Below are 249,393 nucleotides of genomic sequence, written 5' to 3'. Positions count from 1 at the left end.
CAGTGCAGCCATGCCCTATCCCCTACTACCCATGGCAACACGTGTTCACGACGGCACACGTGTTTTTTTTTCGTTTGCGGCTTGTGTCGTGGCAGTGTTTTCCTTGGCTGCCTCGCGTGCTTCTGATACTCGATCCAGCATGACCCACAGGGTTACTGGCAGAGAAGGCCTGTTCCTTCCGGAGGCCAGACCCACTTAGACATCAATAGGGGGTTCACTTTCCCGGCCATACATCAAGAAAACGGCAAATCCCATGGAGGCATGAGCTATCCTACATGCCGCCAGGACCCCAGGGATATGTAGGTCCCAATTTGCCTGCACCTCATCGACTCCTTGGTAAAGCATTGACGTCAGGGTTTTGTGGAGGCGTTCAACCATACCCTCTGTCTGAGGATGGTAAGGCGACGTCCGAATCTTCTTCATGCCTAACATGTCACATACCTCGCGTAACCGGGATCGCAACTCAGCCCGTTGCACCCGGGAAAACTTAGGGTTCTCCTCACCCAACTTATCCATCCATGCTTCGTCAGCTTCCACAGCATGCATCACCCCTCCTACCACCATCTCTGCGGTGGAGCCGAATGCGTCGCTCGCTGCTAAAATAGCATGGGCTAGCACCGTTTCCGCCTGAACCACCCTGGTTCCACACCCACATTAAGGACTCGCAGGAACGGTTCCTGATCTCCCCTCAACAGTGTAAGTGCACCGACCAGTGTGAGCCCACGGGTTACTGCTTTAGACGGGGTAAGGGGGACCCCTGCCTCCGGGTCTGCTAGGTCAAATTGTTGCGGTAACGCAACGGGACCAATGCCTGCGTGCCGGGCGGGATCTCTCGAGATTCCTTTACCAGAGCCTGAACCGAATTCTCTGCTCTGCACATCAATGCGGGGAGTCCAAGATAAACATTCGTGGCCCCGATGGCATCTAAACACGACCCCGGTCGGTAAAAAATTTCAGGGGCATCCTCAAAAAATTCCATGCCCAAGAGGCAGGGCATAGCCAGCATCTTTGAAATCAACACTGGCCCTGATATCTCAATCTCCACCAATCTGATGCGGGCTGCTACCTGCCCTACAATTCCCACCGTTTACCGCCACGCACGCATTCACCACTGGTGTATCAACGATTTTTAAAGGGTAACGTATAAAAATCACTTGAGATATAATAGTAGCCGAGGCACCCATGTCCTCCAACACACAAACTTCCACCCCTTGTACAAACCTGACTATCACCGATGAGCCAGCCGCCACTGCTACTGCTCGGCATGCCAGCTTTCGCCACTGCATGCCCGAGTTTGGCCACCCATATTTTGATCGTGATAGTCGGCCGTCTACTCTGACAAGAGAATGGGGGGGGGTAAAAATGGCCTATGTGACACCCGATGGCCCTGATGCGTGATGTGGTTTTAGCGGTCGGGTGTCTGGTGCATCGCGACTTGCCGTGGGGGGGCTGGGCCGAGGCGGTGGATGCAAGGGACTCCAGCGATGTCTGAGCGATGTCTTGGCATCCCCGCGCGAAGTGTCGAAGCTGGCCGGAGTGGAAGCAGGCGAGCCTGGGTGCTCGCGGCGAAGGTGCTGCTTCGGCCCGGGATCGCCACTCCCGGTTCCGTCGCAGCGTTTCTCCTCGCTGCCGGTCCCATCCGTGAACCACTGCTGTCACCTCCCCCGTAGATTCCGTTTCTTCCTCCGTCGGCTACTCGATAACTTTTGCTGGTCGGCCGGTCGAATCGTCCCCAGTCCAAGACTTCCCAGTCCATGCAGCCACCTGAGTCCATTTTCGCAGGGTTTCGTGCACTTGCAGCCACCATGCGTGGCAGATGGTGAGTCATATACTGCAGCCATCTCCCTGTAGGCATCCTGAAGAGTAGCCCTTTTCTCTTCGGGGATGGCCCAGAACGCTGCGTGGCCATCGTCAAGAGCCATAGGTAAAGTTTACAACGCTTCCTCCTATGTCCAGTCGATGGACAGGTACTCTGCTCCAAACCGGCGGGTGAAGACACTCCAATCCCCCTCTCCCGCCGCCGTAAATTCTTTAACCGAAGGCAATCTTCCTGGTCGATCGGCGGCACTCCGCCTCGCCCCCGGAGTTGACACCGCCTCTGCTGCTTCCCGCGCAGGCTGCAAAATGGCGGCCGTCGGTCGTGTTTCCTCCCGCGAAATGGCGGCCCCAGACAGGTCCCCAGCGTGGGAGCCCCAACCGCAGGCGGCCGCTCCACCATCCCTGCGCGACTTTGCGGCTCATCCCTGGCTGCATCAGCCCACGATGTCGCCGCTCCCATCGTCGCCACCAATTGAGCGACGGTCGAGCGGAGCAGATCCACCTCTGCCACTAGCTTCCACCATCCCTCCATCGAGTGTTGCTGGGGAGAAGCGGCCCCCCCTCCCCCAGTTGCAACGGCTGCAACTCACTGATAATTTAACGCGTAACCGCGAGCTGACTATATACCACTGGGTAACTAATGTGACTATGCGATGCTCCCCATATAGTTGGCTGGCTACACAGGAGCGGACGCGTAGTAGTCACGGAGACAATATTAACTCTCGCCTTCCAAGACTACAAGGTGCCCGATCCAAGATGATGAAGACGATCCGCTCCAAGACGACGACGGCGATGACAATTTCTTGGTTCCCCCACAGCAGCCCAGAGCCCTGTTCCACACCGGCTTTTATCCACTCCACGACCTGGCCACACCCATTTTCCAGAACACTAACCTCATCTGGGCCTGTCTGTCCCTGTCTCAATTATTATTTACGACCACTTAGGTCCCGTGCTATCCTTACGCAACCCTGTCAGTGCCAGTCGCGTTGATTAGTAACCATGGCCACGAGGAGCCGTACTGTCCTTACACATGCATGAATTCTGTTTTGAAATGAATTTGGGACTTAAAAAAACATCTGTAGCATACATTAGAGAATTCAACTTGTGCGTCTTTAATCGAGAGAGAACAATCACCAAGTTTTAATGTCACCTGAAAATTTAGAAAAATAAATAATGACTAGATAAAATATTAACTTAAAATATGCCCGTGTTAAAATATAAGAAATAACCAAATGTGTCCTAACTTTTGGGCCACCCTGTTTGAAAGGGGTTTGACGTGTGCTCTGGGCTCTTGGATAGATGGCTTCCTACGAGTGCGCATGTGTTTAAGTGAGAGATGTTTAAGTAAAAGCCCTCACCTGAAGATTGCATTGTGTGGACTCCCGTTCAATAATCCAGTCATAGAATAACGTGCCCCTGGCGAGGTCGAAGGGACCTATAAATAACATTTTACAGGGCTTGTATAGAGATCATCTATGTTTTAGAGGTGCTTCCTTTGTAAAAATACAGAACCTTTATCTCATCCGACAAAAAACACTCGTCTCATTAAGATGCAGAAGCCTCATCTCATCCGAAAATCCTCTTCTCATCCGACACTGAACCCTCTCATCTGTTTTTCACAAGCCGATCTTGACACCGCTGGTATCAGTCATTGGCAAGTCCACTCAGCTCCACATCCTTTTGTACCCCATTAGTCCATCTCCTCTCGCCCGTGCTGCACCCCTTTAGCCCCCTCTATCCAGCCAAACAAGCTGCAACAACATTTAATTGTTAAAATGTTCTTGGAAAGATTTTGGTTTACTTTTTATTATTAATAATTATCCGTTTATCCACCTCTGCCCAAAAATAAGCTGATTGGCCATGTGGGTGGATGGGCACGACGTGCCCACACCAAATGCTGCACCCAGCAGGTAAATTATTGAATAACTAGCGCGGCTTGGCTATTTGCTCGGTTTATAACTAAAGTGAATTGTAAGCAATATCGATTTCTTAGTATTCTTTTCCAGTGACGTTTTCGGATGACTTCTTAAAATCTAATATTTTACCTGAAGCCATAATTTCGCGGTACACAATAGTGGCGAAAGAACGATCTATATTTCATCATGACTTTTAAGCTCCTCCAGTACAAGATCAACCAAGATTGGACTTCAATAAATTACCCATTGCAGTCTGTTGAAGGCTAAAGTGGCGAACTCGATTCATAATTGCACAATAAGAACGTCATTAACCGTTAGTGTTGAGAAAAGTTTCCATGAACCACTTTAAGTTAATGTGTACTTCTTACGACAAATTTGTAGAATTAGTAAACAGTCTGGTAACATCCGGCCTACATGCTTTAAATATTTGGGCTCTTAACAATTTTCCATAAATGCAACGTTATTTAATGCAGAATATTTGTTCCTGCTTTGTAGTTTGTCCATAAGTAGCAATCATTTTGATAATTTTGTAGACAGGAGAAGTATATTTTGTCACAGTCTCATGGGAATATTGGTTTTTATGAATTTCGGGTAATCGCATAAAATCTTGGACAAACGCCATTGTTGCTGTAAATAAGATAGCCACACTTAGTATTCTGCATCTTTAAGTTCCTGAATGTATTCGTTCCGGGTTTTTCCCTAGTTTTGAGTTGAATGATTAAAGCATTTCATAAGTGTCTTCATCAGTCAACAGTTGCTATCTGTTTTTGGTGGTTAGTTTGTTGTCCTTCACCCCCCTCCCCAAACTCCGATTCGCACGGTTGGCTACGTATGGTTGAAAGAAGTTAAACATACATAGTGTTCTTATCGATAAGGTGATATAAGGTGTTAATATCATAATTCTTCAAGTAATGAAGCGTTTTAAGCAATATACAAATTTGAGATCACATTCAACAACCTACACGCCTGTTTAATCCTTACCCTGTTCGCCAATAACAATGCCTTTATCGCATTCCATCAGCCATTCACTGCAGAATGAAAATCCCCAGTAAACATGGGCGAAAGTTGGTCCCAATGGCTCTAACCACACGCCAACGTGCGCTTAACGTTGGCGTGTTCACTGGGATCTCCCCCACACTCGCCATTCTTCACGGTGCGAACGATGCCCCCATGCTCTCGCGGCACGTGAGAGGGCTTCATCATCAGCACCACCACTCCATCTCGCTCAAGCCCCCCACGCTACCGCCAATCGGAGGAGCCACCGACGGCCCCCTCGAACCCGCCACTGCTCTCTCGCCCATGCCTTCCCCTCTCTCTCTTTAGTGTCATTCCACCTTCCAAATGCGTTCGTCTCTCCGTGCTTCTTTGCACACTTTACAACTTTTTCATAATAATGCGCATGCATAATGTACGTTGACTCAGTTAACCCCCCCCCCCATCATTGTGCAAGAGCGCAGAAGAGTGGTCAACAGATTACGCCTCTGTATAAGGAACACAACGGTAAGTCTTGTCCACAAATCTGGCTGTCGCCTGATGAAGCTAGTTGTAATTACTGGCGAAACGTCGTACTCAGATTGTAAATGTTGTGGCTTGGCTCTCCAGCACAGCGGTTAGTGCTGTACTAGTACACTACACAATATATACTACACTATACAGTATACACTACTATACACTACACTATATACTAGTGCTGTACTAGTACACTACACTATACACTACTATACACTACACAACTATACACTACACTATACCACTACACTACTATACACTACACTACACAACTATACACTAGTGCTGTACTAGTGACAAATTGGCCACGTTGTTTACGTGACAACCCTTACTAGTTGGCTGTGTCGGGTGGTGGCGGGTTTTAACGACACAACATTTATATATTTACGCGATATAACCCAACAAACCTCTATTATGGATGATATTGGTCGCGAAAGCCTACGTGTTAAACTTTACAACTTTGTTTAGTTTTTTGGATGGGGGCGTTAGCGACCCATGAGTGATTTTCCTGACAAGTCACGACAAATGTACTGAAACTTTTATCGCGCCGAGCAAGAAGGGTCATTGCCCGAAACGTCGACTTCCGTCTACAGTATTTTGTTGTTGAATGCCGCGAGTGGCGCGCCGGTCCACAGCGACAAATCTGTGAATCGCGTGACGACAGCGAGAATAACAAATTGTTAATACATCAGTTGTTAATACATCAGTTAGATTTTACTCAAGCATCGAAGTACCAGCGCGCCGTGTACGCGACGATGTAGTCCGGTATGTAGCTTGAAGTGTACACGTAGTTTGAAGTACACACGTAGTTTGAGTGTACACGTAGCTTGTAGTGTATAACGTATCGTGGTGTTGCAGTGATAGTAGTTTGAGTGATAGTAGTTTGAGAAGGCGGAGGGCGCAGGCGGCCGCCGTGGCCGCCTCAGCCGCGGGGCGCCGAAGGACCCCGAAAAAAGGCGCGAAACTCGCGACGGCGACGAAGACGGCGCCCGGCTCCGGTACAGATGTTAGACACAGCACAAATGTTAGACACAGCACAGATGTTAGACACAGCACAGATGTTAGACACAGCACAGATGTTAGTGACACACACAGATGTTAGTGACACACACGTCGTTAGTTATATAGCTTTCAATAAAAAAAAATAGCAAGTACTGTACCTGCTTGACATGTTACAGGATTGGGGAACTGGTCAAAAACGGGAAAAAAACATGACTATTGTACATTGTTTTATGAACAAAAATAAAGGAACGAATTATTTTTTTATTGAACAGTGTGGAACCATGTTCTATTTACCGGAGGGTTTTCCCACTCAAAAGCTCTTACGTGTGCCACGTTTAACAACCCTGTGCAGCATAGGTGGAGAAGCCATCGAGAATGGCTGCCTCGAAGGGAAAGGCGACTGCTGCTGCTGCAACTCGACCTGCCCGAGACGCCTTCCTGCAGAGTCTCAAGGAGGAGTCGCCGTCACGGCTGCTGGAGATCGTAGAGCGACACGTGAGGGCTCTCCTCTGCCAACATGTCGCGTCCCTGTCACTCACTAGCGACGGACACTGCAGTAGATTCGTACGGTTTGCTTGTTGCCAGAAAGTCAGTGGAACGTGGGACGTTGTGATGTCACGGAAGAAAATAACGATGGTTACATTTAGGTGTTTATTTAAGGATGATGCGAACAGAACACGCTTTTTGTGTGTAACGTGATTATTGTAAGTTTATACTTCGCATATATTAAAAAAAATATCAATTTATAAGGCGTATTCCTCCTGCAAGATTCCTATGTGCCCCGTGTATCGAAAGTAGGATATAAACAGAACCAGGGTAAATGCCCATAACTAGGGGGTGAAGGACAATTTAAAGAGGTGAGTTTTCAAAACAGACTTAAATCTATACATAACGACTCTGATCGTCTCATTGCCAATGGCAAAGCTTTCCATAGTCTGGGAGCTGCACTGGCAAAAGCCCAATCACCCCAGGAAATGAGCCTTGACCTCGGAGGACTTAGAAGAAGGCGATTTGAAGATCTCAGGGACCTCGTTGGAGTGTAAACATGGATCCATTCCTGCAAATATTGTGGGGCTAACCCAGAGATTTGGTCAGCAGCAGGGTCTTTTCATCCGCTTGATACTTGACTGGTAGCCAGTGTAAACACAAGAAAGCAGGTGTGTGATGTGCTCGCGAAATGGTGTGTGCGTACGGACTCTAGCAGCAGCATTCTAAAGAAGCTGTCGTCTACCCAGAACCTTACTTGGAATCCTGAACACGAATACATGCATCAATTCAGTGAAATGTTACAATTTTACCTTGATATTCGATATTATTTCATATTTTGGTAAATATAATGCCTCTAGTGACTGCACAGATCACATGAAACCATTCTAAAACATACAATAATGATCGCACAAATGATGTTGTACATATACCATTAGCGTTAGAATTCGTTTCATTCTATTCAATACATCGTTACTTGCTCAGTGAATGCAGCCGAACAGTTAAATGTCATATATTCACGGTGTTTCTTGTAGAAAAGCCGCACAGACCCATTCTGCTTGAAGGAAGTGCTGGAGGAGTTGCCACTGCGCGCTCTGAAGGATGCACTTGAGAGTATCGGCAAGATACTCACTGAGAGCCTGCTGCGTTGCCCCGCTGAGCAATGGAACCCTGACCCACCGCAACACGACGACATGGAGACAGAAGCCACGGGATCGGTACTATACATCTAAATTCTGTCCTTTTACTCTTTCATGGTACATTTTAATGTGATTCATCGAATGCCTATCAACCAAATAGCTCAGTATGATTGTTAACAGAAAATTACACACATTGGTGGTCTGACTGAGATCATTAAGGCTTCTTATACTTGCAAGCCTTATTTTATCTTGGACCTGAATCAAGAATCTCAGCTTTGCTGGCTCATTGTTTTGTCAATTTTACTGCATCAGCCCATGAGCTACCAGACAATAAAAAATTCTGTATTCGTCTGATTTACCTGTATTAATATACCCAAAACATTTAATTAAATTATAGTTGCATGTCATATATTCTGAGTACTGTAGATAAAAACACGTTTTAAAGAGTATGAATGATTTTGGTAAGCATGCAAAGACATGAAAAAATTTTCAACTGGTTTTATACACGTTCACTAAAAATACTGTGATATATTAACTCTGACAATGGATGTCACTTGTTATTTGATTGTTGATGTTAGGAGTTGTGTGGTTAAAATGTGACACCTGCTCCCATCATTATGTGTTTGCATCCAGGAGTCAACTGTAGCTGTTGTGACGGCTGTAGCCACAGTGCTATCTTTGGCTGTGAAAACTGTCAGTGCGGAGGTGATAGAATACATTTTGGAGTCGGCTATCATTCTACATGGTAAAGAGGCAGGGTGACGTCTATGAATAATTGATACAAATTGATAAATTATTGACTATATCTGTTTCCACGACTTCTCAGTTTTTTTATAATTGGAAAGAGTAAAAGTTCGTGAGTATGTATAGTAGGAGAATGAGACCAAAAAGTTAATAAGTATCTGCTGAAAATCTCATTCAAGATACATAAAGTAGTTCTTTGCCACATTTCTCTGACTTGGATAATTTATAACAGTTCACTGTTTAGAGCTGCATATCCCAATGAACACTATTGCAGTATGTTCATCTCATTAATATCTGCAAAATAAAATACTTCTTGATGTTGCACTGGGAAATGTTATGCATGCGCACTGGATGATATATTGATTTCAAGTACTGTATAGGGTAGATTACCAAAATATTGGCAATAGTTTATTTAATAATTGAGCCTACAAGTTATTGTTATGCTGAATATACAGGGTGGCCCATAGGTCAAGACTGAATGGGTTATCTTTTTTTAACAATTTTCAAACTGACTTCCATTAACATGAATGTATACATGAATTCTCTGTATAAGTTGTTTTTGGACTTTTTTTAGATTCACGTGTAATCTTTGACCATTCCTAAATTATGTTTTGTCTAAATTCATTCAGGGTTCTTGGTCGAATTTTGTAAACAACGGGATTGTGGTGAGCCCACAGGAAGAATACAAATAGATATGAATAATGATAATAGATAAATATTAACTTAAAGAATAAACTGTTTAAATGTTTTAATGCCAGTGCTAAAATAAATTAAATAACCCTATTTGTCCAGACTTTTTTGTCACCCTGTATAAAAAATGCATTCCAGGTGGTTACAGCAGGCAACAATACAAGATATGTATGTTCCTGTGGTGATAATTAGTTCCAATCTACTCTACCGTTTTTCTCACCCTGTTGACAGCCCTGTTGCCACTTTTCACCGATTCTCACCCTAACCTAAGAAACACGGTCATAAACCTGTGCGAGTCTTGGTGGGAGAGAGACCTACCTGGGAAAGAGGAGCTTGGAAAGAATATGATCCTCACAATTCTGCGGTGCAATTTAATACAGCAGAGCAAAACCTTGGTATGTAGCAATGCCTTGAATTGCAATTTATAATTTGTTGTTTTTTATGACAGTGACTTTCATTCTTGTGATTTTTTTTACTGCAATCAGTGCGTTTCTAAAGATTATTATTTAGCTTTGAATGTAATGATACATCGCTTAAAATCGATTATTAAACTCACATTATGCATCAAATTGTCCGTATTGCAATCAACAATGTATGTGAATCGTATGCAAATTATATGGTAATGTTACATTGAATCTAATGGAGCGAACAAAACAGTACAAACAAGAAACAATGCAAATGAGATTATGAAACTTAGATAGTTGAATTTAGAAAAAAATCACTTCAGTCATTACAGATACAATTTCTGTGGGGGTAAATTGTTGCACATCTACATTTAGTTCTTGTCACGATAATATGAAGTATTTGTGTGTACTTCTAACACATAGTTGCTTGTGTTGATGTAGCTACACAGCCATTGTATTATAAATTGTCAAGTGGGACTTGGTGCTTGCAAGCCAGATAAAATGTGCCCGCGCTGAAATTGTTCTAATGCAGGGTGCAGGGATAAAGCGGTTGTGGAGCCTGCGTGAGAGCTTCCGGCTGTTTGACTTCCTGGGCAACCCACCCGAGACTGAAGAGTTGAAGGAGCTGCTGCTGCAGGGATGCATAGTGACAAATATCTACCTAAAAACCGAGGAGGTGAGAGCAGCTGACTCAAAGGCAGCAGCATCAAAGTGGTGTTCTCGTACCGTTTTTTGAAAAACCTAAGCGGAGACAGTTTAAGGACTAAATGTAAAACAAGCGAGCATTAAAGCATTGTGTTGTTACTTTTACTGGATATTTATATTGGTCATTTACAGAATCTTTGTGTATGCTGTTCAGCAATATCTATTGAAATAAATGTCTTGGATGAATCTTGCTGTGATTGAATAATTGTTTGTCTGATTGCGTGTAATTTACGTTTTTCAGAGTCGTCGATTCTTGTCCTTCCTTTTCGGTTTAAATGTGGATTTTATCAAGTCGATTCATGCCGTTCTTAAGAAGCACCTTCCTTCTTTGACTAAGTGAGGCCATTTTTCTTTGTGCATTTTCTGTATACTTGCAGATGTTTGCTTCGATGCTAAATGGTATTTTTTATAACCAATAAGCATATATTTTGGTTATTGATTACATGCCAAAAGCTAATATGCTACAATTGTTTACGTTTTTACAATTAATAATGTCCAGGTAGTTTTGACATTTGGTAAATATACTCGCACATTTTTAAAATTTCCATTACTATTTCATGAACATTACTGGTGGATTTACTTATTTGCTGCAGAAATGACATGCTTTCCTCTGCTTGTCTGCCAGTATAGTCCTCAAAGTTGAACTTCATGAAATTAAGTGTAAAACTAATATGAAGTTTTATATATATATAGTGTATCTGGTGAACATGTTTGTATAATTAAACTTACAGAAAACTTGGTTTTATCATTGATAGTTCAAAATTTTAACTCAGGCACGCTGGCAAGCATGAGTAGTGCTTTTTTCATCACTTTCACATTGACACAGCCTCATCACCATCTAAAGTAAACGTATTGAATACCCAGTCAGAACTATTTTTTAAATATAATGTTTACATATATTTGGCTGGTTATGTGATGTCTCCCACAGAGTGCAAGTGGGCTACTATGCTGACATTTATTTTCAAGCCTGGAAAAAGGCCACAGGCCCTTACCTGAAGGTTAGTGCTCAATTAATTAGAACACTTGTCAAAGAAAGCATGATTGCGTGAGAATATTCTGAGACTTATTTTCATATACAGAATTAGAATACTAGTTTGCAAGAATAGTTTCATAGGTGTAAATTTCCAATGGCTGCCTAATAATTGATGGAAAAGCCAACGTTTACATTATTTGTGGTCATTGTTTCCAAACTGTCAAATAAATATAAAAGCCCAAAATATTTTGAGCATAAGGCCATTGCCTGAATTCCTGGCTTGTATTATACTGTATAATTAAACTTACAATTAATTGTAAAGAGGAATTAATTTTAAAGCACCTGCCACACCTCAAAAAGTCTGTCTTGAATAAAAATTATACAAATATTCTATGGCTATTTCGGTAAAGTCACGTAGATAGAAAAATAATAACATAATAAAAATGAAAATAAAGTGAATAAAAAATAATAAAAATATCACGACGCTTCGATTGCAACACAAGCAATCATCTATCTACGTCTCTTGAATAAAGGTTATACAAATATTATATGGTTCTTTCGGTAAAGTCACGTAGATATAAAAAAAATAACAAAATAAAAAAAATCACGACGTTTCGATCGAAACACAATTGTCTATCTACGTGACTTTACCGAAAGAACCATAGAATATGAATTCCTGCAGTCACGAAAGTTTTAGGTCATACAAATGTTTATTACGTGGAGAAATCCCCATGTCTGTCACCACGTTTTGCAATGACAAATGGTCTATTTCAATTTTCAGGTCTTTATAAGTACCATTTTATCATTGCAGGTGATGGAGGAACACTGCATCCAGAACCTGATGGAGCACGGCGTGTACCTGCCTTACAGCTCTCCATTGAACTCCAAAGTGCGGCAGGCAAGAAAACTCTCTCCATATCTCCAACTGCAGCACAGGAGCTTTTTTAAGTGAAGTGCCTACATATGCCAGGTTCCTGTGTGGTTATTTTAACCACAGTTTATATTAACATAAATTGAAATTCAACTAAATGACCTTCTAAACCTTGGGAGAACCCACTGAGACATTGTTTATTTTGAATGAGAGGTAAGTGTATACAAGAAAATAACCATTGTTATATTAAATAATTTTAGTCGGAGGTAATTTTTAGATTTGTCATGTTGGGCTATAACACCAATACACTACAGCCCACCCTCGTTGCGGGATTTTAAATGGACCTCGCTGAAGTGCTATATTCTGCCTTTATAATAATATATGCCTTTCTGCTGAATGAATGGAATATAACTCTTGACGATTTAAACCCTAGCACATTGTCCAGTGTACTGAATACACGACTGCCTAGCCTGTATGGAATGAATATTGTAATTTGTTAATACTGAGTTCTCCCTATTCCAAATGGATGTTTTATGGGCAGGTTTTAAATCCACAGCATAGTGGAATGTAAAAAAAATATACTTATGAAAATGCATATTCAATCACTGCAGTCAATAAGTTCTAGCTGGTGTATTGATATATATTTGAATTTGAATATTTGTAAATAAAATATGTACACATTTGAAAAATAATTCCTACTTATATTTGATATTTCAGACACATAACTATGAGTGGTTGTGTGAACACCAGTATGACAGTTTTACAAGTTATCTAAAAGGTATTGACTTTATAACACTTACCAGCTTAGTCCAGCAAGTGGCAGTATTATCACTGAACTGAATATATATCATTTGATTCGGATAAGGCTGATAAGCCGTGATTGTCTGAGTAGACGGTTAGATTGGTGGGCGCTGTTGACTTTAATAATATTTGAACCGATATAAATTACAATGAGTCACATACAGGTGGAAATGCTTTGCAGGCGATAACACAGAGTGCTGTGCTTGACTCATGATTGCTTCATTATATCTCAGATGTTGAGTTACTTCCACGCTCAGAAGGTCCGCCAGGGTGTGGACGAGATGCTGCACCGACTGTACGAGCCAATCCTGTGGAGGGCGCTAAAGGCAAGTATTGGTCCTCACTCATTTGGCCAGCAGTACAGGCAGTCCCCGGGTCACGAAAGGGTTAGGGCTCCGAAAACGATCCGTAACCCGAATTTTCTGTATGTCGGAAACAACAATTTTCCCCGAAAAACAAGATAAAATCCCATAGCCGGAAATAGTTGTGCCTCCCCTACCCAATTACTAGTTCGATTTCTCTCATTACTGTTTCGCGCTGTCGTCCGTTTTGCTATCGCTACCTGTATCGTATATCGCTGTACATACTCTCTGCACTTCCTATGATTGTTTCATTTAATCGAATATCTACTCTAACACTACCCATAATTTAACTAATGGAACAACTGTTTATGAATACCACAAAACATTTAAATATTAATTGTTAACAGAAAGCAGTCACTTCCGAATGTCCGTTTACCATGCATTAGGCTAGGCCTAAACTTCTCCGATCGCTGTTGGCTGAGACCATAAGCAATCGAAGTGTAATTGTGTTAAATAAAGTACATGCAGTAAATAACTCATGAAATAAACTTAAAATAAATAAATGTACCAATATAAACATGGGAAAAAAGAGTTATAAGCATAGAAAACAAACAATTACGTGATACTACGAAATAAAAGCTCGGGCTCGGTGAAGTGGGCGTTTTAGTGGAGCGAGGCTTAAGGCGGCCCGGTAAAGTGCTATAGAAAGGATTTTTGGAGCATGTTACTCGAACACATGCTCACTAGTCCACGGCAAGGTAAGGTAAAAGGTAAAAACAACAAGCCTACCTTTACCCTACCTTTTACCTAACCACAATACAATCACTCTACCCTTACCTTTTACCCTTTAGCAAGGTAAGGTAAAAGTTAAAAAGCAACGAGCCTACCTTTACCCTACCTTTTACCCTTACTCCATACAAATTACCCGATTACAGGGTAATTACCGGGGTATTACATATGAAAAAGGTTTCTAACAGGTAAATGCGAGGTAGAGCGCTTTATTCGTATAGAATACTCTCAAATTGGGCATTGAGGCTGTCGACGACACCGTCCTCCATAACCTCCTCATCCTAGTCGTCTTGGTCGATGACGATCTCATCAACAGCCTGATCAAGTTCGTCATTGCCATTGTCCTCGGACGAACGACGATCCTGCGCTTCTCCGGCCCGGTTAGACGGGACCTTCAGGCAGCCGGCTGCGATCCAAGACCCCAAGCACATGGACTGGATGAAGAGCGTCGATGACAGCGACTGGCGAAAGCATGTGAACTCCCGCCCGGCTCCGCTATTCGCACGTTCTCAGGGAGTTGACGTCGTCGGCGTTCCCAAGTAGCCGCAGGCCATCTTGTAGTGGGCGGGGAGCAGCTCTTTACGTTAATGAAGGCGCTGGCGGTCGTGACGCCCATGCTCAGAAAACTATCGACTTCATCACCGTCGTCGATAGAGCTGCTGACATTGCTGAATAGGGTGCTAAACAGCGACTCCTCCATATGGGCAGCGACTGCCGTCAGCGGAATCGCGAGCATGTCCGAGTAGCGATGCTGCAGGACAGAGCGGATTGTGGCCTTTAGTGTAGCCAGCTTGTCTTGGCCTGTCGTTTTCGGCAGCTGTGGATTCAAGTAGGATACCACAATGGCGGGTTTCTGAAGCAGAAAGTCGCGGTACTGCACCAGCTCAGCCTTCATCCCCGTCGCGGTCAAGGACTCATCGATCGCTCTAAGAGCGCCTTCGCCGCGATCGCAATGACGGATCAGGTGCTCCATCATCACTGGCACGAGATCCAATGTTTACTTGCGGTCCGCCGACAACGAGGTCATGACTTGGTGCAGCATTCGCAGGAATGCTTTCACGCGCTCGATGTTTGCCCACTGCAGTTCAGTGAAAGCACCGACGCCGATCACATCCTGGAAGCGCCCCATGATAATGTCCAATAGGACACGCTTCTTGATGGCGTCATCGCCCATGTCAAACGTCGAATTCCACCTGGTCGGCGAGTCCTGGTACGTCAGCTCCTTGCTGGCAAACTTGGCGATCTCGGCCTCCCAACGGTACGACTGCCGGACGACCTTGCTGCGCCTGATATTGACGAGCACCTCGTCGACTTGATCAGTTTGAGAACTTGGACGACGCCGATCTGGACCGAATGATCTGGGCAGCGAATATGGTGGCAAGTCCGCAACTGCTCATATCTGGCATCCGCGCTGACCAGGGCGAACAACGTCTTGACAGCACTGATCGCATCGGAGCCATTGTCGCTGGTGACAGCGAGCAGCTTGGTCGAGACATTGTGCCCGATGCTTTGGAGGTGCTCAAACAGATTGGTGCCAATGCGCTTGCCGACACCCCTTCCAGACTGCCCATCGAGGATCGTCAGCAGCATGGATTTCGACGCACCAGATTTGGTGTCGATCCAGTGCACCGTGACCATCCAAAATCCCTTCAGGTTGCGGTTCGACCACCCGTCAATGGTGAGCGAGATGGCGACGTCAAAGTTGGAGAAGAACGTCCTGACGAAGGGCAGCATGATGGCGTGAAGTTCGACAATCCTGCGAATGACGGTGTGGGTCGACGGGTCCTCGTATCCCTGCGTCAATGTGTGGACCAAGGTCTTCAACTTATCGCTGCCGGCGGCTCGCAAAGAGATTGCACCTTGGATAACAAAATAAACCACCGCGTTCTCAAACTTTACCAGAAGGCGATCCGGGATTGTTGGCCAGCTCAGCGTTTGCTGCATTAGGCGGCTCGCCGACGCCGACGTCCACGTCCCGACCGCGCTGCCTGGGGCGAGCACGTTGTGCTTCTTGAGGTGGGATTTCCACCCCGACGCGTTCGTGTGGGAGGAAAACCACTTGCGGCAGTGCACTGCCGCTTTCCTTGCTGCACACGAGGATCACCCTCCATACAATCGTGAGTGTGCTCCCACGGGAACGCATGCCGCTGCCTTTTTCGATTGCTGTTCGCAGCGACCCCGGAAATGCCATTGCTGGCATCCTCGACCTCATCCTCTACCTCAAGAACGTGGTCCGTCTCCATCTGGTCCGACATCGATGATTCCAATTTAAAATGGAGGCCACGGACTGCGCCACGGAGCGATTAGCGAGCGGTGAATAGGGTATTTACCGGGTAATACTTTGCGCTACTTTTACCCTACCGGGTAATTCTTCCGTGCTACCTTTACCCTACCCTTTACCTTACCCCTTGGCGTGGTCGACACCTTTACCCTTTTACCCGGTAAAAATGGTAAATTACCTTACCTTGCCGAGGCCTAATGCTCACTCCTATGTACATCCTATTTGACGTATTATTGTAAATTGGTAAATATCAGACTGGTGAACTGAAAGTAAATACATCTGTGCATTATTTACTAATTTTTGCACTTGCATCTTAAGCAGGCCAGTTTCAAATATGGGTTAAAAATGTAATTCCTCTTGTTCAAATATTTAAATGTTTAGTCAGTAGTGCGATTATCTGAGTGCGTTGAGCCTGTCATTGGAAACAGTTCATTCCACAATTTGTAACACTTATATTGAATCCAAAAGTGTTAATTCTTCAAAAATACATAATGATTGCTTCACAAGTTTTTATGCACATTTAACAATTACGCCGAAAAGTTGCTTCAACAATGTGAATTTGCCCTCTTTTCTCATATATGCAATTACTCTTCAAACAGGTTTAACTGAATTGTAAAATAGGACAAAATTGCACATCATGCAATTTTGTCCTATTTTACAAAAGAAACTGTTTCCAAAAGATATTCTCCCCATGTAGTGCTCATGCTGAGGGTGTTTGCCTTTGTTTCAGGCCAGCAATAGCGAGATACGGGCCAACGCCACCCTGCTGTTCACGGACGCTTTCCCACTGCAGGACCCTGCATTTGGGAGGGAGGAGGCAGATGCGGATCTGCAGAGGCAGTTTGAGGAGCTCTTTGTGAGTGTCATGTGCATCGATCAATGCTTTTTTTGTTGTTGGTAGAGTTGGGGATATTTACCACTATATATTGTGCTAGCAGTGCCATGTAGATCGTGAGAGCAGCTCCATTCATTAGCCTTTGCACACACTGGGGTTGATAGTCTCAACAAGGAACAGCCTCAGGAAGGCATTGGCTAGCTCTTGGCCACTTTTACCTATCTCTTACCCATTGATGAAGTAGTAGAGCCGGGCAGATGAATATGTGGGCTCTCACCCGATGGGTGATTTTTTTCTTCTACGAAAGGGACTTTTGACTGACACCGTTAGATTTGCCGTACATGTGAGCCAGTTAACCACGAGCAGTGACCTGGGCCTTGAACTCAGAATCTCAGAGGAGATGGCCGAGTGTCTCAACATTGGCAATCGGATTTCTAAGCCATTCGTTTGCAATACACATCCATCATTGCCGACAGTGACAGATAATGAGCAAGCTACAGAATTTTGCTGAGTGAATTGTTTTAGGTGAAGAATAAGTCCAAAATAAATATTTGTCGTTATTATAGTATATATATTTTCAGAATCTTTATTTAGACCAGAAGAATCTGATTTTACACTAAATTAAAATTTTAATTTTATTATGTTTTATTTTTATTATTTTATTATGTTTCATTTTTATTATTTTATTACTTCCCTTCTACGTGACTTTACCGAAAGAACCAAGAAAATTAAAACCTATTTAATATATAAAGTAATGCATGTTTTTTCATAACTATTCTATGCACATTGCATGACGGTACAATTTGAACTTAATAACGTTCATGTATGCGAATGTATATATGTACTGTCTGTACATGTTATTAAATAGTACTGTATATTAAAGCAGTCTTGCAATGGACTGTACTCTTTACTGCAATGCAACACTTTTGAGTATGGCCACATAAATACATACCCACTAATAAACACACGGTAGTTTAATCAAGCTGAATACGCTTGTTGGCAAGCAGTTGCCATTTTCATTGCATTGATATTAATTACAAGTGATTTATTTGACTAGGATCCTGGCACACTGAGCTGCATTTACCAGCAATATTTAGGTAATATTAATTGCTGCATACAGATCATCTGGTCAGTAGAGTTAATGTCTTCTCCAAGAGCAAGCTGTTTGATTGGTACTTGTATTGCTCACAATATGCTATAGCACAACACTAAATTAGTAGAAATGGGCCCTTGAACATGCAAACCTTTAACATGAAGCACAGATTCCCCGATAGCCTGCCTAATATTATGTTAGAATGAGAAAAAATGTTGTTGTCGAATTCAGTATGTTAATGCTGTATTGCAGAGATGACGGCAATGTTCGATGACTGTAAAGTAGCAGCGAATGTCTGACCATGATCTTGTACCATATAAATTGAACAGACTGAACTATAGGTTATGCAGTGTGATTGTACGTACTGTATATTTTTCTCTCATCAAACCCCTTGTGTTTGCTTGTGCGTGCGTACACGCGCAGCGTGTGTTGGATGACCCGTGCCCTCGAGTGCGCTCGAGCGCGGTGCTAGGAGTGTGCCGCCTCACCTCGCGCTACTGGGAGATGATCCCCGGACGCCCGCTCTCCGAGCTACTCACAAAGCTTGTCTCCAGCCTCGCATTCGATGCCTCCTCGGCTGATGTGCGCTGTGCCGTCTACAAGGTCCCCATCTCCATCATGATTGTCATCATCACTACCACCACCATATACATTGTTTAAGGAAGGTGATGATCTGACTGGTTAGTCGTTTTTTTATCCAGGAAAGAATGTTAATTATTTGTCTAGTAAAGCCTCACTGAATCTGAGGATTAATGAGTGTTTTTAACCAGCGTACCCAAGGAAAACCTATACGTATGAAGGGATAACACTCAAAGCTTTACACAGATGGTTAATCATTTATTTTGTTCTGCTATCTTGGATATCTCACAACCCAGCAGGTTTTGGAGTCCCACAAATCTCTGTGCACTTGTGTCGTAAGTGTGGACATTCATTTTACTATGGTAACAGGGACAGCATTAAAACACTGTGCTCGTCCACTGGACCCTCTGTACAAGCAGTAGACAGTTTCATTCCTATTGTAGCCCAGGAATTTCTGCATGGAATTAGCAAACAATGGCATCTGATAAAGAGTGCACCCTAAATATTTTACAACCTCATTTGCAATAAGATCATTGTGGGACCCTGTCTTTGCCCATATCCCCAATTGTGAATCCTACTCAAAATGTATTATGAATAAATAATACATTTATATTTCCTCAAATCTCCCTTAGAAAATATATGTTTTCAGTGAGGTTCCAATGTTTAACCAATTTTGCAATGTATTTTTTACATAATGTATATAAATGTCCTTATACACTGGCATTATATTTGCATGGTGCGGATTATTGTTACTTGTGTGACTGAAAGGAATATTGTCACCTTGATTTTTGAGGGTTGTGGCAGATAATGGTCTTAGCTGTAGCATATTCCATGCAAAAATAAAATTGTTCAGTTGTGTTGTTTTATAATTGTTATTTAGACAAGCACAGTCTATTATGTAACCACAACAGCTGCAGTTTTGTCACAGTAACATTTCTTTCCAGTGGTCTGCAGGGAATACTAACCATGCCTGTCAAGTCTCCATGCTCAAATAACCCAGGAACTCCTTAGCAAGAGTGTTTAGTTATTTGCTGGTGATGGTAACCACATTAAAAAAAAATCGTAATCTGTACACAAAGGTAACATATCCTATTTACAACCTTGTAAACATGTAACAAGCTTAGGGTGACAAAACTAAGACATTGAATTCAGATTATTTTTTTTTGTAAGTGTTATCCTGTGTTTAATGTTAAAGAACTGCCTTTGACAGAAAGCGCATTACATTTTCCTCGGCCACTTGGTCTTAAGCATACTGGCCAAGTAAATAATGTGCATGTGATATGTTCCACGATTGAGTCAGAGGTACAGGTACCCCAAATATCACGAGCCTCTATCTACACATACCTCAAGATTTACCAGCATTATTTCAGACATTTAAGGCCATAAAGGCCTTGTTTGTGTCACCATACAAAGCAGGATAGATCCCTAAATTAAAATTTCTTGTGTGTTTATGACTTAATTTGTGCTTGTGTGTGTGAGATTGCCTATATGGGTGTATGCACATGTGTTCGGGGATGAGTCATGTGCTCATCACGCTATGCTAGTGAACACGGTGTGATACCTATACGCGTATATGAATAGCAGTTGGAATCTTATGTGGTCTGTGTCAAGAATTACTCATAATAGTGACAGCCGAGAGACAGTCAGCCAAATGTAGTGCTTACCTCTTCACTGATTCATGTTGTGAGTTTTTATGTCTGCAAATAGCAATTGTTTCGTCAGTCATGATTTTATGTTTGTGGGTGCATGGTGTTCTCTTTCACAGTCCCTGCCAATTGTTCTCGACAACAAATTGAGTCACCCGTTAATGGAGAAGCTTCTTCCAGAAGCCAGGAATGGGCTACACGATGTAACTGAGAGGGTGCGTGTGGCTTTTGTCGACATGCTGCTTAAGGTCAAGGCTGTGCGAGCGGCTAAGGTATAATGCAGTTTCCTCATGCATTTTCACTTTTATCAACCTCTGTAGTGCTGCTACTCGTATCCATTAGCTGTCTTTGCAAGTATACCGACGAAAACCTTGTTGCTTGTTATCATACTCTTTGGTTTTTTCGGTAAAGTCGCGTAGGTAAAAAATTAAAATAAATGAAAGCACACACTTAAGCGGTGTGCTTTCGCTAAGTGATCCCCACCTGAAGAAGGATGCTTGTGTTGCGCCCGAAACGTCGTGATTTAATTAATATAATTTTTTTTACCTACGTGACTTTACCGAAAAAACCAAAGAGTATGAATCCTTCCAGTCACGAAAACTTCAAATCTAGAATGCTTGTTATCTTTCGTGAATAAATGTTCCATCCACACTGGCAAGCAGACTGGTTGCTAAGAACAAATAGCTCTCTTTCACTTAATTATTAAACCCATTTTGTTCGATATGATGCAATTTTATTTCAAGTTACTGTGATAAAGAGAAACTTGATGAAATAATGCTAAAAGTAATTAAATTGTTCCCCAATTTATCCATTTCACATTTGTAATTTTAATGTGTCCTGGGTCCATTGTGAAATAGTTAGGAGGAAAAGGTTTTTTCAAGTGGTAATTAAAGTGACTAAAGTGTGAAAAGTCCATTCAACTTTCAATGCAGACATTATTGTCATATCTAGCTTTTAGCATGTATTAGGGACATTACGATTATCATAACTTTTTTTCATCCACAATCACATTCACGAAACAATACATCAAACCATAGTGACAAAAATATAATGATTATTTCCAGTTCGCAGAATTATAATCATAGTAGAAATATTACTTTTTATGGTTTTGACCACACTGGTGAGTGGCCAGAACCAATTCAGATATCACTCACTATGGGTGTTAGCCATTGTCAAAAATCTAAATCAGTCCATTGGGTTCATAGCGCAGCGCGCGATAGCACCATGGCTCCGCCTCTAGAAGGATTATAGCTAATAAATAGACAACAGTCTGTCTATCCACGTAACATTTTTGTTCCATTAACCCATAGGCCTTTTGGATCAAATTGTCTAGCAGCATACATTTTAAGTAGGAATACAAGTCATGATAAAAAAAAGAACAACAGAATAATGAGTCTACTTATATAATAAGTATGCTGAAATGTTAGTGTAAAGCATTCTGGGAGATGAGTTACGTAATTCAACGGGGGGGGGCAGGTCTCACTTTACCTCATTTTCTTCTTGTTAAATTTCCATCCCGTTTGCCCCATTAACCTTTCTGTGACCCGCAGTACTGGAAGATCTGTCCGATGGAGCACCTGTTGGCGCGTCTGGCGATGGACAGCCCCGTAGTGACGCGCCGGCTGGTGCAGCTTCTGGCCAGCTCCTTCCTGCCGGTTGAGCAGCCCGAGGAGACGTGGAGTGAGCGCTGCATCACCCTTGTGCAGATGAACCCCACTGCCACCCGCTGTTTCTATCAACACTTACACAAGTTCGTGTCGCCGACGAATATCGGTAAGGTCTGATGTATTTGCACTATCGTCCACGGTACACGAATTGGTAAAATAAAAAAAATTATATACCAATAATTTGCAAATACTCGATTGTAAAAGTAAAATACTGTAATATAATTTTTAAGCAGGTGCTACTGGTTTAATCTACTGAGTTCCTCACTTGACTTAGATCCAGGTTGTCCAAATGTGTTTCTCTCAGTTCTTATGAGCATTCAATCTCTATGTGATTTGTTACAAAATTATTACCCATAGAGCATCGTGTTTTTGCTCATTGATGCTGCTGGCTGTTGGCTTCCCTGACCCTGTCATCTCAGTCGGCTGCAGTGTGTGCTCCTGAAGGCATGTTAAGTATGAGAGCTGTAATGGAAATGTGATGATTGATGTTGACGGCCTTTTGAGTAAACTAGTGGTGAAGTAAAGTTCTGTATATTTGATGTGGTCCTAAAGTGAGTTGAAATTTAAGTAGGGATTTTTAATGTAATTATCTGCAGTGGCAGTGCAGTTCATGATTTGCTTGTGTGTGCATCCTCCCGCAGCCAAACTGATTTTGCAGCTGTATCACTGCCTGAACACGTGTCTGCCAAAACACAAAGGCCAGAATGAAGAGAAAGAAGCTGAGGGAGATGAGAAAGAAAATGAGAGTGTAAGATAAGTGCTGATATGTCCTTTGAAGACTTATAACGATTAAATTAGTCATAATTCGAGGTAATTGTGGAAAAATAGTCCTATTGTGGAAATTATAGTACGTTTTGTAGCTGCATAGGTCGCATGAACCGATTTCATGCAAATATATTGATTCTCACGCAAACTAATTATTGCATGCATATCAGAGAGTAATAAATCAATTTTAGTTGATCATTTCATTCATCCTTACACTCCTACTAGTCCTTCCTGAATTGTAATTTTTAAGCCAAATTATTGTGTTCACCTGTTAATTCTGTCATATTACCACACTGTTGTCACGTGGCTCACTCGGCTTTAGTGCTGTAAGTGTTCAGGTAATGTGGGAATCGCGCATCAACACCTGCATCAGCGCAGTCTGCACGTGAGCGTCGCATGCTGAACCCTCGAGCATGTGCCTTCCAGCAGGAAGATGATGATGATGATGAGGACGTACCTCTCGCCAAGGACCTGACGACAGTGGGCAGCTTGCTAGAGGTGGTGGTCATCCTGTGGAGCAGCATTCGCAAAGTGTTACTGGGAAACCCGCGCGTGTATCAGCAGCTCGTGATTAAGTTTTCCGACGTGGTGCCCGGTTACTTCAGAACGTTCAAGGTGATTATGCTGGGCGACATCTTTGAATACAAATTGTAATTAGAATTGAGCATGCCAGTCCTTATTCAGATGTCTGCTTTGTCAAGTAGGCTTAAAGGGATAAAACATGGTTACGTTTTTATATTTACCGAGTATATATATAAAAGTTATTTTTCATTTACATATGTACATATACATATTCTTTCATCAGAATGACACTGTGTGTTGCCTTCTCCGAGTACTTCAGTGTCAAAAATATTGCATGTCTCGTGGGTTGAACAACTTGGCTGCTACACTGTTTTCTTCCATAAAATAGAACGAGCGCTGTTACCAGGCACTGGTCATTCTTGCTTCCTACATGCCTCCCAACACCATCCCTACTTTCAGGTGAGGGCTGGTGAAATACTTTAATACTTTTTTTTCCAGTTACTTCTCACAGAATACCTCACCAGTTTCAAGCTTTGTGTATGCTCACGGTTCCATCAATCGCTGATTTATCGTTTTTTTGCCTGTGTGGTTGGTGGCGGTGGCAGTGGCAGCGTGTTGTCACGGCTACGTGCCTTTGAACTGGGTGTGGATGACATGGATTTCACACCGTTGCTGGACTGCATGTGCTGCTGGGGCCAGGCGGGTCACATTTTGGAGCTCATTACAGAATGGCTGTCTGCCAATCTGGGCCAAAAATCTCCACAGGTTAGTCTGAGAGATAAAAAGGGGGCAAAGATAGAATAACCTTTCAATTGACATTACTTAACAATAAATATTTGTCATGATTATTTTCAACGACTTTTTATTTCAATATTTTTACCATTAGCATTTACAGATACTATTTCATTGACTAAATAGTGTATGTACCCGTCTTTCAAGGATGGTCCCCTCCCACCCCCAATATCCCCCCACCTCCCCACCACTGGGTGTCCCCCCTTGCGTGTGACAATCCCCAGCACCTGCCCTCGCCGCAGCCCCCCCCTCCTACTTAGCCCCCTCTCCGCACAAATGCCCCCCGCCCTCGACGCCGCCCCACTCATGCAACGTAATGGGTAAGCGTGGCCATTAGCTAATCAAAAGGCGCGCTGAGCAGTGAGTTGACGGCAGCCAATCGGAACGCAAAGACCAAGGAACTATACAGAGCCATGAGTACTTATATAAAATATATTATTGCTCAATGAAAAGTTATACCACCTCTTTCCATCAGTGTTCTTATTTATGAGTATGACCATCGCAAAAAGTGCTGCTCATGTTTCAACTATTACTGCTTCAATCACGAATCTTTCTAACAAAATTCGCAGGTGTAAAAATTGCTTGTGGGATTTAGACTCGCACTGAAATGTTTCATTGTCCGAACTTGACCTGTTCCTATCTGCAACTGTCACCCATCAGACAAGAGTCAACCGAGTGCGGATAAGTGTACCCATGTTGCCAAAGCCCGACCTGGCACTGCAGTACACAGAGTACATGCTCCGCTCACCTGTGTGCTGCGCTTCTGTGCTGGATTCTGGTCACAAGCTGAATGCTCTCGCTGAGCTACTGGCCACCTCAAAGGTGCTTATGTGACTCGAACATTCGCACAAACAAACGGGGTAGTACAACGGAATGGGGTTGTATTTCTGTGAATGTCTGCTTTTGATTTATATAACAATTTACAACATTTGGTATTTGTGCCATTCTTATGGGGCAAGCCTATCATGAAGGCACTTTGTTTCACAGACTGACATAGTTTGCCAAGAGGGAATGATAGTGCCTTGTTTTACCACAAGTAATTTAGGTGTAGTTTTTTTATTTGTACCAAGATGCAGGCTTATATGGCTGCTATTTTGAATTATGCCATGGGATCTTTAACATTCACTGCGGAGTAAACGGTGCATACACCCGCAGTATTGAACATGGCAGTCACAAAACACTAACCTCTGAAAAAAGCGGCAAATGCGCTACTGCTTGGCCATGTCACCTCTATTTAAGCACTGTAAGGCAACAGAGAGAGACGGCAAAGCTTTGCGACGCTTATAAGTACAAAGAGCGAGCAAGTGGTTTAATTTGCTGATAATCTCTCCCTGCACTCTTATACAGGACACTCTGCGAGCCTTCCTTAAAAACCCGAAGACGCTCGGCGTGGACACTGCGAGTGCGATGGCCTTACGTGCATTCCGGCTGCACTGTCTACTACAGATCCTCATTCACCATAAGGTCAGCATCCCTGTAGAGAAGAGCCTGGGACAAACAGGCGATCCCAATTCCAGCCCATGGTGCATGTCTTCATTTATCAAAGCAGCGTCAATATGGGATACCACTTAAAAATTGTATTCATCAACCATTTAAATGAATATTAATATATAAATAAATGCCCTGATTGCTGTGGCCTATTTTAGCGGTGTAATAATTATATTGCCATACTGCACAATAACTTCAATATAAGTCAATGTATAAGCGGTACTTCCACAGTATTGTAATGTAGGCAATTCAAAAGCATTGCATTCACTGAATGACCAGGTAATTTTAAGTAATTACATTGATAGTACCTGAATGGTAATACCTATCTCGTAATGCCACCCATGATATGATGGACACGATAAATGCAGGTACTTCCCTGCCCTGCTTTGGTGTTGTCAAGTCATGGGTATCATATTGTTTAGAGTGATGAAATGATGATGATGGCCAGTGCGACACAGCACCCAGTCCGATGACAGGGATTTTGCGAGCAATAACTAGTATGGCTGTGTACTTATGTATTGTGTGTGTGTAAGCAGTGTGTAACCCAAAAACCTCTATTATAGTGTGTACATATGTTTGTTTGTATTTGGCAGCACAATGGGGAAGGCCGCGCGATTCAGGCCTCATTTGAGAGCACAAGCAGCTGGGTGGTGCAGTACGTGCTGTGCGCACTCCAGGCTCCACACGACACTGCTAGCAACAAGGCTGAGGCTCAAGCGAGCTTCGCACTCGACATTGCAACAGTGAGGAATGCTTAATGAGAATCTGTAGTTTCATTGTTCTTTTTGGTTACAAGTCATTCAGTTTCTTTTGCAGTCGCTTCTGTCGGAATTACATTTATCACCAACTGCCATGTTCAAGCCACTGCCAGATGATAGCTTTTTTGTGTTGGCTTTGCTGTCTCAGGGCCTGTTCAGCTCCAATTAATTATATATCTCAATTTCTGCATCTTTTTTGATGCATCATTAAAGTTCTAAGGACTGCTTAAGCAGTGCATTAAATTGCGTGTGATTGTTATGGATTTTAAACAATTACATATGGAGATTACATTTCTTGGTAACTAGTTGCATATCAGCCCATCAGTGGTTTTTACAAAACAATCATTGATTGAAGGGTTATTTTTGTAAACATTGCATGGCTGTTTGTGTATAGAATTTTATGCTTAATTTCATATACATTGTTACACTTACACAGTTTGGCAAAACAAATTAAACCCAAGGACATATATATATATCCACATACCGTGTAAACATAAAAAAAACATTTGTTGTCTCATGTGCACACAATGAAGTACGTTTGTTCTTTATTAAATGAATGGCTGCTATATCCGTGAGCTGCCCAGACAGGCACTTTCAGCAGCTATGCATTGCCGTTTATTGCAGGATGTGGACAAGATCGCAATGCGTAATGAATTCCACTATTTTTTGTATTTAAGAAGTGCATCGGTTTTGATGTTTGTTTAGCTTGGTAGCATTGGATAAATGATATTAGTTAGCACCAATTTAGGCCCCTATTGTGTAGAACATGAGAAAGTGGTGGGGACAGTCCAATGCCCTATCACCTTTGTCTTATCACATCAAAACATTGCATAGATGCTAATATCTGACTGTGTTACATAAGCAATGCCCAGTCCTTGCCACTTCTCTGCATACCCACAAATCAAACCTGGATTGTCAAAATGTTAGCGCAATGAGCTATCCACTGCACTTGCACTCCCCATATGAAGTGTACATACCTACACACGTATATATACACACCCATGGCAAGTGACTTGTGCAGCGAAGTGGCAGTGTTTCACTCATGAGCACACTTCACAGCCACAGCATTCAACATGAATAACACAGGAAAATATACTGAATGAATAAACTATGCATTGTTGACACCAGTGTGTGCCTAATGAGCCAGACATCAAAGAAAGCATGTTCCTGTAAGCAACTCGTGTGTTGGCAATAATGAGTCAAGTTTCCTGAGAATTACATGCCGCATGAATGCTGTGTCCTGCATGCTAAGTGTTTTGTCTACTGTATCGCCGTAAAATAATTTCAGCAGCATCGTACAACATTTGTCCCGTGCCCATTCCAACCTCCAACTTCTACTCTTTAAAGCTTTGACCACTGAATCCTGATGTTGTCTTTCACAGGTGTATCTGAAGGCCTGTAAGGACATAGTGCTTGTGGGGCTTGCAGACCCTGACTTTATTGGACATTGCCTGGAATTCACCATCAGTGTGGTGGAAACAGGCAAGAGAGCTCAATAATATTTTATAGCACACAATTCACTCCTTTCGTAAATTATCATACATCATGAGGCACCGAAAAAGTATATTGCAACAGTGGCTTCATTGTTTTATAATTTATAGTTTTTATTCTCTGAACACCATACATCTGCACTTATTTTCTGGCACCCATTTTCATAGTTATGTGCCATTGGCATCATGTAATGAGACTAATACATATTCACTTTGAATATTTAGCGAGGAGTGGACGACCCTGTATCAGAGAATGGCTCTTTTAGATATAATAAAATAGCTTCTGAAGTATAAACGTGACACATTAATTAAAATGAACCCTTTTTAATGATTATCTTGACGTGGCCGAATGGCCTTCTTCAGAAAAGTTCACTGAAGCAGCAACTTGATAACTTACTTCTGAGTCTTGAACAGGCTTCTGATTGTGCTTTCATGAAGTGATTCTGTTTTCATTAATTAATCTTTCGAACAGTTCCTTGTACACCTTGAACACAACAATAATGATCACAACTGTTTAATTCCCACGATGGCTCTCAGATAAAGGAGTGCAGTGCCTGCCACTGGGTTTGCAACTTCTGCAGAGCGTGCTGAGGCACTGCCTGTGCCAGGACCATGAGGACGCGACCGAGGTGCCCGGAGCGAGCACCGTCGGCAAGAACGCAAAGGCCAGAGTGACACGTGCCCGGAGCAGGGCAGAACCTGTCGTTGATGCTGCCGCACGTAGCGCCATCGCCGCCTCGCAGGAGAAGCTCAGAGAACTCGTGCAGGTTGCTCCGACCGTGTTCCAAAAGCTCCTGCAAATGATGGGCCGCTGTACCCGCAAGCAGGCGGATGTCGCGCAACAGGTATCCCCCTTAACCACAGGGTCAATGTAGTTTTTAATCTCTCGATTAACATTTCTGGCTGTTTGCTGATGATGCGTATTATCTGTGGATGTATGTGCTGTGTGTGGTATATATGTGTATGTAGGGAGTGGTAGTTTAGCGGTTAGTGTGCTGCGCTACAAACCCGGCGACCCAAAATTCGATTCCTGCCCACGATCAACACCAGTGGTAATTATTTGAACCGGTTTAGGGCCTCCCCTAGGTCGACTCAGCCTCCAATGGGTACCTAGTGCATTGTGTAAACATCGCCACGAGGGAGACAGGCGGCCTAGTGTGCTCGCTAACAGCACTTGCCCCAACAGTCTGTTAAAGTTATTCGGGGGATCTATGTCTTTGTATATGTGTATATATTGGAAAAAAAATGGGAATTGAATAGCAAGTGTTGTGTAGGAGGTGACACTCTTGTTAGTACAGTGTTCATTTGAGTTGTGAAGGGATGTGGAAGGCAATTCATATTTGTTTAGTGACATCGCGGGATGTCACTGTGTGAAGCCGGGCAGTGAGAGGAACGGCGTGCGATGTAATGACATCGCTGACACCACTGGAATGTGGATGCAGTACCGGCCCTAAGCGGGGCTCGGTGAGCGCTAATTGACAGCGACGGATGGCACCACGCGCTGCGTGCAGTGCCAGCCCCTAGAGGATAGGGTGCGAGGGTGCCGGCCACGGAACGGGGTTGCAAAGGGGCCATGGCACTCTGGTTGACCCCGGAGGACACGTGACCGGAGGTGCCTACCCGGGGACCCCCAAAGGGCGGCTGAGGGGATCACGTGTCCAGTTGGAGATGCTCCTCGAGGATCCGAGAAGGTGGTCGTGGCTAGGGGCGGAGCGAGCCCCGCCACACAGGATATAGGCCGAGCCCCCAGTGGGACCGGCTGCTGTTGTCATCCTGAAGACTCGACGTTCTATGCCCTACGTCCAAAGACAAGTCACCAACACGGGGACCTGGACCCAAGCTGGGGTCCCGTCCATCGTAGCTACTGCCAGTGCAGTTAGTGTAGTTAGCCTGGTGGACCACCACCATAGGTTGTTGTCTGGTGAAGGGGCATTTACCCCTTTGTGTTAGTGTGTTGGTATTAATAAATGTCTTGCCTCCAGGAGTATGGCTGAGTCTCCATCTGTTACTCGTTGAGCTAAGACTAGTGAAACACACTTGTAATTCAGAATTTTGGAGGGAAGAGTTGGTTCATTTCGAAATCATTGAGTGCATGAGAGGCTACTAGGTGGCTAGTAAATGCAAGTAGGCTGCTGGCCTATTTGTCCAGATTTTTTAAATCGTTATTCTCTAATGAGTGGGATTGTTTTTCAGTTCTGTGGTTTCCCTTCACATGTATATATTACTAATGAAGACCATAATAAAGGTTTTTGGGGTTAGATTGCGTAAATATATAAATGTATCGTTAAATGAAGAATTGGTGTAGCAGCTTAAAGCAGTACCCTCATGACATGGGTCTCAGTACTTCCCGAATAAATTAAAAACTAGTGGTATGCATAGTATTCAAGTCGGTTGTCCAGTTTACCACCTTTACCCACATGGGGATGTGTTGGTGTTACAGGTGCTGCTGGAGCTTGGTCCTGCACTTGCAGGATTATTGGCCATCGTATGTCAGTGGAGAGCCTTCCAAGAGAGCCTCTTCCATGACATTGTCTCAATCACAATGGTCGCTGTGGTTGCTGAAACTAAGAACATCGTGCAAAAGGTATGAGGGATGAAAGGCTGGAGTTGCTCCTTAGGAAGAGTGGCGGACTGAGAGATTGTGTTTATGGACTTTGTCGCTGATTTCTATTAGGTATAGGAGTGTGCGTATACCTAATACGTGCGATGAGCAGAGTGCCGCTTTAGTCAGGCGCTGTGGCTCGCTGCTAATTATTGTTGAGAACAGCTGATTGGTAATGCTCACAAATTTTATCATTAGCTGAAAGTTTGGTACTGTTGATGTCTTGGAAGAATTTGATTTTAAAAAATCCATTATAGTGGATGGCTATATTAGAGACCATAAGTGGAATTTCTCTTAGTTTTCAATTTCAGGTTTTAATGGACAATCACTTGAGATGTTTAATGCAAACAGCTAAAGATAATCAATTCAGGTAATGCTAGCCATACACTGTATGACTTTGTGTACATGTGGGGATATGCTGCTTACTATATTTACGGTCTGAGTGTGAGCGTAAACTTTAGTAGAATGCAGGTGCTTATGTACCTTGACATTGTTTCTTTCTCGCTGTGGCATGAGCTTTTTAAATGATCGTTCGACAGGTGAGCATACTGCAGATGTGCACAGGGTGAGACTGGTGATCTCCAAGGCATACGGATTCCCAAACACTGTTGAGCAGCTCACGTTGTGTGTTGTACTTCAGAACATGGCGGAGAGCACCCCCGTGCTCCTGGAGAAGTTGTCCAACACGCCCCCCCTTTCTGCCTGCATCCTGGCGACTGTGCTTCGTAACGATAAAATTACCAGGTGCGCAAAAAGAGACCGTCTGTTAACAGTGTCTAGTAGACACATAACAATGTATCCATTGATTATTTATATGTTTTACATTCAAGGTAAATGTGAAATTAATTATTTTAGTTTCTTATTTACTGCGTGTAACTGGTTTACATGCTTCTTGCAGCCAAGAGGGGCACTACATTTATCACAATTGCAATAAAATACTTTCATCCTGAATCTGATTGCACTGATGGGGGGCAAATCATTACATGCATTCACTGGCGAGGTTTAGTTCCTACTTGGAATTGTATTAATAGCGGTGACTTGTGTATATGATGAAGTAGATTCGGCATTTCAGGAAGCAGGGTTTGGGAAGCAGACCTACTTATTGCAGTGAGGATGGATTGCCTGCACACATTTGATTTGGCTTAAAAAAATTTTTTAAGAGTATTACTGTTAGATGTTGACTTTAACCTATATCCCACACTTGATTATTCATAGTGTTCAGTCTTGAATTTAAGATCACATTTAGGCTATGTAAAGAATGTAAAATTAACTAGACGTACACTGGGAGTAGCTACAACGGACAGGACTCCAGCTTGGGTCCAGGTCCACATGTTGGGGACTCGACACGGACGTCGAATGTAGATCTTCAGATGACAACGGCAACGCTGAACCCCGGCCCCTCTGGGGACCCGGCTTATATCCTCACTGGTCGTGGCTGGCTCCGCCCTTGGCCACGACCACCTTCTCGAATCCTCCAGCAGGATCTCGCCCCGACACGTGACCACTTCTAGCCCCCACTTGAGGCCCCTGTGTAGACTTTACCAGTCACGTGTCCTCCGGGGTCAACCAGAGTGCCATGGCCTAACCCCATTCCATGGCTGACACACTCACACCCCATCCTGTAGGGGTCGTCACTGCACGCCGAGCGTGGTGCCACTCAGTGCTATGTCTCAGCGCTCGCTCACTGAGCCTTTCTAGGGCCGGTACTACACCCACATATACGGGGTGTCCGCGATGTGAGTACATCGTACACCGTACCTCTCCAGGGCCGGCATTACACGGTGACATCCGCGATGTCACTACACATAATGTGCAATTAACTTTAAGCACATAGTCTATTCTATGGATTCATGAAGATGGTACTTAAGAATCAAGCAGTGCAGGTAAGTGTGAGTTTTTATCCTATCCGAATCTTTTGTTACATAAGTGTGTAACTGGCACTCGTTGTGGTAAGGTTTCTTCCTGAAGTATATTTATGCCTGCAATAGTACAGACACATGGTATGTCACTCGTACTTTTGTAGGGGTGTTACGGAGGGGCTGTTATACAATGGGATCAGATGGGAAAGAAACACAGTGGGCGTGGCTATGTCGGTGCACGGGAAGGTGCTCCCAGCGACGTCCGCATCGGGCAGCCTGGGGGGCTGACTCGGAGCTGGGATCCCCCGGGGCCCCACCCCTCAGCGGGGGGTTTGGTATAAAAGGGGATGAGCCGGAGGGCTCAGAGAGAGATGTTGAAGCTAACCAGTGAAGGCTGAAGATCGTCGTAGATAGAGCCCTGGACTCCCCTGGATCGCCGCCCTTATCAGGGCCGAACAGGATCGAGCCAGCGGCGTGGTCCTGTGAGCCAGAGCCGGTGCTCTTGTAAGAGCTGGTCTGGGACTCCGAGTACCGTGAGCCCGACTTACCAGTGTCGGGCTAGCTAGCCTCCCCTAGCCCGTTAGTGGAGGACCCAGAGGTAGGCTAGGCGTAGCTAGAGAGTGTATCCCCAGTTAGACGGGTGAGGGGGCCGATACCCCCTCTAGTGTTGTATGTCAGTGTTGTGCTGTACCGACACGGAATAATTACGTGTGCCTCCAACCCCGGCGTCCAAGTCTCCTGGAACACTATTACACTTTTAGCAGAAACACCTGCATGATTGGTCGTACTTACAAAAACACCAAAGCAGAGTGGTTATTGAAAAAAACATTCTCACTAGATATGTTCCCAACTCTGGCTATTGTATACCATTAAGGTTAATACATCAATGCATTTATTTTGTACAGAGCACAACATGTTTTTAATAATCTTCAGTAGATATTGTCTTAATATTCTAATACTGACTTCCATGCAGACCATTATGTATACAACACTGAAAGGCACGTAGGTTCACCACTCCTCTGTGCTGCTCATTGTTATGCATGTTTTCTATCTATTTCATATTTATGTATGTGCGCATGCATGTGCATGTTTGCAATAATCTGTGTTGATTTCCTAATGACAAATTTACAGTGCCCAAAATATTTAAATAAACATTTCTACATAATTGATGGTATCCCAGCCCATGTTTACTAATGGGATGAAAAGGTCAAACCCACATTGATCCTTTATTTTTCATGTACATCTTCTAAAATGAATTTTACCATTATAGTACTTGGCTAAAAAACTACTTTTTACAATTGTGCCCTTGAGTGCAGTGCAGAAAAAAAGGAATGAAAATAGAATTACGATGGGAACATTAAATATATTTTGGTTTCGTGTGGATGAATAAATAAACAGATTGTTTTCATATAATTTTATTATATAGAATGATAAAAAAAAATTGCATGTGCATTAACGCTATGTAGCTTGAACTGTTAATGTTTAAGTGTGCTTACATCAATTTGATTGTGCATGATTGCTGAGTGACAAGCACAAAGCCAATTTCATGTTCTATATTTACCAGCAATAAAAAAAAATTCTCCAAAGAGAAAATTCAAGAAGTGTTGAGATCTGTCACCTGTTATGAATTGTAGTGTCCCTCTTCAAACTGTAATGTTAGGCTCGCATAGAATACTGTGTATTGGCCAAAACCAAGCAATGACATAAGGTCATTAAATTATTCCACATTAAGGGTTCTTTTCCTTCATTCCATACAATCTGAATGCTTCTAACATTGTTACTTAATTTGCTCTCTACTCCACTTCGTTATTCCTCGCTTAATCAGTTGTATAAAAAATCCTGTATTAAGAGCCTAGCAAACATAAATTGGATGCTATATTTGGCTTCACAGATGTCGGTAAATACCAATTCCTCACTCCATTTTAAAATTTACACTTTTCCAGTGTTTTTCAGACTTGTCTCCCTTTTTTTATCACATTTTCCATGGCGTTAAAACTTTTGTATTCCAATGTAGATGGTGTCCTTACTATGCACATTTAATTAGCAAAAAGTTTCGTGTTTGTTTTTGTGTCTATGTATTTTTGTATGTGCATATATTCTTATTTACCAACGATCAAATCTGCCCTCATTTCCCTTTACGCTGGTATCTGCCCCCTTGGAATAATTTGCGATTCACCTCTTTGAACTGTCACAGTTGTATGCCCTTAAACATCTTCGACCCCAACTGTGCACATTCAGGTCATTTCTGTCTGAATTGGAGGAGTTCGTGCATTCGGACGAGCTTCAAAGCCTCGTGGACATCACGTCTGTGTTACATATCATCCACACCATCTTCAAGGGTAAGGGCAGCTATGTGTAATTGGTGCAGCCTTGCACTCCTCCGTCTGCCATGTGAATGGGCACAGGTGTGTATAACAAGTCCGTTGATTAAGTTCAACACAATCCGTGAGCTCGGAGAAGAGCAAGTCTGGTGGGACCAGACCCCTTAAACCAGCACTGCCTCGTTGATGAGGTGATGTGGAAATTGGGACATTGTGTTGGTGGTGGTGGCGATGTTGGGGTGGAAGGTGATGTGGTAAACTAAACTGTCGACAAGTTGTCACACCCCCATTATCATCTGTGCCATGTGTGTGTGCATACCTCTCAAATGGCCTATGTCCAACAGTGTAATGAGTACCAACTGGCTGGGTGCCAACAAGTGTCTATGGGAAGGGTTGGCAGTGACCTGTCTCTTGCCAGCCTGATTTCTGACCTGCTTTGGGGGACCACCCTTGTAAGCTTTCAACTAATTTGCCTTTCATGTTTACATTTTAAATTTCTGCTTGACAGTGGAGAGAGAGCCAATTGGCAGTGCATTTTTTACTTTCCCTTTTCTGAATGGCTTTGAAATGGTAATTTCTAATACTTTAAGTAAATATAATAAATATACAATACCATTATCTGCAAAGGAATATTATTATTCTGTCTCCATAATTTAAAAGTGCCCTAAAAAATAAGCATTTAAAAAAAATTCTGCTATACATATTCAGCGCCTGCTGAATATTTATTGGATTTGTATTGCCCAGTGTGAGAGGCAGGCAGTTGACAGTGGCCCACGAGGTGTGCGAGACAAGAGGTGTCAGCACTGCATGTGGCCCGACAGCTGCGATACTCCTAATTACTTTGCTGTTGCGTCTCCTTGGTCTACCTCCAAGTCACGCACAAGACTGTCATCTGCTTGCCTTCACATGCCAAAACTGTCTAATACAATTCCAAGTACGCGCATGAGCATTTGCTCCCTTGCATACGTGACCAGAGTGCTAGAGGATGATGGAGCAAAGACGGGTACGCATGGGGAAGGCTTCCTTCCCTTGTTGGAGAAGAGTGTGTGTGCATTTGGCATCTTGTCTTCGATTCAACACCATTGATCACGGCTGTCTCGCTTGAGTGCACACCGAGGCAGGGGCCTCGGTTTGATGGGATTGTGTGCGGCGAAGGGTTGACACAACTCCTCCTGCACCTACCTCCCTCTCTCCCCTTCAGCCAAAGGGCGAGGTAGAGATATCGGCTCCGTGGCCAAGGCCATCCAGAATCAGCTGGACATTAACGCCACCTCCATGATGGACGAATCCAGCACAGTTAACAGGTACGTTGTTTGGAAGTAAACTTCCAAGGCATGCAGTGTGGAAGTACCACCGGGACTTCTCAGAGCCTCACTGCTGTACTTTGAGATTCAGTCTTGTTTAATTGGCCATTCCAATTTGACAGTGAGGTTTAGTGTATTTTTCCACGAAAACTTTTGGATATTGTGTTATTGTTGGACAAATTGTGTGTGCACGTTGGGGAAAATGGACAGGCTTATTTCATGGTGTGTAGGTGTAAATGCGAGATCGGGTTAGTCTGTATCCATTTAATTAGTGTCCAGATAACACCGCAGTTATGCAAATGTCTTGGTGCATTATATCGAGAGTCATCCTTCTGATTCCTATTGTTTTCACATAAATTGTTGCAATTGTTTATACGAGTTATGTTTGTCATGGTTTTGTTTGCACAGGCTGGCTCACTGTGCTCTCTATCTCTCAGGGTTTTGTATGAAGAGGACCGACGAATCCTGTCAATACTTTTGCCATCCCAACCCTTAGCTGCTCACACACAAGGCTGAAGAGCTGCATATGCATGCAAAGTTTTTCTTCATAGTGCATATAAAATGTAAAATTTTTTGTAAATCAAATGGTCCTGTAGTGCCATATTTATGGCATTTAGCAGATGCTTATATGAATTATATTGCTGTATCCATAACATTGTTATATAGTAAATGGCATTCACTTATTTTGCTTTCACCTGCACATTAAACACATTTTCCTTTCATCTTAATTTCCCACTTTAAAAGCCTACCTTCTTTATCCCGTTTTCACTTTTCATTTGTCCTCTGCTGCTTATTCGCACCTCTGATTAGCACGGTGGCTACGTACGGTAAGAAAGATGTTCAACGCACATATGGTCAATTCCTTTCCCTCACAGTCAACATTTTCATCTCTTGCCCGCTGTGCATCTAAATGTTTTTGTTGATCACGTTGTCCCGTGACTTGTGATGAGCATCCCTTCACTCGATTTGTCATACATTTTAGGTGATATAAAACACCATGTTTTCTATTTGTGTATTTTTGTGCTTATATTACCGGATATGTTTTGATGGGTATCCGCTGTGAATAACGGCCGTTATAGGCTGCAGAGTTGCATTGTGGGCAGTGCAGCAACATCCATTGTTATACTCTACGCCTATGCTCCCTGACTTCACTTGTAAATATTTATCAACGTGGTGACGTGTGGTCAAATAACCCCTACAACTTGAGAATGAGGGATGCCCATGAGAGGGAGATGGGGGAGTGCAGCCATTTGAGGCTGTCACTGGGAGAAGGGAATGAAATGTGGTCATGGTTGAAACAATTAAAATGAGACACACCACACGTGTGCTGTGGTTTTTGGTGTAATTTGTGGTATTTTGCTTGTGCCGTCTCCATGATCGATTTTTGGGTTAGGCCATGTCAAGATCTCTCCAAATATGACATTGGGAGCTCGACACAGCCAAACACATTGTAACGTGTACATGCGTTTAACTCCCCAATTTACTATTGTATGAGCTTACCAATAAGTTGAAAAATACAAATGTATCAATTATATACGTTTAGTTTGAAGCTACATCGAGCATGAGGACAACGATACAGGAAGTCGGAATGGATTCTGATTCCTGTATTATTACTCTGCCTTTGTGGTTCTTGTTCTGATGTTTGATGCAATTTCAAACGGAAAGTTAACTCTAATTGCCCCCCCCCCCCCCCCGTGGCCAAAGCTACGAGTTGGGGCTTCCTTGACAATCACCATGAGATGTTAGTTTAACACGTAGGCTTTCGCGACCAGTATCCATAATAAAGGGGTTTTTTTTGTTAGATCGCGTATATAAATGTATAACTGTCGTTAAACCCGCCACCACCCGACACAGCCAACTAGTAAGGGTTGTCACGTAAACAGAACATGCCAATTCGTCACTAGTACAGCACCGGTGTGTTGGAGAGCCATTTAGTTGTAAGCTAGTTAATTACTGGCAAAACGTCGTACTCAGTTTGTAAATGTTGTGGCGTGGCTCTCCAACGCACCGGTTAGTGCTGTACTAGTACACTACACTATATACTACACTACACACTAGTGCTGTACTAGTGACGAATTGGCCACGTTCTGTTTACGTGACAACCCTTACTAGTTGGCTGTGTCGGGTGGTGGCAGGTTTAACGACAATATTTACGCAATCTAACCCAAAATAAAAACTTGTATTGTGGATGAGATACTTTTTAACAGTGTAAAAGAACAAAAGCTTATTTAAAACGGAGCGCCCCTGCAGCGTTAAATGTTGGAGACCGTGAGCGTAATCGTGTGGTTAGGGAAGATGAGCCGCGACCTATGGTCCTATAGGTGCGACCGTGCGAGGCGAATCAAATATTGGGGCTCCACCTGACCGAATGCCGTACCCCCTGAGGTGATGTCGTTACTACGCCACTGATTGTTACATATCGTTGTGAGGATTGTTCTTCACCTTACAGGTGAGCTGAAACGATAACAATTGGCGCGTTGTGCTCACGTGAAAATTGTTTCGCTGGATCGGGTGGTGGAGGGCTCCTTACCCCGCACCTCCGATTAGCACGGTTAGATACATACGGTACGAACTAAGTTCAACATTCACTCAATCGCATAGATTTGCTCAGATCATTAAGTGGTGTGACCCAACAATCAACCGAGTCATTCACTGCAAAACCTACGTGCTAAGTGAACCGTCTTCGTTATGTAACAGTGTATAGCACAAATACGTGAATAAGTGTGTTGGTAATGAGTAATGAAGGCTACAACATCCCTCAAAGCGGCGGTGTTTGTGAGGCCGCGTGAGGCCAGCGTGGTCGCCTCCACACGGCGCGTGTGGCGCTCGCGGAGACAATGCAGTGCCCGTCTGTACATTTGGCATATATATATGTGTGTGTGTCGTGATACGCTGGTGGTTATTATGTCGGCATCTGTTCGCTGCTCAAAGGCGAATAATTTAAGCCGCGACCTTAAGCGATTCGCGTCATGATGATGCTCGTGAGCGGGCACCGTGAGCGAGCCGAGCGAACATTGTCAATGAACGGTGACGTCACTGCTCACGAGCGATTCCTTCTTTCGCCGTTTCTCTCCACCGCAGCACTCATCCCCCCCACCACCTCCACCCGGCTCCCCTCTCCCCCTCGCCGAGGGAGAGCCACAGCGATCGCCGTCCCGCCGCCCGCGCCGCTCGCTCTCCACGCCTTGTATCGTTCTATTGATAAGAATTAGGCATCATCGACATTATTATCAAAAACATCACCATCATTACCATCGTGTGTCCCTGACGCTTCGGGGTCGGAGCGACCGTCATGTGCAAGCGGCTCGGGCCGTGAGCGCGCTGCTGCTGGTGCCGGGATGGGGACAGGCAGGAACACACGGCTCTTCCTGCCCTACATTCTGCTGCTGCTGCTGATGTCTCCACGCGGCCAGCAAGCACGACTGCTGGGTTCTGACTCTGGACACGGTCAGTGATGCTGGCTGTGGTGTTTTTTTAATATATAATGGGGGGATAATCGCACCTCACCCAATGCCTCCTCACCCTAACCTCGACTCATCAGCACCGCAAGTCGAGTCAAAGCGTTGGCGGTCTCTGCCATGACAGGAGCATCTGCTGCTACAGAATTGGGTTGATCGGGTCTGTGTGCCGCGCGTATTAGTGAGCCGTTTGTATTGACTGTACATGCATTAGTTATAGCGGCTGTGTGTGTGTGTGTACGGAGCGTTGTGTTTCATCAGCGGTGCGTTCTTTGCATCAGCTGTTTGCGTAGCGCACGGTGTGTGTGTGTGTTTTATCAGGTTTTTGTGCGTGGTATCTCAGCGGGGTTAAATCAGCCGTGTGCGTGTTTGGCAACTCCGCAGTGAGGAGGTGGCTATCAAAGCTCATTAAAACAAACCCACCGATATTTAATCGAGAGGACGATTATTACACGTGTGCAGTGTGAGTTTGAGAGGCGGGGCCCTAATTGACAAAAACCACACGGGAAAGCCAGATGTGCTCCCTCGCCCAAGACATGCACACGCACGAGCAGCATTGCGGCGAGCTAACTAATTATGCTAATTGGCATTAACCATTAAGTGCAGCAGTAAAAAAACTGCTCGGTTTGTGCTTGGCCCAGTCATCAGCACCGTGTACGTCTCTCCCGAGATTAGCGTGAAGGCCATCGCATTGTCATTTGAAAGGTTTATATTTGAACATGTATTGTAGACAAACCGAACGATATATAAGCAGCAGTGTCAAGTGAGCCCGTTATTAAACCCGGTATTTTAAAAATCTCAGACGAAAGTCGGCCTGTACACTTTGCTCTGTCAAAGTCAAACTATCCCCTCGTTTCTCACTTGGCGTTACTATCGCAACAGTGGCAATTCCACATTTCTCTGACCGGGCCATGTTCACCATCGAAACGACATCCGTTCATTTGCCACAATGTTATAGCAACTCATTGTTATCAGCTCCGTAAAGATGATAGGGCCAGCCACGGTGACATCTGGTCGGATGTGTTCATGGTCTTGGTTATGGTTGAAAATGTGCCCCAGTGGGCTCTCTCTAGTGCTTGCAAATTAGTATCCACTCTTGCTGTGTGTTTATTCCTTGGTTTAACAGGTAGTGGGCTATGCCTCCCTGAATGTTGGCTTCACCATCACACTGCACTGGAGGCGAATTTAGTTAAGGGGCTTTCAGTAATGTTTAACTTCGCACTGCACCTGCCCTATTTGTGAACTCAATCAGCCTCCACAAAATAATTTTGCCAAACCAAATTCGAACAATGTTTTTCAATGTTTGTGTTTGACAGCAGCCATAGACTCGACGCCTCTCTCTGTACCAGCCCTCCATGGCATTACTCGAGTTTGCAGGTGGCACTCAGTCACCGATGGTCTTACATTTACAAGTTCAGTCGGCCACCGCAACAGCCTCAAAGCGCATGGACTCGACCGAGGGACAGATCGTTCACACGGGCACTTATCGCGACAACAACGCGCCCGGCTGCTGCTGCTGCTGCTCTGTTGACACAGGGTAACGCGTGTGGGTTGATTTATTTGGCGACTCCGCGAGAGGGGGGCGGTTGCAATGTAGCCCTTCCTCTCTCGGCCACCCCACACGCCGCCCGTGCTTGTTTGCCGTCTCCAAGACTACCACCCTACATATTGCATTACCAACTTGGCGTAATCAGCAATTAGTGCGGCTAAGTGCAGAGGCGGCCGTGCCGATTGAGCCAGGCGTTGTGTTCACGGTGGTCGTTGGCGCGAGTACGCGTTGCTCTGATGTGTCTCAAGTTGTTAATTGCACTGTATAAGCGGCGTCCCGTGGTTGCCAATATGGGGCCATGGGCCCTGGTGCAGGGAATGAAAATGGGGTCGCCCCCCTGTCCTATCCCCCCCCCACCATCCTCTTCGTAGCCCGGCGCCTGGGCCCCGGTGCAGTTGCACTGCCTGCACACTCGACAGGCACGCCACTGCACTGTGTGGAGTGGTAGTGCATGATGTGGCGATGTCGCTGCTCCTGCTGCGTTGGCAGTGGTGCATGAGCACAACAAGAGTAACAAATACTCTCTGGTTCTTTCGGTAAAGTCACGTAGATAGAATAAAAAATAATAAAAGAACACGACGTTTCGGTCGCAACACAAGCATCCGTCATCAGGTGAGTTCAAATCAAGATGGAAGAATAACAAACAAAAAACCTCAACACATTCATCGATACCACTGTGGCCTAAAAGGAAACGTTTATAACAGGTGAGGACTATAAAGTTAATAATTAGAGATGCTGGAGAGATCGTAGATAATAGCTCGAGACTGAACTTTACTCCACGGGCCCTGGTAAGAATCACAAAACAAAAAAACATTTCCTGATGTAAATAGTTTTTACGCAGTCGTATGCATAGTGGCATATACATGGTGGTAGTGCTCCAGTGATGGTAAGATGTAGGCGTGTTCGTGTCCAGCATTGAGTGTCTCGCGCTCACAGTGCGCGTACAATTGCGAGTGTGTGAAAATGTTTCATTTTGGATGCATGCGAAATTCAAGTTTCTCCTTCGAGCTCAAATAAGGAATCCGTCAAAACTAAAAAGTATAAACGAGACGACAAGAGAAGGCCAGGTTGGCTTTGCAAGCAATAGGGACGAGACAACAAAATAAAACAAACTAATCTTGACATCTAAGTCACCCACAATGTTTACAGTTAATATAATAGTGAGATATCTAGTTACATATCAAGTAGGTTGGCGTGTAACGAGGCATCGAATAATCAATTTAAAAATCTATGATCACAATACCGATACACTTTCAAATAGTGTGTGAGAATAGATTATTTGAGATTAATGAAAATTACATTTAAATACTCAAGTTACGATTCAGCTCATGATCAAATAGAACTGTAGAGCAAGAAACACTACAAACGAGAGAGTAAAGCAGTGAACTATTTGTCTTTTGTCAACGTGACACTTTTTTTTACTGATTGGCCGTGTCGGGTGGTGGAGGGTTACGACACATTTATAAATAACGCGATCTAAACCCAAAAATCGTTGATTATAAACAATAGATTGTTGAATGGCATCATAGTGACCTTGAATAGTTTAAATTCATTGGTTCTCGGCGTGAGTGAATCGTTTATATTCAAACTTGCAAGGCTCGCCATGTAGTCCATGAGCCAGAGCAGACATTGGTCCCATCGAAGGTGGCAAAACTACAGTAACTATTTTTTGATATGACTGAGAGTGAATTAATTGATAATTATTTGATAATTCACTCATTTGTGCAAAATTCAGTTATTGGCCACAAACAGAAATCAGAGCTACTCAAGTAAGGCTTCTTCAGGCCTAACGGGATTTGCACTTTCAGCACCACCTGCTAACGGACAGCGACCAATAACGGTGCTGCCATTACAGCAGCAGGTGGGGCCAACCTTCTGCTCCCAGCTACGCTCTTCTGGCCTCCGTGACTTCATAGCTCTGTTAGTATTCATTGTGACATTTTAATTTGACAAAAAATTGGTTCCTGAAAAAGAAAAAGTCAACTTTTCGTGTGAACCAAGTACTGTATTACAAATGGGGAAGACGTATTATGCAGATGGCCTTGTTAGTGTCATGCTAGATGGGACAGATTGTTATATTTTAGCCTTGAGAGCTGATTGACAACGTCTATTAATTTTCATACATTTTGTGTTCCTCAGAGGTCTAAAATCGATCAGGCCGTGTTAATCTCTCCATGATGCTCTGATTGTCATCTTGGTTGTTATGAAATGTTTTCACATAATTCTAGATTTGAAGCTTTCGTGACTGCAAGGAATCATCTTCTTAGGTTTTTTCGGTAAAGTCACGTAGAAAGTAAAATAAAATAAAAACAAAAATCACGACGTTTCGGAGGCAACACAAGCCTCCGTCATCAGGTGGGACCGTCACAGCCAGATTAGCTGTATCAAGTGAGGCAATGATTCAAGATGTAATCCCTTAAAAGCGAGTTGAGGGGGGAGGGAGAGGGAGGGGGGAGCTCATCAGACTATGGTAGCCAATGAAAGGAACGTATCGGGAGGGAGGGGGGGCGAGGCCAAAAGGGTGGGCGATGGACGTGGAAGCGCTTGTGCGCAAGCGGCCAATTACTGCACACGCCAACACAATGGAGCGATTGTGCGCAAGCGGCCAGCCACTGCACCCGCCAACACAATGGGCAGAGAGGAGGAGGGGAGGTCTAATACATCTTCTTAGGTTTTTTCGGTAAAGTCACGTAGAAAGTAAAATAAAATAAAATACACATGATAGACAAAAGAACGAAAATGATGATGGGTACAAACTTAGGGGGAGCTCATCAGACTATGGTAGCCAATGAATGGAACGTATCGGGAGGGAGGGGGGGGCGGGGGGGGGCGAGGCCAAAAGGGTGGGCGACGGACGTGGAAGCGCTTGTGCGCAAGCGGCCAATTACTGCATACGCCAACACAATGGAGAGAGAGGGGGAGGGGGGGTCTGATACACATGATAGACAAAAGAACGAAAATGCCCATGTTTATACCAATGCTGGCTGAACAATGAAGAGAGTACTGTTAAAATAACTGGGGATGTTAACACTCGGTAAAGTACAGTAAAATAGTGCCTGTCAGATAAGATGGTCCAAAAAATTTGTGATTAAGTCTTTTTTGCGTGGTTGATAACATCTTTCCAATGATTACTAAGTTTGTACCCATCATCACGGTTGAAATTATGTCTGTGTTTGTATATTTGTATGGCTTCGTGTACAAACCTTTGATGGTAGCCGGGAGGTTTGCAGAGAACCTTGGTCTCGGAAAAGACAATTTCATGAGAGCCCACCGAGTTGTAGCAATGATCGGCCACGGCAGAAGAATCAGTTCTGCCGTGTTTCAGATCTGACTTGTGCTCGCGGACACGATCAGAAACATGACGTTTCGTTTCTCCAATGTAGCAATCACCACAAATGCAACTCAATTTGTAGACTCCAGGATACTGTAAGTCAGGAACGACATCCTTCACAGATGGAATCAGATCACGGATTTTATGCACTGTACTGAATCGGACTTGGATCTTATGTTTGTTTAGAATTTTGGAGATCTTTTTGGTCACGCCAGCTATGTATGGTAACGTGATGGTTTTGGTCGGAGTTTCATGTGGCTGTTTCTGTGTGGTGGGAGAGACAGCTTGGCGGATAGTACGGTCAGAGTATCCGTTCATCCTGAGGGCCCGATGTACATGTCTCAATTCACCGGTCAGGTGGTGTTTGTCAGAAATGCCATGTGCTCTGTGGTATAGCGTTTTGATGAGAGAGTTCTTTTGAGATGGGTGGTGGTGGGAATCCGGTTTCAAGTAGGAGTCTGTGTGGGTGGCTTTTCTGTAGACAGAATGTCCCAAGGAACCGTCAGGACTCCTCTCAAACAGAATGTCCAAGAATGGTAGTTTACCGTCTTTCTCCACTTCCATGGTGAATCTGATGGATGGGTGTCTAGAATTGATGTGGTCCAAGAAGTGGTTCAATGCTGGGAGGCCATGTGGCCAGATGACGAAAGTGTCATCCACATATCTCTTCCACAGGGAAGGACGCAGGGTGGATGTCTGGATGGCGTCTGATTCAAACTTTTCCATGAATATGTTGGCTATAACTGGTGACAAAGGGGAGCCCATAGGGGTACCCTCATTCTGTTTGTAGAAGGTGCCATTCCAGGTAAAATAGGTGTTGGTGAGGCAATGCCTAACCAGCGCAGGTGCATCAGAATTCAATCCATGTTGGACTAAGTCCTCAATTATTGTTAGGGTGTCCGGTACTGGGACTTTGGTAAACAAAGATACTACATCAAAGCTGACGAGGATGTCATCAGGAGATAGTACCATGTCCTTAACCATAGAGACTAATTGGGTTGAGTTGAGTACTGCTGAAGAGGTCTTGCCTGTGAAAGGGAGCAGAGTATCTGATAGAAAACGGGCTAGTTTGTACGTAGGAGAGTTTATCGTCGACACAATGGGTCGTAGCGGGGTGCCTTCCTTATGGATTTTGGGAAGACCATAGAGTCTGGGAGGTCTTGCCGCCGATGGTTTTAGAGAGGGACGTTTGCTTGGTTCGATTAGGGAAGTCGAACTCGTGATGATACTGTTGGTTTTCGTCGTTAGGCTTTTAGTGGGATCGTTTTTAATTTTGGAGTAACTCCCATCATTAAGAAGGTCCAGGATTTTGTTGTTGTATGAATCTTTATCCATGATGACCGTGGCATTGCCCTTGTCTGCCGAGAGGATGACTATATCATCTCTTTTTTTTTCACATACATGTATGTTTTCACATACATGTAAACGGAATACCACAATTCTACCTAAAGAAAATGCAGTGCTTGCCCCATTGGTGGAACCTCATTTGTCACTTTTCGCTAATTTTTTAAGGATGGAAGCTTCATACAGATGCACATAAACACATGCTATACCCTTGCACAGTCTTTTTAAAATAGCTCAGTGCCTGGCTAGCAAAGCCCCAGCCCTTCTGCCATGCCACAGTCGGCCTGGTCACCTTTTTTACCATTATTAATTAAATCGCGCATCAGATCTTTGCATGCATCCTGATAAATTGTTGAACACGGAACATTCACCAGGGTGGGTTGCAAGAACGATCAATGGTGCGAGGCTGGTGTAATGAGATTTTAACCGATGCCCTTAACATGCTGATTAGAAAAGGGAAAAGGCTTTTTCCTTTCTCATTCGTGTTTTTGTTATTTCAGTATTTATTTGGTATCATTCATGGGAAAGTTCAAAAGTGGTAAAGTGGCGTTGGCGTCATGCTGGGTTGGAGTAAACAACTTGGGAAAATAAGTAGTTAATGTAGTTTTATCTAAACAATATTCATCAAAATATCCTAAACAATATCTTAAAAAAAATAATAATAATGAAATAATATTTCCTCTCTGCTAAGTTCCCTCTGCGCATGTCTCCATATTTGTAGGGCATCGTGACATGCAATGTCATTGAGATGCTTCATTAATCCACACTGCATTGTCTTTGAGTACACCGACGACAGCACTAATCGCGCCGCTGCTCATTGTGAAAGGAAAGAGTATATTTTCTCGAGCAGAGCGCGTATTTAAGTAGAGTCTCGGCAGTTATTAAATATAAGTGTGGGCACCCATAACAGGTCTCTCCAATTGCCCCCAATTGGACGTGCCGTTCGTGCGTGGTGGTAATTTTCACACGAACAAAAAAATCGGACAGAACATGGCTCCTTAATGAAGAACCACGAACAAGGCCGAATGGCAACAATGGTGGATGCTTTTGGGGCAAGTGCTCCAAGTGCTGTTAGCGAGCACCTATGAAGGCCGGCACAGCACGCGAGATGGACGGTGGCCAGCACCACTCCCGCCCACATTTGTCTCTTTAGTGGCGATGTTCACACACTGCACCAGGTGCTCATTTGAGGCTGAGTGGACCTAGGGGAGGTCCAGGACCGATCCAGATAATCGCCACTGGTATCGACCGTGAGTGGGGATCGAACCCAGGTCGCCGGGTTCATCGCGCAGCCTGCTACCCGCTACGCCACCAATTCCCACAATCACACACACACATAGACACACGCACACACTGTGTCTCTAAATTAACATCGACCGCCTTCGTCCAAAGCTGCTAAGGCTGGATGATGCCGGGGATCAACGCGCCAGAGTGTGCTGCCCGTGTGCGCAGTTGTTGCAAACCCGCGTCACCGGCTCCAGCGGGATGATGAATGCCCCACGATTAGGAGGCAGAGACGCTCTCTGGTAATTGCTGAAGAATAAAGCACCAGCGGCCTGTGGCCAAATCACCCGGAATGCACCCGATACCATCCGATTTCGGAAACGGAGCAGGTATTGAACCAGGACAGCGCTTGGATGGGCGATCGTGCACGCGCAGGTGTCACGGGCAATTGCGGGCTGGCGCTGTGTCGTCGCAGGGGAGTGCGGTGCAGAAAAAGTCATCGTCGTTCTCTACTTCTACGCTTTCACGTCGACGCTCGCCGCTTCACAAATCCACACTGATCGGTTATTTGACCGTAGCTCACTTCGAAGTGCGGTCAACGAAACCCCCGTGGGCCGTACGGCATGCAGAGGAGGCTCTCATCCAGCAGTGGGTTGACAGGAGGGCGGTGGATGTGCGCTGGTGCAGGCGCAGGCCACGGGAAACCTCCCTCCAGCGTCCCCGTCAACCCTGCCCACGTGCTACTCGACCTTAGTCCGCGTCATGAAAGAGGTCACGGTAGTTTTAGACTTCGTGGGACGTCAATTACAATCGCGTGAACGCTCACTTACACGAGCGTTGATACCCGGTGTCATTTGTAAGCGAGTCAAAGGTGAAAGAGACTAAAGTGTCTGTCAGCTCGAGTGTCCTCTGAGCCCACGCTCGGTTTCTGTTCACAGTGGTGGGTGGACGTTTCGCATCGCTAAATATATTTTTAAAAAATCCACATTTTAAAAATATTCTGTAAATTAATCCACGTCCATAGAAATCGTGGGCACCACCACCCCTTTCTGAAATAACTTGGCAGGATCCTCCTGAGAAACGGTCATGAGACTCGTTGAGGCTTTTCTGGGAAAAACAAGCGGTGTAGTAATATTAAGAAGCAGATAAAGCAGTAATAATTATATGATGGGAGCGAGTATTTCCACGGGACATGCGATGGTGACTTGGGAGTGAGATCAATGAGATAGTTGAAGATGTAAGCTACAAGAAAAGGAACCAGGGAATGAAGTCGGTGCAATCGAAACCGCACTCGGAACATGAGTATCGAGCAATACAAAATCGCAATCTATTAAAATATATCTACAATAAAAATGAATTACGAAAAGGCAACAAACCCGCACATCACGGCCTGGAGAGGCCTTCATCCAACAATGACTCGACAGATGTGTGCGTGTCCTAATTCTCTTCCATTTAACTGCCCTGTATTGGACTGATTGCTGAGCCCTCGGCTGCAGACGAGTGAAATGTGGCATTCCATTGACCCGGGTTGCAGCAGGCTAATGCGTTGCTGCATTCACCAGGGGTGTAATCCACCAGTGGATAATCAGATTAGGAAAAATTACGTCATCATATATTTGTCCAGGAAAGCCTCGCCGAGTATCGAGACTTTGTCAGGAATATTCTGCATCGTGATGCTTGGACAACCAAATATGAAGGAGTGATTGCTCATTGTGAGAGGAAAACAAGACTGTCCGGAGAAGGCCCACTAGTATGAGAGGGTACAAATTTAAGTTCTGCTCCATTGGATTGAAAATTATAATTTATGTATTCCCAGGCAGCGTCTCGTGCGAGAAAGTGCTAACCAGGCGACATACGGTGCATTCAGGGTGATTTGGGTGGAGACAAATCAAAATCTTCGACGGTAGTTTGACTGGCCGGAAAAACGGAGGATCTCTGCTGTCTGTCTGGGGCGCACGAGCGCGTGTGTGCGTCGCATCACAACATATTCCACCAACACACTTCTATTCTGGGCCGTGCACATCAATGAAAATTGATATCCGCAGGGCCGTCCTATTGCAGCTAATCTGCCCGTGAATCTCCATGAGAGCGAATGGCAAAACTGCCACGGCTGTATCGGCAGAAATCACCAGAGCCTTGTACCGTGCCCCCCCAAATTAATAGGTGCTCGCTAAAAGCACTTTTTGCTTGAGCAGCCTAACTGGGCTAAAAGGTCTCGGCGTGTAATATAAATGTAAATCATTTGTTGCTGCTTTAGAAGCCGTATGTAGGTCAGTGAAATAACCCAGGTTTGGTGGTGGGGTGGGGGGGAGATGCATCACTGTAAGAAGGAGGTTATTTTTTAAAATTATTTTAGGGAAATATTCGTGATGTCATCTTTAAATGCCTACATTTTCCTTTGCTATTTCTAGCAGCAGGATAACTAACTCGCACAAAATTCCCTTAATCAGTTTCGTTACTGAAATGTTTTAGGCCGGAATTGAGTCTGACATGGCGGCGCTCCAAGTTGGGGGCGCTTGGCCATGAGTCGAAACGCCGCGAGTTAAAATTGGAGCAGACGGGACGACTCGGCCCATCGTGCTTCGTGCTCGCTCTACAGAGGCACACCGGCCCCTGCTGTGGGAGTGGCGACTTGACGTCACGTGCTTGACAAGTTGAGTCTGATTAGCGACATTCAAGCTCTTGTGGACAGCGGAGCACTTTTGACTTTTGACGTTTGGACTCCGAGTCGCTCGGGGGGAGGGTCGACCGGGAACTGGAGCTGTGAGCTGGGAGGAGATTCAGACAATCTTCATGTGAGCCGCCAACCCCCCCCCCGCCCCTCCCCAACAACAAATCGTCTCCATTGCCTCAACACGCCATCCACACGTCCAGTTGTCAGCGTGTTGAAAAAAATGCACACGCTCATGCGTGCATATATATTTAAAGCTCCGAGATTCGGCTTGTTATGTTTAATTTATATCTTCTTGATGAAGCCACCGTTATTCTTGATGGTCTTTAAATAAAAAGACGCACTGCATGAGAAAACCAATTTTCTTGGCAGACCAAAATTATTTCCTTATTTATTTTGAATTAGATTTATTCAATCGTGTACAATACTCTCTCTATATATACATATATGTGACATTTAATCTGTAGTCACATGCTCAAATTTTCATTTGGCAATGCTCATCCCCGATGGCAGTCTTGAGTCAGTTGTGGAAATTCCACATTTGTATGACGAGGACCAATCCATCAATAGGGCAACCACTGCTGACCGAGTGGTTCTCAAGATAGTTCTCACTTTACCACCCATGCGAATGATGATGATGGTGATGATGTATCACTGATCATGGTCATGTACGCGCACAACTATTTTGACAATCCATTGCTGCTGGATGAAGGCCTTCCCGCACCGTGTGGCAAGGAGCATAGCAGTGGGGGACCTTAGAATGACTGCACAACAATGGATGTGGCCGCACTGCTTCACAGCTCTGACAGTCACCCATCCAAGCACGACGTGGAATCTCCCGTGATTGGTTTCTGGGTGATGTGGTCATGATGATGATAATGATGATATATTATTCTTGGTTAGGATGAATTCATGATACTCTTTTTGGGATTTGAACTGCTCTAAGAGCTGAACTATATTTCATCCATAACAGTCATTCATGCAGCATCCGATTGTATATGTAGTGGGTTCGAATTAGGTGCACACACACGCAGCTTGGAGGCAACACTATTTATTAAACGGTAAGTAATATAACACTGTACATGAGGTGGTGACCACCTTCCTCAACTCACTAACACTCTGGAACGCGACACAGACTGGACCAGGCAGGCAACGGCCTGCCTGGCCCAGGACGACGACTCGGGACTTGACGACCGATGATGTCTTCACTTCGGAGTACAATACAACAGCCTCGCTCTGCGTTCACACCACGCTTATATCTGCTTTGGCGTGGCCTGCTCCGCCCCGGTGTGGCTGGCTCTGTCCAGGCCACGCCTCCCTTCCCAGGCCACGCCTCCCTTCTCCCACCTCTGGGAAGGTCCGGATCCCTCCACCACATGACCCCCCAGGCACCCCCTTGGGGCCCCCAGCTCTCGTACGGGCCGACACAGTAGTGACCGTTCCATGTCACTACATATATAATAATGTATCAGATATAACTTTAATGGGTTTTTAAATAATACAAATATGCACTCTTTGGACTTGCCCTGATAAATACGAAAAGATTAATTGGAGGAGAATAAAAACATAGCTATCTAGGTCCTAGTTTAACACGTAGGCTTTCGCGACCAATATTATTCATAATTAAGGTATTATTAAGTAATACATCTTACACTTTTAATTCCTTATAGAGAAAACGCATACTAATTAACTCCTAACCTATTATATAATTACTAGCCTTTTGCCCGTCTAAGGACGGGTGTATTGCAGTAAATATGAAACTTGCAAGCGAAAAGCAGCCCGCGACGTGATATTCACTGCATCAATTCGTGTGCAATTTGTAAGGACGCAGTGACACAGACCTATTGCATGTAAAGGTTATAATCCCTTGTTCATCACGACGTCCTTTTTACTTTGATGTCTCAACAGCGTTACTAAGATCGCGTGACGTGAGGGTTCTGCCTTTGTAGTGAGGGTTGTGAGTTGACGTTGAGGAGGGGGGAGGAGGCGCCTCGCCCCCCCCCCCCCATGTGGAGTGACGTCAGCCGCTAATTATTATTAATGGGGGGGGGTGTCCATTTGGAGGACGTCACCTCATAATGATTATTAATGATTATTAATGAGAGGGGCTGTTCGATGTGGAGTGACGTCACCTGCTTATGATTATTAATGAGGGGGGAGGTTGCTCCATGTGGAGTGACGTCACCTATTCATGATTATTAATGAGGGGAGGTTGCTCCATGTGGAGTGACGTAGCCTGTTAATGATTATTAATGTGGGGAGTTGGTCGACGTGGAGTGACGTCACGAGCGTTGCACACAGACATTCTTGGCTCATTATAGTATGTAATCATAATGAGGGGGGGTGTTCATTTGGAGGACGTCACCTGCTCATGAATATTAATGAGGGGGGCTGGTCGATGTGGAATGATGTCACGAGCGTTAAGGACAGACATCTTCCGCCTCTGATCTCTGCACCTGATTGGGTTCAGGTGATGACGTCATCCTGCTGCTGCTCTATTTAATACCGGAAGCAGGCGGATGGCTTCACTATTCTGGCAAATCGCCCGATGATGCTGGTTGATGTCATTACCAACGAGACGTCACGGTACTCATTGTAAATGTTGTGCATTTACTCTCCAACACGCCGGTGGGCTGAAGTAGTCACTAATTGGCGCTTTGTTTACGTGACAAACCCCTTACTGGTTGGCTGTGTCGGGTGGTGGAGGGTTACGACACATTGAACCTAAAAACCTTCATGATGAATATCTACGTCCTAAACTATTTAACAACCCTGGAGGTTGGCTTGATTGGCAGAGGCGGCTTCACTGCCAGCTGCTTGTGGCCGGTGCCTGGGCTGTGGGAAGGCCGTCTCGGAGCCAGCCGCCGGCCTCGCCCTCGACCGGGCCGGGCACCCCGGGCACCCTGGGCACGGCGGGCACGGCGGAGCGCCATGGAGCGTCTCGTGGGGACTTGTGGAGCGAGTGGCCCCACGGTGCCGTGAACGTGCCCCCCCCCCTTCCACCTCACGCACTCGCCAGGCAAAACGTTCCGAATATCGCGTTGCAAGTTCCGTTCCGGGGATGTTGCACTTTTCAATAATCTAGATTGAAAACTAATTTATTTTAGAACTGCTTTTATTGTGTTTCGTTTGGTGTCTTTCCCCCGTATCTCCGATTAGCATGGTTGGTTACGTACGGTGCGAAAAAATCCAGCATCATACATACAACATACATACAACATACATACAACATACACACAACATACATACAACATACATTAATTGCACTTGGTAAAGAGTGTGACCAGTGCCTGAGATGGGGGAGCACGAACCCGTCGGGTCACATCGGGTGAATTATCGAGGCCGGGAATATCGATCCATGAGCCTGCGACGAGAGTGGGGATCTCATGGGAGAGAGCGAAGATCCCATGGGGAGAGAGAAAATCCCATTGAGGGAAAGAAGATCTCATGGGGAGAGAGGGGATCTCATGGGAGAGAGAGATCCCATTGGGAGAGAGCGAATCCCATGGGGAGAGAGGATCCCATTGAGAGAGAGATTCCATTGAGAGAGATCCCATTGAGAGAGAGGGGATCTCATGGGGAGAGAGAGATCCCATTGGGAGAGAGAGAATCCTATTGAGAGAGAGGGGATCTCATGGGGAGAGAGAGATCCATGCTGTTACCTCCTTTTTGTGGAACCTCGTGTTGCCCTACCCACTCTTAGACAGCACGCGCGTGCGTGTTTCTGTGCAGGCTTTCATAACAATTTATTTTTGGGTCTCGCTTTACCGTGATTCATTTAGCGGATTGCAACAAGAGGCTAAAATATGGTCTCACCTTTACAAAGATATGTTTTTCTGAAACTGTAGGACATTATGCCCACACTGCCATACATACTGATTGGAGATACACAATGCAAAACGTGTAATTTAACATGTGATTCGGTGCTTCTTTGGGTAACGAAAGCAATTACTTTAGCAGCAAGCTCTGTAATGTGTTAGAGTATGAAGGGTTTTTTTTACTCTTGGCAGGTGGGCTGGGTGGTGTCTGAATGAATATTTAATTGAGGGACCGATATTTCCCCATTACCAAAAGCGCAGCACAGCTGACTGCAAACACGGGGTGGGGGGGTGGGACGATGCTTTGTGCTGTGACTTGCACTTTCCCCGTCGATTCATTTATATTTAAAAATCCATCCGGTGGCTTCATTCATTTTCGATTGCAGCAGAGCGCCTGCGTGGGACGTGCGCGTTGCCTCTCCTGAGACACGTGGCGTTCTCCCGTAAGGGGCATTGCGATTCCCCGGCCCTAGATTTCTACACATAATGAATACAACAACGTACTGGACACTTCCAGGTGCCATGGGTTCACTGACTGAGATGACTGACAGATGCACCAACTGTGCTCCCTCTTGTGCCAACTCGCGGCGTTTTAACCACCTGGCGCTCCGCTCGTTGTTGTGAGCGTCGCTCCTCCATCCTGTTGTTTTTGGAGGACGACTGCCTCCAACTGTCCAGCAGCGTCCTTCACGAGCCTCCTCCACAGAGGCCGATCTTGACACCGCTGGTACCCGTTACCGTCAAGTCCACTCAGCTCCACGTCCTCCTGTACCACATCAGCTCCATCTTCTCTAACCCGTGCCGCGCCCCTTTAGCCTCCTCTATCCGGCCTTGCAGAAGCTGCAACAATTGTAAAGTTTTTGGTTTACTTTTTTGTTAATGATCCAAACAACACGGCGGGATTTATTTAATTAAATTGTTGTATGTGCTGTAATTAAAACCTAACTGGAGTTCAACGGCGGCTTGACTCGTTGTGGAGAGCCGAGAGCGGCTCTCTTTCTCGTGACTCTCTCTCGCGACTCTCTCGCGACTCTCTCTGTCTCGTGTGACGACGCAGTGGGCTGTGTGGAGGAGCCGTCGAGCTGTTTGGGTTTCACCCCCTCTGCTGTGGCGGGTTGCGGGAGCTAACGAAGCGGGAGATTGTTTTTTGCGGATAAAATCGCACGTGAACGTTGACAAATTGCAGCTCCACACACTGAAGGGCTCTCTCTCTCTCACTCGCTACACGCCCCATTATAATAATCCAGGCATCGTGTCAGAGGTCACTCTGCAGATAACGGGAGACGAGGATCCGAGCCCTTGGCTGCTATGGAGACCTGGCGTTGCTATTGGCCGTGGCGAGAAGAGTGGGAGGACCTCGGCTTCGTGGCTCTGTCACCGCTTTGCTTTGCTGCGAGTTCCGAAGGCGAAGCAAGCAGCCATCCCAGGGCCGGCCGAGGGTGTCCCGACCCCCACTCCCGCGCCCTTCACCCGCCGCTTGGGAGCACGCGCTGCCTGGTGGCATCAACGGCGGGTGGCGTTGTGGAGTCGGCGTCTTCGCTGTGACGTCACGCGTGACGTGACGTGACGCGTGACGTGACGCATGTCTTTGCTGGCGGTTCGCGTGCATGTATGTTGAACTTCTTTCGCACCGTACGTAGCCATTAATCGGAGGTGTGGGGAAGGACCACAAATTAAACACAAAACACAGCTCTAAAGGAATTAGTTTTCAATCTAGATTTAAAAGTGCATAGCTCCAGTGGCTTCCTGATACCGGAAGAAAGAGCGTTCCAGACGACCACAGGAGTGCATCTGTGACAGAGACGGTCACCGCGCGATGTGGTGACCGTCTGTGTTCGATGAATCGCCAAAATCCGATGCGAGGATGACCGGAGTTTGCTTGATGGTCGATGCTCCTTGACCAGATCAGCTACGAACCTGGCGACACGAGTTCGATTCTTGCTCACGACCAACATCGGTGACGATTATCTCAACTGGTTTTGGGCCTCCCCGAGGTCGACTCAGCCTTAAATGAGTACAGTACCTAGTACGATGTGGAAAAATTAGCATTGGGAAGACAAAGACGGCCGGGCATGGTGTTGGCCACCCACCGTTCCCGCCTTAATAAGTGCTTGCTAACATCACTTAACCCTACAGTCTGGTAAGGCTATGAGGAAGGACTTTGTCTTCGTCATAATTTGGTGGTGCGTGCTTGTGCGGTGCCTTGAGCGCACGTGGGTTGGCTGGCAAAGCGAGAGCTCGGTGCAGGGTTCACACCACGGCCATACGTTATCAGGATTGTAGATGATAGTCACCATCATCACCGTGGGCTTTGGTGGTTTGATGAGGACACCTGGAGCCCACTGAAAAAACTTCGAATCCACGCAAAGTGTCACCTCCCTCACGGCGGCGCCGCCTTGGCTCGGCGCCCGAACCTTCACGCTTTCATCTTCTCTCCGAGACCGGCGAGAAGATGAAACACATTTTGAGATTCTCAAAGTGAAAAATTACGAGAGACGCTAAGAGTGATAGCTTACAATTTCATATACTCAAGCAACGACTGTGCACGATCGATATTGAACAAGCAACTGTTGTACCCGTGGTTCCACGACGGGTAGGGGAGTCGAGTCGAGAATGTAACGCCTGGAAAAAAGAGAAAGGGAATTGAAGAGGGAACAGTGGGAATGAGAGGAAAATAATGGGAAAGGAACGGAGCAACGGGAGCTTACCTAGAAACGACTGACGGAGTCTTCATAATCTTTATCGAGGTCCTACCAAGTGTGTTGTTTTTCTTCAGTTGGGTGTGATGCTGCTGTTATTTAACGTAATCCCAACTGAGTAATTTTTCAGCATTGCGACATTTGGCTGATAGCGGTGACACTGAGTGTGGTGTTCTTAGCCACGGGAGAAGAGTGGAGAAGTCAGAGGAAACCCATGCAGGACAGGCAGAAATGTACGAACGCCACACAGACATATCTATATGGGGCCTGTTTGCCAGTATCAAAGTCTGAAATATAAGAATAAGTGTTACCTATAGCTGCTCAACCCGAGCTATAAATGCTCCGATACTTGCATTGTATGATCACTTTTTGCCTCTTGGCCTTCTCTGGTTTGACACTGGTGAGAGAGAGGAGGCCATCAATGTCTCTATTGTACGAGACAATGCATATCTTTTAAGAGCATGTTTGTTGGCATATTTCGCCACAAGTACGTGTGGTTAATGCAGACTTGCTGCCTTGCAAAAGGTTTCTATTTGGTGTTTGAACATCTTCACACCTCCACACAGAAAGTTGCCCGAGGCGGGAATTGAACGTAGGCCCTACCCAGTAAACATGGAACTCTGGTCCAACGTTGGCCCAACGCCGGTTCCAGCTGTCCATGTTTAGTGGACTCTCGCTGGGAGGCACCACCGTGCCACCGCTGGAGAGAAGTCCTCACAGCGATGCCCTCTGATTGCGGGCAGAGTAACCCCGGCGCTGAAGGTGTGGGTGGCATCGGAGGCCCCAGCGACTCGCGAACTCTCTCTCGCCCGCTCTCTCCTCCACGGCTTCCCGCTACCGCACCCCGCACACCAAATAATTCATGTTTCATTTCTTCCTTGCGGGTGAGCGATCGCCGGTCGCCGTGTTTATATTTTGCTTTGCTCCTGAGGTGCTGTAATTTAAAACCGTGCGCCGTGCGATGTGGAAGACGTTTGTACGACAGGGCAAAAAAGGAAAAGTATCATAAAAAATATATTGTTCTGTTTATGCACGTGTGCGTGCAAGTGTGTGTTTAAGCTTATTTTCATAATGTCACATTATCTCGAATGTCCAATGAATGTAATGTTTTGTTAATGGTTCCAACTGCAATGCTCATTACTTGCGTATAAATTGCACATCTGTCAGTGTCATTAATGCATTAAAACTAAATAAGGAAGCCGATTTCTGCTCCTTTCCACGGTGAGCCAAGATGCGAACGCGTGCACATTCCACCACCCTCGTGTGTGCACGCGGGCGGACGAGCCGCAAGGCTTCTGGTGAAACTCCGCTCGCTGCGGCTGTAGCTTTAGTCGCTGTTTTCTTATCCTTGCAAATCTCTTTGTTGCAACCCTTTTGTGCAAGAGAACCGCCCACAGAAGTGGATATCACAGAGCTTCTGAGATCCCTTTTCGAGTAGCCTCTGGTCCAGACAGTATGGGGCAAAACTGTCCCACCCACTCTGCCACCGGGAGTAATGTTCGCACGTTGACGGCCAAAACGGTGGAGGATCCATTCTTAGAGCTGGAATTTGGCCAAATTTAAGAGCAGAATCAAATTGAATGCGATGGAGGGAGGGGGGGCAGTCATTGGCGACCGGAGTGAGAATGTTAAACCACGACACTACACAGCAATTGGTGGAGCAATCTCGAATGTATTGCTTATTTAACTACATGGGAGTATAATAGGCTTAATACAGGAATAGTTAAAGTTGATTGGAAGTGGGCGTCATAGAAAAGATTTTGGGGTGTATGTGTGTATTGAATGTGTTTGAGAGGTGGTGTGAGTGTGTGTGGGGTACAGCTGGTGCATCTACCAGTTATCTCAGTCAGCCAACCCATGGCACCTGCTGGATCTGTCCTGAGACCTCCTCCTGTCAGCGAGCCTGCGACACTTCACGTGGCCTCAAAGTGCACCTAGCCTGGCACAGGCGCCGTGGTGACGCCACCGTCACTTCGTGGCGGGTCTTGGTTTGTGTGTCTCCCGGCAGTGAGCGTGGTGGTAACCACTCACCCCCTTTGTGATCCGTGTCATCCTTCATAGGTGCTCACTAATAGGGCTCGCCCCTACGGTCTGTCAAAGGCTATACGGGTGATCTTTGTACGTGTGTGTATGTGTGTACGTGTGTGTACGTGCGTGTCTTGCATTGCCTAAGGGGTTGGTAAACCTTCCACAGTCACTGAGTATCCAGTTGACGACTGCAGTAAACGTCACCGGAGCGTGCCACCCGGGTGTGAAGCGGCCACCTGAGTCACTCCACCCACAACAGCGGCACGCGTCGTCCCCGTGTGGACTGCGACATCACCAGGCTGCGAGGGAGGGCGAAAGCCTTCATCCAGCAGTGGATAGATCATTGGCCGATGATGACAACTCAGCAGGCTTTGGATACTTTGGGTAGCCTAAGAGTGCACCGAGCCTGGCACCCGCGTGGGAGTGGTGTCACCTTTCCCACGTGGTGGTCGTCGTTGACGTGCGTGTCCCCTCCTCTATCAGCTTGGCCTCAACAGGAGCTTGCTAACAGCTCACGCTAAATGGCCGCATCATCATCATTATTATCGTCGTTGCTAATAACGGGGCAATTCCATTCTCACAATGAGGATGCGCATAATAGATCACGCGTTGTAAGAACCGATGGTGTTCGGGCTGCACGCGCTGCGTGTAATTAACTCGCGGCGTGATCCCTGCAGCCGCGAGAGGCTCTGCAAGGAGGGGGTGACGTGGGCTGGTGGGGGAGTCGGCGTGCTCGCCTCCGCACGCCCGACAGTTCTCTCTTTGATGAACGCTATTCGCGAATGCACCACAGCATCGTGAGAGGTGGCCGTGGCTTGGAGAGGCCTTCATCCAGCAGTGGATTGACCACAGCCGGCGGTGACGATGAGTGACGAGCGATGCGTTTGTGCTTGTTGAGCGTGGTCGTGCTGACGTCCGGTGCCGCGTCTCGTTCCAGGTTGCCTGTTCCAAGACGGCCTCTGCAGACGCGACGAGGCTTGCGTGGACGGTGAGTGGCTTCCCCTCGTCCCGTCCGCTGCTGGGCTTGGGGGATCAGGGGGGACGGGGCGGGGTGGGGGGCGATGTTCATTGAACGCACGCAGGGGAAATCGTGTCGAGATCACGGGGGGTGGGGGGTGGGGGCTGGGGAGGACTCGCGCGCTTGCCCGCACGTGGCCGCTCTGATCACAGCCGCTGGCTTTGGGTCGCACCCCGGGGGGTAATTTCACACTGGCCTGACCTTATGCAGAATTGAATAGGACCACCGACGATGCCTGGATTATCATTGAATGAAATGAGAATGCTAATGCTGCTGGAGTATGAAGCGGGCTTACATTTTTCGCTGAATATTTTCGGGGTCACTTGTCGACTGGAGTCGGTTAGGGTGGCGCATGGCCCGTAGCAACAGCCGTAGCGACAGGTGTCGTGGATGTGGTGTGCCGGGATGCAGACATATTATCTCGGTCACCGAACCCGACAGACCTGGCTGAAATTAAGTCCAAGAAGAGAAATGCGAATGCAGCCGCGTCCCTGTTGTTGTACATTCTGCCAAACGTGGCTGCAAGAGAACGATTTGTGGCCGGTGCCAAAGGCGGTGAAGCACATTCGTGCACAAGCAGTGAATCACCACCACGATCACCATCTTCCATTCGTGGTGGTGATTATTATCCTAACAACCTTCTTCATTTTATTAAATAATTACATTTGCACAATCTCATATCGTCATTCTAAATGTCAATTCCGGACGACACGTCACGTGCTTTCATCTGCAACGAGCGGTCATTTCCGTTTCGACTTTCGTGGAGCTGCGGTCCGAGCAGCGAGCCTCGGTCCGAAGGTCGCGGCCAGAGGTCGACCGCGCCCACCCCTCGCTCTCTCCACGACGGATAGAACCGAGCCGGCGTTCACTTTGCGGAAAATCTGTCCCATTCGAGACACTTTCTCGCTTCCATAAAAACGTGGAAGTTTCCGCCGCTGTCTCCGGGGCCGCTGCCCGTCCCCTTCGCGGCGCGTTCACCGAGCGAGGCTGTGGCGAGGCCCCCCCGACCCTCCCCCCGCTTGCCCCGTCGATGCGGCCGCGACTCTTGTGACCACTGGGGTCGATGTCGTCGCTCCGCCTCGAGCCCCCGGGTGAGTCACGGCGCAGCTGAGTGGATTTCCCTGCCGCTATCGGGACGACGATCCCCGCCGTGGCAAGCGATGAATCAAATTGCCGCCGGCGCCGCCGTCATCGTCGTCCGTGGACACGTGGGCAGCGCCGATAGCCACCGGCGTGTCGGTGGTGGCCACCGGAGTCTCGGTGGTGGTCACCGGAGTCTCGCGACGCGTGGCGATTGTTTTTTGCCTCCGGGTAATTTTTTGGTTGTTGTTTGGTTGATGTTTGGTTGTTGACAGTCATCATAGCGGGCTGTCTCGGTTCCTCTGCGCTGGTGCGGGACGCATCGGCGCTTTAAGGCTGCTGGCGAATCGTCGTTTAAAGCTCAGCGAGGGCTTAACATGATTTGTGGCGAATGGTTTGTTGCACGTGCATTTGCTTGTTGGTTTGATTTGTTTTGAACGATGAAACCCAAAGTGACTCGATTGCTTCTGGGTTGTTTCCTAGTATCGAGGCAGTGAATATTGGCATCTGGTCACATTCAACTCGTCTGGTCAAAGCAAGTTCGCTTTTTTTACTTTTAGGTCATCAAACAAGCTCAAAACCAAATAAATACAGCATTCATTTTCTTTCTGAAAGTTTTGGCTTTGTGGAAAACCGCACAGCCACCGTTAACTCGGGCAGCTGATATTTGAAGTGCACACGCGCACAGCGACGCTGTAAGACAAAGATCCCCCGTATCGCCTTAACAGACGTTTTGGCAAGTGCTGTTTGCGAGCACCTATAAAGGCCGGTACAGCACAAGAGGGGGTGGAAATCCAACACCACGCCCAGTGCTGATATCTTACACACCGCACCAGGTACTCATTTACGGCTGAGTCGACTTAGGGAACGAGTTCAAATATTCGGTACTGTTTTGGTCGTGAGCGGGAATCAAACTCAGATCGCCGGGTCCGTAGGGCAGTGCGTTGACCTCTGTACCACCGCTCTCCACGCATCGCACGAAGACAAAGACACACAACCCCACACACCCCCCCACACACACCCCCACACACACGCCCCACACACACCCCCACACACACCCCCACACACACCTTGCGTGCCCTCGCACGCGCGTGCCGTGCACGCGATGAGTTACGCGACGCACGAGGAAGTTCCGCTCGTCAGCTCTCGCTTCCGCAGCATCCGTGCCTCTCTCCGGGTGCCACATCCGGCAAGCCCGTGGCTGAGTGTCCGTATCCCGGCGTTAACCAGGAGGCGGTTGAGTGGGTGGCTGGAGCGGGGGGCTGGGGGAGGAGGAACTGGTGGGAGCGAGGAGATTGCGAGAGGCTTCGGAAGGCTAGGGGGCAGCAGGAAGGGGTGGGGGGGGGTAATTTGCAATTCCTCCGAAGAGCAGCAGCTGAGGTTGTTGGCTGTCTGTACACAGCACGTGTATCCCCAGTCAGCGGTGGGCGTGGGGACTGTGGGGAGCGTGAGCCGGGGGGTGGCGGTGGGGGAGGTGAGAGGGGGGGGAATCTGTCGCCCGCAGTAACATTTACGGAATCCACTTGGAGGATTCGATTGCAATATGGGATTGGTAAGCGGATTAGGCGAGGAGTGGTGTATTAGATTGCTCGTTATGGAAGGGTGTTCTCCGCAATTAAAATAATCCAATTTTGAAATGGAAGCCAATATTGAGTTTTTATTTCGTTGCGTTTTATTTTTATTTATAGAAGCGAGTTTCTGCACTGCACTACAATGCGCAGCGTCTATTCATCGCCTCCCATGCACAAGCGGACGTGTGAATGCGTCTTGTTGTTACTGTTATCATTCTTTTTGATATTCCAGATTTTCTTCCAGATATTGACTGGAAGTAAAACAAAAACTACTCTTTGTTTCCGGTACAACTAATGCATATTTATGTATAGCCCTTTGCTGTGTAAATCGGAGTGTATGTGCGTGTGTGCATACTTCATGATGTGGGTCAGTGTAGGTTGGTGAAGGTCAGGGGCGGTGTGACCCACGGCCAGTTCTGCACTCGCCACTGATGTTAGAGTCGTGGCTGTGAATTCAATCTGAGTTCACTGGGTTCATAGCACAAAGCACGACACCACCTTCAACCCCACGCACCGCAACACCAACTATTAATAACCTTTATGAAATAGTAAAATAACAACGAAGAACATATTCAATTCGCACGGACAGAAAGGCCATAAAAAAACATTATATACTCTAGGGGCCAGATCCACATCTTGAACGAAAAAGATCACAGCACAGCGGTGGAGGAGGATGGCCCCTGGGGCTGCGAGACTGAGATGGGCGCCGCGGTGTGCGCGGCTTTGACCCGGCGCTACGGAGGCAAGGGTTGGTGGAGCACGTCGAGATTCGGGGGGAAAAAAACCCGCAGCTCATGCACTGCGAGGTGGTCGCGTAATGGCAGCGCTGAATCTTGGGTATTGAAACTGGCCGGCAGAGATGGTTAAATGTTATCCTCTCGAATGCTCGGGGTTTTCTCCGGGCACTTTTTTTGCCTTCCCACAAGAAACAAACCACGGATTGCCCAAAACATCCCAACGCAGGACCATCATGAAGGAAATCATTGACACGAGGTGAGGCTTTTCTAGCAATTCAAATCATGGGATGGCTTTCTTAAGCTGCCCCCCCGCACGCCTGTGTCCACGCAGCGAAACACACCAGCGAAACACACAAGCGAAACACACCAGCGAAACACACCAGCGAAACACACCAGCGTGTCGATTGGCAGGTTGCGTGCACGGTGGTCAAGTGTGGGTCATGTACTCCCACCTATTATAAGACACCGGGTGGGCATTGCAGAGTAGGCCAAGTACCCTCTGGACGTTCCCTCTCGTGAAGGGCCCTCTGGCAGCAGTGGCGTGAGAAAGAAGTTGCAGGGTTGAACCTGTAGCTCTCACCATTGTAGTGATTTTGAACTGGACACAATCTCGGTGTGATCCGTCCCATCGTTGGGAATGATGGAGACTGGGGCGTTTACACGAAACATTGGATACAATGGGAAAATTCACCAGCAATGAATCGGGCCCTCGATCTCCAGCTCCGAGTAATAAAAGTAGTAAGATCGGTAATAAATCCTTTGCGTCAGCCTGCATACCTCACGCGCGCTCTAGTAGCGAGGCAAGGGTGCAGCCCCGCGCCCGCGTGCTCACATCCCTGCTAGCTGAAGAACCTCCACTAGAGCTCCCATGGGAGGGTAATTCGGCCTCCTCGTCCATCCTGGCCACACGTCGTGAAAGAGGCGGGGAGCGAGTTCCCACATTTGACTCCACCGCCACACGCGGTGGAGCCATTTTACACCGTCGGCTCGAGGGACGCGGCGTGCGCGTTTCTGCTGCCGTGCCGGGAGGTCGAGCTGAACCGGCGACTCTGGACCCCCACGCCCAGTGCGCTTCTAAACGTGACCCCCACGGCAGCGCCCCCCCCGCCCCCTTTGTTGTTCAGGGGCGTCACGTGGTGTTCTCCCACTCGTGTGAAATTGTCCCTCTGCCAACGAGGAGGAGGAGGAGGCAAGCACGAACGCGTAAGAGACGCGCCACTTGGTGTTGGTTCCCTGCTGGAGTCGGGGGCGGTCAGCCCCGTGGCTCGTGCAGCCCTCTCGGTGGGGCTGCTCAGCGGCGCGAGGGCCACTCGGGATCGCTGTCAGTCGGCGAGTTGTGTTCATGCTCCAGCGGCATCGCTCTGGGTACTCCGCGTGAGCGCACACGATTACGACTTGGGTCGCGTACATAGCAAGACAAAGCCCCCCGTGTAGGCCACACGTGCTGTTGGGGCAAGTGCTGTTCGCGAGAACATATGAAGGCCGACACGGCGCACGCGGGGTGGGTGGCTGGCAGCACGTTCGGTCGCCTCTGTTGCCCCTGGTGAGATGTCGGTATGAATGTTAAACTTCTCTCGCAGCCAACCGTGCTAATCGGTGCGGGGAGGGGAAAACCTAAACACAAAAATAAGTTATGAACAAAAGAGTTTAAAAGTGCATAAAATGTTTACACTTTGCACCAGGGACGCATTTAAGGCTGAGTCGACCTAGGGGCGGCCCAGAACCGGTCCAGACATTCATCACCGACGTCGCCCGTGAGCAGGAATCGAATTGGGGTCGCTGGGTTCGTCACGCTGTGCGCTAACCACGATGCAGGACGATCGCTCCCCGCCGAATGGAACCCCCCATGATTCTTGCGCACGATTGAATGTATGAGGAGCGGTAGCGTCGCGGTTGGCGCACTGCGATCTGTATTGATACATCGATGCGTCGCTACATCCCTATGGCATATCTCTCTCATCGCTGAAAATCATCAGATTTCGAACGCTCGTCATCTGTCCGTACATCCACCATACAAACAACGCGTAGCCTCACAGACCGTTGGGGGCCAGTGTTGTTCGTGAGCACCGATTCAGGCGAGAATGAGATTCGGTGGTGAGCACCACACCTGGAATACTTTGAGTCTCTGCTCGTGATGTCCACACAGTGCATCAGATACTCGTTGAAGGATTGGGTGGACCTTGGGGAGGCCCAGGACCGGTTCAGATGCTGTACAATATTCACTACGAATCTCATCCGTGGCCGGGAATTGAACTCAGGTCGCTTGGAATCGTCATACATTTCTATCCACGTGTATTATGCTCTCATATGTGTGTGTATATACACACGCTCTCTCTCCCACATACATGAATAACATGCATTAGGCATACATGTCCACACACACACGCACGCAGATACATACATACAGACACACACACAGAGCCCATGTGTCAATGACACAGCGAGGCGAGGGATGGAGAGCGCCTCTAAGTGCCTGCTGCCTCTCGGTCCTGCCGGCTTGCCTCTGCGAGTGTGCTGTTGCTATGGCAACAATGGGCCTGGCAACCGGTGACATCAGCAAGCGGCGTTGCTATGGCACCAAGTGGAGGAGGTAGTGAGGATGGTGTGTGTGTGTGTGGCGGCCTGGGTACATGGTGTTCCACGCTGATTGCCCCTGGCTTTCCCCACGCAGGGAGGGGTGGTGTTGCGGGCACAGCTGCATTGTAATGACGATTAATCTCGATTATGATCGTGCTTTTTCGATGCGTGTACGGCTTTGAAGCGACTGAATTGGACCACGTATCCCAGTGCCGCTGCTGCTGTTGTTGATGAAGAGACAATTCAACGCGTTTATGATTTAGCAAAGTGTCCGTAGGGGACCGTATCTCCCAATCCTGTTTATGATGATACGATTACATGTATTTATGACTTGTAAAGTAACTGAATGGGAACATTTTTATTGTGATTGAGTTTACCCAGGAAAGTTTTCACTGAATCGCATGACTCATTTTCAGGAAGGTCCTACCACGTATGCAGTGATTCTTTGTCAAATTTGGACCATGATCCTGGCAGATGATGTCCTGCTCTTGAAAATGAATCCGTGGGATTTGTAAGGCAGAGGGCGGCGTAGTATTGTCGTGGTGAATACCACGGCAGTGTTAATCAGAACGGCCACAACATTCTATGCGTGACCCTCTGCACCGGCGGTGAGCGTGCTACGGCTAGGGAGGGGCATGTGACGGCCCTGCACGGCCAGTCGTGGTGGTGGTGGTGGAAGGGACACGAGGCAATATATTTACGACTTGAAAAGCACGTAAAGCGTCCGAATACGACGTTATCGCCAGACCATGCTACTATTAATGATGATGATAATGGCTACATCGTAATAGAATACAACGTACACCATCTAAATGTGACTGCATCTCAAGATGCTGTCCATAAATTGGGGGCAGAGTTATTGTATAAAGAGACGCAATTTAGTCACATATAGAGGGTATACAAGTAAGGTCTCGGGCCTGGACTCGAACCAGGGTAAGGGACAGTTTTGGGTCATGGAGACCAATCCATTGCCTCGCTTACGGCTTCATTCATTGATGAAAAAAACCGATAACGAATTGTCATCGACCACTTTTTGTGTGGTCGTTAACTCCTGCCCCTCCCCCCCGAACGGTGGGAAACCCCTACAAGCCACGCCGAGCGTGACTCGCCAAGCCCCGCTGATCACCTCCCGTCCAGCGGCACACATGGGAACAGAGGAGACGACTTCTTATCCGCCAATTCGTTTTTCTCGTGTTCCAATAATTATTCGAGTAATCTAACCATCAATCGACGCCTTGCATAAGCAGATAAACACACCACCCCCCACGTGTATGACAACCCGTGTTGCGTGACGTGCTCGGGCCGCTCCGCTCGGTGTCGGTGCGTCCTGACCCCAAGAGGTCACCGGGCGAGGCAGCGCATCCGTGGCTCACAGTGTGCCCGCTTGCCAAGCCACTCTGGAAATAACGTTCGGAGCCGAATGTTTCCGAGCGAAATTAAGTGCGCGCGCGTGTGTGTGTGTGCGTGTGTGTGCGCGCGTGTGTGTGTGCGCGTGTGTGCGCGTGTGTGTGCGCGTGTGTGCGCGTGTGTGTGTGTGCGCGCGTGTGTGTGCGCGCGTGTGTGTGTGCGCGTGTGTGTGTGTGCGCGTGTTTGCTGCAGCGGGGATGTAGTTTCGGGACGGGGCCTAATGAGCCGCTTGCACGGATCACCGGGACTGGTGGCCACTGGCTCGCTGGTTCAGAACTTGGTGGTCGGGTTTTTCGACGTCTTTACACATCGGCCTCCGCCAGGTGTTTTTTGTTTAAACGTAGACAGGCCAGAGTGTGCGTCATACAGAGTTGGAGGCTGCACTTAACACGATGGGGCCCTGTTAGGAATTGCATTAAAAATATTTCCTGATGCCTAGTTTTTAAATGGGCATATGACGTCACCTAATAGTGACTATTGAGTAAAGGACTAACCTTTAATGAATGAAAAATGCATTTGTAAAAAAAAACTCATTTGTATTAAAAGTAACATTATTATTAAATGTGTCTGGCACATTGCATTATGGATCATTTGTGGTATGTGATTGAAGCGAGGCCCATTGTCGAATTAGTGACTGCACAAAAACACACATCCCGAACTTTGATGTTCACATGACGCGACACATTCCTGGTCTGAGCTTTAGCGACGAACAAATGCACACTCCGAGCAGGGCATATGCAAGGAGTTCCCCAAATGTGGCTAAAGAGGCCTTGTGAAGTGGACTAAGAAGTAATTCTGTGACGTTAAATTCCGGGGCCATGCTCTGACACAGGGTGATGGGTGCACTGCTATCTGCAGAATGGCATTATTGCTTTTTTGTGTCGTGTCATGATGTGTCGATAGCACAATTGAAACATTAATCGAGGGAAATAAAGCAAGAAAGATATCTTGAAACATATTTAACAAAGAAAACGGGTGCTCATCTACTCCAGCAGTCGGTGGAGAAAAGAAGCCCCGGGTCTCTGTGGATCCATATTTGTCACACGGGGTGGTTTGCTGAGGATTCATGTTTGAACATAAACATCTCAGAATAATGCAGCAGCAGCAGCAGCAGCAGCAGCGGTTTTTTAATAGCAAAGTCAAATACCCTGCATTTCAATCCCCCCTGTGTTTTATCATTTCCATTGTACATTACTTACTTTATATATATATTACCTTGTCTATGTGGAGACATTTCTCGTTGTCATATTTTAAGACGAGAGTTACAAAGGTGTCCTTTTGGAGAATGCACGTTTGCTCCTGATCCCCTTCTTTATCAACGGGAACAAACACACAAATGAACAAACAGTGAGCCAGCGCCACTCGACTCCCAGTTGGAAACCCACGCGTTCAAAATCCCGGTGAGCGATCAAATCGGCTTGTCACGGCTGATTCTAGTTTGATCATCATTTGCGGGCCACTTTGCCGAACGGCCGCCTCCATTGTGCTGTTGAGAGACTGGCCTGCATTTAAAATAATAAGGCAGCCCGTGGCACATCTTGAAATAAATTTAACAAGGGCCTTTCATTTTCAGAAAATCTACAAAAAATTTTAATACATCAGTTCAGCTGCTGAAGAAGCTTCGAATTGTAACGATTGAACGGCTCATTTTAATTTGTAACGGCTTTCATTTGTCGCGTACAGTGTATATATGTATGTTGAACTTCTTTCGCACCGTGCGTAGCCAACCGTGCTCATTGGAGATGCGGGGTAAGGGGTGCTTTGAGTGCTGTGTCGGGTGCTGCCCATGGGGTTCGTGGGAAGCGCGTGATCTCCGGCTTCGAGACAGAGTCGCCGAGCATACACAATCGCTAACGCACGGGGAGTAGGGGGGGGTGCCACCTGTCCTGGTTCCCCAGGGATCGTCCTCTGGTCGGGGAAGCCGTCCTGGAAAATCTGCGAATATTCCTGGGACGTTTAAAAGCCCCATTTTTTGCTGTCAGTTGCGCTAATAATAGAACAGTCAAGACAATCTGTTTAGATGCAGTTCTCATCAGGCCCCACGGTGTTATCAAGTGCAGTCTCCAACTCTTATTGTCCACTCGGTCTCTCCGGCCTTTCAATGCATGTGATATGAAGAAGGGCCGTTGCCTGAAACGTCACCTATTATGTTTTCCTTTTAAGGCAGTGTTATTTACAAATATCTGAAGTTTTTGTTATTATACTATGGTTGGACTATCCATGCCAAAGCAATGTGGAATGTTTACCACTGGGCTTCCAATGGAGATACGCACAGCCCCACACGTTTATGATCATGGAAACGCGTGACCTTGACTTTGACTCATACGACCTCGTTCATTTATTGGTCATTAAAGCGGCTGCCACTCACTCCCTCCAAGGTCTTTAAAAATGATTCTATTGTGCGTTCCACTTTGTTAACCTCGAACCTTAGGCTTAATAAAATTCAATACATTCAATGAAAAAATAAATAACTGCAATGGTCACTTAATTCCAATGTAACATAGCAGGAGGTCACTTGAATACAAACCAAGGGTCCACCCGGCGGTCGTTTGAAGCCATTGGTGGAACGGAGATCGGCGTAGACGTCCGAGCGCTCGCGCGCGTTACCCGCCAGCTCGCATTCAAGCACAAGCCCCATCATGGCAAACCCCTCCCAGGGCCAGCCTCTGCGGTCGGAGCGCAGCGTTATCACGAGCAGAGCAGGTGGCCAACCGACTCGATCGGTGAACCCGCGCAATTCAATTTAAGCAATTAACGCCCAGGAACGAGCGAGCGCGATGAGTGCAGCAGCAGCAGGAGGAGCAGCAGCAGCAGGGCAGGTGGTCGACTGACCCTCGCAGTGACCCCGCACCCCCGGGCACATCACTCTGCTGCCTGCTCATTGGCAACCTTTTGCTCTCCGGGCTTTGGACATCACTTTAAATAATGAGAATTGTTTTGTTTTTATCAAAAAGAGTCCAGCCCCCCTTTCCCAAAAAAAGTAGTTTGGTTTTCCTCCCCAGCCCCCGCCCCCCAAGAATATGATAGTTTACCGCCTATGGAATTGAGTGGTGTACAACCCGTTGACACGCTATGCGGATTTTCAGCTGTTTAAAAACATCTCAGTCATGGCTCATGGGAAATGGGTCCCACTCTGCGGAAAGTCAACGGTGCCTCTCCCATGGAAAGACTCATCCCAGCCGTGAGAATGTAGAATTTTCAATACGGTCTCCGGATTCTTAATGAAGCTGCCCCACACAGCATTCGAGTCCACCAAGCCTGCTTTATAAAACGAATCGGTAATGTGCCTGGGCGTTTTGGGTGAGACACGGGGCAAGCATCGCTGAGATCCTGGGTTTGAATCCAGGTTTGAGCCACACTTCAATAAACTAGGTTCTCATGTACAGTGAGTTGATGGTCTCAGTCTATCTTAATCACGAATTAGTGCTTTAACAAACGCATTGAATGATGTTTTTAACTATAATTGACAAAATTACAGCTCTGAAATAATATTTTCAATCCCACTGCCATGAAATATGTTGCACAGCACGTACACATTGCAGGCTGCAAGTGTAGATACAAGTGATCTCGGCAGTATTTCTCTGACATCTGCATCAGCGGGCCATTCTTTAACACACTCATCAATAACACTGTGGCCTTAAAAATGAAATATAGATGATGGGCAATGGCCCTTCTTCACTGCGTGTTTATTATTAAAAAAGGACAGTTTCCAGGAATGTAACCGATCATTATTTTAAGGTCACAGTGTTATTGATGAGTTGTGAGGTTTGTGTGTTGTTATTTGTGCGCCACTGCCAATGGTGCATCGCCAAGCGAAGCGTTCTTTTAGCAAGGGGCGAGATCCACTGCTGGTCTGTGAGAGTTCCGCATGGACACGTCTTCGTTCCACACTACAATGTTGATGGCACAATTGGAACGCAATATGTCGTTTAGATAGCCTCAAGACAGCAGGGCCAGATTTTTTTTACGAAATGTACCGACCCATCATCCATGGAATTGAGGGCAAGACTCTTCTGACTTGTTGAAGGTGCATTGTGGCCTGCTGCCTTGGCGTTTATATTGAGTGCTGTGTGGGGGAGTGTGTGTGTGTGAGAAAGAGGTGAGAGTGTGTGTGTGTTTATGTTGGGGTGGTGTATGGGTGAGACAAAGGCAGCTTGGGAGGGGGTGGTGGCGCCTTGGTTGTGGTGCTGCGCTGCGAACCCGGCGACGCGAGTTCGATTCCCAGTCACGACCAATTACGGTGGCGAATATTTGAAGCGGTTCCTGGGCCTCCCCCGGTCGAGTCAGCCTCAGTGTGTGCACGCTGGCACTCATCTCGGCACTCATCTCGGTAGACAAAGGCGGCCGGGCGTGGTGCTGGCCACCCCCACCCCCTCGTGTGCCCGCTAAGGGGCCGTCCATAAATGACGTCACGCACCGGGGGGGGGGGGGTCAAACCTTTGTGACGATGTGTGACGAGGGGGGTGAGAAATGTGACGTCACACAGCGCCACATTAAAACCGCACCACAATGACAATAGCTTAAAGCGATTTGAAGCATGTTTTATTTTTTGGGGGGGCAGAGCTTTGTATTTGAGGGGGGGTCTGACTTTTTGTGACGCCGTGTGACGAAGGGGGGGGGGGTCCAAAATCGCGTGACGTCATTTATGGACGGCCCGCTAAACAGCACTTGCCCCAACAGCCCGTAGAAGGCTATACGGGGGATCTTTGTGTGGACTGTGTGTCTCTGTCTCCCGGTGGCGGGTGTGTGCGTGCGTGTGTCGCTGTTAGGCGATGTGGGAGTAATCGAGGTGAAACGGGGAGCGTGGGGACGCAGGTCGTCGTTTGTGCTCAGATTGTGTCGGCTCTGATGCTGATAAAGCGACACGGTTATTTATTTCCGGCTGAATAGGGCGCGTGTCCCGCACTAACCTTAGCCTCATCCCTCAAATATGTCCAAAATACATTCTCACAGAAATTTGAAAATCTGCTCGTACATTTCCATCTCGCAGCCGGATTGCGATAAGTGTGGCTGGCATTACCCAATTACGTGCACTGATCAAACACGGCTTTGTTGTGTTCGTTGTTGTTCTTGTAACAACATCGTAGACACAGACGTTCGCCTCAGCTGGGCAGCCCGGCGTGGGGAACGTTTGGCTGCCGTGCGCCCATTCTCGTCCGAACGAGATCGCGTCACAATCCCGAAACACGGAAATTGCTCTCGCCCAAGGAGGACCAAAAAAACCCACCCTCGCCACAGTCACACGAATCACTGGCAAATCGCTCTGCCTCCCCACCTGCCCCCCTACACGCGAGGTCACGTGACCGCATTAGCCAATGACTCGCTCGTTGCCGTGGTGACAAACAGCTCCCTCCGCGTGCTGCCATGGCAACGGCCGTGCCATTGGCTCCAGGCAAGGAAGAGGAGGCGGGGCTGTAATTTGAAATTGTTGACATTTTTAATTACCACGGGGGCAGTGGCTGCCTGAGCCGTAGACCACTCACACAGAGACACACAGACTCACACAGAGATCCACAGACTCACATAGAGACCCACAGACTCACACAGAGACCCACAGAATCATAACAGAGATACACAGACTCACAAAGAGACCCACAGACTCACACAGAGACCCACAGACTCACACAGAGACCCACAGACTCACAAAGAGACCCACAGACTCACACAGAGACCCACAGACTCACACAGAGACCCACAGACTCACACAGAGACCCATACATGACCCACAGGGTCATACAGAGACCCACACAGAGACCCATTCACTACTCACAAAGAGACACAGAGACCCACAGACTCACACAGAGACCCATACATGACCCACAGACTCACACATGACCCACATATTCACAGACCCACAGACTCACACAGAGACCCACAGATTCACACAGAGACCCACAGATTCATACAGAGGCCCATAGACTCACACAGAGATCCATAGATACAATGTGTTCCACCGTTTCGCTGTGGCACAGAGCCACAGACACAGTAGGCTGATTATTTTATTTTTAGTTCGTGTACAATGTGATTGTACCTGCCGTGGCCATTTCCATTTCACAATGGATTTGGTGGGAAATCATTTATCTTCCCGATGGCTGGCTGCTGAGATCCGCGAAGAGGGGCGAATGTAGGAACAGATCGCGTGGCGTGCCGGCGGTCTGCCTGTGCACGTGATGGGGTTGATCTAGATTTGAGTATATGATGGGGGGTCTCAGCGCCAGCAGCCGCGGGGCGATGGGCGCACGGCACCCCACGGATCTGTCTCGCCAGGCGACAGAACTTTGTCTTTGCTCGGCGGCGATGGCGTTGCCAAGGTGGCTGCTCCCACCACCAAACGCTCCGCAGGAGAGAATCCGCTTTGTCGGCCAGACGTCCAACACGCTTGCGCCTCTTTGGCGATGCGAGTCCCAGGGGAAGGTGATGCCCACGCACGCCGCTTGATTGTCGACCCACTGCTGGCACGAGGGCCTCGTCCACGCCCGCAGGTGTCCTGGGGAGTTGTTTGGTCCAAACTTGGTCAGTGCGGACAGGTGAAGGCGGAGAGCGTAACGACGTAGGAGCTGGGCACGGTACAGCACCGCACTCTGCTGCCCACTTGCGGCCTCCGACGCCTGCACAGAGAGGCCTCGACTCCGCTCGGCCACGGAAAAATCCACGAGATTTGGCGCATTTTGAGTGATTTGTTAAGAGGCTAGAAGGCAATAAAACGGTGAAATATTTGTTGCAGCAACACATGAGTTTAAATCCTGGCAATGGGCTACTCAACTCACTCGCCATCACCACCACCATCAGTGCCATCGCTCCTCCAGGAATGATTAAGTGTTGGTGGTGTGGTTCACTACACGCCTGGCCACCTTTATCTCCCCAGTGCTGATGTTTACACACCGCGCCAGATACTCGTTTACCGCTGAGCCCCCAGGACAGGTTTAGATATCTCTTGCCACAGATATTATCCACACACACACAGCAAGATAAAAAACAAAGATAACCCCTATAGCTTTCACACAGACTGGTGGGGCTAGTGCTGCTGGCGAGAACCTGTTAAGGCCAGTTTGGCGCACGAGAGGGTGGTGTGGCCAGCACCACGCCCGGCTACGTACGCACACTCGCAGTGCCAAGGCTCTTTGAGGAGGCTCTTGCCAAGTTTGTTGCGAGTCGTTGGGTGACAATTCGCGAGTGACATTTTAACATTAGTCAATTTCTGACTGGGGTGTCGCCACACAACAACCCTTCTTAGAATTGCATCGTGGGGTATTTAACGTCCACTCTGAATGCCCGCAGTATTAACCAGGGCGGCCTACCAAATATGACCCTTGAACCTGCGCAAGGAGCGGCGAGCAAGCGCTACGACGGGACCCTACCCACTGCCCCCTCTAGAGATCGGAGGAGCAGTAGAGGAGAGAGGAGGGGTGGCTCTGTTACCTGGGATGAGCACGGGGGATGCAGCTCGGGCGGCTACAACAGCGACCGTCGCCGTAATTGCCGGGTTCGTGTGAAGGCGCCGTTTGTGGCAGATCGCCGTAGCACTTTGCGGTGCTTCTCCTTGCGGCCGAGTGCGGAGGTCACCGTGAGGGGGCTGTGCCTCTCTCGGTGAACGTCGATCGCCCGTCCCTCGCGCTCGCCACGGGCCGAGGGAACCGCCGCCTCCGCGTCCTGTCCGGGTCGCCAACTCGGCGGCTCTGTGGCCACGTCTCAAATCCGGCGACCCCTTTTATGGGATTCCCTCACGAACGTTACTGCAGAAACAATCGCGTGGATTTAGGAGCCATCGCACGCACGGGGTTGAGGAATCCCGTATCCGTGGCGATTGCTCGCGAACGCCAATGTAGGTGGCAGGAGCCTCTACTCGAGGATGAGATAGCCTCTCCAGAGGGCATTTGGTCTACTCTTCTGAACTGACCAAACATCTTAGATAGGTGGGAGTACCTACACCTCATCCCACCACACGTGACCTGCTGGTCGACTCACCGTGGCGTCCCTCCCCATTTATACTGCTGGGTGGACAGAGGCGAGGGTGGACGGGTAGGGAGGAGAGTTGTAGGACTCTGGCCCCAGTGTTTCAGTTGTCGAGCCAGGAGGTGAGGTCAGACCGACGACCTCTGGATTGCAACTCCAGTGCGCTGCTAACCATGACACCACGGGCAGCATCGGTACTCGTTGACCTCGTGGAATACTTGCGTTTCCCTCGTGACGTGTTCCATGACTCTCGAAGGCCTATCTCGCGACAGCTGGTGACCTTTCGAGGTTCCTTTGCTGACCCTTGTGCTGGACGGAGTTGGCAACGCTGCGTGGGGCTCGCGACTCTGCCCGTGGTGGGGGCGGCCCGCGCGCGACCCAACGCTCGCGCATTGCCCCGCACACAAAGCGCATCACGGCCCGGTAATGGATAGGCTCCCAAAAAATTATTATCACTAAATAAATGAATAGCTCAAACTTATACATTTGTGGTTACCTACACGATCCCCCCCAATGGGTCCACACCTGGTATACATTTTAATTACATCTCATTGGCCTGGTATGACGGCGCATGCCTGTAACGTCGCGTTTTGTAAGTGGGGTTGGTGGATCACGCCCTCGCGATGCTGCGTTGGTGTTCGCGGCTGTGCTGCACTGCTGCTCGCCGCTGTGTTGTACAGTACTGTGCGTGTTACCCGCGGTACAACCATCACAACACACCCCGGTACATGCATCGGAGAGCAGTGCTGAAACCATACCGGCGGCATGGTTTTTATGCGGCCGAAAGCACGCAGCACGGCAAGGTTGTACCGATGTACCAGGTAGGCTGTGCCGATGACCTCTCTACCTGTGTTATTGAGCCTAATTAAATGTAAAGCCAATTTTAATATTGTTTATTTTGTTTCGTGCGGCGAATGGCGATTGGGCTGAGCTCATGATCTCTCTCTCCACTTGGCAACCCGGGCTGCTCACGGGAGCTTGAAAAGACGGGTTCAAGCCCAGGCTCTCGGCAGGGCCCGGTTCAATGCCTCTGACCTCTGAGCCACCCGACCAGCTCAGAAGAGGGAGTTTGTACTTCAGAGGATGAGATATTATATTTCATGCGCGAGTCTTGAAATTCGGCTGAAGCTCCCCTCGGCACAGAGCAGCTCTCGTTACCGTGCAGCTCCGTCCGCATGGCGCTTTGACGGAGTGCTCGACTCAAAAGAGGAAAGGGTACGAGGTCCAATCCTGGTCGGGGGGGGGGGGCTTAATCCATCATCATCATCGTCATCATTCCGTGCTCCAGAAAAAGAGCTTCAGTTTTTACGGACAGCAACTAACATGTCGCGCTGCGTCAATTCAGTGATTAAAATAATAATAATAATAAATCAGCTCCACGGAACATGCGTTGAGTTGTGATCATGAGAATCTATAAATCACAATTCCTGAAAATGATAAGCCGATGACACATACAGGCTAATTATATTTTAGGATTTGTGTAAACGGACAGAACAATCGATAAACAATATAAATGAAAGATGGTGAACACGAGTAACGTGTACCCGTGGTGCCCTACGGGAAGGAGAACAGAGTCGAGGATGTACAGGACAGGAAAAGATAGAGGAACGGAAACTGTAAGAGAGATGCCAAAGGAAATGGGAAATAAGATAAAATTTATGGAAAAGGAACGGAAAAATTGTAGCAAAGGGTCAGGAGAGACGAGGCCTGGGAGGAAGAGGCTGCGTCAGAGCGTCGCCGCCGCTGCACGCAGAAACGGCGTCTGTTTTCACAGGGGGCGGGGAGAGGGGAGGGGTCAAGAGTGGGGGTGGCCACACAGGAGTCACACGTGGTTTACGGGAGGCTTGAGCTGATTTAGATAGACGACACAAAAATGATCCGTCTGTCTGATACTCAAAAGTCGTATTGCCACCCGCACATCGTGACGATGCATTGCATTTCCGAGGGGGCGAACCGTTTGAGTGCCCAGTCCTTGTGGTGTGCAGGGCCTGGCTTCCTCAATTCGTGGCGATGTGGACATGAGCACCGTTCCATTTGAGCAGCCAGCGATAAGGGATTGTGTTTATGTTGTGTTTGTGCATCACTGCCATCGAAGCATTGACACATTATTTGTTTAATAAATAAAACATCGATAAACCGTCTATACGTCAGCTTCACATATCCGTCTTTAGACGTACAAACAACCTAATGCGTTCTTGACACAACCAATCGCCCCCCGAGTGGGGCTCGCTTGAATCAACGCTGGTGAACTGCCGACGGTACGGGCGAGGGGCCTCTCTCGCTACGTCGTGGGTCCCCGGCTCGACGCACGGAGCAACACGACGATGGCTCGCCTCGTCGTGGAGAACAGAACTCGCGAAGTCGACAAAGCGACGTGTAGTGCCAACAACACGCCCCCACTTGTGGTGCCAACAACACGCCTCCTCCTCCACCACCACCACATCGCCGCGTCTCCACGTGAGCGCGAGGCTTGGCAGCGTCTCCTCCGCCAGGTGGAGACAGCAGCTTTGTTGTGGCTGCTGCTGTTGTTGTTTACGCACAGGGCGCGAGCATCTGCGGCCCTTGGAGCGCATGAGCCGGGGGCCTCCGAGCGATGATTATCCGCGGTGTGAACGCCTCCTCCTCATTCTCATTCCACCATCCTGCCAGAGACACTCCGCGGACCCACGCTATTCAGGCTGCCGCCTCCACTACTACCACCACCTCCACTACTACCACCACCACTACCACCACCTCCACTACTACAACCACCACCTCCACTACTACCACCTCCACTACTACCACCACCTCCACCACCACTACCACCACCTCCACTACTACCACCACCACCTCCACTACCACCTCCATCCACTACCACCACTTCCACTACTACCACTACCACCACCTCCACCACTACCACCTGCACCTCCACTACTACCACCACCACCACCACTACCACCTCCACTACCACCACCAATCTCTGGTCTCCGTGGGTCCCTCCGAAAACCATCCGAGCGACCCTCCCCCATGTCCCAGCCTGCGTCTTCTGCAATCAAAGCGCCATCAGCTCTGACCGCTCGTCACGCGGCGGAGCGCTGCCACTTGGACTCGGCGTGTCCCTTGGCATGAACGGCGGCGACGCTCCGGCGGTGCGAGTCGCTGGCTTGGCCGCACCACGCCTGTCGCCTCGTCGATGTCCCGAGAGGTCGGGCAAAGCGGCAGAGTCACCTGCTGGGGAGGGCGGCTCACTGCAGGGCCCGCTCCACGTGTCTGTCGCGGGGCGCGATGCACGCCAGAGGCTCCTTGGATTCCAAGACGATAATTATGAAACCGCAGCACAACTGGCTCTGTACATGTCTAAGCTTAAACGCGTCACTGGAGAGGCGAGAGGGACAGTGAATTGACTCCATCTCTCTGGCGGTCTGTCTGCGTGAGATGGATAAGGGCGATTGCCCGCGACAACTATTATAGTTTGTTTCCTTTTAAGGCCACGGCGTTGTTGACGAGCGTGTTGAGTGTTGTGGTTGTTATCTGTGCGTGTGCACCACTGCCAATGCAGCAGCATCACCACCACATACTTGGTCAACATGTGAGTCTCTGGACGATGTGTCTTCTTCGCGCGTCTGCTTATTTATTTAAACGTTTATATTCACTACAACGGCAATAATGACATTTTCGAGTTATGTATATTGTGCTATTGCGTCGAACTGGGACCCATATCTAGCAAAGATTAGGGTGTTGCATGTATTCATTTCCCGGTTCACCAGCACCACTCACAGAGGGCCATGCGGCTGATGGTACTTTTATCTCTTACGTGGAGAGAGATGTGAGGGAGGCGAATATCGTGATTATTTATTGTGGTACAAAACGAATGGTGGGAATTCTACATTCCTGTGACAGAGTCTTGTATATCCAAGAGATAACGATGACTGTTCAAGTCATCCCAGGAGGCACGATGCGACGTAGTCCACCCTGGTCAGGATATTACCAACTCATTCCTGATTTGACCCTTTGATCCCTGCTGCTGATGCACCAGCCAGGCTGAAGGAATGAACTAAGTGTCTTAATTATATCAATTAAAACGTGTTTGTTTGCATTGCTGTGTGTGCAGTCGATGAGCGGGGGTGTGTGTAAAGTTGTCTAGGCTCTTGTCATTTTTTAAAACAACACGGAGAAGCGAGGCCAAGGGTGAGCGAGTCCAGGGCCACTGCGCTGCTGGCGACACCGCATGTGGCTGCCTGTGTCGATGAGGTGCCATACTCTGGCTCGCCAGGAGATGGCGCTACAGCAAACATGTTTACTCCGCCTGTGCCGTCTGTATGGGATCGAGTGTTGCCCCCTCGCACGAGTGGGTTTTCTCCAGGTGATCCAGTTTCCTCCCACATGTAAACACTTGTTAATTGGCTGATAACACCTTAACATATAGAGGACAGCAGAGCTTGGTGACTGTTGGAGTTGGCACACAATCTGCAACTGACAACCACGTGTAATCTTTCTGGTGTTTTTTTATGCAGTATGTTGTTAAGCAATCTTGTTGTAGAACACACTGTCACACGCTGAGCACGTGAATGTCCAAATCATTATTCTACACGAATTCTACTTTAGGAAAGACTTGCCGACTCGCGAAAACATTTTTGTGAGTGAAATGTTTAAAACGCAAGTTTCGGATTGAAAACTTTTTTTTAACGTAATAATAATAATTTTATAAAACTTGCCAAAGTAATGTATGATTGATTTCCTGCTGAAATTTTCTTGTGTTAAATATATAAAACAACACCGTACCATGATAAATATTACATGGGGTGTGTGGGGGGGGGTCCCGTCTTGTCGCGTTAATCAGCCTTCACACGCACGCCAGGTCCCGCGCAGCCCCGGTGAACAGGGAATCACGAACCAATCTTTACTTTTCAGCTGTTGTGCAAAACCGATATGTTTAAAATCCCTCCAAAACCAAACTTCGCCTTTTGGGATTTGTGAGCACGAAACTAAAATTCAACAAGACCTCCGTTCTGGAGAGACCGTCTCTCTCTCTCTCACACACACGCACACTAAACAAAGGCAGAGCTCCCCCAGATAGACTGTCGGAGGACAAGTGCTGCTCGCTAGAGCACCTATCAAGGTGGGCACGGCCAGCGTGTGGAGGCCGTCTTGTGGTGGCCACAGCCCCAAGCGCGGCTGCGTTTGTCTCCCCGGCGCCGATGTGTACACGCCGTGCCAAATAGCCCAGGAGAAGGCTCAGACATCACTTTCCATAGATATTATCCTGACATTCACACAGGACGAAAACAAAGATCACCCGTATGTATTAGCTTACATAGAATGTTAAGGTAAATGCTTTTTTTGAAGGCTGAGCCAACCTATGGGATGCCCACTACTGGTTCAGATATTCTCCACTGATGTTGGCCGTGAGCGAGAGAGTCGAAATCAGATCTCTGGGTGTGTGGCGCAGGGCACTAACCACGACACTACCGCTCTCAACAAACAAAGACAAAGATCCCCCGTATAGCCTTACCAGACTGTTGGGGCAAGTGCTGTGAGTGAGCATCTATGGAGGCCAGAACGGTACACGAGGGATTGGGTGACCAGCACCACGCCCAGTCACCGGGGTTGGCCGTGAGCGGGAATCGAACTCGGGTCGCCGGGTTTGTAGCGCAGGGCGCTAACCGATACACTACACACACACGTACACACACGTACACACACCCACGCGTACACACAAACACACGTACACCATCACACCCACACGTACACACACAACAACAACCATTCGCCACGAAGTGGCGGTGACGTCACCACGGCGCTTGTGCCAGGCTATGTGCACGTTGAGGCCACGTGAAGTGTCGAACGCCCGCTGGCAGGAGGTCACGGGGCAGACCCAGGTGCCACGGGTCGACTGACTGAGATGACTGGCTGATGCACCACCTGTGTCCCCTACTGTGCCAACTTGCTGTGCTTTAGCCACCCGGCGCTCCGCTCGTTGTTGTGAGCATCGCTCCCCCCCCCCCTCCGTTGTTGTTGAGGGCGACTGCCTCCAACTACTCAGTAGCGTCCTCACGAGCCTCCACCACAGCGGCCGATCTTGACACCGCTGGTACCAGTCATCGGCAAGTCCACTCAGCTCCACATCCTCCTGTACCACATTACTCCATCTCTTCTCTAGCCCGTGCCGCGCTCGTTTAGCCCCCTCGATCCGGCCGAACAAAAACTGTTTAGGCATGTGGTGGCTGGGCAGCCTTGCCTGCTGGTGAATCTCACCGATGGGGTTTTGTCCAGATCTTTCAAGGATTTGTGAGCTCCTCACACAATCCAGCCTGGTTAAACCCAGGATGGACCGGAGGCAGGCCAGCCTAAATGTTTCTAACCGGCGAAGATGTTCCATTAAGGGGGTCCACATTTCACAATCGTAGAGAAGGGAGAGAATGACTGTGGCCGAGAAGACCTAAAGCTTTGTGCAGTAGCTTCCACACAGCGTTACGCAACCGATGAAAAGATAATGCCGCTCGACTGATTCGGAGTGAGACCTCTGCTGCCAAATCGGAGCCGGTCATGAGCACACTGCCCAGGTATGGGAAACTCTCCACTCTCTCCACAACTGCCCTATCACCAATTTGGTGTTGTGGGGGTGGAGTGTCCGATGGTACAAAATACCCAGGCAGGTGCTTAGTTTTGGTGAGGCTGATGGTAAGTCCCCACCTCTTAGTGGCACGCTCCAGGTTCAGCAGCAGCGCCTCCAACTCCTCTGAGTGAGCAGCAATTACCAGATCATCGGCATACATAACATGGTTGAGAAATAGGGAGCCATCCCTTGACCCCACCCGGGCATCGATCAGCCTCCCATTGTTCTGTACCAGATGGAAATTCTGCCCGTACAGCTATTGAAGGCTTCACGAACTACGTGGTCGAAATAGATGTTAAATAATGTGGGAGCCAGAGGACATCCCTGTCGCACCCCAAAGTGAACAGGGAATGGCTCCGACTCCCGGCCACGTAGTTTTTCCCGGGCCCGCTCACCGTCATGAAGGTCTTTAATGATCGTGAGCAGCGGGTCAGAGACTCCGAAAGCACGAAGAACAACCCAGAGCCCAGGCCTACTGATGGTATCATAGACCTGGGCCTATGATACCACCCACACGTACATACACCGTTGCCCGTCGAGTAGTGCCAGCGCGCAGCATATTGTGCGATCTCCACGGCGCTAAGCGTGCGCGAGGACAGATGGAAGATGGTGGATGAAGCGGGGGGGGGGGGGGGGAGGGTTTGGGGCCGGGTTCCCGGCACCGTGCCACGCTCGCTTCTTGCGCTGCATCTGCTGGGGGCGGGCGGCGCGACCGACAGGACAGTGGGAGGAGCGGGGGGGCTTGGGACAGCTCGTCAAAGCGCCCGGCACATTAAAACGGCATCAACGGTAATTAGTCCAAATTTGAAAGCAAAATAGCTTGCGTTAAGATTTTAAGACGAAGAAGAAGAAAAAACCCAAAATCGTAATGACTTAGTTTACATTTAATCGTTTGATGCCAACTGTTAATGTGCTTTTTTAAAGAGCTGTCATTCACCGTCCGTCTTAAGCATTTGTTATGAATTATTCATCATCGGTGGGTTAAATTGACAGGGCGCAGTGTTGGTTCTTTTAAGAAATCTAGTGGGGATGGGCCACTTGAAATCTGGTCGCGTTCGCCCAAGAGGAGCCATTCGTCGCTCTTCGCGTGCGAGGTTGGGGGCGCTTCTTCCGCGCGCGTTCGGAAGTGGCTTCATCCCCCCCCACCCCCAATCTTTGTAAAACTTTATTTTATTTTTTCGCCACCGGGGCGCCCCCGCGGTGGCGGTAATGTCAGGCCGTTTTGAGCGCTCGCCGTGTTGCCTCTGCAGATGGGATCCTGGGCAGCTGCGTGAAGGCCGCCTCCATCTCGGCGGCCGCCCAGCACCGACTGAGCGCGATCCTGCGGCAGCTGGCGTCTCCAGGTGAACGGCGCGGCAGGGCGCGCTCCCCACGCACACACAAGACAACGCTCCCCCGTGTAGCCTTAACATACTATTGAGGCAAGTGCTGTGAGCGAGCACCTATGAAGGCCGGCACGGCACACGAGAGGGTGGGTGGCTAACACCACGCCCGGCCACCTTTGATTCCCGAGTGGCGATGTTTACACATCGCACCAAAAACTAAATTTGAGGCTGAGTCGACCTAGGGGATGCCTAGGACCGGTTTAGATAATCGTCCCTGCTGTTGGCCGTGAGTGGGAATCGAACTCGGGTCGCCGGGTTCGTAGCGCAGCGCGCTAACTGCTGCATTACCGCTCCCCCCCACACACACGTACACACATCCACCACACTCGCATCACGAAACCATAATAGATCCACCACACGCACTGCTGGAGTCAACCCAGTAAACATGCCGCCGACGCTGGGCCAATGTTGGCATGTGGTTGGTATTGTTGGAGCAAAGTTGGCACAATGTCCCACGTTGCTTGACTGGGACCGCGCTCCCACAAGTCTCGTGCTCACGCTGTCGCCACTCTCGCACTGCAGCTGCACTGCTCCCAGCACCGCTCGCTGGCTCCTGCGTCGACAAACGCGGTCACATTCAGACGCACTGCGAACCCAACCTGCACTCGACTGTATCCTCTCCACCATGCACTCACGAGGCTTCCCAGTCTCTACGCACCAACAGCACACTCCTCACTGCACACCAGCCACCCAGTCAACATGGATCGTTGCACCAACGTTGGCTCAACATTGCATGTTTACTGGGCAGTCGTTCACCCTCGCTCCCCATTTGTCCACCACACTCCTGCCAACACACTCCCCACACTCTCAATATGGACTCACCAGGCCCCCCCACACTCCCACCACGCTCCTGTCACACTCCCACCACATTCGCCACCCTCCCACCGCGCTCCCTCCACGTTTCCCACGCACCCACCGAGCAGAGCAAGGGGAGAGAGTGAGAGTGAAACTATATATTTAAGCATGTAACAAAACACACCGAGACGGCACACAGGCACACACGCGCATCCACACGCGCGCACACACCCCCACACACGCGCGCGCAGACACCCACACACCCCCACACACGCGCGCAGACACCCACACACCCCCACACACGTGCGCAGACACCCACACACCCCCACACACGCGCGCAGACACCCACACACCCCCACACACGCGCGCAGACACCCACACACGCGCGCAGACACCCACACACCCCCACACACGCGCGCAGACACCCACACACCCCCACACGCGCGCGCAGACACCCACACACCCCCCACACACGCGCGCAGACACCCACAAACCCCACACACGCGCGCGCAGACACCCACGTGCGCGTCGCGGTGTGCGAGGGGGCCGGCGTCTCGAGGTTAATGGCGCAGAACGCGAGCGCTCCAGGTGAAGGCCACGGCCGCCGACGTAGAACAAACGAAGCGGCGCGTTCCTGCAGCTCCATCACCGGGAGGGAGCGTCGGGCCCCCAGACACCCGGGCAGCAGCGCGTCCTCCCCCTCCCGCCTCCACTCCTCCGTAATAAAACTAAAATGTTTTTTAAAATGTGCGAGTGAAGGATTGCGAGAGAAGAAGCGAGACAGGCGCGCGCGTGACAGGCCGGACGAACGAGACGGCAGAAAGGACACAAACACAAGGGCGGGGCTTGGTTCTGTGCCGTGATCTCCCTCCCGACTCTGCCAATTTGTTCAGGCGCGGTGAAGGTGGAATCATTTTCATGGATGGATGGAAACTTCCGAACACATTTAATCACGAGTGATGAATACTTAACTATAGATTTTAATATTTCACGTCGACAATGTGATGCTGATGAAATCAATGTTTGTTCCCCACAATGACCTGGTGGGACTCGTGGTAGGTCAACAACCTCGACACTGTAGCTGCAATCCAGAGACCAACTCGGGCATCACCCTGGGAGGTGGAAGCGTAACGATGGATACCCCCTGCCGTCATTTCACACATTCTCACGATTCAGGGCCATGATTTGAGGAGGAATTACTTTTACTGCCTCTCCCATGGGGTCCCATCCTCCTTGCAGCATATCGTTTGCGAATTGTGGAAGAGTTTTTTCGCTCATACATCGGGCGAAGTCTTATGAATTAGTTTTAATTGGCGAGTCGATGTGCCCTAACATGCACTGGTGGCACTAAGTCCAAGCAAGCCAAGCAAATGTAGAGTGCCCCAAAAAGATCGAGGGGCGCCGGCTTCATAGAAAAAAATGTGTGTACGTAAAATATCATCTCAGGTTCAAATCCTCTTAAACATTTCACGCTAACAAAATGAAAGCCACTTGACATTACTCGTCTGCATCTCCCTTGCCGTCTCTACTACATCGCTTGTCTCTAGGTCGCATCTCTGCTGCCATCTCCACTGCATCCCTAATTTCTAGTTTGTAATTCCCCTGTCATCTCAATGAGACTTTACAAACTTGCAGTGGGGGCAGCCTCAACGAATTTCCCCCACCTGGGCCGGCAGCAACGTCGCAAAACGCGGCCTGGCCGTCTCTCCCGACAGGGAGGACATGCCCGGCACTACGGATTGCCCTCGATAAGAGGTGGCGGCGACGGTGGCGACGGTGGTGGTGATGGTGGTGGCGGCTGTGGTGGTGATGGTGGTGGTGACGGTGGTGGCGGTGGTGGTGGTGACGGTGGTGGCGGTGGTGACGACGATGGTGTTGACGGTGGTGACGGTGGTGGTGACGGTGGTGACGGTGGTGGTGGTGGTGACGGCGGTGGTGGTGACGACGGTGGTGGTGGTAACGGTGGCGGTGGTGGTGACGGTGGTGACGGTGGTGGTGGTGACGGCGGTGGTGGTGACGGTGGTGGTGACGGTGGTGACGGTGGTGGTGGTGACGGTGGTGGTGGTGGTGACGGCGGTGGTGGTGACGACGGTGGTGGTGGTAACGGTGGCGGTGGTGGTGACGGTGGTGACGGCGGTGGTGGTGACGGTGACGACGGTGGCGGTAGCGGCGTGCGCGATGCTGAGAGAGCGACTTCTCATTCCGCGCCGCCGCGCTTGGAAAGCGCTTCGCGTGCGCGCTCCGACATTTTGACCCCCGGTGATCAACGGCCACGGCTTCCACGCCCCCCACCCCCCCCCCCCCCGGGAGGGGTGGGGGGAGACAGCGTGCGGAGAGATGACTGCGGCATTATGAAAAAGGAAAAGGGGAATTCATAAATCGTATCGTAGGCGAGCTTGAGGCCATGTTTGCGCGCAATCAGGCGCGGGGCGCGACACCACGTGGGAGGCGGCTGCGTCTCGATGACGAGGCAAAGGGCTCTCAAAGAGCGGCGAGATCGCGCACTGAACACTCGATTATTCAAATCTGTGATGAATAAGTAAACAATGTTTCACCGCTTATAATGTTACAACGGAGTGGCCCAACACTGGCATGGCCACAGATTTAGTAAACAATAAATAAATAGCAGCCCCTGTTGACTCTCTCCGCAACCTTGGCTTTGTAGCGACACACTTGAGTCCATTTGATGGCTGAGGAAAAATGTGTTTTTTTTTCTTGTGAAATTAAAACTTGAACGACAAAAGTATTAGAAAGTTCCCAGCGGTGCAGAAGTCGATTGCGCGGCAAGTTCTGAGACACCGTGAAATCATCGTGACTTAACATCAGAGCTGGTCAGCTGTGCCACTCCTATTCGCTCAAGTTACCCCTCAAACGGATAATATATTTCTGAGGGTTGATTCAATTCGTGCGCCTTCCTTGGTCTCTATGATAAAGATGCATCTTCTGCCCGTCGGGTTAATTTAATCTGTCTTGTTTTTATATTCAACCTGTTTCCCTGTCATTAACCGAACCAAGGTCGTATGGATCCCATTGATAAATCAGCACATAACTTGGAAAGGTAAGCAGATGCGAGCCTGCTTGCTATTTAGTGGGGCGAAACGTTGTACATCGTGCCAAACATCGCGCGGTACAACTCGAACACGCATCGGAGGAGAGGGTCGCATCTTGACGAAGCGGACCAATCTCAACGTCGCCTTAGTGATTAGTAGCGCTTAGGAAGAGAGACGTCAACGATGTCTGACGATCCGGACGTCACGTGTCGCTTTGAATGCGCCCGGCGTCATCAGATCTCCGGAGCTCAGCGGGGTTGAGCCTGGTTCGATACTCGGATGGGAGGCTGCCTGGGAAGAGCAGCGGCTGAAGGCCCCGCCTGTTGCCAGGTGGCCAGGGGATGGCAGCGCAGTCATGGATATTTCACTTTATCTGCGCCCAGCTTTTACGTGATGGGATATCCCCGCAGGGCACTCCGATTCCCTCCGGCACGAAGCTACTCCATAACAGAATTGGCCAAACATCCCAAAGCAGCATAATCCTTCTGAAAAAGCGTCGAGACCTATGAAGGATTATCTGGATAAAGAAAGGGCATTAGTGACAGTGCATTCTGGGAGAAATGTCTCTTGGGTTGCACCACGTCTTGTGCCACCCCGATGTCTGGACGTTGCGAGGGAGAATGTGGGACACACAGCTCGGTTCCTGGAGAAGCTGCCCAGCACACGGGACGAAATGTCGGACATCGTTTCTGTACAACTCGCGGTACGACCCGAGAGCGCACCGGGGTAGCTGTGCAGCACAACCACGAAAAGCTGCGTAGCGCTCCAAAGTTGCCAACACGACTCGCAAGTGACGGAATTGGGAATCCACATCGCAACATTCGCCCTCTGTCACTGGCAGGCCGCTGCTGCATTCACCCCGTGCCTTGCAGCAACAGCTGCCGCCCACCGCGGGCGGGGGGGGGGGGGTCCCCTGCCGACAGGGCGCCTCGAGGTGCACTGCATGGAAGGCGCGGCGGTGTCATTGTTTAGCGCCGGCGACGACGACGACGACGGTGACCACGATCATGAGAAATTTCCCTCTCGCTGGTGGGCAGGTGGCTTCCCGTCGGGCACCACCCACGGAGGACGCCGGCCCGGCTCCGGCACCCGAGCGCCCTACGGCTCCGTGTGGACGCCGTCCGACAGCGGTGGACGGGAGCTGCTCCCGGCCCCGGACCGCTGGGACCTCTACCCCTCGTGGGTCAGTGCTCCCAGCCCTCTCTCAGCCACCCCTCTCTTGTAAAATACTCTATGCAATCATTTTCAGTGAGTAATCCATCGATCGATATCCCAATAACAAAAGGGATACATTATACAGCGGTTGTCCTTTGGGCAGACTCGCCCTTGCCACAGGAATGTGGAATTTGTCACCACTGGCTCAGGGCTGTAAACGGGGCGTTGAGATGACAGGTGGCTCGCTGCTCCGCTGAGCAGGAGGACCTCACTCGGAGCTTTGACGAGAGAAAGCGGAGATCTGTGACTCTCCACCAAGGCTGCCCACCCACGGCGCTGTACCTCCCTGAGATACGGAGACGTCGATCTCGCGATTTTCTTTCTCACCCGTTGAGTCATCAGTGGGGCATTTGTAATCTCATCGTTCTCCGTTTGTCCTTCGTTCTCAATGACTACATTTATTAAACATTTTTAAAATAGTTTTGAGAGACATACATGTTATGTTTTTTTTGTATAAAATAAACCAATTTTAAACTACGATATTTTACTCGAATGAACGGCACTTATTCGAGGAGCAAAAAACTAATTTGGTATCCAGTGGCTAACCGCAGTCGCAAGAAATTGTCAACCGCGGTTTTAAAAATCAACTCTTCGGTATTCACAATTTGACCACCACGGAATTGCGCCCCAGGCAATTGTCAAGCAATCCGAGCGGCACTGCCATGCCGCTGTTCGCCCCGTGCTTCCTCAGTCGCCTGTTCGTTATCCTTGATTCTTTTTTATCTCAATTTATTTCCAGTTCAAATGCGACTCCCAACCGTTCGAAGTTCTCTTTACAGAGTAAGCGTCTCATGACAAGTCGCGTGATACAATCGCGAATCCGTGAATCGAAAACACGTTTGTCAGATTTACATTGTAGGGGCACGCATTTGGAACGACTGGAAACTTCATGGAATTGCGATTTGTCTTGAGTCGATCTTTAAAAAAGAAAATGGATATAACAGTCCGGCCTGCACCAGTGTGTGCGTGTGCGCGTGCGTGTGCGCGCCAGATGAATCCTGACTCGCGTGCCCCACCCCCCACGTCGCTCCTTGCCCCCCCCCCTCTCTTGAATGCCGATCGCCCTCCCCGCACCTTCCACGCGGCGGTGCCGCGCGCGTACCCCTCCCATCGCCAGCAGCTGTCACATTAAACCGCTTCCTCGAGGCCCTATCACTTGAAATGTTAATCAGGTTTTTTTTTCACCGCGTGTTTGTTTGCATAAATTGATATGCGCGGCTTGGATTAATTATTTATTTTAAACCCGCTATGATAATGAAGCGGAATCTCTCACCTATGGCGGGGACGCTACGAATGACACCCCCGTGTGTGCACTCGCCTTGCTCTGCACCTTGTGTTACAAGAAAACTAAAAACTATTTTCAAACAAATCATCGGATTCATTTGCTTATGAAGATGTTCTTTCTCACGTAAAGCATCCCGTTACACAAATAACGATGGTGTTAAGATTTACGGCGGCCTCCCTGTAAAGTTGGCTGCGTGGCTCAGCGAGCTCGTCACCGCTGTGGCACAGCGCTCAGATTGTGGGTTGAGACTGTGGGTTTAGAATCTGGTTTTCAGCCACTCGTTAATGAACCAGATGTTCGAGTGTGTGGAGTTGATGACCTCTTCACTTGATGGTGACGCGGCCGAGTGGCAGCGCTTCGGACCGCTTGTTGCAGAGGTTCGTAGTTAGTCCAGAGGCAGCCCCGATTAATACCGCGGCGCGTAGTAGCCGTGATACTACGACGACTGCTAATACAGCGGAGGTTAAAGATCCCGTGTCGGCATTTGGGTCCAATTTTTTTTAAATTACCCGCCAATGACTTGACTGGAATCTACATCGCAAGCATCGCGCCCCTACTGTGGAAGCGTGGCAAGACACCCTCCTGCAAGAGAGCCACGGTGGCTCTGCGAGGCGTTCCTGAGTAAACACGCATTGGAACAGTCGTAGGAGTAATACGAATCCAAGTCGCTGATGAGACTGCACAACAGCGGCACAACACCGCGCACGTTTTCTCTTTCACTCACTTTTCCCTGGACGATCTCGAGGGGGCTGTGATTTGAACATTGCGTGACTGGCTGGCTGGCAGGCTGCTACGCCGCTGACTGCTGTCGGGTAATAGAGTCTCACTAAAGTGACTCCAGGAGGAGGAGGAGGTCTGTGTTGTCGTCTTTTGGGAATCTTACTTGAAATGTTACGAGGCTCGGCTCGTTGTAGGAGATCAGGAAGGACATTTTTTTCTTCATGCCGTGACTTAAATAGCACTACATAGGGGAACATAGTTGGTGATAGAATTAAAATAAATATAGTCCTTAATTCTGGGCTTGCGCTGCCCATGATGGGTAGTGAGGTGATCCACTCGAGCCACGTCATCAATGATTGCACGCAAAAAAACCGTCCCATTAAATTTGATTTTGACTTAATTTGGCTTAGTCCACATTTTTCTGTTCCTCCTCCTGGCAAGCCAGGGTCTGGCTCCGAATCAACGCACGCGTCGGTGGATCGCACGCCCCGACCCTCGGGATCCACCAACCCTCGCCCCTACAGGCCACGTGCTGCACCGCTGCCACCGCTGTAACGCTGCCACAGTTATAAATGGACATTTATTAATCTCATGACGATCGCACAATCAAACTACGATTGGCGAAGAAAAAAACCCCCTAACTCAATGCAGACTCTGAATTACGGATGTGTCGCTGTTGTGCACTTCAGCAAGGCTACATCCGACGACTTCCCGACAAGGAGCCGTCCAGGCTGCCTCCTCCTCCTGCTGCTGCTGCTGCCACTCCTCTCGCCGGTGCCTCCCGCGCGCAGCTCCGGCCGCACCAACCGGCCGCTCGGCCCGAGTCGTGGGGGAGGTCGTGGGACCACCTGGGGCCCCAGGACCTGCGGCCCGGCGCCCGCCTGCTGGGCCAGCTCCTGGGCCCGGGCTGGGCGACCACGCACGGCCCCGGGGCCTCGGGGCTGCGCCCAGCTGGTGGCCGGCAGACGTCGGTGGGAGCGGCCCAACACCAGCAGCAGCAGCAGCAGCAGTCCGCCTGGGAAGGTGGCGGTGCCCTCGCAGGTCAGAGGTGGGGCGCAGAGGCCACGGGGGTGGCAGCGGACCATTGCAAACCTGCATCTGGGCCATTATTGCGGAGGCATTGTGATGTTGTCAAAAGGCTGATCCTTCAGGCCACGTGGCCTGATCTCTGTCAATCAGTAAATGTGAGTGATACGTTTATGTTAAGTTTAGTTTCACATATGTGAGCTTGGGTAGGACATAGCATGGCTAGCAGGAGTGATGAGCGATGGACAAGACTGGTAAAGGAATGGCAGCCGAAGGAGGGAATGTGCTGGAGAGGAAGAACAGTGCAGAGCTGGGGCGGTGAATTTCGTTCACGGGCAGGAGTGAGATGGATTGTGGTGGATGGTGATGGCAGTGGGAGGCCTTAATCCGGCTGTGGATAGAAAGTAACCGATGATGATTATGATAACGATGATGATTATGATAACGTTTGAAGAAGACTTAGCTCTTTGTTATAAGAGGATTCTGGGATATACACATCAGGTCGCGTTCATAGTGCAATACAAATGTCGTCAGAATGAAGTAAGAGAAAAAAACGTGCTTATCAAAATGTGACATGGGGTAAAATTATAGATAAAAAAATTACACATTTTTTAATTAACAGAGAATGGACTCCTGAAGCTTTAGTAATTAAAAACGTGGCATGAGTAAAACGCAGAGGCTTGAGTGAGCTACCGTGAAATGCAATAACAATAATAATTAAACAAATATATTATTTTACAGGCCTCTGTAAATCCTCTGCTGGATGAACCCACACTATGGCAGTTGTGTGGGTTCCTTAACCGTGGTCCCGGGACCGGTGCGAGTGTCACTCCCCGCTGATGTCGGCTGTGGACAGGAATCAACGATAGCGGGCTGTAGTGATAGCAGGCTGTAGCGATAACGGGCTGTTTGTGGCTGTCGCGATAGCAGGCTGTTTATTGTCACATGAGCTACCAGAGGACGCCAATGGCTTGGACACGCAACTCGACCTTTGCGTAGCTTCATCGTTTAAAATCGATCATTACACTCCTATCAGCAGCTAGAATATGACGAGGCGAAGGGACTTCAGCTTGCGATGGCATTTCAGTTCCTGATGGTCGGCGCGTGCGCGGGGCTGGCTTGAGTGAATGTTTCATGAGTGGCCTCTCCTTTCGGGATATTTAGAAAATGACGCCCTTTGAAGTTCATACAAATTCTAAATCGGCCTTACAAAGGCAGCAGCAGCAGCGTGTACGCCTCGCCCCTGTTAGGCAACGACGGGCAGGTGGCTTTCTCTCTGAGAGCCCGAAGAAGAGACATGAGCTGCTGTGGGTCGCACGGCAGCTTTGTACTTTCAGCATGGCAAAGAGGCGAAGCCGCAGCGCTCCACGGCACAACGAGAGAGGCTGTCGTGGGCACGTGTAGCGGTGTGCCCAGAGCCCCGCGAAACCCCCCCTCCCTCGCCCCCCCACGCCCCCGCCCCCCGTCCTCCACACCCCCCACCCCCACGCCCCCCGTGCGCGCGTCGCGGTGAATTTGGTGCTGAGCCGCTCGTGCTGGGCGAGAGATTTCTTCATTAAATTGCGAATTATTTTTCTTTGTCTTTCAGACACATTTGACAAAGCGACGCTTAGGAAACAGGTAATTAAAAAAAACAACTTGTAATTGTTATCACCCACACCTGTGCAGTTTGTTCCGGGTATTTGCGTTCGGTGCACCTGCACTGATTATCACCATCAACGACATCATCGTCACAGCCATTGTCGTGGCTGAGCGGCCTTTCTCTGTAGCCGCACCGACCATCTGGAACCCTCTCCCACTGCAGCGGCATCCAAGCAGCAGCTCATGGCCCTCGCCTGTCCAGATGCTTTTTTTTATTGGATTAATGTGAATTGAGCAAAGTAAAACCCTGCAACATTTTTTTCGAAAAATGTGTTCGTACAATTTCATGGCAGTCGCACAACATCATAGCAGAGCACCCCGGTGGGAACGATGCATGGTTCGTGTAGAGCCACCGACACGGCCGCGTTGAGGCCTGGGCCACGGAACCACACGGCGACGTCCGTCTGAGCAACGTCCACATCCCTTCGCGGCGATGGGCGATGCTCACGATGTGCTGCGAGTGAAGGCTGCACGCCAGGGCGGATTTCCCTGCGCGTGTGGGAAATGAATCTGTCACTCCGCGAAGACGGCGGCACCACTCCAGGCAGAGAGAGAGTGTGCGCCACCGTACGGAGTCAGGGCGAACTGCAAGCGTGTCGTCGCGATGTCGAATTAGAAAACGCGAGTCATTAAGAACACGTTTGTTCTCGAGGTGTCTTGTGTTTAAAACGGTAGACCGCGCGCGTGAGTAATGCGTATCGCCGGAGACTAGTTTCCGTTCCGACCTTTACTCTGCGTCTTGATTTGCGAGACTAGAACCAGTTTGTTCTTAAGATGCGTTTCTGGTTTTTTCCAAGATCTCGTTTAGAAAGCGACAAGCGGCGTCGATGGGCCCTGACCCCTGCTCAGTGCCCCACGTGGCCCCGTTAGCCACGCGATGACCGTGTCCGGCATGCGCGCATATCCAGGCTGCAGCTCGAAGCCTTATTGATGGGCGCTGGTTGGGCTGGCCATCGATGTTACTGTTGATGAGACCCACTCTGTCCACCACCACCACCGAGATGCGCTTTAGAACCTGCCGCGGTGGAAGTTCGGCAGACGACACGCGCGTGTGGCCGTGGCGCAAGATGCGAGTACGGCGAAAGGTTGAAGCGATGGGCGTGTCTGTCTCCATTTCACGCCGCTCACCGCCCTCGTCGCCGCTGCTGCTGCTGTTGTCGTGGTGGTGGCTGTTTGCTGGCTGTAGCTGCAGCAAGCATTCTCAGGCGCCCACTCGCGTCCCTCGAGCCCTGCCGTGGGAGGTCCCGACAAAGCCCAAGCCGGTGGCGGCACGTCCGGCGTAGCCCCGGCACCCTCGGCCAGGCCGGGCGCCGCCGGGGAGGGGCACGAGAATGTCCACAGCCTGACGCGCGAGTGGGGCCACGTGGGGCCAGCTGCTGCTGGAGGTGGTGGCAAGGTGAGTCGCGCCTTCGGTGATCGCGATGTGACATCTCTGCACTTCAGTGTCTGCCTGGCTCTCCAAACGCTGCGAGCGCTCGAGAATGTTTCTCACACCGACAGTGTTTATTTGCACAGTTCATCACTGCCATTATCGTTGAATTGTGCACGTGTCATCGTGATAATCATGCAAATATGTTGTTGGTATTTATTACTTGAATACACTTCAAGGCCATCTCGATTATAATGTCAGTCACACGCGGAGACGCATACACGAGCATGAGAAATGTGATGACTCTCAAGGCGCAGTAATGTAACGTCGAGTGCATGACACCGCCACAAGTCTTGGGTTCAGTCTGTCACCTCTCGGCTTGCGTTCCTGCCCACCCCGAGTTCGTATTCGTTTGAAAAGAAGTGCCTGGTGCCCACGGCACGAGTCGGCAGGGTGAGGAGGTGCTCAGCTTGGCACACTGCCCAGCCACACACCGTGCCAATAGCCAAGACGCATCAATTTCGAACACTTTTTTACACGTCTATAAAGTTGCCTACGATCAAAACAAATGAATGCGCCCAATACCCACACAATTTAAAGAGCTGAGCCTGGCCGAGCCTGGTTAACGCTGGGGTCGGAGACTGCCTGGGAATGCCAAGTGTTGTAGTCTTGGCCTGCGATGTTGCATGACAATGTGAGTGTAGCAATGCACTCCCGAATCTGCCTGTGCACAGCTTCTCGTGTCGTCGTCATCCTTTCACCCTCTCGCCTACGTGGTCGGTGTGCTCCGGGTACTCTGCTCTTTCTCCACACTCCGCCAAACCTCCAGCGATGGCATTGACCAAACATCGCCACGGAGCAGGTCCCTCCTGGAAGACGATTCTTTAAATGCACATACATTGACGTCGATGAAGAGAGAGCAGCATTGTTATTATCGCTGTTGTTTGAATGTAGCGTGGTGGAGAGGTTTCACTTTCACCCCGCAAGCGACCACGAGTCTCGGTGCCCTGTAAACCTCGACAAGGCGCGTGGATTTGAATGCGACGTAAAATACGTCGCCCGCTTTAAATGCGAGAGTTGCGTTTCCCTTGCGTGGTGACAACGCGAGAGCGCCACCACCACCACCACCCCCTCCACCTCCTCCTCCTCTAAGAGAACGCGCCACTCTGTCTCGTCCCTTGCGCCGTGGCTTCAGCCGACGGGGGCGCGGACCGGACTCCTGGCAGGGGGCCTCCCGCTCTCGGCTCTGACCCCTCAGCCAGGCGCGGCCGCGCCACGGCCGACGTCAGAGCAGCCGCCACGCGGCGGGGCCGGCGGTGGTGCCGGCGGGCGCCCGCAGGGGGCGGCAGGCGACGCGGGAGGCGCCTACGCCTACATCGTCACCAACAAGAAGTGCGCACGGTGCACGGCGGCGGCGACTCTCGCGCCTCCTCCACCACAGCGCTCTCACCCACGCGGGCATACACGTACACAGACTGTTGGGGCAAGTGCCGTTAGTGAGCACCTATTAAGGCGGGCAGGGCACACGAGGGGGTGGGTGGCCAGCACCACGCCCGGCCAAACACATAAAGACAATACAAATATGAAGATCCCCCGTATAGACTTAACAGACTGTAGGGGCAAATGCCAAACGCATACACACACCAAGCACCATGGTGGCATTAATTACGTAGGCTTATCTATGGGTCTTTAACCATGCCCCAGGACAGCCTCGCGGGTTCTCAGTGATATATTTCAAAAGTGTTCTGCATTGGGAAGTTTGGCCAACATAACATTCAAAGCTTCCTGCAGATGGATTATATTATTTGGATCTTTCGGTAAAGTCACGTAAATAGGTTCAAAGGAAATACATTTCTTTGAACCCATCTACGTGACTTTACCGAAAGACCAAAGAAGATGAATTCCTGCAGTCATGAAAGCTTGAAGTCAAGATGGATTGTAATTGATTATAATCAATCGCTGTACTGTCATCTCCTGGCCACCTCACAGCCCAGGCCTACATCGCCGCTATTTCCAGGTAGTCTCTCTTTATCCAGATACTAATCATGCTCAAACCTACTGAGCATCCGAGATCTCATGGAATGGGACGAGTTTTGGGCAATATAGTCATTGGTCAGCTCATCATCCATGCAGGGCGGGTAAAGTTAAAACTGCTGCGTGGTTGCCTTGTGGAGAGTCTTGACCCTGCCATAATAATGTCGAGATGAAAACCGCCCAACGGTCTGTATGAGCTAGGAGAAACGTCGACTTGATATGAATAATTTTACGAAAAATGTCGTTGTTAATGACTCGCTATTGTCATGCCAAACATTACGATGTCATTTGGAAGTCTCAGGCGTCCACACGCAGCTGCATTCTCAAGACGTTTTGTTCATGAATCACCAGGTAATGAGGCTCGGCGAGGCGTGCCGCGTGTGCGCTGTGGGAGTCAACATTGGGACAAACACTACTGGAATTTCACAAAGAACTTGTTGACCAGCCTTGCCCCGGTAGCACGTGACATAGCCGTTACATGCCCCTATTCCTAGCACGCCATCACGCATCGTTATGGAATTATGAGAATCAGTGAGGCACAACACATTCTTTGACGTCCAAGGTTATCTTACAAAATCAAGTGCTGGTTGTTTATTTCTTGAAAATGTTGTCATTTGTATCCACAATTGGATGGAGCGGTGGTGCAGTGGTTAGCACACTGCGCTATGATTCCAGAGACCTGGGTATGATTCCCGATCCTAGACCTCCCGTACGCCAACCCGCACTGACCAGCGCGGGGAAGTATAGTCGAACAAACCCCATGACTGACATCGGGTGGGAAGGCCCTCAACCAGCAGTGGGTTAATATTTTCTTCTGCAGTGTATTTAGATTTTGTGTTTGGAAATTTTAACGTGACATTTCAGTGCCGACCGCTTCATTGGACACACATTTTGTTTCCAATGGAAACTCGTAGAAAGCAAGGAAACATCACCCTGCGTGAGAGGAGGGCGTCGGGAAGATGATGTCATAGAACTACTTCTGAGGACCTCTCAATTTCCTCTTCTCCAGGCCAGCAGGTGGCGCCCAGCGCCTTCTCGCGTGCCCTCCCGTCGAGGAGTTTGTGTCGTGACAAGCCATCGCGCCGTTTAGTCGTCAGAGTGGGAATCTGCCAATTTTAATGACAACGTAAATGTCGTGGGGCTGAGATGTGACCATAACTCGCCGCACTTGAGAACGCAGGTTAATCACAGGCGACTATAACTTGGATTAAAACCCAAGGATCTCGGGCCTTGCTGGCTTAGCGTTCTGATACTGGGCCACTAATTTGCCTGGCCATCTCAAAATGAGGTTTCTTTTAAAATCCACGGAGTTGACATCCATCTGGACGTGCGCCATCGGCGTGGCATCAGCGCCGAGTCGCCCACTGCGCGTTCAGCGGAACCGAAATGTCTTTCAAAGACGCACGGACCTCACCTGGGAACATTCTACGTGGAAACGTTTTTTTCAACAAATATTTAATTGTCTTAAAAGCAAATTGTACATTCAAACTTACGTGTATTCTCTCTTGGGAAAGAATTCGTACCCTGCGGGGATTTGGTCAGGTTTTACTTAATTGTTCTCAAACGTAAAACTGTCTCACGTCGTCGTCTGGAGACCGCAGCATAACAAAAAAGCCCCCGCCCCCATCAATGGCTGCTAACCTGTGCCGACCTATTGTTCAAACGTGTTCCTCGCGCTTGTTATTGCGATCCATACGGACCTGAGAGAGCCCCTTTGCCAAATCTATAACCACCGCCGGCTGCCTGTGACGTCCCCCTCGCTCTGCCTGGCCGTCGTGTGTATTTATAGTCCCCGTCCGTGTTGTGCGAAAGGCCCGCCATTCTGCCATGAGACGTGCACACGTGTTGCGGGGACGAGGATGTCTTTGGTTGCTAAAGCGCTCGCATGTGAATCGCCAACGCCGTGCTTGCCAGCGATGTTCGCTGTGCTGCTGTGTTTGCGCAGCGCTGAAAGGCGAACGGTTTTTTTTTGTTCTCCGTGGATTATCGAGTTCATCGTTTATGTAGAGCTGAATTCATTTACCCAGGACCCTGGCTATTGCCGTGGGTGTACTGCATTAATTTCTGGAGAGGTCCCCCGACATGAATCGAAATGAGAAAGCCATTGTGCGCTGGCGTCACGACCCAAATTTGCCAAATTCGAAAAATCACCTGAAAATTACTCGATTGGGATTACACAGAGACCAACCATCACCCTCCCCCCTCCACGACCGTGAAAGAACTGCGGACTGTGTCAAGCGAAGCGCTTTCCTTCCTTATTATAGCCCTGCGTTAAACGAACGGCGCAAATACCAAACGCCCTCAGTTATTGTCGTCTAATTCTCACTTTGGCTCTACATCCCAGCCCACAGTACACTGGCCGAACGTGACCGATGAAAAGGTGCTAAAATCTCAGCTTGTTACTCGAGGAAAATGACGCTGCTATTGATCGCCGGGCAGAATCAATCTTCTAAGTGTCGTTACCTGCACAAATTGGTTCAAATTAATGAGTTTTACAGTAATAATTTGAACACAAGTACAAATACACTCAACGTATTGATTGTTTTTTCAACAACATCACCCCCGCCCCATCCCCAACACTGCCCCCATCCCCGTGCCGAGACCTCAGAATCTGAAATCTCACAAACACAGACATTGACGTCTTTAAGTGGTGAAATATCTGGTATATAAATATATAAAACAAGCACAGCTTCCTGCGCAGGTGTGGAAAATTCCCAGATTCACCACCGCCACACCGGCTGTCATGGTCTGGACCGCGTGGGGTTCAGAGCGTCTGTTACCGATGTGGTGGCTGCGATTGATTCCATGAGAAAGGCTGGGGTCACTTGAAATTGATTTCACAGAACGCTGGATGGGCTCATCTGAGGGTGTGTGGTGTCAGCATGGCTGGGACCAGCCTTAGGGTCTACGTGTCTCTCTTTGTGTGTGTCTGCGTGTCTATGTTTGCGAGTGTCTCTGTGTCTCTTTCCTTGTGTGTATCTGTGGGGAGCAGTAGTGTAGCGGCGTAGCGGGGTAACGTGCTGGGCTACGAACCCGGCGACGCGAGTTCGACTCCCGTTCACGGCCAATACCCGTCACGTCCTGGGCCACGCCTAGGTCGACTCAGTCTCAAATGAGTACCTGGTGCTCTGTGTAAGCATCGCTCGGGAGAGAAAGGCGGTCGGGCGTGGTGCTGGTCACCCACCCCTTTTCGGCCTTCATAGGTGTTCGCTAACTTCACTTGCTCATAGAGTATGTTAAAGGCTTCATAATAAAGGTTTTTGGGTTTAGATCGCGTTATTTACAAACGTGTCGTAACCCTCCACCACCCGACACGGCCAATCAGTAAAAAATGTGTCACATTGACAAAAGACAAATAGTTCACTTCTTTAGCCCACCGGTGTGTTGAAGAGTGAATCCACAACATTTACAATGTTTGAGTACGACGTTTCGCTGGTAATTACATCCAGCATCATCGGGCAATTTACCAGAATAGTGAAGCCCTCCTATACGGGGGGGGGGGTCTTTGTTCGTGAGTGTCTTTGTGTGTGTCTTTGTGGCTAGAAGTGTGTCTTCGTGTGTGCTTCTGTGTCTGGGGGTGGCGTTGCCAAGGGACGACGATGATGTGATGGGGCGAGCAGGCGGATTGGGGAATGCGCTGTTTGTGCTGGGGTGAGGCAGGAGGGATGAGGCAGGGAGGGCCAGGCGGGTGTGACTCGCTGCCAGTTGATTTTGCAGGTGAGGATTGTTTGCAGGAGATACATAATTGGGACGTTTTGTGCGCTTGCCTGGGCGGGATGATCTGATCGGCTTTTTGAGTGTCGCCACGACTGTGTGTGTGCTGCTGACTTCCAAGTGTGCACCACCAAGACAAAGATCCCCCGTATATCCTGAGAAGACTGTTGGCGCAAGTGCTGTTAGCGGGCACCTAATGAAGGCCGGCGCGGCACACGAAGGCTTGGATGGCCGGTACCGTGGCCAGCTCGCAGGCTGAGCGGGCACGCAGCCGCGCGTACTCGCAGGGCAGATGAGCATCTCGCTTCTCGGTACCTCCGGAGGTCACATAAACTTCAGCCGTTGCAATATCTTCGCGTGGCAAAAGATAAGCGAGTTGTGTGAAAACCACTTGAAATTAGTGGGGGGTTATCGAGTACGTCACTCTCATTGATCTTGTACATATATGGGTACGACTCAGGACGTGCTTGCTACCCCACGTGGCAGACCGCTGTCTGCTCTGCCCGATTGTTTGCAGCGCACCGCGCTCCGAGCCCGGCCACCCGAGTTCGATTCCCGCTCACGGCCACCAACACCCAGTGACGATTATCTGAACCGGTCCTCCCCAAGGTCGACTCAGCCTCAAATGAGTACCTGGTGCGGTGTGTAAGCGTCGCCACTGGGGAGACAAAGGCGGGCGGGAGTGGTGTTGACCACACCACCCCCCACCCCCCTCCCCGTGTGCCCTGCCGGCCTTCATAGGTGCCACTCGCTAACAGCACTTGCCCCAACAGTCTGCTCAGGCTATGCGGGGGATCTTTGTCTTTGTGTGCGTTTCCTGTGCACGCGCATGAGGTGTCGGGCTGGCGGGGGGGGTCCTTGTTTGAGGGGATTAGCCGCGTTGCCGATGATGACTGCGTTGCCATGCCAACGCCTCCAGAATAATGGCAGCTGTCACCGTGTTTCAGGATTAATTTCCTTCCTATTAGTGCCCAGCCTAGTGGCTTCTGTCTTGGCAAGTGATTGGTGTGGGGCTGAGGGCCGAGGGGGTTGGGTGCAAGGGTGTGGGGGGTGTAACGGGGGGGGAGGTAGAGGTTGGGGGCGGGGTGCTTTGGGGTTGACGGTGAAGCAAGCTTTATCTCTGCTTTTAATAAAAATGCAAATTCATAAAATCGGAATGAACAAAACCTTGCCTGGTTTCCATGGCAACTTTTTCCCCCCTCTCACAAAGTTATTATTAGTAATTTATATATATAGGCGTGTACAGAGACACGCGCGCACACACGCACACACAAGCAGATCATCGACGAACAAACATACACACTCACACAGACACACACAAGACAAAGATCCCCCGTGTAGGCTTAACAGATTGTCGGGGGCAAGTGCTGTTAGCGAGCGGCACCTATGAAGACCGGCACGGCACACGAGGGGGTGGGTGCCAACACCACGCCTGGCCGCCTACACACACACACAGAGACACACACGAACTGTATTCCCACAAAGACACACACACACATTCTCACTCGCATTCACACATTCAGACGTGCACAGTAACAGAGACAAAGCCACACTCACACGCAGACACACACACGCACTGACACGCACGCCAGGCTGTAGTTTATTATGATTTTAATGATGTGCCAGGGGTCACATAGAGTCTTGACAGATTTTTGCACAATTAACGCCGCACTGCATTGGCACTGTCACACCGAGAAACAAAAGTGACCCGATGGATTCCTAACACTTGCCATTAACCCTGACATCTGCTGGCAGGCGTATGGGAAGTGCTGGTGAGCGGTGGTGACACGGCCCAGCGGCAGCGCGGTTTGTCGCCTATTGCAGAGGGCCACGCGTGGTTCTCGTCCGACAGACCGCCCTGGTTCACTGCGCGAGCGTCGAGCGAATAAGTAGTCGGCACTTTGTATTTCATAGTGGACGCGATGGCATGCGACCCGAGTCGGCCATTGTGTGCCAAATTGGAAAATTGCCTGCAAATGACTCAATTTGCGATAACACAGCATCAGCAGTGGCCACGACTACAGCCTGCGAGACACAGCGCCCTCGCGAGAGCCTGGCGCTATTAGTAGTGGCCACAAATGGAAAATATGATGGTGAAACGTGTGCCACCTTTTTTTCTCGCCGCCTTCAGGTTTCCTGCTGCTTGTGAAGCATCTACTCATTCAACTATCGGCCAATTATCGCAGTGCAGGACCCTCCAATTTCTTAATCAAATGCTGTTGAGAGATATCGGTTCAGAAGACACGTAAGCTGATGGACAACATATGTTTAAGATGTATATGGGCAGACAGATGGAAGGCGAATGTAAGCAGATTGGCTAGGAGATGTTAACTACCTCGCCTGGTATACAGGAAGTCGTGGGCTCAATCCCCACCCTGACACCTGCTCCTGTAGTTATGGAGTTTGTGTGTTCTCCACGTGGACGCGTGGATTTTGCTCCGGGTCCTCCGGTGTGTCCCTCCACGTTTAGAATCCCCATGCGTTTCGAGTATTTGGCTGACATAGATTTCCACGTGATAAGCCACTTCGCTCACCTATCATTTGTGGCCAGGTCGCTTCTGAATAAGAGCCATATAGCTCGTGGGCCTTACCTGGTAAAATACAAATAGTTCAGAAGTAGTTTTAGATAGATTGCTTTTCACACATATTAAGAAGTTGCACTGCTTGTCATAATGGAATTGTTCAACACCAAAACTTGTCCATATAGCTGGGGAAAAACCTACCAATGAGCAATCGCATAAATCAATAAATAAATTATTTAAATAATCGAATCGGTAACTGAAAGAACGATCGTAGACATTACCCTCGTGATAGAACAAAGCCAGGCCGCGAAGCTAACCAGTCTGCGGCGCAGACCGAACACCGATCGCAACCCCATCGGGAAGGCCGTCGGAGAGAGCCACGCGGCGACACGGCAGCGAATACCCCGCGGGGCGCGCACTGCGCGGCTCCATCCGCGCCGCTTCCCCGCGGAAGAGGCCAAGCTACCGGGAGGGGGGTGGGGGGGGGCGCCGCCGCCACCGGCCGCGGAAGAGGCCACAGGTCGCCTGTCGGAGCGCCAGAATCACGGGGGTCGAGGCGGACGCGGGTTTCGTGTTCCGCGACGAGACGCCGGGCGACTCGTAAATCGTCGTCGCCCGTTTACGTCGCCTGTTCAACTCGGCAACGACGCCGCACGGGGATCGTTTTCTGTTGTTGTTCGCGAGGGGGTTAAACGACCAACAAACAAACAGAAAGGGAGACAGTGGGAGATTGAGATGCGAGTTAAGGGGACGAGGCTGTCTGCTCGGTAGCTGCGCATTACCTGCGTGGCTGGGTCGCCGTCGTCATCATCACCATCGGCAGCCATGATCCATCTGCTGCTGGATGAAGCCCCCAAGTTGTGTCAAGATCTTGATTGCGCAACAAAGTGGCGTTCCTCTTGTGCTCAGATATCCGCACGTGATGTGGGTAATGGGACATTTTAGCGAGCGAGTGTCGATGCACCCATTGTTAAAATCGATCGTCATTGTTAAAATCGATCGTCATTGTTAAAATCGATCGTCAAGCCTTTGCGCGATACGCGCATCCGTGTGTGAGAATCGATGCATTTCTCCCGGTAACCCACTCGAGGCACCACCGTTCACTGAGAGAGTTAAAAACAACAACGACAACAACAGGCTTTCGAGTGAGATCAACCACGAATGGTGACACTTCATGAAATGGCCATGGGGATGAACCATCCCACCCCCACTTTGGGGTCAAGGGGTGGACACCTCTGCTTGGGTGCAAGATGCGTGTAAGAGAGGCAGTACAGCAAGTAGGTGATTCCTTGCAAAAAGGTTTCAGTTTGGTGTTTTAACATCTTAACACTTGTTTTATTGCCAGAAGGGGTACAATCTATTCTTATAGGTGTAGGTCTATCTGGGACAAATAAAAGCACTATCCCCTCCTATGCATATTATCTCCGCAGAATCCACTTCCACCCACACTGAAAAATGCTCAACATCGGAGTTGACCCAACGTCCCGATCATGACCCTTCCGCATAACATCCCGAGACTCCACGAGGCTTTCCTGGATAAATAAGGGACTGCTGCTGCCGATCTTTGTTGTTGCTGGTGCTGCTCGTCATTTGTTTACGCCGACTCACAGCCGAGCTCTGAGTCTGGGTTGTCACCCCGACCCCTGCGTCTGCCCCTGCCCTGGCAGCCCCCTGCCGGAGCGCGAGGCCGAGCGACTGATCGCGGCCCTGGCTGTTCACGTCGGACTTCCACCGTCCGTCTTCACCCACATCAGGTGGGAACGGGCCCCCAGCTCCCTCACACGCTCCCCCAGCTCCCTCATACGCTCCCCCAGCTCCCTCACACGCTCCCCCAGCTCCCTCACACGCTCCCCCAGCTCCCTCACACGCTCCCCCAGCTCCCTCACACGCTCCCCCAGCTCCCTCACACGCTCCCCCAGCTCCCTCACACGCTCCCAAAAGCTCATCGCCCTCAACCATCCTCATCTTCGCTGCCGCCGGCGCCGTGGTTACGGGCGTTGGCATCGTTGTCGTCATCTGCCCCCATATCACCGCGACCGTCATCAGTCACTGCGATCGTGTCATCATCATCGTGAGTTTTGCTGTTGTCAGCATTGGCATTCCCATGATCGTAATCAACTGACGTATCGCCACCATCGTCAACATAATCACCACTAATCTCATCATCATCATTATAATAATCACCATCATATCTAACATCAGCAGTATAATCATCACTGCGTCCATCATCATCACTGCTCTTATCATTATCTTCGCCATCACTATCATCGCGACCACCACCACCAACCCCCATTCCCACTATCACTCCATCATAACAGCCACCGCTGCCATCATCGTAATAACCAACACCGTCACAACCACCGTCATTAACATCATCAATCAATGGTGATGTTTCACTGAGAGGCGTCCCAGCTGGTGCCAGGAAAATCGATAATGAATGAGAAACAACTTCTGTCTCGGTTGACATTTGCCCGCGTCGGTCCCTTATTAACGCAGCGAAACGTTCCCGTCGCGGTGTGTCGCGTGGTGTGTCACGTGGTGTGTCGCGGTGTGTCACGTGGTGTGTCGCGGTGTGTCACGTGGTGTGTCGCGGTGTGTCACGGTGGCGAGGCCTCTTTGCCGCGCTTTAGCATCTGCGCCAAGAAAGTGTGGCCCGTGAAGTGGCCGATGGGGGTGATGGGGGCGATGGGGGTAATGGGGGGTGAAGTGGGCGCGATGGGGGTGATGGGGGCGATGGGGGTGAAGTGGGCGATGGGGGTTGAAGTGGGCGATGGGGGTGATGGGGGGTGAAGTGGGCGATGGGGGTGATGGGGGGTGATGTGGGCGATGGGGGTGATGGGGGGTGAAGTGGGCGATGGGGGTGATGGGGATGATGGGGGTGATGGGGGGTGAAGTGGGCGATGGGGGTGATGGGGGGTGATGTGGGCGATGGGGGTGATGGGGGAGCGATGGGGAGCCGTGTCGCCCGCGGATCTCTCGAAGCGGCCGCTGCTCTCCCGGCTGCCGCTGCCGCTCTGGAATGGGAAAGCGCCGAGGACAATTGGAGTGTGTGAGGGTGTGTGCGCGAGAGTGTGCGTGTGTGCGAGTGTGCGTGTGTGCGAGTGAGTGTGTGTGTGCGAGTGAGTGTGTGTGTGCGAGTGAGTGTGTGTTTGCGAGTGAATGTGTGTGCGAGTGAGTGTGTGTGTGTGCCAGTGTGTGCGAGTGAGTGTGTGTGCGAGTGTGTGTGCGAGTGTGTGCGAGTCAGTGTGTGTGTGTGTGTGCGAGTGAGTGTGTGTGTGTGTGTGCGAGTGAGTATGTGTGTGCGCCTGTCAGGGGTCCAGCCTTCATAGGTGCTCGCTAACAAGCACTTTCCCCAATAGTTTATTGAGGTTATTTGGGGGGTCGTTGCCTTTGTCTTTGCCTGTCAGGGTGAAGGTCAGGCTCGCACGGCCTGTCGGGAAGGACTGGGACAATAGGGCAGCGCGGTGGTGGGGGGGGGCAGGGAGCGGGCTGACTGGGCAGCTGGGGCCCTGGGTGCGACATTTCTGCGAGATTTTCATTCATCATTATCTTCATCATTATCGGAATCATAATTATCGTCACGATCATTACTGTCATTATCGTCATAGCCGTCATTATTGCTGTCATAATTAGAATCGTGATCAGCATCATGAGAAACAGCAGTGTTATCATCATTCATTGTCTTCAGCATCATCATAATCACAACATCCTCATGATTATGACACCGTTTCCACGAGCACCTTACACATCAATAAATAGCCACGAGGTGCACATTCATTTGTGCATGGCCATGTGAAAGATTTACTTAATGCTACTGATTGTATGCATTCCATTTATGCCGTCAGCATCATAGTCATGCAGTTATGACATTTTCAATTGGGGTTGCAGTGAGCAGTGGACTATCTTGTGTTGGAGAAAAGTCCGTGGAAGATGACTTCACAGAACTCACAATCAGAATCCGAAATCCATTAAATATCCTCTTTATTCACACGGCACTGGTTGCAGAACACCTTCGATTGTGACATGAATTTACATCCTTACAAAACAAAGGTGTCTGCACAGGGCATGACATTAATATGCTCAATAACAACAGACATGTATGCATTTATATATGATATGAACGTATACAATTTACAAATATTTAAAGAATTCTAGACGTAGAAAAGTAGTATTCAGGCTGGCTGAGCGAGGCTTAGCAGAATCAATCGTACACAATAGGGAATAGATGGGTTTTCGCTCTGGATTTCAGTGCTGACAAAGCTTTGGGATTAGGGATACCAAAGGGGGAGTCTAAGCCAGACTGTGGGTGCAGCAGAGGAGAAGGAGGGAAGGGGGAGGAGGACGATCGCTCCGAGCAGAGCAGCACCGAATGTATTTCCTCGTATCCTCGCACTGCTGATGAGTCCATTGATCTGCAGGTGCGCTGAATGCAGGGACGGCGACATCGCCACGCGTTCACGCCGCGTGCGTGCGGGCGCAACATTTGAGCAATCTCTTCTGCTTTGTCTGCCACAAGCCACGGTATTGATGAGGCATTGTGAGGTTCCAAACACGCGCACGCGCGCAGATAAATATATAACAATAACCTTTTTGTTGCTTTGATGCATTGACCGCGGTTATATTTGGCACCGAAACCTGCGGTACAAATCGTAAACTAATCTTCTTCAGCTTTTCTCCACCGTGGATTTTTTTTTTGGCGGGAGGCCGCGAGACGTTCGCTCGTCTCCGGGCAACCGTGGAGACGGGGAGTTTGGCGAGGAGGAGGAGGAGGAGAAGACGTTGTGCGTGGTGTGGTGTGGTGGGGAGGGAGCGTGGTGTGCTGTGGTGAGGAGCGTGGTGTGGTGTGGTGGGGAGGGAGCGTGGTGTGCTGTGGTGAGGAGCGTGGTGTGGTGGGGAGGGAGCGTGGTGTGCTGTGGTGAGGAGCGTGGTGTGGTGGGGAGGGGAGGGAGCGTGGTGTGCTGTGGTGAGGAGCGTGGTGTGGTGGGGAGGGGAGGGAGCGTGGTGGGGAGGGCGCGTGGTGTGGTGGGGACGGCGCGTGGTGATGTAGGTGCAGCGTGAAGCCGGTACCCGGATGACACCCGCAGAGCCACACACACAGAGCACTCCAGAAATCATATTGCGCTGTGGTAAATTGTTGTCTTCTACGTTCTGTTGTTGTTGTTGTCTTGGCGCGCGTGCGTGCGCGTGCACGCTCGCGCGGGGAGCGCCAAGGAATCCAGTCACCCGAGTTCGATTCCCAACCACGGCCAACATCGGTGGCGAGCGATGTCTGCTCTTGTGCGAGACCTCCTCGAGGTCGACTCGGCCTTAAATGAGTACGCGGTGCGGTATGTAAATATGAGCACTGGGGGGGGGGGGGGGACAAAGGCGGCCGGGGTGGTCCTGATCCACGCCACCACGCCCTTGCTTCTTGTGCCGCCCTTGACAGGCGCTCGCCAACAGCCTGTGTAGCGGGGGGGGGGGGGCTCTTCGTGTGTGCGTGTTGGAGACGGCCACCGCACGGGAGATGTCACATTCTCCAGCATTCTCCCACCGCTGTATCCACCTGCGCCGTCTCAACAGCCGAACGCTGACAGCCACGGCTGGCGCCAGGGCTCAGGCGCTCCGCCCCCACCGAGAAACTCCTCTCCCCACGCGGTCTTCACCACACCACGCTCGGCCAGGCTCAGAGATGCGCGCGCGGTGTCCACTTCGTAGCGGCGAGATGGCAGGAGACCGCCACGTGGCAGACAAACTGCGCACAGAGTGGAGGTTGTCGAGGTTGTGGGTGTTGAGGTTGTGGGTGTTGAGGTTGTGGGTGTTGAGGTTGTGGGTGTTGAGGTTGTTGAGGTTGTTGAGGTTGTGGGTGTTGAGGTTGTCGGTGTTGAGGTTGTGGGTGTTGAGGTTGAGGTTGTAGAGGTTGTGGGTGTTGAGGTTGTGGTGTTGAGGTTGTGGGTGTTGAGGTTGTGGGTGTTGAGGTTGTGGGTGTTGAGGTTGTGGGTGTTGAGGTTGTCGGTGTTGAGGTTGTGGGTGTTGAGGTTGTGGGTGTTGAGGTTGTTGAGGTTGTGGGTGTTGAGGTTGTCGGTGTTGAGGTTGTGGGTGTTGAGGTTGAGGTTGTAGAGGTTGTTTTGTTTGTGGCTTTGCGACCCGCTCGGGCTGAGCTACTCAGAGCAGAGACGACAATAACAAATGAATTCCATCTCCCGCTTCATTTCGCATTACTCGCCAGGCGACGTGGCTATCGGCACACGGGGGACATGGGGGAGGGGCGGGGGGGGCCCGCGCGTTCATCCCAGTCGGGTCCCGGGGGGCCGCTTTGCCCTCGCCCCTTCTTTGTTTAACCAACTGCGCTCGGAGGGGCCGCGCGTTTCGGTTAATGAAGCAAAGCGACTCCCACGGCGACTCATATCGCGACTCATATCGCGACTCATATCGCGACTCATATCGCGACTCACATCGCGACTCACATCGCGACTCGCCCCAGCGCGAGTGAGCTCGGCACGCCTCCTGTCCGTGTGTTCACTCCCTGCTTGAGTTGTTTTTACCATCTCACGTCCCCCCATCCGACGTACACGCCGTGGGGTGGCCTTCGTGCGGCAGCGCATTGACAAAGAGGCACATGTTGCGTCTCCCTCGTCGTGTTCCTTGGACTTTGCGGCAGCGCCTCACGTCCATCGGGAAGTCGGCGAGGCATCTCCGCCCGGGATAAATAATTAATAAAAGGCGGCGAGAGCTGACGTCACAGACGACTTGGCGAGGTGCCTCCGACTGGGCCGTGTCCACGTGAGCCCCCCCCCTCCCCCCCAAAAAACAGTCGATTCAAGTAAGTTGAGTAATGTCTCCCACTTAGCAGAGCAGCGGCGATGTTCACGTAAGATCCATCATCTCTCGTTTCGCGGGTGTCTTCAGGGTCACTCGGGCCAGTAGCTTCAGACAGCCTAATTAGTAGCGATGTTATATTAATATTAATAAGCTTCGCTGCGGCGAATGCATCCCCCACGAGCTCCCAGCCTGAGAAAGCGCGGTTATGTAACGTCGCGTCTCCTGGAAGCGGCCCGGCCATCTGCTCCGGGTGTGATGATGCAGCTGCGCGTATTTCTTTAAACAGGTTGTTGCACACGGCTGACTGGGTGGTAATGTACATCATCATCATTAGCCATGGTCCATCAACTGCTAGATGAAGGCCTCCCCTAGCTGCCGCCTTCACCCGTGACCCTGCGGTGTAATGTTTCACCGAGCATTTGCACATGAGCAGTCATCGCTCCATCTCCTTCAGCGGATGTCTCCTCTGGACGGGTTACGTTCCTTGGCTGCCACTCAGTCATTAGCATCGAGCACGAGGCATCGTCCCTGCTAACGACGCCTTCCGCTTGGGCAGTCACGGACATCGCGATCCAGAACGTGACGATGCCATCGTGGGTGCCAGAGCCGTCGATGCCACCTGACACCTCTCCACTCCTGACACGTCATTGGACCATCAACGTCGTCAGCTGTTGGGCGGCGCGACGTCGTTGTGGCCCTGCTGCTGTGTGTCGTCACAGCTCATCAGATCTGGGAAGCTGAGCGGGAGCGAGCCTAGCGAGCACTTGCCCGGGATACGGCAGCAGGCTTTTGCCGCAAGGTGGCCAGGAGATGGCAATCAGAGCCACGGATCCATGAAGCCAAACAAACCCCTCCCGCCGGCGGTGTTCCACTATCCACTACGAACATCACGGTTGAACCCAGACCCCAGGACGATTACGTGAATTGTTCAACGCGGAATCGTTAATCATATCAAGAATCTATTATTTTTCATCTGCATAGTTTCGTCTATCCCATGAGTCTAAGCGTAACATTGGCAAATGAATTACAATAAAAAGTATTCGATTCCCACACAATTATATGGATACATATTGAGCGTACGAATGTATTGAACCGATGAGTCGATGTATCGTCACGAGCTGAGTCAAGTCCTCGTTGGCTCGACTCGCTGCGGAGTCGGGAGAGGAGGGGGGGGAGCCTGGGGGTGGTGGTGGTAGTAGCATCGCCACTAGGGAAACAAAGGCGGCCGGGCGTGGAGCTGACCGCACACCCCTCGCTAACAACACTTGCCCCAACAGTCTGTTATGGCTATACGGGGGACCTTTGTATTGCTATGGTAGGGGAAGTGGTGGTTGTCGTGGTTGCGGCGGTGGTCTGTGGATTGTTGTCGTCTGTGGGTTGAGGGTGGGGGCTGGGTGGCGGTGTGGGTGGGGGCTGGGTGGCGGTGTGAGTGGGGCTGGGTGGCGGTGTGGGTGGGGGCTGGGTGTGGGTGGGGCTGGGTGGCGGTGTGGGTGGGGGCTGGGTGGCGGTGTGAGTGGGGCTGGGTGGCGGTGTGGGTGGGGGCTGGGTGGCGGTGTGAGTGGGGCTGGGTGGCTGTGTGGGTGGGGGCTGGGTGTGGGTGGGGCTGGGTGGCGGTGTGGGTGGGGCTGGGTGGCGGGGTGGGTGGGGCTGGGTGTGGGTGGAAGTGAGGGCGGGCAGGCGGATAGTCGTGGGGGTGATGGGGGTGGGGAAGTCTGCCGCTCGAGAGAGGATGGGCGACCCCCGGGGAGAGCGACACTAATTGTTGCTGGCAGGTCCTTAGCGCTGAGACGGATGACAGCTTCGTGAGCGGGTGCGGTGAGAGGAGGGGGGGGGGAGATGAACGCCTCTGTGCTGGGTTGAAATGGGCTTAACCTTGTGCGCGTGTGTGTTCTAGGTCGACTCAGCCTCAGATGAGTACCTGGTGTGTTAACATCGCCACTGGGGAGACAAAGGCGGATGGGCGTGGTGCTGGCCACCCACTCGCTCGTGAGCCGTGTCGGCCTTCATAGGTGCTCGCTAACAGCGCTTGCCCCTACAGCCCGTTAAGGCTATACGGGTATCTTCGTCTTTGCGTGCTGCGGAGCAATGAGCTGCCGAGGGGGGGGGGGTGTTTGTGTCTCTACGCCCAAGCTCCATACAAACGTTCCCCATTTAATTCCTGCCGCCGTCACCTGCCCACTTGCCTCCACCCACACACGGCACCGCGTCAACGCGACAAAGATCCCCCGTGTAGCGCACGCCGGCTGCTGGGCTAAGTGCTGTTGGCGAGCAGCACCTATGAATGATAACTTGAAGGGCGGTGTGGCCAACGCTGTGCCGACAACATCCCCGGCCGCCTTTGTCTTCCCGGTGCTGATATTTAGTCCTCGCACCGCTTACACGTGAAATGTGACCTCGGGGAGCACAGGGACGCTGCAGTCGAGTCGATGTGTGTGTGGGTTTACAGCGCAGACGCGCTCACCACTTGCGCCACCACTCTCACGCATCATCGCCGCGCCTCTCGCTGGCTCGCGAGCTCATCTCGTCCGCCTGCTCACCCGACCCACGCGCCTCCCACAGCCGTCATCGCGAACGCCGCGCAAACTAATGAAGCGGCAGCAGAGGGAGGTGGTGGATTGGCGCACTCGCTCGGCTCGCCGCCTACACCACCCCCAGCGCCCGATGCAAACCGCCAGCCCTCCTCCTACGCCACCCCATATCTGCACAAAATTGAGTTTTATTGGAGATTCAAATCGAGATGGGTGACGGGCGCGATGAGCTGCTGACAGCCTGAGCGGATGCAGATTTTATCGCGCTGGGCGGGGCTGGGGGGGCGGGGCTGAGGGGGAGGGGCTGAGGGGGAGGGGCTGAGGGGGAGGGGCTGAGGGAGGGGCGGGGGTGATGGTGGATGCTCTGACTGGGACGTTGACAGCGAAGATGACGATGACTCTGGTGATGGTGATGGTAATGCTTGTGTTGATGGTGGGGGTGATGGCGGTGGTAGTAGGTGATGGTAATGCTTGTGTTAATGGTGGTGGTGATGGTGGAAGGTGATGGTAATGCTTATGTTGATGGTGGTGGTGATGGTTGGTCAAGGTGATGGTAATCCTTGTGTTGATGATGGTGGTGATGGTGGAAGGTGATGGTGATGGTAATGCTTGTGTTGATGGTGGGGGTGATGGTGGTGGTAGTAGGTGATGGTAATGCTTGTGTTGATGGTGGGGAGCGGTAGTGTAGTGGTTAGCGCTACGCCGCGCTACGAACCCAGCGGCCCGAGTTCGATTCCCGCTCACGGCAAACATCAGTGACGATTATCTGAACCGGTCATGGGCCACCCCTAGGTCGACTCAGCCTCAAATTAGTACATGGTGTAGTGTGTAAACATCGCCACTGAGGAGACAAAGGCGGCCGGGCGTGGTGCTGGCCACATACCCTCGTGTGCCGTGCCGGCCTTCATAGGTGCTCGCTAACTGCACTTGCCCCAACAGTCTGCTAAGGCTACACGGAGGATCTTTTTTTCTTTCTTTGGTGATGATGGTTGGTGATGGTTATGGTAATGCTTGTGTTGATGGTGGTGGTGGTGATGATGGTGGTGGCTTTAATATATTGGTGCATGTGCAGTATAATATAATTTTGGGGAAAGTCCTGTTAGCACCTATGAAGGCCGGTATGGCACATGAGCGGGCGGTGTGGCTAATGTTCACACACCGCACCGGGTACTTATTTAAGGCTGAGTCAACCTAGCGAAGGCCCAAGACCGTTCAGATAGATGGTTGCCACCAATGTCGGCCGTGGGCCGGATTCGACCACGCGTGGCTGGTTTTGTAGCACACTGCGCTAACCACTACACTACCGCTCCCCACACACATCCACAAGTACAGACACGCACACAATGCAATCGCGAAGAGAAGTCCATTAAGCCCTGAAGAAGCCACAGAGTGAGCATCAAAGAGCGGTAATTGACGCCGTGAGAACATTGAGACCCCCGCCCGCCCCTGCCGCCCTCCCACCAACTCCAAATCCACTTCGGCGAGGAGCCTCGCAGCCACCGAGCGAGCGGCGAGAGTCGATCGCGAGTCGCGCCCAGGCGCGGTGCCACCCACCCGCCCACACACACACGGGGACTCGACTCGAGGCGCTGCTGTTGACCACTCGGGACGCACCGCCTACGAGGAGCTCATCCGGTCCGTCTGTGCCGTTCGCGCGGGAATCAAAATCACCCTCCACCTGCACCACCACCACCACCACCACAGGCGTTGCCGATTCTGGTGGTGGAGAGAGGGAGGGAAGGGAGGGAAGACGAGAGGGTTGCATCGCCTGACCCCCCTCGCACCCACCAACCTCCAGAGCAGCTCTGTGATCTCAGAATGTCTGCCCCCCACCAAAAACAACACATTCCGAGCATGATACGAGCGTGCTACGAGCATGATACGAGCATGAGGCGCAACGCAATTTTGGTGCCAGCACGGCACCACCCTCAATTGAATTGGGGCTGAATTGCGCGCAATTGCTCATAACCCATCGCTCGCAATCAACCTCCGGCAATTGGTCGGTAAATTGGCGTGGCTTGGATATTTTTGGGGGGGGGGGGGGGGGGGGGCTTCTCACTTCTGGTGCCGCCGGTGCAATCGGCGGTTGCACGCGGCGGAGCTGCGCAGTCTGCCCTGAGATTTGTTCAGGAGATTCGGTGCAGCGGTCCGCTGTCTGAGATGCTGAGACGTCAATTTTACGAGCGTTTTGAGAATCTCGTAGCGTGCCTGGGGATCGACGTTGCTGCAAGTGGCGAGGAAACAGAAACGGGAGGCTCGCGACTTGGGAGCGTGGTTGGACTCTCCGTTGCGAGGTGACATGCCGCAGAGAGGGCCTTGAGATTAAAGGCGTTGGAAAACACTTTTAGCGAGGGACGTGAGTGTGGAAATGAGGAATGTTTACAAGGTGCGAGATAGACCGTGTCCGTGTGAGAGCATCGCTGCTCGGCGCCGTCATTATTTTAGCGCCCACCACGGCTCGGGCTCGTTCGTGGCCCTCAGCGAATCCCTGCGTGAAGGAGAAACGTGCTCGTTGACAAGTGGATGATGCCGAGGGAGCGTGTAAATGTAATCTTACGATAATAGCGCCAGTTGTGCATTCATGGACCGTCACCGCGTCTCAAGGATTTTTCGTAAAGGTCCTCAATGGGGACGCTTTCACCGATTTCATCAAGGAGCGTTTACATCAAATTCAAGTTTTTATTTCTGCGACGAAATCGTTGCAATGTGATTCGGCTAAAATTGCGTCGTGATATTTAGTTGGTTAAACGTTCCCTCGAATAGGAAATGCGTAAATGATCGCCGATGAACCACGAGAAAACCACGAGACGACCACGTGACAACCACGAGACGATGGGAAGAGCTCGCTGCTCGCCGTCGCGATGTTCGGCACCACGTGAAACGTCGTCAAAACTCGAATTAGTTTCCTGAAGAAGCTCCCACCACATGGAGCGAAACGTCGGACACCGCGCCGAACAGCAGCAGCTGCACGACCGCGAGAAGCCACGCGGCAGCGAGAGGGAGGCCGGATCCCTGGCGCTGCGGAGAATGTTCAGCCCCGCACATTCGTCAATAACACTGTGGCCTTAAAAGAGAAAACGTCCACATAATAGGTGACGTGTTGGGTAATTGGCCTTCTTCATAGCTCATGCATCAATCGCGTATTCTGGTTTGGGTGCCATGAAGAAGGGCCATTGCTCGAAACGTCACCTGTTATCTATATACTTTTCTTCTTTAAGACCACAGTGCTGTGCTTGACGAATGCATTGCGTGTGTTTGTGTTCTGCTTGTGCACCACTGCCGACACAGTAGCAGCAGCTGCGTCACCACCACCACCATCGAATGTGTGAAGGGTGAGAAGGACGCGATTGGGCGGTTTCCGCGGGGAGGCTTCGGCGTCTCCCCTCGCACGCTGCGACCGGCCCCGTGGGCCTGGGCGGGGTTCACGGTGAGTGGAAGAAGCAACAGGAGCAGCAGCAGCAGGAGCAGCAGCAGCAGGAGCACGAGGAGGAGCCGCAGGACGCGCGCGCACCCCACGACGCGTCGCCTACCCCGGCCCCGGGCGGATTGGGCAGATCGCGCGTGGCGCTGCGGAGAGCGAAGAGGAGGATGAGGATGAGGAGGAGGGGGTGGGGTCGGTGACCGTCGCCGGAATCCGTCCAAAAAATTGGAGCGGCGAGAGTCGAACGTCTCTCCGACGCGTTAACGAGCCGCGCCGCTCGTTTGTGCGGAATGATGTCCGACGTTTCGCTCCCGATAATCGTGCCGAGTGATACGCGGCACAGCCCGAGAACACGGCACGATTGAGCCACGCGCGTGGGGTCGCTTCGTCATCGTAAGCGGAGGATCGTGTGGTGGTGGTGTTGTTGTGAGTGAGAGAGAGAGACGGAGACGAAGGGAGGCGGCGAGGTGCAGGCAGCGACATTAGGCGGGTGGCAGCGCGAGGCAGGTTGCACGATTCGCATTGGGAGGACGAGAGAGGAGGGAGAGCGCACGGAGAGACAATTAGAGAAGGGGGGAGACATTGGACGTGCGAGAGAGTGAGAGAGTGAGAGATAATGAAAGCATTTGAGTTGGTGGTGAAAGAGAGGATCGAGTGGGAGGGGAATGAAGGGGATGAGGGATGAGAGAATGAGCGACGCGATGGCTTCGATCCCCGGAGGTCCTGGGCACGGAGGCGCTAGACCAATTCCAAATGTGAGAAGGTGGTGGGGGGCGGGGGGCGGTGGGCAGCCGTGGCTCGTCGCTGGCAGGGGCGTCTCGCTCGGGCGACGGGGGGGGGTAGAAACGGGAGCCCCGTCGCACACAAACAGCGAGAGGAGTCGTGGCGACTGCAACACGCACGCACACACACACACGCACACACACGCACGCACACACACACACGCACACACACACGTCTGTGTGTCTGCTGTCGCTGAGACACTGAGACTCCATCGCCACCAACACCCAGGGACGTGTCAAGTGAAGCGTATTTTGTTTCACTGAGTGAGAACTCAAGAGACTGGGGTAGGAGTCGCATCTGCAGGAGTGACCTGGGTTGTTACCAAAATGACGACAGCAAAAACAAACAAAGTCCTGGGCGGCCAATGCGCGCCGAGAGGCAGCAGTGCGTCTGCGTGCGGGAGGGCTCGCGCGGAGAGCCACGTACGTACAGCGATCAGCACACGGAGTGTGCGATTATTCGTTGTCTTAGTTCCTCGGTGTTGTGTAATTAGCTCAGGGGAGCCCAGCAGCCACATGGTTAGGCCCTTCCCTCCCATTAGCCTTAGGCCCCTCATAACCCTAATCCGTTCCCTGGGTGGGGCGGGTAACTCATACTATCCAAACAGACAGCTTCAATAACCCATTACCGCGCTGACCTTCCCTGATCATCTCGCAACTGAAGCCTACAACTCCTGCTATTCGCAGGCAGTCTGCCATGCAGGTACGAAGCAGGCTCAAGCCCGCTGCGCATCTGAGATTCGACGGGATGTTTGTGAAGGCGTTGATGAGCGCCCGCGGTTCCGAGGAGAGCAAACGCCAGAAGCAGCAGTAGCAGCAGTAGAACCAGAAGCCGCAGAATAGACGTGGCAGGAACAGCAGCAGCAGCTGAAGCAGCAACGCTGCTTTGTTGCGCTGTCGAGCTCTCAGGCCAAGCCTCCGATCGCAGATAAGGGCCCTGATGACTTTCTGTGACATTGACTGAGCTTCGCAAGGAAATCGCATTGGCATCAGAGGACCTTTTTGTCCTAGCTTCAGGGCCAAAGTCTGCTTTTGAAAACATTCGCTCTGACAAGACTGAGAAATATGAAAACCCTCGGCTTAACAAAGCGAACAGCACCTGGCCAGACGCGTGCTCTCTCACCAGCCCTGCTGAGGCCAATCCTACTTACCGTTGTTCTCGGAACCGGTGAAAATAATGGGGATACAAACGTGATGTATTTATCCCAGGAAAATACCACCGAGACTCGAGACTCCTTTATATAACGATAAGTGGGCCGTGCATTGAGATGCTTCGGTGATTCATTAATTTTATATTTTGCTTGTGGGAAGAGACTGAAGGCGCCGGTGGAAGTCCGCTAGACGCCGACCCCGAGGTCACCGCGAATGGGTTCACATCCATCTGTGCATTGTGCAAGAAAGACAGAGTTCCCCCCCCCCCCCTAGGACAAGCGCATGGTGGTCCCCTTGCCCGAGGTGACCATCACGACTCATCATTTGCCTACATTTGTTGTCGCGGTGGCCGCAGAGGACCACAATGCACTTCGTCAGGACATGCCGATGTCTGTTCGCGTAAGGCAACATCCGGCGGCGCGCTGTCCGGGGGGGGTGTCTCATCATTTACAGATCTTACAAACGGGCCTACGAACCCACTTACCGTACTGCCAGCATTATCGTTATCTCGCACCCCTGGCGGGTTCGGGAGTTAAAAAAAAAATCCCCGATCCACCGATCTTCGCCTGCACAGTGCGGGATCACAGCCGCACGTGTGCACGCACGGCGGACTCTTCCCGTGTCGAAAAGAGCTTCACGGCTCATCGGTTTCCTCCACCTATAAAACTAATATTCAGATGTACAAACATGGTGCGGGACTGCGGCGCGTTTCCGGATTGTGTGCCACGTGTTGTCTGGCATGATGTCCGACGTTTCGCTCCACGTGCTGGGAACATGTTCAGGAATTGAAGCACCGTTTGTTGAAGGCACTCGCAGCGTGTGGAGCAAAACGTCGGACATCGTGCCGATGGACGGGCAACTGGGACGGGAACTTGGGGCGGGTACCTGCGACGTCCCAGGCGAGTTGGGTAGCGAGGAAGGAGCCGGCATGGAGATTCTTGCTTTTGGGGATTCTCGTTCCAGAAGGTTTCTGTGTTGCAAAAGTACTAGAATTGTAAACGTTGTGGGTTTACTCTCCAACACACCGCAGTGTTGAACTCGTAACTAATTAGCACGTTTTCTTTCCGTGGTAAACCTGACTAATCGGCTGTCGGTTGGTGGCGGGTTTAAGGATGCATTTATATTTACGCGACCTAACCCCAAAAACATCTGTTATGAGTAAAATACGAATTGAAATTGTTTTATGAGGAGTGTTCACAATTCTATTAATCTCTTTTTCAACACGTCTTTTTTTTCGTAATAAAATTAATGTCCAGAGAACTTACTTCTGGATGTTTAATTTAACTCGTGTTTTTTTAAACGTTTAAGAATTTGTTCTTGAACTATCACCGTTAATGAAAAACGTTCCCAGGTTATTAGAGGATTGCAAAATGATTAATGTTATTTGCGATAATAGTTTTCTTTCATAAAATATTGCGCTTTTTTTCCTCTCGTATCTTAAGAAGTGAACTCACTACTGTAATCATGTACAGATCGTTATGTAAATTTGCGAGATGCGATTCTCTGCTGCTCGGTGGGTATCTGCATACGTGGGTGGGCACATATATGGATTTGTAGGTAAGTGGGTAGATGGGTCTGTTAGTCGGTGCGTAAGTCGATGGGTGGCATGGTAGGTCGATGGGTGCCGTAGGTGTCTGGGTGGGCAGGTGTATCCAGCAGGTGGGTAGGTAGGCAGATGAGTGTGTGCATAGCTACTGTGTGGGTGAGTTTCTGAGTGGATCGGTAGGTGCATATGAAGGTGCTTGAGCGGGTCCGTGTAGGTATGTGTGAATCGGTACGTCGGTAGTAAGTGCGTGGATACGTGGGTGCGTGGGGACGTTCATGGGTGGTGGTGAGCCCAACGGTGGCAGTGGAGAGGTAGGATGAGTAGGGGGCATTGAGGAGGGGAGGGGGGGGGGCTTGGTGGCGCTATTGGCAGAGCCCGGCTGGAGTGCTTGATTAAATGTGACTCGGCTTTCCAGAGACAAGGCGCTGCGGTGTGAAATCAATCAGACAGCCTGTCAGCGTGCGCGCGGTCACACTTAAGCACCGCGCTGAAAATGGATTTGGAGGCATAGATAAACATTGCCTCCCAACTACGGCGACTCATCCCTCCCGTGCCACCGGGCCCTCCCCCGCCTGCACCTCCCACTCAAACGCGGCACGGGGAAGAGACGGGCGGCCTCGGCGAGCCAGGCCACCGAGCGTTTGTTTAACCCCGACGGCGACGGCGACGACGACGGCGGCGGCCTCCGTTTCGTTTGCTCTTCGCCGCGGCCTGCCCGGTGCTGCCTGGTGCGGCCACGCCACGAGGCGGTGCGGGGTGCGGCTCGGGCAGCTCTCGCTCGCCCTGGGATCTCCCTTCCTTCCCTTCCCTTTCCTTCCACGTCTCCCGTCGCAATGGTGCCCAGTTCGTCGGCAACACATCTCGCTAAATCCCAGCCTTTGCAGATTTCCGATGCGGCTCGCGCTGAAGAATTGGAGCGGGCAGGCTTTATTGCGGCTCGGGTAATCCCGTCTGATGTGTTGTAAATAGGTTTGTAAGCTGTTTTTGTTGCTGGCAAGCTGAGATCAGCCTCGGCTGTGGATTTGGAGAAACGCGCCGTATGCAAAGTGTCGGCGCGGTGAGTCGCCAGCAGGGAAAGTGGGCGGGGGAGGGGGTGATAGAGTGGGGAGTGGAGTGTCGGGGCTGGGAAGTCGTGGGGTGAGTTTGGTGGTGGGGGGGAGAGGTACAGAGGAGGGAAGCGATGAGAGGGCGATGGAGAAAATGTGTTTTGTGTAACGTCATGCAGAGGTGAAAATTTGCTAACATCTCGAAACGTTGGAACAATTTGTTCTTTGCCGTACACATTCAGGAATTGTTTTCCTTGATCACTTTTAAAAGCGTCCTGCGAGGACGAGTCGCGCGCAATCCCGCGGCAGCCGGAGGAGCTCGTGAAATGCGTTCCTTACCGCGGGGGCGGGGGGTCTGGACGACACCCCCTCTGCTATTTCCTCACAGCAACGATTCCACCGGTGATTGATGGCACGGCAGAATTGTCTCGGCTGCGACCACCGCGGTTCGAGCCCTGGGCGAGTCTCTCTCTGTCCCCGATCCCTCGCTCCAGCTCGCGAGACCCACGGGCCGAGTTGAATTGCCAATCGCTCCACGGTGGGGTGGAGTGCGCGTGGCTTGCCGAACGCCGACAAAACGCCCGCTGTTTGCGTTGCCGCTCTGCAGGAATGCGACAATGGTTGGGCCTTGCAAGTACTCGCCCCTACCATAGGAATGTGGAATGACCGCCACCTGCCTCGGCAGGCAGCGTGTGATGACGCTGCCAGTAAGCTGAGCCACGGCGACGCGGGGTGCGGGTGGACCGCTGGGCCCTGAGGCCCTGCACGCGAAGGGCCGTGGCGGGTGATGGGAAGCCGCTTCCCGTCCTTGAAATTATTTCGCACCGTACGAAGCCGACCGTGCTGATCGGTGGTGCGGGGGGTGGTGCGGGGGGTGGGGAGGGGGGCATCGAGTCGCGGGCTTCCAGGGGAGCGCGAACGACAGTCCACGATGCGCAACCACCGGTAGAGCGGTGCCGCAGAGCTTCACGGCACTGCACAGCCACGGAGCCGGCGAGCCGAGTTCGATTCCCGGCCACGGCTAACATCAGTGTCGAGGGATACCTGAACCGGTCTTGGTTCCTCCCCGCCCCCTTCGTCAACCCGCAGTGACCAGCGTGGCGAAATATGGTCAAACAACCCCCACGACCGGCACGGCACGGAGTGGCCTTCATCCAGCAGCGGATTGACAAAGCACCGCACGTTCGTATTGTTATTCATCTCAGATGCACGCACGGTGCTTCTGTTCAGCTGCATCTCTTGTCGTCACAAGTGATACGAGATGTATTGATCACATCTACGGAATGCTCACAGGCCCTTGGGATGACACCCGTTGGGTTGCACTCCTTCGTCGAGGAGGCAGGCCGCTCTTCTTCTCTTTCTTTTCTACAGTTACATGCTAATCCCTCATTAACATCATGACAACCCCTCACATTAACATCATGCTAATCCCTCATTAACATCATGACAACCCCTCACATTAACATCATGCTAATCCCTCATTAACATCATGACAACCCCTCACATTAACATCATGCTAATCCCTCATTAACATCATGACAACCCCTCACATTAACATCATGCTAATCCCTCATTAACATCATGACAACCCCTCACATTAACATCATGCTAATCCCTCATTAACATCATGACAACCCCTCACATTAACATCATGCTAACCCCTCACATTAACATCATGCTAATCTCTCACATTAACATCATGACAACCCCTCACATTAACATCATGCTAATCTCTCACATTAACATAGCCACTTCTGTGCCCTCGTTTAGGAGGCCGCTCTCCTATCTTACAGTTACATGCTGATTTCTCACATTAACTTCACTAGCCCCAGCCACTTTTTTATGACCCTTGAGCTACACCCATTTCAAACCTTTTAAAACAGTCTGCCTCAGCAGCAGACCACGCTTTCCCACCTGATGATGGACGCTTGTGTTGCGCCCGAAACGTCGTGATTTATTTTATTTTATACCTACGTGACTTTACCGAAAGAACAAAAGAGTATGGATTTCTGCAGTCACGAAAGCTTCAAATCAAGATTGAACCGCGGTATTCGTTGAAACAAACACAAACGCTGCACTCGTCTTGACCTCCTTGTGTCTCGCCAGCAGAGTGATGCTGTTTAACAAACGCTGCTGGACTGCCAGATGTTCTCGTCTTTAACGCGGCTCAGCCTGGCACAAAAAGCAAACTCGTATAGGATCTCATTCGGCGATGCCGTGCCACGTTGTTTGTAAGAAGGGAAATAATTATTAGACTTCCGTCCGTCTTTGTTTTTTCACGTAAAATATTTTCATGTTCATCAGCCGATTGGTCTTTCGGACTTTTGGTGTCCCGCAGCATTTACTTAAACGCGATCATTGACATTAGTTTATTGTATAAATGTTGAACCTCTTTCGCACCGTACGTAACCAACTGTGATAATCGGAGGTGCGGGGGGAAGGACAACAAACTATACACAAAAAGAAGTTCTGAAGAATGTTTTTGTTCAATCTAGATGATTATTTAAAAGTGCATAGCTCTAGTGGCTTCCTAATATCGGAAGGAAGAGCGTTCCAGACGGCCGCAGAAGCGCATTTGAAAGCGCGCGATGCGGTGGCCGTCTTCGTTCGATGGTGAGCCGAAAACCGCTGCGAGGATGACCGGAGTTTGCGTGATTATGGTTAATTCTACTTGACGAGACCATCAATGTATTGTGGTTTATTTTTGACGTATGATAACAGACATAATATATGTAAATAAATTACATCCATTGCTATGAGAAGTCTTTGCGAGAGAGTCCTGCTCGTGTTTTTTAAATGTTTGCTTTCAGCAGCAGCAGCAGCAGCTATAATTGAAAGTGAAGTTGTGGTGATTATTTTTGCAGCTGTCACAAGATGGCCCAGCGTTGACGAGGGGTTTGTAGGGAAACTTGAAAAGCCGCCACGGCACCAACAGCTTAGTGTCCTTTCTGTAGTGTCACATCTTCCGTGATGTAACGGCGGGGGGTTGGAATTGCATTACGTTTTAATTATTCTTCGTCTTCTCAGACTTATTTTTTTAAACCTTCTCAAATCCATACACGGATGCCTGCATCTGCATTCTCGCAGCCATACGTAAGCTGCGTCGCTCGTTCCCCACTCGTTCCCCGTTCGTTCCCCACGTGTTACCCGCTCGTTCCCCACGTGTTACCCACGTGTTCCCCACGTGTTCCCCACGTGTTACCCACGTGTTCCCCACGTGTTCCCCACGTGTTCCCCACGTGTTCCCCACGTGTTCCCCACGTGTTACCCACTCGTTCCCCGCGTGTTCCCCACGTGTTCCCCACGTGTTCCCCACGTGTTCCCCACGTGTTCCCCACGTGTTACCCACTCGTTCCCCACGTGTTCCCCACGTGTTCCCCACGTGTTCCCCACGTGTTCCCCACGTGTTACCCACGTGTTACCCACTCGTTCCCCGCGTGTTCCCCACGTGTTCCCCACGTGTTCCCCACGTGTTCCCCACGTGTTCCCCACGTGTTCCCCACGTGTTACCCACGTGTTCCCCACGTGTTACCCACGTGTTACCCACTCGTTACCCACTCGTTCCCCACTCGTTCCCCACGTGTTCCCCACGTGTTCCCCACGTGTTCCCCACGTGTTCCCCACGTGTTCCCCACTCGTTCCCCACGTGTTCCCCACTCGTTCCCCACTCGTTCCCCACGTGTTCCCCACGTGTTCCCCACGTGTTCCCCACGTGTTATCCACTCGTTCCCCACGTGTTCCCCACGTGTTCCCCACGTGTTACCCACTCGTTCCCCACTCGTTCCCCACGTGTTCCCCACGTGTTCCCCACGTGTTCCCCACGTGTTACCCACTCGTTCCCCACGTGTTCCCCACGTGTTCCCCACGTGTTACCCACGTGTTACCCACTCGTTCCCCGCGTGTTCCCGGCGCGTTCCCCGCGTGTTCCCAGCGCGTTCCAGGCGCGTTCCCCACGTGTTCCCGGCGTGTTACCCACGTGTTCCCCACGTATTACCCGCTCGTTCCCCACGTGTTACCCGCTCGTTCCCCACGTGTTCTCCGCGTGTTCCGCGCGCGTTCACCGCAAGGTCCCCTCTGGTTTCCCGCACATTGCCTCCCCAACGATAACCGAGTAAATGTATAAAGACACCATCATCAGCAGCATCCATGGTCTATCCACTGCTGGGTGAAGGCCTCCTAGCCCTCACCACCTCACACGTGGTTCTCCGTTGTAACAATCCACCCAGCATCTGCACACGAGCCGCTGATTCCATTGCTCCATCTCCTCGGTGGTCGTTCTCTCTCACACACGCTTGGCTAACACCCCGTCACTGCTCTCGACCATCATCCGTTGCGGTGCCACGTGCCGTGTCCAAGCCCATCCCATTCACTTTCCTTAACAGTTTGAATGATGCCGCAATCTCCGCTAAAGCACACCATGCTGGTAGTTGTAGTGATAACAGAACAGAGTGGTGCATAAACTTTGGAAGATCCCCTCCCCGCCTCCAGAGCGAATTATGAAAATTGTTACTGTCTCAGCCTTCAAGGCACATTGAGAGCGTCATACTTGCTCAATGAGCCATTCTCCTTGGTTGGCTTGTGTGTAATGGACCTCAATGTTAATTTGTAAAAGGCACTCAGGAAATGTAACGACGGTGATGATTTTTTTTTCTACCAAAGCCTGTCCGGCTTTGCCTGTCCGGCTTTGGTAAGCGCTGTGCTACGGATTTCGGCTCGCAAGGTTGCGACTTCGAGTTCGAATCCCACACGGGAGAGGGAGGGGGTGATGGCTGGGGGTGACTCCGTTCGGCGGTCTGTCTGGAGCCTGGGGTTTGCGGGGCCCCCTAGTTCGCCACCCACCGTGACATACATAATTCATGCTTACTAATCTTACTACTAATCTTACTACTAATCTTACTACTAATCTCCTGTGGTGAAATGCAAATTGAGTCGCGACTCGCTGTGTGCCTGATGATTGCTAAACACGTCTTGAGGGACGATTCAAATTAAGATGTGAATCTCGTGTGTGTGTCCGTGTGTACGTGTGTGTGTCCGTGTGTACGTGTGTGTGTGTCCGTGTGTACGTGTGTGTGTGTCCGTGTGTGTCCGTGTGTACGTGTGTGTGTGTCCGTGTGTACGTGTGTGTGTGTACGTGTGTGCCCGTGTGTACGTGTGTACGTGTGTGTGTCCATGTGTCCGTGTGTCCGTGCGTGTGTGTACGTGTGTGTGTGCCCGTGTGTACGTGTGTGTGTCCGTGTGTCCGTGTGTGTGTCCGTGTGTGTGTGTCCGTGTGTGTACGTGCGTGTGTACGTGTGTCCGTGTGCATGTGCGTGTGTACGTGTGTCCGTGTGCACGTGTGTGTACGTACGTGTGTACGTGCGTGACCCATAAGGGGAGAGCGGCAGTGTAGCAGTTACTGCATTGCGCTTGGAACCTGGCCACCCCAGTTCGATTCCCGCTCATGGCCAACACCAGTTACCATTATCTGAACCGGTCCTGGGCCTCGGCTAGGTCGACTCAGCCTCAAACGAGTACCTGGTGCGATGTGCAAACATCGCCACTGGATAGATAAAGACGGCCGTGCTTGATGTTGGCCACACCACCCCTTATGTCCCATGCCGGCCTTAGCAATAGGTGCTCGCTAACAGCCTGTGCAGGCTTTATGGGGGTGTTGGACAGGTTCTGACAAGCGGAAGAGGAAACAAAAGTGGAACGTTTGTTTGTATGTTTGTATGTTGTATGCAAGTATATTGAACTTCTTTCGCATCGTACGCAGCCAACCGTGCTTATCGGGAACGGGCGGGGAACGTGTGTCCCGGCGCTGGATCCGTGTTCCCTTTCCTCCAAACTACTGCTGACTTGACCTCGCCTTGACCTCGTCCTGACCTCGCCTTGACCTCGCTTTGACCTCGCCTTGACCTCGCCTTGACCTCGCCTTGGCCTCGCTTTGACCTCGCCTTGACCTCGCCATCACCTCGCCCTGACCTCGCCTTGACCTCGCTTTGACCTCGCCTTGACCTCGCCTTGACCTCGCCTTGGCCGCGCCCTGACCTCGCCGTGACCTCGCCTTGACCTCGCCTTGACCTCGCCTTGGCCTCGCCCTGACCTCGCCGTGACCTCGCCTTGACCTCGCCGTCCGCCCCCTTGCCCCGTGGTGCGCTGCCGTGCGACGCATGCAGTGTGGCCGGGGCGGCTGTGGCCTTCCAGCTGGGTGGCGACCTCAGCGGCGCGTCGCTCGGCGCCGTGGCCAACTCTGCAGGTGAGTGGCGCGGGGGGCCCAGGTCGCCACAGAGTCCACGTCGTCGCGCCTTCTCCGCACCCGCCACCCGCGTGCCCCGTGAGGACAGGGATTGTGCGAGCGTGGCGACACGCACGCGCCTCTACCGGATTACACGACGCACTCCCGCGCTCCCGTCTTTACAATGCAGGGTTAAAGTTACAGTTTTATTATCTGGAGGATTCGGTAATTATTATGATGACCGTATCTGGAGATTTGTTTCGCGTGTGTGTGCGCGAGTCGGGCTGTCCAACGTTCGTTTGGCGACGTGGCGGTGTTGACCTCTCGCGGGAATCCCTCCCCGGCCGTCCGTGCTGTCGGCTCCCTGTTCGAGTCGAGGCTCTCCACCTTCCTCTCTCTCCTCTGCCTGTGACCAACTTCATTCTCTCTCTCTAAAGCAAATATTCTGACTGTATCTGTGCACCTGCGGTCGCGTTCATCTGCTATTTAAGTCCACATTGTATTGCACAGTCCCGTACGCAGAGCCAATACTGTGACATCGCTGGAGTGCTATAAAGGAATTCGTTGTGATTTTTATTATTTTATAAGGGGAGCCGAGTGTAACAGTCCCCAAGACCTACAGCGTGGGGAGGCCGTCATCCAGCAGTGGATTAACGAAGCTGCTGCGATTGATTGTGACGGCGTTCTTCTTATCTAGGGCACTTCATTGATAGGAAGGAGGCAGTGAATGAATCATAGGCAGAGGATAAGAGGCAGGCCTGGAGCCTGGACGAGCAGGGGCAGGGAGCCAACAGCACGGACGGTGGAGGGAGTTCCATCCTGCAGCAGCAGCAGCAGCAGCGTAGAGCGGCGACCTCCCACCGAGTCGATGTGACTGGGAGGCTTTAGCAGAGCGCCCCGTTTGCTGTTGAGGGCAGCGGAGTGAGCTGAGAGGTCGGCAGGGGCAGCTCTGTGGATGGAATCACGTACTCAAGGTTCGTAATCTTCGAGAAAACAAACCATTGCAATTATAATTGTTTTTATCGAAGCGAAATGTGAGTGAGAAGAGTGGTCTGGGCAGGCGGCTCGCGCGAACCAAGGGCACAACTAAAACGCCGAGCACGCGATGGCCGTCAGCGTCGTCGTCGGGCCGAGTGGCGGTGCCTGGGCGTGATGGGGAGCCGTGAGGGCTCGTCAGCCTCCCAGCGCGTCGTCTGAGTGGCTCACGAGAGGGGCTCGGTCAGCAATGCCCGTCGCGTGATTGGTCCGTGGAGGCACCGGGGCCTCGTGGCTCACCTTGATTTCGATCTCGGTTCTGGGGGAAGTTTGGCGCAGATTGTTTCGGTTCCGTGTCGGCGGCCTCATTGCGCCGTGCGAGTTTGTTTTGTTTTTGTGTTTAACTGTCAAGGTGACCGTTCGTTCTTTCGTCCATCCTTCCGGACGCGACCGTCCAGCCAGCAAAACTTTAAACAATTTGTATAGTATGCTGACATGCCTAAAACACAGTGGCCAGCAACAAGCAGCACGACTGAAGGAGGACTAGACAAGAGAATTGTGCACGGTTTTCATGAGGAGCTGGGCAAGGAGACGGTGGGAGGGAATTACAAGTGGACTGCTCCACAAAGTGGACTGCGAGGGAAGATGCAGAAAGAGAAGTTATGTGACCTGCAGTGTGGTGAGTGAGTGAGTGGGTGAGTGAGTTGTTGTTGTGACCTGCAGTGTGGTGAGTGAGTGAGTGGGTGAGTGAGTTGTTGTGACCTGCAGTGTGGTGAGTGAGTGGGTGAGTGAGTGAGTGTTGTTGTGACCTGCAGTGTGGTGAGTGAGTGAGTTGTTGTGACCTGCAGTGTGGTGAGTGAGTGGGTGAGTGAGTTGTTGTTGTGACCTGCAGTGTGGTGAGTGAGTGAGTGGGTGAGTGAGTTGTTGTGACCTGCAGTGTGGTGAGTGAGTGGGTGAGTGAGTGAGTGTTGTTGTGACCTGCAGTGTGGTGAGTGAGTGAGTTGTTGTGACCTGCAGTGTGGTGAGTGAGTGGGTGAGTGAGTTGTTGTTGTGACCTGCAGTGTGGTGAGTGAGTGGGTGAGTGAGTTGTTGTTGTTGTGACCTGCAGTGTGGTGAGTGAGTGGGTGAGTGAGTGAGTTGTTGTTGTGACCTGCAGTGTGGTGAGTGAGTGGGTGGTAGGGGTACACAGACAGGGGTAGGGGCTGGTATAGGGGTTCACAGACAGGGGTAGGGGCTGGTAGGGGTACACCGACAGGGATAGGGCTGGTAGGGGTTCACCAACAGGGGTAGGGGTTCACAAACAGGGGTAGGGGCTGTTGGGGTACACAGACAGAGGTAGGGGTACACAGACAGGGGTAGGGCTGGTAGGGGTACACAGACAGGGGTAGGGGTACACAGACAGGGGTAGGGGCTGGTAGGGGTTCACAGACAGGGGTAGGGCTGGTAGGGGTTCACAAACAGGGGTAGGGGCTGTAGGGGTACAGAGACAGGGGTAGGGGCTGGTAGGGGTATACAGACAGGGGTAGGGGTACACAGACAGGGGTAGGGGCTGTAGGGGTACACAGACAGGGGTAGGGGCTGGTAGGGGTACACCGACAGGGGTAGGGGTTCACAGACAGGGGTAGGGGCTGTAGGGGTACAGAACAACCACTGAACTCGAGCAGGAAGCACGTGGCATTTTGTCGTGTACACGGCACTCACGTGAGGCTTCGTAAACAACTATTGAAGACGACAGCACCACCCACCCCCACCACCCCCGCCCCCCGTGTCGCCCCCCCCCCCGCAGTGCTCGCTGCGCCCTCCGTGCGCGCCGCCCGCTCGCCGGCATCAGCGCAGCGCCGGTAACGAGGAGGAGGAGGCTCCTCTCGCCTCCTCGCTTTGCCGAATCGGTCCGCGGCATTTCAGTTTAGACTGACGGACAAAACGCCACAGTCACGCACGAGGCTCGCCTCCAATTACCTTCGTGGCGGGCTAGCTCGGGGGGGCTACTGAAGGGGTTGGTGCGGGTTTCTAACCGGGACCGCCGCGACGCGGAGATCGGAGAGCCCCGCGCCTCCTGTGCCCCTTGGTCGATCGATTCCGAGTGGGAACGCAATCAGCCCCCTGCCTGGGACGCCTCTGATGCGATCGTTAGTTGGTGGTGGTGGCCGTGCCGATGCCTCGTTGTCGTGCGGGTTTTTGTCTCTCTCGCGTTTGTTTGGCAATCCCATCACACGAAGTGTGACTATGGCCAGGATGGGCAATGGTGAGCCGATACGCATCGGTTCGCTGCCTTGGCATATATTATCACGCTCGTGATACACGCAGCGAATCGAGCGTGCAAAAAACGGTTATTTATGATCTATTCAAAATATATGGAATTGATATACTGATGCAGGCGAATGACGCAAACCAATATATATATAAATACGGAACATATTAAAGCAATGCAAATGAGACGGTAAAAAACAAACCAAGACAAATAATCGATTTTTGAATGGAATCACAAACCGGAACCCTGAAATTTGTTTTTATTGGATTGTGAGTTGGGCCAGATTGCCACGCACACGCATATGTGTTGTCGTGATTGTCCATGTCGCATGGCTGATGCTCGCCATGTCTAAACCCACCATAATAATAATCATTATCATGCCCTTTATTTATCCAAGAAAATATTCATATTCTCAGGTTTTTACCGAAAAAACCTGAGAATATGAATCATTGCAGTCACGAAAGCTTCAAATCTAGAATTATCCAAGAAAACTTTACTGATTCCTAAGAATGTCTTTCCGCAGGGACAGTTTCCGACAAATTTTCAGCAGTGCTCTCGGCGATGTAAAAGGTCGCGTTCCGACAAAGTAACAGCGCCGCTCGCTCCAAGCAGCTTCGCGTGGCATTCTTCTCCATTGGTGGTGGCCTTGAGCCAACAGTGGGAATTCCACATCCATATGGATAGGAAAGGGGACAGGTCCGTCCGCACGATGGCTACAATTGCATGGTCACTCTGTGCACCCTTGCAAACGAGGGGATTTTCCAGGGGTAGTATTTAAATTAATAAAGAACATAATTTTAATTATGATGAGCCGTCTTCTATCCACTGCTGGATTAAGGACTCACAATCTCTCCAACACATTCAATCTTGGCTTTATTGAGCTTCATACATTGTTATTTTTGACTGTACCCTTTGTGTTTGCTTGGTTGGGCTGTTCTGCGTCTTGTATTTAAGTATCGAAAATACATTTGTTGGATATTAATTAAATCTTAAAGAGAACGGTTAGGCGCACCACTGGCCTTGAGATGAAATGAGGAGGGGCGGATGGCCGGGCCTGTGAGCAGAGGGAAGGAGGCCTCTGTGTACGCCCTGCTGAGAGCCATTCACACCGAGGGAGACCTGGGTAACGCGAGCTCTACAGCATAGCAACATAAATGGAACATCAAAGTCAATAAACCATTCTAGTCACAACTCAGATATATAAATAAACAAATACACAACAAATACGTTTAACACGTAGGCTTTCACAACCAATATAATCCATAATTTAGGTTTTTTGGGGGGTTAGATCGCGTAAATATGAATGTGTCGTTAAACCCGCCACCACCCGACATAGCCAATTAGTAAGGGTTATCACGTAAACAGAACAATTCGTTACTAGTACAGCACACCCGTGTGTTGGAGAGCAAATCCACAACATTTACAACCTATATTATGGAAATAAAGTGAAGTCAAACCAATAGGAAACAAAAGCAAATGCGGTTTAATATGTAGACGAGGTAAGACATTGAGGAGATGCAGACACTGTCACAGTGAGGTGAACAATCAGAGAGCGCGTGGGGTCGTCACAGGCGGCCAGGGCTCCCTCTCGGCCCTGCTGCTGCTGCTGCCGCTGCCGCTGCTGCTGCTGCTGCTGCTGCCGCTGCTGCTGCTGCTGCTCCTGCTGCTGCTGCTGCTCCTGCTGCTGCTGCTGGGTTGTCAGTGGTGCACCAGCACAGCCAACAACGCCAACTCAGCACTCACTTGTCACGAACACTGTGACCTCAACAATAAGGACAACACAAATACGAGTTGCGGTCTCGGGCAATCGACCTTCTAAATAGCACATGGAGAGGCCAGAGGGATGGAGTTCATCAGGATTGGAGACTGCATTTAACACCATGGGGGCTCATCGAGTTAATACATGAATTTATGTGTTCTGATGACAAGTTATTAAACCGACATATGAATAGCTACCGAATAGTAGCTGTTGGGTAATGGACAAACCCGAGAAGAGTTCAGTTGTCCGGTGCGGCTGTGGGCGCGTGCGTGGTTTATGACACTGGGCTGCCCCCAACGGCGCATTCCGCTCTGCGCTTGGTTTAAATTATGTCGCGTGAGAAATATGTGGATTTTGCGTTTCATCGCTTTCCCGGTGTTCCCTAACGATGCTGATTGCCCAGGCCACGTCGCTTTCACGCTCGCGCGCCCGGGATTTGGGCCGTCCGTTACGCTGCTCGGCCAAAAGCCGCGAATTGAATTCCTCTCTCGAGTTTCTCTCGACGCTCCTGTCCCCCGCTAGGACAAGAACTCCACGCATGCGGGCAAGGGGCCTTCTTCACAGCCAAAGAAAAAGGAGGCACCTGGCCAGTTAATTGTTGGTAATTCTTTATGGCACTATAATTTATGAATGACTCGTGGGTTTTTGTTTGTGAGTCGGGCTCGTGCGCGACTGGAAACACAGTGTCACAAAACCCCGTTCGTTTAGACCCCCTCCCCACCCCCAACACTCGGGCGTTGGCCAGCACTGCGGAATGAAACAGCTCCTCCGAGATCTTTGCGATGCCGTCATCCAACCTCCATCCCTGGCCTGCCACATTGCGGAGACGACGCGCCGCCCGATCCCGTGCCCCGCCAGCATTCATTTTGATTGCCGGCGGCGTTTTCCACTTCAGAGCTGCCCTCTCTCGCCCACTAAACCCGCGACCGTGGGCGTCTCGGTGACTGCTGCCGTAGCCTCGCAGATCAACCGCCTGTAGGGGAGCTTTATTTATTAAATGTTTCGGGTAATAATCATAAATAATTTACATTAGGTATTCGTGACATTCGTGTAGCACAAAGCCATCATGCAGGCACGATGGTTCAGACACACACACGCAGTGTGCAGGAGATACACAGCAAGGGGCGATGATATGATGCTGCTGCTGCTGCTGTGTCAACCCCGTTTAAGGCATTCGCATAATATTTACCAAATGGCAAATTTTGACCATTCCGCCAGCACACGATGGGTTATTCGTTTCGAATGACGTCACAGGAGGCATGCAATTTTATGGTTAATAACCAGGGCGGCCTGCCGCGGAGTTCACAGCGAACGTCTGCAACAAGCAGCTAACGCGCTACTGCTGGACCGTGTCACTGCCCCAAATAGATGCGGTATGAATCGATAATCTATGGAGCGCTGAATGCCAACAACCTCAAGGGTGGCGTGGAGGCCCATCAGCGTTAATCCATTGTAGAATGTCCCAGAAGCGCTGGGAGTATTTCTGGCTCAGTGACGATTTTTAACGAACCAAGTCATTAATGCTGTGAAGCTCCTTCATGGAGAAAAGCCTCACGTAGCCTACAGAATGATTTCAGGCAGGTCCTGCATTTCGATGCTTTCCATTTCCAGCGTAAGGAGTGGTTTGCTTTTGGGAGAGAGCCGAGAAAGCCCCGCGCACACAAGGATACGTAACTCGCACTTAGAGTCGGGACGAGTACCAGAACCACTTGCTGCACTCCCATCTACTGGCAACTCCACACCTCAGCTGATTGAGGAATTCCGCAAATCCCTTCGCGATTCACCAACCCGTGCGTTCAAAGCGTTGGCTCGCGGGTGGGCCTCAGCTCGCGCCGTGCAGTCTCCCGTCAAAGGGCCGCGGGCGAAGATGGCGAACTGAACCAGCAAAACCCCGAGCTCGGCTCGTCTGCCCGCATGGAGCCGCGGTCATCGAGTTCGTGTTTAGAGTGGAAGGATGTGTGGGCCGTGAGATGCGTCGGTACGTGGGTAGGCAGGGAAGGAGGCAGGTAGGTGTCCTGTATTCAAAGCAGGTGAGAGCCAATTGCCACGCCGCGCATCTCTTCGCGAGCGAGACGCGGGCGTCGTTCGACGCACGATCGACAGCAGCGGCGGCGGCGGCGTGGAGACGCTCGGGGGGCTAATGGGTCGGGCGGCAGGCGCGGGCGAGCGTGGCGCATGGCACGGGGCGACTTGACGTTGCGGCTTTCAGGAGTTCAACTCGCGGCCCTGACCCCAGCAGTGTGACGGCGCGCGGCGCGACGCCGTCAGCCAGCGACGAAGCCGTCAGCCGAGAGACGCCGCAGAACAAACCGCGGGCAGTGGTGGGGAGCGCGGGGCGGCTCCGCGTGCGCAGGGCTCCCAGGATCTGTGCGTCTGTGTCGAGCCTGTGTCTCCGTCCTTTTGTGTCCCTATCTGTGTCTGTCTCCACAACTCTGTGCCTCGTCGTGTCCCTGTCAGTCTCTTTGTGTAGCAGCAGCATGTTTACGCAGACGTACCGTGCTCTTTAACGGCACTCGACCCAACAGCCCGTTCGAGGCTATACGGGGGAGCTTTGTCTCTGCGCGCCTGTGTTTACCACGCGCAGTGGTGCTGCTGTGGGGGTGTGCGCGCACTCCAGGGTGCCACACGCAGGCGACCTGAACTCAGGGGGCTCGGAGAGGCGGTGCAGCCCCCCCCCACTCCTCCCTCGATCGACGTAAAAACGTCACCGACGATGATCCGCGCGCGAGGCCACGCGGCGCTTCCGGCAGCACGCGCATCACGCGAAGACGTCTCTCGCGATGACGCCGTGGCGAGCTGTGACGCAGCGTGGCTACGACACAAGTGGGTGGGGGCAGTCCACGAATGGACGAAGACCGCCGCGTGACATGCCAGTCCACGGGGTTTTATGGGCCAGCACGTTGGTCAGTGCGCGTTGGTGGTGAGCGGCAGAGGTGGCAGAGGGGAAGCCCCCGGTGTTGATATCGCCACTGATGGCATCCGTGGCCGGAAATGTTGGGAATGTTGTAGTTCACAGTGCAGCGCGCTAAGCGCTGTACCACCGCTCCGAGCTCGGCAGTCCCTCTGAAGGGGTGCACGTGACCTCCCTCACGTGACCTTCTTCACGTGACCTGTCTCACGTGACCTTCCTCTCTCACGTGTCCCGTCTCACGTGTTCTTCCATCACGTGTCCTCTCTCACGTGTCCTCCCTGTCTCATTAGTTTTGTTTGTGTTATTGGCTCGTTAGTTTTGTTTGTGTTATTGGCTCGTTAGTTTTGTTTGTGTTATTGGCTCGTTAGTTTTGTTTGTGTTATTGGCTCGTTAGTTTTGTTTGTGTTATTGGCTCGTTAGTATTGTTTGTGTTATTGGCTCGTTAGTTTTGTTTGTGTTATTGGCTCGTTAGTTTTGTTTGTGTTATTGGCTCGTTAGTTTTGTTTGTGTTATTGTCTCGTTAGTATTGTTTGTGTTATTGGCTCGTTAGTTTTGTTTGTGTTATTGGCTCGTTAGTTTTGTTTGTGTTATTGGCTCGTTAGTTTTGTTTGTGTTATTGGCTCGTTAGTTTTGTTTGTGTTATTGGCTCGTTAGTTTTGTTTGTGTTATTGGCTCGTTAGTTTTGTTTGTGTTATTGGCTCGTTAGTTTTGTTTGTGTTATTGGCTCGTTAGTTTTGTTTGTGTTATTGGCTCGTTAGTTTTGTTTGTGTTATTGGCTCGTTAGTTTTGTTTGTGTTATTGGCTCGTTAGTATTGTTTGTGTTATTGGCTCGTTAGTTTTGTTTGTGTTATTGGCTCGTTAGTTTTGTTTGTGTTATTGGCTCGTTAGTTTTGTTTGTGTTATTGGCTCGTTAGTTTTGTTTGTGTTATTGGCTCGTTAGTTTTGTTTGTGTTATTGGCTCGTTAGTTTTGTTTGTGTTATTGGCTCGTTAGTTTTGTTTGTGTTATTGGCTCGTTAGTTTTGTTTGTGTTATTGGCTCGTTAGTGCTGTTTGTGTTATTGGCTCGTTAGTTTTGTTTGTGTTATTGGCTCGTTAGTTTTGTTTGTGTTATTGGCTCGTTAGTTTTGTTTGTGTTATTGGCTCGTTAGTTTTGTTTGTGTTATTGGCTCGTTAGTTTTGTTTGTGTTATTGGCTCGTTAGTTTTGTTTGTGTTATTGGCTCGTTAGTTTTGTTTGTGTTATTGGCTCGTTAGTTTTGTTTGTGTTATTGGCTCGTTAGTTTTGTTTGTGTTATTGGCTCGTTAGTTTTGTTTGTGTTATTGGCTCGTTAGTATTGTTTGTGTTATTGGCTCGTTAGTTTTGTTTGTGTTATTGGCTCGTTAGTTTTGTTTGTGTTATTGGCTCGTTAGTTTTGTTTGTGTTATTGGCTCGTTAGTTTTGTTTGTGTTATTGGCTCGTTAGTTTTGTTTGTGTTATTGGCTCGTTAGTGCTGTTTGTGTTATTGGCTCGTTAGTTTTGTTTGTGTTATTGGCTCTGCCTCGTCTGCACGGCTTTGTTACACCCCCTTGGTCCGCATTGAACATGAGCGTGTTTACAGCACTTTGAATTTATTCTTGACATATCATAAATAATTGATCCTCATATGAATTATTCACCTGCAAAGAGCGAAGTAATCCATTTTAATTGATTAATTGCTGAATCTTTCCAAGTTATTATTTATAATTTACGGACCTTTGTCAGTCCACTGCTGTGCGAAGGCCTCGTGGCTCGTGGGGGATGTTGGGCCACACGTCAAAATTTGGCAATCAGCGCGAGTTGGTGATGAGGTGGAGGGCTGGGCTGCCTCAGATATCAGCCACCACGACAACCACAGCCCCCCCCCCCGCCCCCGTCGAGTTCTACAAACACGGGCACCGCGTCGCGCGCTTTGGGATGCGCTTCTGCAGCCGTCTGGACATGCTCTTCCGATGTTATAGGAAGCCACTGGGAGCTATGCACTTTTAAATAATCATCATCATCATCGACATTGACAAACTCGTTTCTTTAGAACCGCGTTTTGTGTTTAGCTTCTTGTCCTTCGCCCCCGCACCTCCCATTAGCACGGTTGGCTACGTACGGTGCGAAAGAAGTCCAACATAGGTACATACAACATACATATAACATACATACGGACAGACGGTGGTTGCGAGTGCTGTGGGAGGCGGGGGTCTGCAGGGCGCACGAGGGGGTGGTGTGGCCGGGCCCGGCCCTGGCCGTACACGAGCATCACGGGTGGACCATGCACAACACGTGGGGCGGAGGATCCAGTGGTCGCGCGCTTGCCGCTTGCCGTAGGGGTTCGCGGTTCAAGCCCAGCGGCCCGCTCTGGTTATTATTTCAGCGTGTCGTATATTTAACAACACTCCCCGCCGTCTGCTTCGCAGTGGACGTTAAGGATCCCCTGACGTCATTCGAAACGAGTCGGCCACATTTTGAAATGGCATGCAGATTACTCAACTGGGATTGCACCCAGCAATCATCGCCCCCTTGTGGGCGACTGATTTGGAGGCCAGATGTTGAGTCACTTTGTGGAGCACAGGGACAGCTGCCACCGGGGGTGCCCTTTGACGAGATGTGATGGGAGTCGCGTGCAAACTGCGGGCGGCTCTATCAAACACACATCATGATCGTCGTCGTTGTGAGCAATTGTTCTATGCCAAGCTGGACTCGTCACCGCCCAGCCGGGCTTCATATTTCACTAACCGCTGCTGATATTAGCCATAGCCAGGGGTTGATCTCGGACTACCAAGTTCGTGGGTTGCGGTGCGCAAATCACTGAACCGCCACGGCACGCAGCAGCATCACCACGGCACGCGGCAACATCACCACGGCACGCGGCACCATCACCAAGGCACGCGGCACCATCACCAAGGCACGCGGCACCATCACCACGGCACGCGGCACCATCATCACGGCACGCGGCACCATCACCAAGGCACGCGGCACCATCACCAAGGCACGCGGCAACATCACCACGGCACGCGGCACCATCACCAAGGCACGCGGCACCATCACCACGGCACGCGGCAGCATCGCCACGGCACGCGGCACCATCACCACGGCACGCGGCACCGTCACCACGGCACGCGGCAGCGTCACCACGGCACGCGGCACCATCACCACGGCACGCGGCACCATCACCACGAGGCGCGCCTGCGGGACGAGCGCAGCGCGTCTGCGTGGGGCGCGTGGAGGCAGCGGCGGCTCCGACGGTCACGTCGTGCGCCGACGACTCCGTCGGGAGCGCGTCGCGACTTGACGTTGATTTTTTACCGCGCGCGCGCGATCCCCGCTAATTAGACCGTGCATTTTATTTAGGCGTGCGTGCGACTTAACTCGTTTGATTAAAATCGAGAGAAATAAACGACGCACTTCAAATTACGCGAGAAGGGAGCGAGCGGGGAGTGTGGCGCGCGCGCCGCGGGGCTCGCGGCCGGCGGCGGCGCCACGGGGCGAAGGAGCCCGCGCCGTGACGAGGGGCACAGGGCAAGGAGAGGGATGGAGGGAGGAGAGGGAGGAGAGGGAGAGAGGAGAGGGAGGGAGAAGGAAGGGAGGGAGGGCGGGAGGAGAGGGAGGTAGGAAAGAGAGGGAGGGTGGAAAGGGAAGGAGTGAGGGACGGAGGAAGAGAGAAAGTGAGGGAGGAGAGTGAGGGAGGGAGTGAGGGAGGTAGTCAGGGGGGAGGGAGGGAGTGAGTGAGGAGTGTGGGGAGTCAGGAGCGCGCTAAGCACGTTGAGCGGGTGGTCGCAGTGACACTCGCACCTCTGCAGAGACGTGGGGGCCACGGTGAAAGTGACGGCAAAAACATCAACAACATCAATAACAACTCGGCCGATCAGCTGTGCGGCTACAACCCAGACCGAGTGCTCGAGTTGGAGCCGTGCGCTACGGAGTCGATCATTACAAAGCGCGTTTCAATTAGACGGCACGAAGTTTGAAACAACCCCGGCCGGCGTATGACTGAGGCAAACTGCTTTTTATTGGTATTTACTCATCCTCGCAGCGGCTTTTGGCTGTCCATCTAACAAAGACGGCCATTGCATCGCCCGCGTTCGGATGCGCTTCTGCGGCCGTCTGGAACGCTCTTCCTTCCCATGTGAGGAAGCCACTGGAGCTGCGCACTTTTACATCATCATCTAAAGTGAAACTTATTCCTCTCGTACTGCTTGTTGTGTTTAGTTGTCCTTCCCCCGCGCCTCCGATTAGCACGGTTGGTTACGTACGGTGTGACAGAAGTTGAACAGACATGCATACACCTATTAAGGTCAGCATGACATTTTCTAGAGTGATGCAGCTAGCAAAGTGCCTGGCAGCCTTTGTATCTCCACACCGAACCAGAAACATATTTACATACATACACATATAGAAATAATAATATAAAACCGATCTATGCTTTTATATATTTTCTTGACACGCGGTCACGCGCGATGTTGCGTCACGCGACATTTTTGAAACGGCAAACAAAACAGAAAAGAGGACAAACACAAAACAGCAAATGCTGCGGTGAAGCGCCATTGCGGAACTCCGCGAGATGGCCTCCCAGTTGTGATCATGCCGACAGCGAACACGAGGACGCCGCCTCTCGTCGTGAACGCGGCTCCACATCAAAGCGCCGCCGTCCGCGCGCCTCGCCTTTGTCTCGTGTCCGCGCGGTAATGGGGAGGCTGATTGCGGCGTTTCAAGGAGACGCAGGGAGGAGACGTCGAGTTGCTTTTAATGTCGCTCGCATCGGCCGCTGCTCGCCGCCACCACCACCACCACCATCATCATAATCATCAACCAGACGGGAGATACATATTCAGCACAAGTGCACTCGGCACGAATCTGCATTAATTCCACGCCGCCGTTCCCCTCCTGCCCGTCCCGGTCACACCGCCCCCCCCGCCTCCTCCTCCTACGTGTTGTTCTCATTGCCAATGCGCACCGCACGTGCGCGCTGCACGACACAGCACGGAGCTCTCCAGCGCCCTTCATGAAGTCCCAGCTTGCACGTGACCCTTGTCTCGGGAGTGGGGGGGGTCGAGGTAGGGGTCTTAAACTGCGATGATCTCTACGATTAGCAGGGTTGGCCACGTACGATGCGAAAGAAGTGCAACCTACATACTGTACATCCCAGTCGCCTGGCTTTGAGTTTGAGGAGGAGGCCAACTGTGCCACCAATTTTTTCCAACATTTCCGCGATTCAACAAGCCTATCGGCTCTTGTCTGTTACGCCTGCAGTAGTGATGTTTGTTCCTGGCCGCTGCTTAGTGTGTTTGGCCCTTGCGGCCTGTGCTCGGCAACAGCGATTTGTTATAAAAAAAAAAGTAGCCAGGATTCTTTCCCGTTAAGCCACTCCGGTCCTGCACCATCTCAACTCCAATCTGATCTCAGCTCGATTGCAGTTCGCGTTGAGGTGGCCCAGTCCCACAGAGCCTGGCCTGGCTGGGGCCTTGTGTGGACGCGGCGTGCGGGCGACCATCAAGGCGTGAGCCATGACGCCCACTGGCAGAAAGTCGAGCGCGCTGTTCTGTGCAACTCGACATTGCATTGCAAGTTGCGCCGTCGCCGTCAGGTCTCGAGATGAAGAAACGTCCGTTCGGAAGTCTCCCGGTGTCCAGGGCATCACCGCGTGGCAAGGAATCGCCTCAGAGGGTGACGCCACGAGAGGGCTTTCGAAGTCGCTTCGTTGGCTTCTCTCTCCACACTGGGAGAACTTTGTTTTAATTATCCGCCCACAGAGACATAATGCTTTGTAGCACGCAAGTCAAAATGAAACGTCAAAAATTTGTCAAATTAAAGTGAAAAGCAAATGTAATATAAAATACTAAATAATGAGCGCTGTTGTGGAGAATATAAGCAACAGAGTGGATAGGTTGACGATTCGCCTCCTTGCCGTGTCTGTCTCGACGTCAAATTTTTATTTTTATCCACATCTCGTCGGCCACAAAGAAAGCCCACGTGGCTGATGGGATGCTTAAACACGCGTACGGGACTGTCGTGTTTGGTTTGTCGAGAGACAGAATGCGGGACGGATGCTCTTGTCTGCAAAAGTAAAACAAAAACGACGGGTTTATTGTGCATGCATTCATCGGTGACTTGGCTGACAATGTCCGTCCACCCACTCACGGCCGCGTGTCAACACGGCTCGTGTGTCAGCACGGCCCGTGTCAGCACGGCTCGTGTCAGCACGGCCCCGTGTCAGCACGGCTCGTATGTCAGCACGGCTCGTGTGTCAGCACGGCTCGTGCCAGCACGGCTCGTGTGTCAGCACGGCTCGTGTCAGCACGGCTCGTGTCAGCACGGCCCCGTGTCAGCACGGCCCCGTGTCAGCACGGCCCGTGTCTCTGAGCAGAGCCGGCGACGTCTCTCCACCTGAGCCCCCCCCCCCCGCGAGTCGATTCAAGATGCGCTACGCCGGCCGTGTGGGTCTGGCCACCATAAATGTTTCATTATTATGTTAAACCTTCCTGCTGTTGCTGTCTGCAGAGGATTAATTATTCCGTTAAATCCTTCAGGCACTCTGCGATAAAAATCCAGAATTTTGATTTGTTTAATTATTCAAATATATATAAATGAACAGGGGAATTAGGGTTGGCTTATTAGCGCTAATGCCAAGAGGACAGGTTTAATTGATATTTCAGTAACCCTGAATTCCACCAATGAAAGTGTCACGTCAGGACTATCTTGTTTCCGGCGGACGACCGAGGCCCTGCCTTTGAATGCACACGTACACACACACACATGCAAACATGTGTACACAGACGTGTACACACACGTACACACATGTACAAAAAAGACAAAGACAAAGATCCCCTGCGTAGCCTTAACAGACTATAGGGGCAAGTGCTGTTAGCGAGCACCTATGAAGGCCGGCACGGCACACGAGGAGGTGGGTGGCCAACACCACGCCCGGCCGCCTTTGTCTCCCTAGTGGCGATCTTTACACATCGCACCAGGTACTCATTTGAGGCTGAGTTGACACTCATGTACACACACGTTCACACACATACACACGTGTACGCACACCCATACTCGTGTGTGGGGGGGGGGACGTAGTGGCTTGTGCACTGCGCCACGAATCCGGTCACCCGCGTTCAATTCCCGCTCACAACCAATAACAGTGAGGATTTTCTGAACCAGCCATAGGCCTCCCCCTACGTCTACTTAGCCTTAAATCAGTGCGTTGCAGCCCGTGTTGGGCCAGTCTTTTATTCGCATCGTTCGCAAACATTTTACGAACTTATTCGCAAACGGCGTGTCGTGTTCACTTGCCAGCTACAGACATCCGCAGTGGCTGCTCTGGGACTGGCATCTACCTCCCATTGGTCGATACGTCCAGGGAGAGTTGCAGGGAGAGTTAGAGGGAGAGTTACATGGAGAGCTACAGGGAGAGCTACAGGGAGAGTTACAGGGAGAGCTACAGGGAGAGCTACAGGGAGAGTTACAGGGAGAGATGCCAGCGGGAGAGAGCAAGCGATGGCGGTGTTTCCTCTGCGACGAGTCGGGGCTTGCAGAGTGCAATTCAATCTTGTCAATCACACAGGTGGTCACAGGTGCACACAGTACCTGTCAATCACACAGGTGGTAACAGGTGCTCACGAACAGCGCTTGCCCCCAATGTATTTGAGAGGCGATGGAGGGAACTTGGTCTTTGCCACAGTGGTGAGCGCTCTGCGCTACGAACCCGGCTGAGTTCAAATCACGGCCACGGCCAGTCAGTGCAAGTGATGTATGTCATTCAAGACTTGTCCGGAGCCTACTCCCATAGAGGCAACTCAGCCTTAAATGAGTACTTGGGGCAGTACCATCAGCACTGGGGAGACAAAGGTGGCCAATCGCGGGGCTGGCCACAGCACTCCCTTGTACGCCGCCCCAGCCTGGACCTAACAGTGGCTCGCTTAGAGCCTCAACATTCTGCATGGCCACATGTCGCAGGGCCTCTTTGTCTTTGCGTGATTGCACGTGAGCACGAGATGATTATGACTGTAGGCGTCAACTACAATCATGCGATTACCTCGCGAGCCGCAGTCGCGATTAATCACCGGCAGTGGGATAGAGCGATAATAGTCGAGCACTACGGTGGAATGGCGCACGAGGTGGCTTGGTTTGGTGTCTGCCGCTAACGGCACGCGGAAGGGCGATTGGTGCCGGATCATTAGCCAGCTCCACCGGGCATAGCCACGCCACTGTCAGAGATGCCGAGGCGTGCCTCGAGAAGCCACGACTGGACACCGAGCCAGATGATAATTTCAGTCTCTCTGCGAATTTTAAACTTTTTGTCAGCTACGCTGGACGTAATGGCCGAGACAACGAGTTTCATAGTGGACTCCACAACGGATCGCTGCATTTCCGAACCGCTGCATTGTGGGTAGCCGATCAAATGTGACCACGGCACCGCGGGGTAAAGGATTCACAATGCACGGGGCAGCAGATGGCGGCTCGCTTTGGTGATATCTGGCAAAGTTCACCACTGGGCAGCTGTGGAAATCGAACCGCGGTGTTCTTGACGAGAAGATCGACAACTGAGGCCACTCGCTCGCTACGACGCGGCTGCTGCGTTCCCATAACCACCGCGAAGCCGTCCCAGGAGCAGCCCCGGGCCGTCCCAGCAATGCTCGCATCGGGACACCGCGGGGTCGGTTCCTCCCGATTCTCCCCCCAACCGCTTCCCCCCGATTGTAAAAATAAATCAAGGTATAATTTAAGGCAGGATTGGGTGATGTTAGGCTACACAGCGCCAATATTTCTATGAGGTTGCTTTTGTTGCCTCCTGTCGCGGCGCATGGGACAGCGAGTCGCTGCCAGAGCCGGGAGCCGGCCGGCTTGCCTCGCAACGCGAGGCCGGCCGGGCCCGTTCAGGCCGCCGTGGAATCCGGACACTGCCCAGTGGCTCACTTTCCCGAACCGAGCCAGTCCGTTTCCCATTGGCCGTGTAAGCGAGGACGCGTTCCCACACAGGCGGGCCAGGCTGCCCGCTCGCTCCTGGTGCCTGCCCCATGGCAGCAGCAGCAGGACGGAGGTCTTCTGCTAGCCGGGTCGAACGATCTCTCTCTCTCTCAGCAATAGCGTGTAAAACTCGTGGTTCTTATTCAGTGTTGAGAAGTGTGTGGGGTGGGGGGGGTTAATGGTTATCGGTGTTGGGGGGGAAGGCGGCCCCCCCTCTTCACCCGCCCCTCCCCGCCCGGTATTGTCCACTGCCCATGGGCCATCAGCGGTTGTCTGCCCAGGCTGCTGAGCACTCAAGCCCTGGAGAATGGAGCTCACGAGGACCTTGGCCCCATTGTGGCGAGCCGTGGGAAAGCCTTTCAGTGGCGCTTCAAGAAGGGGACCCCCGGAGAGCCGGGTCTTACACCATGACAAGGTCAAGAGGTCATCACAACCGATGCTGTGGATGCTCGCGCACCATGCCATCGCTTCCTTCCCGTTGGCCAATCCCACAACTGTTGCACAGTTGACACCTTCCATCCAAAGTCTACTACCCCCCCCAGCTCCCCCACACGAGCGATTTGATCAACTCATCATTTATTACCGGATTATTTGTTTTGCTGCTACCGTTTAATTTCCGCGGTGTCTATTTGTGTCCCGTCGCCTTCGTACCGCTGCACTCACGCACGTGCGCGCCGTACACACCACCAATCAGCGGCTGTGGGTGCGGGGTTACCGATTATGATGATGGCGATGGAGCCAGGGGGTTGACATGGTTGGTGTGTATGGAGGAATAGGGATGGTTGACTTTGGCGATGATATTGATCGTGATGCACGTGTGTGTGTATGTTGTGATGGTGATGCGTGTGTGTGTGTATTTTGTAATGGTGATGCGTGTGTGTGTGTATGTTGTGATGGTGATGCGTGTGTATGTATGTTGTAATGGTGATGTGTGTGTGTATTTTGTGATGACGGTGCGCGTGTGTGTGTATCTTGTGATGGTGATGCGTGTGTGTGTGTATTTTGTGATGGCGGGATGCGTGTGTGTGTATTTTGTGAGCATGGGCAAGGAATGACGATAACCATGGTGATGCAGATAATGGTGATGACGACAACAGTGATGATGATGATGATGAGTGCGTTTGGTGGAATGGTGAGAGATGATATTGATGGTGATGATTTGTCTATTCGTGTTCATGGAGAACATTGCTGGTGATGATGATGATGAGTTTATTTGCAATGGGGGCTTGATGATGATGACGACAAATAGACGGTGACGATGTGTGTGTGTTTGTGTGTGTGTGTTTGTGTGTGTGTTTGTGTGTGTGTTTGTGTGTGTGTTTATGTGTGTGTTTGTGTGTGTGTTTGTGTGTGTGTTTGTGTGTATTTAATTGTGTGTGTTTATTTGTGTTTGTGTGTGTGTATTTGTGTGTGTTTGTTTGTGTGTGTATTTGTGTGTGTGTTTGTGTGTGTTTGTTTGTGTGTGTGTTTGTGTGTGTTTATTTGTGTGTGTTTGTGTGTGTATGTTTGTGTGTGTTTGTGTGTGTGTGTGTTTGTTTGTTTGTGTGTGTGTTTGTGTGTGTGTTTATTTGTGTGTGTTTGTGTGTTTGTGTGTGTGTTTGTGTGTGTTTGTGTGTGTGTTTGTGTGTATTTATGTGTGTGTGTTTATTTGTGTGTGTTTGTGTGTGTGTGTGTTTGTGTGTGTGTTTATTTGTGTGTGTTTGTGTGTTTGTGTGTGTGTTTGTGTGTGTTTGTGTGTGTGTTTGTGTGTGTTTGTGTGTGTGTTTATTTGTGTGTGTTTGTGTGTGTATGTTTGTGTGTTTGTGGGAATGAGGTTTTGGGGGGCGGGGTGGGGGGCCACGGGTTTGGCTGCGGCTCACGCTCGCGCGGCAGCTGCGTGCGCCATTGGTGCACGAGCCCCCCCCCCCTCCTCGCTGCTCTGTGCCCGGCCCCCACCACTTTGATGTGGGGAGATTAGAGGCATCTGCACCTTTTATCTTTTTCACTCTCGCCATTTATTATTATTTTTCGAGGCCTGATGTGGATGCGTCTGTGCCCGTGTGTTTGTTCCTCTGCCTGCTCTGTTGCTTCCCCTCCCTGGAGAAACCGAACCTGCTCTCACATCCACTACTTATTCATGCGGCATGCCTATGCCTGTTTGTGTGTGTTTGTGTGTGTGTGTGCGCGTGCACGTGTGTGTGCGCGTGCACGTGTGTGTGTACGCGTGCACGTGTGTGTATGTGTCAACTAGTGGGGAGTAGTGACGCAGCGGTTCGTGTGCTGCGCTCCGAACCCGGTCCCCCAAGTTCGATTCCCGCTCATGGCTAGCATCAGTGACGATTATATTATCTCAATATGTCCTGGGCTTCCCATAGGTCGACTCAGCCGCAAATGAGTACCTGGTGCTGTGGGTAAACAAACCTACTGGGGAGACAAAGGCGGTGGGGCGTAGTGCTGGCCACCCACCCCCTCGTGTGCCGTGCCGGCCTTCAAAGGTGCAAGCAAACAGTAGTTGTCCCTACAGTCTGTAAATATTATACGAGGATCTTTGTAATGATCTTGATTTGAAGCTTGAGTGAGGAGCTGTGTATTTTAGTGTCGGTGGTGGTGGTGGTGCTTCTGGTGAAGGTGACGTTTCTGGTGGAGGTGGTGGTGCTGTGGTAACGGTATTTTGTCTGTCGGCCGCGTGCCGAAGTTCCGCAGGGATTATAAAAAAAACAGCACTTCATGTGCGTATGTGCGCAGTGTTAATTGGCCCGAATTATGTATCGAGCTCATTTGCATATGCTAATGAGGCCCGTGGACGCGTGGCTTCGCACGTGCCCGGGACGCGCTCGGCGCTGCTCATCGTGAGGCGCGGGGGGGGCGTGATTGCAGCCCGAAACAGATTTTTTTTTTTAAGTTGCTTATTTGCATATTTGCAATTAGTGGCAAGTTAATTTTGAGATCATCAATGCGTGTACGTGTCAGCCCAGCGTCTCAATTACATTGTGTCATGACATCGCCGGAGTTTAGTAAACACTGGCGCCCGTTCGGAGCGCGCGCGTAAGTGATTTAATTTTGATGATTAACCTATTTGCCGATTTTAAAGAAGAGACGCCCTCGTGAATATGAATGAGGAGCGTGATGGGGAGGGGGGGGACACGGCATGCGACTGTGCTGGTGACGCGAGATTCGCTTTCGAATCGTTCCCCGTTTCATTCATCAGAACTCGGGAGCTGTAAGGGTCGCCGATGCGATGCTCGCGCCGCGCAGATTGTTACCCACGGCGCACTGCGGCTGCTGCAAACGAAATAACAAAAACACCTCGCACGGGAAGCGTTGCGATGGATCCATCTGCTCGGGGTGACTTGGAGGTAGCGAGGCGTCCCTGTCACCTCTTGTTTGCCTAAAATATCGATTGCCCGATATCTCAGCTGTGAATGCTCGCGCGCTGCAGACTTCGACTCGACGTCTCTCTGCGGGTAACCGTGGCTCTGCCGGGCCAGTGAGACGATGCTCTTTCTGGGTCAGAGTTTTACTTTGCTGTTGATTATCGGGCCGCGGTCATCTCTTGTCGGGCGTTTGGCCGCCGATTTGATGACATTCGCCGTGCTGTGGCACGTAGCTGGGGAGACCGCGAGCGGAGATTACAATCGATTCTTACACTCACGGTTACGTGCATCGAATAATCCCTAGTTTGAGAATCGAGTTATGTTTTTTCATCCGTATTGCGTCCGTGTAATTAGTTCGTGTAATTAGTTCGTGTAACCGCTGCTTCCACTAAGGGCCGCTACATTTATCATCCGATAAATGGGTGTTTGGCTGAATTCGCGAGGCCGGAGTTGTGACAATTCAGAATCGTCGCATATGTGTTCACACTGGAGAAATCCGATGAGCTATAAAGCTCCTTGTCACAGATGTCCAGTACAATTCATCCAGTCACTGGTGGGGGGGGGGCGGCAGGGGGGGGGTTCCCAACCTCTTCGAGCGGCTCCCTCGTGCTTCTTCTCGTGGACGCAGCGCCGCGATGAAGCACTTGCAGCGCTGCGCCTCACCTTGTCTATGGGTGTCTCTCGTGCCAAATCATAAAAAAAAAATGTATCCTACGTCTTGTGTCATACATTGTCAGAGATTGACAAGGAACTTCACTTGAGGTGATTGCGGCGGTCGAGTCGACATTGATCGTCAAGAGTGGCTGTGACCCTTTGTCCCGGAACGATCCTCAGCGACACCCAGCGCCTCATCTGAGCAGAATCAGACAAACTCAGCCTCACTGCTGCTGGTCGCACCAACACGTCTGAAGCTAAAAGCAGAAATTTGAACGACAGTCTGGGAATGTTACTTGGTCTGTCAGGTGGCCGGGGGGATAGCAGCACACACATCGGTTTCTTAAATCCATCTGTACGGAGCTTGGGAGTGCCACCCCCGGTGACCCCTTGTATGCGTAGGGTCACTCCAGGTACTCTCGTTTTGAAGCCACGCGCTCATTAATGCAATTTGGCCAAACATCCCAATGTAGCGGGACCCCCCCCCTCCACTCCGTACATATTGAGACTCGGTGAGGCTTTCTTGGGTCAACGCAGCTCCTCGTTACGACATTGGAACGCCGTCGCGGTGTGACGGTGAACACGCTGAGGGTCGAAGGTTCGATTCCATCTCCCGGCGTGTTGAAACAATGGGGCAGGTTTCTTAAAACCCCCTTATGCCGCTTGGCAGGGTCACGTGTGGTGGGATAAAGTGTGGGTAGTCCCACCTCTTCTGAGACGTCTGTCCACCAAGTACTTTCTAAAGTGGCTCTCTGGAGCTCTCTAACAGCAGGGGGTGGGGCGGAGATGGGGACTCTTCCACTAGCGGTGGCGTGAGCAAGCAATTGCAGGGCTGCACCTTTACCTGTCATCATCATCATGATTATCATCATCATCATTATTATTATTATCCTGCGGCCCTCACGGAGCTTCACCGTCCCCCGTGGTGGAGGTGGCGAGGCTGCGAGGGGCTGCCCGGCGCCCGGACCAGCGCGTCCGTGCGTCTTCAAACAGCCGGTGATTGATTAAATTTCCTTGACATTTAGCGCTGACGTGCATTGTGCGTCCATGTATAGCCGCGCTTTGTTGACAGTCGATGCGATGAAATGCTCTTCCTCCCGGTCGTGCCGCTCCGCGTGTCACGTGTCGCGTGTCACGTGTGGTGGTCACCTCTGTGGCACCGCCGCGCCGCTCGCTGCCTCGGAAGCGGCGCTTCTCGCAAAGACTCGAAAACAAACCGTCCACGAAAGGCTGCCCGAATCGCGACGCGACGCGTGTCACGGGTACACACTCTGTACGTGTTCAGGGGGGTCCTGCGTTGGGTTGTTCGGCCAATTCTCTTGATTAAAACCCTGAAAAGTACCACCAGTGGCCATGGAGAGTTGCACCCTCGCAATTATATTGCGAGACAGAAAACGGAAGTCGTGGATGTGGAAGCGAACACAGAGACGTCGCATCGACGGTGGAGACGAGCCCACAGTGGGCCTGCATGTACTGTTTCTATGTTAAACTTCTTTCGTACCCTACGTAGCCAACCGCGCTGATCGGAGGCGCGATCGGCTCGGGCAGGGCGCGTCGGCGATGGGCGACACTGGCGGCGGAATGGCAGCCAACGGAGGGAGCCGTCCCCCACGCCGTGCCGTGGGGGACGGCGACGGCGTGGGGAGGCCTTCGTCCAGCAGTGGATAGACACTGGCTCTGTTGACGAGCATGATCGTGTTTTCTGCGGAAGGAAAATGGAATACAGAGACAGTTCACAACCCCGTGGTAGTATAAGTGGATTTGGAGGTTCACAAATGTGGACGCGATCCGCCTTCAAATAGCCGAATTGCAGGTGCGCGCGTGTGTCCGTGTGTGTGCCTGGCTTCGCTCGCAACACTGGGTTCTACAGTCGGTTCTGGCTATACGGTACTGGCGATCCGGGTTATCTCTGTCTTTGTGGTCTCCCAGTGCACCTAGCCTGGCACAAGCGCGTGCTGACGTCACCGCCGCTTAGTGGCGAATGGCTGCTGTTGTTGTTGTGTGACAGCTGTAGTCGTGACTCAAGGAGCTGTGTGGGGGAGAGGGGCGGGGTGAGAATGTGAGTGGGGACTTCGAGTGTAGCGGTGAGCGCGCTGCGTTACGGACCTGTGGACCCAGGTTCGATTACCGCTCGAAGCCAATACCGGTGATGGATTATCTGACACGGTCCTGGGCCTCCCCTAGGTCGACTCAGTCTCAAATGAGTACCTAGTGTGGTGCGTGTAAACATTGTCACTAGGGAGACAAAGACGGCTGTGCGTGTGCTGCCCGCATAACCCCTCGTGTGCCGTCCCGGCCTTGATAGGTGCTGCTCGCAAACAGTACTTGCCCCCAACAGCATGTCGAGGCCGTACAGGAGCCCTTTGTCTTTGTTCGTGCGCGCCGTGGAACTCGCTCGACTTGAGAACCCGGTCTGGTCACGGGCGGCCGAGACCTGGACTCGAGCCCGACGTGGCAGTGAGTCACAGCGCTTCAGAGAGAACCCGCGCAAGACGGCGGCGCGTGCGTGCGCGTGCGTCTTCGCCGACGGCGCTTGCCTCGACAGCCCCCCCCCGCCGCCGACACCGACCGCGCGCTTGGGGCATCTCCATTGGGCGGCAGGCAACGGCGACAACACAAAGCACTAAAGTCGCAGCTCTCACGGAGCAGGGCGGACACACGCACAGCGGGCGAGGTTGCCGATTGCGAGAGAAGCGCCGCGCCGTGAGAAACGCGAGAGCGGCCCGAACGCGGCGGCGATCATCGCCGCCACCGCGCGCGCGGTTCGTGCCCCGTCGCCAATTTGGTTCTGGGTTGAACGCGCGGCTTGGGGGGGGGGGGACAGGGGGGGGGGGCAGCGACCCCGGGGAGCCGCGCGAGTCGTCGGCGGGACCGCGAGCCCCCTGTGAGCCGCCGCTCGTCCTCCTCTTTGTTTTTCAAAGATGTTTTGTTGTTTGTGATTTCCACTCTCCGTGTTGTCGTCACTCCCCCCTCCACCCCTCCCCGCCCTCTTCTTTGTCGCTCCCCCCCTCCTCCTCCCCCTCCCCTCCCCTCCCCCCACTCTCGCGAGGAGAGTCACAGCAGCAGAGACACGCGCCGCCTAATGAGCCGCGGTGGAGCTTTGTGCGCGCAGCGGCTCCCCTCCCCCCCGGGGAGAGCGATCGATCCGCTCCGACGGTAATTTACCATTCGTTCGCAGTGCCCCGGGGGGGCCGAGCGACGGGGGGGCCTCACCGATGGGAGGAGACGGGGGGGGGGTGCAGGGTTCGGGAGTGGTGAATCGATTCGTCCCCCCCTCCGCCCCCGACTCTCCTGATTCAATGAATCGTTGCGCTGCCAATGTGGTGAATGCAGCGGCCACTCGCGGCTGCAAGGGTCGCGTGGACCCCCTACGTCTGACGTGTGGGAACACAAATATACTTGGATACTCCTACACACGTGCCATGAGCAGAGCTGGGATATCCGATACTTATCTTAGTCGCCGATCTCTACCAATTATCGGTTCCGTTGCTCCACTTATCGGGAAAAAAACGAAAATAGTTGGGGGGAAAAATCTCTCTTCTGTTCCCACGTGTGCGGCTGGACGGGAGGTGGTGGGCGGGGCTTGGTGACGTCATTGAAACCATAGGGCACGTCACGCTGGGCGTGACGTAGGGGGTTTCCTGCCTTCTTGAGCGAGACGTGCGAGTGATCGCCAATTTTAAAGGGGTCCGTGTAATCAACCGCGAAGAGAGTAGTAAATTAGACGGTGAGCTGTCGATTAATCAACTTAATTTCCTCGTGGCCCCATCTCGACGAGTCCATGCGCGACGGCCTTCGCGGGGCACCGTCGTGCAAGCGACCGCCGCTCCAAACGAGAACCCTGCAGCCAATCAGAGACCCCGAGGCTCACCCCGTCCCTCCACGTCCCGCGTCTCCTCTGCACGCTATTGGCCACGGCCATCAACACGACCCCAACTCGCTGCTGATTGGCTGCATCGGTGTTTTTTGTTCAGAGCGGTGCGATTCGAATGTTCGGAACTGCGACGCGCAACGTCGTTCCCTCTCGTCGTGCGACGGCGTTCCCCTCCTCCGCGCGAGCGTCTGGGCCGGCAGACAAATGACCAACAGCTTCACGTCGAATCGTCCCCGCGTCGTTCCGCTTCATCGACCTGCTTATTTTTTAGGGGGGATGGGGGAATGAGTGAGGTGGTTACGACTATCCAGTGCCGTGCGTGAAGCAACTCGTGGGCACACACTGTGTGCCTGTGTGTGCCTGTGTGTGTGTGCCTGTGTGTGTGTGCCTGTGTGTGTGTGTGCCTGTGTGTGTGTGCCTGTGTGTGTGCCTGTGTGTGTGTGTGTGCGGGGAGCACAGTAGGGGGCACAGGTGGTGCATCAGCCAGTCATCTCAGTCATCTCAGTCGACCCGTGGCACCTGGGTCTGACCCGTGACCTCCTGCCAGCGGGCATTTGACACTTCACGTGGCCTCAAGGTGCACATAGCCTGGCACAAGCGCCGTGGCGACGTCACCGCCACTTAGTGGCGAATGGCGGTTGTTGTTGTTGTTGGGGAGTGGAGGTGCAGCGGTTAAATGGGTTTCCGCCGTAGTTAATTGGTATAAATGAGTGCCAGGTGGAGAGGTTACAGCGCTTCGCACAGCTGGCACGATGGGGAGCACAGCTGGTGCATCTGCCAGTCATCACAGTCAATCAACCCATGGCATTTGGGTATGTTCCGTGCACCTAGCATGGCACGAGCGCCGTGGTGACGTCATCACCACTCAGTGGTGAACGGCGCTGGTTGTTCTTGTTGCAGCGGTTAGCACGCTGCGCTACGAATCCATGCGATCCGAGTTCGATTCCCGCTCACGGCCCCTATCGGTGACGAATATCTGGACCGATCCTGGGCCTCCTCTAGGTCGACCGCGCCTTAAATGAGGACCTGCGCTTGGTAAGAGAAAGATTCGGTGGTTACGTGCTCTGCCGGCCTTGGTTGTCACTCACTAGCAGCACTTGCCCCAACAGTCATTCTCCAGAGGATCTGTGTGATGCAGATTGATACACACACCGAGACAAATTACGATCCCAGCCACTGCTAAGTTGACTCAGCGCTAACTGAGTGGTGCCAGAGCTCGTGGTCGCTGCTTGGGTGACCGGGCGATGTTCTGTGTGGACTTTGCATATTCTCTCCCCTGTTCGGCATGGGTTTCCTCTAGGTTCTATAATTTCCTCCCAAAGCTAAAACACCCCATACAATGTAACTGGTAGTGGCCAAAGGATGAACACCTTCCTGCAATGTACTCAGTTGGGATGACGCAGCACAACATCGCCACCCTACTGTCATGAACTTGGCAGGACGCTCCTGAAAAAGAGTCTTGAGCCTCAGTGAGGCTGTTCCGACTAACACTCCGAATGATAGTCCATCACGTTACGGACCGTATGCACATCATCAGTAGCAGACATGCGTTGACCACACCTCCAACGTGCGTGTGCCGCGCCAGGCGTTGATGGGTGCTCTCTCACGACACTCATGTTTGCAGTGTCTGACATTTCCCGTGACGGTCTCTGCGGAAACATTGGCATATCTATTTATATATTTTTTTCTCGCCGCCACCTTCAGTGAAACATAACGCACCGACAGCCAAAAGCGGCACATTCAGGCTGCCAAAGTTGGGCTGCAGATAAATAAGGCGCAAAACGAAAGTCACAAACGAGTCGAGCAAGTCTGCCCAATAAATCCCAGTGCTGAAGAGACACGGCCGAAACGCCCGACGGACTCTGCACATCTCACGAATAAAACTCAACACATTCGTCAATAGCAGTGTCGCTTTAAACGACGAATGGTGTAATAGACGTCGTGTTCGTGGGCAATGGGCCTTCTTCATAGCACATCAATCCAGAGGCCAGAGAGAGAGAGAGGCAGAGTGGATAACGAGGGCTGGAGGCGGCGCTTTCCACCATCGAAGGCAATTATTAGGTCTAGGATCAAAATGATGAACTCAAGGGGAGAGTGTTGGAGTACTTTGGCAAAATTGAACTTGATAATGGAAGACAGCATGCCAATGTGCCTGAGGACGGATGGTTCGAATCGATAGGCGTGAATCTGCTGTGACGCGTGATTCAGAAGCACGTGGGCACTGACAAAGCGAAATAAAGCAACAGCTGAAAGGGCGCGGACAGCCGCATACTGGGAATGACGCTGAGAGACAGAGAAGAGGGTCACGTGGGTGAGAGGCGATGCGCAGGTGAGAGGCAGAGATGAGGGTCACGTGGGTGAGAGGTGATGCGCAGATGAGAGGCAGAGATGAGGGTCACGTGGGTGAGAGGCGATGCGCAGGTGAGAGACGGAGATGAGGGTCACGTGGGGGAGAGGCGATGCGCAGGTGAGAGGCAGAGAAGAGGGTCACGTGGGTGAGAGGCGATCCGCAGGTGAGAGATGGAGATGAGGGTCACGTGGGTGAGAGGAGATGCCCAGGTGCCAGACGGAGATGAGGGTCACGTGGGGGAGAGGCGATGCGCAGGTGAGAGGTAGAGATGCTGCTGATGGCCGATGACCGAGCCTGGTGATGAAATGGCAGCCAGGTGGAGGGACACACACGAGAGGAGGGGCCCGCCACGGAGACGGAGCGATGACGTCAGCTCGTGCAGAAGAAAGTGGAATTGTGGCATTGCAAGTGGACGTTTGATCCAGCAGTGGATAGATCACTGTTGCTCGTACAGTCATCTACAAGGATGTATCGTGTGCATTGTATGTTATATAACGTAATTTCGAAATGCATCTCCTCCTCGCTAGGGAGTGCGTGTTGGTGAAGCGGCGGGTTAGGGGGCGAGAGTTCGGTTCAGAAGTCACCTCGCCACTGATGTCAGCCGTGGCCCGGCATCGAACTCAGCTCATGGGGTGTATGGCGCACTCCAAAACCCAGCAGCGTGCTGCACCACGCGCGATGGTGATCTGCAAGGGGAAACGAGAGACATCTGTTAACATGTCAACACTCTTCGCAACATGCTGTACTCGGAACACTCAAAGTAATCTGCTTTTTAAAGTAATTAAATGTTAAGATAATACGTATTGTGAGGTATTTTTTTATTCTCTAGAATTAAAATATTCTGGTGAAAGGAGTACAATGGCAGGAGCGCAAATTGACAAGTTTGAGCAATTTTAAATGAACCATGTCATTCTTCTGAATTCATTACTCTCACCTCTTCGAGCTCGCTATCTCTTATTAAATGTCTACCGAAATTCTTCTGCCATTTCAATTCAACATACATTTGTTCCACGGAAAACCTCATGTAGCTAAGCTAGTTACCCAGCTAGATTCTGTAGTAACGACCGGCAATCAACACCAGAGTTAGTGTTGTGGTGAGGGGCCCAGCCATACTTCTCTAGACATAGATTTTTTTTTTATTGACGTGATAAATGTATTTCCTTAAGTATTGTTTTGCCAACTTTCCCCAAGAGCTCTACGGATCTGGCCTTTGGAATCGGCCAAACGTGTGATCAATTTGATTGCAATTGTTGTCGGGGGGTTTGTAGTTGTTGTGAAAACACGCGAAATATGGTTGGATGAACAAACACACGGACGGACGCAGGGATGGAGACACGGGCACATGGACAGGCATTGCACGTCCCAGGCATTGCGCTGATTGGACTCCTCGGAAAAGCAGGGAAGGGTGGTCTGTGCAGGTGTTGTGGCCATGTCAACAGAAAGATGCGGTCATTGACGATGATGCAGATGGTGACAATGATACAGCCTCCCCTTCTTTACGATGGGGCGTCTCAGAGTGCTTCACACGCGAGATGTGACTTGCATCATCGTCATTATTGTTGTTGTCGTCAGGGTTAATAGAGCTGCTGCAGTAATGCCCAGGGCGGCCACTGCAATCGAACCGTGAACCTCTGCAACAAGCGGCACGGAGCACGTCTCTTGATGTTTTGTCGCACCGTCATCTCATTGGAAATATTTTTTCAGACTTTCCAAAATAAATGGTGATGTACTTCCTCTGTAAAACATGAAATCAAAAATGAAGAGGGATACTTGTGAGGTGAGACGAACGCACACATGCCACTTGAAATCACCATTGAAGAGAACATCCTTTGAATCCCGCCTTCATTTAAAGACAATACCCCCATGTATATACAATTATATACGTATACATATGTAAGAGGACCCAAAACAAAAGATAAAACGTGCACTTAATCAGATTAGAGAAGGGCAACATATTGCGTGTATCTGCGAGTGGAATTCGGCTCCTTGATTATCATTATTAACCAAGAGGCCCAATTAGTTATGTGCTGACGATGCCTTCATCAGGCGCTCATTAGCCCTGGGCTAGGGGTGCTGGGCACGGGGACGAGCGGGGAGGGAGCCGTCATGGGGGGGGGGGGCGGCGGGGGGGGGGGTGCTGGGCCAGGATTCGTGATGGACGAGTCCGGGTGAAGTGTCGAAAACAACAGCAACAAAACAACCAGCTGCCAAACCGCTCGTATGTTCTGGGAAGCTGAGCAGGGTTGAGCCCGGCGTATCGCAGCCCGCGTAGCGCAGCCGGCGCCCTAGCAAGGGCTGTGCGGGGTCGTCGTTGCGGCGAGAGCGGGTGGGCGGCCCGGTGGGGTGGCTGTCCCCGACTCCCCTCCCGAGGCTGGCGCCACCTGAATGTGTGGCGGGGGTTGTGGGGAACGCCGCGACCAGCGGTGCCTTGTGGCCCCGACTTACTGGTGCGGCAGCAGCAGCAGCGCATGGGCAGAGGGGTGACGCCTTGCCTCGGCCGCCACCAACGTGTGCCTCCGGGAGACGACGTGCGGCACGCCAGGTGTCCTCGGTGTTGGCTGCCAGGTGTGGCCAGGAGACGACAGCCCAGTGAGTGGGCTCTTCGCTCTCCCACGAGTTGTGCCGCGGGTTGTGCCGCGGGTGGTTCGACACGCGGCACAACAACCGCGGAAGTCCCACGGAGCGACCCTGGGGGGTGGGGCGGTGGGGGCCTCTCAGTGCCCCCCCCCCTCATTGCCCCCACGAAGCTAAGCATTCGTGTAAATAGTTGGGCAAACACCGCCGTGTAGCAGTTGGATCCTCCTGAAAATGAGCCTTGAGGCTCTTACTAGGCTGTCCTGGGTACGCAATGGGCGTCTTTGCTGTTGCGAGTGGAGAGCGCCTTGGTCTGCAATGAACAATAAGAGGCAGCTGTGATTTCACTCTGCTCACGATCCTCTACTCGGAGCACTAAAAGCCATCTGGCAATTTTTATGTAGTAATACATTGGCAAGATAATATGTATTATGAGGTTTTTTCTCTCTCTTTCTGTGATTTAAAGCACATTCTGGCGAAAGAATTGAAAAAACTAAATAATTGAAAAGTTTGAGAAATTTTAAACGAACCGTGTCAGTCGTTAGTATTCGTTACTCCCACCTCTTCGATGTCGCCGTCTATCATCATCGTCATCGTCATCACTACTCCTACTACTACATCTCTTCCGCACGTCTTGTTCCACCGACTCATTTCAACTCAATGTTGATTTTTTTTTTGCACGGAAACATTCCCTTTATCCAGCTACCCAGCTAGGTTCTATGGCAACTGTCCTCAGCAGCCACGACAAGAACGGAGTTCGCCTCCTCCTCGGGGTGCGAGGAGGAGGCCAGCCAGCAGCCAACCAGGACACTCGAGGCACTGACAATGTTTAATCGTAGTATTCATTAGTAGGTGTGAGCTTTGAAACTGCAGGGAACCTGAGTAGGTGTCAGCGCAGGTGTTAAGCCACCAACAGTGAAGTGTGAATGATAAAAAGACGACTGCAAGGTTCCGCGTTTCAATGTCGCTCTGCTGTGCGCGATCGAATGCTTGGCTCATCCGCGATGGTGCACATCGGCGGTGCTGTTGCACGCTCGTGGGTTAATGCACACGCACACAATGGGTTAATTGACACACGTGGCATTAACAAACTTCTTTATGCCACGTGCACCTGGTGCGTATGTGTGTGTGTGAGTGTTCTCGCTTTGTCTGTGTGTGTGGGGAGTGGGGGTCCAGTGGTCCAGAAGAGCGGTGGCGCAGTGGTTAACGCATTACGCTATCAACCCGATTCCCGCCTCCGACCAATAACAGTGCGAATATTGGAACCGGTCCAGGGCATCCCTTAGGTCGACTCAGCCTTAAATTAGTACCTGTTGTTGCGTATAAACGTCAGCACTGAAGAGACAAAGGCGGCCGTGCGCCGTGTTTGTCTTCATCAGTGTGCTCGCCAACAGCGCTTGCCCCACCAGTCTATGTAGGCTACATGGTGAACCTTTGTGTCTGTGTGTGCAGTGCGTCAGCGGGAGGAGCTGCAGGCTGAGACGGGGCTGCACATCCTGCAGGCTGGAGTCGGGGAGGTATGTCCCTCGCGTGCGCGCCCACTCACCGCGCCAGTGCGAACAAACCTGTGTCCGTGTCACAGCGGTTCGCAAGCTCCACGGAGTTCCTCACTCACTCACTCACCCGGGAGCGCCACCGCATCCTACGCCACGCGCTGATTTCCCCACCTACTCATCATCATCATTATAATGATGATGAGTAGGTGGCGATGTTACAGGAGGACGGGTCCTGCTGGCTCGCGATGTTCGGTGGAGCGGATCGCGCGCATCCCACCCGCGTTGGTTCGTCTATGGGGTTCACCATGAAGCCCATGACGGAAGCTGGTTTCATAATGAGCCCTGAGTGACACTTTGGCTTGGTTACACCTGGAGAGAGTCGAAATAATAATCAAGAGAATTTCAACTAGAATCGCGCCGCCGCTGCACAGGAGTCGCCCTCGCGCTCACAGAGAGAGAGAGAGCCTCGTTCTGAGACGTTAAAAATATCTCAGAATAAAATTACATCCCTTAATCTCCACTCCCTATGGGTCTTGGGGTTGTTTGTTTTGACCATACTTCACCGCGCTGATCAATGAGGGTTAGTGAGTCGTAGGGGTTGAGAGTGGCTAGGATCAGTACAGGTACCACTCTCTACAGGTACCACTCGCTGGTACTGTGTTCGCCTTGGCCCAGAATTTGCCTCCGGTTGTCAGGTTCGTAGCGCAGTGCCAACGGCTGCGCCGCTACTCTACACAAAACAAATATCATGATATATGTTTATTTAAACCACTTCATGTCGTTTAATGCTACCGCTGATGATTAAAATATCAGTTTGACTGTGGGCAGGTGGGAGAGTTTAAGGGCCTCCAGCTTGAAAAGAGCTCAGAAGTAGTTATGTGATGTCTGTTTCCGCGCGGAATGTTCGACCACTCGGGTGATGCGTCACTCCGCGAGACGTCCACGCAGGCGCGCGTGTCTTTCTCATGGCGCCACGTTTGTAATGACATTTACTTATAAATTATTGAATTCCTGGTAATAAGTTAGAGTAGAATTAGTGACGTCTAAAAAGGTTTTATGCCACAATCCGTTCTCGTGTTGGACGACCAGAAGCCAAGATTATATGAATTGTCTGATGATGAGGTGGGGGTGGAGGAAATTACAAATGTATTTTAATTAAGACATTATTGAAATGTTCCCAACATAGCTGGCATTCTCTGATTAGAAATGCAATTAAGTCAGCTCTCAGGATGACTCGTTTTTCCAGCAGTGTACGCGGCCACTGCTGGAGCGAGTTCGGTTGTGCCGCGTTTCCATGACCACTGGAAAGCAGACCCGAGCCGTGCCGGGCTCTTTTACGAAACCAGTCCGGTGTGGTTCGTGTCATGTTCTGATTCTCCAAGAACAGCGCGTATCCGTGGGCTTGGCTCTATCCGGTCTCGAGCTCTCTCACCTTCTCCACGTCCTTTCTTGTTGGAGAATGTGCGCACAGATGACCCACCTCGTATTGATGTATTAAGAAAAGTGAGTGGGCTTCAGCAGGACACGTCGCGAGGAGCGATCGAGACTGACGATGGGATGGGACGCTCCTTAGAGGACGCCAAATGAAGAGGAGATAGAGCGATTAAATCGCCACGCGGGCAGCTGCTGGATGGATCGTTACATCGCAGGGCCATGAGAGATGGGGACGGGTTCGGGAGGCCTTCCACCAGCAGTGGATAGAGCATGACAGCTGCTGCTGATGGTAACGAAATTGCAAGAGGCGTGTTGCAGAGTCAGCCAGATCCCATCAGACCTGTGGTAAGACCTCTGCCAGAGCCGCTGACACGGGGCCCAGAGGCCTGTTCCCTGGTCTTCTGTTCCCTGGTCTCCTGGTCTCACTCGCGCTGTGGGGCACAGAGACGCGGTCTCGGTCCTCCTGCACTTTGTGCCCACTGCTCCGGGCACCACTCTGTTTCCACGTCTGCTGTCTCTCTGCCGGCGTGTCTCTGTGCTTCATGCCGTACACCTCTCCGCTTAGCTCGTTGTCTGCCTACCCGTTAGTCTCTGGTTCTAAAACTGAAGTTCACCACTCCTACGACCCGCCCGTGTCAACTCTCTCTGACCAACAACAACAATAACACAAGTCCCTAAACTCTGGGTGTCCGGGCCAATGCTCACCGGAGTCAGCCCCCGTGTCTCCATCCATCCCCTTCATGGCTGTTTCGCCGTCAGTCAGAGCGCTCCTTCGCTCGCCAATCCTCGTGCGGAGTCAGGCTCCGGGATATAGCCCCCTTTGATCACAAAGTATCTTAGCGTTCTTGGGAAGGCGACAGTTTTTTTTATTGTTGTTGTTTTTTATCGCCGTTGCTGAGTGTAGGTAGGCCTGAAGGCCCCCAATGCACCGTGGCCAGCAACTCATGGGAAGGAACGCGCCCCTTGAAGTGAGAAAAAGTTTTAAGAACTCGAGCGAGCTCATGACAGTGTAGCGGGTAAGAGTCGGAGTGTTTCTCGTAACGAGCAAAAGTTTGTAGGACTTGGGGGAAGGAGGGAGTTCCAAAGTTGAGCAGCGTGAGTAAGTTGGCAGTTCTGCGATATAGCCGGAGAACACATTGCGGGTGAGAGGAAACAGTCGATATAATGACTGTTATTAATTCCCGTGATTCTTCCAGAGAGCCTCGCTGGCCACATCACGACCCAAGTCGACGATACGGACCGTCCCTCGTCAGATTGATAACCACGGTCAATGCTGCTCTGATTTCGAGATCTGGCAGGATTGGGTGCAATCTGGGTGATTTTGGTCACCGATGAATCCCTGCTATGGGTGGACTTGTCAAAGGCATGAGGTCAGTGCGAACCATGGCTCTGCTAGTAGCGATACGAGAGGGACAGGGGGGCGACTGCACGGCCGCGAGAGAGTGGCTGGAGCGAGTTGCAGAGCATGCGAGGAAGTGAAAGTGCGTGAAGCAACCCATATACGTATTTACATCAGTGTGGTACAATATGCATTACGGAACACTATACTGTTGTTGTATGCTGTCGCCTGATGATGCTCGTTATTATTGGCGAATCGTCGTACTGGAATTATAAATATTGTGGGGTTTACTCGCCAACACACGAATTGGCATGTTCTGTTTACGTGACAACCCTTACTTCTTGGCTGTGTCGGGTGGTGGCAGGTTTAACGACACAACATTTATATATTTACGCGATCTAACCCAAAAAACACCTCGAGTATGGATTGTTTGCTGTTATTTTATAGGCAGGTCACGTGTGGTGGGTAAAGTGTGAGTACTCCCATATTTTGCTCGACGTCTGTCCAGCGTGGAAGAGTAGGCCAAGTACCGAACAGAGTGACTCACCGGAGCCCACTGCGGTGGAGGCCCTTCTGTCAGCAGTGCCGCGAGAAAGAACTTCAGGGCTGCGCCTGCACCTCTATGAACTCGGCACGTGCTGGCCACGTGACTCTTTAGTGGGGGGCCATCTAAAGCACGTGGGTCACCACACGGTCGACCCAGCCTTAGTCGTGGGGGCATTGCCCCCCCTCCACTACCACTCCGCCCCCTTCTGTGACGTCACCTACGAGCCCCTGTGGCGCCTCCCCCTCAAAACACCCCCCCCCGCCCCGCCCCAAACGTCACCGCGGCAACCGAACCTCGGTCGGTTGTGAGCGGGAGCCCAGGCCGCAGTGTCCGCCTGACCTCTTGACCCCATAGCGAGGGGCGGGGGGCTCAGTCCGACCCCCCCCCCCACCTCCTTCCCGACCCCACTCCCTCGGGATGAAGCTCGGAGGGGTATCCCATTAGCCGCGCCGTCTGGCGAGGGGGTAGTTTGGGGGGGGGGGGGCGGGGGGGGGGTCTCCAGCCCCCCCTCCCCGCGCCCGTGTCAGGGTCGAGGTGGCAGTGATTGCGGCTGATTGACGCGCTGATTGTGAAGCTTGGGAGGGAAATGAGGCGGCGCTTGGCACGCGCTCTGCTGAGGCCGCGCGCGCCCGCGAGCACGGGGGAACAGGTGCCGTTGGCGCGTGTTCACGCGTGTGTGTATGTGTACACGTGTGTGTGTGTACACACGTACACACGTGTGTACGTGTGTACACGCGTGTGTGTGTACACGCGTGTGTGTGTACACGCGCGTGTGTGTACACGCGTGTGTGTGTGTGCACGCGTGTGTGTACACGCGTGTGTGTATGTGTGTGTGTACACGCGTGTGTGTGTGTACACGCGTGTACGTGTACACACACGTGTGCACATACACATGGGGAGCGATAGTGTAGCGGTTAGCGTGCTGCGCTATGAACCCGGCGACCAGGGTTCGATTCCCGCTCACGGCCAACACCAGTGACGATTATCTGAACCAGTTCTGGTGCGGTGTGTAAATATCACAACTATGGAGACAAAGGCGGTCGGGCGTGGTGTTGGCCACCCACCCCCTCGTGTACCGTTCTGGCCTTCATAGGTGCTCGGTAACAGCGCTTGCCTCAACAGCCTGCTAAAGGCTATACGGGGGATCTTGGTCTTAGTTTGCCGGCTTGTGTTTGTTTGTGTTGCGTTGAGGCGGTGTGGTGTGAGCGCTGTTTATTATTCGAACGCTTGATTTGCGGGTCTTGTGTCTCTTCAAATATTTCAGATCCCCAAAATGTGATGGATATTCACTGCCATGGATATTCATTGTGATGGATATTCACTGCCATGCGTGTGGCTACCCTGCCTTTACAAATCCACATATTGACTTTACCTTCCACTTGTATTATTATTCAGCTTAACCGTGTTTGTTCTGCTTATTTTCCTGCAAAGCTCTTATTCCGTTGTGGAGTCTTGTTGTCACTTTCATATTTATTGTTTGAAACATTTCATCTCGTTGTTTTGTGTCCCGGCACCGCAATTTAAAATCCAAGCCGGTTTTCCGAGCCTCGCCTTGGCTCCGAGATCTGTGCGGTTGTCTTGGCGGTGTCTGGAAGTCGGTGATGGCCACTCGCTGAGAACAATAACAGCCGGAACCCCTGGAGGGTTACACTCCGACAGGAGCAGTGGCAGCAGCGAGTCACGGCCCACATTGCCGACATGTCATGAAAAAAGACCGGGCGGGCAGGCAGGTAGGCGGGCAGGCGGGCAGGCGGGCAGGCAGGTAGGCGGGCAGGCAGGCAGGCGGGCATGCAGGTAGGCGGGCATGCAGGCAGGCGGGCAGGCAGGCAGGTAGGCGGGCAGGCAGGCAGGCAGGTAGACAGGCAGGCGGGCGGGCAGGCAGGCAGGCGGGCGGGCAGGTGGGCGGGCGGGCGGGCAAGCAGGCAGGCGGGCGGGCGTGTCTACCTCCTATCCTCGAGGCAATGGCTCTTCCAGCAACGCTGGCGTCTGCTCGTGATGCGGGCGACGAGCGAGACTGTCGGTGCGTGCCGCTCGTTGTCAGATCGACGTCGCCGACATTCAGCGTGGTTGCCTACGTGCGGTGTGAAAGAAGTTCAACATAGCACATACATCGTCCACGGGCTCGCCCCGAGCCTTCCTCTCCCCTCATCTCACGCTGCTCCTCTTCACGCACTCTGCGCTCCAGTCACAAAGATATTCTCTGTAGACCCACCGTGTCGCCACCTTGTACACCATTATCAGGTCGAGTACGACCTCTGGAGACATCCATTACCCCGGCGCCTCCCGCACCCTCCCCCTGTCCCTCACTGCATCTCGGGTTCAGGGAGAGTCGACTCCGTAGCGCTCTTCACCTCGTTCTGCCATCTCTCTTTATTTCGTGCTTTGTTATTACGACGTTTGCCCGGGAGAGCCTGTCCGAGTCCCAAGACTCTTTATCAGGAGGTCCTTGCTACGTTTGCTCTGAATTGAGTAATCTGCAGACATTTCTTGAGCCTTGGGATGTTTGGCGACTACCAGTTGCATTGTGTGTGTGCGGCGTTTTAAGCTCTGGAATATTTTGAATTCCTCAAGTGACATTTCTTTTAAATCTGATTTCTTCTACCCGCTTCATTGCTGTGCGAGATGTTTCGGTTTTTATAATTTTAGTGATCCACGTCACCCTGCAAATGAGACTCTGCGGTGGCCCAACGTTGCTCCGTTGACTGGGATTCGGCCTCAAGCAGGGCTCTGGTTGATAGCGGGTAGAACAGATTACGCCTTCGCTATGTACACTTTAAAAGCGCGTGCTGCCCCCTCGTGGCGTTATAATTAACAATGAATAAACTTAATTAATTAGACGTATCAACAATGATTTGCAGGCCAAACCAGTGCTGGTTGACGTCGTCCCCACGCTCTGTCGGCACGTGTTCATGGCGGTTGTTTGACAGCACCACGCTGGTCAGCGCGGGCTGGAGAAGCGGAGGGGAACCCAGAACCGGTTCAGGCATCACTCACCGCCACTGATGTTCGCCGTGACCAGGGATCGCAGTGAGGTCGCCGAGTGAATAGCCGAGTGCGCCAACCGCCGCGCCACCGCTCCCCCGCGGCACGCAGTGGCGGTGCTGAACCCATGCTGACCCGGGTCAGGTACTTTTGTACCGAGGTCCAACCCCATCGGGGGTCCACAGCTCGCATTCAGTACCACGGCTCCTGCTTGGTGCTGGCAGTGAGGAGGAGGAGGAGGCCCTGCTGGGCTCTATTCAACGAGCATCGCCCACGTGAGCGATGAGACTCTAGGCTGCGGCTGACTGATAACAATGCACGCATGGAGGAGGAGGAGGGCGACTCTGCAACGCCGCTGTGTCCATGTGGACAGGGCCTGCCCAGCTGGCAATGCTGTGCCCGCTTTAATGCCCCCCCCCTCGCCCGCTCTCCTCCATGGGGTCACAGCAATGTAACGATGCCTCCATTGAAATCAATTCTTAAGCTCTCGATGCGTGCAGCGACTCGAGCCGCGTGTGGAAGAATCGACGGAATGCTGAATCTGATGACGCCGGGCGCACTCGGACATTGTTGACGGCGTGATGACGCCTCTCTTCCTAAGCGCTTACGAATCACCAAGGCGACGTTGGTTTGGCCGTTTCGTCAAGATGCTTCTCCCTCTCCTCCGATGCGTGTTCGGGTTGAACCGCGTGTTGTTCGGAACGATGTCCGACGTTTGACTCCATGTGCTTCAATTTGCCTTGGCTGACGAAGCTCCCGGAAGTGAGCTCCACTCACCCCCAGCTCCACTCACCCCCAGCTCCACTCACGCCGCCTCCACTCACCCCCAGCTCCACTCACCCTCAGCTCCACTCACCCCCAGCTCCACTCATGCCGCCTCCACTCACCCCCAGCTCCACTCACCCCCAGCTCCACTCACGCCGCCTCCACTCACTCCCAGCTCCACTCACCCCCAGCTCCACTCACTCCCAGCTCCACTCACCCCCAGCTCCACTCACACCCAGCTCCACTCACTCCCAGCTCCTCTCACTCCCAGCTCCACTCACTCCCAGCTCTACTCACCCCCAGCTCCACTCACTCCCAGCTCCACTCACCCCCAGCTCCACTCACTCCCAGCTCCACTCACTCCCAGCTCCACTCACCCACAGCTCCACTCACCCCCAGCTCCACTCACTCCCAGCTCCACTCACCCCCAGCTCCACTCACCCCCAGCTCCACTCACTCCCAGCTCCACTCACTCCCAGCTCCACTCACTCCCAGCTCCACTCACCCCCAGCTCCACTCACTCCCAGCTCCACTCACTCCCAGCTCCACTCACCCCCAGCTCCACTCACTCCCAGCTCCACTCACCCCCAGCTCCACTCACTCCCAGCTCCACTCACTCACAGCTCCACTCACCCCCAGCTCCACTCACCCCCAGCTCCACTCACGCCGCCTCCACTCACTCCCAGCTCCACTCACCCCCAGCTCCACTCACTCCCAGCTCCACTCACCCCCAGCTCCACTCACCCCCAGCTCCACTCACTCCCAGCTCCACTCACTCCCAGCTCCACTCACGCCGCCTCCACTCACCCCCAGCTCCACTCACCCCCAGCTCCACTCACCCCCAGCTCCACTCACTCCCAGCTCCACTCACTCCCAGCTCCACCCACCCCCAGTTCCACTCACTCCCAGCTCCACTCACTCCCAGCTCCACTCACCCCCAGCTCCACTCACCCCCAGCTCCACTCACTCCCAGCTCCACTCACCCCCAGCTCCACTCACCCCCAGCTCCACTCACTCCCAGCTCCACTCACTCCCAGCTCCACTCACCCCCAGCTCCACTCACTCCCAGCTCCACTCACCCCCAGCTCCACTCACTCCCAGCTCCACTCACGCCGCCTCCACTCACCCCCAGCTCCACTCACCCCCAGCTCCACTCACGCCGCCTCCACTCACCCCCAGCTCCACTCACTCCCAGCTCCACTCACGCCGCCTCCACTCATCCCCAGCTCCACTCACCCCCAGCTCCACTCACCCCCAGCTCCACTCACTCCCAGCTCCACTCACGCCGCATCCACTCACGCCGCCTCCACTCACACCCAGCTCCACTCACTCCCAGCTCCACTCACTCCCAGCTCCACTCACTCCCAGCTCCACTCACCCCCAGCTCCACTCACTTCCAGCTCCACTCACTCCCAGCTCCACTCACTCCCAGCTCCACTCACTCCCAGCTCCACTCACCCCCAGCTCCACTCACTCTCAGCTTCACTCACCCCCAGCTCCACTCACCCCCAGCTCCACTCACACCCAGCTCCACTCACCCCCAGCTCCACTCACCCCCAGCTCCACTCACTCCCAGCTCCACTCACCCCCAGCTCCACTCACTCCGCCTCCACTCACGCCGGCTCCACTCACGCCGCATCCACTCACACCCAGCTCCACTCACTCCGCCTCCACTCACTCCCAGCTCCACTCACTCCGCCTCCACTCACGCCGCCTCCACTCACACCCAGCTCCACTCACCCCCAGCTCCACTCACGATCTACGAGTATCGCGACACGAGACGAGCGGGGACGTGGTAGGGGCGGGAAGCGGGGATTGTGGCGCTGTGACTCGGAGTGATTTACAAGCCCCAGGGTTCCCTTCACGAACCCCCCCATCCTCTTTGGCAGGGGGTCAGTGAAGTTTGTCGCGCTTTGTGGCAAGTCCGCAGGCGGCCAGTCCCTATGCAGACGCGAAACGCTCGCTGCCATTTGGAACGTGGAATTTCCATCACTGGCTCGGGCGGGAGATGAGAGCCCCCCCCCCCCAATTCACAGAATCGTCTCTGCCTACACTCCCAGTGTCGTGATTACATTTAATAATTGTAGATTTCTTTAAAACATATATAGACATTAATAATCGCTCTCATTCATAATAAAGGTTCTTGGGTTAGATCGCGTAAGTATAAATCTAACCCACACGCCAAACACCTTTATTATGAATAATATTGGTCGCGAAAGGCTACGTGTTCAATCGAGCTCATGTTAATGGACTCATATACTCAGCGGCAATGTAGTAAGACCACATAATTAGCATCAATCCAGAAAATATCGATTAGCACACAACGCGATCGGGAGTCTTAAAAATGGATCTATCCCTACTTATTAGAGATTGCTATTGGAAACAATCCAAACGAAATGGGCAAACGGGACAGATCAACACTGCCGCATTTGTTTATGGATGGAAACTCCTCAATTGGAGTGCATCCTTACAACCCTTATATCTTGATCATACACGTATATATGATTATGTATGATTGCTCATACAATCATATCAATGAATACAGATTCATACCGGGTAGAGTGGTGGCGGAGTGGTTAGCGCACTGTGTTCTGAACTCAGAAAATGTTTGAGTTTGATTATCGGCCACGGCTAGAATCAAACTCGCAATGACCCAGCGTGGTGAAGTATGGTCACCCGACCCCCACAGGAAGGGAACGCGTGGTGTGAACAGTCACGCGTGCGCAACACGTGCGGGCAGACACGGCGCGTGCTTTCTTGATGGAGACCTCGGGGGTTGTATGCAGCTCACAAATATTCAACACAATGCAAGACGATTTGCTTACAAATCGCATCGACGGCGGAGGCGATGGTGTTGGCGATGGTGTTGGCGATGGTGTTGGCGATGGCGTTGGCGATGGCGTTGGCGATGGTGTTGGCGATGCGGCAGTAGAATTGGCCAAATCAACGGCAATCAGTTCTCGGGCTTGGTCGGGAGGACTCGAGGTCGGAGCTATCGCCTCCGTCTCGCTCGCTCCTTGCGTGTCCCGGGGGCTATAGGGGGGGTTGGGGGGTAGGGTGAGCGGGGGGGGACCAACTTTAAACAAATGCTGCACGCGGCTACAGGGCGTGAGTATGTATGTTGAACTTCTTTCACACCGTACGTAGCCATCCGTGCTAATCGGGGGTGCAAAGTAGGGGTGTGATCCGCTCGCGGGCTCCCCGTGTCGCGCTCCTCGCTCCGCCCCTCTGGGTGTGCGGCAGAGGCCGCGTGCGACGCCCATCGCTGCGTGCCACTCATTTCCGTACCAACATTTCTCTGACTTGAACATACGAATATAACCATGGGGGGCTGAGCCTTCGGCAGGCTTGGGGGTGGGGGCGCTCTGCCACTTCCCGATCCTTTTTTACCCCACGCCGTGATGAGGTACAATCGCACATCCCACTTCCCACCGGGCACCCCGTGCCACCCAAGCATCGCCACCCTAGTCCCATCATCACGACAGCAGCAGCAGCGGCGGAGGCGGCTCACAATGTCCAGCTTCTACTGAGCTGGTGAATGAATCGGCGCGGTGCTGTTGGTCGCCGAGTGAATGCGCGGTGGTGCGGTGCATTCATCTCCAAGGAATGTGGAGACAAAGGCGGTTAGGAATGCGTGCGGTGGTGGCGGCCACACCACCCCCCCCTTCCACCCCCCCCTTCCACCCCATGCGTGCCGTGCTGACGCTCCTTGACCAAATAGAACCGCACGGCGATGCGCGCTGCGCGTTCATCATCCCCCCCACCTCCACCCCCCCACCTCCAGCCCCCCCCCACCTCCACCCCCACCACCTCCAGCCCCCCCCACCTCCAGCCCCCCCCCACCTCCACCCCCTCCACCCCCAAGTCGTATTCGAGTTGCGCGAGCAGCGCCACCACCTTGTGTGAGTGATGTAACGCGACGACTTCTGAATCCCCTTGAGCCGCCTCTAAGCCGCCTGTGGGACGAACCCCGATGCCCTGCGAATGCATTAACTCTGTCCTGCGCATATGGCATCGCACGGCAGGCAAGCGGTGTTCATCCCAAGGGATAGAATGTGCTGAATAACGTGGGGAACCACATTTCATGCGAAAGGTGTTTTTTTTGACAGAGTGGAGAGCAAAAAAAGAATCGCTACACTCGGGAACCCATCGTAATTGCACGTGGCTCAAACTCGGATTTGAACTCATCACCCGGTAGGTGCTGGCTCGGTGTCTCTGACACAGCAATTATGAATCCTGCTAAGTCACTCGACCCCCCCGCCCTATCAATGCCTGCGAGTAGAGTATGCATCGCGGATGTCAGTTCTCTGAAACTAAGCGTGTTTGAGCCCGCTTAGCGCTTGGAAGGGTGACCACCACCCTGATCAGGGCTTGCCAGGTGTTGCAGGCTTAGAGCAGCGAGGCGTGGCGGTGCTGGGTGCCTCGCCGAGAGCGTCGTGCCGGGGTTTTCTCCGGATTGAGAATACGAATCTGTATAACTGGATTCTCCAGTTATCTCGCGCGCACACACAACGAGCCACAACCCCTCGTGAATGGAATTGTCCAAACGCCCCAACGTAGCAGGGTCCTCTTGAAAATGAGTCTTGAGGCTCAGTGAGCCTTTCCTGGGTAAATCATCGGCATGATTAATGATTTGTTTCGCTGATGATGCTGATGATGATGATGATGAACGTCTTGCCGAGTGAAGCGTCGCCACCTCTTCACATCCGCACGTCACAATAAACAACGAGACACCCGGCACGGCGCTAATGATATTTGGAGTAATCTGGTTAATTCGGCCAGGAGATTGCTTTTAGCAAGGCTCGCCTTAACCTTTCGAGGGGATCAAAAGGGCAGGCAGGTTTCGCGATCCTCTGCGCCGGGGCTGAAGGGCTCAGACAGAGAAGGGGAAAAAAGCGAGGGAGAGTGGCGAGGGGGAGGTTGGGGGAGAGAGAGCGAGAGAGAGAGAGCGGCCATGATGAATGGTGCTGCTGCTGTTGACGCGATGCGACGTCGCCACGTGTCATGCGACTGCTCGCGAACGCAACAGTTTGTCGCTGCTGCGTTGATGGCAGCAGCTGTCCTGGTGGAGCTCTCGGGCTGTGGAGCTGTGGGTCTGTGAAGAGTTCAATGCAGTAGAGCCGTGCGAGTGTACGCAGCAAGTGACCCCATCGAGAGAGTGATGTCCTCGTGTTGGGTTCGTGTCGAGTGATTCTGAATTTCGTGCTTCGCGGTTTGGGGAGAAGCTTGCACTGGTAGCTAATCTTGAAACTGTGGTGAGGACAGGGGCATAAATAGAGTTTATTAATCTGTACAAACCTCGTTACACTTCTATACAAGTGTTAATGGTTAAGTATTGCCTCTGGATAATTATTTTTTTAAGTGCTCGTGGCAATAATTAAATCGACCCATCGTCTCCTTGGCACAGTGATGAGAATTGTTTTTTGGGAAAAGTGGCAGCTGTCTTATTTCGGTTGTCCGTGATATCCCTCCACCCCGATAGAATGGCTCAGAGCCGCTAATTAAATGTTTAATTCCCGTGTAAAGTATATAGCAAATTATATGACGCTGTTATCTCCGCCTCGGAACTTCAAGCATTCCTATCAATTAAATGTTGCCAATTACATAACGTGTAACCAAACTTGATCAGATATTGAAATCAATGAAACCCTGAACGCGTGAGTGTAATCATGCGAACACGTGTCGCTGCACGGCCTGTCTGGAGCCGTGTCTGTGTGGCTATAGGTGGGGAGCGGTGGTGCATCGGTCAGCACACCACGCTACGAACACAGCGACCCAATTTCAATTTCCCACCACGGCGAACATCAGTGGCGAGTAAGATCTGAACCTGTCGTGGACCTCCCCGAGGTTGACTTAGCCTTAAATGAGTACCTGGCACTGTGTGTAAACATCAGCACGGGGGAGTCCAAAGCAGCAGCCTGGCGTGGCACTGGCGACAGCGTTGCCTCGTGCAAAGTCCAGCCCTTAATAGGTGCTCGCTAACAGCACTTGCCACAAACAGTGTATGAGGCCACACGAGGGAGCTTTGTATGTGTGTCTCGATTTGGGATTGTGATATGGGATTGCGATATGGGATTGTGATATGGGATTGTGATATGGGATTGTGATATGGGATTGTGATGGGTCACAGTGGGGGGGGGTGGGGGGAGGCGGCAACGGCGTCAGGAGACCTTCATCCAGCAGTGGATAGATCACGGCCGGCGATGACGACGATGAACAAACAACGCGCACGCGTCCACCATCACCGCGTCCACCATCACCCTGGTACCATCCACGCGTCCACCATCACCCTGGTGCCATCCACGCGTCCACCATTAGCCTGGTGCCATCCACGCGTCCACCATCACCCTGGTACCATCCACGCGTCCACCATCACCCTGGTACCATCCACGCGTCCACCATCACCCTGGTACCATCCACGCGTCCACCATCACCCTGGTACCATCCACGCGTCCACCATCACCCTGGTACCATCCACGCGTCCACCATCACCCTGGTACCATCCACGCGTCCACCATCACCCTGGTACTATCCACACGTCCACCATCACCCTGGTACCATCCACGCGTCCACCATCACCCTGGTACCATCCACACGTCCACCATCACCCTGGTACCATCCACGCGTCCACCATCACCCTGGTACCATCCACGCGTCCACCATCACCCTGGTGCCATCCACGCGTCCACCATTAGCCTGGTACCATCCACGCGTCCACCATCACCCTGGTACCATCCACGCGTCCACCATCACCCTGGTACCATCCACGCGTCCACCATCACCCTGGTACCATCCACACGTCCACCATCACCCTGGTACCATCCACGCGTCCACCATCACCCTGGTACCATCCACACGTCCACCATCACCCTGGTACCATCCACGCGTCCACCATCACCCTGGTACCATCAACACACGTCCACCATCACCCTGGTACCATCCACGCGTCCACCATCACCCTGGTACCATCCACGCGTCCACCATCACCCTGGTACCATCCACGCGTCCACCATCAGCCTGATACCATCCACACGTCCACCATCACCCTGGTACCATCCACGCGTCCACCATCACCCTGGTACCATCCACACGTCCACCATCACCCTGGTACCATCCACGCGTCCACCATCACCCTGGTACCATCCACGCGTCCACCATCACCCTGGTACCATCCACGCGTCCACCATCAGCCTGATACCATCCACCCGTCCACCATCACCCTGGTACCATCCACGCGTCCACCATCACCCTGGTACTATCCACACGTCCACCATCGCCCTGGTACCATCCACACGTCCACCATCGCCCTGGTACCATCCACACGTCCACCATCGCCCTGGTACTATCCACACGTCCACCATCACCCTGGTACCATCCACACGTCCACCATCACCCTGGTACTATCCACACGTCCACCATCGCCCTGGTACTATCCACACGTCCACCATCACCCTGGTACTATCCACACGTCCACCATCGCCCTGGTACCATCCACACGTCCACCATCGCCCTGGTACTATCCACACGTCCACCATCACCCTGGTACTATCCACACGTCCACCATCACCCTGGTACTATCCACACGTCCACCATCGCCCTGGTACCATCCACACGTCCACCATCGCCCTGGTACCATCCACACGTCCACCATCACCCTGGTACCATCCACACGTCCACCATCGCCCTGGTACTATCCACACGTCCACCATCACCCTGGTACTATCCACACGTCCACCATCACCCTGGTACTATCCACACGTCCACCATCGCCCTGGTACTATCCACACGTCCACCATCGCCCTGGTACTATCCACACGTCCACCATCACCCTGGTACTATCCACACGTCCACCATCACCCTGGTACTATCCACACGTCCACCATCGCCCTGGTACTATCCACACGTCCACCATCGCCCTGGTACCATCCACACGTCCACCATCGCCCTGGTACTATCCACACGTCCACCATCACCCTGGTACTATCCACACGTCCACCATCGCCCTGGTACCATCCAATGTCCCCACCTCCCGCAACCTCCGTCACCCCCCAGCCCCCACCCCCCGGCCCCCACCCCCCGGCCCCCACCCCCCGCCCCCACCCCCCGGCCCCCACCCCCCGGCCCTCACCCCCCGGCCCCCACCCCCCGGCCCCCACCCGCCGGCCCCCACCCCCCGGCCCAAGCCATCGCCACGCAGCCGCCTCCAGTCTTCTACTCTTTGATTGTCCGAGGGCGACAAATTGAAAAGGGAGGGGACTGGGGGTGGGGGTCGTGTGGGCGGCTTTGGTTGTTTGGGGGGCGTAAGTTGGGGGGGGGGGGAGGAGTAGGAGTGGGGGTGGGGGGCACCGCTCTTCTGAATAACAAAGCTGCACGTCACGTGTAGCTGCCTTCCCGGGCAGGTCATCGAAAGCGCCACATGTCGAAGAGCCACAACCAACACAAACCAGCACTGCTGGCAGCGTGGACTCGCTCGTTGTTGTAATAAAAATTATAATTTACTGCGCCGGGGCTGCCTGCGCGGAGTGCGAAGGTGTTGTGTGTACACACACGCGTGCCCGTGTGTGCCCTTGTGTGTACACACACGCGTGTGTGTCCGTGTGTGTGAGATGGGGTGCAATGTGCGCGTGTGATCGTGCGCGATTGAGAGCCTGTGCGTGTGACGGATAGAGAATGCGTGGTAGAGAGAGAGTGTGTGTGTGAAAGGAGTGAGTGCGTGTGTGTAAGTGGGGTTGTGAGTGTGTGTGTGTCTTTGTTGGCCCTACAGCGGGGGAGCGGTGGCGCAACGGTTAGCGCACTGCGCTAAGAACCCGGCGAACCGGGTTCTATTCCCGCTCACGGCCAACACCAGTGGCAATGATCTTAACCAGTTCTGGTGCGGTTTGTAAATATCACAAATATGGAGACAAAGTTCGGCCGGGCGTGGTGTTGGCCACCCACCCCCTCGTGTGCCGTGTCGGCCGCCATAGGTGCTACTCGCTAACAGCACTTGCCCCAACAGTCTGTTAGAGTCTATCAGGGGGATCTTTGTCTTTGTGTGTCAGTGCACGTGGGCAGCAGACGAATAGCTTTCACTGCGTTTTACATTTCGACCGTACGTATGCAACAGTTTAATCGCACATATAAAACACATTTTTCATTACAAAACTTACAATGGCGAAAATGGAACATCTATTGCAGGGAACATCGTGTGTATGATTGAAATGTTTAAATATGATGTCCGTGTGGGAGTGGTGATGAACCAGCTCGCGGGCGTGTGCTGGGTGGATTATTATCGCTGCGCCATCGTGGGAGGGATGGTGACGGATTAGGGAAGCCTCCATCCAGCAGTGGCGTGAGCGTGGCTGATATTGGTGAGAACGATATTTCGTTGATGTGATATGTAATTGTTCAGCTGTGTTGTCTATGTCCTCACTATTGCGTGGATGGGTATGCAATATCCTGAAGGAGAACGAGCTAAATATGACAAGCGTCTCCCCGGCTACCTGCACCCGTCAATGGATAGAACAGACATTGGCTGATGGTACTGGGCGCTGTGAGCACAGAGCGACAAACATTGGCACGGTTGGCTACGCACGGTGCGAACGAAGTTCAACATACGTGTACACGTGACAGATTCATTTTAGTAGAGCAATGACACATACGGACAGTGTACACACACTGTGTGCGTGCATGTCATGCGTGTCAACATTTACGTGCGATGTATTTTGCCATATCTTGTTTGTACATTCTGAAATGTGTGTATAAATGATTTTGGCATGAGACAGCGATGCAGCAAGTGTGTACTCCCCCTGTTCTACATGTCCGGGGATAGAGTGTTTCCCCCTCGCACGCGTGGGTTTTCTCCGCGTGCTTCGATTTCCTCCCACATGGAACGCTCATTAACTCGCTAATATACAGAGGTCGGCAGAGCTTGAGAAATCAAGCGCCGATTCCTCACCGCTCGTCCGTGGTTTCTCCTCCTGCCGCCTCTGAGTCGTCCCCTCTCTCTCTGAGTCGTCCCCTCTCTCTCTGAGTCGTCCTCTCTCTCTGAGTCGTCCTCTCTCTCTCTCAGTCGTCCTCTCTCTCTGAGTCGTCCTCTCTCTCTCTCTGAGTCGTCCTCTCTCTCTCTGAGTCGTCCTCTCTCTCTCTCTCTGAGTCGTCCTCTCTCTCTGAGTCGTCCTCTCTCTGAGTCGTCCTCTATCTATCCGAGTCGTCCTCTCTCTCTGAGTCGTCCCCTCTCTCTCTGAGTCGTCCTCTCTCTCTGAGTCGTCCCCTCTCTCTCTGAGTCGTCCTCTCTCTCTGAGTCGTCCTCTCTCTCTCTGAGTCGTCTTCTCTCTTTGAGTCGTCCTCTCTCTCTGAGTCGTCCTCTCTCTCTCTGAGTCGTCCTCTCTTTCCGAGTCGTCCTCTCTCTCTCTGAGTCGTCCTCTCTCTCTCTGAATCGTCCTCTCTCTCTCTGAGTCGTCTTCTCTCTTTGAGTCGTCCTCTCTCTCTGAGTCGTCCTCTCTCTCTGAGTCGTCCTTTCTCTATCCGAGTCGTCCTCTCTCTATCCGAGTCGTCCTCTCTCTCTCTGAGTCGTCCTCTCTCTCTGAGTCGTCCTCTCTCTCTGAGTCGTCCTCTCTCTCTGAGTCGTCCTCTCTCTATCCGAGTCGTCCTCTCTCTCTGAGTCGTCCTCTCTCTCTGAGTCGTCCTCTCTCTCTGAGTCGTCCTCTCTCTCTGAGTCGTCCTCTCTCTCTCTGAATCGTCCTCTCTCTCTCTCTCTGAGTCGTCCTCTCTATCCGAGTCGTCCTCTCTCTCTGAGTCGTCCTCTATTTCTCTCTACGAGAGCGAGGAACGTATGCTGTGAGTCGCGGGCCGAGTTGACATTCATGTTATGAACATCACTCAATATCGGGGGGCATTACAGTACATGCAGTCAGTCATGAACGTGTGCGTGTCCTCCCGTACAAACGCGTGTGTGTACGATGCAGTCAGAACCGTGTGCGTGCATTGTAACTCGTGCGTGTGTAAATGAGCGTGTAAATGAATGTACGCGTGGATGGAGGTGTGCGTGTGTGTGCATATACTCAGCGTGGACGTAGAGTCGTACGTGTGTGTGCACGTAAACACGGGCATGCATTTGATTATTGCGGTTGCGTTTATACTCGAATGCACACACGTACGCCTGCAATGGAACTTGTACGCCTTGCGTTCATAAACGTGTGCGTGCGCATGCCTACCCGCACTTGTGTGTGTGTACACTGCTGTGTGTGTGCGGTGTGCGTCATGTCGCCGGTGTGCACCTGCACGCATCTCTGTGCGTGCATTAGTCCACTCGTGTCTGGGCCGTGGAAGAAAATCGCGCTCGCTCCCTCGCTTGCTGCTGTTTCATCGCTGCCTCGTCACTGGCTGCCTCCTCCTCATCGCTGTCTCGCCGCTCTGCGCTGGGTCTCGATGCTGCTGCTGCAGCTGTAGCTGCTGCTGCTGCTGTAGCTGCGGCTGCTGCTGTAGCTGCTGCTGTAGCAGCTGCAGTAGCTGCTGGAGCTGCTGTAGCTGCTGCTGCTGTAGCTGCTGCTGTAGCAGCTGCTGTAGCTGCTGCAGCTGCTGCAGCTGCTGGAGCTGCTGCAGCTGCTGCAGCTGCTGTAGCTGCTGGAGCTGCTGTAGCTGCTGCTGCTGCTGTAGCTGCTGCTGTAGCAGCTGCTGTAGCTTCTGCTGTAGCTGATGCAGCTGCTGCAGCTGCTGGAGCTGCTGTAGAGGGGGTGCAGGAGGGGGCGGTGGTGGTGCTGGTGAGAGTCGTGGTGGTGGTGGTGCTGGTGAGAGTCGTGGTGGTGGTGGTGGTGCTGGTGAGAGTCGTGGTGGTGGTGGTGGTGCTGGTGAGAGTCGTGCTGGTGAGAGTGCTGGTGAGAGTCGCGGTGGTGGTGCTAGTGAGAGTTGTAGTGGCGGTGGTGGTGGGAGTGCTGATCAGAGTAGTGGTGGTTGTGGTGGTGGTGGTGGTGAGAGTCGTGGTGGTGGTGGGAGTGCTGGTGAGAGTAGTGGTGGTGGTGATGGTGCTGGTAGAGTCGTGGTGGTTGTGGTTGTTGCATTCAAAGACTCGCGGTGGCGAACCCGAGTTCGATTCCCACTCACAGGAAACACCAGAGACGATTATCTGAACCGGTTGTCGGCCTCCCGTAGGTCGACTCAGCCTCAAACTTGATGTGCAAGCGTTGTGACCAGAGAAACAAAGACGGCCAGGCGTGGTGCTGGCAACACACCGCCTCGTCTATCGTTGCGGCCTTCATCGATGCACTTGCCCCAGCAGTCTGTCGAGACTCTACGGGGGATCTTTGTTTTTGGTTGGAGTAGCAAATTTGTTCGTTGCGGTAGTGATAGATTGATGGTTGTTGTGGTCGTGTGGTTGTTAGTGGTGCTTCAAGTGGTAGTTACGTTGGTGGTGGGATGGTTTGAGAGGGTTCGACACGCTTGTGGAAGTGGTGACGGTGGTGGCGGTGTTAGTGGTGGGGTTAGTGGTGGTGGTGGTGGTGTTAGTGGTGGTGGCGGTGGTGTTAGTGGTGGTGTTAGTGGTGGTGTTGGTGTTAGTGGTGGTATTAGTGGTGGTGTTAGTGGTGGTGTTAGTGGTGGTGATGGTTCCTGTGGCGTCACCAGCGGCGACTGTGGTGACGCCACGCGGCTGTTGGTGTCGGCATCGCTGAGTCCGTCCGTGTCACCAGAGGTGGTGTCACCAGAGGTGGTGTCACCAGAGGTGGTGTCATCAGAGGTGATGTCACCAGAGGTGGTGTCACCAGAGGTGGTGTCACCGCGCCTGACGATGGTGCTCGCGATGGTGATGACGACGCTCGCCTCGGCTGCTCGGGCCGAGAGAGAAAGGCACAAGCTGGTATTGTGGGTCCGAGAGAGACACAAGGAGAGACACACACAAGGAGAGGAAGACACGAGGAGAGGGGAGACTAAAGGAGGGAGACACACACAAGGAGAGAGAGAGAGACACACACACAAGGAGAAGGAGAGACGCAAGGAGAGAGAGAGACACAAGGAGGGAGTCACACACAAGGAGAGAGACACACAAGGAGAGAGACACACACAAGGAGAGAGAGAGAGACACACACAAAGAGAGAGAGAGAGGGAGGGAGACACACACAAGGAGAGGGAGACACACAAGGAGAGAGACACACATGGAGAGAGAGAGAGACACACACACAAGGAGAGAGGGAGACACACACAAGGATAGAGAGACACACACACACAAGGAGAGAGGGAGACACACACAAGGAGAGGGAGACACACAAGGAGAGAGAGACACACACACAAGCAGAGAGGGAGACACACACAAGGAGAGGGAGACACACAAGGAGAGAGAGAGACACACACACACAAGGAGCGAGAGACACACACAAGACGACACACACACACAAGACGACACACACACACACAAGGAGAGAGGGAGGGAGAGAGCCCTCCTCATTGACCCGGGCGGGGGAGCTGCAGCGGACGGCTGTGTGCGTTGCCGTGGAGACCGCGCACGGAGCCCGCCATGTGCGGCCCAGAGACACAATGCGGATCCTGCGAATACAGGAGGAGAAGTGTCCCCCCCCTCGCCCTCCTCCCACGGCGGCGGGTGCGCGGCACTGAGCACGCAGACGGCTCAGCTATCCTCGCCCCGATGTCCTCCTCCTCCTCCTTCTCCTCCCCCACTCCTCCTCCTCCTCCCGGCTCATATCAGGCGTCCGGCACCATCATCACCGTCGTCATCACAGCGAGGGCTAGAGACAAAGCGTGCACGCACGTGCGTTCAGTTTGATGGGACGGACACCTCTCTCTCTCTCGACACACGCTGAGGCGAAGAGCATCGTGCGCACGTGCGCGTGTGTGTCTGAGCGGTAGAGGCACGTCTGGAGCAAGCGATGATGCTCGAGGTGCGCAAGTGGGTGAAGTGGCGGCGGCGCCGTGAGTTGATGATGAGTGTGGCTCAGTCCACCACCACCACCACCGCCACCACCACCGCCGCCACCACCACCGCCACCACCACCACCACCGCCACATCTCTCGCTGCTACCGATGCTGCCGCCGCCTTGGGGGGTGACGACGCGAGATGCATCGGAGTCCTCCTCCTCCTCCTGCTGCTCCTCAACGGGCGCGGAGCTGCGGAGGCGCTGGTCGGAGCCGCTCGAGGGGAGGACGAGGCACGCGGTGAGGACTGCGCGGAGCCCTCCGCCTCGCTCGGCCTGGAGGCCGTGGTGGTGGTGGTGGTGGCCATGGTGGTGGTCGTGGTGGTGGCCGTGGTGGTGGTCGTGGTGGTGGTCGTGGTGGTGGTCGTGGTGGTCATGGTGGTGGTCGTGGTGGTGGCCGTGGTCGTGGTGGTGGTCGTGGTAGTGGCCGTGGTGGTGGTGGCCGTGGTCGTGGTGGTGGTCGTGGTGGTGGCCATGGTGGTGGTCGTGGTGGTGGCCGCGGTGGTGGTCGTGGTGGTGGTGGCCGTGGTGGTGGTGGCCGTGGTGGTGGTCGTGGTGGTAGTCGTGGTGGTGACCGTGGTCGTGGTGGTGGTGGCCGTGGCTGGAGGCGGCTTGACCCGCGAGTGTTGTGGGTTGTGTGTGTCTCTCTCTCTGTGTGATCTACGTGGGGAGCTGTCGCACACTGCGCTACGAACCCGGCCACCCCAGTTCGATTGCCGCTATTGACGGCCAACATCGGTGACGACTACGTGAACCGGTCCTGGGCCCTCCCCTATGTCGACTCAGCCTTAAATCAATACCTAGTGCGGCGTGTAAACGTCAGCGCTGGAGAGACAAAGACGGCGGGGCGTTGTGCTTGCCACCCTGCATAGGTGCTCGCTCACAGCACTTGCCCGACGAGTCCGTTGAGGTTACCGGGGGCACCTTTGTGTCGCGTGTATTTGTGTGAGTGCGCAATTATTTCAGTTTGCATCGACTTGATGTGATGATGAGTGGGATGCGTGTGATTGAGTACCTACGTTGTGTGTGTGTGTATAACCAAATGAATGCGCAGTGGGTAGAAGAGGTATGTGTATATGATTGGGTATAGGAACATATGCTTGCGTACATATCAAAAATGATGTGCTGTGTATTTGAAGACGTGTTTTGTTGTGTGTCTACGTGCATATATCAAATTGATCGTGTGTATATCCATTATGTGAGTGCATATGTGCGTATGTACGCAGCACAAATGTTAATCATGTGTGTGTAGGTGTGTAACCGCAATATGCGTGTAACCGGTTCGTCGCGCGCGCACTGCGAACCCGGCGACCCGAGTTCGATTCGCGCTCGCTGCCAACACAAGTGGTGATTATCTGAACCAGTTCTGGGCCTCATCTAGGTAGAATCAGCCTCAAATGAGTACCTGGTGCGATGTGTAAACATCGCCACTGGAGAGACAAAGACGGCAGGCCGTGGTGCTAACCGTGTCGGCCTTCGTAGATGCTCGCTAACAGACATTGCTCCAGCAGGCGAGGCGGGGGGTGTTTGGCTTTGTGTAATTGTGTACGTGTAATGACTTTATTTTATATTTTATAAACGAAACATTTTTTTTATATACTAGGTAATGCCCACTGAGCTATGGAGCGCTTTGTCAGAAGCTACCTGGCCACAAGTGGAAATGTATCACGTGGAACTTTATATTTATATAGGACTGTCTTTATGATCCGCGTGTGAGTGCGTGTGTGAGCATCTACGTGTGTGTGTCAAATCGATGTGATATCTGTGTGCTGTATCACATTTTATTGCTGTGTGTGCATGCGTCCAGCTTGTGTTGTGTATGTGACCCGCGTGGTGGAGTATGCTGAAACAAAATAATGACCAGCATGGCGAAAGGTGGCCTTCATCTATTTTGTGATTCCAGAATAGCTCGAATTAATATTTTCTGTTTGTCGCAATTTATTGAGCAAAATGCATGCATGCGTATGCATATGTATGCGGTATATATATGGGGACCGATAGTGTAGTGCGCTTCGAACCTGGCGACCCGAGTTCTCTTCCCGCTCACGGCCAACATCGGTGACGATTACCTGAACCGGGCCTGGGGCGGTACCTGTGCGGTGTGCACACTTCAGCATCGGGGAGACAAAGGCGGCCGGGCGTGGAGCTGGCCACTCATCGCTTCGTGCGCCGCACACGCCTTCATAGGTTCTCGCAAACAGCACTTGCCCCAGCAGTCTGCTAAAGTCTAAACGGGGGGTCTTTATATGTTTCTGTGTATTTGTGCGTGATATTGCGTATGTGTATATATGTATTTGTCTTTGCAGTTTGTGTCATCTGTGTGTAGTTGCGGGTGTGTGCAATGTACGTACAGTACGTGTATTCTGATTCTGTAAATGTATAGACTGTAGCCGTGTATGTATTTGTATTGTGCAGAGCGGTGGCGCAGTGGTTAGCGCACTGTGCTACGAACGAAGCCGCGTGAGTTCGATTCCCAGCCACGGCTAACATCAGCGGCGGGCGATTTCTTAACTGGTCCTGCGCCACGGGGAAGACAAAGGCGGCCGGGCGTGGTGCTGGCCACCCACCCCCTATTGTGCCGTGCCGGCCTGCATAGATGCTCACAAACAGCACTTGCCCCAACAGCCCGTTACGGCTACACGGGGGATCTTTGTGCGTGCCCGCAGGCCTGTGTGTGTATATTGTTCATGTGTGTGTGTGCATGCGTATGTTTATATGTATGTGTGTGCATATTTATATACAGGTTGTAAGCTTTATCATTTATTTGCATAAATAATTCAGTTTCAGCATTCTAATTACAACGATAGAATATACTAAACGTGCAAAATTAGGGAGCGGTGGCGCAGTGGTAGAACAGTGCGCCGTGAACCCTGGGAATTTGAGCTCGATTCTGGGCCACCCGCACTGACCAGAGTGGTGAAGTATGGTCAAAATCTACAACCCGTCATGATCGACACGGCGTGGGGAGTCCTTCATCCAGCAGTGGATTGGCAAAGGGCTGTACAGCACGTGTATAATAATCATTATAATACCGCACTGTAACATTACTCAGTACACAGAGTGGTAACCACGTGCACGAGACTACAACTCGGCGATGTTGATCCGTCACGAACACTGGGCCCCGTCACTCTCTTGTTCGCAGTTTTTAATTCTATGGCATGAACATTCAATATAACAACATTAACAATGACTCTTGTGAATTCTTAAAGATGTATGGGCTACACATGTGTATGTCAATCAGCATTACGTGTTCACACAATAGACTGCACCGGCTAGTTAACTTAACACGCGGCTATAGATGCATACACACACATTTAAATAATACACAGCTCGTTGTAAGAGTTTACATAGCGGTAATCTGTCACTACGACACGCTCGCCACGATGAAATAGTTATAATTGTTCTCTTATATTAATATTCACGAGTTATTTGAATCGTGAATTCCTCACTCTAATCGCATACATGCACGTGTTGAATTTCGTTCGCACCGTACGTAGCCAACTGTTCTTATCGGAGGCGCGTGTAACCCAAGACTTCTCACGCCTGTACAAAACAAACGCGGGTTTATTTTTAATATGTTACGTTGTGAAATTGTGGATACAATCTATATATTGTTTTATTTGGCGCAATGTATTGGGACATCACCGCGGCATTATTATGAGATTCGGTCGTTTCGCGATCCGGGCGGCTCACGATGGCCCCTGCCGCGCGCGCGGACGCGGGCCTCGCCATGCGGACGGATCATTGCCTGAAACGTCGCTCATTTTGTATTGCTTCGATATTTAAGGCAACGCGCACGCGAGCACACGCAGTGCGACTCACGAGTGTGGTGTTGAGGTGGTGCGGTGATTTTGTTTCCTGGTGAATCCGCGCGCGATGGAGTCGAATCCTCCTCGCTGGCGTGCGCCCTGTGCTCGTCAGGTGTCCTGCATCGCCCGCGCCACGTAAGGCCACGATTACTCATCATCATCATCATGAATATTCATCATGATGATTAATCATCATCATCATCATGATTAATCATCATGATAATGACGATGATCAATCATCATGATGATGATGATCTGGGTATAAATGCTGTTAGAAAATGGGCAAAAGTCCAATTAGTGTCCCTGCCTCGTGTCCTTAATTGACACGAGTCTGGGTAGCCAAGTTTTGAATCGGATATCGATAGCGATCGATATCGCGTCTATTCCATAGCGCCCGCGATCATTAACAATCTACAGCAATGTGTGCATTGCATCTGCTGCTATGTCAGTGATAATAATCTATCTTGACCTTTACAACAGAACGTCTCTAGCAATCCTCAACCAGATCAATGCCACCCATTCTCACTTCGCAAATGGAGGAACGTTACGGCTCGCCACGTTGGTCGATTGGGGATTTGTTTTTGTCCATACTTCACCACGCCGGGCGATGCGGGTTGGTGAAGGGTAGCGGGGGGGGGGGGGATACTACTCGCCACTGATGTTAGCCGTCGTCGAGAGTCGAACCTGAGTCGCTGACCGGCTTCATTGCGCAGCCTGCTAACCACTGCGCCACCGCTCCTTCCCATAGCAATGCAATCAATAATCTATTTAAAGCTGTGTTATCGTGATACATAGCAACACCATTGGTGATCTATAGCAATATATCTAGGAGGTAGTTTTTTGCGACCAATGTCATTCCTACATTGGTTATGATCAGCAACATTGATTTATCAACTGCTGGATGAAGGCCTCGCCAAGCCACCTCCATCCCAGGCGATCCTGCGGTGGGACGATCCCAGCAGCGCTGCTGCCCACGAGGAGCCGATTCCATCGCTCCATCTCCTCGGTGGTCCGTTCTCGGACGCGTTCCATTCCTTGGTCATCTCTAGCAATCCACACAGTTGAGCATCTATACCAGTCTATATAAGTGATCATCTATAGCGGTCTATACCAGTGATCATATATAGAGATCTATACCTGTGATAATATATCGATCTATACCTGTGATCATATATCGATCTATACCAGTAATAATCTACGTCGATCTAATCTACATCGATTTATACCAGTGACTATTATCTGTAGCGATCTGTAGCAGTGATAATCTACATTGATTTTTATCAGTGATAATCTATTTCGATATATACCCGTGAAAATCTGTATCGAACTATAGCAGTAATACTCTATATCGATCAATACCAGTGATCATCTATATCGATATATACCCGTGATAATCTGTAGCGATCTATTCCAGTGAGAATCTATATCGATCTATACCAGTGATAATTATCTGTAGCCATCTGTATCAGTGGTTATCTTTAGCGATCGATACCAGTAATAATCTGTATCGATCTATACTGGTGATAATCTATATCGATCTATACAAGTGATAATCTATATCGATATATACCGGTGGATAACCTGTAGCGATCTATTCTCGTGATAATGTAAAGCGATCTATATAATAAATTGGCTATAGCTACCGAGCAAATATTTACAAACCTCAGGAAATCCTGCACCACGCGTGCAATGGATGCACTCTTTGTTTTACGTGCAGTGACACGTTAGGTGAGAATTATGTGTGCGGGCTGTGGCTGTTTTAGTCTTTGATCGTGCGGAGGAACACCGCTGGCAAAGCCTCGTGGCTTGCCGTCGTCACCGTGAATCCACCAGCAATGAATCAGCGCACGTGAGCGATGAGGGTTCGTCGCGGATTCTCAGATTGTTCATTTACCCGCGCTCCTCCCGGCGAGACTGCTTCTTGTTTTGTCGGGAACTTCGCTGGCAATAGAAGCGCGCAGGGGACACCGCTCCTCTCTCGAGCAGCTCCACACCGCGGCTCACGTCGGACTGTGCCACGCTAATGACGACTTTAGCAACAACAATGATGACGATGCGACTACTATGGCGAGTTGTGTTGTCGATAGAGCCACCCCTACAGCCTGCCGTCCGTTACGTCGTCACACCGCGTCTTGTCCACGCGGCTCTCTGAAGGGGCCCCCCACCGGCAGCTGCCCCTCTGCGGCACTATCCGACTCGGCACCGGTACCGTCAACGGGCACAGCTTCCGTCACGAGGGCGAGGGGGGGGCGATCATTGCTGTGTGTAATACCGGTTGAGTAATTTGCGATGGAATTTTGGCAAGTGATTTTGAATCTGGCAAAATGTAAAATCGCAAATAAACATTCGTTCGAGACGCCGCCCGTCTCTGCGATATGAAAACACAACACGCGGCTCAAGTCGCATCGTCCCCATCGGCCTCGCGGACACTCGCCGCCGGCGTGCCGCGTGCTGTCGCGGGCGCTCTGAACGGTGGGAGCCGCCACGAGCCTCGGGCCGCACTTGGCGAGCGAGTCACCGCAGCGAGGAGGTGGTGGCGGCCCGGGCGCTCCGTGGCCTCGCGGCGCGAGCCGGGGGGCTCGTGGTGGTCGCGTGGCGCGACTTGCAGAGAAGCCGCGCCCGCAGCGGGGTTGAGGACAGAGGTCGCAACCGGGTACCCGATACCCGTACCCTACCCGATACCCGGCTACCCGTACCCGGCCAGGTACGGGTACGGGTACCCGTTTGCGACCCTGGTGCGGCCGGGTACGGGTACGGGTGAGGAATCAAAACCCGTTTGCGACCTCTGGTTGAGGAGACTCGTGAGGGCGGCGGCAAGTCGCAGGGCTGCACCACCTCGTGCAACACTCGCAGGGGCCGGGTACCACTGCAGCGGGGGCCGCTCATGGGTTGATGGCTTCATCCAGCAGTGGATCGGGAAAGGGACTCACGAGGAAGGGATGCCTGTGTTTCTTGTGTTCTACGCTCCCCTTGAAACCATCGCTTTACCGAATCCCGAGTGATGTGACGGTGATGACACTCGCCTTGCGTGTAAGAGCTGGCAGTCTTGTTGCGGTGGTTGTTGTAATTGTTGGAACGAACGGCTACGTGGATTACTGTCGGGACGAGGGTTCTGTTCTCAGCTTCTTGTTCGCACGGCTGATGTTGACGAAGAGCGACAGCCGTCATGTCGCACGACATGGTCGATGAGCCATATGACGGCGTCAGGAGCGGTAGCGGAGTGGTGAATCAGCGCCGCCGCCGCCGTGGTGGTGGTGGTGCAGCCTCCGTCGTGATTGTAGATCGGGCATCGAGCTTTCCGCGTCCCACGGCTCCCTTCTGGGTGGTGGCCACAGTCTCCGCACACTGCCCGGAGAGTTTTTAATTTTCCCATTTGTGCATCATCATCATAAATTATCCGCATCACCATCCAGTACCCGCATCATCCTCATCAGCAGCTGCTGCCGCTGCCATGTGTAGGGCTGTGGCCAATGAGCTTCGACGGCAGGGATATCGGCTGCTTGATGGGGAGTGCGAGATGAGTGAAGTGAGGTCCGAGCTAATCCGCAGGTTCCGTGCTGAATCTCGGCCGGAAGATGCCGGAACGCCGTGGTTTTTTGGGTGTGATCATCACCTTTCCTATACTTTGCGCTCCTATCGTGTTTTTGTACTGTTTGTTGTTGTACCGTTTTAACCGCCCCTACTGGACACCTGTGATAAAGAGCTTTATAGCTCATCGGATTCCTCCAGTATAAATACATATTCTGATTATGTTTTGAGGATTTATTTTGGCAGCCACATCTACCTCGTCTTCGTTTGTCCTCGTATTTATTTTGTATCAACATGTTCATATGAGAATATGAATACATGGTATCATAATGTCGCATTTGTTGTGGATAGGCGGACCTTGTCCTCTCGTAGCAGAGCCGTTATCCCTTCTCCCAAGATAGCCCTGGTGCAGCGTTCGGGACACTGTCGAGCGAGTAACGAGCCGCTGGTGCGTCGCGTCCTGAAACACATTCTGCTGGTAACATTGTTTTGGAAAATCCCAAAAGGCTGTGGGGAAATATAGAAGGGCCATTGCCAAGATAGTTTCATTGTTGTGGAGTTGCGTTATTGACGAATGCATTGCGTGTTTAGATATTCGGGTCCGTGTGCCATTGTCAACATGCTGTTGTTGTTGTTTGGAGAGCTGCTATATTTGCGTGAGGATGTTTTGAGGAGCACTTTGTAAAGGGAGGGAGAGGTGGGGGGAGAAAGAGACGGCCATTTGTTCAACGCACGCGGGATTTAGTGGGGTAGCAAATTGGCTGCGGTAAAACTGCACGGTATCCCGTTCGAATTTATAGCCGAAAAACATCACCATTATTATTACGCTGCACTAAATAATATGAACATCGACAGAGATACTGGTTGTGGTGATGGTGGTGTTTACATTACATATTACTCAAGCTTTATCCTACATTCACAAAGAACATATCGTCAAGAACGCGAACACGGGACGTCATGCGCAGGACTGGTGAGAGCACATCTTGAGACTCAGTGCGGAAAATGTAGGACCGCGTTCATTGGAAGTATCCTTTAGATTATGTGGTTCTTCACAATTGGCCTCCACTTTAACAATAATTGCAATGCTCGACATTTCTCCGTTGAAAGCCTCACCGAGTCTCAATGTTCTCTTTAAAGAGGGCCCTTGCCTCGGGATGTTTGACAGATTCAATTAAAATACTGCCCTGCTTTGTGTGGGAGGAAACTGGAGGACCCGGAGAAAACCCACCTCCCACATCGAGGGGAGACCACCCACCGTTCCGCACAGATAGATTCAATAATCCGCTGCTGTGCTTCTATCTCTTGACCAGCTATCAGCCTCAGCCTACATACGCTTCACCTGGCATTCACAGACATCCTGCCATCATCTACGTGCTGGATGTCGGGAGCTCCACCTGCGGAACACTCGGCATCCAACGAGATCCGGGTGCGTTCATCAGCAGTCCACTGCTGGATGAAGGCCTCCCCAAAGCCGTCGCCATCGCTCACAATCCCGCGATGTTCACAATCCACGCGGCGCCTTCACCTCCACTGATTATTACATCGCCCCACCTCTGCGGTGGCCGCACTCTCAGACGGACGCGTTGCGTTCTTTCATGATCACGACAATGAACCATGATCATAATAATAATAATACGTCTTACAAAGACAATCGATGAAGACAATACTATTAATGATGGTCTATAATGAATATATTTTCATAGGATTGAAATAATAGTTTAACACGTAGGCTTTCGCGACCAATATTATTCATAATAAACGTTTTTGGGTTAGATCGCGTTATTTATAAATGTGTCGTAACCCTCCACCACCCGACACGGCCAATCAGCAAAAACGTGTCACGTTGACAAACGACAAATAGTTCACTACTTTAGCCCACTGGTGTGTTGAAGAGTGCAACCGCAACATTTAATTTTTTGGGTACGACGTTTCGCTGGTAATTGCATCCAGCATCATCGGGCAATTCGCCAGAATGGTGAGGCTCTGCTCTGGCTCCCGTTCTTAATATTTTCCATCGGATTTAAATAATATTCTAGCGAAAGAAATACGTGAGCAGGAGCACACATTGAAAGGTGAGAGCGACTTTAAATGAATCATAGTCAGTCTTCTATTGAATTTTCTCCCACCTCTTCGCTATCACAATCAATTAGTATTATTACTATTAAAATTAAATGCTTCCGAACTTCTTATTCCGCTGATTCGACTCAACTCAATGTTCATTTGTTACACGAAAAATCCCGTGTAGCCAGTTACCCAGCTAGTTTCGATGGTAACAGCCCGCAGCAGCCACTAATAACAGAATTATCATTGGGGTGGAGAGGGGCCTTGCCAGCAGCCAGCCAGGACATTCGAGTCACAGATAATGTTTTAATAGTACATAATATAATAACGGAAATACTACTACTACTAATAATAAGAAGAAGGATGTTGATCCGACTGTGCCGAGATGCCGCCCGCGAGCGAGGGAGTGAGCGGTCGCGAGTGGTGACTCTGCTCGGAGCCGCTCCGCATGAATCTTCCATGAGACGTCACCGTGACGATTCACGCCACGCGCTCCTCCTCCTCCTCCTGCTCCCCATCTCATTAGGTGCCAGGATATTGGTCGCCTTCTTGGCAGGTAAGAAAATAACAAACGAAAGACAAAGATATCCCGTGTAGTCCACAAAGGCTGTCGGGGGCAAGTGCTGTGAGCGAGTAACACCTGGGAAGGCACGAGGGGTGCTGCGTGGCGAGATCCACGCCCAGCCCCCTTTGTCTCCCCTTTGTTGATGTTATACACACACACAGCGCCGGACACTTTGTTCAGATATTCGCCACTCATGTTGGTCGTGGGCGAGAATCGAACCCGAGGAGATGAATTTGTAACGCACAACGTCGAGGGCGATTTGGTGAACCAAACCAATGTCCACGGAGCAAACAGTGGCGCCGGTCGCTTCGCGGTCGAGGTTTAGGGAAAGGCGTTTGCTTTTCTAGCAGATGGGTTGACGCCGATGTATGCAGGGTCTAATCGTCATCTACATCATGAGCGATGCTCTATCCACTGCTTGATGAAGCCCCCCACCGTCGCCATTTCTCGCAGTCTGGTGATGCGACAATGAATATGGCCTCTACACCTCACTCTCTACCCCTCTCCCTCCCCCGTGTTCTGTGAAGAAGAGCCATTGTCCCACACGTCACCCAGTATATATTTTTATTTTCAAGACCACAGTCTAATTACTGACGAAGGTGTTGAGCTTTTTGGTCTCGTCTCGGGCGCGTTCCCTCCTTTGTCTGCAGCTCCGTCGTTGCCCTCGGCCACCGTCCCTTCGATCCAACACCTCCTGCCCTGGCCCACTTCCTCTCCTTCGCTGTCAACGCGATGCCTTTAAGCCGCGTACGTTCTCTGGTGCACGTGTTCCTCTCCCTGCCTCTCCGTGTATGTACTCGTATTGTGGGTGTGTGCCTGTGTGCGGGTTGTAATGCGGTGGTGCAATGGTTAGCGCACTGCGCTACGAATCCGGCGACCCGAGTTCCATTCCTGCTCACGACCAATACCAAATATTGAACCGTCCTGGGCCTCCCTTAGGACGACTTACGCCTCACACGAGCGCCTGGTGCAGCGGTGTGTAGTCAACGTCGCCACTCGGCACACAAAGGCGGCCGGGCGTGGTGCTGGCCACCCGCCCTCTCGTGTCCCTTTCTGGCCTTCATAGGCGAGCGCTAACAGCACTTGCCCCAATAGTCCGTCAAGGCTATACGGGGGATCTTTGTTTTTGTGATGCACGCATGCGGGTAAGGTGGGTGATACGCGAGCGTAGTGTTCGATACTGTACCTAGAAACCACGGCGAGCGAGTGTGATGCACATTCTAATCTGGTTGTGGTAGGGCTAGAGAGCTGACGTATCTTTTTTTATTGTTTACAAATATTGCCGATTCTGTGCTTTCAATAACAAACATCCGACGGTCGAATTGTGAGCACAACACGGACGGCGTGGAGCAGGGAGATAGCTCTCACTCACAGAGTCGGCACGGGCAAGCCCCGAGTTACACATTTTTGCCGCTCAGAGCCTCGCAATACAATGGCGTCTTCGTCGTCATCGCTGGTGAACCGAGTAATTCGCCTTCCGTGGAGTGTGACGCTGGAGCCGATTGAAAGCGCCACGATACAGCGAGCGGGTCCCAGTCCGACACCCTTGTCGCTGACTCTACGTTAGCAGCGCTCCACTAAACAGAGATAACGCAAACTCAACACGATCGTCAATTATAACACTGTGGCCTTTAAAGGGGGGGGGGGGGGGGGGGTATATGATAGGCCACGTTTCGGACAAGTGCTATGCAGAAGGGCCATTGCCCGAAACGTCGCCTAATATATATGTTCCTATTAAAGGCAACAACGGTGTTATTGACGAATGTGTCTGGTAATGCAAATGCGGTCTTAAACCCTCTCTCATCTCCCGCCCTCCATCTCCCAAAAGAATCCATCCTCCTCTGCAGGAAGCCGCCCACTTCCCCCCACGGCCGCTTCACACAGCGCGCGTTGCTGCTCTGCTCTGCTCCTCGTCGTGGTCGTGGTCGCGGTCGTGCGCCGCGCACGCGTTCATAGCGTGGCGGTTGCATCGCATTGATTGTGTCCCCACGTGATGCAAAACGATGAAATTGATCAGCGGATGATTGACGATGTTTCGCCCTCCGAGAGACTGCGGCCTCCCATTGCACTCGCCGCACAGCAGAATGTGCGCACCGAGATCACGGCCGCTCCCCGCAAGACATGAATACAGCAGCACTCAAAGTAAAAGCACTCCCAAGTTGTTGCCCACGTTCTCCCGATTATAGGACGCACTTTTTTCGCTGCTATTTTAAATTGTGAAAACGTTGGGGCTGCGTCTTATACTCCGGTCGTGTGTGTGTGTGTGTGAGACCAGATCTGTATAACAACTCTGTTGACACCGGGGCACACATTTTAGGGTGCGTTTTATTTTCCGGAGCGTCTTATAATCCGGGGAATTCGCTCGTCAGGATGTTGCACGTGCGCTCGCTCGGCTTATGACCCATTGCATTATCGCTCACACTCTTGATCCCCCCCCCCCCATCATACACACAGTGTTATATTTTGCAATAATTAATCAAGAGTAATAATTGTCAGCCCTTTATCAATCCACTGCTGGATGAACGTCTAGATATGTACTTGAGTCGCGAGGGATGTTTAACTATACTTTACCACAGGCTGATCAGTGCGGGGGTGGTCGAGGAGGGGTGGAGAGGAGGGGGGGGCAGGACCGGTTCTGATCTCACTCGCCACTGATGTTGCCTGTGGCCGGGAATCGAACTCAAGGTCACGACGACTCAGTACGCGTACTGGTGCACTCACGGGCATGTAAAGCTAAAGATCCCCCTATAATATTTCACAGACTGTTGGGGCAAGTGCTGTTAGCCATAACCTATGAAGTCCGGCACGGCATACGAGGGGGTAGGTGGCCAGCACCGCGCTTGGCCGCCTTTGTCTCCCTATTGATGATTTTTACACATCGCACCAGGTACACATTTGAGGCTGAGTCGACCTAGGGGAGACCCAGGATCGCTTCAAATATTGGAACGCGGGTCGCTGGTGTGTATCAAAGCGCGGTGACCGCTGCTCCACAGTTCCACGCACTGGCACACACGCCCTGACATACACACACCCTGACACACACACACCCTGACACACACACACCCTGACATACACACACCCTGACATACACACACCCTGACACACACCCTGACACACACACCCTGACATACACACACTCGGACACACACCCTGACATACACACACCCTGACACACAGCCTGACACACACATCCCCTGACACACACACACCCTGACATACACGCACCCTGACACACACCCTGACACACACACACACCCTGACATTGATGCACACCCTGACATACAAACACCCTGACATTGATGCACACACACGCACTGGCACACACACGCTGACACACACCCTGACATTGATGCACACACACTGACACACACGCTGACATTGATGCACACACACACGCTGACACACACCCTGACATTGATACACACGCTGACACACACACCCTGACATTGATACACACACACGCTGACACACACACCCTGACATTGATACACACGCTGACACACACACCCTGACATTGATACACACACACACTGACATTGATGCACACACACCCTGACATACACACACACTGACACACACACCCTGACATACACACACCCTGACACACACACCCTGACAGTGATGCACACACGCTGACACACTCGCTGCCGCACGCGCCCGCGCAGAGTGCAGCGTCTCTGACGAGGGCGCCGTTGGAGATGAAAGGCGCCGCGATAATCACGGAGGAGACTCTCAGATATCTCGCCAAAGGCGCCCGCTCCGATCATCCACCCCCATGATCATCCACCCCCATGATCATCCACCCCCATGATCATCCATCCCCATGATCATCCACCCCCATGATCATCCACCCCCATGATCATCCACCCCCTGATCATCCACCCCCATGATCATCCACCCCCTGATCATCCACCCCCATGATCATCCACCCCCATGATCATCCACCCCCATGATCATCCACCCCATGATCATCCACCCCCATGATCATCCACCCCCATGATCATCCACCCCCATGATCATCCACCCCCATGATCATCCACCCCCATGATCATCCACCCCCATGATCATCCACCCCCATGATCATCCACCCCCATGATCATCCACCCCCATGATCATCCACCCCCATGATCATCCACCCCATGATCATCCACCCCATGATCATCCACCCCATGATCATCCACCCCCATGATTATCCACCTTATGATCATCCACCCCCATGATCATCCACCCCCATGATCATCCACCCCATGATCATCCACCCCCATGATCATCCACCCCCATGATCATCCACCCCCATGATCATCCACCCCATGATCATCCACCCCATGATCATCCACCCCATGATCATCCACCCCCCTTATCGTCATTCCCACTTATCATCCCTCTCATAATCTCCCTGATAATCCCCTGTATCATACATCTTATCATCTTCCTCTTATACCCCGTACATTCTCCAGTATCTCCATTATAACCCCTTAGCATCTCCGTTATCTCCCTCATCGTCTCTCTTATAATAGAATCATCTCCCTTCCTATCGGCGCGCCGTCACACATCACGGAGATCGCGTGCGGGGAGCGAGGAGGCCGCGCGAGACTCGGGCTCAGAGTGGAGCTCTTCCTCGAGCGTGTGTCTACAGCGTGTACATACACAGGTGTACTTTTACACACACATATATGTACATGTACACACATGTACATATGTGTGTGTGGGGAGCGGTAGTGTAGCGGTTAGCGCGCTGCACTACGAACCCGGCGACCCGGGTTCGATTCCCGCTCACGGCCAACACCAGTGACGATTATCTGAACCGGTCCTGGGTCTCCCCTAGGTCGACTCAGCCTCAAATGAGTACCTGGTGCGGTGTGTAAACATCGCCACTGGGGAGACAAAGGCGGCCGGATGTGGTGCTGACCACCCACCCTCTCTTGTGCCGTGCCGGCTTTCATAGGTGCTGGACACTTGCCCCAACAGTCTGTGAAGGCTATGCGGGGGATCTTTGTCTTGGTTTCTCGTCGTGGGCCTATGACGTCCGAGTGAGAGAGGAGTTCACTTTGGACCCTTCCCCTCCCGGCTGCCATCAGTGGCGCGCCCAGAAAAAAAAACAACTACTTGGTTGGGTGAGCCTGTACGTGTCTCCTCGCTTTCCATTTGCGCCACTTTCAACCGATTGAATCCATCTGTGCGGAGCCCTGAGTGTCGTCCCCTCGTTTCCACTTCAATGCAGCAGGTCCCTGCCGAATTACAGGGTCGAGACTCTATTAGTAGTCGTACTGTAGTTAGTATCGTAGCAGCAGTAGTATAGTAGTTGTACTGTCGTAGTAGCAGTATGAGTAGATAACTCGTGTGTCTGCAAATAATCAGTCAGCTGTCACCGTGTGTAAGCTCTTCTCGCAGTCCTCCTGTACTCGGAGCACGAACAGTAATCTGCTGTTTGATGTAATTATAAAATAACACGAACATTTGTCGTGAGCTTTTTTTTTATTCCGGTGAGAGAGTTGCATTAATAGAAACACTAATTGAAAGGTGAGAAATTATCAACGAGCCGAGTCAGTGTTTTGTTTTCGTTTCTCCCACCTCTTCGGTAATTGTTATTCAATGTCTTCCGAACTTCTTCCGGCGTTTAAATTAAATAAAATGTTTAATTGTTAGACGGAAAAGTCCCCTGCAGTCAGTTACCCAGCTAGCTTCGGTGGCAACGGCCTACTCACAACAACAGAGTTATCGTTGGGGTGGAGAGGTGCCCAGCCGGCAGGCAGCCAGAAAACTCGAGGCGTAGATGATGCATTATTGTCGTGTGATTGCTGTTGGCAATGTCGTCATTGTCTTCACTTCAATCCGCCTGTGTTTGGCAATCAGTACATGCCAAGCACGCGGGGTACACGCGGCGCTTGCAAACAATCGCTCCGCGTCCCCGCGTCAGCTCGCCACGACAGTGAGTGCAATGTCTGCGTCTTGTTTCGATGTTACAGCCGTGCGTGCTCAGCTCGCCACGACAGTGAGTGCAATGTCTGCGTCTTGTTTCGATGTTACAGCCGTGCGTGCTCAGCTCGCCACGACGCGCTCCTGTTGCACTCAAACACCCCCCCACCTCCCCCGAACTCTGTCGGCTTAAAATGTTTACTGAAAACTTTCGTGACCGCAGGAATTCAGATTCGTTGAATCTGCCTGCTTTCGCGAGCCCCGCGTTGTAACAGCGGCACTTTGTACGTGAACACAGTCACCAGGTAATTCAGGAAAGACATACATCTACAAATAACGCAGTTCCCCGGCACGCTGGCTCTGGGTCCGCGTGGCTCGTCCGGGCAGAGGCGGCTGGGTCAAGAGGCAGACATCGAGAGCATCATCATCGTCGTCATCGCTCTTGAGCCGTACCGAATTGTTTTTTAGGTGCAGCTTCACAATCCCACTCACTTCGAATTGGTTATCGCACTATTCGCTGTCATCGGCCACATGGAGACAGTATAAGCGCTCACGTCATGCCACCTCGCCTGGGACCGACACGTGACTCATCTCATCCCGGCTCAGAATCAGAACATTTCCGAATCAGAGTATGTAGACTGGAATAATCCGATGAGCTGTGCAGCTCTTGGTCCGCAGATGTCCCAGTCGATGCTGTGTCGGGTCAGCACGCCAGGCCGAGCTGCTGCGATCGCGAGACGGGGGGGGGTTCTTGAACCGATTCCACCAGCGACCCCCCCCCTCCCCTTCCCGCACCCCCACGGCAGTGACGGTGCTGCCACATTTGCCGTCACGAAAGGTAGAGAGGAGATGGCCGTGGCTCTCTGAGTGCACATCCCCATTGCTTCACTGGCTCGCTCTCTCACCCTCGCCCCCCCCCTTTGTGTAACGATGCAGACTGTGGAGCAGGTGCTGTTGGCGAGCGCCTATTGAGGCCGGAATGGTGTACGAGAGGTGGTGGTTGTGGGTCCGTGTTCTAAGTCTGAACCATAGCCGGCCGCCTCGGTCTCCCCAGTGCTGGCAGTCGTTTAGAGGCCGCGTGGATCTAGGGGTGGCCCAGGGCCAGTCCTCGCACATCACCCGCCACCGGTGTCACCCGTGGACGACTGTGGCCGCGTTCGTAGCGCGGCGCACGCCAACCGCTGCGCCACCGCTCCCTCCCACCCTCGCGCGCGTGGGTGGCAGTGCCGCCTCCTCCTGCAGCGGCGGCAGCGGCAGGAGGAGCCGTGTGCCCCGTGGCGGCAGCGGCGGCGGCAGGAGGAGCCGTGTGCCCCGTGGCGGCAGCGGCGGCGGCGCGTGTCACCGCAGGGCGTCCCATCAGCTCCATCATCGCGGCACCCACGGCCCAGTGCGCGGACCGCCCGCGCGCCTTTGAAACTCTCAGATTTACCGAGGGCTGCTCCGCCCTCCCTTCAGTTATTTGCCACTTTTGTTTTTGTTGTGTGTGGGGAGGGAGGCGGGGGGGGTGGCTCGCCGCATTTTCCTGCTCACTGCGCCTCGTGCGTCTGTGTGCGTGTCTGTGTGTATGTGTGCGTGTCTGCGTGTCTGTGTGTCTGTGTGCGTGTCTGTGTGCGTGTCTGTGTGTGTGTCTGTGTGCGTGTCTGCGTGTCTGTGTGTCTGTGTGCGTGTCTGTGTGCGCGTATGCGTGTCTGTGTGCGTGTCTGTGTGTATGTGTGTCTGTGTGCGTGTCTGTGTGTCTGTGTGCGTATCTGTGTCTCTGTGCGTGTCTGTGTGCGTGTTTGTGTGCGTCGACTCGGCCTCAAATGAGTACCTAGTGCGGTGTGTTAACATCGCCACTAAGGAGACAAAGGCGGCCGTGCCGTAGTGCTGGCCACACACCCCCTCGTGTGCCTTGCCGCTCTTAATAGGTGCTCGCTAACAGCACTTGCCCGAAAAGTCTGTGTGCGTATGCGCACATGTGCCGTGCTGCTACTCGCCAAGAGCACGCACTTGCCCCAACAGTCTGTTAAAGCCTATTCGGATGGATCTTTGTGCGTGTGTGCCTTTGTGTAGTAGGTGTGTGTGTGTGTTGGTGTGTGGGTGTGTGTGGGTGTGTGTGTGGGTGTGTGTTGGTGTGTGGTTGTGTGTGGGTGTGTGTGTGTGTGGGTGTGTGTGTAGTAGGAGTGTGTGTGGGTGTGTGTTGGTGTGTGTGTGTGGTTGTGTGTGTGTGTGGGTGTGTGTTGGTGTGTGTGTGTGTGGGTGTGTGTTGGTGTGTGTGTGTGGGTGTGTGTTGGTGTGTGTGTGTGTTGGTGTGTGGGTGTGTGTAGTAGGTGTGTGTGTGGGTGTGTGTTGGTGTGTGGGTGTGTGTGTGTGTGGGTGTGTGTGTGTTGGGGTGTGTGTGTGGGTGTGTGTGTGTGGGTGTGTGTAGTAGGTGTGTGTGTGGGTGTGTGTTGGTGTGTGGGTGTGTGTGTGTGTGTTGGTGTGTGTGTGTGGGTGTGTGTTGGTGTGTGTGTGTGTTGGTGTGTGTGTGTGGGTGTGTGTAGTAGGTGTGTGTGTGGGTGTGTGTTGGGGTGTGTGTGTGGGTGTGTGTTGGTGTGTGTGTGTGTTGGTGTGTGTGTGTGGGTGTGTGTTGGTGTGTGGGTGTGTGTGTGTGTGTGTTGGTGTGTGGGTGTGTGTTGGTGTGTGGGTGTGTGTTGGTGTGTGTGTGTGTTGGTGTGTGTGTGTGGGTGTGTGTAGTAGGTGTGTGTGTGGGTGTGTGTTGGTGTGTGGGTGTGTGTGTGTGTGTTGGTGTGTGGGTGTGTGTGTGGGTGTGTGTTGGTGTGTGTGTGTGTTGGTGTGTGTGGGTGTGTGTAGTAGGTGTGTGTGTGGGTGTGTGTGGGTGTGGGTGTGTGTTGGTGTGTGTGTGTGTGTGTTGGTGTGTGTGTGTGTTGGTGTGTGTGTGTGGGTGTGTGTAGTAGGTGTGTGTGTGGGTGTGTGTTGGTGTGTGGGTGTGTGTGTGTGTGGGTGTGTGTTGGTGTGTGTGTGTTGGTGTGTGTGTGTGTTGGTGTGTGTCTGTGGGTGTGTGTGTGTGGGTGTGTGTTGGTGTGTGTGTGTGTTGGTGTGTGTGTGTGGGTGTGTGTGTGTGGGTGTGTGTAGTAGGTGTGTGTGTGTGTGTTGGTGTGTGTGTGTGTAGTAGTGGCGAATGGCGGTTGTGGTTGTGTTGACAGTGGTTTAGTTGGTTGTGGTTCGTCGTGGTTGTTGGGACGATGAGCAATGGTATCCGAACCTGGTGTGGACTTCCCCTAGGTCTACTCGGCCTAAATTTGCTGTTATAATACCAACATTAGCTTGTAGAGAAAAGACATGATGTATGTGGTTTAAAGGGGGAGTTATGGAGAGCAAACTCATGGGGAAGATGATTTCTGTACCCGATCAGGGCATTTGGAGAGATGACAATTCACCCCAAATAGTCACCCCGCTACGTGAGGGTTTCACTGTTGTGCAGCTCCCCGATGGGTTTCAAGGGCTGTGCGGCGTATCGTTCGGCACGATGTCCGACGTTTCGCTCCACGTCCAGGGAGCGTTTGGCATTGGCTCCTTTCTGTTCTCTGTGGGGCGCCTCGCGCTCGTCCCGTGGCCCACGCTGCTGCTGCTACTTCCTATTTCTCGGCGTGAGCCCAAAGCGTGCGCCCTCTCCACTCTGCGCGCTTTTTCAGACATCATTCCACTTTCTTTGCCAACGCCCACGTTTCTGATCCGTGTCACATCGCAGTCAGAGCGCGCCCATTCAAAACCGAGCGTCGATCTTCACGCACCATCGCGTCTCGGTTCCACACAGAGCACTCTGCCTCTGCTCTCGTTCATCTGCTTATTCATTAAATTGCATTCGGCGCAGTCGTTTAAGACCGTGCAACACCTCGTGTGCCAGTGCGCAACATTCCCGAAGGACCCTGTACGAGTTCTCTGCAACGTTTGCGTTGTTGCTGCTCTGCTCAAGCAGCACCGCGGATCTCTCTCGTGGAGAATATCCGGAAAACTGGCTAAACCAGATCATCCGTGTAACACATAGAACAAACTCAACACTCAGTGATTAAATAATGATGAGGACATCGCTCTCCGCGCCATTCCCCCAGCGCCAGGGCCCCCGTGAAGGGATGCGCCGGGGACAGCGACTGCCGCTCTGCCCACTGCAGGCGACGAGCGACTTGACCAGAGCGCGGCAGTGAGCACGTGGGGCGGTGGACTCGAGAAGTCGCCCGCGCGACGAGACCCCTCCTCCTACCACCTCCTCCTCCCACCTCCTCCTACCACCTCACCTCCTCCTCCCACCTCCTCCTCCCACCTCCTCCTACCACCCCACCTCCTCCTACCACCTCCTCCTACCACCTCCTCCCACCTCCTCCTACCACCTCCTCCTACCACCTCCTCCTACCACCTCCTCCTCCCACCTCCTCCTACCACCTCACCTCCTCCTCCCACCTCCTCCTCCCACCTCCTCCTACCACCCCACCTCCTCCTACCACCTCCTCCTACCACCTCCTCCCACCTCCTCCTACCACCTCCTCCTACCACCTCCTCCTACCACCTCCTCCTCCCACCTCCTCCTACCACCTCCTCCTACCACCTCACCTCCTCCTCCCACCTCCTCCTCCCACCTCCTCCTACCACCCCACCTCCTCCTCCCACCTCCTCCTACCACCCCACCTCCTCCTACCACCTCCTCCTACCACCTCCTCCTACCACCTCCTCCTACCACCTCCTCCTACCACCTCCTCCTACCACCTCACCTCCTCCTCCCACCTCCTCCTCCCACCTCCTCCTACCACCCCACCTCCTCCTACCACCTCCTCCTACCACCTCCTCCCACCTCCTCCTACCACCTCCTCCTACCACCTCCTCCTACCACCTCCTCCTCCCACCTCCTCCTACCATCTCCTCCTACCACCTCCTCCTACCACCTCCTCCTCCCACCTCACCTCCTCCTACCACCTCCTCCTACCACCTCCTCCTCCCACCTCACCTCCTCCTACCACCTCCTCCTACCACCTCCTCCTCCCACCTCCTCCTCCCACCTCCTCCTACCACCCCACCTCCTCCTACCACCTCCTCCTACCACCTCCTCCTACCACCCCACCTCCTCCTACCACCTCCTCCTACCACCTCCTCCTACCACCCCACCTCCTCCTACCACCTCCTCCTACCACCCCACCTCCTCCTACCACCTCCTCCTACCACCTCCTCCTACCACCCCACCTCCTCCTACCACCTCCTCCCACCTCCTCCTCACACCTCCCTCCTCCCACCTCCCACCTCCTCCTCATTCTCTTCATCCTGCGGCACGAGCCACCGATTCTCGCTGAGTCATGACTCCTGCTAATACCGGCCTCTTACACCGTAACACTGCCCCCTGACAGTGCCTCCCCCACGTGACACGAATCCAGCACTGGACACTGCATGCAGGGTCTGGGCTATAGAGTTGGTATTGGGTTCTAGGACTGGGCTATACTTATTTCAGTCGTACGTCGCACCATTCGTGCTAATTGCATCTCACTACGCTGTGCAATAATTATTTGCATAATCACGTTGAGGTGACGAGTTCTGTGTCTGAACGATATCGTGGGTGATGAGTTCTAGGTGTGTGGGCATCCCCACTTGCTCTTAGCCAACGGCCCCCTGCACACACGCAGCGCAGAGACAGACGGCGGCCACGCTCGCGTCGTGCGTGGGGGTCGCTCGCCACCCGGCGCACACGGAGGGTCTGTGTGACGCCACTGCAGGGTGAAGGCGGTCCCATGCAGTGTCAGCAATGGAGGTTGTTTGAGCATACTTCACCACGCTGGTCAGCGCGGGTTGGTGAAGTCTGGGAGCACAGAAGTACAGGACAACAATCGCTCATCAAGCCCTGCCGCGCGGGTTTGTCGGGCGGGCTGATGGCAGCGTGCAGTGCAGCGTGGGGGGGGCGATGGAGGGGGGCCACGGTGCAGGAGCGAGGTCACGTGGTGATCGCCGCGAGGAGAGGAGAGACGCCGCGCTCCCTCGCCCACACACTCCCTCGCCTACTCACTCATTCACTCTCCTGCTCGCTCGCCCACCCTCGCTCAACCAACCAACCATTCACTCACTGACGCACCCAACTTACTCGCCCACCCACCAACCCATTCGCTCACCCATACACTCTAACACCTACGCATTCACTCACTAGAATAGCAGCAATAATATCAATCCAGCAACTACACAACTGGTGTCATGAGAGTTTATGATTACGGTCCACAGTGTTTTTGTCTGTGCGCATATATATATGAACATGTAACCCTATGCACCATTTGCATGTGATTGATGATGACACCATTTTATCAGCCCTTCATCTCGAAAAGTACGATTTGTTCCCAATTAACGTGCATCTGAATGTTTAAAAATTAATTCTGAAATTCCCTAACGTCCACCTCGTGGCCGTGCCCAAGTGCCCTGCTGCTGCTGGCTGCACAGGCAGCGGGCAGGAGAGCGGCGTTATAACCCGCCCCACTGTCTAAAGTGCCGTGCCGGGAGATCGTTATAACCCCGCCCCACTGTCTAAAGTGCCGTGCCGGGAGATCGTTATAACCCTGCCCCACTGTCTAAAGTGCCGTGCCGGGAGATCGTTATAACCCGCCCCACTGTCTAAAGTGCCGTGCCGGGAGATCGTTATAACCCCGCCCCACTGTCTAAAGTGCCGTGCCGGGAGATCGTTATAACCCGCCCCACTGTCTAAAGTGCCGTGCCGGGAGATCGTTATAACCCCGCCCCACTGTCTAAAGTGCCATGCCGGGAGATCGTTATAACCCCGCCCCACTGTCTAAAGTGCCATGCCGGGAGATCGTTATAACCCCGCCCCACTGTCTAAAGTGCCATGCCGGGAGATCGTTATAACCCGCCCCACTGTCTAAAGTGCCATGCCGGGAGATCGTTATAACCCGCCCCACTGTCTAAAGTGCCATGCCGGGAGATCGTTATAACCCGCCCCACTGTCTAAAGTGCCATGCCGGGAGATCATTATAACCCCGCCCCACTGTCTAAAGTGCCATGCCGGGAGATGGTTATAACCCGCCCCACTGTCTAAAGTGCCGTGCCGGGAGATCGTTATAACCCGCCCCACTGTCTAAAGTGCCGTGCCGGGAGATCGTTATAACCCGCCCCACTGTCTAAAGTGCCATGCCGGGAGATCGTTATAACCCGCCCCACTGTCTAAAGTGCCGTACCGGGAGATCGTTATAACCCCGCCCCACTGTCTAAAGTGCCGTGCCGGGAGATCGTTATAACCCCGCCCCACTGTCTAAAGTGCCGTGCCGGGAGATCGTTATAACCCCGCCCCACTGTCTAAAGTGCCGTGCCGGGAGATCGTTATAACCCCGCCCCACTGTCTAAAGTGCCGTGCCGGGAGATCGTTATAACCCCGCCCCACTGTCTAAAGTGCCGTGCCGGGAGATCGTTATAACCCCGCCCCACTGTCTAAAGTGCCGTGCCGGGAGATCGTTATAACCCGCCCCACTGTCTAAAGTGCCGTGCCGGGAGATCGTTATAACCCCGCCCCACTGTCTAAAGTGCCGTGCCGGGAGATCGTTATAACCCGCCCCACTGTCTAAAGTGCCGTGCCGGGAGATCGTTATAACCCCGCCCCACTGTCTAAAGCGCCATGCCGGGAGATCGTTATAACCCCGCCCCACTGTCTAAAGTGCCATGCCGGGAGATCGTTATAACTCGCCCCACTGTCTAAAGTGCCATGCCGGGAGATCGTTATAACCCCGCCCCACTGTCTAAAGTGCCGTGCCGGGAGATCGTTATAACCCCGCCCCACTGTCTAAAGTGCCGTGCCGGGAGATCGTTATAACCCCGCCCCACTGTCTAAAGTGCCGTGCTGGGAGATCGTTATAACCCCGCCCCACTGTCTAAAGTGCCGTGCCGGGAGATCGTTATAACCCCGCCCCACTGTCTAAAGTACCGTGCCGGGAGATCGTTATAACCCCGCCCCACTGTCTAAAGTGCCATGCCGGGAGATCGTTATAACCCGCCCCACTGTCTAAAGTGCCGTGCCGGGAGATCGTTATAACCTGCCCCACTGTCTAAAGTGCCATGCCGGGAGATCGTTATAACCCGCCCCACTGTCTAAAGTGCCGTGCCGGGAGATCGTTATAACCCCGCCCCACTGTCTAAAGTGCCGTGCCGGGAGATCGTTATAACCCGCCCCACTGTCTAAAGTGGCGTGCCGGGAGATCGTTATAACCCCGCCCCACTGTCTAAAGTGCCGTGCCGGGAGATCGTTATAACCCCGCCCCACTGTCTAAAGTGCCGTGCCGGGAGATCGTTATAACCCCGCCCCACTGTCTAAAGTGCCGTGCCGGGAGATCGTTATAACCCCGCCCCACTGTCTAAAGTGCCGTGCCGGGAGATCGTTATAACCCCGCCCCACTGTCTAAAGTGCCGTGCCGGGAGATCGTTATAACCCGCCCCACTGTCTAAAGTGCCGTGCCGGGAGATCGTTATAACCCCGCCCCACTGTCTAAAGTGCCATGCCGGGAGATCGTTATAACCCCGCCCCACTGTCTAAAGTGCCATGCCGGGAGATCGTTATAACCCGCCCCACTGTCTAAAGTGCCATGCCGGGAGATCGTTATAACCCCGCCCTACTGTCTAAAGTGCCGTGCCGGGAGATCGTTATAACCCCGCCCCACTGTCTAAAGTGCCGTGCCGGGAGATCGTTATAACCCCGCCCCACTGTCTAAAGTGCCGTGCCGGGAGATCGTTATAACCCGCCCCACTGTCTAAAGTGGCGTGCCGGGAGATCGTTATAACCCCGCCCCACTGTCTAAAGTGCCGTGCCGGGAGATCGTTATAACCCCGCCCCACTGTCTAAAGTGCCGTGCCGGGAGATCGTTATAACCCCGCCCCACTGTCTAAAGTGCCGTGCCGGGAGATCGTTATAACCCCGCCCCACTGTCTAAAGTGCCGTGCCGGGAGATCGTTATAACCCCGCCCCACTGTCTAAAGTGCCGTGCCGGGAGATCGTTATAACCCCGCCCCACTGTCTAAAGTGCCGTGCCGGGAGATCGTTATAACCTGCCCCACTGTCTAAAGTGCCGTGCCGGGAGATCGTTATAACCCCGCCCCACTGTCTAAAGTGCCGTGCGGGAGATCGTTATAACCCGCCCCACTGTCTAAAGTGCCGTGCCGGGAGATCGTTATAACCCCGCCCCACTGTCTAAAGTGCCATGCAGGGAGATCGTTATAACCCCGCCCCACTGTCTAAAGTGCCGTGCCGGGAGATCGTTATAACCCGCCCCACTGTCTAAAGTACCGTGCCGGGAGATCGTTATAACCCGCCCCACTGTCTAAAGTTCCGTGCCGGGAGATCGTTATAACCCGCCCCACTGTCTAAAGTGCCATGCCGGGAGATCGTTATAACCCGCCCCACTGTCTAAAGTGCCATGCCGGGAGATCGCTATAACCCGCCCCACTGTCTAAAGTGCCATGCCGGGAGATCATTATAACCCGCCCCACTGTCTAAAGTGCCATGCCGGGAGATCGTTATAACCCCGCCCCACTGTCTAAAGTGCCATGCCGGGAGATCGTTATAACCCGCCCCACTGTCTAAAGTGCCGTGCCGGGAGATCGTTATAACCCGCCCCACTGTCTAAAGTGCCATGCCGGGAGATCGTTATAACCCGCCCCACTGTCTAAAGTGCCATGCCGGGAGATCGTTATAACCCGCCCCACTGTCTAAAGTGCCGTGCCGGGAGATCGTTATAACCCCGCCCCACTGTCTAAAGTGCCGTGCCGGGAGATCGTTATAACCCCGCCCCACTGTCTAAAGTGCCGTGCCGGGAGATCGTTATAACCCCGCCCCACTGTCTAAAGTGCCGTGCCGGGAGATCGTTATAACCCCGCCCCACTGTCTAAAGTGCCGTGCCGGGAGATCGTTATAACCCCGCCCCACTGTCTAAAGTGCCGTGCCGGGAGATCGTTATAACCCGCCCCACTGTCTAAAGTGCCGTGCCGGGAGATCGTTATAACCCCGCCCCACTGTCTAAAGTGCCGTGCCGGGAGATCGTTATAACCCGCCCCACTGTCTAAAGTGCCGTGCCGGGAGATCGTTATAACCCCGCCTCACTGTCTAAAGTGCCATGCCGGGAGATCGTTATAACCCCGCCCCACTGTCTAAAGTGCCATGCCGGGAGATCGTTATAACCCCGCCCCACTGTCTAAAGTGCCGTGCCGGGAGATCGTTATAACCCGCCCCACTGTCTAAAGTGCCGTGCCGGGAGATCGTTATAACCCGCCCCACTGTCTAAAGTGCCGTGCCGGGAGATCGTTATAACCCGCCCCACTGTCTAAAGTGCCATGCCGGGAGATCGTTATAACCCGCCCCACTGTCTAAAGTGCCATGCCGGGAGATCGTTATAACCTGCCCCACTGTCTAAAGTGCCATGCCGGGAGATCGTTATAACCCGCCCCACTGTCTAAAGTGCCATGCCGGGAGATCGTTATAACCCCGCCCCACTGTCTAAAGTGCCATGCCGGGAGATCGTTATAACCCGCCCCACTGTCTAAAGTGCCGTGCCGGGAGATCGTTATAACCCGCCCCACTGTCTAAAGTGCCATGCCGGGAGATCGTTATAACCCGCCCCACTGTCTAAAGTGCCGTGCCGGGAGATCGTTATAACCCGCCCCACTGTCTAAAGTGCCGTGCCGGGAGATCGTTATAACCCGCCCCACTGTCTAAAGTGCCGTGCCGGGAGATCGTTATAACCTGCCCCACTGTCTAAAGTGCCGTGCCGGGAGATCGTTATAACCCCGCCCCACTGTCTAAAGTGCCGTGCGGGAGATCGTTATAACCCGCCCCACTGTCTAAAGTGCCGTGCCGGGAGATCGTTATAACCCGCCCCACTGTCTAAAGTGCCGTGCCGGGAGATCGTTATAACCCGCCCCACTGTCTAAAGTGCCGTGCCGGGAGATCGCTCCGACCAGTCGACCTCTGGACTGCAAGTCCGGCGCGCTGCTCACCGCCACACCACGGCAGCTTGCTTCATTTCAAATCTAGCTCCAAGTTATTTATTTATAAATGTTATCAGATTCTCAATGTAAATGAAACAATTCTCATTTTCATTTTATTCAGTCGATGCTGCTTCATGTAATGTTGCCACTTTTTGAAGAAGAAGCCGTCACAAGCGAGATGCTTAAATTGAGACGAAAATCCGATTCTTAGATGTGATTGTGACGACCCATCGCGAGTCCAGCGTTCCACTGCACCCTGGCACGCCACGTGGTGTGATGCCGTGCTGTGCGGCGCTGGAGGTTTCGTTCCTCTAAGTTGCTCTGCCTGTTGATGGCCACTGCATTCTGCTACTGGAGGCTGGCAGTCCCAGAACTCTCCACTTCGTCCGCGTGCGCAGCAGTTGACACACCGGCGCCTCTGTCCACACGGCAGGTCGTGCATCCTCCTCCAAGGCTTCTGGCCAGCGTGAAAAAAGGCCAAAATATCCGTACTGGGGTTTGTAATGAAAACGCATGCAGTGGTGGTGACGGTGGTGGTGGCGGTGATGGCGGTGGTGGCGATGATGGTGGCGGTGGTGACACTGATGGTGGCGGCAGTGTCGTCTCACACCGTGCCAGGGGTCGCAGCGAGTTCCCTTTGAGTTGACTCGCGACTCGATCGCACGGCGTGCGTGTACATCTCCACACTCATTGGTTTCAGTCACGGCCGCTGGGTTTCTGTGGTCGTTCATTATCTGAAACGAGCCACGCCGCCTCTTCGTCTGCACGGGAACATCCCGCCGCTTCTCGCCGCCTTCAGCCGCTAGAGTACCGCGCGGTGGGGCCGAATGCGCTCCGCGGCCGCGCTTTGCGGTTGTGCTGCTGCTGCTGCTGATACTGCTGCTGCTGCTGATACTGCTGCTGCTGCTGATACTGCTGATACTGCTGCTGCTGCTGATACTGCTGCTGCTGATACTGCTGCTGCTGCTGATACTGCTGCTGCTGCACGGCCCTCCGCCGTGTCCGCGCGTTGCTCGGCACGATGTCCGGCGGTTCACTCCAGGTGCCGGTAGCTTCTTCCCGGGTTGATTTCCAGGAAATGATTCCACGAACAAGCTCCCAGCAGGGCGCGTAACGAAACGTCGGACGTCGTGCGGGACAACGCGCACAGCTACCCGCGCTAACTGGGCTCGAGCTCCCCTCCCCCAGTCTCACTCTCGCCCTTTGCCCCCCCCACCCCCACCCCTTGTTCTTCTCGAATGCCAGCGAGCGCCCCCGGGCCAGCTGTCCGATGAGGGTGGCGCCGTGGCGGCCGTGCCGGGGCTGCTCGGGCCGACAGTGGCGGGCGCCGTGTGCCTGGGCGGCGTGCTGCTGGGCTCGCTGCTCGCCTACTGCCTCCTGCGCGCCCGCCGCGCCACCAAGAGCGGCCACCGCTATGCCAGCCTGGCCGCCGCCGCCGCCCACAGCAGCCCCGACCCCACCTCCGACTACCAGGTGACGTTGGCGGTTCGAGACCCGGTGGCCGCCCTGGTTAATCGCGCGGGGGGGGGGGGGGGTCTCAACAGTAAAAAAAATAAGACTACGCGCCATTCACGTCGCCGTTCGTCAGAGTCGGCCGTCGCATCTGCCGGCAAGAGTGGCAGTAAAATTGATCTCGACGGCTGTCTGTGGAAGTGAAATCTTCCTATGGCCCGCACCCAGAGCCGTCCCCAGGGTACGGCGAATCGGGGCGACCGCCCCGGACCCCGGACCCCGCACCAATATCCATCCGCACGCGCTGTCTGCCCGAAACGCTGTACCACACGCACTCTGTACAGGGCAGGCCCATCCAGCAGCAGAGGTGTCGGCAGGGAATTGCATGGCTGCTCCTTTGCCCTTAACGTTTTGCTCGCTACAAGACGCGCGGAAGCAGTAGCAGCACCGCGGCTTTCTCTCTCTCTATCTGTGAGTCGGGGGGGGGGGGGGCAGGCCGCCGTGATAGCGGCGGCCCAGTCAGTCGAGAGGGGGAGAGGCCCCCGGCCGGGGGAGGGCCCCGGGGGTCGTGGGGAGGAGCGCGAGAGGGCGGCCACGGGGAGGGAGACAGCGCCCCAGCAACGCGGTGTCCCCGCTCGTGTGGTGCTGGCTTGGGTTGACTTAGCCTCAAATTAGTATGTGATGCGGTGTGTAAACCCTAGGGAGACAAAGGCGGCCGGGTGTGTTTGCTCGTCACCCCTCGTGTACCGTGACGGCCATCATAGGTGCTACTCGCTAACAGCACTTGTCCCAACAGTCTGTTAAGGCTACACGGAGGGTCTTTATCTTTGTGCTGACCTTGTGGGCGTGTGCTGCATCTAAATAATCAGTGTGGATGGTGTGTGGTGGGTTCCAACAGAGTCGTGGGTTCTAACAGAGTCGTGGGTTCCAACAGAGTCGTGGGTACCATCAGAGTCGTGGGTTCCATCAGAGTCGTGGGTTCCATCAGAGTCGTGGGTTCCATCAGAGTCGTGGGTTCCAACAGAGTCGTGGGTTCCAACAGAGTCGTGGGTTCCTACAGAGTCGTGGGTTCCTACAGAGTCGTGGGTTCCAACAGAGTCGTGGGTTCCATCAGAGTCGTGGGTTCCATCAGAGTCGTGGGTTCCAACAGAGTCGTGGGTTCCAACAGAGTCGTGGGTTCCATCAGAGTCGTGGGTTCCATCAGAGTCGTGGGTTCCAACAGAGTCGTGGGTTCCTACAGAGTCGTGGGTTCCTACAGAGTCGTGGGTTCCAACAGAGTCGTGGGTTCCATCAGAGTCGTTGGTTTCCAACAGAGTCGTGGGTTCCATCAGAGTCGTGGGTTCCATCAGAGTCGTGGGTTCCATCAGAGTCGTGGGTTCCAACAGAGTCGTGGGTTCCATCAGAGTCGTGGGTTCCAACAGAGTCGTGGGTTCCTACAGAGTCGTGGGTTCCAACAGAGTCGTGGGTTCCATCAGAGTCGTGGGTTCCATCAGAGTCGTGGCTCCATCCATGCGGCCGAGACGGAGCTGACAGCTGACAGCTCCGTCTCGGCCTCCCGCCGGCAATTATCACGGCGCGATTGCTCGAGCAAGCCTCGGGTGCTGCCACCTCCACCACCACCTTCACCACCACCTTCACCACCACCACCACCTTCACCACCACCTTCACCACCACCACCACCACCACCACCACCACCTTCACCACCATCTTCACCACCACCATCACCTTCACCACCAAGACCACCTTCACCACGATCACCACCTCCGCCACCACCATCACCACCAAGACCACCACCTTCACCACCACCACGACCACCACCTTCACCACCATCACCACCTCCGCGACCCCGCGTGTTACCAGTCGGTTACGTCGATAGATTTAATTTCGTGCAGAGTTGAGGTTGAAGTGATCTTCCCGATGCCACGCTGCCCCCTCCCTCTAATAATCATGAGCCTGTTGCACTGTTCACAAGAGGAGGCTGACGGCTGCTGATGCCATGACCCAGAGGTCGGTTGCAATAACGAACTAAATATTTTTTCCCCTAAACTCGATTAAAAAAAAGACTTAACAACTCTAAAAGACTACCCTCTGACTACAACCCTAACCAACTTGGCACAACCCCAGCCTTTAAACCACAACCCGATCCCTGCAACCACAGCCCCTTCTCCTTCACACTCCCAACGCGACTCCACGCCCCGCCGCTCCGCGACGCTGACCGCCAACCGCGCCGCCTCTCCCCCAGGAGCTGTGCCGGCAGCGCATGGCGATCCGCACGGCCGAGAAGGGCGGGGGCTGCGGGGAGCCCCCCCCCGCGGGGGGCGTCTCCGGCGGCGTGGGGGTCGCCCCCCACGCCCCGCACGGCGCCCACCCCTCGCGCCCGTCGCGCATGAGCAGCCTCTCCTCGCAGCTCAGCGACGGGGGGCCCCTGAGCCCCTCCCCGCGGAGCAGCGTCTCGTCCTGGAGCGAGGAGCCGGCGCCCTCCAACCTCGACATCACCACGGGCCACATGATCCTGGTGCGTGCGCGACGCCGCCGAGTGGACGTGCTCACCGCGCGACAACGCCGCGGCCTTCGCGGGGACTCGTGCGTGACGGGCGACGTTTCGGGCGGTGATCCTTCTTCATAGCACTTCCATCGGTGGACGTGGTGCGAAGAAGGGCCATTGCCAAAAACGTCGCCTGTTTGTTTTCCGGTTAAAGGCCACACACAGTGTTTCTTGATGAATGTCTCGCGATGTGTTGTTATCTGTGCTTGTGTACCACTCTCAGCGTCACGGCGCATCGTGAGACGAGAGAATCCATTGAGAATTCTCACCTTCGCGTTCGAGAAGGGCCCGTGGAAGTGGACACCACAGGGCTACAGCCACCATCAATGGCAAATATCTGAACCGGTTCTGGGCTTCCCCAAGGTCGGCTCGGCCTTAAATGATTGCCTGCTGCTATTTGTAAACAGCGCTGGGGGGATACAGGGGGCTGGGTGTGGTGTCGGCCACACCACCCACTCATAGCTGGGCCCGTCCAGCCTTCATAGGAGCTCGCAATCAGCACTCGCCCCATCAGTCTTGTTCCTGCTCCACGGGGAATCTTTGTCCCTCTGTGTCCGCGTGTCTGTGCGCCCTCGCAGTCCTACATGGAGGACCACGTGCGGAACGGGGACCGCCTGGAGGCCGAGTGGGACGCGCTCTGCTGCTACCAGGCCGAGCCCAACGCCTGCACCGTGGCGCAGAGGCCGAACAACACCGTCAAGAATCGCTACGGCAACATCCTCCCGTGTACGCCGCACACGCAGCAGACAAAGATCCCCCCTGTAGCCTTTCAACAGACTTTTGGGGCAAGTGCTGTTGGCGAACAGCTGTGAAGGGTGCCCAACACCACGCCGCTTCTTGTCTACCCAGTGCGGATGTGGACGCGCCTCACCGGGTACTGGACTCATGCCAGGCTGAGTTCATCTCGGAGATGCCCAGGACCGGCTCAACTTCCCGCCACTGTTATTGGTCGTGGGAATCGAACTCGTTCATAGTGCAGCGTGCGCTACCCACCGCACGACCGCTCCACGAAGCCATACACGTGGTTGTGGAATCGGGTAGCTGCAGGGAGTTGGTGGTGATTACTCGGCCACCACTCTCCCCCCCCCCCAGTAACGTCCAGCACGCAATCCACCGCTCACCCCAATCCACCACTCACCCCGATCCACCGCTCACCCCAATCCACCACTCACCCCGATCCACTGCTCACCCCGATCCACCACTCACCCTGATCCACCACTCACCCCGATCCACTGCTCACCCCGATCCACCACTCACCCCGATCCACCGCTCATCCCGATTCACCGCTCACCCCGATCCACCGCTCACCCCGATCCACCGCTCACCCCGATTCACCACTCACCCCGATCCACCACTCACCCCGATCCACCGCTCACCCCGATCCACCGCTCATCCCGATTCATCGCTCACCCCGATCCACCACTCACCCCGATCCACCGCTCACCCCGAGCCACCCCTCACCCTGATCCACCGCTCACCCCGAGCCACCCCTCACCCCGATCCACCCCTCACCCCGATCCACCGCTCACCTGCGCTCTCCTTGCCCGGCTCTCGCCGTCACTCCGCCCGTGGCCCTCTCGAGCCGCGTGCCACGGGGCTCCTAAGAACGACCGCGCATCGCGCTGTCCCCAACACCGGACACGATGCTGCTACTACCTCCACCATCACCACCATCACCATCATCACCATCACCACCATCATCATCACCACCATCATCATCACCACCATCATCACCACCATAATCAACACCACTACCATTACCACCACCACCCCAACTATCCACCACCACCTACTCTGCCATCGCCACCACCGCAGCAGTGCGAGGACACGGGCCAGGCGCGGCTCATTGACAGAAAGGTCCCAGCGTAGGTGCCGCGTCGCACTTCCAATTCGCCCCCCGTCGCCGTCGGCGTCTCCGTCACCGCCGCCGCTCCCGGGAGGCGTCGTCTTGTCGACACGGAGCGCCGCGCGCCACGACATCGTCGCGGTTTGTGGGGAGCGGCAGGGCACGAGAGGTTTGAGCCGCGCACGGCGTCTGCGTTTGTCGTTCATCGCCCCGTGCCTCTCTGCGCTGTGTGCAGACGACCACGCGCGCGTCGCGCTCAAGGCAGAAGCCAACGCGGCCAACTCGGACTACATCAACGCGAGCCCCATCGTGAGTCCGCCCCACCCCGCTCCCCACACCGCTCCCCACACCGCTCCATGCACCCCACACATGCACCCCACACCGCTCCATGCACCCTGCACCACTCCATGCACCCCGCACCGCACCCCAGACCGCTCCATGCACCCCGCACCGCTCCCCGCACCCCACACCGCTCCATGCACCCCACACCGCTCCATGCACCCCGCACCGCTCCCCGCACCCCACACCGCTCCCCGCACTGCTCCATGCACCCCGCACCACTCCATGCACCCCGCACCGCACCCCACACCGCTCCCCGCACCCCACACCGCTCCCCGCACCCCACACCGCTCCCCGCACCGCTCCATGCACCCCGCACCGTTCCATGCACCCCGCACCGCTCCATGCACCCCGCACCGCTCCATGCACCCCGCACTGCTCCATGCACCCCGCACCGCACCCCGCACCGCTCCATGCACCCCACACCGCTCCATGCACCCCGCACCGCTCCATGCACCCCGCACCGCTCTATGCACCCCACACCGCTCCATGCACCCCACACCGCTCCATGCACCCCGCACCGCTCCATGCACCCCGCACCGCTCCCCGCACCGCACCCCGCACCGCTCCATGCACCCCGCACCGCTCCCCGCACCGCTCCATGCACCCCGCACCGCTTCATGCACCCCACACCGCACCCCGCACCGCTCCATGCACCCCGCACCGCTCCCCGCACCGCTCCATGCACCCCGCACCGCACCCCGCACCGCTCCATGCACCCCGCACCGCTCCCCGCACCGCTCCATGCACCCCGCACCGCACCCCGCACCGCTCCATGCACCCCGCACCGCACCCCGCACCGCTCCATGCACCCCGCACCGCTCCATGCACCCCGCACCGCTCCCTGCACCGCTCCATGCACCCCGCACCGCTCCATGCACCCCGCACCGCACCCCGCACCGCTCCATGCACCCCGCACCGCTCCCCGCACCGCTCCATGCACCCCGCACCGCTCCATGCACCCCGCACCGCTCCCCGCACCGCTCCATGCACCCCACACCGCTCCATGCACCCCGCACCGCTCCCCGCACCGCTCCATGCACCCTACACCGCTCCATGCATTCCGCACCGCTCCCCGCACCGCTCCATGCACCCCACACCGCTCCATGCACCCCGCACCGCTCCCCGCACCGCTCCATGCACCCCACACTGCTCCATGCACCCCGCACCGCTCCCCGCACCGCTCCATGCACCCCACACCGCTCCCCGCACCGCTCTATGCACCCCGCACTGCTCCATGCACCCCGCACCGCTCCCCGCACTACTCTATGCACCCCGCACCGCTCCATGCACCCCGCACCGCTCCCCACACCGTGGTCGCTCCCCCAGCCCGTAGCACGGGCGCCGTGAGCGCGAGGGCGCCGGTCGATCCGAGTCGCGAGTTTGGCTGCTGCACGGCGCTGCCTGTCCCTGGGGGCCGTCGTGGTGGTGGTGGCGGTAGTGGCGGTAGTGGTGTTAGTGGTGGTGGTAGTGGTGGTGATAGTGGCGGTAGTGGTGGTAGTGCTGGTGATAGTGGTGGTGATAGTGGTAGTGGTGGTAGTGGTTGAGATAGTGGCAGTGGTGGTGGCAGTGGTGGTGATGGTAGTGATGGTGGTGGTAGTGGTGGGGATAGTGGTATTGGTGGTAGTGGTGGTAGTAGTGGTTGGTAGTGGTGGTTGTGGTAGTGGTGGTGGTATTGGTGGTGGTATTGGTGGGGGTAGTAGTGGTGGTAGTGGTGGTGGTAGTAGTGGTGGTGGTCGTGGTGGTGGTAGTGGTGGTGGTAGTGGTGGCGGTGCTGAGCCCTGGTTGCTCGGTCTGCGCTATGCTGCGTTGTTTCTGCGCTCAGCTCGGTCACCAGTGACTGTCCGGCTCTAAGAATGAATATATCGGTTTGACTGTCATTCGACGAACATGACTCTCAAATTGCAGAGCGAGTGGGAAAGCGCTGCCCTCTACTGCATGTGACCTAGAGGTCAGCAATAGGCAACTCAGAGGTAGTTCTGGGATATCCACGTTTGTGGGTCGTTCTCTTGACACGAAGGGCTGCACAGTTCCGTGAGAGTTGGACGGACGTAGCTACGGTCTCCTGACGTGACGCCCGTAGCACCATTGGGATAACATATTGATAAACAACGACAAATGTCAACATGGCAAACACACACGGCCACGTTGCGTTGCATCCGTGGAAAAACGTGACCAGCAAAATCCAGATCGAGTGCAACACGTGGAGGCGTTCACGACCAATGTTACGATGCATCATTGAATTTGGGGTCAGGTTGTGGAAACAAAAGGTGCGTCATAAACCCTCCCGTGGGAACCCAAGGACGACGTCACACCACCTATGTCAGGCCACAGCCTGGAGAACATCTTCACAATTATGGCAACTGTCTGATGATGCTGCTGTAACTACCAGCGAAACGTCAAACTTCCCAATTGCTGTGTATCTTGTGGATTACACTCTACAACATTGCCGTCGCTGCTGCTGAAGAAGCAGGAATAATACATTGGCACGTTTGTTCACGTGACATCTGTGTTCGTTGTCGGGTGGAGGAGGCTGTACGACACAAAACAGCAATTGTGAGTCGTAAACATAAATCAATATATAAATGCTCCTCTCGGAGGCGGCACTTTGAGCGATGACTGTGATCCCCCCTCCCTCCCTCCCGCCGGACGGTCCGCGCGGAATCGAACACAACGACACGGTGGACACACGCGTGTGCTCGCGACAACGCGACAGCAGACGGTCGGTGTGGCGGCGGATCGTGTAAATGTTCCAGCTTTTACATTCGTCCTGGCTCCGTGATGGTCACCACCACCACCACAACCGCCACCACAACCACCACCACAACCACCACCACAACTGCCACGGCGGGTTCCGGATTAGCGAGCAATCCGGAGCATGGATGGCGTTCCGTGGTTTTTCCTTTGACTCCCAGGAGTGGAGACACGAGACGTCTCCGCTCCGGGGAGAGATGAAATGATTTGTCGTCTCCCGGGCAGCTCACGTCAGCCGGCGTTGGGAATGAATTGACGGCAATGTCGTCCGAAGCCGCGTTTCATAGATCTATGGGAATGCGGTGAAGGCTGCCTGACACCTGCCTTCTGAAAGTATCCTGGCTCGGCTTGGGGTGTGGGGAACACCGGGCCGTGATGTGTGTGTGTGTTGAACTTCTTTCTCACCGTACGTAGCCAACCGTGTTGATTGGAGGTTCGGGGGGAAGGAAAACAAACGAAAGTGATTGATGCGTGTTGTTTTCGCATGTTCGCGTTAAATGTTCGGGGTGTGACGATTCTTGAGCTCGCGTTACATTCATCTGAATCGTCTCTGTTGAGAATGGATGTTGGTTGATTCGTCGTCTTGAGTTGTCACCGGAGTGGGTTCACGATACCCCTGCAGCCACTACAGTATGTCACGATAACTACTGTTCTGTACCGCCATCAACTAATCGCAAACCTGCAGCGTCACAACCAATCGTCCCATCGCTGGGGAAACGGAGTGGCTGAATGGTGATCGATTCAACCCGCCTGAAATACCATTCGCTTTTTAATTTTGGGGAAGCATAGGGTGTTTAAATGTCACAATTCTGCTCTTCACATGGTGATGACGATGATGATGTCTACATATGTGTGTGTGTGGCTCTCGCTGTTCGTTACATGTATATCTTCATATAGAGAATAGGGGAAGGACTCGAGTTACGACATTGAGTGTCGTCCAGAGGGACATGTGTTGATCGCAGAGCCCAATGGGAGAAACACCGAGGCGGGCGGTGGGGCCGTGCTTGCCCCGACTGGACACCTGTGAACACGAGCTGGAATGCCTCGTCAGATCACGCCCGCTATAAATACACAGCCTCATTCTGATTTAAGTGGACTTTGGATTAAACAGCTGGAGGTGAAATGGCCCCGAGGAAGGAACCGCGAAGTCGTCGAGGGGCTGCGTGCAAAGCGCCCCCAGCGGAGCCGCATGGCGACAGCTCCCTCGTGTGTACATGTGTGTACGTGTGTGTGTACGTGTGTGTGTGTGTGTTTGTCCGGCAAAACAACCTCCTACCTCCTCGCGGTGCCGGACGGGCAACATTGTCGTGGGCAGTGCTGTGGGGGGAGGGCCAATGCCCATTGGCCTCTCCCCTCATGGCGTCTGTGACCACCACAGTGGCTAAACGGGGGCTCTGGACGGGTGCGAGGGGCTGGTAACCCCTCCACCTTCAATTAACCACCACTAAACTACGAAGTAAACATAAACCTGTAATTAATAAGCTTGTGCCGGAGGCCCCGGGGGGTCAGGCTTTTATGACGTCTCCTGGCCAAACCCCATTTGGCGGAGCCAGGAGATTGAATTTTAACCCTCGGGGCTCCTCCAGAAACAACGAAAAACCATTGCGGATGGCCACGTGGAATGTTCGAACGCTCACTGCGGAGGAGAGGCTGCCACTCCTCTGTCGGGAGCTGGACCGGTACCGCCTGGATCTCTGTGGCATTCAGGAGGTCCGGTGGACCGGTTCTGGCTCCTGCCACCATGAGGGGTGGACAGTCCTCTACTCGGGGCAGGAGACTGCCAAACAACAGGGTGTGGCTCTTCTTCTGAACAAAAGAATGAAGGGGGCGTGGGAGCGTGGCGGTGAGGTGTGGGAAGCTGTAAGCCCTAGGATACTTTGGGCTCGCCTTCCCATCAACCAGAGGCGAGGAGTGGTGGTCGTGGTTACTTATGCCCCCACCGAAGACGAACATCTGTGGAGGGATGCAGGCAAAGCCGATGAGTCGGACGCTTTCTATGACCTCCTGTCACAGGTGCTGGCTAAAGTGGCCACTCGGGACAGAGTCATCTTGTTGGGTGACTTCAATGCCCGAGTTGGTCATGATACTGGCACCTGGTCTGGAGTGATTGGAAGGCATGGGCCAGATCAGCTCAATAATAACGGTAGGAGGCTGCTAGATTTTTGTGCAGCCCATGGGCTTGTAATTACTAACACGCTCTTCCGGCATCGGCGCATCCACACAACATCATGGATGCATGCTGGGTCCAAGCAAGAACATCTGCTGGACTACGTAGTGACAGACCAGCGGATGCGAGCCCATGTCCTTGACACCAGGACCTACCGTGGAGCTGATCTGCCCTCTGACCATCGACTAGTCATCTGTAAGATGCGCCTGCCATTCTTCCACTCCGGTGGTGGGTGTACACCCAGGATCCCATTCCAACCAAAAGTGGCCTGGTCTAAGTTAGCTGATGAAAGTTGCAAGCGAGAATTTCATCATCGCTTGCAGCTGGGGTTGGCATCGTCCCCCACTCCACCTGATGTCGAGGGTAAATGGGCGAGGTTTAAGACTGTGACTCATGCAGCTGCAATGGCTGCTTTGGGTACGCGGTCCAGACCTCCCCGGGAACCCTGGCTGACGGAGGAGGTGTTCAGGTTAATTGAGAAAAAGCGACAGGCCCACTCTCATCGCCTACAGCATCCCACGTCAGAGAATGAGGAGGTTTACCGCAGTCTTCGCTCGGAGGTTCGGAGAGCCGTGAGGCGCTGTAAGGATGGGTGGTGGTCGCGGGTTGCTGAGGAGATGGAGTCTGCCTCAGTGGCCCGCGATCATAAATCACTATTTAACTCCATCAAAAAAGTAACCTGCAGCGCCACACCTATTACCATCATTAGAGGAAAAAACGGTGATCCAATCTCCGACCCCCAGGAACAGGTTTGCAGATTTGCTGAGCATTTCTGTGAGGTCCTGGGGGAGGGAAAATCTCTCAGCCAGGAAAACATCATGGCACAAAGTGGGGATAACCCTGCTGAGGCTGCGGTGCCTCAAATATTGGAAGAGGTCACCCCCTGTGAGTGGATGGCTGAGGTACCGGCTGTTGAGGAAGTACTGAGGGCGATCCGGAGTCTGAGACCAGGGAAGGCACCGGGCAGAGATGATCTCCCAGGCGAAATGCTGAGGGAGGGTGGCGTTTGTGCACAGACTGCCCTATATGACATCATAACAACAGTCTGGACCACTGGACGGGTTCCGCAGGACTGGAAGGATGCCCTGGTGGTCCCCCTCTTTAAGAAGGGGGACCGTACCGACTGTAACAACTACAGGGGCATCTCACTCCTCAGTGTGCCGGGTAAGGTCCTGGCAAGGATTATTCAACATCGCCTTGCTAGGCATGCTGAGGAGAGGCTTGCGGAGCCCCAATGTGGTTTCAGGAAAGGGCGGTCCTGCACAGATGCCATATTTTCTGTCCGTCTGCTACAGCAGAGGTGTAGGGAATTCCAAAAAGACCTACATCTCTGCTTTATTGACCTGGTCAAGGCCTATGATACCATCAGTAGGACTGGGCTCTGGGTTGTTCTTCGTGCTTTCGGAGTCCCTGACCCTCTGCTCACGATCATTAAGGACCTTCATGATGGTGAGCGGGCCCGGGTAAAACTACGTGGCCGGGAGTCGGAGCCTTTCCCTGTACACCTTGGGGTGCGACAGGGATGTCCTCTGGCTCCCACATTATTTAACATCTATTTCGACTGCGTAGTTCGTGAAGCCTTCAATAGCTGTACCGGGGGAATTACCATTTGGTACAGATACAATGGGAGGCTGATCGACGCCCGGGTGCGATCAAGGGATGGCTCCCTATTGGTCAACCACGTTATGTATGCCGATGATTTGGTAATAGCTGCTCATTCAGAAGAGGAGTTGGAGACGCTGCTGCTGAGACTGGAGCGTGCCACTAAGAGGTGGGGCCTTACCATCAGCCCCACCAAAACTAAGCACCTGCCTGGGTATTTTGTACCATCGGGCACTCCGCCCCCACAACTCCCAATCGGTGATGGGGCAGTTGTGGAGAGAGTAGAGAGTTTCCCATACCTGGGCAGTGTGCTCATGACCGGCTCCAGTTTATCAGCAGAGGTCTCACTCCGAATCAGTCGAGCGGCAATATCTTTTCATCGGTTGCGTAACGCTGTGTGGAAGCTACCTGGTCTGTCGCTCCGCACGAAGCTTCAGGTCTTCTCGGCCACGGTCATTCCCTCCCTTCTCTATGCTTGCGAAACGTGGACCCCCCTAGTGGAGCATCTTCGCCGGTTGGAAACATTTAGGCTGGCCTGCCTACGATCCATCCTGGGTTTAACCAGGCTGGATTGTGTGAGGAGCTCACAAGTCCTTGAAAGATCTGGGCAAAGTCCCATCAGTGAGCTCCTCCGGCAGGCAAGGCTGCGTTGGCTGGGTCATGTAGCCCGCATGCCCAGCCACCGCATGCCTAAACAGCTTTTGTTCGGCCGGATCGAGGGGGCTAAACGGGCGCGGCACGGGCTAGAGAAGAGATGGAGTGATGTGGTACAGGAGGACGTGGAGCTGAGTGGACTTGCCGATGACTGGTACCAGCGGTGTCAAGATCGGCCTCAGTGGAGGAGGCTCGTGAAGGACGCTACTGGGCAGTTGGAGGCAGTCGCCCTCCAACAACAACGGAGGGCGGAGGAGCGACGCTCACAACAACGAGCGGAGCGCCGGGTGGCTAAAGCACAGCAAGTTGGCACAGTAGGGGGCACAGGTGGTGCATCAGCCAGTCATCTCGGTCATCTCGGTCAGTCGACCCGTGGCACCTGGGTCTGCCCCGTGACCTCCTGCCAGCGGGCGTTCGACACTTCACGTGGCCTCAAGGTGCACATGGCCTGGCACAAGCGTCGTGGTGACGTCACCGCCACTTAGTGGCGAATGGCGGTTGTTGTTGTTGTTGTGTGTGTCTACGTGTGTGTGTCTACGTGTGTGTTCGTGTGTGTCTGCGTGTGTGTGTGTGTCTACATGTGTGTGTACGTGTGTGTGTGTACGTGTGTGTACGTGTGTGTCTACGTGTGTGTGTGTGTCTACGTGTGTGTGTGTCCACGTGTGTGTACGTGTGTGTCTACGTGTGTGTGTGTGTCTACGTGTGTGTGTGTCTACGTGTGTGTGTCTACGTGTGTGTGTGTGTCTACGTGTGTGTGTCTACGTGTGTCCACCTGTGTGTCTACGTGTGTGTGTGTCTACGTTTTGTGTCTACGTGTGTGTCTACGTGTGTGTGTCCACGTGTGTGTGTGTCTACGTGTGTGTGTCTACGTAGTGTAGCGGTTAGCGCTACGCTGCGCTATGAACCCGACGACACGGGTTCTATTCCCGTTCACGGCCAACACCAGTGACGATTATCTGAACCGGTCCTGCGCCTCCCTCAGGTCGACTCAGCCTCAAATGAGTAGCTGGTGCGGTGTGTAAACATCGCCACTGGGGAAACAAAGGCGGCCGGGCGTGGTGCTGGCCACCCACCCCCTCGTGTGCCACAGTGCCGCCTTCATAGGTGGCAGCACACGCCCCAACAGTCTGGCGGGGCGAGAGGGGAGGGGGTCCATTGTGTAGCATCAGCGCCGTATTAATCACTTGAGTAATCATTCCTGAAAATAGTTACAGGTGGCTCAGCGGAGCTGCCTTTATTACTAAAAAAAAGAAAAATTACTTCTCTCAAACACGAACAAATTGCAACGGCACTTTGAAAGATGATTATAAATTTGAAGAAAAACAGTCACGTGACTTGGCAAGGCAGACTAATGTTGGGTTTCTCTGTCTCAATGAACATCTCTGATTGCTACCAAAAGCACCCTCCCCCCGGAGTTGGTCCGCGTGCAACTTCGACGACGACTGCAGCGTGGAAGCGAAGTCGCTCGCTCCACTGCTGGCGTGATGCTCGCTGCACTGCTGGCGTGATGCTCGCTGCACTGCTGGCGTGCTCTGTTGCCAGCGCCTCGACTGAGTGGGGGGCAGGCGACCCCCTCGCTCTCTCGCAGGCGACACACACACGGGAGTCTCTCCGACTAAAGCTGCTGCAGCTCCCCCACTCTCTCCTCTCTCTTCAGGGCCCATTCTGCTGCACCTCCCCCGCCGCCACCACCGCCCACCACCACCACTTTCTCTCTTAGTATTCATCTCCCATTCTGCTGCTCGGCTTTGAGTCGTCTGATCTCGCCGTGCGCGCCGCTCTGAGTGGCTCCGCTCTCAACGTCTCGCTCACTCTGCGTCTCATCCCTCCCTCTCTCTCTCTCTCCCTCTCTCGCTCTGGCTCTTGTGCATCCATCGGTCTCTCTCTCTCTGCTCTTTATTTGCCTGTCTCTCGGCTCTATTCAATTTGTGATTATTTCCGTCATTATCTGTCTCTCTATTCATCCCTCTGCTCTTTATTTGCCCGTCTCTGGGCTCTATTCAGCCTGGGCCTATCTCACATCTTCTGTGTCTTGCTGTTCATCTCTTGGCCTCTCAGCCCTGAATGATTTGTCTGTTTCTGGTCTCTATTCAAACTTAGATTATCTCTCTAATTCTCTGTCTTTCTATTCACTTGCCTCCTTGCTCTGTCCCCCCATCTGTCTATTCGATTTTTGAATAAAGTGTGTCTATCCTGTCTATTCAATCTCAGATTCTGTCTCGCTCCTATTTTCAGTGTCTCCATTTATCTATGTTCTCTTTATCCCATTGCTTCTTTAGTGTCTCGCTGTCTCTCTGTGCGTCTCCCTGTCTCTCTGTGCGTCTCCGTGTCTCTCTGTGGATCTCCGTGTCTCTCTGTGGATCTCCGTGTCTCTCTGTGCATCTCCCTGTCTCTCTGTGCATATCCTTGTCTATCTGTGCATCTCCGTGTCTCTATGTGGATCTCCGTGTCTCTGTGTGCATCTCCCTGTCTCTCTGTGGATCTCGCTGTCTCTCTGTCCGTCTTTGTTTCTCTGTGCGTCTCGCTGTCTCTCTGTGCGTCTCCGTGTCTCTCTGTGGATCTCGCTGTCTCTCCCATCCAGCTCTCAGCCTCCCCGCCTGCTCTTCATTCCCCTCTCGCCCTGCTTGAGCCGGATGTAAACAAGCAGTAACTTTCTTCAAGCTTCCAAGATGTCTCCTCAGCCCCACGGCGATCTCTCATGATAAGTCACTCTTTCTCTCTCTCTGCCCTTTCTCGCTCTCTCTCTCTGAAATGTCAGCTTGGTACAGGATATATATATTCTGTTATAAGGCAGTGTTAATGGAAAACTGTTGAGTGCTTTATTCATTTGTGCTAAGCCCCTTTCAAGGCCACAGAAGATGCAATCAGAGCTGCCTTTATTACCCGACAATGACGTGTGTGTGTTTCACCTGGTGCTAATTTAGGGATTTGATTGAACCACTGTGTGGGCTATGGTGGAGACGTGGCGTGGTCGCCTCTGATTTTGTGGCTACGGTGCCTCACGGCAGTGGCTTATACCATCACCTGTGAGCCTCTGACATTTACCCTCTGCTCAACAGAATCCCCCAGGGCCAGACTGGAACCTAAACCCTGCCAACTCAGGGTCCCTTCACTCAGTGGAGCAGCAGCCTCTGGGCATTATGGGATGAATCATATTTCACAACACGGGGAGAGGGGGCCACTCCTGGGAAGACCAGGACGGGTGGCAACTCGAGATGCACGTCTCGGGTTGCCGCTTGTTGGGGTTTGACCAGAACAGGCATGACCCGGACAGTGCGGGAATTGGCGTCTGGGTTCAGGTGGCAGGAATTGCTCTTGAATTTTGTACTGCACAGTTGTAATAGGCCGAGGCTGACTTAACAGGTGGCAACTCTTTTTCGCATGCCGAGCAAGGAGAAAGTGCCAACATTTAGAATGTTGAGATCCGTCAGGCATGGTATGGACAGGCACTGTAATGGGTCCAAAGGTGGAACAACTGGACGGTTGGCATCCCTCCACACACACGGCCTCGTGGCTGGCGTGACCTCGTAACAGCACCCAGGCCTCGTGATGGCAAAGTGACCCTAAGACGCTTTAGATAATTTGATGGAAGTCTTTGGACTTGCAGTGGCTTAGATATTATAATGGATAAGGCTATAAGGCCTTGAGGCTTAGGCCTTGAGTCTGCTTAGACAGGGAAAGCACATAGTGCTTTTATATCGGTGTTTTATTTTACAATATGGAAAGATTAACTTTATTGATATTTGTTTTTGAAAAGAAAGTTGAGGAAAAATATGACTTTGCCAAAGAGGCATTGATAACAATCTTAGCGAAAGTTGAATGTATTGGTACGTTACAATATGTCAGTATGATGACATCCTGTGGGCAAGAGTAGCGGTGGTGTCGCGGTTCGCACACTGCCGTGTGAGCTCGGCCACTTCAATGCAGCGCACTGGATATTCAAATATATACCCACGACTGACATGACACAGGGATGCCTTCAGCCAGCAGTGGATTGACCAAAGCCTGCAATCGTTCCTTGTTGTTGTCACGTCCTGTTGCCCGTCAGTGCTGCGCGACTCATTTCAAGCGGTGGGGGGGGGGGGATGCACAACAGAGGCGCTTCGCGGCGCAGGCTCCAACAGTCACGCAGGAACTCGTGGTGGCACTGGGCATGAGTTAAACTACAACACCGCCGGCTCAACAGTACAACGCCTTCACGGTACACGACTACGAAATGCCTTCCGGACGAGTTGGACACCGCCTCAGCAAAGTGATTGCAGGGCTGCCCCTTGGCGTCACATCGTGATTGTAATGATAACAAAAGTTACGACGCCTGGAACGATGGTCGCCTTCGCGACAACATCAATTGTCGCGAATCGGGGTCGCTCTTCAATTCTCGAATCATGTTTTGTTATTGTGGTGAATGTAGCGGCCTCGAGTGGCAGTAAGGGTCGTGTGAATCCATGACGTTCGAGGTATGCAAATCGAGAATGAGCGACTCTGACACGCACGGTGTAGGCCGAGCGTAACGATCGATGTCAGCGACGATGGAACAAGGACATCCTCGCCAGCGGTGCTCTACACCCAGGACAGTCTCACGCTGAGTCTCGAGACGTTTGCAGGAGGGTCCTGCTGCTTTGCAATGTTTGGCCAACTCCAATAATGAACCCAGAGAAAACCCCGCTCCGACTTAAGAGAGTAAAATTGTCTACATTCGGCATAGACCCATAAATATGAATAAGCAACTGTCTGCATTTCGATGGGATTAGCATCACGGCTACTGCTGCTGGGCCCTTGATGCGCCACTTGGCATGCGCACGCATGAAGCCTCGGCTCCTCCCGATTCGTCAAGGGAACTCGCCGCTTTGTCTTCTCCTTCTGGAGGGACGTGCCGGCTCGCCGACAAGCCCTGCGCTCCACATCGCCTCGAAAACACACAACACTCGCCGTGGAAACAAACGTTCTAATCCGCATACTTAGGATCGCCTAGGAGGGAGGGCGGTGTCCTGATGCTTCCCCTCGCGGCGTGGAGAAGCAGTTTGCAGAGAGCAGAAATCACTTTCCGGAGAGAGCGATGGGAATCAAAGAAGTTTTCTTGCGACTAAAAGCAAAAATTAATCTGGCGCTCGGCAGTGAAGCCTCAAACCTCGGAGCCCGGCAGCGCGTGGCCTCACGGCGTGAGAGATGGATGACAAACAGGGCCCGAGTAGCGTCGCGCTCCAAACTCGGGTTGTGAGCGAAGTGAGGAGGAAGTGAAGCGAAGTGGAAGTCGATCAACGCCACCCAACTCCGCACCGCGCGCCCGCCCACTCGCCACGGCGCAGCGGTCCCGGCGACGTCTCTCACGGACACGGCGTCGGACGTTTTTGCCCCACGTGCCGGAATCTTCTCCAGGAGCCTGGCATTGTGGGAGCGAAGCTGAATTCGATTGCCGAAGAAGCCCCTCCCCCCCCTCGGCACGTGGGGCGAAACGTTGGACATCGTCGCCGAACAGCGCGCGGAGGCACGACCCGATAATCGCACCGGACCGATTCGCAGCCGCGAGAATCTCCGCAGCCGCCCGCGAGGAATCGATGTGGAGACGCGACGCATCTCTCCACTCCCGCACGCGCCGCGTGCTCTCAGCGACGATTGTTTGACGCGCACACAGACAGGCCACTCATCGTGAGCAGCACTGGGGGTCAATCCACTGCTGGATGAATTCCTCCCCAAGCTACCACCTCTCTCCCACGGCATCGCACCCTCGTGCAGAGCAACGCCTCTTTCGAGAACTTTCATTCCCACGACTCCAATCGCTTTCATTCCCACGAGTTTCATTATTTCATTCCCAGGACTTCAATCGCTTCACCACTTTCACTTGTGTTAGTTCCAGCACTGCACAATAATGAGGGAATGGAGAAATAAATGTATTCAACGTTTGGATTAATTGACATAAATATATAAAAATGTTAAGAAAACATCACAAAGTACTTAAAATAACACGTTGTATACTAAGGCGTGATCTGGTGACGCTGCTGCTCCTACTGGCAGTGGTGCACAAGCACAGTGAATATAAAGAAATAAACTCGTTCGCCAGAAGTTGCAAACAATGATCTCAGCACCCGCTCAATCCGAAGCGTGCACCGTGAGCTCAAGAATCGATGATAACCGAGGAAGGATCGATTCGTCGTTACGGCCGCAGCCCCAACACCGGTTCAAGCGCGGACTTCTCTGCGCGTGTTGATCCTCTCGCCACCGTCGTCACCCCGACTCCGGCTCTGCCCGCACGAGGCCGTGGCCCCCAGCAGAGCGGGAGCCAAGGGGGTGGTGGCACATATTTAGCGACGCCAGATTGTGTGTACGGCTAATACAATTGAACTATGCGATCACTTATTAAATAAGGTTCATGCATAATTTACTTGTATTGGCATAATTAGCGCTGTTGGCATTGGGCCACTCGCGAACGCGTCCCGACAACACGCGGAAGGTGCGGACACGATCAGGGACTCAGCCAGACTGCGAACGCGGCCAAGCGGAAACCAGCAGGCGGATATCACCGAGGACTTCCCAATACGAACTACGCGCGCTCTGGTGGAACAAAGTGCGCGTGTTGCGTTGGGGTAGTGGGACGGTTCGCAACATTATCACAATTAGAGGCCTCGTGATGTTCTGTTCCAATGCCATACGAGACAAGGAGAACCGCTAATCGCATTTTTTTTTGTATTTCCGCGGCCACAGCCAGCGAGTCCTCGGGGTGTCTCGGGCCGGGCCCGTAGCAGACGCGGCACCTCTGACGGGAGACTCGCGGCTGTGCGTGCCGCCACTTTGCCGCTGGTCACGCCGAGACATCGATTCCCTTCCGGGGGGGTGGGGGGGGTAATTTCATTCCGCGTTCCGCAGGTTTACGCTGTAATCTCACGAGCGACTGAGCGACAGCATTAGGCTTAGATGCTGAGCTCTGCTCACGGCTTTAGGGGTTGATTTCCCCTAATTGGATTGTTTAATTGAAAGTGCAAGGGCTTTATTTACAGGAACGCGCGCGATGACGTGTGTGTGTGCGCGTGTATCTGCGTCTTTGGGGCAAGTTCTCTGGGAAATGTGTCTTTGTGCGTGAGGAGGATAACGCAATGATTCGCGCGCTGCGCTACGAACCCGGCGACCCGAGTTATATTCCCGCTCACAGCTGACACCTATGAAGATGATCACAAATGGTCGTGGGTCTTCCCTAGGTCGATTCAGCATTAGGTGCGGGTGGCGATGAATTAGCGGGGAGGGGGGGGAGTGGTTTCATCCATCAGCCATGGATTGTCATGACTGAAGGTGATGATGAAAACCCTTCCAAGCCGACGTGGTCATATATTTTAAGAAGTAACCACTAACCTCTCAATACCTCTTCCATCCCCCCCTGTCCTCCTCCGCCGTCCTCTCTCCTCTCTTCTTCTTCCCCCTTGTCTCCTCCTTCGCTCCCCTTCCCGCTCTGTCTCCCCCTCCCTCCTACTCCAGATGGACCACGACCCCAGGACGCCCGTGTACATCGCAGCCCAGGGTCCACTGGCCAACACCGTGGTCGACTTCTGGCAGGTGAGGGCCTTGCCATCTCGAGGCCACACGCGACCTCTGACGCCCGCGTAGCCGCTGCCGGGTCGAGGCCCAGCCGCGAGGACTGCGGCAGTTGTTTGGCCACTAGCAGGGCGTGACACCTGGAAGATGCATCACAGGTGTTATAGGCTGCTGCGGGGATCCGTTGTCGGCCCGAGGGCAGTGCAGCAGAATCCCGCGGTTGTACCGCACCACGCTCCACCGACACACACTGGCCAGAGTGGTGAAGTATGGTCAAACAAACACCGCACCTTCGATATGGCGTGGGAAAACCCTTCCTCTCGGAGTGCACTAACAAAGGACCGCAAATAATGAAAATGCTATAAAATAACGACGCTCATTTCTGGTACATTGCGAGTGGACATCTCCGCGACTGACGTCGGGACTCGGACCGGACGTTAGCGGGCGGTTCGCTCGCAGGCAGAGCCATGGCGACGCCGTGCGTACTGATCGACTGCACATCGGTTACTGATCGACTACACATCGGTTACTGATCGACTACACATCGGTTACTGATCGACTACACATCGGTTACTGATCGACTACACATTGGTTACTGATCGACTACACATCGGTTACTGATCGACTACACATCGGTTACTGATCGACTACACATGGTTACTGATCGACTACACACGGTTACTGATCGACTACACATGGTTACTGATCGACTACACATCGGTTACTGATCGACTACACATCGGTTACTGATCGACTACACATGGTTACTGATCGACTACACATCGGTTACTGATCGACTACACATGGTTACTGATCGACTACACATGGTTACTGATCGACTACACATCGGTTACTGATCGACTACACATGGTTACTGATCGACTACACACGGTTACTGATCGACTACACATGGTTACTGATCGACTACACACGGTTACTGATCGACTACACATGGTTACTGATCGACTACACACGGTTACTGATCGACTACACACGGTTATTGATCGACTACACACGGTTACTGATCGACTACACATGGTTACTGATCGACTACATACGGTTACTGATCGACTACACACGGTTACTGATCGACTACACATGGTTACTGATCGACTACACACGGTTACTGATCGACTACACACGGTTACTGATCGACTACACATGGTTACTGATCGACTACACACGGTTACTGATCGACTACACATGGTTACTGATCGACTACACACGGTTACTGATCGACTACACATGGTTGCTGATCGACTACACATGGTTACTGATCGACTACACATCGGTTACGGATCGACTACACATGGTTACTGATCGACTACACATGGTTACTGATCGACTACACATGGTTACTGATCGACTACACATCGGTTACGGATCGACTACACATGGTTACTGATCGACTACACATGGTTACTGATCGACTACGGCAGATGGCACGTGTTGAGGAGGACCGCGGGGAGAGACGGAGAGACATTTCAATTTGGGTTCTACAGAAACAGCAGCAACAAGAATATTAAGAAAGTTCAAAATAAATCACATCAAAGTGAAAGGGAAAGTGAAGGAGCGGGGAAGTGAATGGGCACGGGCTGACGGTGGCAGAGAGATGCATGCGGCAACACTCGGAGCTCTCTCCCTCCCTCCCTCAACTCCCTCCCTCACCTCCCTCACCTCCCTCCCTCACCTCACCTCACTTACCTCTCTCACCTCCCTCCCTTCACTCGCCCCCCTCACCTCCCTCCCCCAGCAGCGATCACTCGCGCATTGCTCCACTGTGGAAAAGTCCAATTGATTTCCTGACTCGGGAGCCACTCCTCGTGTCCTCGTTTTGAGAAAGTATTTGTCCCGTCGATATTGAGTGACTTGCCGCGCTCTTTGGTGGGTTTTTATTGCTTAAAAAAAACATTCGCTCTCGATGGAGGCGAGGGCGGGAGGGGGTGCTCTATGTTTTATTATATATCATAGTTTATTGCGAGCAGCTGCTTGTAACGTAGAGCTGTCTTGCAAACATTTACTGCCTCGTGTCTCCTAGCTCGTCGTGTCTGCAGCCTCAAACCGAGAAGAATGGGCACTTGGGCCATTATTTATTTATCTATCTATCTCGCTTTCCAAGAGCGGCTGCGAGCACTGGCTTTGACGCCGAGCCGTGCCGGGACACGCGCCGTGCCGGGACACGCGCCGTGTCGCCCCCAACGCGCCCAATCTCCGCTGCTCCTGCGCTATGCTGAGCAGGCTTGAGCCTGAGCAGCAGCTATGTATGAATGTTGAACTTCTTCGCACCGTACTTAGCCAACCGTGCTAATCGGAGGTGCTAGAGGGGAGGCTGCCTCGGAATATCAGGCGTATCAGGCGTTATAGGCTGGGGCTGCGAGGTGACCAGCAGATGGCCCTAGAGCAATGGATTCCTGAATCTGTCTGTGCGGCGCTTTGAGTATTATCTCCTCGTGTTCCTGGTGGGGTTTTCTCCGAGCACCACATGGTTTCCTTACACGTGAAGCTGCTCAGTACACGCGCCTCTCTTCAAACGTAGCGGCCTCGCAGCGGTGAGTGTGCTGCACTACGAACCCGGAGAAATAGGGTTGAAACCGGCGACGCGGATTTGATTCCCTCTCACGGTCAACACCAGGGACGATTATCTGAACTGGAACTGGGCCTTCCCTAGGTCGACTCAGCTTCAAATGAGTAGCTGGTGCGGTGTGTCGTGAACACCGTCATTCGAGAGACAAAGGCGGCCGGGCGTGGTGCTGGCCACCCACCACCTCGTGTTTCATGCCGGCCTTCCTACGTGCTCGCTAACAGCACTTGCCCCAAGAGTCTTTTAAGGCTACACGGGGTATATTTGTCTTTCTGCAGATGGTTTGGGAGAGTGGCTGCACGGTGGTGGTGATGCTCACCCCGCTCATGGAGAACCGCGTGGAGCACTGCTACCGCTACTGGCCCGAGGAGGGTTCCCGCACCTACCACGTCTACGAGGTGCGACGCCTCCTCTCGCCAGCAACCCCCCCCCTCCACGCCTCGTGGCACCTTCCCAAACCTGCCTGCACCTGTCCACACCTGTCCACCCTGTCCCCACCTGTCCACACCTGTCCACACCTGTCCTTCTCAAGACAACACTGATCCCACACCTCACTCACCACAAGGTATTGGTCTTTACCACATCGCATGGCTTGCAGCGCATTTCGCTGCAAACACTCAGAGAGGATTCACGGAGGACTTCCCATCGTGCGGTTCTGGTACCTTGGACAGCGGCGCCAGACGCAGCTGAGACGGGGCCGGTGGCTCTGAGCACCAACAATCCGCAAAGCAAAACTGCTTGCACCTTCCCATGCCTATCTGCATCATCATCATCATCATAGTCAGTCACGGTCAGCCACGAACGATCCACTGCTGGACGAAGCACCCCCCCACCAACCCGCTGCCATCTCTCACAATCCTGCAATGTGGCAATCCGCCCAGCACCCACACGTGGTGTTTAGTTTGTTGTCCTTCCCCCCCACATCCGATTAGCACGGTTGGCTACGTACAGCGCCAAATAAGTTCAACATACGTACATACGCGACACGATGACATCGCTGCCTCTCCTCCGTGAACGACCTCTCGGATGCGTTCCATTTCTTCCGCCGCCTTACTTTAAAAAAATACGAATCACAAGATACCCCCCCCGCCCCCCCCCCCCCTTGTCCAGGTGAACCTGGTGTCGGAGCACGTGTGGTGCGAGGACTTCCTGGTGCGCTCGCTCTACCTGAAGAACGCGCTCACGGCCGAGACGCGCACCCTCACGCAGTTCCACTACCTGAGCTGGCCCGACCAGGCGGCGCCCTCCTCCGCCGCCTCCCTGCTCGACTTCCGCAGGCAAGAGCCGCCCTCGCTCCGGTGCTGCTGATGGCGCTGCTGGTGGTGATGCTGGTGGTGGTGATGGTGATGGTGCTGGTGGTGGTGGTACTGCTGATGGTGGTAGTGATGGTGCTGGTGGTGGTGATGGTGCTGCTGGTGCTGCTGGTGGCGATGGTGCTCGAGGTGGTGGTACTGCTGATGGTGGTTGTGATGGTGCTGCTGGTAATGAAGGTGCTGATGATGATGGCACTGCTGGTGGTGATGGTGGTCATGGTGGTGATGGCGCTGCTACTGATGCTGCTCCTGCTGGTGGTGATGATTTTCTTACAACTCAAATATGATCTGCATCGCCCGTGGGAAGCCCTGGTGCGGTTTTATGACCGGCCACTGCCACCACCGGGATGGTGCCAAGCCAGGAGCCAATCTTGCTCTTGTGTTTGACGTCGGCGATGCCCCAGTCGGTGCCGCCGCTTCTCCTCTCGAGTGAAGTTCGATTCCAGGAAGGGGCATCTGCCGTTGTCCAGAACAGTCGGCGTGGTCGTAGCTGCGGTGGCGGTCAGGATCTTCGTGGGCGGGCATCGTCGTGCTTGTGAGGAGGGACCGTAGGACTGCAGGAGGAGGACTGTATGAGTGCTGTGTATGAGTGCTGTGTAGGAGTGCTGTGTATGAGTGCTGTGTAGGAGTGCTGTGTATGAGTGCTGTGTATGAGTGCTGTGTATGAGTGCTGTGTATGAGTGCTGTGTATGAGTGCTGTGTAGGAGTGCTGTGTATGAGTGCTGTGTATGAGTGCTGTGTAGGAGTGCTGTGTAGGAGTGCTGTGTATGAGTGCTGTGTATGAGTGCTGTGTAGGAGTGCTGTGTATGAGTGCTGTGTATGAGTGCTGTGTATGAGTGCTGTGTAGGAGTGCTGTGTAGGAGTGCTGTGTAGGAGTGCTGTGTATGAGTGCTGTGTATGAGTGCTGTGTAGGAGTGCTGTGTAGGAGTGCTGTGTAGGAGTGCTGTGTAGGAGTGCTGTGTATGAGTGCTGTGTATGAGTGCTGTGTATGAGTGCTGTGTATGAGTGCTGTGTAGGAGTGCTGTGTAGGAGTGCTGTGTAGGAGTGCTGTGTATGAGTGCTGTGTATGAGTGGTGTGTAGGAGTGCTGTGTATGAGTGCTGTGTAGGAGTGCTGTGTAGGAGTGCTGTGTATGAGTGCTGTGTATGAGTGCTGTGTAGGAGTGCTGTGTATGAGTGCTGTGTATGAGTGCTGTGTAGGAGTGCTGTGTAGGAGTGCTGTGTATGAGTGCTGTGTAGGAGTGCTGTGTATGAGTGCTGTGTAGGAGTGCTGTGTATGAGTGCTGTGTATGAGTGCTGTGTATGAGTGCTGTGTAGGAGTGCTGTGTAGGAGTGCTGTGTAGGAGTGCTGTGTAGGAGTGCTGTGTATGAGTGATGTGTATGAGTGCTGTGTATGAGTGCTGTGTAGGAGTGCTGTGTAGGAGTGCTGTGTAGGAGTGCTGTGTATGAGTGCTGTGTATGAGTGCTGTGTAGGAGTGCTGTGTATGAGTGCTGTGTATGAGTGCTGTGTATGAGTGCTGTGTAGGAGTGCTGTGTAGGAGTGCTGTGTAGGAGTGCTGTGTAGGAGTGCTGTGTAGGAGTGCTGTGTATGAGTGCTGTGTATGAGTGCTGTGTAGGAGTGCTGTGTATGAGTGCTGTGTATGAGTGCTGTGTATGAGTGCTGTGTATGAGTGCTGTGTAGGAGTGCTGTGTAGGAGTGCTGTGTAGCAGTGCTGTGTAGGAGTGCTGTGTAGGAGTGCTGTGTATGAGTGCTGTGTAGGAGTGCTGTGTAGGAGTGCTGTGTAGGAGTGCTGTGTAGGAGTGCTGTGTAGGAGTGCTGTGTATGAGTGCTGTGTATGAGTGCTGTGTAGGAGTGCTGTGTATGAGTGCTGTGTATGAGTGCTGTGTAGGAGTGCTGTGTAGGAGTGCTGTGTAGGAGTGCTGTGTAGGAGTGCTGTGTAGGAGTGCTGTGTAGGAGTGCTGTGTAGGAGTGCTGTGTATGAGTGCTGTGTATGAGTGCTGTGTATGAGTGCTGTGTAGGAGTGCTGTGTAGGAGTGCTGTGTATGAGTGCTGTGTATGAGTGCTGTGTATGAGTGCTGTGTATGAGTGCTGTGTATGAGTGCTGTGTAGGAGTGCTGTGTAGGAGTGCTGTGTAGGAGTGCTGTGTAGGAGTGCTGTGTATGAGTGCTGTGTAGGAGTGCTGTGTATGAGTGCTGTGTATGAGTGCTGTGTATGAGTGCTGTGTAGGAGTGCTGTGTAGGAGTGCTGTGTAGGAGTGCTGTGTAGGAGTGCTGTGTAGGAGTGCTGTGTATGAGTGCTGTATATGAGTGCTGTGTAGGAGTGCTGTGTATGAGTGCTGTGTATGAGTGCTGTGTATGAGTGCTGTGTAGGAGTGCTGTGTATGAGTGCTGTGTAGGAGTGCTGTGTATGAGTGCTGTGTAGGAGTGCTGTGTATGAGTGCTGTGTATGAGTGCTGTGTATGAGTGCTGTGTAGGAGTGCTGTGTAGGAGTGCTGTGTAGGAGTGCTGTGTAGGAGTGCTGTGTAGGAGTGCTGTGTAGGAGTGCTGTGTATGAGTGCTGTGTAGGAGTGCTGTGTATGAGTGCTGTGTAGGAGTGCTGTGTATGAGTGCTGTGTAGGAGTGCTGTGTAGGAGTGCTGTGTAGGAGTGCTGTGTATGAGTGCTGTGTAGGAGTGCTGTGTATGAGTGCTGTGTAGGAGTGCTGTGTATGAGCACAGGCGGCCACACTGGGAGTAGCGTTGACCGCTGAGTTCGGCGGTGATGATTCGCAAGGCGGCGATCAGCTGGGTGCCAGCGAGGTTCGTGTGGACCTCCTTCTCCATTCTGTTGCGCAACACTGCAGTGGTGGTGGTCTCAGGTAGTCGTGGTTGTGACGGTAGTGGTGAGGACGATGAGACACCCCTGTCATTCATCAGTGGCCAAGCGAAGTGGTTGGTGGATCGCGCATGGATTGAGTCTGTGTGAGACACCAACTTGCGGTGACTGTAGGCGGCAGATCATGATCAGCCATGGTCAATCCACTGCTAGGTGAAGGCCTCTCCAAGCCACCACCACCTCACACGATCCCGCGGTGCAACAATCCACCCTGCACACGAACTCACCTCATTGCTCCATCTCCTCAGTAGGCGTCCTCTTAGACACATTCTATTCCGTGGCTGCCACTCCGCGGTGATGATCACCTTTCTTGAGAGTGTAATTGATGACAGTACAGCAAGTAGGTTCATGATGGAACACAGCCAGAATGCCCCATCCCCATCAGCTGCCGCCCTCATCAGGCAGCCCGGGCACCGAGGTGGCCGCGAGGGATGAGGATCGACAGCGACTTAGCGGGAGCGCCACGCGGCGCCGGGCGTCGTGATCGGGCAAGGGGCGATCTCCCGTGCAGTCACCGCCCACTCGCCCTCTCTTCCCACTCGCCCACTCGCTCTTCCCACTCGCCCACTCTCCCACTCGCCCTCCCTTCCCACTCGCCCACTCAACCCACCCATCCATTCCTCACACGCTCGCTTAGGTGTGTGCGAGAGAGAGAGACGCGGGGAGAGCAAGTAGCAGTGGGACGGGGGGAGAGCGAGAGAGAGTGTAAATGTGAGAGTGTAAATGTGAGAGTGTAAATGTGAGAGTGTAAATGTGAGGGTGTAAATGTGAGAGTGTAAATGTGAGAGTGTAAATGTGAGAGTGTAAATGTGAGAGTGTAAATGTGAGAGTGTAAATGTGAGGGTGTAAATGTGAGAGTGTAAATGTGAGAGTGTAAACGTGAGAGTGTAAACGTGAGGGTGTAAATGTGAGAGTGTAAATGTGAGAGTGTAAATGTGAGGGTGTAAATGTGAGAGTGTAAATGTGAGGGTGTAAATGTGAGGGTGTAAATGTGAGGGTGTAAATGTGAGAGTGTAAATGTGAGAGTGTAAATGTCAGGGTGTAAATGTGAGGGTGTAAATGTGAGAGTGTAAATGTGAGGGTGTAAATGTGAGAGTGTAAATGTGAGAGTGTAAATGTGAGAGTGTAAATGTGAGAGTGTAAATGTGAGGGTGTAAATGTGAGGGTGTAAATGTGAGGGTGTAAATGTGAGAGTGTAAATGTGAGAGTGTAAATGTGAGAGTGTAAATGTGAGAGTGTAAATGTGAGAGTGTAAATGTGAGAGTGTAAATGTGAGAGTGTAAATGTGAGAGTGTAAATGCAGTCAGCTGTGCACACCGCTTCCCCGGCAGCCGATGTCATTTTTGTGATTTGCAGCTGGTTTCATTAGTAAAGTTGCATAGTCACAAAAGTGATCATTGGAAGCTGTGGACCCTCCTCGGCCCGGCCCAGTTGAGGCTGCTTTGGAATGAAAGGGATGGTGCTCACGTTGGAGTGATGATGCGCAGTGGGGGTGCCCGATAGCACACACGCACGCGTTCACGCGCACGCACGCGTTCACACGCACGCGTTCACACAAACTCGGCTCACCCGGTGCGTAGCGCAGCGCGCTGACGGCTACGCTACCGCACACTGACACGCACACTGACACACACAGAGACACACACACTGACACACACACTGACAACAACAACAACAACCGCCATTCGCCACTAAGTGGCGGTGACGTCAACACGACGCTTGTGCCAGGCCATGTGCACCCTGAGGCCACGTGAAGTGTCGAACGCCCGCTGGCAGGAGGTCACGGGGCAGACCCAGGTGCCACGGGTCGACTGACTGAGATGACCGAGATGACTGGCTGATGCACCACCTGTGCCCCCTACTGTGCCAACTTGCTGTGCTTTAGCCACCCGGCGCTCCGCTCGTTGTTGTGAGCGTCGCTCCTCCGCCCTCCGTTGTTGTTGGAGGGCGACTGCCTCCAACTGCCCAGTAGCGTCCTTCACGAGCCTCCTCCACTGAGGCCGATCTTGACACCGCTGGTACCAGTCATCGGCAAGTCCACTCAGCTCCACGTCCTCTTGTACCACATCACTCCATCTCTTCTCTAGCCCGTGCCACGCCCGTTTAGCCCCCTCGATCCGGCCGAACAAAAGCTGTTTAGGTATGCGGTGGCTGGGCATGCGGGCTACATGACCCAGCCAACGCAGCCTTGCCTGCCGGAGGAGCTCACTGATGGGACTTTGCCCAGATCTTTCAAGGACTTGTGAGCTCCTCACACAAGCCAGCCTGGTTAAACCCAGGATGGATCGTAGGCAGGCCAGCCTAAATGTTTCCAACCGGCGAAGATGCTCCACTAGGGGGGTCCACGTTTCGCAAGCGTAGAGAAGGGAGGGAATGACCGTGGCCGAGAAGACCTGAAGCTTCGTGCGGAGCGACAGACCAGGTAGCTTCCACACAGCGTTACGCAACCGATGAAAAGATATTGCCGCTCGACTGATTCGGAGTGATACCTCTGCTGATAAACTGGAGCCGGTCATAAGCACACTGCCCAGGTATGGGAAACTCTCCACTCTCTCCACAACTGCCCCATCACCAATTGGGAGTTGTGGGGGTGGAGTGTCCGATGGTACAAAATACCCAGGCAGGTGCTTAGTTTTGGTGGGGCTGATGGTAAGGCCCCACCTCTTAGTGGCACGCTCCAGTCTCAGCAGCAGCGTCTCCAACTCCTCTTCTGAATGAGCAGCTATTACCAAATCATCGGCACACATAACGTGGTTGACCAATAGGGAGCCATCCCTTGATCGCACCCGGGCGTCGATCAGCCTCCCATTATATCTGTACCAAATGGAAATTCCCCCGGTACAGCTATTGAAGGCTTCACGAACTACGCAGTCGACATAGATGTTAAATAATGTGGGAGCCAGAGGACATCCCTGTCGCACCCCAAGGTGTACAGGGAAAGGCTCCAACTCCTGGCCACGTAGTTTTACCCGGGCCCGCTCACCATCATGAAGGTCCTTAATGATCGTGAGCAGAGGGTCAGGGACTCCGAAAGCACGAAGAACAACCCAGAGCCCAGTCCTACTGATGGTATCATAGGCCTTGATCAGGTCAATAAAGCAGAGATGTAGGTCTTTTTGGAATTCCCTACACCTCTGCTGTAGCAGAGACACACACACTAACACACACACTGACACACACACTGACACACACACTGACACACACACTGACACACACACTGACACACACACTGACACACACACTGACACACAGAGACAAAGATCCCCCATATAGCCTTAACAGACTGTAGGGGACAAGTGCTGTTAGCGAGCACCTATGAAGGCCGGAACGGTACACGAGGGGGTGGGTGGCTAGCACCACGCCCGACCGCCTTTGTCTCCCTAGTGGCAATGTTTACACACCGCACCAGGTACTCATTTGAGGCTGAGTCGACCTAGGGGAGGCCCGGGACTGGTTCAGATAATCGTCACTGGTGTTGGCTGTGAGCGGGAATCGAACCGGTGTCGCCGGGTTCATAGCGCACCGCGCTAACCGCTACACTACCGCTCCCCACAGAGACACACACACTAACACACACACTGACACACACACTGACACACACAGAGACACACACACTGACACACACAGAGACACACACACTAACACACACACTGACACACACACTGAGACACACTGACACACACACTGACACACACTGATACACACTGACACACACACTGACGCACACTCACACACACACTGACACACACACTGACACAGCGTGTAGCCGCACCAGAGGGCACTCCCACTGCGCCCGCCTTAGAGGACTGCCCCCCCGCCCCTGCGCTGGGGGAAGCCGCAGCAGCTCGGCACCGCCGCCGTGCCGGGCCCCGGGCACCTGCCGCCGTGCCGTGGGTGCCCGGCGCGGTCTCCGGGGGACACGGAGCGGCAGGCCGAGTCAGTCGCTGCTGGTTCATGGGCGGGGGTTTGTTTGTGGCGAGAGTTCCACAAGGCGAGCCGCTGACCCCCCCCCCGCTCTCTCTACCTCCTCTCTCTGCGTGCCACTTCCCGTCTCTCTCCTCGCATCTCTCATCTCCTGCCCCCTGCCACGTGTTCGTCTGTCACTTATCTCACCGTGTTCTCTTCCAGCCCTCTTGTTTCCTCTCGCCAACTCTCGTCTCGCTCCCTTCTCCCTGTAAGTGTGTATCTCTATGCCTGCCCTCACTCTGTGTGTGTCTGTCCTTCTCTCTGTGTCTCTCTCTCTCTCTCCCTCTCTGTCTCCCTCTCTGTGTCTCTCTCTCTGTATGTGCCTCTCTCTCTCTCTCTCCCTGTGTCGTCTCACAGGAAAGTGAACAAATGCTACAGGGGTCGCTCGTGCCCGGTCATCGTGCACTGCAGGTGAGAGGTCACTCATCACAGCAGTCACAGCTTGCCCATGACGCCTCACTGTTTCACTACCCCCGCTCCCCCCACCAGACTAACCCCCCCCCCCCCCCCCACGTGTTACTCGGCCTTGAATGCATTTTACAAAAACCGATTCCCAAATCGCTGTTCCCGCATATTACACTTTCAGTTAAATTAGTAAATGTATTTATAACATCATTATTGTTACGCTGAGTGTCTGCTTCTGCTGTGTCATGTACAGCGCTGTGAGATCCTTGGTGAAAAGCCGCTATATACATGTCATTATTATTATTGTAGACGAGGAATGAGAGGAAGAGCCTTGAGACATCCCTGGAGCATGGGGGAGACGCTTCCAGTCACGGCTGTGGTTGGAACGTCGACCATAGGTCATTAGGGGTCACCAGTCGTCGTACAGAGCTCACGGTCAATCCTGCAGTGACCTTCACGCCAGGAGGAGGGTGCGGTCGGTGTGGGCAGGGGTCACACAGGCGTTGGGGAAGTACGGCGAGGGTACGGATGATGGTGATGATGGTAAAGGGAGGAGTCTGCGCTGCGAGCTGCCGGGAAGAGAGTCCCGGGGCGGGGAGACGGGGTTGGGGAATGGGGCAGAGAGTGGCAGGGGAGAGAGCGATTGAGAACGACGCTTTCGACTTCACAGCCAAGCGCTGTCGCGTTAGGGATCGTGGTACCGATTCGGCACCGTCGGGTTCGACGTGGCAGCAGCGCGCCAGATGTCTTAACGTGTCGAGTGATCGTGGGGTGGGGGGGGAGCTCGCGCGGGGCCCCGGAGCGCCGGCCCGCTCGCTGCCCGCCAGGGAGCGAGGTGCCCCCCCCCCCCCCCGCTGCAGCCAGCGCCCCTAACCGTGAGCGCGCGGTCTCCGCAGCGACGGGTCCGGCCGCACGGGCGTCTACATCCTCATCGACCTGGTGCTCAGCCGCCTCGCCAAAGGTGAGAGACCCCCTCCCCCAGCCCCGCCCCCCGCCCCAGCCGGCAGCAGCAGCAGCAGCTCGTGAAGAGGTGCCCTTAGGCCAGGGCTACCGCGAGCTGCCCCCGTCAGCGGCTTGCGTGTGGTGATGAGTGAGTGAGTCAAAATGAAGTGAGCGAATGACAAATAAGCGAAGGAGTAAATAAGTGAGTCGGTAGGTGAGTACGTGGGTGGGTGAGTGATTCAATGAGTGAGCGAGCAAATGAGTAAGTCGGTTGGGGAGTAAGTGGGTGATTGATTGAATGGGTAAGTGAGCGAATGAGTGAGCAATTGCGTGAGTGAGTTGGCGGTCACGAGAGTGGGTGAGCGGGTGGGTGAGTGCACACACGAGTGAGCCAGCGAGTGGCTAACGCGAATGAGTCGGTGAGCAGGTTGGTTGGAGCGTGAGTGAGCGATTGGGTGCGCAAGTGGAATGAGCGGATGTGCAAATGAGTGAGTGAGTGAGCGAGTGAGAGTGGCAGTGCGCGAGCGCAGTCAGCCACCGGCTCTCTCGGAACGGGCCGAGACGTCACCCCGAGTGCCGCGCCGACTCAGTCGGACTCGCCCACCGAGTCGCCCCGACGGGCTCGCGATTCGTCACACGGCGACTCTCGCACTCGCTCTCTCGCGCTTGGCGTCTGTGTTGTTCTCATTATTTGCGCGTCTCGTATGTATTCTCGAGCCTCGTTATTTATCCAGTTTTAAACGCGCACCGAATGCCACAACAAACAGCGGCGCGCCGACCGGCACAACTGACAGCAGAGTCACAGAGTCACCGGTGGTGACGTCTCCTCTGGCACCACAAGAATGGCCGCACACCAGGGCCCCGCGCTCCTTTCAACCCCCCCCCATTTATGAATGTATTTCTATATTTGTGTTTGTTTATATATAAATATGTTATTAAAGCTTTCTGGTGCAAGGCTAAAAGGCGAAGGTCCCTTGCTGATTGCCAGCGCTCATTGATGCCGCTTCCACCGCGCGTGACCTTTCCGCTCGACTGATCATGAAACGAGCCGCGGCCTCTGGGGGGCCGCGTGGGCGCGCGGCGGCGGCCCCCGCAGAGCGGCGGCCCTCGCGGCCCCACGCGGCCCTCCCCGCGCGTTCGGTAACAGCCGTGGCCCCCATCCACGCCGTGATGCGTGTCGTTGCGCAACCGCTCGAGCCTCAGGAAATATTCCTGCAGCCCCCCCCCCCCCCCGCCTTCTTCATCACCGTCTCATCATCACGTCCCGTGAGTTTGTATCTCTCTCTGTGACGAGGCGCCTTGTATGTGTGGTGCTTTGGCTTCTCGTTGTGGGTGAAGATGCCGTGTGTCGTCACGAGTTGATTTGTTGCTGGAGATGCCCCCCCCCAACCCTGCCGTGACCTTCCCTTGGCGCTGATCGCGCTGCCAACGCCTGCGAATCCCTCTCATCTCGGCGTGCTTGCTCGTGTCTCTAGGCACAAAGGAGATTGACATTGCAGCCACCTTGGAGTTCATCAGAGACCAGAGACTCGGAATGGTGGAAACGAAGGTGAGAGACAGAAGAACGTGCGACGCATTTACATTGTATGTATTTGGCTCTGCCCGTGTGTGTGTGTTTCTGCAGTCTTAGTATGGCGGCAGTCGCAATAAAGGGGACGCACTAATTGGGTGGCCACAAAAGGGATCTTGGCAAATATTCGCGGAGCGGGACCCTGCTCGGAATAGCGATCAAAACGATAGCGTGCACACGCGTGAATACGCACATCACCCCACGTTTTATTCTAAAGTTTCCTATTTATATTAAATATTTGTTTTTTTTGCCCGGTGTTACCCAAGTCTCCCTTGACAATCAGCTCTTGAGCTGGATTTATGAATGAATGTGTGACGATACACGAGGGTGATGTTATAGCATTAAGTCTAACAGCAGATTACACTGGATCTCAGAAGCTAAGCAGAATAGAGCCTGGTTAGTACCGCCAGTGAAGACCACCAGGGCAGGGCTGGTGGTGTATTCGTGGCGCTGGGAGGTGTGACCAGGAGGTGGCCGTACCGAGTGTCTCCCCCTCGTACAGAGCAGCGCAGTGCTGGATGTTCTCCGTGCACTCGCGGTCTCATACAACACCAAGCCAATCCCTCGCTCATCCAGGTTTTCCAGATATATCGTTGACATTGTTAAATTGGATGGCATCATGCAGAGTTCACTTCCTGTATTTCGTATGGCTAATGGAGGGCGACCATCAGAGATTCAGTTCGCAGTGATGTTTCCGTTCAATCGCCTTGTCTCAGAGTTGGGGAATCGCAGAGACACCCATTCATTCACCACCTCACTAATTCACTCACACACCCACTCACCGGCTTACCCATTCACTCACTCGCCCATTCACTCACCCACGGACCACTTCAAATGTATATTGGGGCAGTACGAAATGTTACGCTCCATAGTTTGGTGTTCGTAGTTGCAGTCCCACAGACGAGAGAGAAATAATTGTATTCTCTGCTTGTGCATTTGGTATCCACCGCATCTTCTGTGGTTTGTGCGGATCCAGTTAAGCACTATCCGTTGTTTCCGTGGAAGATGAAAGCCGGGCAGTGCGGTGGTGGTGGGGTCACTGATGAGCTGTGTGCTGGGAAAGCCGGGTGGTGGTGGTGGTGGGCGCGCTGATGTCGTGTTTGTTGAGCACGTTGCTGGATCCTCACTCATCACGCCCACGAGGCCAAAGGAAGCCATTCTCCCCCGTTGGGTCGTGTGCTACGGTGGGATGCGCTGTCCAAGGGCTGATCTAGAAGCCACTCTGCGCTCCTTGTAACATCCGGCGGTCCTGCACTAAATATTGTATTATCATTGTGAATTCCCTGCTCGAACAAAACTCCCTGAACGATGAGATCAGTTCGCGTGCACGAGCGAGATGGGTGGCAGCAGGAGTGGACGGTAACGAATGGCGACGGCGTGCGTAGGCCTTCATCCAGCAGCAGATAGACAATGGCCGATGACGAATGCTTTCTCTCTGTGTATCTCTCACACGCCCACCTGCCTCTGCTTCCCTCCACCCACCATTCCCCACCCGGTTGCATAAACCCCGCCCCAACCCCTCGCCGCCCCCTGCACACTGCCACACACTCTCACTCACACACACTCACTCACACACTCTGACACACACACACTGACAAACTCACACTCACACACTCACTCTCACACACACTCACTCTCACACACACTCTCACACTCACTCTCACACTCACTCACACACAGGAGCAGTTCGGCTTCGCGCTCACGGCCGTCGCGGAGGAGGTGAACGCTATCCTGAGGTCTCTGCCGACCAAGTGACGGCGCCCGCCCAGCCCACGTGCCCGCCCAGCCCACGTGCCCGCCCGTCCCCGTCTGTCCGTCTCCTCGCCGGCCACGCCAACCCGCCAATGTTGCTGCTTTGCTCGTTCGCTGTGCCCGTATCCTCGTTGTCGTTTTAAGCGGTCGCCATCGTCATCATCGTCGTGGTCATCCTCGTCGCGGAGCGGTGGGCAGGGTCGGCGGGACATCCTCTCGGTGTCCGCTGAACCGAAACGATGCGCTGACTCTGCTGCTTCTGCTCCTTTTAATCCCGTGTATGACGACACCACATGAATAATCAACACGCGTGTATCAGTTATTCGTATGAATTATATTAATATTTATTGAATGGGAGCTGGGGGGTTAAAAAGACTGTTATTAGCATTCTTCCACAGATGTATTTATTTCACGGTGGAGCAGTAAATATTCAGCTGTGAACTGCCAATTGTAAATCTAGGATATGTCTTGACGCTAAATATGTAGGTGATTCTGTAGCATAACATATTTTCACGACAATATATTATACATAGATATATATATACATCACGTAACAATATAACATTGAGACTCATCTATTCAGAAGTAGCTTATAATTTAAGGAAAACGAGGAAATATTTACCAGTGTTGAATATCGTGACATGTATTTTAAGTGGAAAGTCAATTATGTTCTTACGTATGATACTATCGCAGTAAATTCCATTACGTATTCTCCAGGTGATGACTCGAGAAGCAAACCATGTGGTTGATTAAAATGACTTTGGAGTCTCGTGTCGCGGACGTGACGGTGCCGTTGGCATGATTGAGCATCGGGGTGGAATCGCCGATGGGGGGGGGGGGGTGTGAAAGCACAAATGACATCACCTTCAGGTGTTAATCATGTTAATCATGCGAAGATTCAGTTTTCCCGGAGAGAGGAACCAGTGATTAAACACACGTGGCCAGACCAGGCCGGCTTGCGCAGTGTCCTCGTGTACCTCCGTCCCAAGACTCATTGGGTCGTGATGTGCTGTACCTGCCTGATGATTGATAAATATGTCCCACGTGCAGTCGAGAGAGAGCTGAGTCACAATAATATAGAAACTGTGTGTACATGCAAGTGTGGGGAGCGGCAGTGTTGTGTTTATCGCACCGTTCTACGTCTGTTTGTTTAACTTCTTTCGCACCTTACGTAGCCAACTGTGCCAATCGGCGACCCGAGTTTGATTCCTAATTACAGCAGTGTATATTTGAACCGGGCCTGGGAATCCCCTAGGTTGACTTAGCCTTATCCGAATAAAACATCAGCACTGTGGAGACAAAGAGGGCGGGGCGTGGTGCTGGCCACTCACCCCCCTCGTGTGCTGTGCCGGTCTTCATAGGGGCTCCCTAACAGCACTTGTGCCCCAATAGTCTGTTAAATGCAATGTAGGGGATCTCCGTCTTTGTACATGCAAGTGCTTGATGTAGCGAGCTCTGCTTCAAGTCAATTAGCACTCTCTACGTCACGTGGCGCCTGTTTAACAATCATCAGGCAAGTGCAGCATGTCACGATTTCAATTTCTAAACGAAAAGGAGGTAAAACTCGATAAACGAATGACCTTTGGCAAGCTTGCCCCTAAGCCGTCCTCCCTCGTGCCACAGAGTCGCTGCATGTGGGGCATGAGTCGGGGGGCTCAAGGTGGCTCGTGCTGAATATTTCATCAGAAAGCCACGGCATTCTCTCCGGTAGCTCACTGATCTGCAGCCAAAAGGTCACAATTGCTGAAAAAATGCAGGCACGGCATTGACGTTATCATGCGCTGATGCAACCCGCGATGTTGCAGTGTGTGCGTGTGCGTGTGTGCGCGCGCGCATTGCAGAGATTGGACATTTATATGGTGATTCCTTCCAGTTTCTGCCACTGTATTTCCATCTTGAAATGCAAGCTTACCGAAGCCCATCCTCACGTGAACTTTCATTCATATGCCAATAAACTGTTAGGTTAGAAAATAGTACTTTAATTTTTTCAAATGTATTTTCTCAAACCTGAATAAACGTTGTTCTCATGGGTGGTAGTAAGCAATGTCTAGGACTCACTTTATCGATCCGACTGTCTTGCATAAAACACATCAAGTGTGACGAAACAGAGTTCTGGAGAGCCCAACTATAGATATAATATTTGGCCAACTCTTCCACACTGACCCGACGAGGTTGAAGTACCCACGCTTTACCCCACCACACGTGACTTGCCGGTACATCAACTGTTGTACCCATTTATACTGCTGGCTAGACAGAGGCGGTCATTTAGACAAGACTCTCCTAAATCACACTAAACATTGACGGAAAAAATGTCTACATCTGATTGGGAACATGTTGATGACATGACAGCCTCTTCAGCTGCCTCAATGTCAGCTAAATGCAAATATAACCTGATTTCCAAGTTCAGCCTTTTTCCAAGAAGAAGCCAGATCCACGTAAAAAAATTAGACGTTGACAAGATTGTTATCAATCAGAGTAACAGTCCAATTTCCAACAGCCTAAAATCGGTTCTAGCTAAAGGGTTGAATTTCGCAGTCACCCCTAAACACATCCCAGTTGATGATATCATTGTCCAGGTTGATGTAGCCCTTAAAGGTTTGGGACACATTACTGCAGATGTGGCAAAATCATTGCAGTCCTCAAAAACGCTAAGACACCTATTAGCAACATCAGTAAGGATGAGCGCTTTGAGCTTTCTCAATTAAGAAAGAGAGATTACGTCGTCATCCTCTCAGCCGACAAGGGCAATGCCACAGTCAGCATGGACAGAACCACATGCAATAACAAAACTCAAGACCTACTTAATTCAAAGAGATCCCACCAACAGCCTCGTTACGATAACCAACAATATAATCACCGATTCGACATATTTAATCGAACCGACCAAGCGGGGTTCCTTAAAACCCTCTCCTGCTAGACCATCCAGATTGTATGGCTTACCAAAAATCCATAAACAAGGTACACCCCTTCGTCCTATCGTCTCCTCCATTGACTCACCCACCTACAAACTGGCCCGATTTATGTCTGAGACCTTACAACCATTCACTGGTAAGACCACCTCAGCTATACTTAACTCACTTGGTATCGTTAATTAAGGACATTTTACTATCGCCAGGTGATTTGCTCGTTAGTTTCGATGTAGTCTCTTTGTTTACCAAAGTTCCTGTGCCTGACACTATTGCAATCATTGAAGATTTGGTCCAACAAAGACAATGCTGATGTACCGGCCCTGGTGAGACTGCCTCACCAACACTTCACCTGTAATGGAACATTCTACAAACAAGTTGAAGGTACCCCAATGGGTTCTCCCTTATTTCCAGTTGTAGCCAATGTTTCCATGGAAAATTTTTAGACAGATGCCATCCAGGCATCCACTCTACATCCGTCCTTGTGGAAGAGGTACGGAGATGACACGTTCGTCATCTGGCCACATGGCCGACCAGCTCTGAACTAATTCCTCAAGCACATCAATTCCATACACGCAGCTATCAAATTCACCATGGAGGTGGAAAAGGATAGCAAGCTACTATTCTTGGATGTTTTAATCGAAAAGAGACCAGATGGCTCAATGGGACATTGTCTACAGGAAAGCCACCCATACGGATGCATATTTAAAACCTGACTCCACCACCATCCATCAGAAGAATTCCCTCATCAAAACTCTACACCATAGAGCTCGATGTATTTCCGACCATCATCACCTAGCCAGAGAACTGGAACACGTACACCAAGCTCTCAAGATGAATGCTATTCAGACTACACAATCCATAAAGCTATCACCCCAACTGTTGGGAAAGAATCATCTGAGGACCTAATCAAAACCATCACCTTGCCATACATAACAGTGGTCACCAAAAATATTTCCAAAATCATGAGCAAACACAAGATCCAGGTTAGATTTAACACAATACATAAAATCATGATCTGATCCCATCTGTGAAGGATGTGATCCCTGACATGCAATACCCCGGCGTCTATAAACTAAGCTGTATCTGCGGCAGTAGTTACATTGGGGAAACAAAGCGACGTGTCTCGGACCGTGTTCGTGAACATAAGGCAGATCTGAAACACGGTAGGACCAATACCTTGGCCGTGGCTGATCATTGTTTTAATGCGGTGGGCTCACACGAAATTGATTTCTCTAAGACGAAGGTACTTTGCAAACCCACTGGCTATCAACAAAGATTCGTTCATGAAGCCATCCAAATATATAGGCACGGATACAATTTCAACCGAGAAGATGGGTACAAACTGAGCAATAATTGGAAGGACGTTATTAACCAGTTTAAGTCATAACTGGCTGTGATGTTCCCATCCTACCACCTTCCGATGTTAGTTCATTAACAAGTTCACACGAACACAGTCACTTCGCGTGCCGACCTAGAGGTTTCTGCTCTGCGATCTCCCATGAACATGCTCATCTCTCACATTAACATAGCCACCTCAGCGCGCGTGACGTAGAAGTCGCTCACCGATCTTACATTAACGTGCTAATTTTCACATGGCAGCCCTTTGATTGGTGGAAAACCAACCACCGTCGTGGTTGCTGCCCACCACTGACATTAACGTTAGCTGCTGACAGTTTGCCTTTAGAGACTAACCCCCTTTTCCTGATGACGACCGCTTGTGTTGCGATCGAAACGTCGTAGTTTTTTCGTATTTTCTTTGAACCTATCTACGTGACTTGACCAATCGACCCAAAGAATATGTTTTATGCAGCTACCCGCAGACCTTCTCCACACCCACATCACCCAGGGGTACCAGGTGGCCAGGAGATGGTAGTGTTGAGTATATCCACCTCTTTTCTGTGGTGAGTTTTCTCTGGGCACTCCAATTTACAAGAAAAATCCAATTCAGGACGCTTCTGAAAAGTAATCTGGAGACCCGCTGAGGCTTTGTGGGGAAATACTTGGCATGATGATCGTAAAGCCACCACGTCTACTAAAACTAAAACAGCTAGCTGCCTTCGGGGTAAAGGCATGCGCATCAGATACTAGAGGTAGGTGTTGCCTGGTCATGATACATCCCAGCACGTGGAGCGAACGTATGTACTCTATGTATATGCGCGTGTGTTAAACTTCTTTCGCACTGTCCATAGCCAACCGTACTATTGTTGGACATCGTGCCAAACACCGCGGTATGACCCAATATCACATCGGAGCGCTATAAAGCACAACGGCGAAACCCTATCGCAAAATGGAGGCTCTTGCCCCACAGCCAGTCTTTGGCAATGCCCTTCAATCAAATTATAAGTATCTGAACTTTTTGGCACATTTGTCGAGTTTCTGTCTGTCCTCGTGAGAATGCTCCCTTTTTCTCTCTGGCCTCGCATTGCACCGTACAGGGCCCTGCCTATCTGGCGGCGGATCTGGCTTCGCACGTGTTTACCCCAGCGCCACCATCTCCGCCGACACCCCGCTCCCCATCCCTCATGCCCCAACTGCTCTTTCCCTGCAGCCAGCCAAAATGATAATATCTTAAGATAATCATCCATATTGTCGATTATCTTTCCTGGCATCTGCATTTCAAAATAATGCAGCCCTTTATGTATCCGGGAAAGCCTCATTGAGTCTCAAAACTGTATCAAGAGGGTTATGCCATGGCAATGTTTGACCAACATCATTGACGATTTACTGGGGGTAAATCTGCATACGAGGGGAAAACACCCACAGCTCAACAACGTTAGATTCAATAATCTATTGCTGTACTGTCGTCCCTGGGTCTTCTCGCAGCCCAGGCCAGCAACCGCCTGGCATTCCAGGGTAGCCTCCCCATCATCCAAGCACTGCGCTAACCAGGATCAACTCGGCACAGCTTCCATGACATTGAGCCCAGCCGTGCTGATCTCGTGGCCTCTTTGCGTTGGAAAGCAGGCCTCTTTACATTGTGAACGAGGCCCTGTCCACCTCCACAAGAGAAACAAAGTGCGACAACGCCATATCACGTGGCATGGGCCCTGCCTGGCAGATCATTTAAATGGTGGCATAATTTTTTTCTTAGAACATCTTACCAGCTTTGTGTTTTTGAAACATCAATATTTTCATTGATAATAGAGGTTTTTGGGCTTTTTTATTGCATGTTCTTACAGAGCAATTCCTTGTTTTCAAAATGGTAAAAAAAATAGCTCGCAGCGAATGGATCTTGTAGAATTCAGATCTGGCCAATTTGGACATTAGCTTTCATTTTTTAAACGTGTGTTCTATTCTATTTCGGATTTATATAGCGCCATTTCCAGGGCGCTCGACACTTATACCACCAACGTCATGATCGCCAATTTGTGCGCAGGGTTTTGGGGGTTTTCGGAACTAAATGAACAGAAAACCCAACGAGCCGCAGTTTAAAACCCAACGAAAGGCATTGCATTCATAGACATTGCACATTTCTCGTCGTATTTTCCCCCAGATTGGAAAATACAAATGACAGAACAGCACAGCAGTATTGCAACAACACAGCTTCATTTCCTTCCGTTAGGGCTGGTAATGCGGCACAAACAAGCAGCGGTGAGATCGGACCCCAGGCGTTGCTCGGTAGCCGTGTGTTGTTGATTTATGAAGGTGGGGATTGAGAATGACGTGGGCGCGGGGGACACAAAAAACCCATTCATGACACGACACCATCAACGCCACGTGCCCCCACTCACAGCCACCCCGAGACCTTGCCCTTCCCCCCACGAGTCCCAACACAGCCTCCCACATCCTTCTCGTCATGCCCCCTCCACCGAATAATCCTATCTCTTGCCACCCGCCCCCCACCAAGCTCTGCACCACCCCCAGCAGGACTTGCTAATGCGAGCCACTTTCTTTCCCGTGGCAATTTAAATTTTAATGACCTCCAGAAAATGGCGCTCCCACCAGTCGGTTCCCTGCCCGTGCCGGCCTAATCTTGGACGTGGCGGTAATAATGTGCCAAAATATGCGATGTAAGCTCAGCCATGGTGACAGATCGTCGCCTGAGGCCGAACAACAAGTACGAATGTTTAAGCATTACATTATAAATTAAAGGAAGGGTGGTTGGTGGAGTATTGAACACATTAAAAATATATCAAGCTGTCAATTACACACTGTTCAGTTTATCTGATACAAGGGCTTCAATTGAGTGGTGTGTATTAAACATTTTTTAATTAGCTGAATAGTGCGATTAAATATTGATGCTTAATATAGACGTATATTTTATTGTTGGTTTGTTCCACTCAAGAAAGAGAATGCATCACCTTCATGTGACTTGGCTATAATCAGGGCTAACATTTTATAAAATAAGCCGACATATACCGTCCATTCGTGGCATTCTTGTTACCGTCTCTTGATTTAAAAAAATCAGGAGATTAAAGGGAAGTATTCTACTTCAGCTTCAAACCCAGACCCAATATTTGCTCTCCTGGGCTATCCAGAACCACCCCCCCCCCCCCCAGAGAATTGTCTTCATTAAAATCCTCAAACAGGCAGGGAGAGAATGCGTTGGCGGGGTGCAGTATGGATAAGGTAACGCGTCCAGGACGGGAGGGGTGGAGGTCAGAATTTCTCCGGCCCGAATGTCGTCGTCCCACTCGTTGTGGTTCGTTTCGCGTTGCGCCTGGCCACAGCTGCCTGCCCGCCATTGCGACTGAAGACATCATCAGGACGGCAGCCGCCGTGCTTCTCCTTCCGCGTCGTGCGCACGGAGAGTGCCTGCGAGTCAAGTCTGAGCCCCCCCCCCCCACTGGGGCCATGTCTCTCCCTACGAAGAGAGACTACGCGGGGGCTGGAGAGAGGGAGGGGGAGCGGGAGGGACGGGGCAGGCAGATTGTGGGAGCGTTGTTCTTCCCGTGACCACACTCCTCTCTGCAGCAACTGTGGTGGTGGTGGCGCAGTTTGGTGGTGGTGGTGGCGGCAGTTTGGTGGTGGTGGTGGCGGCAGTTTGGTGGTGGTGGTGGCGGCAGTTTGGTGGTGGTGGTGGCAGCAGTTTGGTGGTGGTGGTGGCGGCAGTTCGGTGGTGGTGGTGGCGGCAGTTTGGTGGTGGTGGCGGCAGTTTGGTGTTGGTGGTGGCGGCAGTTTGGTGGTGGTGGCAGTTTGTTGGTGGTGGTGGTGGCGGCAGTTTGGCGGTGGCGCTTTGTTGGTGGTGGTGGTGGTGGCGGCAGTTTGGTGGTGGCGGTTTGTTGTTGGTGGTGGGGGGTGCAGCGGTTCGCGCGTTTCGCTGTGAACCAGAGGTCGCAAACGGGGTTTGATTCCTTACCCGTACCCGGCCGCACCAGGGTCGCAAACGGGTACCCTACCCGTACCCTACCCGATACCCGGCCGGGTACGGGTAGCCGAGTATCGGGTAGGGTGCGGGTATCGGGTACCCGATTGCGACCTCTGCTGTGAACCCGGCAACCCGACTTCGATTCCCGCTCACGGCCAACAGCAGTTGCCGGTCCTGGGCCTCCCCCTAGGTCGGCTCAGTCTCAAATGAGTTCCTGGCGCGGTATGTAAATATCGCCACTAGGGAGACAAAGACGGCCGCGCGTGGTGCTAGCAACCCACCCTCTTCTCCGTGTGCCGTCCCGGCCTTAACAAGTGCTCGCTAACAGCACTTTCCCCAGCAGTATTTTTAAGGCTATACGGGGGATCTTTGTCTTTGGGGTTGTGTCAGAGGGGGGATGAGCGCTTGGTTTTGTGGGGAAGGAAACTCTCCACCCCCCTCGATCC

General features: G+C 52.3%; 2 protein-coding genes and 1 long non-coding RNA gene across 3 annotated transcripts; 2 read left to right on the top strand and 1 right to left on the bottom strand.

Annotated features, from left to right (window-relative positions):
* The first annotated feature begins 6,180 nt into the window (after positions 1-6,180).
* Positions 6,181-37,339, top strand: NCAPG2 (non-SMC condensin II complex subunit G2). Its single transcript, XM_078864779.1, has 28 exons — positions 6,181-6,241; positions 6,598-6,740; positions 7,766-7,948; positions 8,504-8,615; positions 9,536-9,699; positions 10,241-10,384; positions 10,655-10,749; positions 11,342-11,411; positions 12,198-12,284; positions 13,292-13,384; positions 17,161-17,286; positions 18,782-18,961; positions 20,703-20,855; positions 22,134-22,356; positions 22,892-22,998; positions 23,442-23,630; positions 23,926-23,996; positions 24,143-24,302; positions 24,990-25,151; positions 25,677-25,793; positions 26,411-26,560; positions 27,958-28,057; positions 28,603-28,910; positions 30,506-30,649; positions 31,308-31,411; positions 34,765-34,865; positions 36,049-36,151; positions 36,589-37,339. The coding sequence occupies exons 2-28, from the start codon at positions 6,621-6,623 to the stop codon at positions 36,665-36,667; spliced, it is 3,645 nt and encodes a 1,214-aa protein (XP_078720905.1). The 5' UTR covers positions 6,181-6,241; positions 6,598-6,620; the 3' UTR covers positions 36,668-37,339.
* A 1,937-nt stretch (positions 37,340-39,276) lies between these two features.
* LOC144938929 (receptor-type tyrosine-protein phosphatase N2-like) lies at positions 39,277-242,770 on the top strand. The gene is made up of 22 exons (XM_078866659.1): positions 39,277-39,598; positions 59,211-59,261; positions 82,462-82,554; positions 87,479-87,624; positions 90,351-90,702; positions 92,276-92,307; positions 93,515-93,724; positions 94,893-95,089; positions 103,635-103,721; positions 125,402-125,481; positions 156,577-156,641; positions 205,696-205,923; positions 208,145-208,417; positions 209,026-209,173; positions 210,529-210,602; positions 225,274-225,351; positions 228,190-228,309; positions 229,022-229,188; positions 236,419-236,472; positions 237,363-237,427; positions 238,884-238,957; positions 240,659-242,770. Exons 1-22 carry the CDS (start codon positions 39,490-39,492, stop codon positions 240,731-240,733), a joined length of 2,778 nt encoding a protein of 925 aa, XP_078722785.1. The 5' UTR covers positions 39,277-39,489; the 3' UTR covers positions 240,734-242,770.
* Positions 111,327-120,089, bottom strand: LOC144938945 (uncharacterized). Its single transcript, XR_013638155.1, has 3 exons — positions 119,583-120,089; positions 117,537-117,621; positions 111,327-111,351 (listed from the first exon to the last, which is right to left on the bottom strand). It is a non-coding gene; the product is annotated as an uncharacterized LOC144938945 (long non-coding RNA).
* Positions 242,771-249,393: the final 6,623 nt, after the last annotated feature.

The sequence above is a fragment of the Lampetra fluviatilis genome, chromosome 2 (assembly GCF_964198595.1).
Source record: "Lampetra fluviatilis chromosome 2, kcLamFluv1.1, whole genome shotgun sequence".
In the NCBI taxonomy this organism is placed as follows: Eukaryota; Metazoa; Chordata; class Hyperoartia; order Petromyzontiformes; family Petromyzontidae; genus Lampetra; species Lampetra fluviatilis.
Note: the sequence above shows the minus strand (reverse complement) of the source record. Positions and strands in the feature narration are given on the sequence as shown.

Bases quoted from the DNA above. Each gene is read 5' to 3' on its own strand.
- NCAPG2 (XM_078864779.1), top strand. From the start codon at position 6,621: ATGGCTGCCTCGAAGGGAAAGGCGACTGCTGCTGCTGCAACTCGACCT. The intron at 18,962-20,702 runs GTCCCCATCTCC...TCTCTTTCACAG, and splicing joins TGCGCTGTGCCGTCTACAAG to TCCCTGCCAATTGTTCTCGA. The intron at 23,631-23,925 runs GTGATTATGCTG...TCCATAAAATAG, and splicing joins GTTACTTCAGAACGTTCAAG to AACGAGCGCTGTTACCAGGC.
- LOC144938929 (XM_078866659.1), top strand. From the start codon at position 39,490: ATGGGGACAGGCAGGAACACACGGCTCTTCCTGCCCTACATTCTGCTG. The intron at 90,703-92,275 runs GTCAGAGGTGGG...TTTGTCTTTCAG, and splicing joins AGGTGGCGGTGCCCTCGCAG to ACACATTTGACAAAGCGACG. The intron at 205,924-208,144 runs GTGACGTTGGCG...CCTCTCCCCCAG, and splicing joins ACCCCACCTCCGACTACCAG to GAGCTGTGCCGGCAGCGCAT.